The 288,358-nt window shown below is 43.3% G+C and overlaps 2 protein-coding genes across 2 annotated transcripts; both read left to right on the top strand.

Annotated features, from left to right (window-relative positions):
- Positions 1 to 16,737: 16,737 nt before the first annotated feature.
- On the top strand, positions 16,738 to 140,270 carry LOC135522062 (t-SNARE domain-containing protein 1-like). The gene is made up of 12 exons (XM_064947978.1): positions 16,738 to 16,822; positions 42,042 to 42,154; positions 50,723 to 50,800; positions 53,465 to 53,534; positions 62,967 to 63,057; positions 63,180 to 63,254; positions 63,444 to 63,500; positions 66,505 to 66,672; positions 80,437 to 80,509; positions 85,958 to 86,040; positions 105,329 to 105,438; positions 138,534 to 140,270. The coding sequence occupies exons 2-11, from the start codon at positions 42,067 to 42,069 to the stop codon at positions 105,422 to 105,424; spliced, it is 879 nt and encodes a 292-aa protein (XP_064804050.1). The 5' UTR covers positions 16,738 to 16,822; positions 42,042 to 42,066; the 3' UTR covers positions 105,425 to 105,438; positions 138,534 to 140,270.
- A 130,976-nt stretch (positions 140,271 to 271,246) lies between these two features.
- LOC135522063 (pituitary tumor-transforming gene 1 protein-interacting protein-like) lies at positions 271,247 to 286,389 on the top strand. Its single transcript, XM_064947980.1, has 7 exons — positions 271,247 to 271,521; positions 271,826 to 271,872; positions 272,582 to 272,690; positions 275,048 to 275,156; positions 276,140 to 276,205; positions 279,414 to 279,460; positions 285,872 to 286,389. The coding sequence occupies exons 1-7, from the start codon at positions 271,407 to 271,409 to the stop codon at positions 285,919 to 285,921; spliced, it is 543 nt and encodes a 180-aa protein (XP_064804052.1). The 5' UTR covers positions 271,247 to 271,406; the 3' UTR covers positions 285,922 to 286,389.
- The last annotated feature ends 1,969 nt before the right edge of the window (positions 286,390 to 288,358 follow it).

Genomic DNA, 288,358 nt, shown 5'->3' on the forward strand with positions numbered 1-288,358 from the left:
GGTCAGGAGCAATGACAAAATAGTCTGCAGTGGAGAGAGGAAGAAACAAAGGATGAGGAGAGAGAGAGAGAGAGGAAGCACAGAGCTCACATTTAAGTTATTTATTATTAGCAGCTTTTTCAAGAATGAAAGATTCCTAAAGTTTTCATTTTCTTTCGCTTAACAGAAGTCGTAAATGAAGAAGAATGTAATAACAATTTTATGATGACAAAGTTCTTTGTTTAACACAGTTCAACTTTTCAAAACCCTTGGTTGGTACACATTCACCCACACACAGGCGGGCACACACTCACACACACAAACACACACACACACACACACACACACACACACACACACACACACACACACACACACACACACACACACACACACACACACACACACACACACACACACACACACACACACACACACACACACACACACACACACACACACACACACACACACACCGCACACGCTCATTGCCTGCTAAGAGAAAACCAGACACACTCTCACCTAGGCTGACCTCTCTCATGTCAGCTCATTGCTCTGGCAGCATCTTCCATCCTCTCTCCCTCTCCTTCTGGACATAATCCATTATCTGACGCCTACAGAAACAATATACCAGGAAGAAGCTGTTCTCCGCTCGCTGCCTGGGGGCTTCACTCCCCTCTGCGCGATCTCCAGCAGGGTCTAGTCGTAGCCAGCCCCAGCCAACCCCCTTGTATTGCAGGCAGAAACGCTTAAGTCTACAGATCATGTAAATCAGCCCCGGCCACCGCTGGCACCCTGCGCCCCATCACAATGGGCCTCCCTCTTTCGCATCTTCCCTCTCTTCTCCCTTTTTATTCCTTTTAATTAATGTAATCTAATTCCCTCCCCTACCATTTCTTAATTGTGTCAGCGTTCTTTTAGAAAATCACAATTTATAATGGCTGCCGCCAGTGGGAACATTTGACCCCTCGGCTGATTGGGAAAAAAGAGCTGGCCACGAGGGAAGAAAGTATCCAACAGCAGTTTTTGAAGTAGTCCTTGATGAAAGTTTGAGATTGAGGTAAAATGGCAGTTTAAATGAGTACTTTTATACTGCTACGTGAGGTGTTAAGTGTCAGGGGCTGACCATTTAAAGCTGGGGTTCTGGTAGGGGAGGTACTGTACGGTGCCAGGGCTGCAGGGTAAATACAAGCCATTGGCAGTGTAAGGGAGAATATCGCACTTTAAGTTTAGCTATACACAGTTTTCATTGTAGGGAAATTGCTTTAGCTTTTGGTCTGTGTGAAACCTATTATTTCTACCATATATACTTAGATGGTTGAATGTACTATGTTGACCTACTATCAACTGTGAAGGTAAGACCCAGTTGCAGACAACGTCAAATTAACAATGGTTTAATAATCCAAAAGGGGTAGGCAATAGACAGGTCAAGGCAGGCTAGGGTCAGTAAACCAGAGGTGGTGCAACGGTACAGGTCGGCAGGCAGGCTCAGGGGCAGGCAGAGGGGTCAGGCAGGCAGGCTCAGAGTCAGGACAGGCAATGGTCAAAACCAGGAGGGCGAGAAAAAGAGAGACTGGGAAAAGCAGGAGCTGAGACACAAAACCACTTGTTGACTTGATAAACAAGACAAACTGGTAACAGACAAACAGAGAACACGGGTATAAACACACAGGGGATAATGGGGAAGATGGGGGACACCTGGAGGGGGGTGGAGACAATCACAAAGACAGGTGCAACAGATCAGGGTGTGACACCTACAGTACATGCAACTGGCAATTGAAGTAAGCCACACGCAGTCTCCATTGGTCTCTATAGGTTTTAATTATTTCAGCCAAATAGACTTGCACCATTTTGATGGTTCAATGAGTATCTATAACTCTTACTACAATATATGATTTAATGACACCTGTGTGTGTCTGTGTTTAACTGCACCACAGCCACTTTCTACTCCCCATGGTTATTATTATATGAAGGAGATAATGTTGCAGCAGGTCCATTGAATTGCATTACCTTTATTCCATGCTGCACTACAGTATAATCAGTCTGGTTTCACTGCTGATGTTTTGTCAGTAATGGAGTGGGAGGAGCCACACAGATTCACCAGCACTTACTCTGATTCACAATGTAATGCAAGATCTTTCTGAGTTGGCTGAGAGGTACTCCTAATCGCTGTTATGCGTTGTCATTTATTTTTCTTTTGGTTCAGCGCGCCTCAAGAACTGCAGTTTTCAATGTAGCTCGGTACTATATATATGTGAGTGCGTGTGTGTGTGTGAGTGATTACTTAAGGTCCTGTTTGTAGGAGCAGCTTAATAGGCACTACAGCCTCTCCAACAGCGTTAAATCTGCAACATGTAATATCTGCTACAAAACCTGGTCAGATTCTTTACTGTTAGAGCACACAAAACACATGTAAATTCAAAGTGATAAGATACACTATATATACAAAAGTATGTGGACGCCCCTTCAAATGAGTGGATTAGACATTTTCACCCACACCCATTGCTGACAGGTGTATAACATTGAGTACACAGCCATGCAATCTCTATAGACAAACATTGGCACTAGATTGGCTCCTACTGAAGAGCTCAGTGACTTTCAACGTGGCACTGTCATAGAATGCCACCTTTCCAACAAGTCATTTAGTAAATTTTTTCCCCCTGCTAGCTGCCCAGGTCAACTGTAAGTGCTGTTATTGTGAAGTGGAAACCAGTGGAATCTGTTGAAGGGAGGACAGCTCATAATAACGTATTTGATGTATTTGATGCCATTCCAGCAAATCCTTTTCAACACTACCTGCCCAAATGCATAGTGCCAACTGTAAGGTTTGTTGAGGAGGAATAATGGTCTGGGGATGTTTTTCATGGTTTGGGCTCGCCCCTTATTTCCAATGAAAGGAAATCTGGTTTGTTGAGATCAGTGTGGAAGAACTTGACTGGCCTTCACAGAGCCCTGACCTCAACCCCATCAAACACCTTTGGGATTAATTGGAACGCCGACTGCGAGCCAGGCCTAATTAACCAACAATGACCTAAATTTGCTTATGGCTGAATGGAAAGCCTTCCCAGATGAGTGGAGGCTGTTATATCAGCAAAGAAGGACCAACTCCATATTAATGCCCATGATTTTGGAATGAGATGTTCGACGAGCAGGTGTCCACATGCTTTTGGTCATGTAGTGTACTTGAGATATGGACAACACTTCAGATCGTGCTTGCAATTGAAAGTGTGCTTGACGGTCATCAGGTTCTTTGTGTAGTCTGGTGTAGTGTTGTCACAATACCAGTATTTTGACTTCGATACCAGATTTAGTATCGCAATACTCGATACCATCATGATACTCAGTACCAAAATGATATTATATCACAACAAAGGAAGGAATATTAGCCAATGTCACAAGACTTGTTCCAGTCAGAAACTCAGCTACTGCTCTGGTCAATCCTTGGGCATCTTTTGAGTTCAATAGTATTACATTTTCATGTTTTTTACATCAACATGTTTCAGAGACAGTCATGTAACGTTATGCATGAATGAATAAATTGTTCAATTATACAATCAATTTGACTTTGTTTTTACCAATCATAACCAATTTTACCAATTTTACCAATCATAACAACATAAAGTTAATAATTTATTTAAAAGGTAAATCACTGTTGATAACCTGGGTAAATCAAGAATATGTAGCATAGGCCTACCCACAATACAGGTGAATGGGGCTTATTTTATTGTACTGATCAACAACATTTGCATAGAAGAAGCTTCTTTAATAAAATTGTGAGCTGTCTTTTTAACCAGTAATGACATCATTCACAAGGCTGGGGGGTATGGCAACTGTTTGGTCAGATGCCAAGCAGTTGCCATACCAAGCAGTGATGCATCCAGTCAAGATGCTCTCAATTGTGCAGCTGTAGAACCTTTTGAGGATCTGAGGGCCCATGCCAAATCTTGTAAGCCTCCTGATAAGGAATGGGCATTGTCCAGCCATCTTCACAACTGTGTTGGTGTGTGACGCACCTGATAGATCCTTAGTGATGTGGACACCTCTGAACTTGAAGCTCTCGACCGTTCCACTACAGCCCGTTGATGTGAATGGGGGCGTGCTTGACCTTCCGTCTCTTGTAGTCCATGATCAGCTCCTTTGTCTTGCTGACATTACGGGAGAAATTGTTATCCTGGCACCACACTGCCAGGTCTCTGACCTTCAATTATAAGCAGTCTCATCGTTGTCGGTGATCAGGCCTACCACCATCGTGTTGTAAGAAAACTTAATGATGGTGTTGGAGTTGTGTGCGGCCATGCAGTCATGGGTGAACAGGGAGTACAGGAGGGGACTAAGCATACAGCCCTGAGTGGCCCCCGTGTTGAGGATCAGCATGGCGCATGTGTTGTTGTCTACCCTCACCACCTATGGGTGGCCCATCAGGAAGTCCGGGATCCAGTTGCAGAGGGAGGTGTTCAGTCCCAGTGTCGTTAGATAAGTGATGAGCTTGGAGGGCATTATGGTGTTGAATGCTGAGCTGTAGTCAATGAACAGCATTCTCACATAGGTGTCCAGTTGGGAGCGGGAAGTGTGGAGTGCAATAGAGTTTGCGTCATCTGTGGATCTGTTGTGGCGGTACGCAAATTGAAGTGGGTCCAGGGTGTCTGGAATGAGGATGTTGATGTGAGCCATGACCAGCCTTTCAAATAATTTCATGGCTACAGATGTGAGTGCTGCGAGGCGATAGTCATTTAAAAATGTTACCTTGGATTTCTTGGGCACAGGGACTATGGTGGTTTGCTTGAAACATGTATGTATTACAGACTGGGTTAGGGAGAGGTTGAACATTTCAGTAAAGACACTTGCCAGCTGGTCAATGCATGCTCTGATTACACATCCTGGTAATCTGTCTGGCCTTGAGGCCTTGTGAATGTTAACCTGTTTAAAGGTTTTACTCATGTTGGCATTGAAGACCATGATTTCACAGCCATCCAGAACAGCAGGTGCTCTCATGCGTTGTTCAGTGTTGCTTGCCTCAAAGCGAGCACAGAGGGTATTTAGCTCGTCTGGTAGGCTTGGGTCACTGGCCAACTCGCGGCTGGGTTTCCCTTTGTAATCTGTAAAAGTTTGCAAGCACTGACACATCCATTGAAAAAGCTATTGAAAGTTAAAAATTAATGAGACCAGAAGCCGTTGCTGGATTCTGCTGGATTAGCATTGAAAACGTGACCAGTGGTCGTGAAATCAAGTAATGAAGTAGCTGTATATTCAATGTTTGCGGAGTTGTTGGTTGAAATTCACTCGATTGTGTTTATTTTTCACTTTGATGGCAAACTTTCCGTGCTGCTACCATTCACTCCCAGTTATTCTGAATGCAGAAGCTGGCCCCTTGTTTAATAGTGGCACAAAGAAATATGGGATATTAGAATCCTATTGTCTTAACCTATATAACCTATATATCTTAAACCTAGCTACAGTGGCTTGCGAAAGTTTTCACCCCTCTTGGCATTTTTCTTATTTTGTTGCCTTACAAACTAGAATTAAAATGGTTTATCATTTGATTTGCACAACATGCCTACCACTTTGAAGATGCAAAATATATATATTTTTGGTGAAACAAACAAGATTTAAGACAAAAAAACAGAAAACTTGAGCGTATATAACTATTCACCCACCAAAGTCAATACTAGAGTTACCTTTTGCAGCAATTACAGCTACAAGTCTCTTTGGGTATGTCTCTATAAGCTTGGCACAACTAGCCACTGGGATTTTTTGCCATTCTTCAAGGCAAAACTGCTCCAGTGTAATGGCTCTCGTTGGTGGTAGGAAGAGTGGACCAAAGAGCAGCGTGGAAAGTGTTCATGATTCCTTTATTTCAAAAACACAAAAAAAACAAAAGCGCACAGTTCTGTCAGGCAGAAACACTAAACAGAAAACAAGATCCCACAAACTCAGGTGGAAAACAGGCAGCCTAAGTATGACTACCAATCAGAGACAACAATAGACAGCTGCCTCTGATTGGGAACCACACTCGGCCAAAGACAAAGAAATAAAAAACATAGAATTTCCCACCCGAGTCACACCCTGACCTAACCAATTATAGAGAATAATAAGGATCTCTAAGGTCAGAGCGTGACATCCAGCTCCTTCAAGTTGGATGGGTTCCGCTGGTGTACAGCAATCTGTAAGTCATACCACAGATTCTCAATTGGATTGTGGTCTGGCCTTTGACTAGGCCATTCCAAAACATTTAAATGTTTCCCCAAGTGTTGTTTAGCAGTATTCTTAGGGTCATTGTCCTGCTGGAAGGTGAACCTCCGTCCCAGTCTCACTTCTCTGTAAGACAAGAATTTCCCAGTGTTTAGCGGCATCCATCATTCTTTCAATTCTGACCAGTTTCCCAGTCCCTGCCGATGAAAGACATTCCCACAGCATGATACTGCCACCACCATGCTTCACTGTGGGGATGATGTTCTCGGGGTGACAAGAGGTGCAGGGTTTGCGCCAGACATAGTGTTTTCCTTGATGGCCAAAAAGCTCAATTTTAGTCTCATCTGACCAGAGTACCTTCTTTCATATGCCTGGGAAGTCTCCCACATGCCTATTGGCGAACATCAAACATGTTTGCTTATTTTGTTCTTTAAGCAATGGCTTTTTTCTGGCCACTCTTCCGTAATGTCCAGCTCTGTGGAGTGTACGGCTTAAAGTGGTCCTATAGACAGATACTCCAATCTCCGCTGTGGAGCTTTGCAGCTCCTTCAGGGTTATCTTTGGTTTCTTTGTTGGCTCTCTACATAATGCCCTCCTTGCCTGCCCTTTGTTTAGTGGTGTTGCAGACTCTGGGGCCTTTCAGAACAGGTGTATGTACAGTATATACACTGAGAGCATGAGGAAGATCATGTGACACTTAGATTGCACACAGGCATACTTTATTTAACAAATTATGTGACTTCTGAAGGTAATTGGATCTTATTTTGGGGCTTCATAGCAAAGGGTGTGAATACATATTATTTGAAATTTCACTTCACCAATTTGGACCATTTTGTGTATGTCCATTACATGAAATCCAAATCAAATATATTTAAATTACATGTTGTAATGCAGCAAAATAGGAAAAAAGACAAGGTGGGAGAATACTTTTGCAAGGCACTGTATGGGTACACTCAAAATGGTGGCCAGTCCACCCATTATGCCATCATTGGCTTGAGTGGAGATGACCTTTCTATTCATTCTATTTCAATGGGGCCGGCCCATTGGAGCAGAGTCAGTTCGCTGAGGCAATAGATCATCTTTGGGAGAGATTTGAGAGTGACTGAATAAGGGAATTAATAAAGTTTTTGGTGGGAATCAGCTTTGAAATCAGCATATTTTGCATTAAGGTTTAACTATTATCACCAACAAAGTACTATGGTAGTGAATTGATGTTAGCTTTAGGTGTCAGCTAGTAAGGTAAGTTAGCCTACAAAGTTGGAAGCTACCGATATCTTCTTGCATTGTAAAGTGTTCTAGCCTCGATCAGTAGTAGTGACAGTGATGGTAACACTGATCTTTCAGGCATCCGTATGGTGTGGCCATTCACAGTTGACCAAGAGGATGTTTACAGCCGGATGTCCCAGAGGTTCCCTGGGTCTCCCAGTGTAGAGATGTGTGAGTGTGATCACCGTGCCTGGAGAGCCCGGAGAGGAGAGACACTAAGGAGGCCTGACAGACTTGTCCTCGTCAGCAGATGGAGTTCATCTATAATTCAGTCTGGAGGCAGTTTCATGCTGTTTCTCTTCATATCTCATCACTGTTTCCCATAGCCGCGGGAAGTAGGGGTGCTAGAGGTGCTGCAGCACCCCCTGAATTTTTTAATTTTGCCAAAATTATATAACACATTTTTTTCAATAATTATATTACTCCTGTCTGAACAAAAAAACATTTGAAAGATTACATCAGAGAACATCATTTAGCCAAAGAGTATCAATAGCTTCTAAAAAAAAGCTATTGATTAGGTTTTATCACAAGCACGTACAGGCCACAATGTTGGCATCATGTGTACCAAATATACAGTGCATTCGGAAAGTATACGCCTTGAATTTTAACCCCTTTTTCTCCCCAATTTCGTGGTATCCAATTGTTAATAGCTACGGCTCGGGAGAGACGAAGGTTAAAATTCATGTGTCCTCTGATACACAACCCAACCAAGATGCACTGCTTCTTAACACAGTGCACATCCAACCCAGAAGCCATCCGCACCAATGTGTCAGAGGAAACACCGTGTGCACCTGGCAACCTTGGTTAGCGAATCTGCAGAGAAAAATGGGAGAAACTCCCCAAATACACATGTGCCAAGCTTGTAGCATCATCGCCAAGAAGACTCAAGGCTGTAATCGTTGGCCAAAGGTGCTTCAACAAATTACTGATTAAAGGCTCTGAATACTTATGTAAATGTCATTTTTATAAACATTTTGCAAACAGTTTTATTACATTTGCAAACATTTCTAGAAACCTGTTTTTGCTTTGTTGTTATGGGGTATTGTGTGTAGATTGATGAGGGAAAAAACAATTTAAACCATTGGGCAAAAAGTCAAGGAGTTTGAATACTTTCCGAATGTACTGTAGAACAGCTTGATGCGTTGTGGCCATAGACATATAATCCATAGAAGGGTTTTGGAACCTCTAACCCTGGCAATTTGACTATTAAACTCATGGGTACACTAGCAATGACAGCCAGTCCTGACTTAAATTTGAACTGTCATCTATGGTTGGTTGTGGCCGTCAGTTGACTTTTGGACATTTTTAAATGCAATTGCGAGAAAAGCGTACAGTTTGGAAAGCAAATGCGTACTGTTGAAAAGTCTAATCTATCTGAAGAAGCTAATAAGTTTTTTAAAAACTTTTGAGGTATTCTGACGGAATAGCAATGCTTTTCAAAGTAGCTTATCTTGAGGTAGGCTATTGGCACGAGCACATCGGCCATCACCGGTGAGTAGCCTAGGCTTCATCTTCATCATTGGGGGAGGCAGTGCCACTGGAAAGTTTATTTAGTAGCCTACTGTAGTCTATGCATTGTACTATATGTATGTCTCTTCATTGACCTGGGCTATTGTTGGCGTTCAAGACCAGGCCATTATTATTGCTCTCAGTTTCCCACTCTCAGAGAGGCCACTCATTTCAGTAATTTGTGTGGTATTAAAAAATATTCTACTAATGTATTTTATTGTGTAAATGGCATAGAATTGCATGAAATGCCTTTATAAAAGGCAAAAAACAATCCAGACTCTGCTAACAAAAATGGCCGCATGTGTGGAAATCCTAAAAACACTTCTGCTCAACTTTATGCCACTACGCACATGTGATTATATATATGCATGCCTAGCTTTATTAAGTGCCTTGCTTAAAGGCACATTGACAGATTTTTTTCACCTAGTCTGCTCAAGGATTTGAACCTTTCGGTTACTGGCTTCACTATCTTAACTACTATGCTGGCAGTTACTGGACCCCAGCTGGCCTCGTAGGAATCGAGCTTACTTTCAGTTTTGCAACATAGATACAGTCTGGCCACTACCACATTCAAACAGTTTGAGCCCCTGCCTACCGTCCACAGTATGGCCAGACCAATCAGCATCCTCTGATAATCTGTGGGGGTGGTTTAGTGGATTACGACAACTAGAAGCAACTATACTTGGCACAGAAGTTGAAAATCATAACAATGGCTGCTCTTGAGAACTGGAGGTTCATTGAAAGAAGAGCAAATCACTGCATTGAAGTCTTTTCTTGGGGGAGAAGATCTTTTGACTCTTCTTCCAACTGGGGGGGGGGCATCTTGATTGCTGAAAAGTGGTGGAATATGTTGGTATCAACAGTATTGAGAGAACCTCATGGGGATTGTTGTGTCACATACAAATGATAAAAATACTGAGTTCACCAAACACAAGAAACACCTTCCTAATATTGAGTTGCACCCCCCCACCCCCCCCCCCCCCTCCACACACACACACACTTTTGCCTTCAGAACAGTCTCAATTCGTTGGGGCATGGACTCCAAAAGCCTTCCACAGGAAGGCTGGCCCATGTTGACTCCAATGCTTCCCACAGTTGTGTCAAGTTGGCTGGATGTCCTTTGGGTGGTGGACCATTCTTGCTTGATAAACACGGGAGACTATTGAGAGTGAAAAACCCGCAGCGTTGCAGTTCTTGACACACACTGGTGCTCCTGGCACTACCATACTCTGTTCAAAGACACTTAAATATTGTGTCTTGCCCATTCACCTCTGAATGGCACACAAAAACAATCCATGTACCAATTGGGAAATGATGTAAATATATCACTGGCCACTTTAAACAATGCTACCTTATATAATGTTACGTACCCTGCATTATTCATCTCATATGCATACGTATATACTGTACTCTATATCATCTACTGCATCCTTATGTAATACATGTATCACTAGCCACTTGCTAACTATGCCACTTTGTTTACATACTCATCTCATATGTATATACTGTACTCGATACCATCTACTGTATCTTGCCTATGCTGCTCTGTACCATCACTCATTCATATATCCGTATGTACATATTCTTTATCCCCTTACACTGTGTATAAGACAGTAGTTTAGGAATTGTTAGTTAGATTACTTGTTGGTTATTACTGCATTGTCAGAACTAGAAGCACAACCATTTTGCTACACTCGCATTAACATCTGCTAACCATGTGTATGTGACAAATAAAATTTGATTTGATTTGGAATTGTCTCAAGGCTCAAAAATCCTTTGTTAACCTGCCTCCTCCCCTTCATCTACACTGATTGAAGTAGATTTAACAAATTATATCAATAAGGGATTATAGCTTTCACCTGTATTCACCTGGTCAGTCTATACACAGTGTATATACAGTATAGGACTCCAGATTTCACACACACACACTCAAACCGACAAGAGACAAATAAGAAGAGAAGTATTTCAACAATGATCTGTCATTGAGCTTGATATAATAGGATCAGCACTGCAGACTGTCCACTGTCCCCAATGACTCTGGTCACTGAATATTAGCTGTCTTTATACTAACTACTATCTGTCCTTGCCCCAGCAGGCGATTCTGCCCTTCATCAGCCCAAGACCCAGCCAGCTCGGACAAAGAGATGTCTGGACTGTAAACTAGCGAAGTCATCTCAGACATTCTGATTCACATTGTGATGGATGGGTCTTCTTTGCTTTACTTGCACTGATTCTGGCTTATTAAGTCATAAAGGGTCTGGAAATATGATTCTGATACAATTGGATAGGTGTTCTAACCCAGAAATGTCTTCTGGAATGTTACCCAGTTCCATAATGTGTCATAATGACTCTGGTCTTGGCCTGAGTCTCTGGGTCTGAGGATGGTTTCAGGTCAGGATGTACACAGCTCTAGACTGAGGATATGGTGTAGTCAGTGAACATGGTCAATATTCATTCCACACAGGCATCATCATCATCATCAGAAAAATCATTAAAGGTCTGGCACATGCTTGACCCTCAAAACAAGGAAAATTACAATAATCAATAAGTACATTTTACTGAACACTTGTCTGTTTTGTTATTCGGGATTGACATGACAGGTGTCCTTAATAATGTTTTGTATGCTCGGTGTATAATTACATCATTTGATATTAACTGAGTCTTTGCTATCTTGAACATGAATTGGACTCCTAGCTAACTAGCTAACTAGTAGTGCATAAGTAAATTTGAAATGCTTCATGTTCAACATGTCTGAGATCTTATTCTTATTCCAGAATACAATGAGATGACACCATTACAAATAGTTTACCATGTAATTATCTAATTGTCTTATGTGGTTGAAATACCATAGCTCTATAGTAATGTTTATTTCTTGAACAAATATGTATATATCGTTGTTGTTATTACACTTTTTTTTCAATTGGTCTCAACAGATGTCTAGAACTGTTTCATTCCTGACCACATTAGTAGTGATTTACCTGAAGTGAAGAGGAGCTGGCTGCATGTTATGGACAGATTCTTCATGTTTGATGATAGCGATTAACATTGTAACCAATGTTGTCAGAGTCAGAAATACGTCCAGGGGCCAACCTCTACAGAGGGAGATTCTCCCATGCCGTGTGCCAGGTGGCAGAAATGTTGACACATACATCAAAGCAAGGCAGAACCATAAGAAAAAACATTATGCCTTGATAATAGATTCAGTGCCAATTGCAACCAGGGGTGTAATCATTACGCCAATTCTGTTGCAAAATGTTTAGTCGGTTGCAAAACGTTTTGCAACAGAAACCATTTACTCTAAATAAAAAAACGCAAATGAGAGTTTCTATTGGAATAATGAATACACCCTGGTCTAGTGAGGGGGACCACAAAAACAACATACGTGCAAGACTCATCTTCGGCTTCTTCCTGTCCAATATGCAGGATGCAGTGAAGGAGGGAGATGGTGAGATGTTGTTGAAGTTATACACTGTAGCTCTGTTGTTCTACAAGGCCTATGGTCATAGCCAATATGCCTACAGAACCAGTCTACTGACCTTGCAAGTCATTGCCACTCTTTCCCCTCGGCTGGCACACAGTCTTACCTGGAACAGGTTTTGGAAAGGGAGGGGAAAGAATAACCCTTGACTTACTCCTGCAACACCTCAACAGCTTCTTGAAGTCTTTTCTGAAGGGCCTGGGTCCTAACATGACTGAGCAAGCAGCAGACAGGTTTAGCAAGTCCATTTGTGTTCTCAAGGACTTGATGGACACCACAGATGCTGAGTTAGAGACATCAAAGTCAAGTGGCATCAACCATACTGCTCGCCAGAACGTGGACATTCTAGCCCGTGTGGAGGTTGTCATGGAGGCAGAGCTGTTCAAAACCCAACCAGGTAGATAGTTCACAGTATTCCCTGGTTTTAACAGCAACATTCTTTAAAAAATGAATTACAATGAGTTGTGGGGTGGATGAGGTCCAAATTGAAGGAGTGGAGAAAAGTTCCAGTTTGATTTCAACCAACTTCAGTGCCAGGCTAGCTGGGGATGTGGTTGGCTCAGTCTAACCATCAAGCCCTGTCTGAGAGGGAGACAGTGATTGGGAGTTAAGATGCAGGAGTCAGCTAAATCAACTAATGTTGTCGCTGTAAATATCTGCATTTATTAGTACAACTTGATCTGCTTTTATCCGTATAACTTTCCACGTATCATTGTTCTGTTGTCTACATCTACATTTAATTTATTCTTCTTGATGAATTGTTAACAGTTGTTAACAGTTGAAATTGAACAAACCACTAACAGTTTTGAGCAGCAGTTGTAACAGTTTTGCACAGCAGTTATAACAGTTTTGAGCAGCAGTTATAACAGTTTTGAGCAGCAGTTATAACAGTTTTGAGCAGCAGTTATAACAGTTTTGAGCAGCAGTTATAACAGTTTTGCACAGCAGTTATAACAGTTTTGAGCAGCAGTTATAACAGTTTTAATCAGTTGCGTTTGGAATTACATACAGATAGTAACACAGTCTCATTTCTGAGCAGTCAATCAACTAACTAACTACTACAGAACAAAAAGTCTGCTGCTAAAATGTTACACCCCCCCCCCCCTCCAAAACAACTAATGTTACAACTAACTAACTAATGTTACTGATGGAGGCAACTGTGTTCTTGTTACTGCATTTCTCTTGTTTCATTACAACTCTCCCTCCCTCCCTCTCTCTGGCCAGCAGTCTTATACTCAGAGGAGACACACATGGCCCAAAACCTGCCACAGAACTATGGACGATGCCACACATGTCAGTCTGAAATGGAAACCACAGATGGTACTGTGTACCAGTTATAGAGATTCTATATTTCTGCTTAAGTCTGTGGTACAAACAATCAGACAAAACACAGACAACAGTAAGATGATTGTGCTTTACAGAAGACTGTACTTCAAGATACAATATCATACACAATGAAAGAGATAATAGTGCTGGATTTAGGTAAACAGTAACAGTTTAGCAGATATCGTAATATTAGATTGTACACTTGACATGAATGACTGAAAGAGATAACATGCATGACTGAGAGATGACATGCATGACTGAGAGAGATTACATGAATGACTGAGAGAGATGACTTGCCTGACTGAGAGATGACATGCATGACTGAAAGAGATGACATGCCTGACTGAGAGATGACATGCCTGACTGAGAGATGACTTGCATGACTGAGAGATGACTTGCATGACTGAAAGAGATGACTTGCATGACTGAAAGAGATGACATGCCTGACTGAGAGATGACTTGCATGACTGAAAGAGATGACATGCATGACTGACTGAGAGATGACTTGCATGACTGAAAGAGATGACATGCCTGACTGAGAGATGACTTGCATGACTGAAAGAGATGACTTGCATGACTGAAAGAGATGACATGCATGACTGAAAGAGATGACATGCCTGACTGAGAGATGATGACTGAAAGAGATGACATGACTGAAAGAGATGACTGAAAGAGATGACATGCCTGACTGAGAGATGACTTGCATGACTGAAGATGACTTGACTGAAAGAGATGACTTGCATGACTGAAAGAGATGACATGCCTGACTGAGAGATGACTTGCATGACTGAAAGAGATGACTTGCATGACTGAAAGAGATGACATGTATGACTGAAAGAGATGACATGCATGACTGAAAGAGATGACTTGCATGACTGAAAGAGATGACATGCATGACTGAAAGAGATGACATGCATGACTGAAAGAGATGACATGCATGACTGAAAGAGATGACATGCCTGACTGAGAGATGACATGCATGACTGAAAGAGATGACATGTATGACTGAGAGATGACTTGCATGACTGAAAGAGATGACATGCATGACTGAGAGATGACTTGCATGACTGAGAGAGATGACATGCATGACTGAGAGATGACTTGCATGACTGAAAGAGATGACATGCATGACTGAGAGATGACTTGCATGACTGAAAGAGATGACATGAATGAATGAGAGATGACTTGCATGTCTGAGAGATGACTTGCATGACTGAAAGAGATGACATGCATGACAGAGAGATGACATGCATGACATGACATGACTGAAAGAGATGACTGAAAGACTTGCATGACTGAAAGAGATGACATGACTGAGAGATGACTTGCATGACTGAAAGAGATGACTTGCATGCATGACTGAGAGATGACATGCATGACTGAAAGAGATGACTTGCATGACTGAAAGAGATGACATGCATGACTGAAAGAGATGACATGCATGACTGAAAGAGATGACTTGCATGACTGAAAGAGATGACATGCATGACTGAAAGAGATGACATGCATGACTGACTTGCATGACTGAGATGACATTGCATGACAGTGAGATGACATGACTGAAAGAGATGACATGAAAGAGATGACGTGTATGACTGAAAGAGATGACTTGCATGACAGTGAGATGACATGCATGACTGAAAGAGATGACGTGTATGACTGAAAGAGATGACATGCATGACAGAGAGATGACATGTATGACTGAAAGAGATGACATGCATGACAGAGAGATGACATGCATGACTGAGAGATGACTTGCATGACTGAAAGAGAAAAGAACCAGAGAATGTAGAACACATCTAAAAGCTTCTGAAATTCTGACCGTCCAAGAGAACAGACTTAGGCAGTAGTCCCATCCCTCCGTCCCTCTGTGGCTGTGGCTGCCATAAACACCCAGTGTGAGGGCGTGAAGGTCGACAGAGAGAGAGAGTGAGAGAGAGAGAGACAGAGAGAGAGAGAGAGAGAGAGAGAGAGAGAAAGAGACAGAGAGAGAGAGGTAGGCAGGAAGGAGTGATATTTTGCCAATGTTAGTTAGCGCATTCTTCCCCTGGAGAGCCCAGTTTGTCACCTAGGCTTTTACAGTAACATCTCACCATAGCAGTTGTTGCACAGAGCTCATCTACTAGCTAATATACTAGTCCAATGTGAAGACCATAGAAACAAAAATACTAGAACGGGCGTTCCCATTCAATTCAATGTGCCATGATGGGTGGACTAGGGTCCAACAAGTAATCCTATTGCTATGGAGGAGACTGTGCTACCTCTCCATGAGGACTGATGTCACCTCTGGTCCCAGGAGATCCTGGTTTACCCTGTTTCACCCAGGTTAATGTAATATTAATCTCTCCTTCACACTACCTTACCTCTCTGCCATTCACTGGCTGTGACTGGCCCACTATACACTCACCTCACTGAGGTCAGATACAGCTCCAGTTTACAGATTCCTCTCTCTCTCTCTCTCTCTCTCTCTCTCTCTCTCTCTCTCTCTCTCTCTCTCTCTCTCTCTCGTGCACTTTCTCTCTGTGAATCTCTCTCTTTCTGTATCCCTCTCTTTCTGTATCTCTGTTTCGCTCTCTCTTTCTCTCTGCAGACTCTCCTTGCTCTAACAGCATTAAGTGGAACACAACACCATTGAACTCACAGGATATATTCCAAATATGAAACAATTCACTGGGAAGAATAGAAGAACACAACATAACCACGTGTTTCCAGTAATAGATTTAAAAAATGTAGTCCATTTCTATTTCCACATGCAAAATGTATATTACACAAATGACAGACATAGATTACCCATATCAAGAAGCATTAAGAACAATGAATTCACTTTGTTTCATTTGAAAAGTTTTCATTTCTATCTCTGCAATTGCTATTGTTCCTTGATTTCCGCAGTCAATTTGCCCCTCTGTACTGCATATCCCAGAGTGCATTTCCCCTGCCTACGCTGTCATATGACAGTGCTGCAGGAGCAGGCGGAAGGTCATGTGATGTTTAAGCCGTAGCTGTCTGGAAGCTGCTGCTAAATTGGAGCTGAATCTCAGAGCACACCACTAACTCTCCCTCTCTTTCCAGAGGAAGGTAATGTGTGGGAAACCCATCCCTCTTTTCATGCTGTTTTCTCTCGTTATCTGAATAATGCGGCAGTCAGAGACAAAGGGAGTGGAAGGAGAGAGAGAGGGGAATGAGGAGGAGGCAGGGACGAGGGGGAAGGGAGGAAGCCATTAAGGATGCTTTTCCGTTGCTGCATCCAGGAAGCAGAACCAGGAAGGACTGAGATTTATTGTAGTTTGTTAGTATGCTACGTATCTAGCGTGTGAGTGTGTGTGTGTGTGTGTGTGTGTGTGTGTGTGTGTGTGTGTGTGTGTGTGTGTGTGTGTGTGTGTGTGTGTGTGTGTGTGTGTGTGTGTGTGTGTGTGTGTGTGTGTGTGTGTGTGTGTGTGTGTGTGTGTGTGTGTGTCTGTCAATATAACATCTGATGCTGGTTGCATAGATGGAGGGCGGGAGATGGCGTGATACATATAGGAATAGCCAAATAGATAGATTGTTGGATGTACAGTATGTGCTGTTTATCACTATCTCTGTCTGTTGTTAAACCACCTTCAGCTCTCTGAATGAGAACACTCAGCCTGCAGGCTGTCGGCTTCCGCTACAGGCAGGCAGCCAATCTGCAATGCTTGATTCTCTCTGTTTATCCGTCTCTCAGCCAATTAATTTGCTCATAGTTTCCGACTGCCCAATCAGCTCCTTCCCCTGCGACTGATGTGCTTTGAGTTGTCATAGACGTGGCAAGTCATACGTGGATGAGGGTAACAGGTTTTGTTACTTTTTTATCACATTTTTACACATAATAATACTTTATATTTACTCTGCCACATTACTACACATAATAATACTTTATATTTACTCTGCCACATTACTACACATAATAATACTTTATATTTACTCTGCCACATTACTACACATAATAATACTTTATATTTACTCTGCCACATTACTACACATGATAATACTTTATATTTACTCTGCCACATTACTACACATGATAATACTTTATATTTACTCTGCCACATTACTACACATAATAATACTTTATATTTACTCTGCCACATTACTACACATAATAATACTTTATATTTACTCTGCCACATTACTACACATGATAATACTTTATATTTACTCTGCCACATTACTACACATAATAATACTTTATATTTACTCTGCCACATTACTACACATAATAATACTTTATATTGACTCTGCCACATTACTACACATAATAATACTTTATATTTACTCTGCCACATTACTACACATGATAATACTTTATATTTACTCTGCCACATTACTACACATAATAATACTTTATATTTACTCTGCCACATTACTACACATAATAATACTTTATATTTACTCTGCCACATTACTACACATAATAATACTTTATATTTACTCTGCCACATTACTACACATAATAATACTCTATACAGTGCATTCGAAATGTTCAAAAATGTATTATGTTTTTCCCCCTCATCAATCTACACATAATACCCCATAACGATAAAGCAAAAACAGGTTTTTATACATTTTTGCAAATGTATTTAAAATAAAAGTATTACAGATATAACATTTTGTAATGTTACTTATGTTGAATACAGCATAAGTATTCAACCTTCAGTATTCTTGGGTAAGACACTACAAGCTTACTTGTATTTGGGGAATTTCTCCCATTCTTCTCTGCAGATTATCTCAAGCTCTGTCAGGTTGGATGGGGAATGCTACTGCACAGCTAATTCCAGGTCTCTCCAGGTATGTTCAAATGGGTTCAAGTCTGGGCTCTGGCTTGGCTACTCATTGACATTCAGAGACTTGTCCCGAAGCCACTCCTGCGTTCTCTTGGCTGTGTACTTAGGCTCATTATCTTGTTGGAAGGTGAACCTTCGCCCCCCAGTCGGAGGTCCTGAGCGCTCTGGAGCAGGTTTTCATCAAGCATCTCTCTGTACTTTGCTCCGTTCATCTTTGCCTCGATCCTGACTAGTCTCCCAGTCCCTGCCCCTGAAAAACATCCCCACAGCATGATGCTGCCACCACCATGCTTCACCGTAGGGATGGTTCCAGGTTTCCTCCAGACGTGACTCTTGGCATTCAGGCCAAAGAGTTCAATCTTTGTTTCATTAGACCAGAGAATCTTGTTTCTCATGATCTGAGAGTCTTTAGGTGCTTTTTGGCAAACTCCAAGTGGGCTATGTTGTGCATTTTAATGAGGAGTAGCTTCCATCTGGCCACCTTACCATAAAGGCCTGATTGGTGGTTCTGCAGAGATGGTTGTCCTTCTGGAAGGTTCTCCCTTCTCCACAGAGGAACTCTGGAGCTCTGTCAAAGTGACCATAGGGTTCTTGGTCACATCCCTTATCAAGGCCCTTCTCCCTCCATTGCTAAGTTTGCCAATTTAGGTGAAGTCTCCTCCTTCCCTCGAAACATTACATCTTCATTGCTAGGCAGGAAGTTAAGTGATGTAGGTAATAAACTGTTCCTTCTCCCTTACTCTGACCTGACCTGACCTTGGGCCCCATTCCTCACGAATCCACAGCTCTTAATCTACCATATTACTACACATAACAATACTCTATATTTACTCTACAATTACTTATTGAAAACCAAATAGAACAATATGTATTTTTTGATCACTTTGAACTTTGAAGTTTGAACCATTCTCTCTCTCTGGATGAATGAAGTGCCCAAAGTAAACTGCCTGCTACTCAGGCCCAGAGGCTAGGATATGCATATAATTGGTAGTATTGGATAGAAACATTTCTAACGTTTCCACAACTGTTAAAATAATGTATGTGAGTATAACAGAACTGATATGGCAAGCAAAAAACCAGAGGACAATCCATCCAGAGAACTTTTTTTTCCAGCTCACCACTGATTACAATGGCTGGCAATGGGAATATAAAAGGAATACCTCCCAGATTGCAGTTCCTATGGCTTCCATTAGATGTCAACAGTCTTTAGAAAGAGTTTCAGGTTTGTTTTTTGAAAATTGAGCTAGAATTTGTTGTTTTTGTAAGTTGCTCCCATTTTGGCTGTAGTGTTTGTAACGCATTCCAGTGAGGGCACGCACTTCGTTATTTATATCAGGTAAAGATCTAAATGTTATCGTTTATTTACATAATAGGGTACCTGAGGACTGATTGGAAATGCTGTTTGACTAGTTTGGAAGAAATGTATTGGTAACTTATGGGATTCATTTGTATGCGTTTTGAACGAAGGAAACCGGTGGATTACTGAGTCAAGCGTGCCAACAAAACTGACTTTTTTGGGGATATAAAGAAGGACTTTATAAAACAAAAGGACAATTTGTTATGTAGCTGGGACCCTTGGGATTCCAACCAGATGAAGATCTTCAAAGGTAAGTGATTTATTATATTGTTATTTCTGACTTTCGTGACGCCTCTGCTTGGTTGGAAAATGTATGTAAAGCTTTTGTATGCGAGGCGCAGTCCTCAGATAATCACATGGTGTGCTTTCGCCGTAAAGCCTTTCTGAAATCTGACAAAGTGGCTGGATTAACAAGAAGTTAATATTTTAAATGCTGTATGACACTTGTGTTTTCATGAATGGTTAATATTATGATTTTTGTCATTTGAATTACAACACCGGATGTTGTCGATGCCAGGCGCTAGCGGCACGCCTATCCCAAAGAGGTTTTCATTTAAATTCAGCAAGAAAAGAAACGTCCTCTCACTGTCAACTGAGTTTATTTTCAGCAAACTTACCATGTGTAAATATTTGTATGAACATAACAAGATGCAACAACTGAGACATAAACTGAACAAGTTCCACAGACATGCGACTAACAGAAATGGAATAATGTGTCCCTGAACAAAGGAGGGGTCAAAATTAAAATCAACAGTCAGTATCTGGTGTGGCCACCAGCTGCATTAAGTACTGCAGTGCATCTCCTCCTCATGGAATGCACCAGATTTGACCATTATTGCTGTGAGATGTTACCCCACTCTTCCACCAAGGCACATGCAAGTTCCTGGACATTTATTGGGGGAATGGCCCTAGCCCTCACCCTCCGATCCAACAGGTCCCAGACATGCTCAATGGGATTGAGATCCGGGCTCTTTGCTGGCCATGGCAGAACACAGACATTCCTGTCTTGCAGGAAATCACGCACTGAACAAGCAGTATGGCTGGTGGCATTGTCATGCTGGAGGGTCATGTCAGGATGAGTCTGCAGGAAGGGTACCACATGAGGGAGGAGGATGTCTTCCCTGTAACGCACAGCATTGAGATTGCCTGAATGACGACAAGCTCAGTCCGATGATGCTGTGACACACCGCCCCAGACCATGACAGACCCTCCAACTCCAAATTGATCCCGCTCCAGAGTACAGGCCTCGGTGTAACTCTCATTCCTTTGACGATAAATGCGAATCTGACCATCACCCCTAGTGAGACAAAATCGCGACTCGTCAGTGAAGAGCAGTTTTTTCCAGTCCTGTCTGGTCCAGTGGCGGTGGGTTTGTGCCCATAGGCAACGTTGTTGCCAGTGATGTCTGGTGAGGACCTGCCTTACAACAGGCCTACAAGCCCTCAGTCCAGTCTCTCAGCCTATTGCAGACAGTCTGAGCACTGATGGAGAGATTGTGCGTTCCTGGTGTAACTCGGGCAGTTGTTGTTGCCATTCTGTACCTGTCCCGCAGGTGTGATCACATTTACACAGATGAGTAGGGACCCTGGGCATCTTTCTTTTGGTGTTTTTCAAAGTCAGTAGAAAGGCCTCTTTAGTGTCCTAAGTTTTCATAACTGTGACCTTAATTGCCTACCATCTGTAACCTGTTAGTGTCTTAACGACCTTTCCACAGATGCTTGTTCATTAATTGTTTATGGTTCATTGAACAAGCACGGGACACAATGTTTAAACACTTTACAATGAAGATCTGTGAAGTTATTTGGATTTTTACGAATTATCTTTGAAAATCAGGGGCCTGAAAAAAGGATGTTTCTTTTTTTGCTGAGTTTATAATCCCTATTGAGCACTCTGTAGTAATGGCTATTTACTTTTCTCAGAACTAAGCTAAATTATTTCAGCACACCAATGCATTTATCTCCATGTGATCTAAGTATATGTCTATGTGCTCTTTGTTTTCATGTGTTGTTATTAAGGGAATGAAAAAGTCAGATTCAACAGCAACGGTGGATGTCACCCATCATTATTGTGCAGACTGCAGGGTTGGAGTACAGCTGCAGGGGGTGTAGGAGCTGTCTGTGGTCCTGATATGGTTAGATTGACTGGCGGTAACTTTGAAAGGTGCTTTCCATGGTTAGAGTCACTGTGCAGACTGTCAGTGGTCCTGGTGTAGTTAGAATGACTGTATAGACCCTGTCTGTGGTCCTGATGTCTCAATAGGTTGACTGGTGGTAACCTGTATAAATGCTGTCCATGGTCCTGGTGAGGTTAAATCACTGTACAGATGCTGCCCGTGGGCCTGATGTGGTCCTTTCTCTGGTGATGCTGAATGGAAAGTGACAGTGTGCATGTTAGTTAGATGACACATTGGCGCACCTTGTGCTCTGAACAACAATTGCCCCTTAAAAAACTACTTCTCATTTAGAAAATAGCCTGGCATCGACATGAGTCATAGACATTTATTCAACTGTCAAAATTGGCTACAAAGTGTAGATAGGATAATTTTGGTCAAAAAGTCAGTCTTGTCCAAAATAGAGTTTTGTGAGACTTGAGGTTGTGAACGGAATCACAATGTAAATAAAGGTTGGGTTTGTTTCAATCCTGCCCAAATGCCCACAACTGGCAGCACACAAGTAATCATCAATTCAGGATTCATCTGCAGGCGACCCAGTCGTAATCCCTGTGGTAAATGTGGGTTGACTTTGGATACCCCTATGGGGACCATCAGTTAGGGACCATCAGACAATTACAGAATGTATATGGGACAATATGTTAAATTCCAAAATCTCCAAATTTCAATTATTTAAAAACCTAAAACCAATTAAAGTATATAAATTCACATACAACATGAAAATATTGTCTCATTTACATTGTGTAATTCTTTGACAGTCCCTTACTATCCCCAAAGATAGGCTATCCAAAGTCAAACCAACTTGATTGCACGCCAGCCAGCTGAAGCTAATTGGCTAAATAATTTGGCTAACGCTTCCCAACTGGAACACATGAGACACCCACATCAAACCACACCTTTGAATTCAGTCATGGCCGCTAGCATTTCCTAATCAATCAAATCTAAAACGAGGCCAAATCAGGACCTTTAAATCTGACTCACCTCAAATCAAATGGAATCAGGACATAACCATCCATTGTTTGATGAATGTGAATCTGTTTGTGATGCTGTTGCCAACTAATAATCATATCTCAAAGATCAGAGGAGGGAGGAACTCTTGATGATGAACTCTTGAGGTTGTCATTCAGTTATTAAAATGCCTGTACTATCAAATGATTCCTAGGTCAACTACTCTCATTAATTTTCCAGCATTATCATCAAGCACTGTCTGATGGCATCAATTGCTATTCCAAGGTCATTTTCTCCATTACACTGTCAACTTGGTTAGATTGCCCAGGCAGGAAAGTCATCACAATGGTAGGGGAATTAAGGGAGCAAGTTTCAATATATATAAAACAGGCATGTCATTAAAAACTATTTTTCTGCCAATCGAAAGATTATGTTGAGCCTGAGCTGGGGTGAGATGGTCAGATGGGATGGTAATTGCTATGATTGCATACTGTAAGTAAGTGACTGAATCCTGGGGGGTAATTGAGGCCCCATTGTGAAGGAAGGAGACAAATGAAGGAGTAGGCCATGGCTGTGGATTTACTAATTTGTGGATTTACTAATTTGTGGATCAAGACAGACAAGGGTTTGTGGCCATCTCCAATTCCCAATAACAAGGCCAGTGGTCTGTAATGTGTGAGTAATGGCTGGACGGAGGGATAGATATTATTTAAAAGAATCCGTTCTCATGTGATTCCCGATGCACTCCGATACAAGAGAAGGGTTGAATGGACAATTAAACGTCTGCTGGTATGCCAATGTTCTCTCAGAGGACACAGAGACTGGGTCAGGCAAATCAAATGCCCAGTGTATGTGTCAAATGGGAGACAGACTATAACAAACCTCCAAAAAGCACCAATTTTGGTGTTCCAGCTTGGCTGCTTTCTACAATTGTTCTGTCTTTTTAAAGAACCTGAGAATAAACTCTCATGGTGAAAACCAAGTAGTTATTTTGATATGGCAACCTATCACGGGGAACACTTTAGGGCTTGGGCCACTTTTCATTTTATTATAACAAACATTCTAAACTTCATTGGTCTAGTTTTTGAGCCGTTTGGATTCTGCAGATAATAACAACACTAAGACTTATCAACTGTAAATACATACACATAGTAAATGTACACCACATGTTATTTTATTGTCTATTCTAATGAAAACATCCCGTTACTTGATGTCGAAGGTTTTATGGTATTCTGCCCCTCTTCTGGCTACATACTTTGTCAATTGGAGGACCTTATTGATCATATCAGATTAGTTAAGTAATTGATTGTTACTGGTTATTAACCTCTCAGAACTCTGGGCCCGGCTAGCGCAGACGGAGGACAGACCCTAATTATTCACCAATGGCAGACAGACGCTAATGAAATTAGTTCCTGGTTCTGCTTCACAACTCTGTTCGTTCCAGGAAGTATTGGCAAGGGCAATGAGATGCCAGAGTTTACTATGCTGGAGAAGGAAAGAAAACATCCAGAAAAAAATGAGCAGGAGAAATTGACGATCTATTAACAAAGTATGTATTTGTGTGTATTTTTAATTTGACCTTTATTTAACCAGGAAAGTGAGTTAATTAAGAACATATTCTTATTTTCAATGACAGCCTGGGAACAATGGGTTAACTACCTGTTCAGGGGCAGAACGACAGATTTGTACCTTGTCAGCTCAGGGGTTTGAACTCGCAACCTTCCGGTTACTAGTCCAATGCTCTAACCACTAGGCTACCCTGCCCACTAGGCTACATAGTTGTAGACCTATGTGTGTACATGGGTCAGAAAATTAGACACACAATTAGTGTGATTAAAATATGTTAAAAAAACAAAAAACAAAACAGTTATGTTCCATCCCACACTACATATCACAACACAGATATTGATTTAAATTAAAACAACCATCTTTTATGTTAGTCGAAATGTAAAGTTTTTTTGTTTAGAGCATAATAATTCTCCATTTGTGGAAGCAACACATTGCAAATGTTTTGATGCCTGCTACCTTTGGGTATTTGTCATGATTATCATGACTCATAAACACACTGCAGATGGATAGTTACCACCATCTGCTATGAAGCGTCAGAGTCAAGATTCCAGAAAACTGTCACCCTGACCCAATGTATGCAATCACGTCCCTCGCCAGCTTGAGAATTCTGATACATTATGTCACACTTACAGTATGGCACTATACACAGCTTGAGCCTCAGTTTGAAAGTCCACAAGTGCGTGTGCCCAGATGACTGAGGTGTTTTCTGTGTTGATGAATGTCATTGCTGCAGGGTTGTGATTATCTTGTCAGAACCAATAAGTCCCAGCCATGTCTATTGGGCTTTGTTTACACAGGTAGCCCAATTCTGATCTTGTTTTCACTAATTAGTATTTTAACCAATCCGATCAGCTCTGAAAACGATATGATGTGAAAATATCTGATTTGATTGGTCAAAAGACCAGTTAGTGGGAAAAAGATCAGATTTGGGCTGCCTGTGTAAACACAACCTTATAGTTGCCATTTTTGTTGTATTTTTCTGAAATGTCCTTTTATCTTTTGATGGTTGGCTATAGTCCTAATGATTCTGCTTCATGTACTGTGATACATCTTCTCACATATTATTCATTGTTCAATAGTATTTCAAATGTCTTTGCCAAAGACATTAAGCATGTGCAGCCATGTGCGTGCATGTTTGTTCCCCTCTTCTCTTTCTGGGGGTTGTGTAGCCATGGTGATGCTGTGAGGGATCCAGGAAACAGATAGCCGCAGGGTGAAGCATATGTGGCAGGCAGAGAGAGAGGCACCAGAAGGCCACAGTGTGGATGTCCAGTTGGCCATCTGCTCCCCTCCCCAGCAAGGGTCAGGAAGCCCCACAACCACAGAGGACGAGGCTGCCTCTCCTCATGCCAAGCCCAGAACAGCCACCCTCCCCTGGGAAGAAGACTCCCACAGGTCTCCCAGACACAGAGCCAGGGATGAGCCATGTAGGCTGGCAGCACTGGCAGTGGGACTCAGTCAGGCAGGCCTCCCATAGACAGCCATTGATGCATGACAATGATGGCATCCCTTCATGCAGGGTGTTTGTTTCTCTGCAGTAGGGTAGGAGGGTAAGGAAGGGGGAGCCACAGTCGTGTTTAGTTCATCTGCCAAATACCATTACTCTTCCTCATGGCAGGCCAAGTCCACAAGCTGCTCCACCACGGACAAATCTGGGACCACGAAACGACACGACTGGCTTTATCCAGAGGACGTTTTAGGACACATATTAGTATTCAGGTGCTAATGTTTTATCAGAGACATGAGAATTAAACTGTATGAAAAGCAATTCCTAGAAAATGATTTTAGAGCAGATCTGAATATTTTCTTTCTTTGTTTTTTGGCAAGGGAATTATTTGGACTTTCGGTCAGTTTGCAGTAGGCTGATCTCACTTTGTCTGTCTGTCTGTCTGTCCGTCTCTCTCTCTCTTTCACTCTCTCTCTCTCTCTCACACACACACACACACACACACACACACACACACACACACACACACACACACACACACACACACACACACACACACACACACACACACACACACACACACACACACACACACACACACACACACACACACACACACACACACAGTGGGTGCAGCTGGTCTAATGAAATATGCCAGCACACCCTTCCATTTGTCACTGAGCCGTGCGCTTGTGTGAGCACTCGGGGCATCGGTGTGTGTGTATATGTGTCTGTGTGTTGTGTGTGTGTGTAGCGTGGTGGCCAGCTTGGGGGTCAGAGTCTTGGTCTGCCTCTCTGTTGACTTGGACGTCTGCTCGCCTCCTTTCCATCGCCCGGGAGATTAGGTTTCACCAGCTGGATGTGTACTGTTAGCCCCAGAACACACTCCTCAGTTTGTTAGACAAAAACTTGCCTCCCAGAAATGAAATAATTGTGGTTTAGATGCTTTAACTTTTATTCTTAATCTTTTTAAATCTGTTCTAAAATGTCATCATGTGACTGACATATCGGTGTTGAATTCTGGGGGTTTCTGTATGACAGGGACACTGTGATACCATGATGTGTAAAGTGGGAAGGTTGTGCTTTCCCCTTCTTTTCTTTTTTCCTGAATACTTAGTTGAAAAAGAGGTCAGATAAAGTATTTTCTCTGTAGTCCTTTATGAGCGCAGATTAACGAGAGGGGGTTTGTAGAATAATGAACCATTTCCCTTCAGGACCATCACATTCTCACCACTCCACATTCATAAGCATGTGAGAGAGCCTGTCACACACACACACACACACACACACACACACACACACACACACACACACACACACACACACACACACACACACACACACACACACACACACACACACACACACACACACACACACACACACACACACACAGAGAGACTATTTGTCTTCTCAACATCCTCATTGACAATCCAATCAAACAAGTGCAGAGAGGACCAAGTCCTCTCAAACAAATGAAAGTGTCATGGTCCTTCACCCCCTCTGTTCTCTATTGGCTGTGAAGTGTGAAGGTCGCCCTTCATTCATGAATTTACGTTATTTGACAACTTATTGTAAATCATAACTAGACGATGAACTGACGTCTGTGCCCAGTGGAATGTTTGTAATGGTGATCTCCTTTAGAAGTCTTCCTCAGTCATGGACGTGACTTTGTTCCATGTTGATTTTTCTTTCTCTACTGTTTTAATTGTTGCTCTCTCACCCCCCCCCCCCCCCCAAAAAAAAGTTTTCACCAGCAATGTCAATGTTGGACAATACAACAACAAATTGCAATTGATTAATCAATCAATCATTTGTCTGTGTAGTGCAATAAATCATGTGATCCTTACCTGTATACCTACTCGTATAAACAGATTGAAGATTCAAAGATTCTCTTTAAAGTGCTCTCCTAATCATTGCATGCTATTTGCCCACCCTATCACAACATAACTACACTATAATGTATGCGTGAGTAGAAGATTCCCTAACAAATTATTTTAGCAGGAAATAAAACCACTCTCAAATTAGCACTTTGTTGAATACATTTAGGGAACAAAGGCTGAAAAACAGCAATTGTTTTATTTAGGAAGACAGACACTGTAGTTAAAAGTAAGTAGCTTTGCAGTGCTGCGTAAATCATTGGTACGGCCTCTCACACTCTCTTGTTGTAATCTCTCAGCTTTCCTTTTCAGTGGTAAATGAAATGATGCTTGCCATAGTGCATTGCCATAGACACCTCACCCAGCCCAACTTTACTTAAATAAAGGTGTCTTCTTCAGCGTGTTAAGGCTGCTGCCAGAACCACTGTCTCTATGATTTCCATGGTCAATTAAGCAGTTTGGCCAATTAGGGAGGGGAGAGAGCTGTTGTGTGACTGGGGACGGATAACCCTTTTCTCCCCTGTGGGTGCCTGGCGCGATCCGCCCAGCTAGCAGAGCAGACTAGACGGCCAACTCATCACCGTGGAAACTCATAACACCTCAGTGGTTATAGTAACGGGAGATTCATTTCAGACGCTTCTGTAACACAGGTGGTTTGTTGAAATCCCACTCGCAGTAAACCTTGCCTGAGAACTGATGACTTGCGTTAGCTCCAAAGACAATGTCTAGTTTTTAGCACAGTGACCTAACACATTCACGTGCCGAGCAGAAGACTCAGGTTCAAAATCCGGTTGGTTACACTTATGTGTCATGGAATATTTAAGGGGTATTGTCTGTCTCTAGTTGAAAGCTGACTAGGTTAAAGCAGCTAAAGAACCAGTTGGCTGATGTTGAGAGATAGATGGGAGAGGTTGAATGGAGCTGAAGGGACTAATAGCAAGGTGAAACATGTAGAACATGCGGGGTCTGTAAAATGTATATATGTTCAGAACTTTTGTGAAATAGCACAGTTACACATAGAAATCAAACTGGATGGACATCAGAAACAGAGGAAGGAATAAAAACAAACAAAAACTAACTATTGTAAAATAGACTGAATGTAAAATGTGTATAAGGTAAAAGCCAAGGTGTTTATTAGTTTACTCCAATTGGAGGATCGGCGGTAGGGTTTGCGGGGAATAATAATAAAGGTATATTCTTTAAAAAAGTATGTATGTCTATATAGGTATGTGTATGTATACAGTGGGGCAAAAAAGTATTTAGTCAGCCACCAATTGTGCAAGTTCTCCCACTTAAAAAGATGAGAAAGGCCTGTAATTTTCATCATAGGTACTTCAACTATGACAGACAAAATGAGAAAAAAAAATCCTGAAAATCACATTGTAGGATTTTTTATGAATTTATTTGCAAATTATGTTGGAAAATACGTATTTGGTCACCTACAAACAAGCAAGATTTCTGGCTCTCACAGACCTGTAACTCCTCTGTCCTCCACTCGTTACCTGTATTAATGGCACCTGTTTGAACTTGTTATCAGTATAAAAGACACCTGTCCACAACCTCAAACAGTCACACTCCAAACTCCACTATGGCCAAGACCAAAGAGCTGTCAAAGGACACCAGAAACAAAATTGGAGACCTGCACCAGGCCGGGAAGACTGAATCTGCAATAGGTAAGCAGCTTGGTTTGAAGAAATCAACTGTGTGAGCAAATATTAGGAAATGGAAGACATATAAGACCACTGATAATCTCCCTCGATCTGGGGCAAGATCTCACCCCGTGGGGTCAAAATGATCACAAGAACTGTGAGCAAAAATCCCAGAACCACACGGGGGGACCTAGTGAATGACCTGCAGAGAGCTGGGACCAAAGTAACAAAGCATACCATCAGTAACACACTATGCCGCCAGGGACTCAAATCCTGCAGTGCCAGACGTGTCCCCCAGCTTAAGCCAGAACATGTCCAGGCCCGTCTGAAGTTTGCTAGAGAGCATTTGGATGATCCAGAAGAAGATTGGGAGAATGTCATATGGTCAGATGAAACCAAAATATAACTTTTTGGTAAAAACTCAACTCGTCGTGTTTGGAGGACAAAGAATGCTGAGTTGCATCCAAAGAACACCATACCTACTGTGAAGCATGGGGGTGGAAACATCATGCTTTGGGGCTGTTTTTCTGCAAAGGGACCAGGACGACTGATCCGTGTAAAGGAAAGAATGTATGGGGCCTTGTATCGTGAGATTTTGAGTGAAAACCTCCTTCCATCAGCAAGGGCATTGAAGATGAAACGTGGCTGGGACTTTCAGCATGCAATGATCCCAAACACACCGCCCGGGCAACGAAAGAGTGGCTTCGTAAGAAACATTTCAAGGTCCTGGAGTGGCCTAGCCAGTATCCAGATCTCAACCCCATAGAAAATCTTTGGAGGGAGTTAAAAGTCCGTGTTGCCCAGCAACAGCCCCAAAACATCACTGCTCTAGAGGAGATCTGCATGGAGGAATGAGCAAAAATACCAGCAACAGTGTGTGAAAAGCTCGTGAAGACTTACAGAAAACGTTTGACCTCTGTCATTGCCAACAAAGGGTATATAACAAAGTATTGAGATAAACTTTGTTATTGACCAAATACTAATTTTCCACCATAATTTGCAAATAAATGCGTTAAAAATCCTACAATGTGATTTTCTGGATGTTTTTTTCTCATTTTGTCTGTCATAGTTGAAGTATACCTGTGATGAAAATTACAGGCCTCTCTTATCTTTTTAAGTGGGAGAACTTGCACAATTGGTGGCTGACTAAATACTTTTTTCCCCCACTGTATATGTGTATATGTATACATGCGTGTATGTATATGGGTATATATATTTACCCCAAAAATATATGGGGGATTGGAAATGATTGCATACAATTACATTGATGGAACCAATATTCTTTCCGCAATATTTAGCTGATCCACCCCTTTAAAAAAACTGTTGGAATGGAGGCACTGCGTTACATCCAGGGAGTGTTGATCCTCCTCCAGTATTGGCTGTGTGAACGGGGCTTTAGTGCACTTTGATGGATTTAACCCTTCCTCCTAACCCTCTCATCTTGAGAGACATGGCTAAGCCCATTGGTGAAGCTCTATGTTTGTTATTTGATATACACATGCTGGTAGATACAGACAGAGATCAACCTGCCTGTGAGTGTGATGCGTGTGAAGCCTATATCACTCCTCGGTCTCGGTGCTGTAGTGAGTGTGTGTGTGTGTGTCCTGGCCAGCTTGTCTGCTTGTGTTCGGCTCCCCAGGGCCAGCACTGTGACAGAGAACAAACAGAGATAACACTACCTTTGTGGGCTCCAGCTCCACACAAAGACAGCTCCCCCTCATTTAGTCCTTTATTTTATCCCCTCATCCACCGATCTGGAGATCAGAATGGGGTGATAATAGGGGGGTCGACCGCGGGGGTGAACACCTGAGAGGGAGGGAGGGAGATAGTGTCAGGTTCACTGTTTGTTTGTTGCTATTTTGTTATCATTAACCAGCTTGTTTTAGGACGGGGTGTGTGTGTGTGTGTGTTTCATTTTGCTAGACTGCATGTCAGACTTGCAAACATGTTTCCGAACATAAGCAAGCATTTAAAGTTAAATGGGTTCTCACACACAAAATGCATATCAGCCAATTAAAATGTACTTACATGTGACCAAACGCTAAATTGTCCTTGGCTAACTTCAATAGGTGGCACCGATTATATCCTGGGACAAGTCAATCAGCCAATTAAAATCGTTGAAGTAGTTGGACGCTTTCCAACATTTGTTCATGGATGGGCAGCATGCCCAACAGCATGTTCTGATCATCAAAGCAACTATCATGTGTATTTCACTGACTGGTCAAATTGCTCTCTGTGTAAAGTGCCTATTCCATGTAATTGTCGCAGATTGTGGCGAGGGTTTGAATCTCACCTCCTCTCCCCCCTTTTGAAATGAGAATTTACATGTAGTGTGCAGTGCTCGACTTGGACTTAAATAGGTACCAGTACTTATGTTGGGTGCCGGTAGGGTTTATATTTAGGTATAGGAACTGTACAATACTTTTGAGCTAATATTTTACAAGGGGTACACGGTTAAAGTGCACTATCAATTGCGAGTCAACCGCTTTAGCAGTGTGTGCCATGAGAAGCGATGAGGACAACGATAGCCTGCATATAGTTGAAGACAGAAGTTTACAAACACCTTAACCAAATATATTTAAACTCAGTTTTTCACAATTCCTGACATTTAATCCAAATAAAAATTCCCTGTCTTAGGTCAGTTAGGATCACCACTTTATTTGAATGTGAAATGTCAGGATAATAGTAGAGAGACTGATTAATTTAAGCTTTTATTTATTTTATCACATTTCCAGTGGGTCAGAAGTTACCATACACTCAATTAGTATTTGGTAGCATTGCCTTTAAATTGTTTAACTTGGGTCAAATATTTCGTGTAGCCTTCCACAAGCTTCCCACAGTAAGTTGGAAAGAGGTAATTGTTTGGGCTAAATTATAGGTGCGCTATGTACAGGTGCAGTAATCTGTGAGCTGCTATGACAGTTGGTGCTTAAAGCTAGTGAGGGAGATAAGTGTTTCCAGTTTCAGAGATTTTTGTAGTTTGTTCCAGTCATTGGCAGCAGAGAACTGGAAGGAGAGGCGGCCAGAGAGATATACAGTACCTGCTGGAGCGCGTGCTACAGGTGGGTGATGCTATGGTGACCAGCGAGCTGAGATAAGGGGGGACTTTACCTAGCAGGGTCTTGTAGATGACATGGAGCCAGTGGGTTTGGCGACGAGTATGAAGCGAGGGCCAGCCAACGAGAGCGTACAGGTCGCAATGGTGGGTAGTATATGGGGCTTTGGTAACAAAACGGATTGCACTGTGATATACTGCATCCAATTTGTTGAGTAGGGTATTGGAGGCTATTTTGTAAATTACATCGCCAAAGTCGAGGATTGGTAGGATGGTCCGTTTTACAAGGGTATGTTTGGCAGCATGAGTGAAGGATCCTTTGTTGCGAAATAGGAATCCAATTCTAGATTTAACTTTGGATTGGAGATGTTTGATGTGGGTCTGGAAGGAATGACTGAATACTTTGGCATAATCTTGTCACGTTCTCTTAGTTCCTTTTTCATGTCTTTATTTTAGTTGGTCAGGGCGTGAGTTGGGGTGGGCATTCTATGTTGTTTTTCTATGTTTTGTTCTGTTGTTATATTTGTGTTTGTGTTTGGCCCAATATGGTTCTCAATAAGAGGCAGGTATCAGTCGTTGTCTCTGTTTCGGTTGTTTGTTTGTACTTTTGTTATTTTGTTCAGTGTTCTGTTGATATTATGAAATATATCATTATGGACACTTACCACGCTGCACATTGGTCTGATCCTTGCTACCTCTCCTCTGAAGAAGAGGAATTCCGTTACAGAACCACCCACCACTCAAGGACCAAGCAGCGTGGTAACGGGCAGCAGCAGCGATCTTAGGACTCCTGGACATGGGAGGAGATTCTGGACGGCAAGGGACCCTGGGCACAGGCTGGAGAATATCGCCGCCCCAAGGCAGAGCTGGAGGCAGCGATAGCCAAGAGGCGGTGGTATGAGGAGGCAGCATGGCAGCGCGGTTGGAAGCTCGAGAGACAACCCCAAAAATGTATTGGGGGTGGCACGTGGGGAGTGTGTCGAAGTCAGGTAGGAGACCTGCGCCAACTCCCTGTGCTTACTGTGGAGAGAGAGGGACCTGGCAGGCACCGTGTTATGCCGTGAGGCGCATGGTGTCCCCGGTGCGGTACATAGCAGCGCCTCGTATCGGCCGGGCTAGAGTGGGCATCGAGCCAGGTGCCATGAAGCCGGCTCAGCGCATCTGGTCTCCAGTGCATCTCCTCGAGCCGGGGTACATGGCACCAGCACCAGCATCTGCCGGAGTCTCCTTCCAGTCCGGATCTGCCGGAGTCTCCCTCCAGTCCGGATCTGCCAGGGACTCCCACCAGTCCGGATCTGCCAGTGCCGCCCGTCAGTCCAGAGGCGCCACTCACTCTAGACTCGACCATCAGTCCAGTGGCGTCCTCTAGTCCGGGGTCAGTGGTGAGGATTCCCGCTCCAGAGACATTACGTAAGTGGGCCGAGTTAGAAGTGGAGCGGGGTCCACGTCCCTCACCAGAACCGCCACCTCGGAGTTATGCCCACCCAGACCCTCCCATATAGGCTTAGGTGTGTGGCCGGGAGTCCGCACCTTTGGGGGGGGGGTACTGCCATGCCCTGACCTTAGAATTCTTTGTTTTCTTTATTATTTTGGTTAGGTCAGGTTGTGACATGGGTGATTATATGTTTTTGTCTTGTCTAGGGCTTTTGTATGTTTATGGGGGTGTGTCCAGTCTAGGGGTTTTGTATGTCTATGGTTGCCTAGATTGGTTCTCAATTAGAGGCAGCTGGTTATTGTTGTCTCTGATTGGGAACCATATTTAGGCAGCCATATTCCTTGAGTATTTTGTGGGTGATTATCTATGTCTATGGATGTTGCATGGTTGCACTCTGTGTTGATAGCGGTCACGTTTGTTTAGTGTACTTCGTATTATTTTGTCTTACATTAAAATAATGTATTCACATTATGCTGTGCTTTGGTCCTCCAATCCTTACTACTCCTCCTCGTTAGAAGAAGAGCATGACAAATCTTTTTGAATGCTGCATTCAAAACAACTGGAACTTGGAATTTGGAACTGGAAATTTCCTACTTACAACCTCAGTGCATTCAAGACAACTGGGAACTTGGGAAAAAACTAGTACCGACTGGGCAAATTCATTTTGAATGGTCATCCAACTCGGAATTCCAAGGCTGAGACTCAGGCTCTTTTATAACCTGAAAATCACTGACGTAATGATTTGACCTCGTTTTTTTCCCTGAGTTTCCAGTTGTCTTGAAAGCACTATAACACTGCACACATTATAAAAATGACAGGCTACTTTGACACTGACAAACGTAGAATTAAAAAGAGGCAGCTCAAATTAACTTTTTGATAGCTTTTATTATCGAATTTTACATTGCAAAAAGTGAAAATATTTTTTCATGCCAAAATACTTACCGGATCCAACCAAATCGTTTCCGGAATGAAACAGTCCAAAACCGATAGGTGTCGGATCCTGTTTCGGTAGGATCCAGCTCAAATCGAGCACTGTATGGCCCCCATATATCTAAGCTTTGTGTTTTAATAAGGAGTCACATAATGGGATCATATTTTTGATTGTCTCATCATCATTCAAGAGACTGTTTATAAGACTGTTATATAACGTGTGTGTGTGTGTGTGTGTTGCTGTGATAACAGGTGCTGGTGATCGGTGGGGGGATGGAGATTATTTGGGGAATAGAATGGGGTGATTTATCTCAATAATGAGTATTTTTGTGACAGAGCAATTTCACTGTCCATCTTTTGTTGTTAGAGACTCAGTTTATTGGCCTTAGGTATATTTTTATGGAGTGGACAGAAAGAGAAAGAGAGATGGAAGAGAGAAAGTGAGAGCTTGAGCAAAACACATGAGCATCCTGCTGTTTGGCTGCTTCAGCTGAAGGTGAGGATAAGGAAGATGCGGGTAAAGAAGCGCAACACTTTACTTTCTCAGCCCTGACTGTCCTCATTGATGTCTGAAAACACAACACCATCGCCCGAAGGACCTGACTGTCCTCATTGATGTCTGAAAACACAACACCATAGACCGAAGGACCTGACTGTCCTCATTGATGTCTGAAAACACAACACCATAGACCGAAGGACCTGACTGTCCTCATTGATGTCTGAAAACACAACACCATAGACCGAAGGACCTGACTGTCCTCATTGATGTCTGAAAACACAACACCATAGACTGAAGGACCTGACTGTCTGACCTCATTGATGTCTGAGAACACAACACCATAGACCGAAGGACCTGACTGTCCTCATTGATGTCTGAAAACACATCACCATAGACTGAAGGACCTGACTGTCCTCATTGATGTCTGAAAACGCAACACCATCATTGTCCTCATGTCTGAGAACACAACACCATAGACACAAGGACCTGTCCTCATTGATGTCTGAGAACACAACACCATAGACACAAGGACCCTCCTAACTGACCGCATTGATGTCTTTTACTGACCGCATTGATGTCTGAGAACACATCACCATAGACACAAGGACCTTGGAGACCATCTGCTTTGTGCTGTTTTTATGTTGTTTACAGATAGTTGTTATTATTGGGTTATCAAGGCAACATTTGATCTTAACACACACACACACACACACACACACACACACACACACACACACACACACACACACACACACACACACACACACACACACACACACACACACACATAAATGAATGTAGTAATCTGTTTCTGAAGACACGTATGAGTGCTAGTTTAGCAGCTCAGTGCGAGTGTGACCTTGTTGAATGATGGCCAGCGAATTGCAAGGTAATATTATCAGATTAGCAATCGCTTTAATTAGGTTAGCGCTAACGGCAAAGCTGCAGGCCGCCAAATGGTAGCTGACCTTTTAGCCATGTCGATTTCCAATAGTGTTCAGTAAAATGTACTTATTGATAATTGTAATTTTCCTTGTTTTGAGGGTCAAGCATGTGCCAGACCTTTAATGATTTTTTCTGATGATGATGATGATGATGATGATGATGATGATGATGATGCCTGTGTGGAATGAATATTGACCATGTTCACTGACTACACCATATCCTCAGTCTAGAGCTGTGTCCATCCTGACCTGAAACCATCCTCAGACCCAGAGACTCAGGCCAAGACCAGAGTCATTATGACACATTATGGAACTGGGCAACATTCCAGAAGACATTTCTGGGTTAGAACTCCTATCCAATTGTATCAGAATCATATTTCCAGACCCTTATGACTTAATAAGCCAGAATCAGTGCAAGTAAAGTAGAGAAGACCCATCCATCACAATGTGAATCAGAATGTCTGAGATGACATCACTAGTTTACAGTCCAGACATCTCTTTGTCCGAGCTGGCTGGGTCTTGGGCTGATGAAGGGCAGAATCGCCTGCTGGGACAAGGACAGATAGTAGTTAGTATAAAGACAGCTAATATTCAGTGACCAGAGTCATTGGGGACAGTGGACAGTCTGATCCTATTATGTCAAGCTCAATGACAGATCATTGTTGAACTATTTCTCTTCTTATTTGTCTCTTGTCGGTTTGAGTGTATGTGTGAAATATATATATATAAAACTCAGCATACAAATAAACGTCCTTTCACTATCAACTGTGTTTATTTTCAGCAAACTTTACATGTGTAAATATTTGTATGAACATAACAAGATTCAACAACTGAGACATAAACTGAACAAGTTCCACACATATGTATGTATGTATGTATGTATGTATGTATGTATGTATGTATGTATGTATGTATGTATGTATGTATGTATGTATGTATGTATGTATGTATGTATGTATGTATGTATGTATGTATGTATGTATGTATGTATGTATGTATGTATGTATGTATGTATATATATATATATAATGTGTATACAGTTGAAGTCGGAAGTTTACATACACTTAGGTTGGAGTCATTAAAACTCGTTTTTCAACCACTCCACACATTTCTTGTTAACAAACTATAGTTTTTGCAAGTCGGTTAGGACAACTACTTTGTGCATGACACAAGTCATTTTTCCAACAATTGTTTACAGACAGATTATTTCACTTATAATTCACTGTATCACAATTCCAGTGGGTCTGAAGATTACATACACTAAGTTGACTGTGCCTTTAAACAGCTTGGAAAATTACAGAAAATTATATCATGGCTTTAGAAGCTTCTGATAGGCTAATTGACATCATTTGAGTCAATTGGAGGTGTACCTGTGGACGTATTTCAAGGCCTACCTTCAAACTCAGTGCCTCTTTGCTTGACATCATGGGAAAATCAAAAGAAATCAGCCAAGATCTCAGGAAAAAAATGATAGGCCTCCGCAAGTCTGGTTCATCCTTGGGAGCAATTTCCAAATGCCTGAAGGTACCACGTTCATCTGTACAAACAATAGTACCCAAGTATAAACACCATGGGACCATGCAACCGTCATACCGCTCAGGAAGGAGATGCATTCTGTCTCCTAGAGATGAACGTACTTTGGTGCTAAAAGTGCAAATCAATCCCAGAACAACAGCAAAGGACCTTGTGAAGATGCTGGAGGAAACAGGTACAAAAGTATCTATATCCACAGTGAAACCTGAAAGGCGGCTCAGCAAGGAAGAGGCCAGTGCTCCAAAACCGCCATAAAAAGCCAGACTACGGTTTGTAAAGATCATACTTTTTGGAGAAATGTCCTCTGGTCTGATGAAACAAAAATAGAACTGTTTGGCCGTAATGAGAATTGTTAGGTTTGGAGGAAAAAGTGGTAGGCTTGCAAGCCGAAGAATACCATCCCAACCGTGATGCATGGGGTGGCAGCATCATATTGTGGGGGTGCTTTGCTGCAGGAGGGACTGGTGCACTTCACCAAATAGACGGCATCATCAGGAAGGGAAATTATATGGATACATTGAACATCTCAAGACATCAGTTGGTAAGTTAAAGCTGGTCGCAAATGGGTCTTCCAAATGGACAATAACCCAAGCATACTTCCAAAATTGTTGCAATGTGGCTTATGGACATGTCATGCACAAAGCAGATGTCCTAACTGACTAACAAGAAGTTTGTAGAGTGGTTGAAAAATGAGTTTTAATGACTCCAACCTAAGTCTATGTTATCTTCCGACTTCAACTATATATATTACATGTTCTTACATGACAAATGCACAAGCATTCATAAGAAAATAATTTCAGTGTAATACTCAAAGGCTGACACACACACACACACACACACACAGAGCATTTGTGTCCAGCGTGCTGGGTAATTTCTGCTCAGTTGCCTGACTCCCTCTCGCTGTGCTGAGCCTAGTTCTGCTCATAATGGCAGCTGTGAGAGGAGTCAGGGACTGATTCAGAATCACAGGAAGGGGTGAATGATGTTCTCTGTCAGGGTTGAGACAAGCCAGTCTGGCTGTCTGCCCTCCTACCAGGGCTGCATTTACTGGCACCATGGGTCCTACAATGTCTCACAGGGATGTTCTGTAGCACACCTCCAACTCGCTCTCACACTGACCTGGCATGGAACAGCAAGCGGTACCAGAGCGCCAAGTCTCGGTCCAAAAGGCTTATTACCAGCTTCTACCCCCAAGCCATGAGACTCCTGAACAGCTTATCAAATGGCTTCCCAGACTATTTGCAATGTCCCCCCCCCGCCCTTCACACTGCTGCTACTCTCTGTGTATTATCTATGCATTGCCATTTTACCTCTTCCTACATGTACATATTACCTCAATTATCTCACGTAACCAGTGTCCCCGCACATTGACTCTGTACCAGTACCTCATCGCTACTGTTATTTTACTGCTGCCCTTACAGTTTGTTATTTTTGTAATTTTCTTCTTTTAATTTTTTTTTACTTATCTATTTTGAACTTTTTCTTAAAACTGCATTGTTGGTTAAAGGCTTGTAAGTAAGAATTTCACTGTAAGACACATGTGACAAATACAATTTGATTTGATTTGAACACACACTAGCATGCGTGCACACAAACACACACACACATGCACACACACACATATTTCCCTCTGGTTTTCAATGCATTATTATTTAATAATCTCACAACTTTATGTAAAATGTGTAAATGACCCTAGACTTATCTCTCTCATAAAACAATTAATTTGTTTTCCGAGGGCTGTTTGAGAAGCTCCCTGGCTCACTCTGCCTGAGCTGCAATTAGACGCTTCTTATGCCGACAAATTAATAAAAGTAATATGGAGAGAGAATAGAATGAGAGAGATTGAGAGAGAGGGTGAAAGATGGGGAGAGAGGGAGAGAGGGAGAGAGGGAGAGAGGGAGAGAGGGAGAGAGGGAGAGAGGGAGAGAGAGAGTGAGAGTGAGAGAGAGGGTGAAAGATGGGGAGAGAGGGAGAGAGAAAGAGAGAGAGAGTGAGAGAGAGGGTGAAAGATGGGAGAGAGGGAGAGAGAAAGAGAGAGAGAGTGAGAGAGAGGGTGAAAGATGGGGAGAGAGGGAGAGAGTGAGAGAGAGAGGGTGAAAGATAGGGAGAGAGGGAGAGAGAAAGAGAGAGAGTGAGAGAGAGGGTGAAAGATGGGGAGAGAGAGAGAGAGAAAGAGAGAGAGTGAGAAAGAGGATGAAAGATGGGGAGAGAGGAGAGAGAAAGAGAGAGATAAAGAGAGAGAGAGACTCTCCCATCACCAAGGAACTTATGGCTGCTTTATTATTGATAGTGAAAAATATGTTATATCCTAATAATGTTCCCCCACATTTGATTACATTTTTATTTTCCTATTGTCTAGTCCTGTAGATTTACTGTAGTAGTACTAAACAATCTCAAGTAGAACCCCATGTCTATAGAGGACCACCAGCCTCAAAGACAAGATGTGCAGTGATGTATCAGTCAACACACTTTCTGCTCAGCCAATCACAGAGCTCTATTGTGAGTCAATGACCAGGGCGAGTGTTGATGACATCACCAGGCCAGGCAGACAGGGAGAGGCTGGGTGAAGGCCAGGGGTGCATGGGTATAGCTGGTGCAGGGACCAGGAACACTAAGGCAATGAGTAATGACAGTGGGATCCACTCATTGTGTTACTACATCATGCAGTCCTCTCCTCTGCTCAGACCTCATTCTTCACAAGGGTGACTGGCCGAACTATGAGAGACACATATAGGATCAGTGTGTGTGTGTGGGTGTGTGTGTGCGTGTGTTCTTGTGTTTGTGTCTCTGTGTGTGTGTCCACGTGTGTGTTTGAGCATGTGTGTGTGTGTGTGTGTTGTGTTTCTGTGTGTGTGTTGTGTTTCTGTGTCCTTCTACCCTTCTCTCCATGTCCTCTTGCTCTCCATCTCCTCTCCCTCACTCCTTCTACCACTCTCTCCATGTCCTGTTGCTCTCCCTCCCTCCCTCCCTCCCTCCCTCCCTCCCTCCCTCCCTCCCTCCCTCCCTCCCTCCCTCCCTCCCTCCCTCCCTCCCTCCCTCCCTCCCTCCCTCCCTCCTCCCTCCCTCCCTCCCTCCCTCCCTCCCTCCCTCCTTCTCCTCTCTCTCCATCTCCTCTCCCTCTTTCCTTCTACTCCACTCTCCATGTCCTCTCTCTATCCCTCTTCTCTCATTTCTCCTTCTGTCCTTCTCCCTCTCCTCTCTCTCTCTCTCTCGCTCTCTCACTCTCTCTGCTTCCCCTCTCTCTGTTCCTTTGCCACCCTTATGAGACGGTCATGAATGCCAGTGTTCACATACCCAGACCCGGGTGCCAGACAAGACCAGGCTAGCTTCAATACCACAAAAGGGCAGCTGGACAATGACATTAGAACACAATTACAAGCCTACTTAGTTCAATGCCTGCTATTCACAGAGGGCTGAATGTCTTACAGGACAGCTTATGAAATCATGATACCATGTGACCTTTGGTTGTGATGCTGGTAGACACAGGGCTTCATAGATGTCATGTGTCTTGGATGGAAAACACATTCACTATTCATTATTTAACCTTTTCAGTGATGTTTTGCACACCTCCATATAGATGGGGGGAGGCTGAGTCATGATGCATAATGTCACTGTGGAATCGGGGATTCAGTTCATACACACACTTATATTTATGTACACATACACACACAGATTTCTACATCACAATGTCCATATTTTCCCTTGATAGTTCCTGGAATCTACCAACCAGGAATATTGAATACTCAGATCCATATAGTATATCCACCAATCCAACTGATGTTGTTGTGTTCTCTCTGTTCCAGACAGACCCAAAACAGCCAGGACAGGATGTCTTATGGATCCATATAGTATATCCACCAATCCGACTGATGTTGTTGTGTTCTCTCTGTTCCAGACAGACCCAAAACAGCCAGGACAGGATGTCTTATGGATCCATATAGTATATCCACCAATCCGACTGATGTTGTTGTGTTCTCTCTGTTCCAGACAGACCCAAAACAGCCAGGACAGGATGTCTTATGGATCCATATAGTATATCCACCAATCCGACTGATGTTGTTGTGTTCTCTCTGTTCCAGACAGACCCAAAACCTCCAGGACAGGATGTCTTATGGATCCATTGATGGAGGCTCCTTTGGAGGCAGCCGAAACCCCTTCAGAGGCCCCAAGAGGCAGGGCTACCAACCAGTAGGTAAAGATAAACATTCACTTCCAGGATTTCATACTAACTTGAGCACCACATTTTCACCCTAACTGAAACAAACTATTTAAATTACCCTCTTACTTTTAGTACAGTATTGAAAACAAGACTGAGTTTGTCAAAGTGACGTCAATCTGCCGCAGGGCTTGGAGGCTGACTATGGATGGATGGATGGACAACACTACCACCCCTTGACCCCCTGAGGAGAGGCAATCATAGGGTTCACTACTGTGGAATAGACGGGTGTGTGTGTGTGTGTGTGTGTGTGTGTGTGTGTGTGTGTGTGTGTGTGTGTGTGTGTGTGTGTGTGTGTGTGTGTGTGTGTGTGGAGGAATGGACTGTGAATTAAGAGGTCATACTGTATGAGGTCTCTGCAGAGAAATCAAGAATAGGGGGAGGCAGGACATAAAGTGTTCAGGAAGTGATAATGCTATTGCTATATGCTCCCTTGAATATCCATCCACTGGTTTGGAGGGAATATGCACTGGTTTGGAGGGAATATGCAGTGGTTTGGAGGGAATATCCACTGGTTTGGAGGGAATATGCAGTGGTTTGGAGGGAATATCCACTGGTTTGGAGGGAATATCCACTGGTTTGGAGGGAATATCCACTGGTTTGGAGGGAATATCCACTGGTTTGGAGGGAATATCCACTGGTTTGGAGGGAATATCCACTGTTTTTGAGGGAATATCCGCTGGTTTGGAGGCAATATCCACTGGTTTGGAGGGAATATCCACTGGTTTGGAGGGAATATCCACTGGTTTGGAGGGAATATCCGCTGGTTTGGACGGAATATCCACTGGTTTGGAGGGAATATCCACTGGTTTGGAGGGAATATCCGCTGGTTTGGAGGGAATATCCACTGGTTTGGAGGGAATATGCACTGGTTTGGAGGGAATATCCACTGTTTTGGAGGGAATATCCGCTGGTTTGGAGGGAATATCCACTGGTTTGAAGGGAATATCCGCTGGTTTGGAGGGAATATCCACTGTTTTTGAGGGAATATCCATGCAATGGTTTGGAGGCAATATCCACTGACGTGGAGGGAACAACCACTCGACAGCTCACAACAGATATCCTATATCAAAGGAGTGTTATCGTGTTAATGACCTGAAGCAGATTTGCAGTGTGGTGTCAGGAACTTGGAGAGTGTTAGGGGTCAAGGGTCAGTCATGCAGTTATAAAGCGGTGGTTGCCAGCATCACTGCTTTACTCCATGACCTTTCACCTTTCTCACATTAGCCTTGTAATAGGGCCAGATTAAGGCAGGCCTCCAATGGGTATGTGTGATGTATATTGTTCACGACCCTCCATGTGTGTTTGTGTGTTCGTCTGTGAATGTGCGCATGTATGTGCCTCTTTCTTTTTAACAGTGATCACAGCTGACACTCCAGTAAGAGTTGCTGGTACAAGGCATTAATTAGGGTGTAGCTCAGATACCCAGAGAAGTAAGATGAATTTGACCGAAACATAAAAACATCAAACAAGCTCTTTTGTGTCTTAACTCCTGCATACTGTAAAATTGGGAGAAATAAATATTCACATTCACTCAGTGACAGTCTTCCCCCAGTCTCTCCCTCCTCTCTGTCTCTCTCTCTTTATCTCTCTCCCATCTCCCCCTCTCTCTCTCTCTCTTTCCCCCTATTCTATCTTTCCCCCTGCCACTCTCTCTAGCTTTCCCCTATCTCTCTATCTCTTTACCTTTCTCTCTTCCTTCCTTCCTTTCTCTCTCTCTCTCTCTCTCCCTCCCTCCCTCCCTCTCTCACTCTTTACCCCTTTCTTTACCCATCTCTCTCTCTCTCTCTCTTTCTGCCTATATCTCACTCACTCTTTCCCCGTTTCTCTATTACTCTCTCTCTCTCCCTCCCTCTATCTCACTCTTTCCCCTTATATCTCTCTCTCTATCTCACTTTTCCCCCTATATCTCACTCACTCTTTCCCTGTTTATCTCTCTCTTTCATTCCCCATATCTCTCTCCCTCTCTCTCTCTCCCTCCCTCTATCTCACTCTTTCCCTCTATATCTCACTCTCTCTTTCTCTCTCTCTCTCTCTCTCTCTCTCTCTCTCTCTCTCTCTCTCTCTCTTTCCTCCTATATCTCACTCACTCTTTCCCTGTTTCTCTCTCCCTCTCTCTCTCTCCCCCTCTATCTCACTCTTTCCCCCTATATCTCACTCACTCTTTCCCCGTTTCTCTCTCTCTCTCTCTCTCTCTCTCTACCTCCCCTCCCTCTCTCCCTAGTGTATAAAGAGCAGACTGTGTAGAGTGTGCTGTGGCAGCCTCAGTGTTATGGGGAGACAGATGGGGGCCTGAGCCATCAGAGAGAGTAGCTTTGATCACAGTGAAGCCGGGGCCCTTTCAGCGGGCCGGAGCCTGTCAGATTTGCTTGTGTGGCTTCTGGTGCTTGCTGCTTGCGCCGACTGAGCTGTGCGTGTGTGCGTGCGTGTGTGTGTGTGACTGAGCTGTACTGAGCTGTGTAGCAGTGGAGGGGGGCTCAGGAAATGATCAAAGCCCAGGTAGAGTCTCTAATGGAGCTGTCAGTCGGGATAATCTTTCTCCTCCTTCCTCTTGCCAAACCTTTCAAGCCCTTCCAGCATGTATGCAACTCTCCTCTTCTACTCCCCGGGTGGGTGCGATCTCTCGTGAACATTCACTCACTCTTATTCTCCAATCTCTTCTCTTCGATCACTTGTGGTCAAAAAGTGGAGGCACTCTCCTTGGTCTGCTTGTGGAGAAAACACACTGTTGGTCTCTGCTGTTCCTGGTGTGTTTTTGAACAGTTGTAATGCCAATAAAGAGAATCGCAATTGTGTTCAGCAGCACACACCAGGTTGGTCCGGCCTGTTCTCGCCGTGTTCTCCCTGTGTTCTGGGCCTGATCCTGGGATAGAACAGTCTCGTTAGACCCCTCTAGTGCTCTGCTCCACAGCCCCAGCCCTGGTCATTAGAATTGTTTGGGATGGAGAGCTGTTTGTCTGGGAGGAGACCTTAATGAGAGACCACTCTACCAGCCACAGGTACCGCTGAGGGTCCGTAAGTGGCCCAAGTGGGGTGTGTGCTGAGCAGCCATGACAATGTCATTGGAGCCGCTGGGAGTGAATTGGTTGCAGTGGTCTGGAGTCACGTATTCAGGTTAGAACTAGAATGTTACTAGAACTAGAATGGTAGAATACCGTACAGCTTGGAAGAGATGGTGTTGCTCAAGAGTTGGAAAACATTGTGGGAGTAAGTTAAAGGTTGTTTGTTTTGCTTCTTTTGTTGGATTGATGATGCATAATCATGCACGCTAACAAAGTTTCAATGGTGATTCACCACAATTAATTAAATGTGTTTATCTAGCATAAAGCACATTTTGAAATACTCAGCATCTGTATGAAAGAAGGTATTGTGAAAGATATATTTGAAATTAGCATTCGAAAGGTCAAGCTTTGCGTCAGACTCTCACTGCATCAGAACATATTCACGATGGTATTTTTAGCGGGCTACAGAAGGCAACCGTATGGATAGGAGATTCTCCAACACATATTTGTGTAGTTGCATACAGTGCATCATACAGCAACATTGATGATGCGTCATCAGTCTAATTCAGGGGAAAGACAGCCAGTTAGCACCAAGCAGATGGAGGAAGAGGCTCACACTCATAGACCTTTCTCAGAGCATCAAGAAAGTCCATTACAACTATATTTAGCTTTAGAGGGCATTTGACGCCTCTCCAACTTCAATGTATTTAGTATATGGATATCTGAAATACCAGATATGAGTGTGACACAATTCATGTTTTGAGTTGCTGAAGATATATTGTTGGCTACAAAATAGTTGTATTTGCTGCCCGTGTTCTATCTTTGCCAACTCTGTAATTTGTTATGGATGATGGAGTGGGTGAGTGATTGAGAACTGTAAAGGGACTATTATCATCAGACTTCCTGGCAAACAGCAAGGCTTGAACAGCATGGTGTTCTGGCTAAATGTTCTGTTATTTTGGAACAGGAGAAGAAGACACTTTCATGATCATCATTGAATGTGCTCCTGCATGGTCTATGTCTCCTGACTGGAACACACCAACAGAGGAGAAGAGATCACTGGAGTGGGTGGAGGGTAGAGCTAAGTTGAAACGGTGAATCTTTAATGCTTGTTGTGTGTTTTTGTTGCCTTGTCACTCCAGGTGCTGTATCTCCAGGCCTGCTCACATCATGCCCCAAAATAAACCTAGCATTAAGTTTGTTATAGAAACTGCAGTGTATGCAGGCTAGGCTATAGCATGTTTTATGGCAACCCAACATGGTCTGTGTGTCGTTGCGTAGTGTGACTGTTCGAGTGTTGAACTTACAGTAGATTGTCCGGAAGCCTAAAAACCAAGTTAGCTATGGTAGTTAACACGAGCTTGTGACAATTATCTGAGAATTACCTGACCTAGGTTAGATAGCTAGAATCAATGACTGGCGTGCTTTTTGTCTCCAACAAAACTATTTGTGTGTAAGTATTAAAAGGCATCACATACTGAAATAGTCTTTAGAAATTGGAAGCTCCTCTGGGAGCAAGAAAGGAGAAAAGGCGCTTTTTCCTCTGCAGTGGGTCTATGCCCGGCCTGGCCCTGTTTTAGGAAGAGTTTCCACAGTGGAACGACAGCTGCTGACCTCGAAGGTAATGAGATGGGGGCTTTTGATTAAGTTGCGCTCTGATTTGAGAGTGTAATTGAACGTGTTGCAGATAGTGCATTTGCCGTATCGACAAGCGACTCTGCAAAGGCCAGGATGTTAATTCGTCTCTCGAGTGTTGCTGAGGTTTTCATTCATCACTGTAGCACTGTGTGTGTTTTACGTGTTTGCGTGTGTGTGTAGGGCGAAATCAGCAGCTTCTGTATCAGCTGTTCAGCAATTCTCAACCTGTCGTGCCGCAGTGTGAAGACACATTTTAATCACTTCACTTTACACTCTCTTTATGGAGATTGTGCTGATTGATGCAGTTGGATGTAGATCTGCTAGACATTATGACGTGATTATAGGTTCAGACCTCTTCCAAAGCACTGTAGAGACAGATAGGAGACAGGAGGAAAAAAGGCCCAATTAAGCACATTAAACATTTGTAAATGCCTTTCTAACGTTTTTCCCAGACCTGGCTACCTTTCTATCCATATCTTAGTCTTTCTTCCTGCCTCACCCTTCTCTATTCTCTCCATTCCTTTCCTCTCTCCACCTCCCTCCATCCCTTGTTCTTTCTGTGCCAGCTTGTCAGGCAGAGAGCCAGTGTAGCAGCCAAGAGTCCAAGACCCACTTGCGGGGACATGGCGACACTAGAGTAATGACTGTGTCAGATACCCTCCAGCAGTCGTTGTCGTGTGTGTGTGTGTGTGTGTGTGTGTGTGTGTGTGTGTGTGCATACGCGTGTGTGAGATAGTGAAAGGTAAATAGAGCAAAAATTAAGGAGAGAGTTTGCTCATGACTTAAAGATTGTATACAGTGCAATCAGAAAGTATTCAGACCCCTTCACTTTTTCCACATTTTGTAATGTTATAGCCTTTTTCTACAATTTTTCCTCATCAATCTACACACAATACCCCATAATGACAGAGCAAAAACGGGTTTTTAGAAATGTTTGCTAATTTATAAAATAAATATAACATAAATATCACATTTACATAAGTATTCAGACCCTTTACTCATCACTTTGTTGCAGCACCTTTGGCAGTGATTACAGCCTCGAGTCTTCTTGGTTATGACACTTGGCACACCTCTATTTGGGGAGTTTCCCCCAATCTTCTCTGCAGATCCTCTCAAGCTCTGTCAGGTTGGATGTGGAGCATTGCTGCACATCTATTTTCAGGTCTCTCCAGAGATGTTCGATCAAGTTCAAGTCCGGGCTCTGGCTGGGCTACTCAAGGACATTCAGAGACTTGTCCCAAAGCCACTCCTGCGTTATATTGGCTGTATGCTTAGGGTCGTTGTCTTGTTGAAAGGTGAACCTATGCCCCAGTCTGAGGTCCTGAGTGCTCTGGTGAAGGTTTTCATCAAGGATCTCTCTGTACTTTGCTCCATTAATCTCTCCCTTGATCCTGACTAGTCTCCCATTCCCTGCCACTGACAAACAGCCCCACAGCATGATGCTACCACGACCATGCTTAACTGTAGGGATTGCAATAGGTTTCATCCAGACGTGACTCTTGGGATTCAAGCCAAAGAGTTCATTCTTGGTTTCATCCGACCAGAGAATCTTGTTTATCATGGTCTGAGAGTCCTTTAGGTGCCTTTTGGTAAACTCCAAATGGGCTATCATGTGCCTTTTAATGAGGAGTGGCTTCTGTCTGGCCACTCTACCATAAAGGCCTGATTGGTGGAGTGCCGTAGAGATGGTTGTCCTTCTGGAAGGTTCTCTAATCTCTACAGAGGAACTATGCAGCTCTGTCAAAGTGACCATCGGAATCTTGGTCACCTCCCTGACCAAGGCAATTCTCCTCCAATTGCTCAGTTTGGCTGGGCGGCCAGCTCTAGCAAGACTCTTGATGGTTCCAAACTTCCTCCGTTTAAAAATGATGGAGGCCACTGTGTTCTTTAGAACCTTCAATGCTGCAGACATGTTTTGGTACCCTTCTCCAGATCTGTGCCTCTACACAATCCTGTCTCGGAGCTCTACGGACAATTCCTTCGTCCTCATGGCTTGGTGTTTGCTCTGACATGCACTGTCAACTGTGGGACCTTATATACACAGCTGTGTGCCTTTCCAAATCATCTCCAGTCAACTGAATTTACCACAAGCGGACTCCAATCAAGTTGGTTAAACATCTCAAGGATGATCAATGGAAACAGGATGCACCAGAGCTCAATTTCGAGTCTCATAGCAAAGAGTCTGAATACTTTATGTAAAGGTATTTCTGTTTTTTATTATTAATACATTTGCAAAAATGTTTTTAAAAAACTGTTTTCGCTTTGTTATTATTGGGTATTGTGTGTAGATTGCTGAGATTAGTTTTTATCCAATGGAGAATAAGGCTGTAATGTAACAAAAAGTGGAAAATGTCAAGGGGTCTGAATACTTTCCAAATGCACTGTGTGTGTGTGTGTGTGTGTGTGTGTGTGTGTGTGTGTGTGTGCGCGCATGTGCCTGTGTCTCTGTGTGTGTGCGTCTGTGTGTGATAATTGAAGAGAGAGTGCGGCTGGATCCAGGTGGTGGAAGATAAAGGGCTTAGAAGTGATCCCGTCGTGCTACCGCTTCCCCAACAGCAGGGGGGGTTTTACATAACACAGCAGTCTGCAGTGGATGATATCGGCCACGATATCTGTCTCACACACATTCAACTCATTTGACCGTGAACCAGGCATGGTCAGGCATCACACACACACATTGCAGACCTGACTACACATAGGCATGCACACACACACACACACACACACACACACACACACGCTAACACACACGCTACAACCCAACTAGCTAAGCCCCCAACCGAGTGTAGTCTGAAACATTACACCCAGACACTGCCTACATGAACACTCACATTCTCACAGAGACAAACAAAACCTAATCAGATGTCATACAAGGATGAACAGACAGAAGAGAGACCAGGGTAATGCCACTGGTTAATGGGTAGAATGGTGCAGAGTAATCAATGTCCTTCCTGAAATCGCACTCACCATCCGTGTCATTGGGTGACCTTGTGTCACCCTTCTGTAGTCCTCCATCCTTCCATCTCTCCCTCTATCCCTCCATCAGCAGTGTGAAACACTGGGTCACTGATGCGAGGAGAGGGACGACTTAGCCCTCTGAGTTCCTTCACACAGACATAGGTGGTTCCATGTGAATTGAGCATCCGCCATTTATCATAACGATGGGAAGAACTGGACAAGCGTGTGTCGAAGGCGGGAGTATGTAGATCACACTAGGGGCAGTAATGGTCGTTGAACTGAAAAATGACACCATTTTAAAATGTATTGCTGTCATATAGTGTGTACTTTTGATTTAATCATGTTTCTTCCACCACAGGAAACTGTCCATAGTTTGTTAAATCATGTGAATGACCCTTAATATGCAGACGTGTCGATCATATGTCTCAGTGAACTGCAAACCATCCTTTTGTTATTCTGTTCGTCAGTTGTGGTTAAAGAGCACAGCTTAATGGAACAATGCTTATACAATATGCAGGTTCAACATATTTCCTCTTTCTTTTCCTGTAATTTTTCATTCCAAACAGTAATCCCCCACCACCCATTGTCATTTTCACACACTACTGATAGTAGTTGGAGAAAAATGTCAAAAAATAACTTTCCAAGTCACTTTACAGTCACTTTAGGGGTCAGAATTAGACAGAGTCCGACCTTGGCCTGTTTTTTCTGTGTGCCTCATGATAAACAGTGTATATTCTCTCCAAGCTATTTAGCAGTTGCCTAAGGTGTTTGGTTTAATGTCCCTGGACCCGGATTACAGTCCTGGACAAGGCTAAACCCCAAATTCACTGTCACACATTTCATGATAGAACAGCTCTGTGGCTGTTGTGTTTTACCTACGATATCTGCCTTGTTATTGGTGTGTTTTTATCATGCTCCATCGAACTGAAATCATGTCTTCTCCAAGCAACACAGGTCAGCTCCTCAGAGCTGCAAGACGTGTTTCAAGAGACCTCCTCCAACATTTTCCAGATCAACGCAAATGGTGAGTCTTGAATATGTGTTTGTGTGTGTACATGTGTAACTGTGCCTTTTCTGTTATACTGTTGATATAAACTCAGCAAAAAAAGAAATGTCCTGTCACTGTCAACTGTGTTTATTTTCTTGCAAACTTAACATATGTGTAAATATGACCATAACAAGATTCAACAACTGAGACATAAACGGAACAAGTTCCACAGACATGTGACAAACATAAATTGAATAATGTGTCCCTGAACAAAGGGGGAGGTCAAAATCAAAGTAACAGTCAGTATCTGGTGTGGCCACCAGCTGCATTAAGTACTGCAGTGCATCTCCTCTTCATGGACTGCACTAGATTTGCCCGTTCTTGCTGTGAGATGTTACCCCACTCTTCCACCAAGGCACCTGCAAGTTCCCAGACATTTCTGGGGGGAATGGCCCTAGCCCTCACCCTCCAATTCAACAGGTCCCAGACGTTCTCAATGGGATTGAGATCCGGGCTCTTCGCTGGCCATGTCAGAACACTGACATTCCTGTCTTGCAGGAAATCACGCACAGAAAGAGCAGTATGACTGGTGGCATTGTCATGCTGCAGGGTCATGTCAGGATGAGCCTGCAGGAAGGGTACCACATGAGGGAGGAGGATGTCTTCCCTGTAACGCACACATTGAGATTGCCTGCAATGACAGTAAGCTCAGTCTGATGATGCTATGACACACCGCCCCAGATCTCGACAGACCCTCCACCTCCAAATTGATCCCACTCCAGAGTACAGGCCTCGGTGTACCTCTCATTCCTTCGACGATAAACGTGAATCCGACCATCACCCCTGGTGAGACAAAACCGTGACTCGTCAGTCCAGCACTTTTTGCCAGTCCTGTCTGGTCCAGCGACGGTGGGTTTGTGCCCATAGGCGACGTTGTTGCCGGTGACAACTGGTGATGACCTCGGCATATTGCGGACAGTCTGAGCACTGATGGAGAGATTGTACGTTCCTGGTGTAACTTGGGCAGTTGTTGTTGTCATCCTGTACTTGTCCCGCCAGTGTGATGTTCGAATGTACCGTTCCTGTGCAGGTGTTGTTACACATGGTCTGCCACTGCAAGGATGATCAGCTGTCCATCCTGTCTCTCTGTAGCGCTGTCTTTGGCGTCTCACAGTACGGACATTGCAATTTATTGCCCTGGCCAAATCTGCAGTCCTCATGCCTGTTGCAGCATGCCTGAGGCACGTTCACGCAGATTAGCAGGGATGAGCAGGGCATATTTCTTTTGGTGTTTTTCAGAGTCAGTAGAAAGGCCTCTTTAGTGTCCTAAGTTTTCATAACTGTGACCTTAATTGCCTACCATCTGTAAGCTGTTAGTGTCTAAACGACCATTCCACAGGTGCATGTTCATTAATTGTTTATGGTTCATTGAACAAGCATGGGGAACAGTGTTTAAAACCTGTTTGGGATAGGGGGCAGCATTGGGAAGTTTGGATGAAAAGCGTGCCCAGAGTAAACTGTTACTCAGGCCCAGAAGCTAGGATATGCACGTAATTAGTAGATTTGGATAGAAAACACTCTAAAGTTTCGAAACTGTTAAAATAATGTATGTGAGTATAACAAAACTCATATGGCAGATGAAAAACTGAGAAAATTCCACCAGGATGTGGGAATTCTGAGGTTTGTAGTTTTCAAGTGAATGCCTATCCAATATCCAGTGTCTGTGGTGTCAGATTGCACATTCTAAGGCTTCCAGTAGATGTCAACAGTCTTTAGAAGTTGTTTCAGGCTTCTATTGTGAAAGGGGAGAGAATAAGACCACTCAGAGTAAGTGGCTCAGCTGAAAGCCATGAGTTGTTTATCAAGCGTGGCCATGAGAGCGTCCCTGGTTATCTTTCTTTTCTATTGTCAACGCTGTTGTCCGGTTTAAATAATATTGAATATTTATGATAAAAAGATCCTAAGGATTGACTATAGACATCGTTTGACATGTTTCTATTAACGTTAATGGAGCTTTTTTTTACTTTTCATCTGGGTGTTGTGCTCACGCTTTGTTCATATGGATTACCGAACTAAACCGCAAACAAAAAGGAGGTTTTTGGACATAAAGATGAACTTTATCAAACAAAACAAACATTTATTGTAACATGGAGTCCTGGGAGTAACACCAGATGAAGATCATCAAAGGTAAGTGATTAATTCTAACGCTATTCCTGACTTTTGTGACACCTCTCCTTGGCTGGAAAATGTCTGTATGTTTTTTTGTGGCTAGGCGCTGTCCTAACATAATCGCATGGTGTGCTATCACCGTAAAGCCTTTTTGAAATTGGACACTGTGGTTGGATTGACAAGAAGTTTATCTTTAAAATTATGCATAATACTTGTATGTTTGAGGAATTTTAGTTAAGAGATTTTTGAGATGTTTTGAGATGTTTGAGGAATTTTCTTATGAGATCCTTTTCATTTAAAAAAAAAGTTTAGTGGAGGGGTGTTCCACATACCAGAAAACCCTTTACCCTTTACAAACCCTTTACAACCCTTTACAATGAAGATCTGTGAAGTTATTTGTATGTTTACGAATTATGTCTGAAAGACAGGGTCCTGAAAAAGGGACGTTTCTTTTTTTGCTGAGGTTAGTACTGTAAAAGCACTTGAACTTCTTTGATGTTTACAATGCTATTTGTTCCCTCTCCATCTCAGTTGTAACATTAGAGAAGAGTCTTCAATCTTTGGGAACGTCCAGAGACACTGCTGAACTGCGACAAAGCCTGTGAGTAATCACAACACGCGCACACACACACACACACACACACACACACACACACACACACACACACGGGAATTATAGTACTTACATATTCATATCAACACATTAGTGTGCAACTCAAGCGAGTAACTCAACGGCTTCCTCCCTCAATTAACCAACACTAACCATTTACTGCTGTGTTATTGACATCACATACTGCTGCAACCATGCATTAGCTACAGATAAAGTGTAGCCTGATACATAGCCTCTGAGTGTTCATGCTGCTTGACCTGTCTGTCCTTTAATCATGCCGAGGGTCACATTAAACCCAGTAGCTCCAGAACAGAGAATATTTTCTCTATATTTCAATGTCCTCTTTCATAGCCGATATTGATTATACTTGTTTTAGTTGAGCTGCCAGCAATTACCAAATTCCTGCCTGATGACAAAGTGGCCAATCTGAGATGATTGTGTCTGTTTAAAATGCATTACACCCCACTGTGCTGCCTGGCATGTCATCAATTCTATGAACATTTTTTTATGATCACCTTGGAAACTACACTGTCTGAATGTGTGTATGTGTGTGTGTTTCTTTTGCTTTCTGTTGCTTTCTTTAATATTGGTGAAGGTTGTGAACCATTATAGACAATGATCTGGGCTCACTGCTCTGAATTACTGGAAAGAAAATGGTTTTCCATGTGATGTGACCCCTCTCTGTCAGCTGTCAACAGCTACAGTATTGTATGCATTCTAGTGTCTTGAAAGGATGGTTGAATGGCACAGTTGAATGGTTGAATGCTACAGATGAATGGTTGAATGCTACAGTTGAACGTTCGAATGGTACAGTTGAATTGAATTGTGCAGTTGAATGGTTGAATTGTGCAGTTGAATGGTTGAATGGTACAGTTGAATGGTTGAATGGTACAGTTGAATGGTTGAATGGTACAGTTGAATGGTTGAATGGTGCAGTTGAATGGTTGAATGGTGCAGTTGAATGGTTGAATGGTACAGTTGAATATTTGAATGGTGCAGTTTAATGGTTGAATGGTACAGTTGAATGGTTGAATGGTACAGTTGAATGGTTGAATGGTACAGTTGAATGGTTGAATGGTGCAGTTGAATGGTTGAATGGTAGTTGAATATTTGAATGGTGCAGTTTAATGGTTGAATGGTACAGTTGAATGGTTGAATGGTACAGTTGAATGGTTGAATGGTACAGTTGAATGGTTGAATGGTACAGTTGAATGGTTGAATGGTACAGTTGAATGGTTGAATGGTACAGTTAAATGGTTGAATAGTACAATGTAATGTTTGAATGGTGCAGTGGAAATGGTCAAGTCAAATCAAATCTAAGTTTATTTGTCACTTGTGCCGAATACAACAGGTGTAGGTAGACCTTACAGTGATATTCTTACTTACAGGCTCTAACCAACAGTGCAAAAAAGTGTTAGGTGAACAATATGTAAGTAAAGAAATAAAACAACAGTAAAAAGACAGGCTATATACAGTAGAGAGGCTATAGAAGTAGCGAGGCTACATACAGACACCGGTTAGTCAGGCTGATTGAGATAGTATGTACATGTAGATATGGTTAAAGAGACTATGCATATATGATGAACAGAAAGTAGCAGTAGCGTAACAGAGGGGTTGGTGGGTGGTGGGTGGCAGGACACAATACAGATAGCCTGGTTAGCCAATGTGCGGGAGCACTGGTTGGTCAGCCCAATTGAGGTAGTATGTACATGAATGTATAGTTAAAGTGACTATGCATATATTATAAACAGAGAGTAGCAGCAGAGTAAAAAGAGGGGTTGGGGAGGCACACAATGCAAATAGTCCGGGTAGCCATCTGATTACCTGTTCAGGAGTCTTATGGCTTGGGGGTAAAAACTGCTGAGGAGCTTTTTAGTCCTCGACTTGGCACTCCGGTACCGCTTGCCATGCGGTAGTAGAAAGAACAGTCTATGACTGGGGTGGCTGGGGTCTTTGACAATTTTTCGGGCTTTCCTCTGACACCGCCTGGTGTAGAGGTCCTGGGTGGCAGGCAGCTGAGCCCCAGTGATGTACTGGGCCTTTACGCACTACCCTCTGTAGTGCCTTGCGGTCAGAGGCCGAGCAATTACTGTACCAGGCAGTGATGCAACCATGCTCTCAATGTTGCAGCTGTAGAACCTTTTCAGGATCTCAGGGCCCATGCCAAATCTTTTTAGTTTCCTGAGGAGGAACAGGCTTTGTCAGTGCCCTCTTCATGGCTGTCTTGGTGTGTTTGGACCATTTAGTTTGTTGGTGATGTGGACACCAAGGAACTGGAAGCTCTCAACCTGCTCCACTACAGCCCCGTCGATGAGAATGGGGGCCTGCTCGGTACTCCTTTTCCTGTAGTCCACAATTATCTCCTTAGTCTTGGTTATGTTGAGGGATAGGTTGTTATTCTGGCACCACCCGACCAGGTTTCTAACCTCCTCCCAAAATGCTGTCTCGTTGTTGTCGGTGATCAGGCATACCACTGTTGTGTCGTCTGCAAACTTAATGATGGTGTTGGAGTCTTGCCTGGCCATGCAGTCGTGGGTGAACAGGGAGTACTGGAGGGAACTGAGCACGCACCCCTGTGGAGCTCCAGTGTTGAGGATCAGCGTGGCAGATGTGTTGCTACCTACCCTCACCACTTGGGGGTGGCCCGCCAGGAAGTCCAGGATTCAGTTGCAGAGGGATGTGTTTAGTCCCAGGATCCTTAGCTTAGTGATGAGCTTTGAGGGTACTATGGTGTTGAACGCTGAGCTCTAGTCAATCAATAGCAATCTCACATAGGTGTTCCTTTTGTCCAGGTGGGAAATGGCAGTGTGGAGTGCAATAGAGATTACATCATCTGTGGATCTGTTTGGGCGGTATGCAAATTGGAGTGGGTCTAGGGTTTTGGGGATAATGGTGTTGATGTGAGCCATTACCAACCTTTCAAAGCACTTCATGGCTACGGACGTGAGTGCTATGGGTCTGTAGTCATTTAGGCAGGTTGCCTTTGTGTTCTTGGGCACAGGGACTATGGTGGTCTGCTTGAAACATGTTGGTATTACAGACTCAATCAGGGACATGTCAGAAAATGTCAGTGAAGACACCTGCCAGTTGGTCAGCACATGCCCGGAGCACACGTCCTGGTAATCCGTCTGGCCCCGCAGCCTTGTGTATGTTGACCTGTTTAAAGGTCTTATTCACGTCGACTACGGAGAGCGTGATTACACAGTCATCCGAAACAGCTGATGCTCTCATGCATGCCTCAGTGTTGCTTGCCTCGAAGCGAGCATAGAAGTGATTTAGCTCGTCTGGTACTGTTGAATGTTTAAACGGTACAGTTGAATGGTTGAATGGTGCAGTACGATTTGGATTATTTTCATGCTGAGTGGATGCTGCATACTCACGGCTACTCACTGCCACTTCCAGTGACTACCGTAACTGTCATAATTTTCACGAGAGGATATTGTCTTCATCTACTTTTGTAATGGTGGGCATATTTTACAGTACACACAAATGCCCTGCCTCTGGTTAAGAATGTTAATCAACCATCTGCACCCACGGTCTACCTCTCTACTCCCGGCTACAACCATAATCTCACGGTTAATAGAATTGGACCCGTCCTTGTAATTGTGGAAATGCACACAGCAAAAGTCTAAGTGGATTAATCGCTCCCACTCTCTGAGTGTCATTGTCTTTGTTAGTGCATTAGGCATTCGGTGGCGACTCGTCCGTAACCCACCAGAGGACAAGGACACTGTTTAGAGGAGTGGAGAGGGCGCGGAGAGGGAAAGGAGAGGGAGAGGAGATGGGGAGAAGAGAGGGAGAAGGAGGAGAGGCAAGATGAAGGGGAGGAGAGGAGAGAGAAGAGAACAGAGGAGGCAGCAGACTCTGCTCTGACATACAGACAGAAGGCCAACTGCCACAGAGGGCGTCAAAGAGCCTCTCCTCAACCAACCATAAGGCATACCTTCTGCCACGGGCTCCCCACAGCAAAGCCCTCACACAGTTCAGTACATTAAAGTACATACACTGGAGCTATAGATGGAGGATACTGTAGGATACGTTATGTCAATTACTGTATCTACCCAGGGCTTTCATCTTGCAGAGACAGATCCACATTTATCATGGAGTTAACTTGGAACCTTTTAGCAAATAACCTCTATGTTTTCTTCATGGTGCTATAAAATGATATGACATTTTTTATGGGACATTAAATAGTGTCATATCAGACACACTGATGTTCCTACAAACAACCTCAACACATAACTGCACAGTACTGATCAAATTCAAATCAAATGTATTTATGGACATCAGCTGATATCTCAAAGTGCTGTACAAAAACCCGGCCTAAAACCCCAAACAGCAAGTAATGCAGGTATAGAAGCACGTAATACCATACTATACTGCCTTTTAACCATCAAGAAATATTCTGCTAAATTCACACTGTCACGAACCAGCTCAAAGCCCGTAACAAAAGGGAGACAACATGGAGATAAGGAGTAACAAAACATATATGTATTAAATAAAGTAAACTAAGTACAATATACAATGGTGTGTGTAATCAGTAATCAGTAGTGTAAGTGAGTGTTTTGCATGCATGAATGTGATAATGCAGGGTGTTGAAAGGTGCCAATGCAAACAACCAAAAGGCCACCAAGAAACACAACAAAATCTAGAAAGGTGTCTGCATGGAGAGAGTCTCTTCCATGAATGGGGAAGTGGTGTATTTATCCTGGGACACACCGGGCCCAGGTGTTTCCCATGAAGCTGACGACCCTCCCAACTCCGCCCACCGGCATCCCAATAAGGAAAACAAGAGCAAAGAGAGAATACGGCAGACGGAGTGGGAGGGTCGTCACAACATGTATTACAAAATCCACAAAACTAATGTACTGTAAAATATATTATTGACAAAACAAACATGTCAAATATGCTTCCATTTGTTGATGAAAGAAACCTTTACTGTGCAGACAATACGCTAAATTAGCCCTGTGCTAATAATTAGAAACATCATTTTTTCCACAAAAGTAATTTGTTTTCTACCATGCTACATGGGTTTAATTGAGTCAATATGACCATACTCTATTTAGTTTTTTAAAGACAGCACTGTGGAGCAATTCATTTAATGAAATCACATGAGGTTATATATATAGAGAGAGCGATAGATAATGCTTGAAGTAGTGATGAAGAAGAAACTATATAAAACTGTTGTGGTGCGTGCATTTATGCTTGCGTGAGAGGCCTTGAACAAATACTGTCTAAATTCACAAAATCTTACTAGACCGTGTTGTGGAGATCTGCAATAAGAACATTGATTTAATGTCTGATGCTGTCTGTGCAGTCTGGGCTTAACCTCTGAGCCTGGTGCTCCCCTGGTCCCCTCTAGCCTAGCTTGGACACAACATACTGCACAGTACAGCAGACCTGGGTTCAAGTACTATTTTAATTCATTTCAGATACTTTATCAGGGCTTGACTGAGTTTATGTGGCGCAATGGAAACAATGAAATAATCGCACAATTGAAAACTCTGCCCATGTAGTTTGCCCCCAAGGGGTGCACATTTAGTTTTTTGCACTAGCACTACACAGCTGATTCAAATAATGACCTCATAATCAAGCTTTGATTATTTGGATCAGCTGTGGAGTGTTAGGGCAAAAACTAAACATGCACCCTTTGTACTAAAGGTAGGATTCTGAAATATGATTTGAACCCAGGTCTGACGTACAGTACATTCTGTCCTGGTGCTCCCTGTAGAGACCCAGGGATGAACACGGCTAGAGAGACCTTCTCCTTACCTCCCCACCCAAGTCCTCAAATATGGATCTAAATCTGGAGAGAGGAAATGAGGGGGAAAAATAGAGAGACAGTCCTCAGTGTATTAGTGAACTCAGAACCAGGGCCATGTCACTGTAATTCTCTGGACACTGTGCGAAGAACCAAGCCAGCCTAGTGGAAAACAGTGGGGAAATAGACTTCCTGTTTTCTTTCAGAGAGAAAGAGTGAGAGATCTTGAGGTTTAAGGCCAAGCAAAAGTACAGTCACGCTAGCTTCTGAGGGGAGAAATAAGTTGAGCTACAAGTATGGCCCCTAAAGCCAGAGAAAGTATGACCTCTGTGTTTTTTGTGTATGACATAATCCTGCTGTGTCTCTGTCACTCTGCATTGCCTCAGCAAGGTCATACTGTATCTGCCAGTGATACATTCAAACCACTCACGAAAACAGCCATTCATAATGTTGTGCAGGAGTTCATTACTGCTTTACTTCCCCCATTCATGCAAGACCGGTTGTACGAGAACACATGTAAAAGCTGCTGTTGTTAATTAGAGTCCGTAGCTGTGGGCTGGATGAGGCACTTGTAATATCCAGGAAAAATATCTAGTCAATCATATGACCCTGATACAGCTGAAAGTTGGAGTTGGTTCAGCATGCTGGATCAAAAGTGTGTTCTAAGTGCTTTTAAATCCACCTGCATACTGCCACTAATAAGCTTGACTGTGACCTTCTGTTGTATCTTAGGTAGGTAAAGGAAACATGCGCACACATACAAACGCACACACACATACACACACACCCACACTCTCACACACACACACACACACACACACAGGAACTAAAGGGATTAATAAGATGGCTAAACCTCTGGCTGAGGTGTCATCGTGTAACGGTTCAGTCAAAGACTTCTCAGACATCCAGAGGATTACGGTAAACTCACGGCTAGTTCGTGCACCATCACGCCACAACAGGAACAACATGACTGATCTATGTGGAGAAGGACTGTGCCTTTGGATCTGCAGGCATGAAATGAGTTAACCTAATACAGAGGAGGTGAATATCCTAATTCTGTTGTCCTCAGGCCTACACTGTATTCACTGTATGACATTGATTGGGATAACCTGTACTTCAATGGTTTTAACTTGAAACCATGCAACAACAAAAACATGTCAAATGTGTGCATAGAACACAACACTTATCAACATTATCATCAACATCTTCCAATGCTTCATGTACTAAACATAAGAATCCATTATGACCTGTTTTAATGAATTCCTGTGGATCATCTATGAGTCATTTTGCACCTGTTCTAGAGTTAGTTTCTATGGATCATCTGTGTAGGTTTATGCCACTGTACCGAGCAGTATGTTGTGCCAAACTCTCTCGGTTCACATCGCCCACTCTAGAGGACCCTCTCACTCTCTTCTGACGTATCACATTACAAAGCTATCGAGATCTGTTAGTCACTGGCACCCCCACAAAGATCTCAAGAGTAGGGGCTCAGCAGCAGAAAAGTATGTAAAAATATCATGTGAATTGCAATCAGTCACCTCCGATGACTTTCTCCTTTGTGCTCTGCTTTGCATTCTTTTGTGGCTGATCAGCCCTCAGTGAGAGAGAGATGGAGAGACAAAGAAAGAGTGGGAGAGAGGTGGAGCGTAAAGAGAGAAAGACAGTGAGAGAGGGATGGAGAGTGAAGAGAGAGAGAGAGAGCACACAGGGAGACCTGCGACTAGTTGTCTGAAGGATAGTGTGTGAGAGAGAGGAGGTGCTGTCTTGATGTCTCCCATGTGTAATGCTGCCTCTGGGCAAGCAGGGTTCTGTTGAGACAGACTGCTTATTTGACTATGCTTAAGATTATCAACACAGTCTTGAATAGTATTATCCAACCAGATATCTAAGGTCATAAGAACTCACAGACAGTTTAATTTCAACCAGTTCAGTTTAATCTACCAGGTTCCCTCAACACAATATCACTAGCCTCAGCCCTCACCTAAACCTAAAAACAACAAACTCAACTTCATCCAGAAATATTACTGCTCCACTGAGATAAAGAGCACATTTCCAACTTCATAAAAAACAGAGGTACAACTAAAATACGACTATAGTAAGTGTCAATTCAGTGCCAAATAAAGTGACAGGGTTGACCGTAACAAGGTTGACTATTTAATCTTAAATCAGCCATTAATTCCTCTTGACAGGGAGAACGGAAGCTGGTTGTGTGCAACAGGGAGTGGCAATTTAATCCAAGTTTCTCAAAAAAAGGTAGTTGCTAAAACATTTCTAGCATGCCTATCTATGGGTAACAGGGATGATGTGTTATGCTAAGTTTTCCACCATAAAACACCAGAAAATGGCCAAAAGAGTCGAACAAGCTCACATGGTTTTAGTCTATGATGTGTTTTTATTATTATTTTTCATTTTTTTATCAACATTTAAAAGGAATAGTTTCACCATATTAAAACGAGAGCTCAGTTCACCTAACAGGGTTGACCTTAAAATGAGGGACAGACTAAAACAAATCACTAGTCACATGAAATAAATAATAATCTTCAGAAATGACAGTAACTAGGGACTTACAATGATGGTGAAAACCTGGAGAATTCTTTTTTTCTTGAAATCTTCCTAGAAGAGATTTGTTGCATTTTTCATGTGGTCTATATTAAATGGAACTTCATTTAATATAACAGGTGTTTAAAATTCAATATTGTTGCACTATTTCTACTTATAATATCAAAGGGACGCAAATATCACTACCCAGAGATGCTTCAGTAAATGAGTGTGTGGGAGGAGACGTTGAAAACAAATGTGGAAAGCTACAGGCAGTCAGTGTTGATATTAGTGCAAGAAAATGTTTTTGTGCATGCAAATGTGACTATTCTCTATCAGAGATTTGAATTTGATCTCCATAATCACAATAGTGTCTGAAATCAGTAAACTTACTGAAGGCATCCATCTTATTGTGTTGTCTTCACAATGTACTGTTTGGCCAAATAAACCATGAGTGGCAGGCTGTAAGTGGAATTGTATAAAATGATACTTATTGATTGAATCGCCATCCACATGTATGCCACTATTTGATAATAAATGTGCTTGTAGACAATAATTGGGGGTTCATTCATTCAACATAAAAATCCATACTGTCCTTGGCTGAAAGCTATAGCCATAATGAGTGCGCCTCCATCCTCCCACCACTGGGTAGCACTGTAGTTTGTAAGCTGCTGTGTTTTTTGATGGTGAAAGCCTGGGTGGCTCCTCTTTTTCTCCCCCTGGCAGAGAAAGAACACCCAGCTCCCTGCGTCCCTCACTTTGCCATTGTACAGGACATGTCCCTACCTCTGCTCTGTCAGACTGTCGTTAATATTGATTCACTTAATTAGTTCCCATGGAACTCTGAGTTCCCATCGCCCTGGCCAGCCCAGAAGGCACACTGTACGTTCTAGAATCCAGCGCCAGGGGATAAAAGCTGCCATGTCCTGCCACGTCCTCCAGAGTTCACAATCCCGAGAATAACCTCACTCATACCACCTTAGACGCTAAAGACTATGTGCGTATCTCTTTGTCTTTTCATCTTCTCTCTCTGGCACTCTCTCCCTCTTTATCTCACTCGCTTTCTCTTTCACTCTTTCTTTCTCTATGTCACTCTCTCTGGCTCTCTTTCTCTTCAATTGCAGACATTCTACACAGCAGCAAACGAACAAAGTCATCACCAGCACCAGTCAACTCATCAAACAACTCTCTGACATCATCACTGGCTCTTCACGGGTAAAAATGTTGTTTTTTTCATCTATTTTTCCAGACTTGGTATCTAATTAAATAAACAGAAGCAGAGACTTAAATTAAGATAATTGTCACTAATCTTCGTTCTTCTTTCCTTGTTTTCACAGCAAGATCGTCTTCGCCTGACTAGACTGAAGACAGAACTCTCAGAGTCGGTTCAACGCTATGGAGATCTGCAAAAGGTTCCCTTGCATTGCCTCATGTCATCTCATCTGTTTGGTGGGGTGTTGTTCTCTAGAGAATGGTGACCTTGTGACATGAAACATAAAGAGTTGATTTGCAACACGGCTGCAATATACAGTATGTTGTACAATATGAACTCAATGCTTCTCTCATGCTCTTGTGCTCTCTCTCTTCTTGTGTCTCTTCAGAAAATTGCAGACCGTTCAAGGGCCTTGCTACCCCCGGCACAGACAGAAATGAAGCAGGTGAGTTTGATGCACAGAGTATCAGTCTGTACTGGCCTTTGTTCCATTGTGAAGGTGACAACGCTCATTAGAGACAAAGATAATAAGCTTTGCTTTCCTTGTTTGATTGCCTTCTCATGAGAGGTTCTTTGAAGCTTTGTCCAGTGTCTCCTCTCTTCTCTTCGCTCTTCTCTCAGTTCTCTCCCCCTCTCTTCTTTCCCTTTTCTCTGTTTTCCCTCCCGCTCTTCTCTTCCCTCTTTCTGTTTTCTCTCCCTCTCTTCTCTCCACTCACAGACAATTGATTTGCTATACATCCAAGTCCCTTCAGTACTGCCACTGTTGTTCAACACATTATCTGTATTTTTATGTCAGTTGAAAAGTTCAAAATGGAGAGACACATTATGAGTTTGAGCTGCGGTATATGTACCTTCTGCAGGACATTTGTCCCGACTACATCAACACAGAATCAGATCTTCCCATCCCTTCAGGGGAGGAGGTGGTATGATAAGAGATCTTTGATGGGATGATCCTGCTTTTTTCACTGAGGAAGAGAGGCAGAAGAGAGAGAGAGAGAGCGAGAACAGAAGAGGAAACAACAGATAGTTTGGTATTGAATATGAGCCACAGACAGCCTAGCCTGGAGGAACTAGATAAAAATAACTGTAGGCTAAAAAAAAAAGACGAGATGCACTCTGATACCGTGTGACGATTCTATCCAGCCCCCTTTCTATGCTTTCATTGGTAACCATCACTTTCAGACTACTGAGATGGAGAAATTATAATCCAATCTATATTCCATCAGACATCACAGAAATAGACGGACTCACTCACATATAGGGGAAAATCATGACAATTAGTATGTCTATATTATGATTTATACATATAGTCATGGGCTATACCATATAAAAACTGTCTTGAAGTCAGATAACAGGTATCATTTTGATACACCAGAAAGCATTGTGTCTGGCGACCTCTATCTCTCTCTCTCTCTCTCTCTCTCTCTCTCTCTCTCTCTCTCTCTCTCTCTCTCACTCTTCTGTGTAACCCGTCGTATTTTGTCTCCTGTGGAGACATCCAATACAAATTATTACATGAGATATATAGCCTTCTTAGAACACCTTTGGGGACAGGAGAGGAGACAACTAAAACAACAATACACCAAAGTAATTTGTTGTAAGTCAGAGATGAATGAACAGTGAATCATTTTGAAGGTGTCACATTTCTATGAGTTCTAAGAGGGACTGAGCTGATTTTTTTTTTACCTCTTCACAATACAATTAAATCATGATTGAATTTATTCATACATCACACCGGCAATAACAACACTGAAAACTGCACTGATCCTTATCAAAAGCACTCAATAAAGCTAATGAGAAACTCAGACGTCCTTTATGATGCACTGTGTAGTGTTACTGTGTTGTATGTGACACTGTGTCACTGTACAATGTAACTTGCTGGCATCCAGTTACCTGTAAGTTACTGTAAAAGAAAGTACAGCATATTACTGTAAATTCTGTATAAATGTTTAACAGTACATTACTGTAAAGTACATACAGTACCTTTTTTACAGTAACTTACAGGTAACTCTCTGCCAGTAAGTTACCGTAAAAACAACCAGATATTTTTTTACAGTAATGTCTCATTTAGCTGTTCATGCTGGTAGCTAGGCTGTCATTGCCTGATCTTCATTTAACCTTTTACATTTCCTCATGGTTTCACTGTAATGTTCTGGAATAATATCAGTATGAACATGTCAAGTTAGAGCTCTGCCTGAAAATTAATGCAAATATCTGTAGATGTTGATGTTGATGTTATTGAAACAAATTTCACATTATCCCTAACTTTCCCTGAAAGAGTTCTCGTTTGAAATCATACTTAGCTCAAATGACCCGCTGGAGAATACACAAACTCAGGTATAAAGCCCCACTGAAGACACTACTATTGAGGTTCTCCTTACACATCCCTGAAACCTACAGCACCAGGACACCAGAGACTTAAGTATTAAGGCTTATTTTCTGCTGAATCAATTTCATCAAGGTCTTTTCATTATGCTGGCTCAAGAGGAAAATGTCTCTGACTCCAGATATAAGGACAGGTTACGTAACAGTGATTATCTTCAGTGAAGAAAGAAACTTCAATGGACATCGAAGGTTATTCCTTTTTTCATAAATGAGAATAAGGAAGACTTCTTCACAAATCACAACATTTCTGCAGTTTTGGGGAAAAGCAGTTGGTCTGTAATTTAGTATAGCCCGGCCAAGAGACCCATACCTCAGATGTCAGTAACACTACTGTAGCAGATGGTGCATATTCACTGACAACAAAAAGCAAAAACAGCACAGAAGATAGAGCAGATAGACTGTGTGTTTCACATTGAGTGGGCAGACCAAAGACAATGGCCCTCCTCTAGCCCCTCCCACCTCCGGACTGAAGAAGCTGCCCACAGTAAGAGAGGAACAACAAGATGATTGGATGAGTCACACTGTGGGCAGGAAAAACAAAAGCCACCTCAGGGTTTTATCAATGTCATAAATATGCAATTAGGGGTCAAAATTAGCAGATGAATGTGGGCCTCTTTCAGTGACCGACTCCCACGTTTCCATTGAGCGCGCTGAAAGGAGAGTGAGCTCAGTAAACCGTCTGCACAGAGAAGAAAAGGGTCCAAGTCCTTTTTGATTGAACTTGGGTAAACAGTGTGAAGAGTGGGTGGCAGCTGTCTAGAGTGATATATTTAAAGTGTGAAAGTCTCGTTGTGTTGAGGTGAAATTGTATTCCGGGAGTACAGGATGTTTTCCCCCCAGTTGCTCTCCGGTTGGCTCAGGTACTGTGACTCAGATCATGGCAAGAACAGAGGACCATGAGTCAGCCAGGGGTTAGCCCTGTCCTGTGTATCACACTGACTGCCTAGACCTTTAATGGAGAAAGAGGTGCAGGTCACAAGCAATATACATTGGTATTCTCAAAACAAATCTATTTGTAATGTTCTCGTGTGTGTGTGTGTGTGTGCGTGTGTGTGTGAGCACAGAGTCCCCAGACTCCGTTTGCAGAGCTGTGTGAGGAGCGGGGTCCCCTGTTTGGCGGTGCAGCAGAGAGCTCCGGGGGGGATGGACAGGAACAAGCGTTCCTCTCAGAGATCAGTGAGGAAGACGTGGAGGCCCTTCGCCAGAGAGAAGAGGCCCTGCTGCAGATTGAGGTATGGAGCTCAGACATCCACGTGCTCTACCTTAGTTTACAACACCCTGCCTTAACGTCTCGGCGTTCCTGAGGAGAAATGGGCTAAAACCTTCTACTTTCCAATGGCACTGTTGCTTTCAAATGAATGGTTTGCTATCTAAAGTATGCAGTGTTCAAGAGAGTTGATGTAATCTATTTGCCAGTAGTAAGGGCAGTAATCCATCTATCCAGCCTCAGCTTTGAGCTGGTAGCCATTTCTTTAGTTAAGTTGTTTTGAAAATTGCAACACTTTCCAGCCAAAGTGCACAGAGTATCCGTCAGATTGCATGGAGAGAGAGAGAGAAACACTCTGAATTAACTAACTAAAAAACAAACAAACATTCTGATAAAGCTTGTCGTTTACAAAGTGGCCAGAGAGTGCATTTCCCCGACGCTATTGTCTTCAGAGAGGTCAATAAAAACACTCTACTTTAGTAAATAGACACTCAGCCAATCCCAGACTCCACCTCCCATCTGGGCAACCTATTAGTATTATGTCTCAGTACTGAAGCCGTTTTCACCATCTCTTCTGCATATGAAACGCTACCCAATTACCTAGGTGCCTTTACGGGCTTGTTTGTTCTCTTACCTGCGTGTGGATGGAATCACAATGTTCACCAGACTTCCTTTCACGGCTCATTTTGAAATACAAAGCATCACATCAGGTAGCTCCAGCGTGACGTCCCAAATGGCACCCTATTCCATATTTAATGCACAACAAACCCATAGGACTCTGGTCAAAAGTAGCACACTATATAGGGAATAGGGTAGCATTTGGGATGCAGACCGGGTCTGACTCCACCCAAACAGCTGTTTCCCTCTCTTCTGCCGGTGTCTGAGAAAGATGTGAAACCAGATAGATGTGAACTCTAAACGACAGGATCACTCCGCTGTGGGTGATTTAAATGGGTCTGATTTCAAAGAGGATATTTGTGGTCGTCATCGGCATCTCCTGACGTTGGGTTTATCCCATGGGTCCCTCTGCGTATTTGGTGTACCCTTGTGGAGAAGACATTGGAGAAGAAAAAGAAACCCTATAATTACTTTAATCTGCTTGATTAAGTGTTGTGATAACATATGGACATCATTCAAGAAAGGAGACCAGAATCTCACACTGCATGATTCAGAAATGACCATGATACAACCCATTCCAGCTTTGAAGGGAGTTTACAATCCACTGCAATGTGTGAAAAGACTTGGAGACTAATAACAATATTTTGGGGGGAGTTGTATGTATCTGTAGTCAGTCAAACCTTTCAGAGGTTTTAACATCAATGTTCAGAACCACCTCATCTAGCCACATCGCATGAGCCTTTTCCGAACAAGACTGGAAAAGTAGCAGCATCAATCTGTCCTCATTGAGTGGTACAAAAGCACCAAACTACTGAATGAGCCTCGGACACCACTTACAGCTTAATTTGTGGGGAGCGGTCTGTGATGGAGGTAGACATGATGATTAGTTGTTCAGAAAGGCACTGAGATTGATGGAGTCATTTGATTGGTAGCTCAGACAGGGTTGTCTGGCCTCTGCTTTAGTCATACCCACACAGATACATGTCAGACTGACTTCCCTGGCAGGTGCTGAGGGGCCTGATGGTGTACCTTGGTGAGCCTAATAATATCTGACAATGTGCTTTTCCCTGTCTATAACCCCCACCCCCCATCTCTCCAAAGCCCCCCTCCTCTCTCTCTCTCCTCTTTCTCTCTTCTTTCATTCTCTCTTCTTTCATTCTCTCCTCTTTCACTCTCTCTCCTCTCTCTCCATCCATCTCCCTGAGGACTTTAAGATCAGTTTCTATCTGCTGTTATCTAAGTAAAACGCTATCAGCACTCTCCTCTGAGAAAAAAAACGCATTGATCTGTTGCCTGGGGTAGATTGCCACCCCTGTGTGTGTGTGTGTGTGTGTGTGTGTGTGTGTGTGTGTGTGTGTGTGTGTGTGTGTGTGTGTGTGTGTGTGTGTGTGTGTGTGTGTGTGTGTGTGTGTGTGTGTGTGTGTGTGTGTGTGTGTGTGTGTGTGTGTGTGTGTGTGTGTGTGTGTGTGTGTGTGTGTGTGCGCGCACTCAGGCAAGACGTTCTCGCCGTGAATGGAAGATAAAGACTGCAGCAGTTTTCAAACAGGGACCGATGGGGAACATGGGAGGTTACAGTGGTTCTCTCCTACTGACGGTCCGCTACCTACACTAAGGATACTCTACTGTTCATATTACACACCAACACTGGGATCAGTCAGGAGGAGTTTGACACCATAGAAAAATAACCATATTGGTAAGACTCTCTAGGAGGACGGTTACGTGTGCTAGCAAGGCAGAGGTCCTGGGTTCGAGCCTCGGTGTGAGCCGTGTCAGGAAGGAGTGGTGCTCGCTAAGCAAGCAGTGTGAAGTCACTTACAGGTGCAGTTAGATTACTGTGGTCTGAGAAGCTTTAACACTGTTATAGTCATTCTATGTTTAACATTCCTCTGGGATGGGTAATTCAATTCAGGCCTATCATCCTTGACTACCATGATATTATTGTAAATGCTCATAGAGAGAGACAGAAGATAGACTATAAGGTAGTATCAGGCTTAGGTGGCGGAGGTTTATTCTGCCTCTGTATCATCCATACTGTCAGCTCCCAGCTGCCCCTCACACACACCGTGATCGTTTTCAACGAAGATCATTTCATCAAAATTAATTCATAAAAAAGCTCAGGGCAAAGCAGAGGACAGCTTTCAAGGGGAATCTGAATACAACACCTTGTGAAGAGGTAAAAACGGCACGTCTCTCCCACCAATGCATCACCAGGACAGTGAATCTATGCAATCAGTTACATGTAATCTGATTACAAAAAACTGTAATGTCACGTTACCAGCAAAAATATTGTAATCAGATTACAGACAGTTTTGAAATACTAGATGATTACATCTTGGATTACTTTAAAATTCAGAAAAGATGTTTGCGAAAAAATTCGTTATGACACCTTTCTGTTTTCTCAATGACATTCAATTCAGCATTGAAAAAGGCGCAAGTTAAAGTTTGTTCCACATGAGCGAGTCAGACCACAAGTCAGACAGCACTATGATGACATAACAAATGTGTCTGATGGATATTTTTGTCTTCTTCTAATGTAACAGAAAATAATCAGATTACATTACTGAGTTTGGGTAATCCATAAATTACGTTACTGATTACAATTTTGGACGGGTAAAGGCTATGCCTATGAAATGCACATGTCCCTCAAATCAAATGTATTTATATAAATGTATTTATATAGCCCTTCTTACATCAGCTGATATCTCAAAGTGCTATACAGAAACCCAGCCTAAAACCCCAAACAGCAAGCAATGCAGGTGTAGAAGCACCGTGGCTAGGAAAAACTCCCTAGGAAGAAACCTAGAAAGAAACCAGGCTATGAGGGGTGGCCAGTCCTCTTCTGGCTGTGCCGGGTGGAGATTGTAACAGAACATGACCAATATGTTGAAATGTTCATAAATGACCAACATGGTCAAATAATAATAATCACAGTTGTTGTCGAGGGTGCAGCAAGTCAGCACCTCAGGAGTAAATGTCAGTTGGCTTTTCATAGCCGATCATTAAGAGTATCTCTACCTCTCCTGCTGTCTCTAAAACAGCAGGTCTGGGACAGGTAGCATGTCCGGTGAACAGGTCAGGGTTCCATAGCTGCAGGCAGAACAGTTAAAACTGGAGCAGCGGCACAGCCAGGTGGACTGGGGAAAGCAAGGAGCCATCATGCCAGGTAGTCCTGAGGCATGGTCCTAGGGCTCAGGTCCGCCGAAAGAGAGAGAGAGAGAATTAGAGAGAGCATACTTAAATTCACACAGGACACCGGAGACAGGAGATGTACTCCAGATATAACAGACTGACCCTAGCCCCGACACATAAACTACTGCAGTGAGGAGACACTGTGGCCCCATCTGATGATACCCCCGGACAGAGCCAAACAGGCAGGATATAACCCCACCCACTTTGCCAAAGCACAGGGATATCTTCAACCACCAACTTACTATCCTGAGACAAGGCCGACTTTAGCCCACAAAGATCTCATCCACGGCGCAACCCAAGGGGGGGGGCGCCAACCCAGACAGGAATGTCACGTCAGTGACTCAACCCACTCAAATGAGACACCCCTCCTAGGGACGGCATGGAAGAGCTCCAGTAAGCCAGTGATAGGGTTAGAGGCAGAGAATCCCAGTGGAGAGAGGGGAGCCAGGCAGACACAGCAAGGGCGGTTCGTTGCTCCAGAGCCTTTCCGTTCACCTTCACACTCCTGGGCCAGACTACACTCAATCATATGACCCACTGAAGAGATGAGTCTTCAGAAAAACTTAAAGGTTGAGACAGAGTCTGCATCTGGGTTGGCGCCCCCCCCTTGAGTCTGCGTCTCTCACACTGATTTGATTTGATTCACTGATGTGGTCATCCTGTCTGGGTTGGCACCCCCCCTTGGGTTGTGCCATGGCGGAGATCTTTGTGGGCTATGCTCAGCTTTGTCTCAGGATGGTAAGTTGGTGGTTGAAGATATCCCTTTAGTGGTGTGGGGCTGTGCTTTGGCAAAGTGGGTGGGGTTATATCCTTCCTGTTTGGCCCTGCCCGGGGATGTCCTCGGATGGGGCCACAGTGTCTCCTGACCCCTCCTGTCTCAGCCTCCAGTATTTATGCTGCAGTAGTTTATGTGTCGGGGGGCTGGGGTCAGTTTGTTATATCTGGAGTACTTCTCCTGTCCAATTTGGTGTCCTGTGTGAATCTAAGTGTGCGTTCTTTAATTCTCTCCTTCTCTCTCTCTTTCTCTCTCTCGGAGGACCTGAGCCCTAGGATCATGCCCCAGGACTACCTGACATGATGACTCCTTGCTGTCCCCAGTCCACCTGGCCGTGCTGCTGCTCCAGTTTCAGCTGTTCTGCCTTATTATTATTCGACCATGCTGGTCATTTATGAACATTTGAACATCTTGGCCATGTTCTGTTATAATCTCCACCCGGCACAGCCGGAAGAGGACTGGCCACCCCACATATGCTCTCTCTAATTCTCTTTCCTTCTCTCTCTCGGAGGACCTGAGCCCTAGGATCATGCCCCAGGACGACCTGACATGATGACTCCTTGCTGTCCCCAGTCCACCTGGCCGTGCTGCTGCTCCAGTTTCAACTGTTCTGCCTTATTATTATTCGACCATGCTGGTCATTTATGAACATTTGAACATCTTGGCCATGTTCTGTTATAATCTCTACCCGGCACAGCCAGAAGAGGACTGGCGACCCCACATAGCCTGGTTCCTCTCTAGGTTTCTTCCTAGGTTTTGGCCTTTCTAGGGAGTTTTTCCTAACCACCGTGCTTCTACACCTGCATTGCTTGCTGTTTGGGGTTTTAGGCTGGGTTTCTGTACAGCACTTTGAGATATCAGCTGATGTACGAAGGGCTATATAAATAAATTTGATTTGATTTGATTTGGGTAGGCAGACCATTCCATAAGAATGGAGCTCTATAGGAGAAAGCCCTGCCTCCAGCTGTTTGCTTAGAAATTCTAGGGACAGTTAGGAGGCCTGCGTCTTGTGACCGTAGCGTACGTGTAGGTGTGTACGGCAAGACCAAATCGGAAAGATAGGTAGGAGCAAGCCCATGTAATGCTTTGTAGGTTAGCAGTAAAACCTTGAAATTAGCCCTTTGCTTTAACAGGAAGCCAGTGTAGGGAGGCTAGCACTGGAGTAATATGATACATTTTCTGGTTCTAGTCAGGATTCTAGCAGCCATATTAAGCACTAACTGAAGATTATTTAGTGCTTCCGGGTAGCCGGAAAGTAGAGCATTGCAGTAGTCTAACCTAGAAGTAACAAAAGCATGGATTAATTGTCCTGCATCATTTTTGGACAGAAAGTTTCTGATTTTTGCAATGTTACGTAGATGGAAAAAAGCTGTCCTTGAAACAGTCTTGATATGTTCGTCTAAAGAGAGATCAGGGTCCAGAGTAACGCTGAGGTTCTTCACAGTTTTATTTGAGACGACTGTAGATTAATCAAGATTAATTGTCAGATTCAACAGAAGATCTCTTTGTTTCATGGGACCTAGAACAAGCATCTCTCTTTTGTCCGAGGTTAAAAGTAGAATGTTTGCAGCCATCCACTTCCTTATGTCTGAAACAAAGGCTTCCAGCGAGGGCAATTTTGGGGCTTCACCATGTTTCATTGAAATGTACAGCTGTGTGTCATCCGCATAGCAGTGAAAGTTAACATTATGTTTTCGAATGACATCCCCAAGAGGTAAAATATATAGTGAAAACAATAGTGGTCCTAAATTGGCACCTTGAGGAACACCGAAATTTACAGTTGATTTGTCAGAGGACAAACCATTCACAGAGACAAACTGATATTTTTCCGACAGATAAGATCTAAACCAGGCCAGAACTTGTCCGTATAGACCAATTTGGGTTTCCAATCTCTCCATAAGATTATGGTAATCGATGGTATCAAAAGCAGCACCAAGCTCTAGGAGCACGAGGACAGATGCAGAGCCTCGGTCTGATGCCATTAAAAGGTCATTTATCACCTTCACAAGTGCAGTCTCAGTGGTATGATGGGGTCTAAAACCAGACTGAAGCATTTCGTTATACACTGTCTTCAGGAAGGCAGAGAGTTGCTGCGCAACAGCATTTTCTAAAATGTTTGAGAGGAATGGAAGATTCGATATAGGCCAATAGTTTTTTTTATATTTTCTGGGTCAAGGTTTGGCTTTTTCAAGAGAAGCTTTATTACTGCCACTTTTAGTGAGTTTGGTACACATCCGGTGGATAGAGAGACGTTTATTATGTTCAACATAGGAGGGCCAAGCACAGGAAGCAGCTCTTTCAGTAGTTTCGTTGGAATAGGGTCCAGTATGCAGCTTGAAGGTTTAGAGGCCATGATTATTTTCATCATTGTGTCAAGAGATATAGTACTAAAACACTTGAGTGTCTCTCTTGATCCTAGGTCCCGGCAGAGTTGTGCAGACTCAGGACAACTGAGCATGGGAGGAATACGCAGGAGTCCGTAATTTGCTTTCTAATGATCATGATCTTTTCCTCAAAGAAGTTAATGAATTTATCACTGCTGAAGTGAAAGCCATCCTCTCTTGGAAAATGCTGCTTTTTAGTTAGCTTTGCGACAGTATCAAAAAGAAATTTCAGGTTGATCTTATTTTCCTCAATTAAGTTGGGAAAATAGGATGATCGAGCAGCAGTGAGTGCTCTTCGGTACTGCACGGTACTGTCTTTCCAAGCTAGTCAGAAGACGTCTAGTTTGGTGTGGTGCCATTTCCATTCCAATTTTCTGGGAGCTTGCTTCAGAGCTTGGGTATTTTCTGTATACCAGGGAACTAGTTTCTTATGACAAATGTTTTTCGTTCTTAGAGGTGCAACTGCATTTAGGGTATTGCACAAGGTTAAATTGAGTTCCTCAGTTAGGTGTTCAACAGATTTTTGTCCTCTGACATCCGTGGGTAGGCAGAGGGAGTCTGGAAAGGCACCAAGGAATCTTTGGGTTGTCTGAGAATTTATAGCACGACTTTTGATGCTCCTTGGTTGGGGTCTGAGCAGATTATTTGTTGCGATTGCAAACGTAATAAAATGGTGGTCATATAGTCCAGGATTATGAGGAAATTATGAGATCCACAACATTTATTCCATGGGACAAAACTAGGTCCAGAGTATGACTGTGGCAGTGAGTAGGTCCAGAGACATGCTGGACAAAACCCACTGAGTCGATGATGGCTCCGAAAGCCTTTTGGAGTGGGTCTGTGGACTTTTCCATGTGAATATTAATATCACCAAAAATTAGAATATTATCTGCTATGACTACAAGGCCCGATAGGAATTCTGGGAACTCAGTGAGGAACGCTGTATATATGGCCCAGGAGGCCTGTGAACAGTAGCTATAAAAAGTGATTGAGTAGGCTGCATAGATTTCATGACTAGAAGCTCAATAGACGAAAACGTCATTTTTTTGACCGTATTGTGGAGGAATTACATAAACAGGAAATGTGTGAAGAAATCACAACGACATACTGTATCCTCCTCATCATGGAGACTCACAAACAATAAAACACAATATGAATATAATAAATACACAATATAAATCACAACACAACCTCAACACAAACTTTAGCATCCATGACTCATGCAACAGGAAACCTTAAAATCTAAATAAACCCCCTTAAATATTGTCATTCTGGCCAATCCTCTGGCTGCCCTTCGGTTCATGTGATGTGCATCTCTTTAGTGTTATGGGGTTTTAGGTGTTTGGACCTGCAGGAAAGGAAACATTTGATTTTACATTCTAAACCGTTTATTCAGCAAGGGCAAAAAAGAGACATCACACCCTCCAGCCCTTTGAAAGAAAATGTCATAGTTTTTCCCTCTTCGTGCACGTAAATCTGCTTAACCGTTTTTGGGCTGGGGTGGGAAATCTGGAGAGAATCTCCTATCAGTGCTTAACACATTTATCAGAAAGAGAGGGAGAGAAAGAGGAGTGGGGGAGGGAAGGAAAGAGGAAAGAGGGATACAAGGGAGGGGAGAAAGAGAGAGAGAGAGAGAGAGAGAGAGAGAGAGAGAGAGAGAAAGAGAAAGGGATGGAGAGAAGGGGAGGGTGCAGGAAAGAGAGAGAGAGGTCTGTTGGTTTCACACTTTCATCCTCCCAGCTTTCTAGATTGTTGTAGGAATGGATTTACATGATCTTCAGTGTTGTAATGCCTTGTCATAAGGGGTTGGTGATTTCATGGTACTTTCATGTAATGGTGAAGACAGCTACAGTAAACTGCCTTTGTATCAAGTCTATGGAGATTCCTTTTCAACTATTGATAATGACAGGGAGAAAGGCCATGATCCATCAATCATCTTTTGTGCGTTTTGTTCACATTGACTGCCTGATTGAAAGTCATAGCAGAAAATGGACTGGCGCTGAGCTTTTAAAGAAGGGAAGTAGCCGTCCTTTCAAAATGAGAAAATGAGTGACCGTGCAGCAGGAAAAAGTGAGGAGAAAATGACGAGTGTTGACAGCAGACGATGAGTAATGTGACTGTGCAGGGTGAATACAACATCATCTCAAGGTGCCAGGATGAGCGCGCGCACTCTCTCTCTGTCTCTGTCTCTCTCTCTCTCTCTCTCTCTCTCTCTCTCTCTCTGTCTGTCTCTGTCTCTCTCTCTCTCTCTCTCTCTCTCTCTCTCTCTCTCTCTCTCTCTCTCTCTCTCTCAATTCAATTCAAGGGCCTTATTGGCATGGGAAACATGTGTTAACATTGCCAAAGCAAGTGAGGTAGATAATATATAAAGTGAATACTGTACCCACAGTCTCTTTCTCTCTCTCTCTCTGTCTCTCTCTCTCTCTCTCTCTCTCTCTCTCTCTCTCTCTCTCTCTCTGTCTCTCTCTGTCTCTGTCTCTCTCCTCATTCTCTATCTCCTCCCCTCTGTTCCAGTCTGGTTGACAGGTATGCTCTCGTTCCTCGGCTGGTACACAATGGACAGGTGGGTGGCACACCTGTTGGAGGGTGACGGAGCGAGCCCTGAATCTCCCAAACTCCTCCGCAGGAGGCGGTGCCCATGCCAGCCACCCATCAGTGCTTTGAGCCGTGCGGCTACGTTCGTTAGTCGTGGCTGAGCTGCATACCCAATGAGGTCCTATTTCTGGTGCTGCTATCATTTACCTGGAGGAGGAGGGTATTATTTGCTTCACTAACTCACAGTTGAGTTCCTTCTACTCAGCAGACACCAGAGGTGATCTCTACACCTGGTCAACTCTAACTCTCACAGGAACTTCAATTCCAGCATATTCATGTCCTTCTAGAGTGTTGCTGGTCCCGTTTGAAAACGGAGTCATTGTTTGGGACTGTTGTCTCCTCAATGGCTTCGTATGTCCCTCATCTCAGCACGACAAGGACTGCCCTCTCAAACCAGCTCAAAAAAGACTCCTAGTGTCCTATGGAAACATTAAAAACATAATGGGCAAACTATTTCCTTTCCATTGTGATCTTGATCCTCAAGGTTTAACATTTGGTAACATATTATATATGAGCCATGACTGGGATGGATCCAATAGGATACATCAGCTTCCTACAGAGGAGAATACAGTCCTATTCTTCCACTTCCTCCTTATTTAGTGTGCACTAAAGCACTATCAGCCAATCGACTGGTCTTGTCTTCACCTCTATCAGACAATCACCATGTCTGAAGCCTTTGGAATCAACTCAACCTGCAATCTCTCATGGCAATGCTCATATCAGCCAATCGTCAGATCTAATTTCTGGCGGTGTCATCCCGACCCAGACTCTTGTTAGACCTCAGGAACATGAGGAATGGAACAGCGGTGGCGACCGGCGGACCTGTCAATCAGCCGCTTGTTTTTGTCTCCTTTATCTCAGCGTGCAGTTTAATTGTGTGTCTGGTGTTGTTACGGTGGCCTCGGTGTCAGATGGAACTGATGTCTGCATCTGTGTGACATTTATTTCACATGAAACAAATACAGGCCCCTCTGCCTCTTACAAGAGCTCTGTTTGTCGACTGTCTATTGCATCACAGACAGAAACATCATAACAGATGTGGTATTGACATGAAGAGTCAAACAACTGACTCCCGCGACTTAGACATACTGTCAGTGGTGGATAAAGGACCCAGTTGTCATACTTAACTAAAAGTAAAGATACCTTAATATAAAACAATACTCAAGTAAAAGTGAAAGTCACCCAGTAAAATATTACTTCAGTAAATGTCTAAAAGTATTTGGTTTTAAATATATTTAAGTATCAAAAGTAAACGTATAAATAATTTTAAATTGCATATATATAGCACACCAGATGGCACTATTCTTGTTGTTTTTTTTTACAGAGAGCCAGGGGCACACTCAAACACTCAGACTTAATTTACAAATGAAGCATGTATGTTTAATGAGTCCGCTAGATCAGAGGCAATAGGGATGTTCTCTTGATAAGTGTGTGAATTGGACAATTTTCCTGTCCTGCTAAGTATTCAAAATGTTGAGTACTTTTGGGTGTTGAGTATGAAGTAAAAGCTTTTTTTTTAAATTAGGAATGTAATAAAGTAAAAGTAGTCAAAAATATAAATAGTAAAGTAAAGTACATATACCCTCAAACTACTTAAGTACTTTATACCACTGCATACTATAGACAAATTGACATGGGATATTTCTTCACCACCAGGGTTTATAAAAGAGGAGCTGAATTGTTAGCAAGATTACTATCACGTTTCAGGTAAGACCCAAATGACCCAAAAACAGGGGCAGGCAAACAACAGGTCAAGGCAGGCAGGGGTCGATAATCCAGAGTAGTGGGGCAAAGGTACAGGACGGCAGGCAGGGTCATGGTCAGGCCAGGCAGAGGTTGGTAATCCAGAGTAGTGGGGCAAAGGTATAGGACGGCAGGCAGGGTCAGGGTCAGGTCAGGCAGAGGTTGGTAATCCAGAGTAGTGGGGCAAAGGTACAGGACGGCAGGCAGGGTCAGGTCAGGCAGAGGTTGGTAATCCAGAGTAGTGGGGCAAAGGTACAGGACGGCAGGCAGGGTCAGGTCAGGCAGAGGTTGGTAATCCAGAGTAGTGGGACAAAGGTACAGGACGGCAGGCAGGGTCAGGTCAGGCAGAGGTTGGTAATCCAGAGTAGTGGGGCAAAGGTACAGGACGGCAGGCAGGGTCATGGTCAGGTCAGGCAGAGGTTGGTAATCCAGAGTAGTGGGACAAAGGTACAGGACGGCAGGCAGGGTCAGGGCGGGCAGAAAAGGTCACAACTGGGGAAACCAGGAACAGAGGGGAAAATGCTGGTAGGTTTGATGAAACAAAACTAACTGGCAACAGACAGACAGAGAACACATATATAAGTACCCAGGGGATAATGGGGAAGATGGGTGACACCTGGAGGGGGGTGGAGACAAGCACAAGGACAGGTGAAACAGATCAGGGCGTGACAACTACAAATAGTCTTGGGTAAGAGTAGGATTCCAGTTCTTATTACCTTAAGACCTTTTCCCAACATTTGTCTTTCAAAGGACTCTGGTTGTCATTTGAGGTCATTGTGCTTTTGTCTGTTGATAATTAATTCAAAGTGTACAGGAAGTGCAGCAGAGCATATGGAACATAGCCTGTCCCCATCCCAGCATGGGTCAACACTCTCTGTGGGACATCATGTATAGTTGGTGGGGTGGGTGTGGGTGTGTGGATAGACTGAGAACCTCCTGTTTAAAACCAAGTGAATCAGGGCCTGGGAGGCCAATGGTGGAAGAGTGGTCATGAGCTTAATATAACCCTATGAAATATGGAAAAGGGCACACATCTGGCCCTAAGCCTTTCCACTCCCACTCTACCCCCAGGCTGGCAGGGATCTGAACAGAAGACAGCCCGTCACTCACTCGCTCTCTCTCTCCTACTCACACTCTCACTCATGACTTTGTTAAAGCGTTCTGTCATTGTAATGAACTGAGTTCAGATTGCCAGCAACCGCTTTGCCAGGTAAAATAAATGTGTTGTTATTCTATTCCTGTGTGATGGAGAGGGTTGCCCAAAGATGAAAACAGCAAGAAAGTCTTTAGCGTCATGAAGTTTTGCCAGAGGCCATTTTGGATCCAACCAGATGGTGTTTGCCAAAAGCCAGGATGGCTGCTGCCAGTTTCCACAGCAATATCAGACACCTGTGATGGATGGCCCAGTGGGTGAGGCTATACAAACGCAGCTGTGATTGCATGGTGCTATAATGGAGGAAAGGGGGACCTGTGATAGGGAGATAGACAGAGGTTTTATAAGCCTTCATAATGCTTTGAGCTGATACACAGTGAACAGATTCAAAGCCAGAAAACTGGGAAGGAGGGAAAAAGGTGCAGGTCACCCAGTGTGGTAATTCTCTCTCTCTCTGCAGTGGCCAGACTGCACACTGAAACGAAAACAGAAGTAAACAACACTCTATCAATTATTGTGTCCATACACGTTTATATTGTTTTATATGAAACACAAATTTACATTTAGTTTTTAATGGGCTTAGCGTGGTGGATTTTAAAGGGGCAGTGCAGTCAAAAACTAGATTTAGTTGTGTTTTATAAATATTCCCACACTATGAGGTTGGAGTAATACTGTGAAATTGTGAAAATTATGATAATACCCTTTTCGTGTAAAAGCTGTTTGATAAGACAGCTTGAAATTTGGGCCTGCCTGGCAACATCACCAGGCGCGCCAGCTAAACTGTGTTGTTATGGATATAAAGAAGGAAATTATTGAATAAAAGGACCATTTGTGATGTAACTGGGACCTTTTGGAGTGCCAACAGAAGAAGATCATCAAAGGTAAGGCATTTTTTTTATATCGCTATTTCTGACTTTCGTGTCGCACCTGTCCGGTTGAAATATGTTTTTCATGTGTTTGTATGCAGGGCGCTGCCCTCAGATAATCGCATGGTTTGCTTTCATCGTAAAGCCTTTTTGAAATCTGAAAACGCGGCTGGATTAACAAGAAGTTAAGCTTTATTTTGATGTATTACACTTGTGATTTTATGAAAGTTAAATATTTATAATTCTGTAGTTTGAATTTCGCGCTCTGCATTTTCACCGGATGTTGGCCAGGTGGGACATTACCATCCCTCCTGCCCATAAGATTAATGTTTTGACTTACATATCCCCGTCTATTTTGGGGAATACATCGAGACTATGGAAGAAGACATTCCGGTAATGCGGATGGCCAATGATCTCTAGAGTATAATGTATTTATTTAACCCTTCGTTGTCTGTTTCCTTTACAGAGGGACATGTTGGATGTCAGCCAAATCATGCAAGATCTGGCCAGTATGGTGCACGAGCAGGGAGATGCCATAGGTGAGACATCACGTGTGTGTGTGTGTTTGTGTGTACGCGTGTGTGTTTTTATGATTGCCTGAGCTCCTGTGTGAGGTCATCCATGTCTGCATATTACTCTGTCTGTCTTTTACTCTCTGTGTCGTTGTAAAATCCCTTTGATATTTTGACCAACTTCACAGCATCTCTTTCGTCATGCGTCTGCAGACATAATTAATCACCTTCGGACTCCCATTGATCAAACCAACTTTTGAACCTTAACACGTAATAAATGGTTGCTTGACAGGTGGGTTACAATAACAACAATGGTTAGAGGACAGGACAGCATGTCCCAGTCTTCTGTTATTGATCAACAAGTCCTGCAACCCAGCGCTGATCTAGACTTGGCAGAGAGAGGCAAAGTGTGGTTCAACGCACAGACAGAGAGATACAGGACAAACAGAACAACAACACCACCATCACCCTGCAGAGAGATGAACTGGAGACAGGGTGGATGATATGGAACACTAGAACATGAGAAAGGAGGACAGGAGAGTGGAGGTGTGTACAGATGCTGCAGCAGACTGGATGGAAGAGAGAGAAAGAGGAACAAGGGAAGCATAAAGCAAGCAGCATGACTGATCATACTTGTGCATATCAGTGTGTGTGCCAAACCAAATTCTGCTGTACATGTGTCTCTGGTATGCGTGTGTACCTTTGTGTGTGTGCATGTGTGTCCGAGGTTGAGATCTCATAAATTTAAGGAAAAGGATTCTTCTTCTATTCTAATTGGTCCATTGTGTGGGAGAGTGGCCCTGAGTCTGGCTGTTTTAATCCATCTAGAGTACAGTGACCTTTTCTTTTGATCTATTTTCAAATGTTCTAACTTTTTAACTGCATTGTTGGGAAAGGGTTCGTAAGCAAACATTTCACGGTAAAGTCTTCACTAGTTGTATTCAGCGCATGTGACAAATACAATTTGATTTGATTTGAATTATACTTTAGACTCATGCCAAGTTTCCAACTCTCACAGACCCAATGCTACAGGAGAGCAGGCAACAGGCAACGAGCGATAAACAAAGAGGAACTGGAGAGCAATACACCATTTATCCCAGATTCTATCCATAATTAGGGTACTTAACATTTAGAGTGAATAATGTTCAGCCTTATGGAAGGGAATATTTAAACAAATGGCACTTTTGTTTCCTAGATAAGTTCTGTTAGGACAGAAATACGACTTGTTTGTTGTTTGGCCTTTAGAGAAAGGGTTTTCTGAGGTGAACACGCAGGAGGAAATCTCTCCTTTCAACTTCTGTGTCCCTCCTCATTTCTCTCACATGCAGAGTACAGGGAAAATAAGGGGAAATAAATAGTGGCGAGTTCTAAGAAGTTAAATGTCAATTGTTGATGAAATTGGGTACACTAGTAAAATGCCATTAGAATCTCATTAGATTTATGTCTCTTCAATTTCTGCAGTCGTCCTTCATGTGAGGATGTAGGGAGGATATATTTTAGTATGATTATGAGGGTAGACATCATGGATATATTTAGACTGTGGATACATTGTGGATACATTGAGACTGTGGATACATTGAGACTGTGGATACATTGAGACTGTGGATACATTGAGACTGTGGATACACTGAGACTGTGGATACACTGAGACTGTGGATACACTGAGACTGTGGATACACTGAGACTGTGGATACACTGAGACTGTGGATACATTGAGACTGTGGATACACTGAGACTGTGGATACACTGAGACTCTAGATACATTGAGACTCTACATACATTGAGACTGTGGATACACTGAGACTGTGGATACATTGAGACTGTGGATACACTGAGCCTGTGGATACACTGAGACTCTAGATACATTGAGACTCTACATACATTGAGACTGTGGATACATTGAGACTGTGGATACACTGAGACTCTAGATACACTGAGACTGTGGATACATTGAGACTGTGGATACATTGAGACTGTGGATACACTGAGAGTCTAGATACATTGAGACTGGTTACATTGAGACTGTGGATACATTGAGACTGTGGATACACTGAGAGTCTAGATACATTGAGACTGTGGATACATTGAGACTGCGGAAACATTGAGATTGTGGATACAGAGGGAAGTGGAACATTGATGTGGTGGGAAAGTGCTAGAGTGTGTAAGGATGAACATGATGGCTTTAAGAGATGGTGAAGGTGGTAACTGTGAGAGGGTGTTCAGCTCACCAGTATACAGAGTGAAGGTGCTATGTCCAAGTACCTGAGAGCTGTACTACTCTACTGCTGTAGTCTTTTTCACATCCATTATGGACCACAGACATACTGTTTCTCTCTCCCATCCAACCTTGAAATAGAATCAGGTAAATTGCATGTTTTGCTTTTCTATAGCTGATGTGCACATGGTGGGATTTTTATTTTTATGTGTATAATAAAAGCTGGGTCTGAATAAGCTGATGGGGCTTTAGGGGGGAAAGGGGGCTGAGGCATGTGGAGGTGTCCAGAGGAGCAGCGGGGGAGCGGTAGAGGGGTAAATTGAGAAATCAGCAAACCCAGGAAGTTTGGATTAGTGCTTTTTAGAGGGCGTAGAGTTGAAAGTAGCTTCTCTGTGACAAAGCCTCTGCTTCCATGTGGTGACACACTCGACAAAGCCACAGGTCATGCTGTGCCAGAACTGATGCAATCAACAGCAACAAAAGAGACAGAGAGAGATAGAAAGGCTAGACAGGGGAACCTGGGTAAATCTAAGGTAAAGTGGTGCACTCATCTATGTTACTGTCTCAGTATTGCATTAGTCTCATTGTAGGTTATAGTACAGCATGTGTTCAACCGTGTGGTTTTTGGAAGGAACCAGAGGAATACAGTGGTTTTCAGGTAAAATGTCTTGTCTTGATTTAGTGACATTTACTTACATGTCCTTACAATACCCAAATACATTGTTGATGAGATGTTTTTCTCCCTAGAAATGTCTTGCATATCAAAGACATAATTAGTGGAGCATGGTGTGAGGGAAGTAAAGGCTTATGGAGGTGTGCTTGAGTGTGTTTTCTTGTCTCCAAGTTGGCTCAATTGGCTCCTTGTATGATTCTTTGTGCGAATTATCAAGCCATGTACTACAGATGTAGGATATTAATTTGAGCCAGTTTGCCACAGCAGGACAATAATTCTATAGAGAGAGGAAATGTGAATTATAATGGATTACAATGAGAGAGAGAGAGAGAGAGAGAGAGAGAGAGAGAGAGAGAGAGAGAGCGCGCTTGCGGTTCGGCACTGCATTGGTGGGCAGTGAACCAAACATTTGTTTTTAATTGGGAGAAGAATTGGATTTAGGTTTGAATTAGTTCTCACTGGCTACAATAACTATAGTTACTATGGTGTGCATTGGAATAAGACAAGTCATTTGGATTATTCAAAGACTAATAATTGGTTGACTTCTGTTATGTTTAGAAAATGAAATGTATGAAGGAGTATGACTTTTGAAAGCTCCGTTCTCAGTTTATTCTCAAGCTGTCGCTATGGTGACAGCCAATGAGGAAGTAATTAAACATAGAAATTAAATTAGAATGTTGTGCATCATAAAAACAGTCACTCAAAGAAAACTCAATATACTACATCATCGATCAAACGTGACGCTATTTACGGTGCGGTGACGGAGAATGTGTGTGCATCCTTTTCCAGTTTATTAAGGATCTTGTGCACGTGATTATGTAAACAAGGAGAGAATTACAACTAAGTTGGTCTGTCTATAAACACAGATTTTGAAGCTTCACGACCATAGAGAGTGCACTCAAGGAAGTTGATAGTGACATCATACGAGCAGCTCAATCGGAGCAATGAGATATTATGAGAGGTTTTCAAATAGTACGCTTTCTTTCTCTCTCTCTCTCTCCCTCCACTTACACCTTCCTTCCTCTCTCTCTCACTGTATGTGTTAACAACAGCAAATGATGCACATTCTGAGTAAGATAGAACCTCTCAAGGCTACCAATGAGTGTGCAGAGGAATGGTGTGTACCCAATTCACCCATTCAAAGTCTGGATGTGTCATACAAACACAATCCCACAGAAAACAGCGTGCACACACACACACACACACACACACACACACACACACACACACACACACACACACACACACACACACACACACACAGAGGCGAAAGACACAAGGACCAGTGAACGGAGAGACAGAAAATGAGCAGAAGTTACCCCACATTGAGCCTCTGTAGGAAATGAAATAGAAGTGTGACTGTACATGATAAAGAGGACAAGGAATATTGATGTTTCCACATTGCTCACATAACACCACAACACAAATACTGTATGCTAAGGTGTGAGTGTTTAAACAAAATTGGGATCCTTAACATGAAGAAATATCCCGTAGATGCAGAAAGTAAACCGCATAGTGGGTCAATTTCCGTAACAACTAAGAGTGTTGAAGTGCGAGGCTCAACTTCTCTGCTGATTTGTTGTACTGGCAACCACGCTGTGAACAGTGTGAGGTGAATCCGTGCACATGCGCAGATACTGTGTGTGCCTGGTGGCCAACCTGCCTATACTGTGCCCCTCCCCTCTCTTAGTAAAAGTAGTACAGGTGCAATGCGGACATCAGCACAGCTGCATTGTGAATTCACATTATTTTTTTTGTTTTGTTTTTTTCCTCCCCAATTTTTTGACATCCAATTGGTAGTTTAGTCTTGTCCCATCGCTGACTCGGGAGAGGTGATGTTCAAAAGCCACGCATTCTCCGAAACACGATCCTGCCAAGCCGAAACATCACCCTGGGGTGGCAGGTAGCCTAGTGGTTACAGCGTTGGGCCAGTAACTGAAAGGTTGCTGGATCGAATCCCTGAGCTGACAAGGTAAAAATCTGTCTTTCTGCCCCTGAACAAGTCACAAAAAAAAAAAAAAATAGCCACACTGCTCTCTTAACCCGGAAGCCGGCTGCACCAATGTGTTGGAGGAAACACTGGCGACTGAATCTGCATGCACCCAGTCCACCACAAGGACATCCCGGCCAAGGACATCCCGTCCAGTCAAACCCGACCCAAGCCCGGACGATGCTTCACCACTTTATGGGTCTCCCGGTTGCAGCCGGCTGTGACACAGCCTGGGATTGAACCCAGGTCTGTAGTGATACCAATGCGATGCTGCGCCACTTGGGAGGCCCAAATTAATGTGGAATTGCATACATTTTTCTTGGGTATGTGTGTGAAAGATGGCCATTTAAACATTAAGAAAATTGTTCCATTTGTTACATACCTAGTATAGTGACAAAATCCTACTAAGTAGTGGAAGTACCTGTATGTTTCTTCTATTACCACTATAGAATGAAAAAATGAGTACCCAGTGTGCTTCAACCTGGTAAGAAAAGGTCCTCAATTGGGGGTACTGTGTTGCTATAAAATATATCTGTGTTGCTATGAAGTACTATGAAGTATAATCGTTATATTTACCATGCTGTTATGTCTCTTCAGATAGCATTGAGGACTACATTCAGACCACCACATCCAACGTGGAGTCAGCCAATCAGGAGCTAGCAAAGGCCAGCCATCACCAGGTGCAGTATTATCCTCCATTTCATTGTCCAGGTTCAGTGATGTGGGTGTGTGTGTGCATATGTGTATGTCTGTGTGTGTGTCTGTGTACTTACAGGCGGGTGTGCGGTCAGGTGTTTATGTCAACTAAATGCAGTTGCTGTATATTGTCATGTCTGTGTATTGCTGGTACTGACATGACATTTTAATGGAGATTTTCAGGTGTCATGCTGATACACATCTATTTACAGGATCAGTAGGACAAACATGATTTCAAATAGCAGGGTTTGCTATTTCATTACTACTTTATTGCGTTCATTATGATGCTGTGGATATAACAATAAAGATCACATTTTCATGTCATATTTGATCAGCTTTTGCCGTTAGCTAAATTAATTGGTCTGATGGAAACAGTAAAATGTTAGCCTGGAGTCTAATAGGAAAGTCAAACAGATATACCAACACTGAACTCCAATTCCATAAACAACTGTTTCTTCCACCAAGATAATGATTATGAGGTTTCAATTTCATTGTACAACTTTATTGACTAAGAACGGAAATACGTTAGTAATGTGCATCAGATGGTAGACTGCCATGAAGTATTACTTGGTTATGATTTCTTTCTGATTTCTTTTGAGTGAGTCTCATTTCCATTTGGTAGCACATTCACAAAATGCCCAAGGTTATTATTCTTTTTCATTTTCCTTGTGTATATTGACTAGTAATTGTATGTCATACTTTTCCCCCCTGTCACCCTTGCTTGGATTATATCACAGTAGAGCTTAGAAGTCAGTGTTGGAAGCATAGGGCTGTAGCGTGTAGCCCTCTGGCTATCCTAAATTATATATTGACAAAAGTGTCATTGGGTTAATAAAAAGCTAACCTTTTCTGTTACTAGTAGTAGATAGCTTCACAACACCCCGCACAGTGAGGTTTTATGACCCTGATACTCTGTCTGCAAACACACACACACACACACACACACACACACACACACACACACACACACACACACACACTTGTCATTTAGCGACTTACAGTTCATTCATCTAAAGATAGCTAGGTCAGGCAACCCCATATATCAGTCATACAGTAGTAAGTACATTTTTCCTCAATAAAGTAGCTATCAGCGATGTCAGTGCTAGTAGGGGGGTATATGGGAGAACTTGAACACCTGGCGTGTTGCTGTGTTCTGCATAAGTTCCAGGGGGTTGATGGCACAAGCGGCGAACCCAGTCAACAGCAAGTTGCAATAATCCAGATGGGAGATGACAAGTGCCTTGATTAGGACCTACGCCACTACCTGTGTGACGTAGGGTCGTACTCTATGGATATAGTAGAACTGAGCCCTGGGGGACACCAGTAGTGTCCAATCCAAGAGGTTGTAAAGCGTGAAATTCCCAGCCCTGAGAGGGTGGAGAGGAGGATATGATGTTTCATAATCTCGAAGGCAGCGGATAGATCTAGGATGAGAACAGATGAGAGAGAGTCAGCGTTGTCAGTGCGGAAAGCCTCTATGACACAGAGGAGAGCAGTGTGAGTGACCCATCTTGAAGCCTGAATGGTTCGTGTCAAGAAAATCTTTCTGAGAGAGCTAGCGAGAGAGTTGGTCAGAGACACAATGGTGAAATGTTTTGGAAAGAAAATAAATAAGGGATACCGGACTGTAGTTTTTGATGTCAGAGGTATAGAGTTGGTGTCCTGAGTTAAAGGTGACGGGGCCAGTGGTCAGGAAATGGGAGAAGGGTATGGAGGAGGGAATGGGGTTGAGCAGGCAGGATTTCATCTGGAGAAAGAGGTCAAGGCTTAGTGTAGTTCTGTGTGAGTGGGACAAGTGGACTAAATAGACGGAGTAAATGAGGAGCGGATGTCATCAACATTCTTTTCTAAGTGGTTGACCAAGTCGTTCTCAGAGAAGGGGGGGTGGAAGATTAAGGTGGGAGGAGAAGGTTGAAAATAATTTCCTAGAGGCAGAAGCTTGAAATTGAGAGTGATTGAAAGTGGCTTTAGCCGCGGATACAGAGGAAGAGAAGGTATAGAGGATGGAGTGAAAGGATAATAGGTCCTCCGGAAGTTTAGTTTTCCTCCTTTTTTGCTCAGATGCCCGCAGCCCTGTTCTGTAAGCTCGCAGTGAGTCATTCAGCCACGGAGCAGGAGGGGAGGGCCGAGCTGGCAGGGAGGAAAGGCGACATTGAGAGTCATAGGATGTGGAAAGCGAGGACAACAGAACAAACAGAAAATATTGTCAGCTTGAGACCTAAATATCCCTGATAAGCACTCAAATAATGTTTGTATTTACTAATTCAAGTCATATAGGCCACTAAGTTACTTACTCAATGGGAAAAGTTGCGGCCAAAACTATCCTAAATAAAACTAATTTAAAGAAAAAGGTCGATGGACACGATCTTGTGTAACAACAGAACAAACAGAAAATGTCAGTGTAAAATGGATGTGATTTTGATGCAAGTCATATAGGCAGTCTTACTCAATGGGAAAAGTCGATTGACTTACAATGGATGTGATTTTGATGCTAAGTTTTAGAACACCTACTCATTCAAACACTTTTTTTTGGTTACTGCAGCATTCCATATGTGATAGTTTTGATGTCTTCACTATTATTCTACAATGTAGAAAATAGTAAAAAAAATAAAGAAAACCTACTTATTCAAGGGTTTTTCTAAAACTTTTGACTGGTAGTGTATGTGAAAACCAGTTCCAGTCGTGAATCTATACTGCGTTCATCGAGGAAAATGAGGACACACAGGTGTAAGTCGAACCAAACATTGTTGGCACATAAAATGAAGTTTCATTATTGTGCTGTATCCCTCTGAGCATGCCACACAAAACACACAAGGACTCGGCACCCCTGAGTGCATCCCTGAGATGGCTCGATGTCTGGAAATCAATCAGCTCAGTTTGAATTGGAGCCTCATCCAGCAAGGGTATCGTTTTCTTAGCAAGGGAGGAGAATTCTCCACCTGGGCGGACTGTGAGAGGATCACGTACAAACACAATGATATCCTTGGGCATGCTGTAGTCTTCAAATCAGGTGGAGAAGTTGTCTGGTCCCTCTGCCTGCCGTTCTTCAGTGTGCTGAAGTGCAGTAGCCTTCCAGATGACAAGTCCAAATCAAACAACTCAAACTTCCTAGTAAAGGCCTCAAGTTTTTCCACCAGGTCCACGACTGTTTTCTCTCTTCCTTGTAACTGCAGATTTAACCCATTTAAGTGACAGAATTCATTATGTTACTGTCACTGAGTTTATTATGTTCTGATCAGATGTGTTAAACATTTTGTTTAATTTGTAGTGTGGGCAAATTCATTTTGCTAATATTATATACTAATTATGTTCTAGCCCGCCAACTATTAGCACGGAAAAGCTAGTTGACGAATGATGGAGTAGAGGGAGACAGAGAGCGAAGATTGTGACCACATAACCTTCTGGGTAGGGTTGGAAGAAAGGGACACAAAAAAGGAAACAAAGTAGTTATTAGAGACCTGGAGAAATTGCAGTGAGATCAGTAGGCGAACAGCATCTAGTAAAGTTGAGGTCAAGCGAATTGTATGCCTTGTGAGTGGGGGGGCTGGGAAAGACTGAGGTCAAAAGAACAGGAGGTTTAACTTGTTATGGCTGCAATCCCGATATCGGGATAAGTGTCATCAACCACCGCTGAATAGCATAGCGCTACATTCAATAAATATTACTACAAATATTTATATTCATGAAATCACAAGTGCAATATAGGAAAACACAGCTTAGCCTTTTGTTAATCCACCTGTCATGTCAGATTTTGAAATGATGCTTTTCAGCGAAAGCAATCCAAGTGTTTGTGTAAGTTTATCGATCGCACTACAAAACATTAAGTGCACTTAGCATCAGGAAGCTTGGTCACGAAAATCAGAAAAGCAATCAAATTAATCGTTTACCTTTGATGATCTTCGGATGTTTTCTCTCACGAGACACCCAGTTACACAACAAATGTTCCGTTTGTTCCATCAAGATGATTTTTATATCCAGAATACCTCCGTTTGTTTGTCGCGTTATGTTCATAAATCCACAGGAAAGAGCGTTCACGACAACGCAGACAAAAATTCCAAATAGTTTCCATAATGTCCACAGAAACATGTCAAATGTTTTTTATAATCAATCCTCAGGTTGTTTTTAAAATATGTAATTGATAATATATCAACCGCAAATGTCTTTCACAGTAGGAGAGGGGAAAACAATGGCTGTCCAAATTCTGTTGCACGAGCAGAATTCATGTGACCACTTGACGTGATGTTATCGTTCTGGCTAATTTTTTCTGGCTCATTTTCAAAATAAAAGCCTGAAACTATGTCTGAAGACTGTTGACACCTTGAGGAAGCGATAGGAAATGGAATCTGGTTTTGATTTTCCTCAGGGTTTCGCCTGCAATATCAGTTCTGTTATACTCACAGACAATATTTTGACAGTTTTGGAAACTTTTGTGTTTTCTATCCAATATGAATAATAATATGCATATATTAGCAACTGAGACTGAGGAGCTGGCCATTTACAAGCTTGAGTGGACAAGTGACAGTGACAGCATGGAATTAAAATGAGGACATGGACAGGTGAGTGAGGGAGAAAATATAACATCTCCATCTAGAATGAGTAGCCCCTGTGACATCACCATGATGACCAGATGCTCTCAGACTATGAGAGAACACAGTCAGATGAAGAGAGAGCAGCTGGAGGAGCAGTGTTCTCTGGGGTGATCCATATCTCTGTCAGGGCCAGCATAGGCTGAGTTGAACTTGCCGTTCTTGGCTGCAGATTGGCAGTTCCAAATGCTGCCAGCGACCAGGAAGTCCACATGGGTTCTGCGCACAGTTTACACTTAAAAGGTGGGGAGCATCTGTAAAACCTACACTGAGAGGAGTGAACAGGTATAGAAAACACACACATAGTTGACAAAGCTCCAATAGAGAAAAATGAGATCATCTGAAAATAACTAGGTAAGATACTCAAGTATGAGACTTCCTCTCTTTCCTTCATCAAGCAACTCAGCAGAACCGTCTTTGTTTCACGACAAAACCGCTGACAGAGCTGCCACTGAAAAAACAGGGGAGACTGAAGTACTAGCACCAATTGCTAATTGCCTAACAGAGGTGAAGCCACTCCACCTCCAGTACAGCCGCGGATTACAAAATAACAACAATCACAAATTGCCCTGCCCCTTAATCCTCGGTTGATGTGTCAACAATCAGCTTCATGTTATGAGCAGTCAGGGTAGCCTAGTGGTTAGAGCGTTGGACTAGTAACCGGAAGGTTGCAAGTTCAAACCCCCATGCTGCTAAGGTACAAATCTGTCGTTCTGCCCCTGAACAGGCAGGTAACCCACTGTTCCTAGGCCGTCATTGAAAATAAGAATTTGTTCTTAACTGACTTGCATTTTTTTAAATAAAGGTAAATAAAAAGTTCACACAACAAGTAGACTACTGGGAAGACAGGGCCATCTACGTTAAGTGCTGTCTATCTATCAAAAAGACATCAACAGATTAAGAAAAAAAAGTCTAATTATCACTCCTGGAGATAGCAGGAGTCCTCTATCTACAGATTGAGGCACATACACACACATACATTTGAGCTGATGTGCTGTTTCATACTTTTTCAGTTTTTTACCTTTATTTTACTAGGCAAGTCAGTTAAGAACAAATTCTTATTTTCAATGACGGCCTAGGAACAGTGGGTTAACGACAGATTTTGTACCTTGTCAGCTCAGGGATTTGAACTTGCAACCATTCGGTTACTCGTCCAATGCGCTAACCACTAGGCTACACTGTACTTTATTTTATATCTATGGTATGAATATCACTATCCTACTTAGTGATTTGTTGTCAACAGCAGCCGACCCTTTTCCTAAATCATTATCTCTCTAATGGCATTTCATTGACTTTTCCTCTCTCTCATATCTACTACACACATAGATGACCAACATGCAATGTCAGGGATTTATCCACTTGTTTCAGAGAGGTGCTTTTATGCATTTATTTTATTGGATGGATCTAACAACACCTGAATAACTTACACAGTTACTCTTCCTGAATAACTTACACAGTCATTATTCCTGAATAACTTACACAATTACTCTTATGTGGGTAGTTTATTTAAAGTATAATAGAATATTGTGCATGTATACCATAAGAAATACCCTGCTGTTGAAAAAAGGTCCCATATTACTGTAATATATCCCCAAAAACAATACCATAGTTGTGTAGGGTCAGGACACTCTTCACAGATCCACGCTGGCATTTATATTTTTCTGTTGGATTACTAAAGTATATAGAAACCATAATACTTCCCCCCCAAAGTTTTGTGAGAGGTGCTCTCATTCCTATAGGCTTCCTTTTCTCTGTTTCATGCTGTTCCTATTGCTGCTCTACAAGTGAGCGAGTGAGTGAGCAAATGAGCAAGTGCACAGAGCTTTCCCATTAATTGTCATTTCATTATCTCAAGGAGAGCTGAGCCGTGACCAAGCTCATGTAGAGCAATTTAGCCCTCCGCCAATCCACGCGGCTGTTTCTAGTCTAGAGGAAGAGAGAAACACTGTGCAGGGGGCAATATAAAGAGTGGTAGGGAGGAAAAGAGATTGAAGGAGAGAAACGAGAGAAAGAGTGAGACTGTTGAGGAGGGAGATATACAGAGAGTGGGAGAGTGAATGAGAGAGAGAAGATGAGTAGGAGATCAAGAAAGAGACTAGAGGAGAAGGGAAAGATACAGAGAGCGAAAAAGAGAGAGACACACACACACACACACACACACACACACACACAGAGACATACAAATGGCAGAAAGTCAAGGGCACAGTTCCATGAACTCAGTCAAACAGCACCAATGGTCAATTAAAAGGGGATGACATTTTAGTCCATGGCCCACCATGTCAGAAGGCTTTACACTGAAAATAAATTGAATCTATAATCCATTAGCCTCAGGCAGGTTACTCCTCTCACATGAAGACTTCTCAAGATACAACACTGATGTTGTGTCTCAGCCCCATCCATGTCCAACAGCCTGAGATGAACTGTGATTGTTCATTACTATGTAACGATACTATTATATTATACAGCCTCCATGTCACTAGTGAAACATAGCTGTTTTATTATGTGTTGAATGATGGTTTAATATAGACTCATTCAAACACACTTCTGTTAGTGTTGCATTTAATTTCAAATGTCTCAGTTGGCCATTAGATTAAGTTGATTATGGGGAATGTGTTTGTAATGATTTACGAATGAGCAAACTCAATATGCATAATGATTAATTGAAAGGCAATGACTCACTTGATTGGTGGTTACCATAATTACATCATAGGACGTCACAGTCTCTGTTTGAAACTCAGCCGCCTTTGTGGAAATGTATCTCCTCCTGTGATCAATATGACATATTTCCACTATCATGCTAATTCAGATTGTTTGTTTTTGGAGCTCCTGGTGTTATCATATTGCTGGAGACAGGGAGGGAAGGAAGGAAGGAAGGAGGGAAGTTGGGAGCGAGCGAGAGAGAGAGAAATGCAGACAATTTTATGCCTGACAGAGAAACACTGAAAACGGGCAGGGGCACACTAGGGTTGAGCGGTATCCAGATGCTCATATCGTCATACCATCATTCTCTCACCCCGGGATTTATGGCATTACCTGTTTAGTACACAAGGGAGCATCAAAAGCCCATTTGGGTGTTTGCATAATGTTAACCAAATTAGCACAAGTAATAGCAAATTTTAATGGAAGCTCCTAGCTAAATATGCTAACTAGTGCAAACGATAATAAACTAATTGCATCAACAGGCAATCCAGATCATAAAGTTCTAAATATATAGGAAGGAGCTACTGAATGTCATGTTTGGGGAGTTTAGACCTTTACAAGCGAATGTGAACGAGAGACATTGTGCAAATGAACAAAGTGTTGACGCATGCTGTACTGGCTCTCCAGTGTGGAGTCTGAAGTGGCTCGGGCAATGGCCCTGCCTGCTCTGCTTGGAGAAGACTGGTAGGAGCAGACTGATGGGCCAAGAACAGAGAGTAGAAAAAACACAAGGAAATAAAGATTGAAGTGGCAGCTGTACAAATAACTAATCCAAATGGCTTTGACTTCTCAAACATGGAAGACAGCTAAAATAATATGATGCTCTGTCACCTTATTAATTCAGACACTTATTTAGATAGGAAGCTAAACTAGGGTCGTGTTAATGCAGTTTTTCATGCAGTAAAAAAATATATAAAAAGCATAAGAAATATCTTGCTTTGTTTTCTTATACACAGATCGAAAACAAATGTTGTGCTTCAGATGACAATTATTTTTTCCAGTAAAATGCAAAATTATGTGAAAAAAGCTAAACATTAGGAAACGTAGCTGGCTTCATTCTTTCTATGATTGGCCTAAATATTAGAAATATGATGGCCATGCATCATTTTTGCTTGTTCATTGTAAGCTCATTTAGTTGTGTGGCTGCCAGCCAAATAGCGCTGCACTTCTGTTGTCAACTAATGAAAATGAAGCTATTTTATGCCGAATGTGTTGCGCTAATGTATTTTCTGTGAAGGAAAACTACAGTTGCACGTCCTTGATCACTCTATTGAGGAAAAAAAACACTGACTTTCAATATAAAATGTGACCCCTGTCAAGACACAGCTGGACTCACCTGCTACCGCTTTCTCCTATTGTGCTATTTACAAACAAACGTGTGACTGGCTCAGCTGTGCTGGGGAACTAAGTAAGCTTCATAATGTAAAATAATGTGACAGGTGAAATAAGAACACCATCTACTTAATCTCCTAAAGCATTGCACAAGTTGACTGCAGGTATTTACTTAAAAAATAGCTACAAATATTAAAATGCATTGAAAACTTCAAATAAATAGTTTCACCAGTTTTGGCGATATTGAAAGACAATCCAGTGGCCATTTCTAAATACCCCGGTATACAGAATAAACAGGAGGCTGAAGAAATTTGGCTTGGCTGCTAGGACCCTCACAAACTTCTACAGATGCACAATTGTGAGCATCCTGTCGGGCTGTACCACCGCCTGGAACGGCAACTGCACCTTCCGCAACCGCAAGGCTCTCCAGAGGGTGGTGCAGACAGCCCAATGCATCACCAGGGGCACACTGCCTACCCTCCAGTACATCTACAGCACACTTTGACCCTGGAAAGCCTTGAAGATCACCAAGGACTTCAACCACCCAAACAACGGCCTGTTCTCCCCCCTACCATCTAGAAGGCGGAGACAGTACAAGTGCATCAATGCTGGGACCGAGAGACTGAAAAAACGCTTCTACCCGGCCTCCGCCCAGTACCCTGCCCTGAACATTAGTCACTGTCACCAGCCGGCTACCACCAGGTACTCTACCCTGCACCTTGGAGACTGCTGCCCTATGTACATAGTCATTGAACTCTGGTCACTTGAATAATGTTTCCATACTGTTTTACCCACTTCATATACATATACTTTATTCTAGTCAAGGCTCATCCTATATAACTACAGCTGTACACACCTTTTCTATTCATATACTGTCCATAATGTCTATACACACCATCAGGTAATATATACTGAGTGTACAAAACATTGACAAAGACAGACCTGGTGAATCCAGGTGAGTATGATCCCTTATTGATGTCACTTGTTAAATCCACTTCAATCAGTTTAGATGAAGGGGAAGAGACAGGTTAAAGAAGGATTTTTAAGCCATGAGACAATTGAGACATGGATTGTGTATGTGTGCCATTCAGAGGGAGAATTTCAGTACCATTGAATGGAGTATGGTAGTAGGTGCCAGGCGCACTGGTTTGAGTGTGTCAAGAACTGCAAAGCGGCTGGGTTTTTCACACTCAAAAGTTTCCCATGTGTATCAAGAGTGGTCCACCATCCAAGGGACATCCAGCCAACTTGACACAACTGTGGGAAGCATTGGAGTCAACATGGGCCAGCATCCCTGTGGAATGCTTTCGACACCTTGTAGTGTCCATGCCCCAACGAATTGAGGCTGTTCTGAGGGCAAAATTGGGTTGCAACTCAATGTCCGGAAGGTGTTCCTAATGTTTTGTACGCTCAGTGTATATATTCCGCACTCTGACATTGTTTGTTCTAATATGTCTATATTTATGAATTAATACATTTTTATTTTATTTGCATGTATTGTTTTTTATTCTTACGTATTACTGTACTTTTGAAGCTAGGAACATAAGAATTTCGCTACACCCGCGATAACATAATACAGTATTTGTACGTGACCAATACAATTTGTTTTGATACAAGGTCAACACACACTAAAACATCCACAGAGGAAATATCTCTGGGCAGACAGACAGTCAACAGACGTATCTATTGATGCTTTTAGTCTTGGAGCAGGAAAGAAGGTGTAGCAGGTCTGTCCTTTATATAGTTCTTTGACAACAATAATTTCCCCAGAAGGTCAGTTCTCCACTTGAACAACAATTCAACATCCTCCCTGTCTCTATCCATCCGTGAAAACTTCAGAATTGGAGTTGAAACAAAATTATACTTGGTGCTTTAAAACTTTCCATTATATGATTCTGACTAGGGAAACATGCTCTATACATATTCATGTAACGTACATCCGATGTGTTTGTCTTCCAAAATAAGCCAATTTCATAGACACAGATACATGAGAAACACAGACACAGATACATGAGAAACAAAGACACAGATACGTAAGAAAAATAGACACAGATACATAAGAAACACAGACACAGATAGATAAGAAACACAGACACAGATACATAAGAAACACAGACACAGATACATGAGAAACACAGACAGAATACCAGAGTGCTGTCCGAGGCAATACAGGGACGGGGACAGGGAGAGGTTTGAGCTGCTGTCTGAGGCAATACAGGGATGGGGACAGGGACGGGGACAGGGGCAGGGAGAGGTTTGTGGTGCTGTCTGAGGCAATACAGGGATGGGGACAGGGACGGGGACAGGGACAGGGACAGGTTTGTGGTGCTGTCCGAGGCAATACAGGGACGGGAACAGGGAGAGGTTTGAGCTGCTGTCTGAGGCAATACAGGGATGGGGACAGGGGCAGGGAGAGGTTTGTGGTGCTGTCCGAGGCAAAACAGGGATGGGGACAGGGACGGGGACAGGGACAGGGACAGGGAGAGGGAGAGGGAGGGGTTTCTGATGCAGTCAGAGGCGTTGCAGGAACAGGGATGGGGACGGGCAGGGGTTTGTGGCGATGCAGGGACGGGGGTGGGAACAGGGACAGGCAGAGGTTTGTGTTGCAGTCTGAGGCGTTGCAGGGACAGGGAAAGGGAGGGGTTTGTGTTGCAGTCTAAGGTGATATGGGGACAGGGACAGGGAGGGGTTTGTGTTGCAGTCTGAGGTGATATAGGGACAGGGACAGAGACAGGCAGAGAGAGGGGTTTGTGGCGATGGAGGGACGGGGGTGGGAACAGGGACAGGCAGAGGTTTGTGTTGCAGTCTGAGGTGATATGGGGACAGGGACAGGGAGGGGTTTGTGTTGCAGTCTAAGGTGATATGGGGACAGGGACAGGCAGAGGTTTGTGTTGCAGTCTGAGGTGATATGGGGACAAGGACAGGCAGAGGTTTGTGTTGCAGTCTGAGGTGATATGGGGACAGGGACAGGCAGACGTTTGTGTTGCAGTCTGAGGTGATATGGGGACAAGGACAGGCAGAGGTTTGTGTTGCAGTCTAAGGTGATATGGGGACAGGGACAGGCAGAGGTTTGTGTTGCAGTCTGAGGTGATATGGGGACAAGGACAGGCAGAGGTTTGTGTTGCAGTCTGAGGTGATATGGGGACAGGGACAGGCAGACGTTTGTGTTGCAGTCTGAGGTGATATGGGGACAAGGACAGGCAGAGGTTTGTGTTGCAGTCTAAGGTGATATGGGGACAGGGACAGGCAGAGGTTTGTGTTACAGTCTGAGGTGATATGGGGACAGGGACAGGCAGAGGTTTGTGTTGCAGTCTGAGGTGATATGGGGACAGGGACAGGCAGAGGTTTGTGTTGCAGTCTGAGGTGATATGGGGACAAGGACAGGCAGAGGTTTGTGTTGCAGTCTGAGGTGATATGGGGACAGGGACAGGCAGAGGTTTGTGTTGCAGTCTGAGGTGATATGGGGACAGGGACAGGCAGAGGTTTGTGTTGCAGTCTGAGGTGATATGGGGACAGGGACAGGCAGAGGTTTGTGTTGCAGTCTGAGGTGATATGGGGACAGGGACAGGGACAGGGACAGGGGGAGGGGTTTGTGTTGCAGTCTAAGGTGATATGGGGACAGGGACAGGCAGAGGTTTGTGTTACAGTCTGAGGTGATATGGGGACAAGGACAGGCAGAGGTTTGTGTTGCAGTCTGAGGTGATATGGGGACAGGGACAGGCAGAGGTTTGTGTTACAGTCTGAGGTGATATGGGGACAGGGACAGGCAGAGGTTTGTGTTGCAGTCTGAGGTGATATGGGGACAGGGACAGGCAGAGGTTTGTGTTGCAGTCTGAGGTGATATGGGGACAAGGACAGGCAGAGGTTTGTGTTGCAGTCTGAGGTGATATGGGGACAGGGACAGGCAGAGGTTTGTGTTGCAGTCTGAGGTGATATGGGGACAGGGACAGGCAGAGGTTTGTGTTACAGTCTGAGGTGATATGGGGACAGGGACAGGGACAGGGACAGGCAGAGGTTTGTGTTACAGTCTAAGGTGATATGGGGACAAGGACAGGCAGAGGTTTGTGTTGCAGTCTGAGGTGATATGGGGACAGGGACAGGGACAGGGACAGGCAGAGGTTTGTGTTACAGTCTGAGGTGATATGGGGACAAGGACAGGCAGAGGTTTGTGTTGCAGTCTGAGGTGATATGGGGACAAGGACAGGCAGAGGTTTGTGTTGCAGTCTGAGGTGATATGGGGACAGGGACAGGCAGAGGTTTGTGTTACAGTCTGAGGTGATATGGGGACAGGGACAGGCAGAGGTTTGTGTTACAGTCTAAGGTGATATGGGGACAGGGACAGGCAGAGGTTTGTGTTACAGTCTGAGGTGATATGGGGACAGGGACAGGCAGAGGTTTGTGTTACAGTCTAAGGTGATATGGGGACAGGGACAGGCAGAGGTTTGTGTTACAGTCTAAGGTGATATGGGGACAGGGACAGGCAGAGGTTTGTGTTACAGTCTGAGGTGATATGGGGACAGGGACAGGCAGAGGTTTGTGTTACAGTCTAAGGTGATATGGGGACAGGGACAGGCAGAGGTTTGTGTTACAGTCTAAGGTGATATGGGGACAGGGACAGGCAGAGGTTTGTGTTACAGTCTGAGGGGATATGGGGACAGGGACAGGCAGAGGTTTGTGTTACAGTCTGAGGTGATATAGGGACAGGGACAGGGACAGGGACAGGGAGGGGTTTGTGTTGCAGTCTAAGGTGATATGGGGACAGGGACAGGCAGAGGTTTGTGTTACAGTCTGAGGTGATATGGGGACAGGGACAGGCAGAGGTTTGTGTTACAGTCTAAGGTGATATGGGACAGGGACAGGCAGAGGTTTGTGTTACAGTCTAAGGTGATATGGGGACAGGGACAGGCAGAGGTTTGTGTTACAGTCTGAGGTGATATGGGGACAGGGACAGGCAGAGGTTTGTGTTACAGTCTGAGGTGATATAGGGACAGGGACAGGGACAGGCAGAGGGAGGGGTTTGTGGCGATGCAGGGACGGGGGTGGGAACAGGGACAGGCAGAGGTTTGTGTTGCAGTCTGAGGTGATATGGGGACAAGGACAGGCAGACGTTTGTGTTGCAGTCTGAGGGGATATGGGGACAGGGACAGGCAGAGGTTTGTGTTACAGTCTGAGGTGATATGGGGACAGGGACAAGGACAGGGACAGGGACAGGGACAGGCAGAGGTTTGTGTTACAGTCTGAGGTGATATGGGGACAGGGACAGGCAGAGGTTTGTGTTGCAGTCTGAGGTGATATGGGGACAGGGACAGGCAGAGGTTTGTGTTGCAGTCTGAGGTGATATGGGGACAAGGACAGGCAGAGGTTTGTGTTGCAGTCTGAGGTGATATGGGGACAGGGACAGGCAGAGGTTTGTGTTGCAGTCTGAGGTGATATGGGGACAGGGACAGGCAGAGGTTTGTGTTACAGTCTGAGGTGATATGGGGACAGGGACAGGGACAGGGACAGGCAGAGGTTTGTGTTACAGTCTAAGGTGATATGGGGACAAGGACAGGCAGAGGTTTGTGTTGCAGTCTGAGGTGATATGGGGACAGGGACAGGCAGAGGTTTGTGTTACAGTCTAAGGTGATATGGGGACAGGGACAGGCAGAGGTTTGTGTTACAGTCTGAGGTGATATGGGGACAGGGACAGGCAGAGGTTTGTGTTACAGTCTAAGGTGATATGGGGACAGGGACAGGCAGAGGTTTGTGTTACAGTCTGAGGTGATATGGGGACAGGGACAGGCAGAGGTTTGTGTTACAGTCTAAGGTGATATGGGGACAGGGACAGGCAGAGGTTTGTGTTACAGTCTAAGGTGATATGGGGACAGGGACAGGCAGAGGTTTGTGTTACAGTCTGAGGTGATATGGGGACAGGGACAGGCAGAGGTTTGTGTTACAGTCTAAGGTGATATGGGGACAGGGACAGGCAGAGGTTTGTGTTACAGTCTAAGGTGATATGGGGACAGGGACAGGCAGAGGTTTGTGTTACAGTCTGAGGGGATATGGGGACAGGGACAGGCAGAGGTTTGTGTTACAGTCTGAGGTGATATAGGGACAGGGACAGGGACAGGGACAGGGAGGGGTTTGTGTTGCAGTCTAAGGTGATATGGGGACAGGGACAGGCAGAGGTTTGTGTTACAGTCTGAGGTGATATGGGGACAGGGACAGGCAGAGGTTTGTGTTACAGTCTAAGGTGATATGGGGACAGGGACAGGCAGAGGTTTGTGTTACAGTCTAAGGTGATATGGGGACAGGGACAGGCAGAGGTTTGTGTTACAGTCTGAGGTGATATGGGGACAGGGACAGGCAGAGGTTTGTGTTACAGTCTGAGGTGATATAGGGACAGGGACAGGGACAGGCAGAGGGAGGGGTTTGTGGCGATGCAGGGACGGGGGTGGGAACAGGGACAGGCAGAGGTTTGTGTTGCAGTCTGAGGTGATATGGGGACAAGGACAGGCAGACGTTTGTGTTGCAGTCTGAGGGGATATGGGGACAGGGACAGGCAGAGGTTTGTGTTACAGTCTGAGGTGATATGGGGACAGGGACAAGGACAGGGACAGGGACAGGGACAGGGAGTGTTTTGTGGTGCAGTCAGAGGAGATGCAGCAGAGACAGTGACAAGTGACAGGGAGCCTGTTACAGTTGTACTTCCACTGAGGGTCCCAGGACTGGCCGTGAGTGTTTGTTTGCTACTCCTTTTATCAGTGGGGTGCCATGGGCCTGGGCCTTCAGTGAAGTCCCATACATTCCCACCCAAATTAATCCACCTCTTATTACCATCATTATGATGCCAAGGCTCTAGACACTATACATTTAGACAGAAACGCAGTATAACCAGGCGTTGCGTCACCTTTAAATTTACATTTTTATTCAGATAATTGCAGGGGAAGAGTACAATACAATACAGTAACTAATATGCAAGAACATAGTTGAGTGCAACAGAGTTATATTAATACTCTTCTTCTATCCATTTCTGGTCCACAAACTTTGAGCTTTAAGTCCCCCCCCCCAAAAAAAGTTCCTGTTTACCCAAAAACATGACACAATCAATGAGTCTTTTCAATATTTCCCTATTTTTCTTCACCTTTTCATCGTGCAGCTCCGTTACCCTGCGCGCTTGTTCGTTTAGCTGTAGATCCACTCTGGTGTCCCCAAAAGTTTTCAAAAGCACCATTGCTTGTAAGTGCCCAGCCATACTTTGGTGTCTCGTTGCTGCCTTGGTTAGACAACTCAAGTTTGCAAAGCCAGTATGGCTCCAAACACCAAATCGATCACTTGCAAATAATAGGCATTCCCAGCAGTACAGTTTGCAGTGCTTCTCGGAACCTGTGAGCCATTGATAGCGCTCGTAGTTGGAACTTTGAAAGTGGCGAACGAACCCCTTTCCTGCCTGTGACAGACTTTGTAGCGTCGGTGTCGGGCGACCTCTCCTTACAATGTCTAACTTTTCTTGAAAAGTTTGTCTTGAGAATGGCGTTATAATTATATCCTCGACCAAATCGATATCTTCTCCTCCTTCCGCCATTGTGGGTTGAAAAAACAGCTGAGTAGTACGCAAATTAATTTGTTGATCAATTTCAGTTTCCTAGTTCCATATAGGACCTGCATCTCAATATTGGTAATCCAATCAAAAGACGTGCAGGCACTACGCCTGCTAGCTGGCTCCTGTGTAACACTGGAGCCAGCCAGCAGGCGTACAATAGCCAACTCTAAAGCTGATTGGTTGACACAAAATTTTAATTTCCATTCACTTTAAGCTACAAGTGCCCGCACTGTTGATTCTGAAGGCCTGAGGGCAGATTTTAGACCCCTGGCAACACATGATGGCTGAATATGATTGGATAAAAGATCTAACATTTTTTTTATTTTATCTTTATTTAACTAGGCAAGTCAGTTAAGAACAAATTCTTATTTTCAATGATGGCCTAGGAACAGTGGGTTAACTGCCTGTTCAGGGGCAGAATGACAGATTTGTATCTTGTCAGCTCGGGGGTTTGAACTTGCAACCTTCCGGTTACTAGTCCAACGCACTAACCACTAGGCAACCCTGCCGCCCCAACATAAAGACCAGCCCTCCAAATCTCAACCTGGGGCTGGAAGCAGTGCAACCAAGAGGAAAGCTAAGAAATGAAGAGTATAACTCTTACTCTGGGGAATAATTTAATACCTATTTGTGGGATAATATATTTTTAAAAAATGATATTCTGATGATTGTTTAGGCCAGCAGAGAAGGCCTTGCTGGCCCTGATGGCCCACCACTGCCTTTTATATATCATTATCAGGGTTGACTGGGAATTAGATTGTACACATTTCACATAATCCCATTACAAAGGAGGCAACTAGTTTTCGTCTTCCATATGCGATAAAGGAGGAAAAATATGATGTCAGTAATCATTGCGTGCCATTATTATTGTATTATTAAGACATTTCTAATGTCACACATAAGCTAAATAGCTTTCCCCTCCCAGAAACTCAATGTGAGATTGTCTATCTGTATGAGAGAAATGGTGATGAGTTTGGAGCTGCAGCTGCTAATAACCGCGGTGAGGATCATCTTGGACTGTGAGGATGCAGTGTAGCAGCCTCATGCTTCCCATACCCTGAGGCGGTCCACACGGTCCCTGGCATGGTTGTGAAATGCATCAACACCTTTGGATGGCATTATGCACATACCTGGTGCCACATCATCATGTTTTGGGACATGAAACAACGTTACAGTATAGCTAGAAAAATATGTTAACATTTTGGCGTTTGTGACCGTTTCCAAACGTATCCTCACCATGAGACCAAGCTTTCTTCAGCAGAGCTGGCTCTGAGATTAACTGAGTGGATTCAAGGTGCCACATATTGTATAAAGCTCATGTCTCTTTCAGCCCCTCTCTAGCTCATTCTAACCCAGTTGACCCTTATCCTTGACCAGACCTTTATGCTGACAAAGGGGATTTCTTAGAACCTCGCCATGACAATGACAACACTGAGATTGAAAGGATCAGGGGTGAGAGCCAGCGGGAACAGGCGCGGGTAGGCAAGTGGCAGAGAGAGAGGGGAGGGGGGGGGTAGTGAGATGGGGACATCTGGAGCAATGCAAGAATCGACCAAATGCTTGAGGTTAAGGTTTGTCCTGTTCTTGGTCATTCAGACTGAGCGGAATAGAGCTGGGGAGATCCTCTCTAGACCTCCTCTCTCCTCCTCCCAGGGAACTGCAGTGTACAAGGTCATCAACCACAGGCCTACAGGACTCTCCTGAGGATTAGGAAATTAGTGATAAGAGCATTTCTTCCTTTTCTCAGTTCTGTCTCAGTCACCACCCCCCCCCACCCCCTCTCTGCTCTCTGTGTGCCTCCCTCTCCCATCTCTCTCTCACGGCCCTGTGGCTAGAAAATTCAAGTTTAAAAATACTGCAACAGTTCCTTTGTTATAGTAAACCATTTTTTCCTCTCTCTACCTTATTTATTTGTCTGTTCTGCCTAAATAACAGTGGAATAGGGACGAGAGATTGAGAGAGAGAGACTGCACTGTGTGACTGCTGTGTTCAGGCAGGGAGAAGGAGAGAGGACGGGAGAGAAAGTTTATAAGGCACAGTTTATAAGGAAATGTGAGAGAGAAGCCGGGGAATCTGTGGTGGCCAGCTGCAAGAGAGGAGATAGCGGAGAAAGGCTTTTAATTCTCAATCCCCACAGAGCCTTTGAAAATTACCAATCTTCTTATCACAGACGCAGGGCTGCTTATGCAAATTGTTGTGGAGTGGAACGTTTAAACTGAAAATTACTCGACAGCAATTTTTTTCCCCTCTCTCTCTCTCTCTCTCTCTCTCTCTCTCTCTCTCTCTCTCTCTCTCTCTCTCTTTCCACATGGAAAGCCTGTTTCCAGTCTCAGAAGATGAATTGCTTTGAAGCGAGTCAGGATTTAAAGCCTCCAGACCCAGCTCTGGTCTAACGCAGCCGCTCTCACTGCCTTTGTAGCGGAGAAACGGGGAGGGGAAAAGAGAAAGAAAAAGCATTTGAAAACAACATTCTGGTCTCCCCTCCCTGCTCTGACACATCACCCATCGCCTGAGGAGGCTAGGAGCCAGGGAAATACAGAAACATCTCGAACCCCTGTTCTCCATTCTAGTTATTTTCATTTCTATTTCTTTATCAAAGTTGAGTTTCTTTTTCATTCATTTTTTTTTACTATACATTGAGGGTAATGAACATGAGAGGATGACACAGCTTGTGTTCTATGCGGGAAGTTGCTTGAAAATTTTCAAGTTTTAAATGACACCACAGGCGATATTAGAAAGAGAAAAAAAAGAGGAAAGAGAGTATGTGAAGGAAAATATTGTTGTTTCTGTGTTCTGTGATCAGACACTACTGGCTCTTAATGGTTTCTCTCATCATTAACCGCCAAGCACTTGACCAAACTCAAATCAAGTCTTCATGACAAGTTATTTCTGAAAACACATTCTGATGTAAAAACCTAAGGTAACCCCAAAACCCACAATTGTGTTTCAGCCATTTCACCTGGTATTACGATGGGTGCCTGGAGGAGATGAAATGTTTGTGTTTTTGTATGTATTGAATATGTTGCAGTTTCTATAGTTTTCTAATTGAATCTAATCTGATCTGACCCACAGAGGCAGATGAGGAAGAGGAAGTGTTACATGCTGGTGGCGGGAGGCTTCATCCTCACCCTCCTCATCATCATCATCGCTGTGTCAGCAAGAAAATGAAACCAACCCCAGAGGTAAGCCTCCGAACCCCTCCATCACTACTGGTGTTTATAAACCAGCAGCAGCCAAAAAAATGGAGCTTTACTTAGTATTGATATTGTTATACAGGTACTATATTGGCGTATTGATTGCTATATTGACATTCTATTCTGATTGTAACCTGCATAGAGACCTGAGACGCAGTGCAGACCCTGAGAATATGGCACTGCACATTAAAAGAGAGTTTAGCTTTTTTTAAACCAAATGTAAACGGCATGTTATAGAAGGGTCCAGACACTTTTTGTTTTTGAGAAACTTACCCCAACCAGCGATTCACTTCCTCATCCTCATTGTGCAGTAGGGGGTTCTGAAAAACATCAACAAATGCTCCAAAAGCACCCAAATGATGCCTTTTAGAATCGGGAAAGCTCTCAGTACAGTGATGCAGGTCTTTAGATGTTGTACACATGTAATTGTGTCATCATGAACATTGCGTTACTTTTATTTCACATTCATATTTTTTCACTGCATTATTGTTTAGGGGCTTTGCAAGTAAGCATTTCACTGTAAGGTAAAACACCTGTCTTATTCAGCGCATGTGACTAATAAAATTTGATTTGATTTGATTTGATATCCACGAACCAGGATGAAGAACTGAATCGCTGGTTGGGATAAGTTTATCAAAAACAAGTGTCAAAGGCTAACTTGTCCTTTAAGGATGCGTTCAGTGGCAATAGTTTTATGTTGTGATAAGAGATTTAGCATCATCTCAAAGAATGTATAGGGATTTTACGAAAACACAGCTTTTTAATTGGATTGTCAGTAATGTGCAGGAAGGCTTCTTTCTTGAATTGGATCAATAATTGGAATCATAGTCAGAGGACACACTATGAAAGTGACTGACATTGACTAGCAATGTTCATAGCAGCAAGACAGCAAAGTAAATAAAAAGTTGCAGCTTGACATATTTGCTTTTATAGCAAATCGATGTTTAAGGGTTTTCTGTCAAGAGGAAATGTGGTGGGAAACGATTTATCTTCATATATAACTGTGGACCCTTTTGCCCTATGACCAGTCTCAATTCCTCTGGCATGGACTCTACAAGGTGCCGAAAAGCTCTCCCACAGGGACGCTGACCCATGTTGACTCCAATGTTTCCCACAGTTGTCAAGTTGGCTGGATGTCCTTGGGTTGCTGACCATTCTTGATAAACACGGGGAACTGTTGAGCATGAAAAACCCAGCAGCATTGCAGTTCTTGACACAAACCGGTGCGCCTGACACCTACTACCATATCCCATTCAAAGGCACTACCATGTTTTGTCTTGCCCATTCACCCTCTGAATGGCACACATACACAATCCTGTCTCAATTGTCTCAATGCTTGCAAGTCCTTCTTTAACCTGTCTCCTCCCCTTCATCTACACTGATTGAAGTGAATTTAACAAGTGACATCAATAAGGGATCATAGCGTTCACCTGGATTCACCTGATCAGTCTATGTCATGGAAAGATCAGTTGTTCTTAAAATAATATATTGTATATTGCTGCTCCTTCACATTATATTTTTGCAGACATTTTTTCTTCTTCAGTTTGGACAATGAAATGTAAATGTTAATTCCAACCACAAGTAATGATTTTTGTTCACTTGTAGCTTCACATCTAGCAGCTTGAATGTCTCATGTGGTTGGTTAGCTCTTTGTGTAGCTAGCATAAAAGGTTGAAGAATGTTTCTCTGCCTTTACAGGAAATGACAGATTTCTTCCAAACTTTGGGTTTTCTGACAGAAACAAAGACCCTCACCGTCAACTCAGCAGAGGATAGAATCAGTGTAGAAGACTTTGGCCATTATTCAATAATTAACAGATCAATTCAGAAATGTCATTAGATGTTGATGGAAAACCACAATCTACATGAACCCACAGTCTGGCGTCTTTATCTACCACTGATGGAATTACATTCAGGCCTCTTGTCTGACATACACAAGTACACCTAAACCCACACGCAAACACAATCATAGTCACTGTATTGTACAGCCAATTGGTTCATCTTGAATGGGAGGTTGAGGCCTGTTGGGAGGTGTTCTCTAGTTATCTTCCCCACGTTGATTCTCTCAGGTCACAGATTAGTGGGTCTGCAGGTTTGTGGAGCAATTCGTACCAAATCATTTGGAACAGATGAGATGGAATTTCTCAAGTTGGTGTGTGTGTGTGTGTGTGTGTGTGTGTGTGTGTGTGTGTGTGTGTGTGTGCGTGCGTGTGTGTGCGTGTGTGTGTGTGTGTGTGTGTGTGTGTGTGTGTGTGTGTGTGTGTGTGTGTGTGTGTGTGTGTGTGTGTGTGTGTGTGTGTGTGTGTGTGTGTGTGTGTACTGAGCCTTATAGAGGAGGAAGAGTACAGGCTTAGCAGAACCGCCTGGGTTTTTGCCAAAGCAGACGCAGCCATAAGCCTGGTATAGTCTGCCAGTTCTTGTACCAGAAACACGATCCAAATAAACAAACAGAGTTTAAACAGAATTAAGCGTTCCGAGTATGTACCAACAGCAAATGCAGTTTTCCACCCATTGTTGTTGCTTGTTGTGGCCTTCTTCCATTCTCCTTGATGCTGTTGACAGATTTTGAAGAAAGTACCGGTACTACGCTACAGTACTCTCACATAATAATAATAATAACCCCAATCATAATAACTTTATTTGTATAGCGCTTTTCAGTACTCCCACATACTCTAGCTGGAGTAGACAATAGTATGTTATACAGAAACATAATGAAAGACAGAGATACAAAGAGAGAGAGAGAGACAGCATGACATAGTCATAGAGAGGAGAAATATTGACAGGTACGAACTATGAACACACAGTGAGGGTTAGAGAGGATATATAAACATAGAGAGAGAGAGGCAGAGATGAGAATGGTGAACACTATAGACAGAGACAGGATGATGTGGACCGGTATGAACAAACACAGAGGAGGATAGAGGATATAGATAGACACAGAGAGATACAAAGGCAGATGGGCATAGAGGAGAATAGCGAGCACTATACATCAGTTTAATGAGAGTGACGACGACAGAAATCACTGTGGAGCCGCTTCTGCTCTCGAATCAATAGCCTGGCTCTTTATGGTGCACTAAATAACGCCATAACTGCACCCTGACACTTATTTCTGCAAACGATGTTGCCGGCACCGCCTTCACATCCTGTTTACAGACTCATTTGGGAAGTGAGATTTTTCAGCGTGCATGTTAGCACCATGTGCTAACTGTAACTACACTAGGTCTTCGTGTGTATGGGGAGGAGTGGTCGCTGAAATCAGGGGGTGCTGAACGAGAGAGCTTTCAAGGGGTTTTGTCTAATCAAGCAGTGACCATGTACACTAGACATGTGCCTGTCTCGTCTGTATCCTAACAGCTATACTGACTGTTGGATATCATTCCGTATCCAGATGTTAGTCCAGTTACTGGGATTCTCCTCACACGGGGCCCCATTTACGTCATGGATTTCCCCTATTTATCTAATAGAGTGGTGTGTTTCCCCCCAATACATTTTGCATGTGAAAGGGCCACTAATCAGTGTGGTGTGCATACACTTTGCAGACAACATTGTCTGATAATGACACATGAGCACATTTGCTCTAAAAACGGACATTTGTATTCCTTTCTAGTAACGGTTGCCATTGTGGCTAAAAAGGCTTTCATCATCATATTACACCACTGTAGCACTACAACACTATATTGGAATGGTTGGTTTTGGACTCTCCTCTTAACTGGCTTCAAACAGGGAATCATGTGAATGGACACTCGTGGGAGACCCTCTACTGCATTGCATTGATCAGTAGTCAGGTAGCGTTGTACAAACACACACACATATGCACAAACACACACGGGAGAACAAGTCAAGCGGGGGACCAGGGACACGGTGCTGTCTGATCATAGAGAGTCTCCAGTTTACATAAACACAATCAGAGAGATTACAAGCACACCCTGGAGCACCCTCAAACATAAAACAGCACATCTTCATACATACAGTCCCTTCAGAAAGTATTTATACCCCTTGACCTATTTCCCATGTTGTTGTGCTACAGCCTGGATTCCAAATGGATTCAATAGATGTTGTTTTATCTCACCCATCTACACACTATAACCCATAATGACAAAGTGAAAACATGTTTTTAGATATTTTTACAAATTTATTGAAAATGAATACAGAAAAATCTAATTTACATAAGTATTCACACCCCTGAGTCAATACATGCAAGAATCACATTTGGTAGCAATTACAGCTGTAACTCGTTCTGCGTAAGTCTTTAAGAGCTTTGCCCATTATTCTTTAAAAAATGGTTCAAGCCTTGAAAGACATGAAGCAGCTTTTCAGACCTTTTGCCTCAGATTTGTCTTTGTTTGTCAGGCTGCAGGTAGCAAGAAGCATGTCTAGGGCCTTGATAATAGACGCTAAAGGAGTTGCCACTGTTCTGACCGCAGCAATACACACACGCCATTGTGTGTCTGAAAGGCAGTTAAGACAGCAGCCAGTCTTTTCCTTGAGAATGGCCCATCGCTCTGGGCTGGAACTGAACAGATTGTAAAGACGATTCACACAGCCAAAAAAGGTTGATACTCCTGGGCACGACTGAGCTGCATGTACACCCACAAGATTAATAGTATGGGAGGCACAAGGTGTGTCTGTGGCCAGTGGATTCTTTTCCAGTATGTGTGCTTGAACTCCTTCCACTTTCCTTGACATATTTGCACCATTACCTTTACCTTTACGACGGCAATCTGCTGTGTCAATACCAGGCCCTTCCAATGCACTCAAAATCATTTCAGAAATTTCACTGCCTGTCTATCTAACAAAGTCTTTAAAGTCAAGAAAACATTCAATTATTTCCCATTCAGCTGTTCCCTGAACTTTATCCTTGTGTACCTATCTCACCAATAATACATTTAGCTCAGTATGGGAAATGTCTGGAGTTGCATCACATATACCCGAGTTATAAAATTGCATCTTCTCTTTCATAAAGTATTGTTTTCGAAACCCTTTGACCACATGAACTGGCTTTGGCTCTGAGGGCTGAGGTAATGAGTCAGTCGTGCTCCTTTCTTTTTGTCCCTGACTTTCTGTAAGTGCTCAATTAACATCGGGTCATAATTTGACAACACATCATGAAGATTGAGTGACTTCCCCCAGAATGGAAGATTCCTAGATGCAAAGTACAGTGTCACATCCAAAATGCTTTCCAGAACTGCTCTGTTTTTATAAATGTCTGACTAGATTTGTTTCTGCTGCTGACTGTCTATACAGTCTATTTCTCTGGACAAGAGGAATACCTACAGTTGAAGTCGGAAGTTTACATACAGTTAGGTTGGAGTCAAAAACTAATTTTTTGACCACTCCACAAATTTCTTCTTAAGAAACTATAGTTTTGGCAAGTCAGTTGGACATCTACTTTGTGCATGACACAAGTAATTTTTCCAACAATTGTTTACATACAGATTATTTCACTTATAATTCACTGTATCACAATTCCAGTGGGTCAGAAGTTCACATACACTAAGTTGACTGTGCCTTTAAACAGCTTGGAAAATTGATGTCATGGCTTTAGAAGCTTCTGATAGGCTAACTGACATCCTTTGAGGCAATTGGAGGTGTACCTGTGGATGTATTTCAAGGCCTACCTTCAAACTCAGTGCCTCTTTGCTTGCCATCATGGGAAAATCAGAAGAAATCAGCCAAGACCTCAGAAAAAAATTGTTGACCTCCACAAGTCTCGTCCATCCTTGGGATTAATTTCCAACGCCTGAAGGTACCACATTCATCTGTACAAACAGTAATATGCAAGTATAAACACCATGGGACCACGCAGCAATCACAATGCTCAGGAAGGAGATGCATTCTGTCTCCTAGAAATGAACGTACTTTGTAGCGAAAAGTGCAAATCAATCCCAGAACAACAGCAAAGCACCTTGTGAAGATGCTGGAGGAAACAGGTACAAAGGTATCTATATCCACAGTAAAAGTCCTATATTGACATAACCTGAAAAGCCGCTCAGCAAGGAAGAAGCCACTGCTCCAAAACCGCCATAAAAAAACAGACTACAGTTTGCAACTGCACATTGGGACAAAGATCATACTTTTTGGAGAAATGTCCTCTGGTCTGATGAAACACAAATAGAACTGTTTGGCCATAATGACCATAGTTGTGTTTGGAGGAAAAAGGGGGAAGCTTGCAAACCGAAGAACACCATCCCAACCGTGAAGCACAGGGGTGGTTGCATCATGTTGTGGGGGTGCTTTGCTGCAGGAGAGATTAGTGCACTTCACAAAATAGATGGCATCATGAGGAAAATTATGTGGATATATTGAAGCAACATCTCAAGACATCAGTCAGGAAGTTAAAGCCTGGTCGCAAATGGGTCTTCCAAATGGACAGTGACCCCAAGCATACTTCCAAAGATGTGGCAAATGGCTCAAGGACAACAAAGTCAAGGTATTGGAGGGACCATCACAAAGCCATGACCTCAATCTTATAGAACATTTTTGGGCAGAACTGAAAAAAGTGTGTGCGACCAAGGAGGCCTACAAACCTGACTCATTTACACCAGCTCTGTTAGGAGGATTGGGCCAAAATTCACCCAACTTACTGTGGGAAGCTTGTGGGAGGCTGCCAGAAACGTTTGCCCCAAGTTAAGCAATTTAAAGGCAATGCTACCAAATACTAATTGAGTGTATGTAAACTTCTGACCCATTGGTAATGTGATGAAAGAAATTAAAACTGAAATAAATAATTATCTCTACTATTATTCTGACATTTCACATTCTTTAAATAAAGTGGTGATCCTACCTGGCCTAAGACAGAGATTTGTTACTAGGATTAAATGTCAGGAATTGTGAAAAATGTAGTTTAAATGTATTTGGCTAAGGTGTATGTAAACTTCCGACTTCAACTGTATATACTGTATTCTACACCATCTACTGCATCTTGCCTATGCCACACACCATCACTCATCCATATATTTATATGTACATATTCTTATTCATCCCTTTACATTGTGTGTAAGGTAGTTGTTGTGAATTTGTTTGATTACTTGTTAGATTTTACTGCATAGTCAACTAGAAGCACAAGCATTTCGCTACATTTGCATTAACATCTTCTAACCATGTGTATGTGACCAATAAAATTAGATTTGATGTATAGTTGTTGTTATGGTATGCTGCAGATTTTTCCATTTCAGTTCTTGTGAGACACACCATCCTCATGCTCTGGTAGTTTGTCATACATTCTCCGCCATTTCACTGATAATATCTTATAGCCAACCTTACTATTCACAGAACTGGGTGATGGTTTACTTTGAGAAAAAATAACACATGGAATGCAATATAATGCCTTTACACTCTTACTATTGATAAGCCAGTCTTACTATAAATAAGCCAGTCTTACTATTGATAAGCCAGTCTTACTATAAATAAGCCAGTCTTACTATTAATAAGCCAGCCTTACTATTGATAAGCCAGTCTTACTATTAATAAGCCAGTCTTACTATTAATAAGCCAGTCTTACTATTAATAAGCCAGTCTCTCTGCTCTGCACCTTTTCTCTTCCTTTTGCTGACTTACTGTACTATAAATAGTTGGGGAATGACTTGCTTTCTGAGTCTGGGGGCATGATTTTATACAGTTCTGTCTCCTCACCACACCTGTTGGCGGGTCACCGAACAATAGCTTCTCTTTCATGGTCTTGTACTTTCTCTGGCCACAGTGCTGGAAGATGTAAAACCTCATGTTCCTCACTTCGAATCTGTCCATACTCTTCCTTTCCTTTATTACTTGCTTGTTCAATCTTGTGTTACTCCTTCACTGGTCCTGCTGCTACTCCTTAACTCCTCTTCCTTCTCCCTGCTCTCCTCTGCATCAGTCTGTCTGACAGCTTTCTGCTGACATTCTGCCTACCTGGGGCTGTCTATGCACTTGGAAGTGAGTAAACAAATGGAATTTAAGGTTTAATGTTCTCTCGTACAAAGGTTACCATACAAAAAATCTAATACTGAAAGAAAATACGTTTTAATAGTATACATATCAAATAGAATATGTATTTAAGTGTGTCTAATTCATCATGTGCCTAAGGTCCTCCAAGGTCTACTGTTTCAACTTCATGTAGTAGACACATGTTGGGATCTTTGTCCATAGCAGTAGTAGTAGGCTACATGCTAGGTTTTAATTTTAGTCTTGCTAGCTAACAAATATCATGCAAATATTTGGGAATTCAGCTATAATAACTTCTAAATAATAGCTAATTAGCTGAGGTTGCAAATGGTTGAATTCCTAAGACTAGAAAACCATACCACGTGGAGCATTATCTACACGGCTGGAAATGGTTCAACTCTGAGACTATCGATCCCTACAGAATAAGAGCAAATCTTAGATATAATTACTGGACTGCAGCTAGAAATTTTAAACCCAGGATGAGAATACTGACCACCGTCGAAACATCTATTCTAAGAACAATGGATGCCTGACTTATCCATTACAACAGACACTATCCAGAGCCCCTGATAAAGCTACAATCATAAAAGATGTTGTGACTTCTGGGGAGGTAACCAGAGACTCTCTGATGAACAGACTTTTCAGCAGACGGACCGACGATTCCAACTGAGAAGACAACAACGACATATGGGCGTAAATATATTTTTTGCAATTATTCCCGAATGAGCGGCCGTTCATGTGCAAAGGATTAGCATTTCAATGAATATAATGACCCACTGTGTGTCGTGAATCCATTTAGTCTTTCCTGCTCCTTTATCGGTCCATGCCCCTTTTTCTTTGCCCATTGATCAGATATTAAAGTATTAATTATAACGTTGTAATCTGAAAATTTCCCGTGGCCCCCGACTTCCTAGTTAATTAAATGTACATGATTAGTTTAATCACATAATAATAATGACAGAGATTTGATTTGATAAAATAACAGCATTCACATTTAATGATAGCCAGAGACACGACAGTAGGCAGCTACCAGTAGCTAGTAAGCTATCAAGCCAGCTATATTGGCTAGCTAGGCTACTCAGTTCAGCAGGCAGTCTGCACTTCCCTTTTCTGGAAACCTGATTTCATTTTTTGAGGGGGGCATAGTAGTTATCTCTCGTGAATGCTTAGGCTGCGTGCCGGAGCATCTGTCAGATCAGCTGTATTTGTTGTTGTTGCTTCTAGTGGAGAATGGACCAACCCATGTGCATTATGGGAGGGTGGGGGGTACAAACAGGATGGTTGGGTAAAGATGCCTGATCTGATTATGGTTACACATTTTAATTTACATTACAGATTTTTTTGTCTAACAATGTTTAAATTATAAACAAATAATTTTCTTAACATTTAGGGGCCCCTATCAGGCTAGGGCCCCATGAATCATTTATGTTTCCCCCCTTAACGACTCCCTTGCAAACAAATCAAATCAAATGTGTCAAATCAAATTTATTTATATAGCCCTTCGTACATTAGCTGATATCTCAAAGTGCTGTACAGAAACCCAGCCTAAAACCCCAAACAGCAAGCAATGCAGGTTTAGAAGCACGGTGGCTAGGAAAAACTCCATAGAAAGGCCAAAACCTAGGAAGAAACCAAGAGAGGAACCAGGCTATGAGGGGTGGCCAGTCCTCTTCTGGCTGTGCCGGGTGGAGATTATAACAGAACATGACCAAGATGTTCAAATGTTCATAAATGACCAGCATGGTCAAATAATAATAATCACAGGCAGAACAGTTGAAACTGGAGCAGCAGCAGGCCAGGTGGGCTGGGGACAGCAAGGAGTCATCATGTCAGGTAGTCCTGATGCATGGTCCTAGGGCTCAGGTCCTCTGAGAGAGAGAAAGAAAGAGAGAAAGAGAGAATTAGAGAGAGCATACTTAAATTCACACAGGACACCAGATAAGACAGGAGAAGTACTCCAGATATAACAAACTGACACATAAACTACTGCAGCATAAATACTGGAGGCTGAGACAGGAGGGGTCAGGAGATGATACCCCCGGACAGGGTCAAACAGGAAGGATATAACCCAACCCACTTTGCCAAAGCACAGCCCCCACACCACTAGAGGGATATCTTCAACCACCAACTTACCATCCAGGACGCATGTTTTGCAATAGGTTTAGTCTGTAGAAGCTTCCTTCTTTTCACTCTGTCAATTATGGTGGAGTAACTAGAATGCTGTTGACCCATCTTCAGTTTTCTCCTGTCACAGCCATTAAACTCAGTAACTGTTTTAAAGTCACCATTGGCCTCATGGTGAAATCCCTGAGCGGCTTCTTTCCTCTCCGGCATATGAGTTAGAAATGACAGCTGTATCTTTGTAGTAACTGGGTATTTTGATACACCTTCCAAAGTGTAATGAATAACTTCACTATGCTCAAAAGGATATTCATTTATTCATTTATTATTTTATCAAGATATCAATAGGTGCCCTTCCTTGTGAGGCATTGGAAACCTCCCTGGTCTTTGTGATTGAATCTGTGTTTGAAATTCACTGCTCGACTGAGGGACCTTACATATAATTGCATGTGTGGGGTACAGAGATGAGGTAGTCATTCAAAAATCATGTTAAACACGGTTATTGCACACAGACTGAATCCATTTAACTTACTATGTGACGTGTTGAGCACATGTTTCCTCCTGAACTTATTTAGGCTTGCCATAACAAAGGCGTTGAATATTTATTGACTTAAGACATTTACAGTGCCTTGCGAAAGTATTCGGCCCCCTTGAACTTTGCGACCTTTTGCCACATTTCAGGCTTCAAACATAAAGATATAAAACTGTATTTTTTTGTGAAGAATCAACAACAAGTGGGACACAATCATGAAGTGGAATGACATTTATTGGATATTTCAAACCTTTTTAACAAACCAAAAACTGAAAAATTGGGCATGCAAAATTATTCAGCCCCCTTAAGTTAATACTTTGAAACACCACCTTTTGCTGCGATTACAGCTGTAAGTCGCTTGGGGTATGTCTCTATCAGTTTTGCACATCGAGAGACTGAAATTTTTTCCCATTCCTCCTTGCAAAACAGCTCGAGCTCAGTGAGGTTGGATGGAGAGCATTTGTGAACAGCAGTTTTCAGTTCTTTCCACAGATTCTCGATTGGATTCAGGTCTGGACTTTGACTTGGCCATTCTAACACCTGGATATGTTTATTTTTGAACAATTCCATTGTAGATTTTGCTTTATGTTCAGGATCATTGTCTTGTTGGAAGACAAATCTCCGTCCCAGTCTCAGGTCTTTTGCAGACTCCATCAGGTTTTCTTCCAGAATGGTCCTGTATTTGGCTCAATCCATTTCCCATCAATTTTAACCATCTTCCCTGTCCCTGCTGAAGAAAAGCAGGCCCAAACCATGATGCTGCCACCACCATGTTTGACAGTGGGGATGGTGTGTTCAGGGTGATGAGCTGTGTTGCTTTTACGCCAAACATGACGTTTTGCATTGTTGCCAAAAAGTTCAATTTTGGTTTCATCTGACCAGAGCACCTTCTTCCACATGTTTGGTGTGTCTCCCAGGTGGCTTGTGGCAAACTTTAAACAACACTTTTTATGGATATCTTTAAGAAATGGCTTTCTTCTTGCCACTCTTCCATAAAGGCCAGATTTGTGCAATATACAACTGATTGTTGTCCTATGGACAGAGTCTCCCACCTCAGCTGTAGATCTCTGCAGTTCATCCAGAGTGATCATGGGCCTCTTGGCTGCATCTCTGATCAGTCTTCTCCTTGTATGAGCTGAAAGTTTAGAGGGACGGCCAGGTCTTGGTAGATTTGCAGTGGTCTGATACTCCTTCCATTTCAATATTATCGCTTGCACAGTGCTCATTGGGATGTTTAAAGCTTGGGAAATCTTTTTGTATCCAAATCCGGCTTTAAACTTCTTCACAACAGGATCTCGGACCTGCCTGGTGTGTTCCTTGTTCTTCATGATGCTCTCTGCGCTTTTAACGGACCTCTGAGACTATCACAGTGCAGGTGCATTTATACGGAGACTTGATTACACACAGGTGGATTGTATTTATCATCATTAGTCATTTAGGTCAACATTGGATCATTCAGAGATCCTCACTGAACTTCTGGAGAGAGTTTGCTGCACTGAAAGTAAAGGGTCTGAATAATTTTGCACGCCCAATTTTTCAGTTTTTGATTTGTTAAAAAAGTTTGAAATATCCAATAAATGTCGTTCCACTTCATGATTGTGTCCCACTTGTTGTTGATTCTTCACCAAAAAAATACAGTTTTATATCTTTATGTTTGAAGCCTGAAATGTGGCAAAAAGTCGCAAAGTTCAAGGGGGCCGAATACTTTCGCAAGGCACTGTACATGTTTTGCATAGGCTAGACTACACATCCACAGTAAATGTAATTTGTCACAAGTATGACCATATTTCTTCGTCCTGGTCAAAAGCTTTGTATGTTGTGCCATTGGCAAAGCACATGTTCCAAATCTTTTGAAAGTGGTTGATTTAAGTTACAATTTGCCAACACTGATGCAATACTCCCTTATCATTTCTGACATGTAAATGTCACTGATAATCTGAGACGTTTTATCTTTGGTTGTTTGGTGTACATGCAGCTAGTTCGGTGAGTTTAGCTGATACGCTCTCACTGTCCTCTACCGGCTCCTCATTTTTCATGTTTTTTCATGTGTACACAGCCAAGGCATCTGTTCACGTCCATTTACTATATTTGAGTAATTTCTCCCTGATGAGAGAACATTTTAATTTTTTACTATATATGAGTGATTTCTCCCTGATGAGAGCTACATTGTACACAATGACACACACATATGCACAGAGGCATGCACACACATGCACACGCACACAGGCACATAAACACAAACCTAGAGGTGTCTTTCTCAGCCCATTCTTCCTCATACAGCTCTGTGCCTGTTTGGTTGCCGTGTGGTTGTGGTCAACCCACCCGTAGGCCTCTAACTTAACAGATCTGAGGTCCCCTACTGGGACACAGCTCAGCAGGATTTTCTACTGGCCTGGGATCAGTGCCTCAGCCTTCAGTAAGGAGGTATATTCCCTTTATCAAACAGCAACTCTGCTCACATGTGTTTTTCCTATTTATTTTATTTTACAGATCATGTACATTGTACTCCTTTGGGTGAGGGTAGCCCATGTGGAGGGAAATGCAAAGGTTTCATACCCAATTGCACCCCATTTCCATTATAGTGCACTAATTTGTTCCCCAAATGGGTGCCATTTCAAATGTAGACACGGCCCTTCTCACAAAATGGAGGAACATTACATCACAGTCCTTCCTAATTTCCCAACGTATTTTTCCATTAATAATTTCAGATATTCCTTCTTTCCATTTTGCGAGAGGAGAGAGAAGACGCCTATATATCTGCCTTTGGGTATTTACTGTCCTCTCCATCTAAACTTCAGGACGCCTTTAAAGTTTTCCTCCCTTCCTTGGTTCCTTCATTCTGCACCAGATGCAGCCAGGTTGAACAGCTGCGTATGTTATTGTTATAGGCAATTATAAAGTAAGCTCAGGCCATTTGTGATGGAGGGAGGCAAAACTGAAGAGGCCTGCAGGGCCCGGACCCCTAGCTTTAAGTGGATCATCGGGTAGGCTGGGAGAAGGTGACCACTCAATTTAGTAGCACTTCATTAATGCAGGAGTATAATCCCAGCATTCATCCACATCTGATCCTCAGGTAACACTTGATTTAAACTATGAGTAGACTATCAGTAAGATGTTTGCAACATGTCTATTGACTTGTAGCTACCCCTTCAAATGCATTGCCAATACAGTGATTATTCATATTGACTGGTATAGCAGTGTGGATAATGGAACAAAACCAGAATCTCTCTGACTCTTAACCAAAGTGTATCACCAAGACAGAACTGTCACGACTTCCGCCGAGGTTCGCTCTCCTGCCCGTTCAGGCGGTGCTCAGCGGTTGTCGTCACCGTCCTACTAGCCACTACCGATCCCTTTTCGTGTATCTGTTGGTTTTGTCTGATTGGTTTCACCTGTGTGTTGTTTAGTTAATTAGTGTCTGTATATAATGTAGGTTGTCCCGCCCTTGTTTTGTGCGGGATTGTTTATTTGTCATCTATGTCTGTCGGTGTTCTTGTGTTCTTATTCTCCGGTTCGTCTTTTATCCTGTGTTGGATTATTTCACCCTGTGTGTATTTGGGTTGACCGTGTTTATTGTTCACCGGAGAATAAAACTTTCATATCGCTATCTGCTCTCTGCGCCTGATTCCACCCACCTTGATTAGACGTGACAAGAACATACAGTAACTATCCCTCAGATGCTAAGTATGCCACATAGATAAAAAGAGAGCCCTCCACACACTCTGGACTAAATGTGTCCCATAGTCTTTATACCTGACAGAAGGGAAGGATATATTTGAAGCTCCACACAGTGCCAAGAGATAGACAGCCAGATAGCTGTAAATCAGGGTCAAGGTTGTGGAAAAAATACGTGAATCCGAAAGGGATGTTTGGTTATATTGCAAGGATTGTTGTAAAGTTGTCCTGTTTTGGGTCAGAAGAAGATGATTGAAGTAATGTATTTTAGGCCTTGGGTGAGATTATGGGAACCCATGCCTCTAGTCCGTACCTTTCGTGTCCCAGACAGCGCTAGTGAAATACTATGATATGAAAGTACCAGACAGACTGTGACTAGCTAGCTGTCATTGTTGCCTCAGGAACAGGCTAGATGGTGGGTGACATAGCTAGCTTCACTGTTTTCACACACGCTTCCTTATTCAGTCAAAACGAGTCTAGTCTAGTCAAGCCTAGTCAGTGGAGATAAGAGAAGAGGAACTGTGCAGCTGCCAATGTGATTTTATGTATCTCTTGTGCTCATCCTTGTCTGAATAGTACATCACTGACAGTCTCTTTGCTTTCTCAAGGGAACAGTGTGTTACTGTGATATGTTTTTCACCTTGTTGAATGTTCTTAATGTGGCTTTTATTTAGTTTAGTGTTGATTCTCAAATATTCATTGTCATTTATTCTCCAGTGTTGTATAGTTCACAATGCCAATAGTCTTTTTCAATGCACAGAAATGGAGTTGACAATATATTTAACTATTTTCCACAATCTTAAGGCATTTCTGAGCTGTGCTGCAGGAGAAATGTGTATTTCAATACCATAAAAATATTGATAATCATAATCTGAAGTATGGGAGTTTCAGGGATCAAATGAGGTGTCAAAGCTTGTTTATAACTTATGTGTCACACAGCTTTCTTGCTGAATTTCGAACACGGATGAAGCCACATTCCAACCACTTTTTTCTTCTGATAAATATTAGAGAATTAATGCAGCAGATCCATGTTAAATTTAGCATCCAAAGCTGCTTTCCTCACTATAATGAAACACTGCAGACAGGCTCATACTTAAAGAGGCTTATTCAAATGATGTAAAAAGCTAAGTTGACAACACAGAACAGGGATCCAGCAACAACGAGACATTGCAAAGATGAGATTTTATATATATATTTTTTTATAAAATAGTGACTTATGAAATGTCTTACCACTCAGAATGGTATAAGTACTCTGAAGTGGGGAGTTATTACGCCATTTGAATGTTACCATTAATAGAGAACCCTTATCTTCAGACAGGTGGAAACATATTACTTAATGACAACCTCAGACAGGAAAGATGACCAATGAAACAGTTTTCAAGCAAAACCTTTTACCAGAAAAACATTTCTTACTGTCACGACTCCCACCGGCCCTCCACGTCACCCGTCTCCTCAAGCTTCTTTTTTGTGAAGAAAAAGGAAGGGAGGTCTGCGTTCGTGCATTGATTTATAGAGGTCTAAATTCCATCACAGTGGGGTTTAGTTACCCACTACCTCTCATCGCTACGGCGGTGGAATCATTTCACAGGCCGCGTTTTTTCACATAACTGGCCCTTAGGAGTGCGTATAATTTGGTGCGTATCCGGGAGGGAGATGACTGTAAGACCGCTTTTAGTACCACATCTGGACATTATGAGTACCTCGTCATGTCGTATGTTCTATTCTGGACTCTAGATGCCGGGTGAGGGGCCTGCAGTACCTCGTGGACCTAGAGGGGTACGGTCCGTAGGAGAGGTGCTGGGTACCGGTTTCGGGACATTTTGGACCCATCACTACTGAGGGACTTCCACCTCCTCCACCCTCGAGGCCGGTGGCGGCGCGCTGCGGGAGCCATGCGTCAGGGGGGGGGGGTTCATGTCTATTTAAGCCTGTTAGGCCCGCTTATTTTTGAGCGGGATTGTTTTTCTGTTAGTCCGGTTGTGCGTGTTGTGTTCCTACCCGTTTGTGCCCTGTGTTGGGTTGGGCTATTTTCTGTCGATTTTTTGCCCGTTGGTTTGGGCGTTCGTTTTGGGAATCCTAATAAAGTCTGTTTCCCCAGTATCCTCTGCGCTCTGCATTTGACTCTGCACCCACCACTCCAGGCATTTGTAACACTTACACGTAATTTTACTTTTGTAAATATAAAATTATGATTTAAGTGGCAATTTTAGGCCCTTTTTAGAATTATACATACCACCTGTACTCTAAAATATGGAGTATGTATAGATTCTGAAATAAACATTTCACGTTAATTTATTCAATCTCAAAAGTACCCTTGAATTTAAAAAAAAGTATAATTGTCATATTGCTTTAAACATTTATACTCAGGGGTGAAAGTAAGCCGGTCCGGTACTACAGCCCAGAAAAATAAAAGTAGGGTACGCTGTAATGGTAAATCCTGAGCCTATCACAATTAACACAATATGTCAAAAAACTATAGACTATTACACCATAGTTTAACATTACTGCATGTCAGCCTAGTAAAAAATCAGCAAATTGACTTGAAACTGGGTGGTATATGCACCGAATTGTGTTGTTGTTCGATGAGAACACTTACATTTTGCCAAGACGGAGATGAGTAGCGGAGACACTCATGGACAAGGCTGAGATGAGTGGCCGAGACACACGGACAAGGCGGAGACGAGTGGCCGAGACACGCACGGACAAGGTTGAGAAGAGTGGCCGAGACACACGGACAAGGCGGAGACGAGTGGCCGAGACACGCACGGACAAGGTTGAGAAGAGTGGCCGAGACACGCACGGACAAGGCTGAGACGAGTGGCCGAGACACACGGACAAGGCGGAGACGAGTGGCCGAGACACGCATGGACAAGGCTGAGATGAGTGGCCGAGACACGCATGGACAAGACTGAGATGAGTGGCCGAGACACGCATGGACAAGGCTGAGATGAGTGGCCGAGACACGCATGGACAAGGCTGAGACGAGTGGCCGAGACACGCATGGACAAGGCTGAGATGAGTGGCCAAGACACACGGACAAGGCTGAGATGAGTGGCCGAGACACATGGACAAGGCGGAGATGAGTGGCCGAGACACATGGACAAGGCGGAGACGAGTGGCCGAGACACATGGACAAGGCGGAGACGAGTGGCCGAGACACATGGACAAGGCGGAGACGAGTGGCCGAGACACATGGACAAGGCGGAGACGAGTGGCCGAGACACATGGACAAGGCGGAGACGAGTGGCCGAGACACATGGACAAGGCTGAGATGAGTGGCCGAGACACATGGACAAGGTGGAGACGAGTGGCCGAGATACATGGACAAGGCGGAGATCAGTAGTCGAGACCGAGGTGTATGTGGACAAAAGTGGATGCATAAATTCACGCTACAAGTATAGGCCTAATGACAATCTCCAAATGTCATTACAATTCCTATAGGCGTTTTGAACAGTGTACTGTTGAGGTTTGGATGCTGGAATTATTTTCTGAGTGGATGAACGTGCACGGGTAGTCTACAGGAGCTTATTTTTTAACCCTCCTGTTGTGTTTGTTTCATGTTAATTTGTTCTCTGTTCCCGGTCCAAAATGACCACCCCATTATTGCTGATTATAAATCCATAATAATCCATATATTATCACCTAATGTTGTGTTAGATATTTTTTATCAACTTAAGTTCTTTTGAAAGTTTTGAACTTCTATTTGCTATTTATGGCCTGTAGGCCTCATTGAACTGAGCTCATATAACTAGTTTTTGAGTTTTAAAAAAGCATAATGTATGGATTATTTAGACTATAATAAATACTCAGATGAAACACATTGTGCTATTTATCACAGACTACTTTGTGTCAAAGTTTAACAAAGACTCTCTCCACCACACCAGTGTCATGATCAAAGATATGATCAAGAGCCTCACATCCAGTAAATCGTTTGGTCATTGTGCTGCCACAGAATGAATTGTGAGCAAGGCCTCAAAAAAGCTTTATATACCAGAGCTGCGAGAAAAGTTGTGATTGTTTGAGAGAGTTTGTGAGAATTCCAACAGGTGTGGTTCCCGTGGGGGAAAGATTCTATTGGGGAAGGGTTCCCGTGGGGGTTTCCATGGAAGCCAAGAAGTGGAGTGAGCTCTTCCAGGCTGAATGCCCACTTTAGCACGGCATCTCCAGAGCGCAGGCACACGTCGAACCGGGCTGTGGGGGAGCACTGGAGATCTGGTGCTTAGAACTTGCACCGCTCCTCGCGGCTGAATGCCCACTTTAGCCCATCACGTGCGGAACGCAGGCACAGGACTCCCTGAGCTGTCCCAGCACACCAGGAGACACAGTGCGCAGAGCCGACGCAGGATACTCTGGGCCGAAATGGTGCACCGGAGACCAAGAGCGCTGGGCTGGCACAATTTGCCCTGGCTGGATGCCCACTCTAGCGTGGCACTTGCTCCGAGGACACCGGGCTGTGTACGCGCACTGGAGACACCGTGCGCTTTACCACATAACACGGTGCCTGACCAGTACTGCGCTCCTTGCCATGGGCACGGGGAGTTAGATCCGCCAACCTCCCGGTGTGCCACCCCCCAAAAAATGTTTTTGGAGTGGCTTCTCGGGCTTCCATCGATGACTTGCCTCCTCATATCGTCGCCGCTCCTCCTTCGCTGCCTCTATTTCCTCCTTTGGATGGCGATATTCTCCAGCCTGTGTCCAGGGTCGTTTACCGTCCAGGATCTCCTCCCACATCCACTCGTCCTGTCCACGCTGCTTGGTCCTTCTTTGGTGGTGGGTAGTTCTGTTACGATCGCTGTCGTCGTGGAAATGAACGGACCAAGGTGCAGCGTGGTGAGCATACATTTTACTTTATTATAAATGTTGCCAACAAAACAAGAAACAGCAAAAACGAACGTGAAGCTTACTAGGGCTATGCAGGCCACGAGCATAGACAACTATCCACAAAATACAAAAGGGAAAAAGGCTGCCTAAGTATGATTCCCAATCAGAGACAACGATAGACAGCTGTCCCTGATTGAGAACCATACCCGGCCAAAACATAGAAACACAGAACATAGAGTTTCCCACCCGAGTCACACCCTGACCAACCAAACATAGAGAATAAAAAGATCTCTACGGTCAGGGCGTGACATGAACAGGATGCACCGGAGCTCAATTTCTAATCTGATAGCAACATAAATGCTCATGTAAATAAGGTGTTTCATTTTTTGTATGTACATTTGCAAACAATTCTATAAACCTGTTTTCACTTTGTCATTATGGGGTATTGTGTGTAGATTGCTAAGGAACATGTTGTAACATCTGCTTCCAACTCACACTCAAACACGTAGATCCCCTGAATGCAGCTCACTTTATAGCCCACTTTCCATCTCACGCTCTCAAACACAGTAGATCCCCTGAACGCAGCTCACTCTCCAGATCCCAATCTCCTGAATTCTGATCACCTGTTCACACACCTGTATGTCATTTTCACACACTATTTTGTTCAGTTCTTTGCACCTCCATTATTGTGAGGTATTGTTTGTTTTGTGACACACTTTTATTTGGAGTGCTGTGTTTACTGTAATGTATTCCTCCAGTTTTTGCCTGCCTCACTAATGATGCATTTTACCTATTCCCTGCTTGTACTTTAGCCTATTGGATTTCCTGTTATCAACCTATTACCTACTCTCCCGGACGATGTTACTAGCCTTTTCACTTCCTGTACTGTTGCCTTTTTGGATCCCATGTGTATGACCTTCTGCCTGCCCCTGGACCCAGCTACCTGCCTCCTCCTGTGGTCCTTTACAATAAACACCTGCTGCGCCCTCCGCTTGAAACCAGCTCTGTCTCCCATCGTGTTCATTACAGAATACTTCACCAAGAACGACAGGAGGTACGAATCGATGAACTCTGCAACCTCCTTCACCAGACCATTCCTGCTTCACCGATATCAGGTGCCACAGCCTCCTCTTCTTCATCTCCCCCAAAATCCATGCCTAATAAATGACGGCTCCCCAGGGAAATGTCAAGGATTTCTCATGCAATGTAACCTGTATGTAGACCATCACCCTGCTGCCTTCACCTCTGACAAAGACAGGGTGGATTTCGTCATCTCCCTACTCACAGGCAAAGCTCTGGATTGGGTCACAGCCCTGTAGGCCGCTCAAAGTTCTGATCTGTCTTCTGAATCACGTTTCCGGGCGTCTCAGGTCGTCACACCGGGGACCTGTTATGTGAGCTTCGACAGGGCCAGCAACAAGATCTCACATTTTCCTTTCGGGATCTGACTTATTATGGAGGAATGTCTATTTTGACACATTCATTCTGCTTGGTTACAGGGTTAATTCTGCTTGGTTACAGGGTTAATTCTGCGTGGTTACAGGTTTAATTCTGTGTCGTTACAGATTTAATTCTGTGTGGTTACAGGGTTAATTCTGTGTGGTTACAGGGTTAATTCTGCGTGGTTACAGGGTTAATTCTGTGTTGTTACAAGGTTAAAACAGAAACAGCTGAAAGATTAACAGTTTAGGCATTCATTCCGAGTGATTAAGGTTAGGGCTATGGTTTGGGGAGGGCACTTGGTGTTTCCATCAACTATCGTCAACTATTCCCATGGCTTGCTAGAGCATTGTGCAGTGGTCTTAGCTGTGCTCTCCGACTCCGAGCATCCACATTGGCTTTTTTATTTTTTTTGTGAGTGCTGAAGAAGGCATATATCGACATTCTCACAACCTTTTCAACCACTTTAAATCGAAGTCTATTTGTAGTGATCAGGCTGCTGACAAGAGGTAGGGCTATTAAGGTAGGGCTAAAAAGTCATGATTTTCTCCAAAATGGTTTGTGATACAAATGTCAAAAGTGTTAGCTGTTGATGTTACTCTTCAATAACACATACCCCAAAGCAAATCAGGGGAGGAAAATAGGTTTATTCAAAAAGGACAAATCATGATTGGGAGTAGATGGTCATTCTCCCCTGTCCTCAGTGATGCTCTCCTGAGACTCTCTTCTGTGATTCTCTCCACAGAAGAAAGGAACAGGATGTAGTTTATAACCCAGCCCTAGCCTGTGGTTGACCAATTAGAATTACTTGCAATAAAACTGAGCCAATGCCCAAATAACAAGTATCCTATTTCAGGTTGGACCAATGAAAACGTGCCACACTTGCTATAAGTTCAGGACTGACATTCCTAACAGATGTTGAACTGAAATGAAAACCAACTACTTCCATTGATAATTCCCTATTACATTGATCGTTACTACTCTATTGACTTCTCGTCCTCTGTCTCTGCGTTGTGTATTTATCTTCAAAATATTCTTATAAAAGCATATTCAACATCGTTCCTCCCAATGAAGTTTCTATGTGAGAAATGCCAGAACAATCTGAGTTACCCAAAATGCTGTATTTGCAGGCCTTCCTGGCACCCATAAACACCTGATATTGAAACTGAAGTCAAAAAGGCAAATAACCGTGCAGTAAGTACTCATGTGAAATGAAGAGTACAGAGTAGCTATTAATCCATAGATGTCACAGAAGTAACTGCTGCATTGTAATTTGCTGTATTTCCGCTACTGAAAGAGAGCTCTCTTCACTAGCAATGCAATGAGGGGAACTTGTGCGCCATACCATGAAGTTAGTGCAGTCCTTTTGTGGTCTACTACCGTTAATCTGTGTCTATGAACAAGTGTGACAATAAGCTCTCTGTCTGAACTGCAATCCTCTTAGGCAAGGCTTTGTGGGTAAACTCGCCTCATGCAAATTCTAAACCCCATTTAGCTTTGAGGGACTAGTCAGCTGCATTGAGATTAATGGTCGAGTGACTACTTGATTTAATAGGGTTATTTCACTGCTTACGGGGGGAAATAAACAACAAAGTTAATGCAAGACATTCGTCACTGACGTCCTCAATCTATCCTTTGCTCTACGAGGGAAGGGAAGAAAACGTTTTCTTTTTGCTTTCAGAATGTTTCAGTCTGACTGTCACTTTATTTTTTGTTAACTTCAGATGTTTGGGAGACTGCAGTTTTTTATTATTGAGAAAATGAATATTTTGTTAAACGATAGCAGTCGATTTAAATAAAAGTATTGGTTTGTGGTTTGAGAAAAATAGCCAATTCAGATTGTTTTGATATTGTGGATTCAGGCCTTCTTGCTCGAACTATTTCTGCTTTTGATATCTTCCCTAAAGTAAGAATGAAATAGCTAACTAAATTGGAAGAAAGAAAACAAAGTGCAAAGAGTTAGAAAGTATATTTTGTATGTAGAAATGATTGTGGTAAATTAGAGTGTATGGATTTTTTAAAACTCTATTAGAGATAAATGCTGTGGAGAGAAAGTGCTGCGCAATTTTCCATTACGGGGTGAAAAATGACAATCCTTGTTTATCTTTTTCCATGCCGTCAGCTTACTCCCAACTTTGCTGCAGGGGATTACTGTGACTCTGTGGGTATGGGACTGTCACTGACGTTTCTCTTTCCGTGAGACCACACAACACTATGTGACACAGGTGATCTGAGACTAGCAGTAACACATTTCACAAACAAGTAGCTATGGTCAAAATGATTAACACAACTTACAAATACATGTTTTTATTACTCTCTATTTACTGTAAATATTATCATTTCAGAATTATACACCCCACACACATAAACATATAGACCCTCCACATAAAAGCACTCACACACACACACATATCCCCAGCTGCCAAAACCGCCTGTCTCTCTCCAAGCCTGCTCCGCACAGCCAGCGTTCTCCAGGAAGTAGAGCTGAGATTACCTAAAGCTGATTGGCCAGCTCCTTAATGTTTGAGACCTTCCAACGAACAGCTTAGGCTGTCATTACACCAGCCTGATCAACACAGAGCTCCTCACACAGACAGATGCCATTTTGGAGAGAGTCAATCGAGGGATAGAGGGAAGGATGGATGGTGGGTAGCAGCTTAGGTATGGAGGGACCTCACATGGAGGGTTAAAGAGGCAGCATAAATCCATCCACTATGTCATGGTGTTCACCAGTGTATTTGAGTGGACAGACTGAAGGTCTGATATGCAGTACAATGGGTGAGCTATGTTCAGACTGGATATACTGTTGTAAACAACGGTGTAGCCATCAAATGTGTTAAGATAGAGAGATTTAGTAATATAGATACTTGAATGTGAGTGGTCAAACTAGGCTGTCATGCAAAATTTCTGCTTCTCCTCTTCTCTCTTTCCCCCCACCATCACACACACACCACCCGGTCAACCTGTTGGCTCAGAGTCTACGCCATTCATCCAGCCTGTGACTGACAATCGATTGCTGTGATAGCTGTGCCGTGGAGCCAGTTTGGGTTGTGATTGATATGGCCTATCAGCTCCATGCATCTGGACACTGGCTCTGCTGGAAATGGGCCGTGACGGACAGAACAGGGTCCTTCAAAACACAACCCCTCCCCAGCTGCTCACATTGATCCCATCCACCCTGGATTTCAGTTTGACTTCTAAATCTTCCTTCACTCTGGCTGGGTGATAGTAAACATCTCTACCAACTCACTCAGTACAAAGGAGATTTGACATGTATTTTGCATTGCAAGCAAGTGAAGGGAAGCTGGATCATTGTAATGGGTGGAATGGATTAAGGTATCGAACGTGATTTAATGTGACAACAGCCTCCACTGGTCTGTTGTCTGTCTTGTCTATGTTATCTACAGTACACTACCTTGACACTTTCATCAATATCTTTTTTTTAATTCAGTTTATCTCCTGCCTTTCTCTCATTAGACATCCTGTCTGGAGTTTTTATATTGTTTGTATATTGTACATGGATCTACTGAGGCACGTTACCAGATGTCTAAACTGCTGCAATACTATTTCCCTCAGCTTGTCACTCCAGCATTCATCTTGGGGACTGTCTGTATTTATTGGCTTTCATTCCCTTCCTCCTAACCTCCCTCTTTTCCTCCCTCCTTTCCACCTACGTCTTTCAATGACGAGGTGGAGTTATGCTCAAACAGCTTTCTAGCGCCCCCTTGCTTTACAAAAGATACAGTGCAGAAAATGAAGCTCTGTCTGTCTGTCTGTGTGTGTGTGTGTGTGCGTGCGTGCATACATGCACGTGTGTGTCTCCCAGACTCTTCCGGAGGAGAAGGGGGTCTCGTTGTGGTGGCACAAAGACAGAGCTTTGAAGTGGGTGATACTGGCAGAGCTCTCTCTCTCCCTATGTGTGTGTGTGCCAGGGAGACTGGGTAGCCTCATGCCCTCTGATCTCTTCAAAGTACCATATCTCCCTACCGTTACTCTCTACCTCACGCTCTCTCCTTTTCTCTTCCTTTCATTTTCTCTCTCTCTTTCTGTTTCTCTCTCGTTCACTCTCTTTTACTCAATCTCTCATTCTCGATGACTCGCTCTCTTTGTCTTTGCTTGTCCTCTACTCTGTCCCATTCATTTTATCCACCATATTCCCCATTTTTATCAACAATTCTCCTCATTTTTAGTCCCCTATTTCTCCCCAAAACGTTTTTTTCTCTAATTCCATCTGTTCATCTGTGCCTCTCTCTCTTCTCTTCCCCCTCCTTCCTGGCATCATTCCAACCTGTCTGGATCAGGACATCGTTCAGATGGGTATAAAATCACCAATCTGACGTAAGCCTGGGGTCTTTTCATAGACAGAGTTCTGCAGCGTAGTCATCTTCATCCCCCTGTCAAACTTCATACTCTTTCCTCCTCTCCACCCTCCACCTCTCTAAGATCAGAATGAACGGTCGGTTGGTTGAAAATCCAGCGCTTGCAGAAAGAGGAAATGAAGAATATATGTATAATTATTTAACTACATGTACCGTACATGTGAGCAGTAGCAGTAGAAGTATTGCTGTCTGTTAGTTTACTCCAATCAGGGTAGGGATGGTAGGGTGGGGTGCAGATAGATTGTGGGTTCTATCAAGTTAATGGTTTGCATCATATTCCTTCATACCCCCCCACGACATATTGACGTCATATTAGCTATCATCAAAGTCAACGTAGAGAGAACTAACGCGTTTGTAAACCCAGGTACAATCACGCAATAGAGTGTACAGAAAGTAGTTTAGCAATTACATCGGTGGGCCCTGGTGGCATTAAATTAACACAACCAAAAGCTTACCTTGACTTCCAGAGTTCCATTGTTGGACAGACATAGCCAGCCAGCTCACATAGCATCCCTCTCTGTTCCCTCTCTGTTTGAGCCGGGTGTTTGAGTATGCTAAACTAACTAGCTAGCTGCATTCACTAGCTAAGTAAGTGAAAGTGAAACGAATACAACAAAATATAGCTAGCTCTCGCTCTCTCTCTCTCTTGCTTCTCATTAATTTTTAAAGAAATGTATTTGGTCAAAACTGTTCAACTACTCACCACATTGTATGCACTGCAGTGTCAGCTAGCTGTAGCTTATGCTTTAAGTACAAGATTCATTCTCTGATTCTATGATTGGGTAGATAACATGGCAGTTCATGTTGCAAGAGTTCTGATAGGTTGGAGAACGTCCTCCGGGAGTTGTAATAATTACTTTGTAAGTCTATGAAAGGGGGCTTCCTAGATTTTATATTGAAGTCAATATACCCAGAGGAGGACGGAAACTATATGTCCTCCGGCTACACCATGGTGCTACCCCAGAGAGTGCTGCTGAGGCTATTGTAGACCTTCATTGCATAACAGTATCTTTTCATGAATTATTTGGTGACGTGAATATAATTAGTATAGATATATCTCAAAATTATAACTTTTTTAATGTTTCACAATTTAAAAAATGAAATTCACTGAGTAGGAAGGTCCTCCCATTCCTCCTTCAAGGAGCATCCACTGGTCCTGAACCTCCTTATTTGTAACATTTCTACCAATATTGCCCTAAAAATAAATACTTTACCCAAGAGTATAATGATATACAAGCAGGTCTGAGTTTTACATTTTCAATTTCCTAGCTTTGTGTGTCACAAGAACTTGGAATAATGTAAAGCTGTTGGTTGCCCTTGCTTACCTCTCTTACACTAGGATCTATCTTGACAAAAAAGAGTGTCCGAACTAGACAGACCTATGTGAATGAGAGTTGAATGAAAAATATAACACCACAGTGGTGTATTGTTTTTTTTCTTTTTCCAACTTCAGTATGGGTCTTTTCTCTTCTATACTCTTACCCAAACAGGCATGCCTGGCTCTGGGCAGTCGAAGCCAATGGCCATCAGGAACTCTGCCCCCATTTCACAGGCTGTGGTCTCTCTCTCTCTCTCTCTCTCTCTCTCTCTCTCTGAAATAAGGTGGTGTGAGTTTTAATCAGAGATTGGCTGGTCAGGTCCTGAGTAGCAGTAGATAGAGAGAAGGGAAAAAAAGTGTAAGGAGAGAGATTGCTGGAGAGAGATCTGCTTTAGTGATTAGCCCTCTCTGACATGACCGCCAGACCCCCTCCAATGGACGTATTTGGAAAGGTAGTGATGGACTCACTGAAGATGAGAGGAGAATTGGAGAAAGAGGGACTGAGTGACAGACAGCTTGGAAGAATGGACTCCATAGTGTCAGGTGTGAGGCAGAGGTAGTTGGAGGAAGAAGCCATTGTTTGCTCTGTGGGTGTTGTTTGCCCTGTGGGTGCAATACAAAGCTGATCTCAACAATAGTTCTATGGGACTCACCCCAAATGTATATTAATTTACAACTTCAATTATGACATGGAACGATAACAATTGAATAGTTCAACATAACATACACTACCGTTCAAAAGTTTGGGGTCACTTTGAAATGTCCTTGCTTTTAAAGAAAAGCACATTTTTGATCCATTAAAATAACATAAATTTGAATCTACATAGGCGTACAAAGGCCCATTATCCGCAACCATCACTCCTGTGTTCCAATGGCACGTTGTGTTAGCTAATCTAAGTTTATACTTTAAAAGGCTAATTGATCATTAGAATACTCTTCTGCAATTATGCTAGCACAGCTGAAAACTGTTGTTCTGATTAAAGAAACAATGAAACTGGCCTTTATCATTATTTGTGGGTTTGATTACATGCTCAAAATGGCCAGAAACAAATAACTTTCTTCTGAAACTCGTCAGTCTATTGCCAAGAAACTGAAGATCTCGTACAACTCTGTATACTACTCCCTTCACAGAACAGCGAAAACTGTCTCTAACCAGAATAGAAAGAGGAGTGGGAGGCCCCAGTGCACAACTGAGCAAGAGGACAAGTACATTAGAGTGTCTAGTTTGAGAAACAGATGCCTCACAAGTCCTCAACTGGCAGCTTCATTAAATAGTACCCGCAAAACACCAGTCTCAACGTCAACAGTGAAGAGGCGACTCCGGGATGCTGGCCTTCTAGGCAGAGTTGCAAAAACAAATACATATCTCAGACTGCCCAATAAAAATAAAAGATGAAGATGGGCAAAAGAACGTAGATATTGGACAGAGAAACTCTGCCTAGAAGGCCAGCATCCCGGAGTCGCCTCTTCACTGCTAGCACAACGTGCCATTGGAACACAAGAGTGATGGTTGCTGATAATGGGCCTCAGTACTATGTAGATATTCCAGATATTCCGGCGCCGACAGAGATGGCTGCCTCGCTTCGCGTTCCTAGGAAACTATGCAGTTTTTTTTTTTTTACGTGTTATTTCTTACATTAGTACCCCAGGTCATCTTAGGTTTCAGTACATACAGTCAGGAAAAACTACTGAATATAAGAGCAGCGTCAACTCACCATCAGTACAACCAAGAATATGACTTTCGCGAAGCGGATCCTGGGTTCTGCCTTTCACCCAGGACAACGGAATGGATCCCAGCCGGCGACCCAAAAAAACGACTTCGTAAAAGAGGGAAACGAGGCGGTCTTCTGGTCAGACTCCGGAGACGGGCACATCGTGCACCACTCCCTAGCATTCTTCTCGCCAATGTCCAGTCTCTTGACAACAAGGTTGATGAAATCCGAACAAGGGTAGCATTCCAGAGGGACATCAGAGACTGTAACGTTCTTTGCTTCACGGAAACATGGCTCACTGGAGAGACGCTATCGGAGTCGGTGCAGCCAGCTGGTTTCTCCATGCATGGCGCCGACAGAAACAAACATCTTTCTGGTAAGAAGAGGGGCGGGGGCGTATGCCTTATGGCAAACGAGACGTGGTGTGATCACAAAAACATACAGGAACTCAAATCCTTCTGTTCACCTGATTTAGAATTCCTCACAATCAAATGTTGACCGCATTATCTACCAAGAGAATTCTCTTCGATTATAATCACAGCCGTATATATTCCCCCCCAAGCAGACACATCGATGGCTCTGAACGAACTTCATTTGACTCTTTGCAAACTGGAATCCATACATCCTGAGGCTGCATTCATTGTAGCTTGGGATTTTAACAAGGCTAATCTGAAAACAAGACTCCCTAAATTGTATCAGCATATCGATTGCGCAATCAGGGCTGGCAAAACCTTGGATCATTGTTATTCTAACTTCCACGACGCATATAAGGCCCTGCCCCGCCATCCTTTCGTAAAAGCTGATCACGACTCCATTTTGTTGATCCCTGCCTACAGACAGAAACTAAAACAAGAAGCTCCCACGCTGAGGTCTGTCCAACGCTGGTCCGACCAATCTGATTCCACACTCCAAGACTGCTTCCATCACGTGGACTGGGATATGTTTCGTATTGCGTCAGACAACAACATTAACGAATACGCTGATTCGGTGTGCGAGTTCATTAGAATGTGCGTTGAAGATGTCGTTCCGATAGCAACGATTAAAACATTCCCAAACCAGAAACGGTGGATTTATTACAGCATTCGCATGAAACTGAAAGCGCAAACCACTGCTTTTAATCAGGGCAAGGTGACTGGAAACATGACTGAATACAAATAGTGCAGCTATCCCTCCGCAAGGCAATCAAACAAGCTGAGCGTCAGTATAGAGATGAAGTAGAATCTCAATTCAACGGCTCAGACACAAGAGGTATGTGGCAGGGTCTACAGTCAATAACGGATTACAAAAAGAAAACCAGCCCAGTCACAGACCAGGATGTCTTGCTCCCAGGCAGACTAAATAACTTTTTTGCCCGCTTTGAGGACAATACAGTGCCATTGACACGGCCTGCAACGAAAACATGCGGACTCTCCTTCACTGCAGCCGAGGTGAGTAAAACATTTAAACGTGTTAACCCTCGCAAGGCTGCAGGCCCAGGCGGCATCCCCAGCCGCACCCTCAAAGCATGCGCAGACCAGCTGGCTAGTGTGTTTACGGACATATTCAATCAACCTCTATCTCAGTTTGCTGTTCACACATTTTTCAAGAGGGCCACCATTATTCATGTTCCCAAGAAAGCTAATGTAACTGAGCTAAACGACTACCGCCCCGTAGCACTCACTTCCGTCATCATGAAGTGCTTTGAGAGACTAGTCAAGGACCATATCACCTCCACCCTACCTGACACCCCAGACCCACTCCAATTTGCTTACCGCCCAAATAGGTCCACAGACGATGCAATCTCAAACACACTGCACACTGCCCTAACCCATCTGGACAAGAGGAATACCTATGTGAGAATGCTGTTCATCGACTACAGCTCGGCATTTAACACCATATTACCCTCCAAGCTCGTCATCAAGCTCGAGACCCTGGGTCTCGACCCCGCCCTGTGCAACTGGGTACTGGACTTCCTGACGGGCCGCCCCCAGGTGGTGAGGGTATGCAACAACATCTCCACCCCGTTGATCCTCAACACTGGGGCCCCACAAAGGTGCGTTCTGAGCCCTCTCCTGTTCTCCCTGTTCACCCACAACTGCGTGGCCACGCACGCCTCCAACTCAATCATCAAGTTTGCAGACGACACTACAGTGGTAGGCTTGATTACCAACAACGACGAGACGGCCTACAGGGAGGAGGTGAGGGCCCTCGGAGTGTGGTGTCAGGAAAATAACCTCACACTCAACATCAACAAAACTAAGGAGATGATTGTGGACTTCAGGAAGCAGCAGAGGGAACACCCCCCTATCCACATCGATGGAACAGTAGTGGAGAGGGTAGTAAGTTTCATGTTCCTCGGCATACATATACAGACAAACTGAATTGGTCCAACCACACAGACAGCATCGTGAAGAAAGCTCAGCAGCGCCTCAAACCTTAGGAAGCTGAAGAAATTTGCCTTGTCACCAAAAGTACTCACAAACTTCTACAGATGCACAATCGAGAGCATCCTGGCGGGCTGTATCACCGCCTGGTACGGCAACTGCTCCGCCCACAACCGTAAGGCTCTCCAGAGGGTAGTGAGGTCTGCACAGCGCATCACCGGTGGCAAACTACCTGCCCTCCAGGACACCTACACCACCCGATGTGGAAGGCCATAAAGATCATCAAGGACAACAACCACCCGAGCCACTGCATGTTCACCCCGCTATCATCCAGAAGGTGAGGTCAGTATAGGTGCATCAAAGCTGGGACCAAGAGACTGAAAAACAGCTTCTATCTCAAGGCCATCAGACTGTTATACAGCAACCACTAACATTGAGTGGCTGCTGCCAACACACTGACTCAACTCCAGCCACTTTAATAATGGGAATTGATGGGAAATTATGTAAAATATATCACTAGCCACTTTAAACAATGCTACCTAATATAATGTTTACATACCCTAAATTATTCATCTCATATGTATACGTATATACTGTACTCTATATCATCTACTGCATCTTTATGTAATACATGTATCACTAGCCACTTTAACTATGCCACTGTTTACATACTCATCTCATATGTATATACTGTACTCGATACCATCTACTGTATCTTGCCTATGCTGCTCTGTACCATCACTCATTCATATATCTTTATGTACGTTTTCTTTATCCCCTTACACTTGTGTGTATAAGACAGTAGTTTTGGAATTGTTAGTTAGATTACTTGTTGGTTATTACTGCATTGTCAGAACTAGAAGCACAAGCATTTTGCTACACTCGCATTAAAACCTCTTGAAACTCCCCATCCCGGATCCGGGATTGTGACTAAGCCTCAGGCTCATTAGCATAACGCAACGTTAACGATTTCTGAAAATCGCAAATAAAATTAAAATAATGCGTTTGCTCTCAAGCTTAGCCTTTTCTTAACAACACTGTCATCTCAGATTTTCAAAATATGCTTTTGAACCATAGAAATTGACTAATTTGTGTAAGAGTATGCTAAGCTAGCATAGCATTTTGTGTAGCATGTAGCACGCAACATTTTCACAAAAGCCAGATAACCAAATAAATAAGATCATTTACCTTTGAAGAGCTTCTGATGTTTTCAATGAGGAGACTCCCAGCCACATACCAGATGCGCAGTGTTTCCTGAAAGCGTCTGTGTGTAGGAGAAATCGTTCCGTTTTCTACATTGCGCCTACCGAAACGAATCGAAAATGCAGTCACCTACAACGTGAAACTTTTTCCGGATTAACTACATAATATCGACCGAAACATGGCAAACGTTGTTTGGAATCAATCCTCAAGGTGTTTTTTCACATATCTCTTCATTGACATGCAGTTCGTGGAAGCTTGCTTCTCTCTCTGTGCCCCATGGAAAAATACTGGCAGGTGACTTTTGCGCACCAATTTCGGCGCAGGACACCGGGCGGACACGTGGTAAATGGGTCTCTTATGGTCAATCTTCCAACGATCTGCCTACAAATACGTCACAATGCTGCAGACACCTTGGGGAAACGACAGAAAGGGCAGACTCATTCCTCTTGCGTTCACAGCCATATAAGGAGATCATGAAAGACAGAGCCTCAAAAATCCTTGTCATTTCCTGGATGCCAAGTCATCTTGGTTTTGCCTGAAGCTCACGTTAAAGGGCACGCACAGAGAAGATATTTGTATTTCTGGACACGTCAGAGTGTTTTCTTTCGAACAGTAGCAATTATATGCATAGTCGAGCATCTTTTTGTGACAAAATATCTTGTTTAAAACGGGAACGTTTTTCTTCCAAAAATGAAATAGCGCCACCATAGGTGTAAGAGGTTATTAACATCTGCTAACCATGTGTATGTGACAAATCAAATTTGATTTGATAAAAGATCTGCCGTTTCCAGCTACAATAGTCATTTACAACATTAACAATGTCTACACTGTATTTCTGAGCAATTTTATGTTATTTTAACGGACAAAAAAATTGCTTTTCTTTCAAAAACAAGGACATTTCTAAGTGACCTTAAACTTTTGAACAGTAGTGTAAGTTCAATACAGCACAGACGGCACAGTACGTGGTATTTTCTCAGCACAACATACAGTATAACCCTGAAATCATCTTCGAAGTTGTATAGTTAGACACATAACAAACATCTAAAGTACCATTCAGCCCAACGTGTACTGCATAACCCTTAGATCATCTTAGCTACAAGCTGTAATTAACTTATGAGTTTCCTTTTGGACAACTCCTGAGTATAATTTGAGACAAAAGTGATGCACTGTGGTCTTTTATAGTTCTACTATATGCCGTCACAGGGGGCTGCTGATTAATGAACCAGTTGGATCTCCAGCTGGTTGAACTCTGGCCCAGACTTAATTAAAACTCGTACACTGACCACCAATCATAAATTACTCCCCTCAATCTTGTGGCACTTCCAGAATAAAAAGTACAAATTGGTTCCTCACCAATTAATTTGTTTGGTTTTTTATTAAAAAAAGGGAAAATAATATTAGCCCAAGGCGGCGGTTTGTAATGGATGTAAAGGTATATGTACATTAATATTACACCTGTGGTATTGGTTTAGACTTGGTTGAGAAAGCTTAGCTTTGTGAGTAGCTTACATTAGTGGTTGTCATCCTATCGATAGCTTGCCTATATAGAGCTGGTTAATGATTGATGCATTTTGTCTGGTGTGCTTGTGTTTCCCAGGTAGCCGCTGTCATAATGCTGTGACCTCGCTGCTTCTGCCCCACCTGACCCCTGACCTGTACCAGCTGTCTCAGAACAGGAGGGGCCTGCCCCACACCAACACCTCTACTTCGTCATGGCTGTCCCTCCTTGGTTATATAGTTAGATATTTGGTGTGCGCAGGTATATGTGTGTGTGTGTGTGTGGGGGGGGGTACTTCTACTACCATCTTCAAGTGAATGGCATACTAGTCTACTGTGGCTCATTTATACTGTACCTAACTGTGGTAGCTGTGGCAGCCAACCAGCCAATGATAGAAGAGAAGCTTCAGGTGTGGTGTCACCCAGAGCTGTTGATGTATCCACTTACTTTACCCTGTTTTCCTCTGTGTTTGTTAACTTGTTTTTGTTTTTTAAACACTGGATCATATTATCTGATGCTACTGTATCTATGAAGTATGATATAAAAATGTTGTGTCGTACTTATGAATATATAAATGATCATTAGACAAAAATGTATCAAATGGTATGAAAAAAACCAACAGTACTTTAAAATATGATTCACAGCTTTTTTCATAGTCTTATTTTACTATCACTTTACTCTTGCTATCCTCTCCCTCTCTCTCGCTCATGCAAACACAGGCACACTTGCACACAAACATCTCTATCTGCCATGATCTGAGTGTAAAGAGTGGAACATGTGACATAAATTACGTGTTTGTTGATCGCCTGAAGCACTCACCCTCTGGCCAATCAATAGGCAGTAGAGTCAACCACTTTCCCTCCATTCCCTCCAAATGTCTCATCCTGTTACATATTTTCCAGGAAGGCTCATTTAGAGATAGTAATAGACTTAATTAATCTCTCAGAGGGGTGATTATCATCTCTCTGATTTCTCCTCTGGGCTGTGTGGATGTGTGTGCTATTACTGAGTTCTCTGAAAAGATGGGTAAGACTCTTCAGTGTGCAGCTTCAGTGTCAGCTCCTAGCCTTTTCTGCTTCCAACGTCATGCATCCTTCTTTATCACTCTTCCCTCACAATCCCCCGGCATCAGTGGGCTCTAGCTCTTAACTCATCGCATGCATACACAAATCTGAAATGTTTTATTATTGTTATTTTCTCTTAGTCTTGCTGAATCATTGTGCCAAGCTTTTTTATTTTGTTTTTTAATTTGTACCTTGCTGAGAAAAGGCACTAAAAGCACCAAATTGTTCTTCTGAACCAATCACAGGATGTTGGTGGCACTTTAACTTAGGACTCGTGGCAATGGCTGGAGCGGGAATGTTGGAATGATATTCTATACTCCGTTCCAGCCATTATTATGAGCCGTCCTCCCCTCAGCAGCCTCCACTGGAAACTATCCTCAAGCTCTGGCATCACGATTCAAATCTATGCATACATGTAAGGTGATGTAAGTTAGCTTCTCATATCCCTGAGAAAATTGTTATTTTATGTAAAGCTTAACGTTTCTTGAATTGCGGTGTGGGCGATGAGAAGATAAATGATACCTGTGAAGGTTTTTTCTGCTTTAACTAAGTTGTGCTTTATTGCTGGAATATATTCCTTCAGTGCTTGTAGAAGTTCTCAGCGTCGCAGAATATGGTTATTCACAATGGGAATCATAGTTTATGAGAACGTAGGTGTTCAGAAAGGAATTTGTGGCACAGTATATTACTCCTCAGCTCTTTATTTTGTCATTGAAACATTTACTTTCATTGTCTTTTTGATAAATAAAATCTCCTAAATATCAGAAGTGAATATGGTGTGAGAATGTTTTACGTTTTCAAAATAGTTTTCAAAATAGTACTGTTGTGTTTTGTCTACTGTACAGAATGACCAATGGTTATGAGACCTACATTATGTTAGTGGTTCAATATTTCCTCTTAAACATGGTAACTTTGGTACATAAATCTAAACCATGTGTTCCTTTATTGGGGCACTATTGTCCCCAGATTGATGGAAAAGCTTAACCCAAAAGATGGGGTCAAGTATTCATAATGGTTGACTCAGATAGAACATCCCTCTCTGTAAATAGGACATGGACAAGCTGATAAATACCCTGGAGAATGTGTGCTGATGGGAATTAACATTTTTAGGAGAGCAGTTATCACCTTTTTGGTCAACGTCGGCTGGAATGTTAATAGTGTTTTGCAGAGGGAAAGGCTGTGCGGACGTGGTTTGAGGTGCTGTTGAAGTGAAATGCTTCACTTCTATATGGAAAAGGTTTCTCTCCGGTACATATGCCTCTAAAGTTAAGAGCCCTTCTTTTAATGTACTATACTTGAGAGCACAAGAGGCGCAATAAAGGTATTTTCTCCAGTGATACACCTCGGGGAAGGATCCTCCATTGTTTGAGTTTGCAGACAACTGACAAGGAGTAATGGGGAAAACGGAACTATTTTATCCACCGAACAATGACCCACTGCAACAAGTGCCCATTATTAAACATGCAATAATATGTTCCACTGAAGTACCTATTTGCCTGCCTGTTAGGGACCCCAGATCCAGCCACACAATACTTTTCCAAAGAGTTGATTTTATCAAAGCTCTGTCTATAATATGCCTTATAATACAAATCCAACGCAACCTCCAAAGAGAGATCTGGCGTGTCAGGTACAAATCATGTAACTACATTGCCAGCTTCTAGGATTGCGTCATTTTACAAACCCTCTTCTTGAGCAAGGACAGATGTTACGTCAGTACTTTAAAGCCATATTCAGAAATTCAGTGTCTCATCCTGTAAGACGTCCTTGATGAGAGGAATAAAGAAGAGAAAGAATAGGTTTTATTCTCCCTCTCCAGACACTCAGGGATGTATGGTTTTTTGAACCCTCGAAGATTTGCTCTGTTAATTTGCTCCCGCTGTTCCAACCTCATGAATCTTAATCATGCGAGGCTCTGCTCCGTTCGCTGCACTCAGACATGATTAGCTTGTCCTGATGCCAGACCAGAGAGCTACAGCTCCAACCGACCATTAGGACAATACAGCACAGGGTTTTAAATAGATTACATTCACGTAAAACGTTTTCTGTGTCTGTACTATCTGTTTCTGTTCTCTCTGTTTCTCAAGTCATTAGATTTTAGGGCTATTTGTAATTACCTCAGTGCGGTTTGAGACGTGGGTTTGGAGTCAAGTCATTTCCCTCTATTTAACCCTTTAGAACCAATACCGGTCGTCGACCTCCTTTCCTTAAATTACTATAGCGGCCGCGAACGGCCTTGTTTTTCTAAGAATAATATCTTCACAAAATGAACTTGCTAACAACCTGTTGTCGTATTCGCATGGCTGTTTAAACCAACAATTATGGTATGCTGTCATTTGACTTTTTTTTACTTCGTTACTCAAAATGACAGCGCAGACGTGACTTTTCATTGTGAAAGAGGCTGTATCTCTGTTGGTTAATGATACGGATTTGGACATGTCCTTGCATATTGAAAAAGCGATAATGTCGAGGTGAATTAAATAAGTAAACAGCAGATATATGTTTAGTGTTGTCGATGTTTGATGCTGGGGTATAGCTCTCAGATTAGCAAATCCTGTCATGATTTTTGCTATAGCTAGCTAATTAGTTAGTCTGTCAGGCAAGAAAGGTTGTGTGTAACAGTAAATTAGGGCTGCACTCACGAAGCGTCAACCTCAGCTCTCACTTTGACTAGCTAGCCATACAGACCACCAGCTAACTAGCCAATGAAATGAAGGCTAAAGTAATTTGATTTTATCTGTTACACTGACATTATGGTTTGCTAGGTGCAGATATTCATAGGCTATACATTGCCTCATTTTCCTATTATATCACAGTTTACCTGTCGTGTTACTGTAGTAGATGCCTGCACAGTGAAGCTCATATGAGGAGTTGGATATTTGTTTACATAGCCAGCTAACAAGTAACTTTTTTTATCCTGTTTCTACCGATGCAATTCATTTGGAAACTGTCCCAGCTTCATAACTAATCAGCTAACATTTGCGAACTCTGTAGTTAGTCTATCAGGAAAGAAAACAAGAGTTGATTGGAGGACAGAGAGAGAGTAAAAAAATAAATAAAAAATAGATTATTTTCCTGACCACAATTGTATCCTATGTGTTGCTCCTCTCCTCTCCCTCTATTACTCTGTTCTTCTAGGTCAGTGAAAGTGAGGGAAGTGATGTGGAGAGTCAGGGCTCAGCAGCAGAAGGCAGGGAGGAAAAGCAGTTAGAGATGATTGGAGGATAGAGATGTGGAACAAGGAGGGAGGAGTGGAGCGAGAGGAGATTGGAGGTAGAGGAACATGGAGAGGAAGAGGAGGAGGGAGAACAAATTCGTATTTACAATGACAGCATACCCCAGCAAAAACCTGACCCAGACGACGCTGGGCCAATTGTGCGCCGCCCTATTGGACTCCCAATCACGGCTGGTTGTGATACAGCCTGGAATCTAACCAGGGACTGTAATGATTCCTCTAGCACTGAGAGGCAGTGCCTTAGACTGCTGCACCACTCGGGAGAGAAGGAAGAGGAGGAAGGGAGAGCATACCCGAGAGGGGAGCCTACGTTTCCTTGGAGTGTGTCTGCCCCAAGTCCCACCATTAACCCTTGTACCACACAGCCTGGGCCTAAATTGACAGTGGTATGTGGTTTTGGAGTTGTTTTTAAAAGTGGTAGGAATGTATATCTGTTCCAGAGCTTGTGATGGATTACAACAAGAACATCGGCGGGGTTGACCATCTTGACCAACTGAGGAGCTATTACAATGTTGGACTCACAGGCAGAAAATGGTGGAAGTATGTGTTTTGGGGGATGCTCAAAATTGCCATCATAAATGTGTACATTGTGTGAGTGAACCTACAAAGGCCTCTTCCCAGAAACCGCAGGCACTGGTCCCTGAAGGCAATCAAAATGCAGCTTGTGCATTCACTTTGTGATATGGCCACAGCGGCAGGAAGAGGGGAGCCAGGAGTGTGGCACCAGGTCTTCTGGATTGAATTGTAACTAATTTAAAAGCAGGTGAAGTTTGAAGGGCGCAAGAGAGGGTGTGGTGTGCATCCGGAGTGGATGCAGGGAAAGAGGGGGTGTGGTGTGCATCCGGAGTGGACGCAGGGAAAGAGGGGGTGTGGTATGCATCCGGAGTGGACGCAGGGAAAGAGGGGGTGTGGTGTGCATCCGGAGTGGACGCAGGGAAAGAGGGGGTGTGGTGTGCATCCGGAGTGGACGCAGGGAAAGAGGGGGCGATGTGTAGAAACCTCCTTTGGGTGCTCTACGTGTTCTGTGCCACTTTGCATGATGGGGCAGGGCTTCAAGATGTTCCATGACATGTTGTAGACTAAATGCAAACACTGAAGTGACAGTGTGAAATGTGAATTAGTCCTACAAATCTTTTATTGTCTCTGAACAGTTGTTGTGTCTTCTCTCTTTATCTGTCTCTATCTAATATTAGTTGCATTCCCTGAATTGTCAAAGTAGACTATTTCTATGTGTTGTGTCAGGCCTGGTCTGTACTAAATCTAATTGAGAGGTTATCTACACGTATTACACCAGGTAAGTTGACTAAGAACACATTCTCATTTACAGCAACAACCTGGGGAATAGTTACAGGGGAGAGAAGGGGGATGAATGAGCCAATTGTAAGCTGGAGATGATTAGGTGACCGTGATGGTATGAGGGCCAGATTGGGAATTTAGTAAGAAGTAAGAATCGTTGTAAATCACATTTTGAAATACTTTCTGAAATATTGTCAGGCTATAGACCTGAGCCAACTCCCTGTGCTTACCGGAAGCAGCGTGGTACTGGTCAGGCACCATGTTATTCGGTAAAGCGCACAATGTCTCCAGTGCGCGCTCATAGCCCAAGGTGCTATGCGAGAGTGGGCATCTAGCCAGGGCGGATTGTGGCAGCTGTCACGCCCTGACCTTAGAGCTTTTTAGGTCTCTATTTTGGTTTGGTCAGGGTGTGATTTGGGTGGGCATTCTATGTTCCTTTTTCTATGTTTTGTATTTCTTTGTGTAACAGTATAACTTTGGACCGTCCCCTCACCCATACCCGGGCGTGAACCAGGGACCCTTGCACAAATCAACAACAGTCACCCACGAAGCATCGTTACCCATCGCTCCACAAAAGCCGCGGCCCTTGCAGAGCAAGGGGAACCACTACTTCAATGTCTCAGAGCAACTGACGTCACCGATTGAAACACTATTTAGCGCGCACCAACACTAACTATCTAGCCGTTTCACATCCATTACATTTGTTTTGGCCGGGTATGGTTCTCAATTAGGGACAGCTGTCTATTGTTGTCTCTGATTGGGAACCATACTTAGGTAGCTTTTTCCCACCTATGTTTTGTGGGTAGTTTTCTGTTTAGTGTTCTTCACCTGACAGGGCAGTTTAGTTTATTCACCTTGTTATTTTGTTTCAGTGTTCAGTTCAATAAAAGTCATGAATCCTTACCATGCTGGGCTTTGGTCCGATTCCTCTTCATCCGACGACGACACCCGTTACAGACTCAAAATCCAGCTAGCACATTTGGTTCCTTGAAACTTAAATTTGTTATTACCATACAATTTTTGTATGTTCTCTATAGTTATGTACTTGAAAATGTATACATTGTACAATTCGGCACATTTGGGCAAATTCCTGGCAGACTTATACAAAATAATGTGTTGTGAGGTAATTCTTCACTGGATCAGTCTGAAACTTTGCACACACACTGCTGCCATTACACCTAGGCTCTTATCTTAATGTATAGCCTGGAACAAAACAAAAATAGATATTCTCCCACAGTAATTTCAAATTTCCACAAACTTCAAAGTTTTCTTTTCAAATGGTGTCAAGAATATGCATATCCTTGCTTCAGGTGCTGAGCTACAGGCAGTTAGATTTGGGTACATTTCAGATCCTGAATCCTGAATATCTTATGTTGGGTTAACTTTTTTGAACTCGAAGCACATATGGGACACATTGAAATTAATTTTCAAAGGAAACAAGCACTCATTACATCAGGTGTGGCCAATTAGTGGGCACGACCAGCACACCTGAACACAATTAACAAAAGAGGATAAAGTTTTCTTGATGCTTAGAAACAAATGTATATGTTTTAAAATAACATTCTTAAAATGTTCTCTTAACTAATATTTTCTTGTGGTTTTTATGGAACGTTTTCATGTTCTGAGAATGGAATGTATGTTTTTCAATAACGTTCTTAGAACGTTCCCTGACCATTACAATAGTTTACTTTGGGTTTTTATGGAAAGTTTTCTTAACGTTCTCTGAACAATGAGAACATGACTTTAAATAGAACCATAAATAAACATAAGAAAACTTATGCTGAAGTACTGAAATTCCCACAGAAGAACAATGTTTTTTTTAACATTCTTGGAACAATTTGAGAACATGACTTTAAAACAGAACCATGAGGAAATGTTATGCTGATGCACTGAAATTACCACAAAAGAATATTGTTTCTTATCATTCTCTGAACTATTTGAGAACATTTCCCATGTCAAACCAGTTGGAGAACGTTCCTAGAACATTACCAAAATTGTAATTAAATGTAACCATGTTTGAACTTTTAGGAAATATTCTGTTAAAGTAATACAATGCCAAGAAACAATGTTGTCAAATTTCTTAAATGTGCTGAGAATGTTCAAAAGCCAAGCAACTATCATGACCCATTCCCAGAACATTGTGGGAAGGTTGTATGCAAAATAACCATATGACAACGCTCCCACCAAACTCTAAGAAACATATGGTTCTTAGAACATTATGTGCTAGCTAGGAAGGGTCCTACAGTACAGTGTTTCCCGAACTCTGACATGGGGACCCCAAGGGGTGCACATTTTGTTTTTTTGCACTAGCACTACACATTTGATTCAAATAATCAACTCATCATTATGCTTTGATTATTTGAATCAGCTGGGAAACACTGCTATAATCAACTAAATAATTTACTGAGAAGCACCGTTACTGTATGAGGTTGTCATTGTAAGATTGTTGGTGTGAAGTTATTATTTGGAGAGCTATGAAAGTCATGTATTTTTTCATGCTATTGTCTGGCCTCACCTTGCTTGAGCCCATACAACTGGGACCAGAGAGAGTGAGAAGTTTGCTAATCCCAGGTACTAAATTCTCCCTCCCACTACTGTCTGGATTAATGATGACAGCCTAGAATCATATAGATACTTAAAACAAAGATGCTGACTATTTGTTCCCTATACATCTTTATCTCTGTATTAAAACATTGGCTAAGTGGCAGAAATAGTACGACATTATCTCCTCTCTCCTCTGTGTCCGCGGCTCTGGTAGAAGGATAATAACCAATGGTTTATGGCTCCTAGGGGCCCCGTGAATCACTCAGGCATCTGTGGTGAGATGTTAAAGGCTTTCTAATAGGCTGTAGGCTACTGCAAAAACATATTGCTGTTTTTTGTGAACACAATAGCTTTCCCTTTACATCTCCTTACATCCGGGTGCTCAATCTCCATTTCTACACAGCCAATGGATGCTCTCCATCTATATCCTCAGCCCTGGTGACGACAAAGGCACCACCTATTCACTGCCATATTGCTTTCACATACCTAGGACTGGGTAATGTCCCATTTATCTCTCCTTCCTCCCAAAGTGTGCACGTTTTCACTTACCTGTACTGATTTGAAAGGAAATGACTGGTATAAGAAATATAGTGGAAACTTTGAAGATCCCACTAGACCATACCTCATCCAATCTCTTTCTTAATTTTAGCTTTGTCCTTCCTTCATCTTGAACTGGTTTCATCTTCCTTATGGTCACGCTGTCTTTATATCCCTCTGTATGTCTATATATAAATCCGCCTAAAAATAACTATGGTATTTCCTGAGTACCTTTACTAGGGAATCTGGGCAGCCTGAATATTTATGGACAGAAAGTTCAATTGTGTTTGTTTGTGTCTTCGCTAGCAGGTTATAGTTACTGTATGTGTTTGTCTCTTTAGGACTATATATGTATTCACTGTAGTCACATTACAGCTTTCACATGGCATTGCAAACAGGCGAGTGGAGGCTGGGGATCAATAATAAGCAGCTATTTACCCTGATGTCTGCCTGTCTGTCTGTTTCCTCTTCTCAGCCACACGTGCCTCTTTACAATACAGCCAACACAGCCTGCAAATCAGCTCCTGACAGATACAAGGAGGAATATGAAAGAGGAGCAGGCCATGCTTATTATCAATGATTATTCTACCACTCAGGGGCTGGCATTGATCACTGCACGTGAACTGTCGGGCACACAGTTGACGGTGGATGTTTGTGTCAGCGTGTACGGGCGGGCCGCTCTGCTCTGGCAGGATGCCTCTTATCACTGACATATGGATAAATGTCTCTACTCTCCTCAAGACGCTTCCTGACTCCTCTCAGGCCATCTCCCCCTGTCTCTTTCCATCTCTCACACCCACCCATCCCTCGCTTCTTAAAGAGCAACAAAATGTCACATATCCAAATCCATAATCAGTGATGTGTGAGCCCACTAACAGTGTGTGTGTGTGTGTGTGTGTGTGTGTGAGTGTGTCCATACTATGTTGGCAAATGGGATTCAGAGCCTAAGGCATGTGATCAAGACAGAAATGTGCTTGTTGAATGGTGGGGAAGACTCATTAAAACCACACATCTCTGTACTACCTCCTGCAAGAAAGACAAATATGGTCTCCTACATTAATGATATGGGAGGAGTAGGCATAACAATAGCCTCAGTACTGCCCTCCCTCCAGTCAGCATGTCTATTAAAAGACTGATTAAAGTTCCAGCCTATACTGTCTGGTCGTATACTGTAGTATGTACTCATCAATGGTGTCAGCACTATACATCTATATTCTGAAATATCACAGGTAGGGCTTCCATCATGTACACCATGTCGGTGCCTGAGCACCCATCCCTCCCCTCCCTCTCCACCCTCACCCCTACCCCGGGAGCCAGCCTGTCCAAAACCTCCATCACACAACTTAACGACATGAAAGATTCATGGCCCGGACTAAAATAGCCCATTATCTAACTGGCAATAGACATATTTTCGAACCCAGGCACTCCGTCATGAAACAACGATAATACTCTGGTCGCTTCCCAGAATTGCGAGCCCCAACGACTGCGTCCCTTCGATCTATCAGAGGAGAATTATGAATATTTGAGGAAATTAGATTAAAAGTGATCAGTTGAAATCAACAGGAGGATTAACAATGAAGTCCACAAAACCGATACAGTGAATATTGTAGTATTTTACTGTGGTATAATGTACTATTTACAGTTAACTATAATATAAAACTGTATTAAGAGAACTTTAGTATATGTTATAGTAATTAATGTAGTGTTTTGTGGATTGAACTATACTGTAGTATTTACTGTAGTGTTTTTGCAGACTGTAGTATACTGTTAGTATTTAATGTACTGTTTTTGTGGACATTACTGTAGTATTTACTATAGTGTTTTTGTTTTATTATATTTGACATAGATGTGGAGGCTTTCTCTTTCAGGAAACCTACTGGAGAAATACTACTGTCATGACGTTGGCCTGGGGATAGGGTTATGACAGTCATAAATACCTCCTCCCCCCTTTTTACTCTCTCTACCCTACTGATATTACATTTGCAAAACCCTTGGTTAACAGAGATTCTGGGAACATCAGAAGGTGGGGGGAAATGAACTATATTCTGGTAATCCGACCAATTGAACATATGCGGTGGTACTTAATGAATATAATATCAGTTCAGTTGTCATCTGAGACATTCTCATCAATGATAAGATGACATGAACTCTACAGTGAGAAGTCTACACAGAGTTGTCGGATTCACATGGAATTGTTGTTGAATTTAAATGTTTAATTATTTGTGATGGGATGAAATGTGATTTTAGCTTCTAAAAGGTGAGATTTGGGTTTTCTTAAGGTAGGGCTCTACTCAATCAGTGGCCCGCCCCTGTGAAGGGACATGAGCTATAAAACTTTTCAAATACACCCTCCTCTTCCTATATAAAGCCTTGACGACAATATAACCATCTGTTACGAGGATGTGAGGACGACGTTCCGATGTCAGAATGGTTCAGATAATAACGACAGAAGGAAGCCAACATCAGCGTGAGCTTTGGTTGCGAATGGTATGAACTTTGAACTCTTATTCACTACAGAAGTGATACCTCCTAGCCGTTGAGTTAGCAACAGCAGCTGCAGACGTTAGGAAGGAACAGACAGAGTATTCCATCTACCACACAACGACGTTACTACAACGTTACCAGCAGAGACATTCTTCAAAGGACAAAGGACTCGGTTTGGCAACACGGCCTTCCATCTTCCACCAACCTACCAAAGCACAGCTCAGAATAAATATTTATTGCATTTTCCTTTTCCAAATGGGCGGAATTTAGAATGCATTACATACTGTATTTACGATAGCACAGCTTCTCCTTGTGTCTCTCAGTTTTCCCGCTCTTTCACTCAAACCCAGCCCCTTTTCTTGTGTGTAACAAGCTGTTCCGCCCGCTAGGGACATCTTCCTTTATGACGTAATTTGTAAAGTTATAATTAATTATGTGTATGTGTAATTCTGTGTGATTAGTTAGGTATTTAGTAAATACATAATTAAACCCAATATTGTATTGCTGATTCAACTTGTTAGCCAGGGTTTGTCACGTTCATGGTATGGAGGAGACCAACGCGCAGCGTAAGATGAATACATACTTTTTAATGAAGACAAAGAACACTTAACAAACTATACAAAACAACAAACCAAACGTGACGCTATATAATACTAGTGCAGACTCAGGCATCTAGACATAGACAATAACCCACGGATTACCCAAGGAATATGGCTGCCTAAATATGGTTCCCAATCAGAGACAACGATAAACAGCCGTCTCTAATTGAGAACCAATCTAGGCAATCATAGACAACAAAAAACACCTAGACTAGTGAAACCACATAAACATACAAACAACCCAAGCCAATATAAAAACACATACATCACCCTTGTCACACCCTGACATAACCAAAATAATAAAGAAAACAAAGAATACTAAGGTCAGGGCGTGACTCCCGGCCGCACACCTAAGCATATATAGGAGGGTGTGGGTGGGCATAACTCCGAGGTGGCGGTTCTGGTGAGGGACGTGGTCCCCTCTCCACTTCTGACTCGGCCCACTTATGTAATGTCTCTGCAGCGGGAAACCTCAACGCCGACCCCGGACTAGAGGACGCCACTGGACTGATGGTCGAGTCTGGAGTGAGTGTTGCCTCTGGACTGGAGGGAGACTCTGGCGGATCCGGCTTGGAGGGAGACTCTGGCGGATCCGGACTGGAGGGAGACTCTGGCGGATCCGGACTGGGACCCGTTGTGGTAGGTTTCGGTCTGTGGCCCGTCGTAGGAGGTTCCGGTCTGTAGACTATCGACGGACGCTCTGGACTGGGTACTGTCGCCGGACACTCTGGACTGGGTACTGTCGCCGGACACTCTGGACTGGGTACTAGTCGCCGGACACTCTGGACTGGGTACTAGTCGCCGGACACTCTGGACTGGGTACTAGTCGCCGGACACTCTGGACTGGGTACTAGTCGCCGGACACTCTGGACTGGGTACTAGTCGCCGGACACTCTGGACTGGGTACTAGTCGCCGGACACTCTGGACTGGGTACTAGTCGCCGGACACTCTGGACTGGGTACTAGTCGCCGGACACTCTGGACTGGGTACTAGTCGCCGGACACTCTGGACTGGGTACTGTCGCCGGACACTCTGGACTGGGTACTGTCGCCGGACGCTCTGGACTGGGTACTGTCGCCGGACACTCTGGACTGGGTACTGTCGCCGGACACTCTGGACTGGGTACTGTCGCCGGACGCTCTGGACTGGCGAGGCGTACTGTAGGCCTGGTGCGTGGTGCCGGCACTGGTGGTACCGGGCTGGGGACACGCACCTCAGGGTGAGAGTGAGGAGCAGGAACAGGGAGTACTGGACCCTGGAGACGCACTGGAGGCCTGGTGCCGGCACTGGTGGTATCGGGCTGAGGACACGCACCTCAGGGCGAGTGCGGGGAGGAGGAACAGGGCGTACTGGACTGCCGAGGCGCATTATAGGCCTGGTGCGTGGTGCTGGCACTGGTGGTACCGGGCTGAGGACACGCACCTCAGGGCGAGTGCGGGGACGAGGAACAGGGCGTACTGGACTGCCGAGGCGCATTATAGGCCTGGTGCGTGGTGCCGGCACTGGTGGTACCGGGCTGAGGACACGCACCTCAGGGCGAGTGCGTGGAGGAGGAACAGGGCGTACTGGACTGCCGAGGCGCATTATAGGCCTGGTGCGTGGTGCTGGCACTGGTGGTACCGGGCTGAGGACAGGCACCTCAGGGCGAGTGCGGGGAGGAGGAACAGGGCGTACTGGACTGCCGAGGCGCATTATAGGCCTGGTGCGTGGTGCTGGCACTGGTGGTACCGGGCTGAGGACACGCACCTCAGGGCGGGGGCGTGGAGGAGGAACAGGGCGTACTGGACTGCCGAGGCGCATTATAGGCCTGGTGCGTGGTGCTGGCACTGGTGGTACCGGGCTGAGGACACGCACCTCAGGATGAGTGCGAGAAGCAGTGACAGGACACACCGGGTTGTGAAGGTATACTGTAGACCTGGTGTGTATAGCCGGCATCAATTCTTCTGGAAATTTAACACAAGTTTCAGGCTCAGTACGAGGAACTGACACAGGTGGCATCGGACAGCTAACACGCTCCTCAGGGCGAATGCCGTGCATACTACGCCAAACCAACTGCTCTCTCTCTTCACTCTCCTCCAATTTCATCAACAACTCCTCGAATGTCTCATCATCTCCCCTCCGTTCACTCTCCTCCAATCTGTCCAATAACTCCTCGACAATCTCAGACTCACCCCTCAACTTCGCCGACTGCTACATGTGCCCCCTCCCCCCAAAAATATTGGGGTTTCTGTGGCCTACCTCCCCGACGTCGTTGCTGACCTCTCTTGCTCCTAGGCAACTCCTCAGCCTGCGTCCAGGGTCCTGCTCCGTCCAAAATTTCCTCCCAGGTCCATTCCTCCTTAACACGCTGCTTGGTCCTTTTTTGGTGGGTTATTCTGTCACGTTCATGGTATGGAGGAGACCAAGGCGCAGCGTAAGATGAATACATACTTTTTAATGAAGACAAAGAACAATTAACAAACTATACAAAACAACAAACCAAACGTGAAGCTATATAATACTAGTGCAGACACAGGCAACTAGACATAGACAATAACCCACGAATTACCCAAGGAATATGGCTGCCTAAATATGGTTCCCAATCAGAGACAACGATAAACAGCTGTCTCTAATTGAGAACCAATCTAGAAAACCGTAGACAAAAAAAACACCTAGACTCGTAAAACACCATAAACATACAAAATCCCTAGACAATACAAAAACATATACATCACCCTTGTCACACCCTGACCTAACCAAAATAATAATGAAAACAAAGAATACTAAAGTCAGGGCGTGACAGGCTTCGTGAAGATAACCAAGAATTTACAACTTTCAGATGAGACTGAATTAAGGTGACGAATAATATTGACTGCTATTGATTTAAAATATTACCAGGTCTTTAAGAGTTTATTCGGAAGATTAGTTTATTCGGAAGATTATTATTTCGTGGTGCCCCGACTCTAGTTAATTACATTTACATGATTAGCTCAATCAGGTAATATTATTTATGGAGAAATTATTTTATAGAACAGCATGTCATTTCACTTAATCCGGCATAGCCAAAGACACGACACGACACTGAACTAAAATATGAAAATGTACAGTGCTGTTCCCATGTTTCATGAGCTGATCCCAGAAATGATCTTCCATAAGCACAAAAAGCTCATTACTCTCACATTTTGTGTACAAATTTGTTTGCATCCCTGTTAGTGAGCATTTTATCCTTCGTCAAGATAATAAAGACCTTTTGTGGGGTAAAACGGATTCTGATTGGCTGGGCCTGGCTCCCAAGTGGGTGGGTCTATGCCCTTCCAGGCCCACCCATGGCTGCACCCCTGCCCAATCATGTGAAATACATAGATTAGTGCCTAATGTATTTATTTCAGTTGACTAAATTCCTTATATGAACTGTAAATCATCAAAATCTTTGAAATAATTGCATGTTGGGTTTAAATGTTTGTTCATTATAAAAGAGCACATTTTCCATAACATGTAGGTAGGTAGGATCAGGGTCTGAATGGATAGTTCAGAACTTCTGTTCTTTTTTATAACCTGTAGAGTAGTTTTGTAGGTTTCTCACTTATGGGTGTCACAATTTGTGATGTAGGGGAGGCATATGGGCAGGGTATATGCAAGTTAAATACTGTAGTATATACTATAGTTTTTTTAAAGTGTTTTTGCGGACTGTAGTGTTTTTGTGGACATTACTGTAGTATTTACTAGTGTTATTTTGCAGATAATACTGCAGTATTTACTGTAGTATTCTACAGTATACTACAACATTCTATAGGTAGTAAGACACATGATCGAGGGATACTGCAGTGGTTAGTATAGTATTCTACAGTTTACTACAGAATTCTAAAAGTGTTTTCATGTGGGTTTATATTGGTGTTAAAGGTCAGAGATAGCGGTTTGCTCTTTGGAAAATCTTGTTTGTCCTGTCGTCTGCATTGAGCTAGTGAAGCCACATGGCTAACTGGAAGTGTCTGGTGTAGCATTAGGCCTATGTCTTGGAAAGATTTACAGCAGGCTAGATTTACTAAATTAACTGGTTTTATTCGAACTCAAACCCTATGTCGATGCCACTTGATTATGGGTTTGCATCCCTTGTGGAAGAGACAGCATGCGCAGGGATGACACGCCGTACACCTCATCGAATTCTCCCTTGTGCCCATAGGGTGAACTGACGATAAGCTGCCAGCCTGTATGCTCTGCAAACGGAATCATAAAAAAAGTAAGTCTGATACCGAAACGAAATAATAATTTATTTAAACTCAGCAAAAAAAAGAAACATCCCTTTTTCAGGACCCTGTCTTTCAAAGATAATTCGTAAAAATCCAAATAACTTCACAGATCGTCATTGTAAATGGTTTAAACACTGTTTCCCATGCTTGTTCAATGAACCATAAACAATTAATGAACATGGACCTGTGGAACGGTCGACAAGACACTAACAGCTTACAGACGTTAGGCAATTAAGGTCACAGTTATGAAAACTTAGGACACTAAAGGGCCTTTCTACTGACTGAAAAACACCAAAAGAAAGATGCCCAGGGTCCCTGCTTATCTGCGTGCACCTGCCTTAGGCAAGGAGGCATGAAGACTGCAGATGTGGCCAGGGTAATAAATAGCAATGTCTGCACTGTGAGACGCCTAAGACAGCGCTACGGGGAGACAGGATGGACAGCTGATCATTCTCGCAGTGGAAAACCACATGTAACAACACCTGCACAAGATCGGTACATCCGAACATCACACCTGCGAGACAGGTACAGGATGGAAACAAGGATGGCAAGGATGACAGGTACAGTATGGCAACACCAGGAACGCACAATCCCTCCATCAGTGCTCAGACTGTCCGCAATAGGCTGAGAGAGGCACAACTGAGGGCTTGTAGGCCTGTTGTAAGGCAGGTCCTCACCAGACATCACTGGCTATAATGTCTCCTACGGGAACAAGCCAACTGTCGCTGGACCTGACAGAAGTGGCTCTTCACTGACGAGTCGCGGTTTTGTCTTACCATGGGTGATGGTCTGATTCGCCTTTATCGTCAAAAGAATGAGCATTACACCGAGGCCTGTACTCTGGAGCGGGATCGATTTGAAGGTGGAGGGTCCGTTATGTTCTGGGGCGGTGTGTCACAGCATCAGCGGACTGAGCTTGTTGTCATTGCAGGCAATCTCAACGTTGTGCAATACAGGGATAACATCCTCCTCCCTCATGTTGTACCCTTCCTGCAGGCTCATCCTGACATGACCCTCCAGCATGACAATGCCACCAACCATACTGCTTGTTTTGTGCATGATTTCCTACAAGACAGGAATGTCTGTGTTCTGCCATGGCCAGTGAAGAGCCCGGATCTCATGTCTGGGACCTATTGGATCGGAAAGTGAGGGCTAGGGCCATTCCCCCCAGATATGTCCAGGAACATGCAGGTGCCTTGGTGGAAGAGTGTGGTAACATCTCACAATAAGAACTGTCAAATCTGGTCGATGAGGAGGAGATGCACTTCAGTACTTAAAAAATACGTAAAGTTGTATTACAAAAGTAGTTTGAAATGTTTTGGCAAAGTTTACATGTAACCTTTGAGATATTTTGTAGTCACGTTGCGCAATTTGGAACCTGTGTTTTTCTTGATCAAACGCTCCAAATAAATGGACATTTTGGATATATATGGACGGAATTAATCGAACAAAAGGACCATTTGTGATGTTTATGGAACATATTGGAGTGCCAACAGAAGAAGCTCATCAAAGGTAAGGCATGATTTTTATTTTTATTTCTGCATTTTGTGTCGCGTCTGCAGGGTTGAAATATGTTTTCTCTCTTTTGTTTACAGAGGTGCTACCCTCAGATAATAGCATTGTTTGTCTTCGCCGAAAAGCCCTTTTGAAATCTGACATGTTGGCTGGATTCACAACGCGTGAAGGTTTAATTTGGTGTCTTACGTGTGTGATTTCATGAAAGTTTGATTTTTATAGGAATTTATTTTAATTTGGCGCTCTGCATTTTCTCTGGCTTTTGGCCAAGTGGGATGCTACCATCCCACATATCCCAGAGAGGTTAACGTGTTCACGCTACAGGTTCCCCAAGGGGAACCACACCCCCCTCTCAACTCAAACCGTGGCGCACAGAATGCAAAAATATTCTTAGAAATATTTAACCTCCACACCTTAACAAGTCCAATAGCTCAAATGAAAGATAAACACCTTGTTCATCTACCCAGTGAGTCAGATTTCTAAAATGTTTTACGGCGAAAACATAGCACATATGTATATCAAACCACCACAAAGACACAGACGATATGTAGCCATTTTGTCGAACAAAAGATGCAATCACAAACGCAGGATTAAAATAAAAATAATTCACTAACCTTTTGAAAATCTTCATCAGATGACAGTAATAGGGCATGTGACACAGTACATTTATGTTTTTTTTCAAAAATATGCAATTTATATCCATAAATCTCCGTTTACATTGACGCCATGTTCAGAAAATGCTAAAACAATGTCCGGAGAAATTATAAATAGCTCCGCCAGATAACGCCAGATAACAGCAATTCACATCATAAACTTTGACTAAATATACATGTTCTACATATAGTTAGAAAGATACACTGCTTCTTAATGCAATCGCTTTGTCACATTTATTTTTAACGTTACAGAAATCGTTAGCTATTCAATAATCTGAGACGGCGCTCAGACATAAGCAATATTTCTCCGCTATGTTGGAGTCAACAGAAACACAAAATTACAACATAAATATTCCCTCACCTTTGATGGTCTTCGATCAGAATGTAGTGGAAGGAGTCATACTTACCGAAAACAGCGTTTGGTTTCAAGTCGTGTGTCTTTGTGTTAGCAAATGCGACAAATATCAGCTGAAATGCATCCAAAATTACTTCTGGTCTCGAGGGGTTGCGCATCAAAACTTCTAAATTACATATTATGTTGACTAAACTGGTCAAACTTAGTGCAGAATCAAGCTTTAGGATGTTATTAATGCACAAAACAATTCTCAAATCGACCGGACAAACTGTATTCTTCTAGTGCAAGATGGAACAAAGGGTGCTCTGTGCGCAATGCGCGCCTGAAAGTGCATGTATTTTCTCGCGACACCCAGTATTTTGCCTGCCAAAGGGTCAAAGCTCGTGGGATTTGCACAATTAAACGCTCTACTGATAGAAGACATCTCGCGGAAAACATAGAAACTGATCCGAGATCCATAGCTGGTTGGGAAGGGTGGGGGCGATGACGTCAAAGTTGGCCCAACTTTCCTGATGGGAAAAATAGTTTGGGAGATTGGCTGCCCTGTGAGTTCTGCAATACATACAGACAAAATTCAAACGGTTTTAGAAGCATTAGAGTGTTTTCTATTCAATAATTATTATTATATGCATATATTAGCAATTTTGGACAGATTTTTTCCCAGTTTACTATGGGCACGCAATTCATCCAAAGGGGGCAGTATTTTCCCCGAGCCTAAAGTAAATAATCAATCAAATTGAATTGTTCAATAAAGGAAGAAAACGCGCCTCTATCTAACAGTTCACATGAAGTGACTCTCGTTCAAGATGGCTGTACTTTTTCATTACACAAAGGAATAACCTCAACCAATTTCTAACGACTGGTGACATCCAGTGGAAGCAGTGGGAACTGCAAGCAGGTCCCTTAGAAATCTGTATTCTCAATGAAAACATATTGAAAAGAGAGTGCCCTCAACACCAACAATGCACGAATTTCCAAGTTTGTATCCCAGTACTAAAACTCATTATTCTTCCTCATTTTGGAAGAAACAAGCCTGAAATCTTGAACAAAGACTGTTGACATCTAGTGGAAGCCATAGGAATTTCAATCTGGGAGCTGGATTTGGATATGCCACTATACTTTCCATTGTAAGAGCATGAACTCTCAAAAAATAGAAATTCCGGTTGGTTTTTCTTTGGAGTTTCTACCATATCTATTTTAACAATTTTTAAAACGTCAAAGTGTTTACTATCCAATGGTACCAATTATATGCATATCCTGGCTTCAGGGCCTGATTTACAGGCAGTTTACTTTGTGCATGTCAGTGAGGTGGAAATTGAGGAAAAATGGACCCTAGCCTGAAAGTTTGCTGAAAATAAACACAGTTGACAGTGAGAGGACATTTCTTTTTTTTCTGAGTTTATAATGAGCACGACCCTTTGTTGGTTAGAATGAGATTTCATAAATCATGATGCTGTCTGTGATTCCAACTCTGCTTGTTTAACCTGTTGCGACGAGCAATACCGTATCCGGGAGCGTAATTATAGCCTCAAGCTCATTACCATAACGCAACGTTAACTATTCATGAAAATCGCAAATTAAATTAAATAAATATATTGGCTCACAAGCTTAGCCTTTTGTTAACAGCACTGTCATCTCAGATTTTCAAAAAATGCTTTTCAACCATAGCTACACAAGCATTTGTGTAAGAGTATTGATAGCTAGCATAGATTTAAGCCTAGCATTCAGCAGGCAACATTTTCACAAAAACAAGAAAAGCATTCAAATAAAATCATTTACCTTTGAAGAACTTTGGATGTTTTCAATGAGGAGACTCTCAGTTAGATAGCAAATGTTCATTTTTTCCAAAAATATTATTTGTGTAGGAGAAATCGCTGTTTTGTTCATCACGTTTGGCTAAGAAAAAAACCCGAAAATTCAGTCATTACAACGCAAACTTTTTTCCAAATTAACTCCATAATATCGACAGAAACATGGCAAATGTTGTTTAAAATCAATCCTCAAGGTGTTTTTCACATATCTTTCGATGATAAATCATTCAGGGCAGTTGACTTTCTCCTCTGAACCAAATGGAAACGTGAATGCACCTGGAGATTACGCAATAGTTTCGACGGAGGACACCGAGTGGACACCTGGTAAATGTAGTCTCTTATGGTCAATTTTCCAATGATATGCCTACAAATACGTCACAATGCTGCAAACACCTTGGGGAAACGACAGAAAGTGTAGGCTCATTCCTTGCGCATTCACAGCCATATAAGGAGACATTGGAACACAGCGCCTCCAAAATCTTTCAGATGTTCATTGGCAAACTTCAGACGGGCATGTAAATGTGCTTTCTTGAGCAGGGGGACCTTGCGGGCGCTGCAGGATTTCAGTCCTTTACGGAGTAGTGTGTTACCAATTGTTTTCTTGGTGACTATGGTCCCAGCTGCCTTGGGATCATTGACAAGATCCTCCCGTGTAGTTCTGGGCTGATTCCTCACCGTTCTCATGATCATTGTAACTCCACGAGGTGAGATCTTGCATGGAGCCCCAGGCCGAGGGAGATTGACAGTTCTTTTGTGTTTCTGTTGTCACCTTCTCACCAAGCTGCTTGGCGATGGTCTTGTAGCCCATTCCAGCCTTGTGTAGGTCTATAATCTTGTCCCTGACATCCTTGGAGAGCTGTTTGGTCTTGGCCATGGTGGAGAGTTTGGAAGATTGATTGCTTGCTTCTGGGGACAGATGTCTTTTATACAGGTAACAAACTGAGTTTAGGAGCACTCCCTTTAAGAGTGTGCTCCTAATATCAGCTTGTTACCTGTATAAAATACACCTGGGAGACAGAAATCTTTCTGATTGAGAGGGGGTCAAAAACTTACTTCCCTCATTAAAATGCAAATCAATTTATAATATTTTTGACATGCGTTTTTCTGGATTTTTTTGTTGTTATTCTGTCTCTCACTGTTCAAATAAACCTATCATTAAAATTATAGACTGATAATTTCTTTGTCAGTGGGCAAACGTACAAAATCAGCTGCGGATCAAATACTTTTTCCCTCACTGTATAAAAAGCATCTAGACATTATCTAGACATTATCTCCCATAGTAATGAACGGGTCAGGAGTCGTGTCTAGAGAGAGAGGCAGGCAGCATTTCTCAGCCAGTCGAAATAATGAATCAGATGGCATAATTTGTATTGATATATTCAAAGAAATGTAAATTGAAATAGGTAAAACTAAACGAAGTGCAGCTAGTTTGCAGTCTTAGCAGCTTCAGTTTGAAGTGATTGTGTTAGCTGTGTTGTTGGCTAGCTCCCCTGAACAACAGTGTCCTAATGAGAGAGCACATTTTCTATACCAGGCGAAAACTGGTATCGTGCCTCATTAGCTCATTGTTATGGGTGTATCCAAATAAATGTCACTAGAAAACAGCTTAAACAAATGCAGCTACTGTTGTTATTCTGTCTGCACTGTTTGACGTGACTGTAAGTTATGCATAGTTGGCTAGCTAGCAAGCAAGGGACAAGAACGTTGCCAGTCAGTATGGCAATGGAGCATTTAGAAGAACGACTGGGTTGCGTCCATAGATACAGAACAAAAAGACTGAACGACTGGGAACCGAATGACCAGTTGGCTTGGGTAGCAACCCTAGATTGGTTTCGGAACTGTATCTTGTGGAAGGATGAAATAATATGAATAAATTAATCAAAATAAAATGTATAATGAAGATATCATTATTTGAATATGTTGGTAAACCGTTGTGTAAAAGTGATAATGCCCGTGAAGCCTGTGTTTGGAGGATATATCCTAACACCCGTACCAAGATATCCTCCAAACACCGGCTTCTCGGGCATTATCACTTAATTAATACACAGTATTAATACACAAGAGTGTGTAATGTGTCCGATGGAGTTGTGGAGTGAGAGGTGCAGGGGTGTGTAGGGGTGTGTAGTGGTGTGTAGTGTGTAGCAGCATTACTCGTGAAACACAGGTTTCTCATGCATAATGGATCTGGATCTTACCGCTTCTTTCAAAGAGCTAGCTGTCGCTGCCAGTTAAGGCCCCGGCACACACCCTATTACCCCCACGTCCTGCCCTGCCTGTGCCTCCGCTCTGAACATTAACATGTCTGTTCTCATCATCCCTGTCTGTGGATCCACTCTTCCAGCAGGAGCTAGGGAAAATAACATGTTTCATATGCTAAGACAATGCAGGACAGGCAGGGAGGAGGAGGGACATGAGAGGCAGCTAGGTAAGAAGTGTCCCCACACTACAGTGTTAAGACTGCAGTTCACACAAGCTCAATATGTGTTGGTTAATTTGGGGGAAATTTAACAGGTAAACAAATTAGAAGCACAATTTTGTTTTTTAACATTCTTTAACTAGGCTACAATGATGGAGTTTGGTTGAAGATGTTCTTGTGTTATTGCCAATGAAATAATGCAGTAATCACACATTCAAACTCGCTGATCTCTTTCTCTGAAGTACACGTGCAATACCTATACTTCTATTGCACTTGCAATCAGTACATTTGCAATAGAACTGTTGAATGATCTGTAACATGGTGTTCATTTACCCTCATATCTGGTCTACCTGCTTTTCGCACTAGCAGCTAGCAATGACTGCAACCAACTCAGACCCAAATGCCTTCAAATGTTCAGTTCAGTTCTTATTCTCTCCCATTAATTTTTTTTTTAAGGGAGGGACACATTTCGGTTGTTACACATAAACCTGGTTGCCTCCTGGTTTCTGTTTTGTAACGAGGAAAGGAAAATGACATTCTGTCAGTGCTGGGTGCTAGGGGCGAGATGATGCCTGTGGATACATGATGAGGACTAGGCTGTCACTGTAAGCAGTCAAGCGCTTATTCATGAAATGGAATTACATTCTGACAGTGGCTCCGCTCGCTGCTCGCTTTTGAAGCCCCCTGTCTTTTTCTCTGAACTGTAAATCCTCTGGCTAGCACCTAGCACGGGCTCCTCTGTTCACACACACACACACACACACACACACACACACACACACACACACACACACACACACACACACACACACACACACACACACACACACACACACACGCTCGTTGCTCGCACACCGCTATGTCTGGAGGAGTGGGATTGCAAAAAGTCAGCCATTTATTCCTGCACAAAAAGAGCAGGGAGTCTCTCCTTCTTCAGCAATTCCTATAGTAAAACCTTGAGGATAAGGCAAACAGATTTCAAGTTTCAATGTTTACTTGCCATTTGCACAGGATACAACAGGTGTACAGCAGCACAGTGAAATTCTTACCTTGAAACACCTATTTCCAACAATGCAGTGATAATAATACTAATATTGATATAAAATAAAATAGAATCAAAGGTTAAAGAATAAAAACCACGCAACAACAACGAGAGTTAAAGAAACATGAGAATGCAAGTATATACAGGTCAGTGCCAGTACATTTTGATTCATTGATCAATTTTCCTGATGATGTAGTTGTTAATTGACACGTCTTTGTTTGCACATGTTGTGGTTGCCTCCTAGCTTTAGGAGTTTTATCTATTGTTTGATGTATACCACAAATGCTATATGCTACATTTTATAGCCCCTGCCATTTCAGCCTGCTTTAGCTTTGGCCTGCCACACCACATGTTATTTCATTCCACTTTTGACATTCATATTGTTATCTTGTCGCTGTATTTGCATAGTTTAATAGTCCAAAAGTGTATTGCTATGTTTAATAATTGTATTCACATTGCAATGTATTAATATTATAGCATTTAAAAACCTAATTATACATTCATGTACTATCATTATTGCTTGTTATTATTAGCTATTTCTCTGTCTCCCTGCAGAAAAAGAAGCATACATAAAACGTTGCCCACCAGCTGGCCAATCCTAACCACAGCTAATCAAGACCAGGATCACATATTAATGCCCTACTGAACTGTTAACTGTGAATAATATCATTGAACTCAACTGTACCGTGATTGAATTCATCTGAACAAACTTCCATGTACAGTTGAAGTCGGAAGTTTACTACACCTTAGCCAAATACATTTAAACCCAGTTTTTCACAATTCCTGACATTTAATGTGTAAAAATTCCCTGTCTTTAGGTCAAATAGGATCACCACTTCATTTTAACAATGTGAAATGTCAGAATAATAGTAGAGAGAATGATTGATTTAAGCTTTCATTTCTTTCATCACATTCCAAGTGGGTCGGAAGTTTACATACACTCAATTAGTATTTGGTAGCATTGCCTTTAAATTGTTTAACTTGGGTCAAACGTTTCGGGTAGCCTTCCACAAGTTTTTTTTAATTTTTTTTATTTCACCTTTATTTAACCAGGTAGGCTAGTTGAGAACAAGTTCTCATTTACAACTGCGACCTGGCCAAGATAAAGCATAGCAGTGTGAACAGACAACACAGAGTTACACATGGAGTAAACAATTAACAAGTCAATAACACAGTTGAAAAAAAAGGGGAGTCTATATACAATGTGTGCAAAAGGCATGAGGAGGTAGGCAAATAATTACAATATTGCAGATTAACACTGGAGTGATAAATGATCAGATGATCATGTACAGGTAGAGATATTGGTGTGCAAAAGAGCAGAAAAGTAAATAAATAAAAACTGTGGGGATGAGGTAGGTGAAAATGGGTGGGCTATTTACCAATAGATTATATACAGCTGCAGCGATCGGTTAGCTGCTCAGATAGCTGATGTTTGAAGTTGGTGAGGGAGATAAAAGTCTCCAACTTCAGCGATTTTTGCAATTCGTTCCAGTCACAGGCAGCAGAGTACTGGAACGAAAGGCGGCTGAATGAGGTGTTGGCTTTAGGGATGATCAGTGAGATACACCTGCTGGAGCGCGTGCTACGGATGGGTGTTGCCATCGTGACCAGTGAACTGAGATAAGGCGGAGCTTTACCTAGCATGGCCTTGTAGACGACCTGGAGCCAGTGGGTCTTGCGACGAATATGTAGCAAGGGCCAGCCGACTAGAGCATACAAGTCGCAGTGGTGGGTAGTATAAGGTGCTTTAGTGACAAAACGGATGGCACTGTGATAAACTGCATCCAGTTTGCTGAGAAGAGTGTTGGAAGCAATTTTGTAGATGACGTCGCCGAAGTCGAGGATCGGTAGGATAGTCAGTTTTACTAGGGTAAGCTTGGCAGCGTGAGTGAAGGAGGCTTTGTTACGGAATAGAAAGCCGACTCTTGATTTGATTTTCGATTGGAGATGTTTGATATGGGTCTGGAAGGAGAGTTTGCAGTCTAGCCAGACACCTAGGTACTTATAGGTGTCCACATATTCAAGGTTGGAACCATCCAGTGTGGTGATGCTAGTCGGGCATGCGGGTGCAGGCAGCGATCGGTTGAAAAGCATGCATTTGATTTTACTAGCGTTTAAGAGCAGTTGGAGGCCACGGGAGGAGTGTTGTATGGCATTGAAGCTCGTTTGGAGGTTAGATAGCACAGTGTCCAATGACGGGCCGGAAGTATATAGAATGGTGTCGTCTGCGTAGAGGTGGATCAGGGAATCGCCCGCAGCAAGAGCAACATCATTGATATATACAGAGAAAAGAGTCGGCCCGAGAATTGAACCCTGTGGCACCCCCATAGAGACTGCCAGAGGACCGGACAGCATGCCCTCCGATTTGACACACTGAACACTGTCTGAAAAGTAATTGGTGAACCACAAGATTCCCACAATAAGTTTCTCCTGACAGAGCTGGTGTAACTGAATCAGATTTGTAAGCCTCCTTGCACGCACACGCTTTTTCAGTTCTACCCACAACTTTTCTGTAGGATGAGGTCAGGGCTTTGTGATGGCCATTCCAAGACCTTGACTTTGTTGTCCTTAAGCCATTTTGCCACAATTTTGGAAGTACACTTGGGGTCATTGTCCATTTGGAAGACTCATTTGTGACCAAGCTTTAACGTCCTGACTGATGTCTTGACATGTTGCTTCAATATATCCACAAAATTTTCCTACCTCACGAAGCCATCTATTTTGTGAAGTGCACCAGTCCCTCCTGCAGCAAAGCACCGCCACAACATGATGCTGCCACCCCCGTGCTTCACGGTTGGGATAGTGTTCTTCGGCTTGCAAGCCTTCCCCTTTTTCCTCCAAACATAACAATGGTCATTATGGCCAAACAGTTCTATTTTTGTTTCATCAGACCAGAGGATATTTCTCCAAAAAGTACAATCTTTGTCCCCATGTGCAGTTGCAAACCGTAGTCAGGCTTTTTCATAGCGGTTTTGGAGCAGTGGCTTCTTCCTTGCTGAGCGGCCTTTCAGGTTATGTCAATATAGGACTCGTTTTACTGTGGATATATATACTTGTAAAGATACTGGAGGAAACAGGTACACAAGGTCCTTTGCTGTTGTTCTGGGATTGATTTGTACTTTTCACACCAAAGTATGTTCATCTCTCCTTCCTGGGCGGTATGACGGCTGTGTGGTCCCATGGTGTTTATACTTGCGTACTATTGTTTGTACAGATGAACGTGGTACCTTCAGGCGTTTGGAAATTGCTCCCAAGGATGGACCAGACTTGTGGAGGTCTACAATTGTTTTTCTGACGTCTTGGATGATTTCTTTTGATTTTCCCATGATGTTAGGCAAAGAGGCACTGAGTTTGAAGGTAGGCCTTGAAATACATCCACAGGTACACCTCTAATTGACTCAAATTATGTCATATAGTCTATCATAAGCTTCTAAAGCCATTACATTTTTTTCTGGAATTTTCCAAGCTGTTTAAAGTCACAGTCAAATGTAAATGTCAACTTCTGACCCACTGGAATTTTGATACAGTGAATAATAAATGAAATAATCTGTCAGTTGGACAGATTATTGTTGTTGGAAAAATTACTTGTGTCATGCACAAACTAGATGTCCTAACCGACTTGGCAAAACTAGTTTGTTTTAACAAGAAATTTGTGGAGTGGTTGAAAAAGGAGTTTTAATGACTCCAACCTAAGTGTATGTAAACTTCAGACTTCAGCTGTACCATCATCAGAATATAAAGACTCAAGGCAGGACATTAGCATAACAAATAACTGGTGGATTGCATTAAGCCCTGTGCTGAAGTTTTTCAACAAATTTTGTATGAGTGCTACTACCATGAATGTGAAATATAATGCCGCATTTCTGTTGATTTTGAAAAATATGATAAATACCTTACAGATCTTTGAACTGTCTTTATCAATGTAAAAATGTTTAAGACCTTTTTTTGTAATTTGATAAGATAACCCATTTCAAGCTTCAATGATGTCTTGAAAAAGTCATTTTGTACTCACTAATTATTATCCTGGACAAACATATTAATTTGTATTTTTACACCCAAAAACATTTATCAAATCAAATTTTATTTGTCATATACACATGGTTAGCAGATGTTAATGCAAGTGTAGCGAAATGCTTGTGCTTCTAGTTCCGACAATGCAGTAATATCCAACGAGTAATCTAACCTAACAATTTCACAACAACTACCTTATACACACAAGTGTAAAGGGATGAAGAATTTGTACATAAAACTATATGAAAGAGTGATGGTACAATATGCAGTAGATGGTATCGAATACAGTATATACATATGAGATGAGTAATGTAGGGTATGTAAACGTGTAAAAGTGGCCTTGTTTAAAGTGGCTAGTGACACATGTATTACATAAAGATGGTAATATGCAGTAGATGGTATAGAATACAGTATATACATGAGATGAGTAATGTAGGGTATGTAAGCATTACATTAAGTGGCATTGTTTAAAGTGGCTAGAGAAACATGTTTTACATACATTTTTCCATTATTAAAGTGGCTGGAGTTGAGTCAGTATGTTGGCAGCAGCCACTCAATGTTAGTGGTGGCTGTTTAACAGTCTGATGGCCTTGAGATAGAAGCTGTTTTTCAGTCTCTCGGTCCCTGCTTTGATGCACCTGTACTGACCTCGCCTTCTGGATGATAATGGGGTGAACATGATCTTTATGGCCTTCCTGTGACATCGGGTGGTGTAGGTGTCCTGGAGGGCAGCTAGTTTGCCCCCGGTGATGCCTTATGGTTGTGGGCGGAGCAGTTGCCGTACCAGGCGGTGATACAGCCCAACAGGATGCTCTCGATTGTGCATCTGTAAAATTTTGTGAGTGCTTTTGGTGACAAGCCAAATTTCTTTCGCCTCCTGAGGTTGAAGAGGCGCTGCTGTGCCTTCTTCACCACGCTGTCTGTGTGGGTGGACCAATTCAGTTTGTCCGTGATGTGTACGCCGAGGAACTTAAAACTTGCAACTCTCTCCACTACTGTTCCATCGATGTGGATAGGGGGGTGCACCCTCTGCTGTTTCCTGAAGTCCACGATCATCTCCTTTGTTTTGTTGACATTGAGTGTGAGGTTATTTTCCTGACACCACACTCCGAGGGCCCTCACCTCCTCCCTGTAGGCCGTCTCGTCGTTGTTGGTAATCAAGCCTACCACTGTAGTGTCGTCTGCAAACCTGACGATTGAGTTGGAGGCGTGCATGGTGAACAGGGAGTACAGGAGAGGGCTCAGAACGCATAGTTGTGGAGCCTCAGGAGCCTTGAGGATCAGCGGGGTGGAGATGTTGTTACCGATCCTCACTGCCTGGGGGTGGCCCGTCAGGACGTCCAGTACCCAGTTGCACAGGGCGGGGTCGGAGGGTACTATGGTGATAAATGCTGAGCTGTAGTCGATGAACAGCATTCTCACATAGGCATTCTGGACTCTTGTCCAGATGGGTTAGGGCAGTGTGCAGTGTGGTTGCGATTTCGTCGTCTGTGGACTATTGGGGCGGTAAGCAAATAGGAGTGGGTCTAGGGTGTCAGGTAGGGTGGAGGTGATCTGGTCCTTGTTAAGTCTCTCAAAGCACTTCATGATGACGGAAGTGAGTGCTACAGGGCGGTAGTTGTTTAGCTGTTACCTTAGCTTTCTTGGGAACAGGAACAATCATGGCCCCCTAGACGCATGTGGGAACAGCAGACTGGGATAAGGATTGATTGAATATGTCCGTAAACACACCAGCCAGCTGGTCTGCTCATGCTCTGAGGATGCGTTTGGGAATGCCGTCTGGGCCTGCAGCCTTGCGAGGGTTAACACGTTTAAATGTTTTACTCACGTTGGCTGCAGTGAAGGAGAGTCCACAGGTTTTGGTAGCGGGTCATGTCAGTGCTGCTGTATTGTCCTCAAAGCGTGCAAAGAAGTTGTTTCATCTGTCTGGGAGCAAGACATCCTGGTCCGCGACAGGGCTGGTTTTCATTTTGTAATCCGTGATTGAATGTAGTCCCTGCCACATACCTCTTGTGTCTGAGCCGTTGAATTGCAATTCTACTTTGTCTCTATACTGACGCTTAGCTTGTTTGATTAACTTGTGGATGGAATAGCTACACTGTTTGTATTCGGTCATGTTTCCGGTCACCTTGCCCTGGTTTAAAGCAGTTTCGCGCAATGCTGCCATCAATCCATGGTTTCTGGTTTGGGAATGTTTTAATAGTTGCTGTGGGTACGACATCGCCGATGCACTTGCTAATAAACTCGCTCACCGAATCAGCGTATTCGTCAATGTTGTTGTTTGACGCAATGCGGAACATATCCTAATCTGGGGTGATCGAAGCAATCTTGAAGTGTGGAATCCGATTGGTTGGACCAGCGTTGAACAGACCAGAGCGCAGGAGCTTCCTGTTTTAGTCTTTGTCTATAGGCAGGCAGCAACAAAATGGAGTCGTGGTCATCTTTTCCGAAAGGAGGGCGGGGGAGGGCCTTATATGCGTCACGGAAGTTAGAATAACAGTGATCCAGGGTTTGTAAACGGGTATGAAAGCATTACATTAAGTGGCATTGTTTAAAGTGGCTAGAGAAACATGTTTTACATACATTTTTCCATTATTAAAGTGGCTGGAGTTGAGTCAGTATGTTGGCAGCAGCTACTCAATGTTAGTGATGGCCCTTTAACAGTCTGATGGCCTTGAGATAGAAACTGTCGATATGCTGATAGAATTTAGAGAGTCTTGTTTTCAGATTAGCCTTGGTAAAATCCCCAGCAACAATGAATGCAGCCTCGGGATATGTGGTTCCCAGTTTGCATAGAGTCAAATGAGGTGGCAGGGTAGCCTAGTGGTTAGAGTGTTGGACTAGTAACCGGAAGGTTGCAAGTTCAAACCCCTGAACTGAAAAGGTAAAAATCTGTTCTTCTGTCCATGAACAAACAGTTTCCCCCCCACTGTTCCTAGGCTGTCATTGAAAATAATAATTTGTTCTCAACTGACATGCCTAGTTAAATAGATATTTAAAAAATAAAGTTTGGATATGTCTGCTTTGGTGGGGAATATATGCTGCTGTGATTATAATCGAAGACAATTCTCTTGGTAGATAATGCGGTCAACATTTATTGTGAGGAATTCTAAGTCAGGTGAACAGAAGGACGGCAGGGTAGCCTAGTGGTTAGAGCGTTGTACTAGTAACCGAAAGGTTGTGAGTTCAAACCCCCGAGCTGACAAGGTACAAATCTGTCATTCTGCCCTTGAACAGGCAGTTAACCCACTGTTCCCAGGCCGTCATTGAAAATAAGAATTTGTTCTTAACTGACTTGCCTGGTTAAATATAGGTAAAATTATGTTGTTATGATCGTTAACCAGAAAGATGCTCGTTAATGCACCGGTACCGCCTGTCGGACAGTCCATGTCTCGGGTGGTTGGAGTCTTTGTCTGAGCCTTAATGCACCGGTACCGCCTGTCGGACAGTCCATGTCTCGGGTGGTTGGAGTCTTTGTCTGAGCCTTAATGCACCTGTACCGCCTATTGGACAGTCCATGTCTCGGGTGGTTATAGTCTTTGTCTGAGCCTTAATGCACCGGTACCGCCTGTCGGACAGTCCATGTCTCGGGTGGTTGGAGTCTTTGTCTGAGCCTTAATGCACCGGTACCGCCTGTCGGACAGTCCATGTCTCGGGTGGTTGGAGTCTTTGTCTGAGCCTTAATGCACCGGTACCCCCCTGTCGGACAGTCCATGTCTCGGGTGGTTGGAGTCTTTGTCTGAGCCTTAATGCACCGGTACCGCCTGTCGGACAGTCCATGTCTCGGGTGGTTGGAGTCTTTGTCTGAGCCTTAATGCACCTGTACCCCCTGTCGGACAGTCCATGTCTCGGGTGGTTGGAGTCTTTGTCTGAGCCTTAATGCACCGGTACCGCCTGTCGGACAGTCCATGTCTCGGGTGGTTGGAGTCTTTGTCTGAGCCTTAATGCACCTGTACCGCCTGTCGGACAGTCCATGTCTCGGGTGGTTGGATTCTTTGTCTGAGCCTTAATGCACCTGTACCGCCTATTGGACAGTCCATGTCTCGGGTGGTTATAGTCTTTGTCTGAGCCTTAATGCACCGGTACCGCCTGTCGGACAGTCCATGTCTCGGGTGGTTGGAGTCTTTGTCTGAGCCTTAATGCACCGGTACCGCCTGTCGGACAGTCCATGTCTCGGGTGGTTGGAGTCTTTGTCTGAGCCTTAATGCACCGGTACCCCCTGTCGGACAGTCCATGTCTCGGGTGGTTGGAGTCTTTGTCTGAGCCTTAATGCACCGGTACCGCCTGTCGGACAGTCCATGTCTCGGGTGGTTGGAGTCTTTGTCTGAGCCTTAATGCACCTGTACCCCCTGTCGGACAGTCCATGTCTCGGGTGGTTGGAGTCTTTGTCTGAGCCTTAATGCACCGGTACCGCCTGTCGGACAGTCCATGTCTCGGGTGGTTGGAGTCTTTGTCTGAGCCTTAATGCACCTGTACCGCCTGTCGGACAGTCCATGTCTCGGGTGGTTGGATTCTTTGTCTGAGCCTTAATGCACCTGTACCGCCTATTGGACAGTCCATGTCTCGGGTGGTTATAGTCTTTGTCTGAGCCTTAATGCACCGGTACCGCCTGTCGGACAGTCCATGTCTCGGGTGGTTGGAGTCTTTGTCTGAGCCTTAATGCACCGGTACCGCCTGTCGGACAGTCCATGTCTCGGGTGGTTGGAGTCTTTGTCTGAGCCTTAATGCACCTGTACCCCCGGTCGGACAGTCCATGTCTCGGGTGGTTGGAGTCTTTGTCTGAGCCTTAATGCACCGGTACCGCCTGTCGGACAGTCCATGTCTCGGGTGGTTGGAGTCTTTGTCTGAGCCTTAATGCACCGGTACCGCCTGTCGGACAGTCCATGTCTCGGGTGGTTGGAGTCTTTGGCAATTTTTTGTGCTTTTCTTAAACAGTCTGGCGTGTACGTCCAGGATGGCTTGGAGCTCGCCCCCAGTGATGGGTTGGGCCATCCACATAACTCTTTGTAGGCCCTTCCGGTCACGGACAGTTCAGATGCCATACCAGACGGTGATACAACCAGTCAGAATGCTCGCAATGCAGCAGTTAAAGTTACTAAGGATCTGAGGGGCCATGCCAAAAAATGAGGGAGAAGATGCGTTGCCGTGCCTTCTTCACAACAGTTCTGGTGTGAGAGGACCATGTTAAGTTTACATTTCATATAAAATTAATGTTTACATTGAATGCAGGCTGGTTTTGCTTAAGCCTTACCTTCATTCATACAGTAGGAGAGCAAAGATCAGATCTAATGCTGTATAGTTCAGTAGCCAGGTGCCATATTGTAATGTCCGGGGTGTTGTGGGTGAGAAGTCAGGCGCAGGAAGCAGAGAGTGCAGGGTAGTGCTAACTTTTAATGCACAACAACAGTGAGCATATGCCAACCAAAACAAATGCCCCAAACACGGGGGACTTAAACAGTCCAGCAAACAACCCGAACACATGGGAAAACCGTGACACACAGAGGTGTACACATGTACATCAAAAAATCCCGCACAACCAGCAGGCAGGCCGAGCGCCACCCGAACAGGAAGGGGAGCCACCTTCGGTAGGAGTCGTGACACATATGTTAACTTGCTATGCCAACAAGTTACTGAAGTTCCCTCCTTTGTGCAAGTCTCCTTGCAGGGATCATTTTAGCATGGCAAATAATTAGTGAGCAGATTTTTTTTAATATATTGATTTAGAAATCAAATTGATGAGTGTTGTGAAGACAGCCATAACAGTGTGACACTGATTAATATAAAGATACATAACTATGTATTGCTCTCTGAAATGCCTTTTGTTTGATTAAATGTTTGTTGTGTGCTTGTCAGACATCCCAGTTCTACGGCGGTAGTGGGAGGAGTCCTACACTAAACAATGACATCATCTCTATGAGCCCCAGAGAACAAAATGTGTCCTCCTTCTCCTGTCAGCTTCTGCCCTCACCCCCAAGGGGGAAATAACATAACTGTAATTAACATAATATCTCTTCTGGCAAGATGATTTCGCCCCCTGTGAAAATTATTTGGTACACTGTCAAAATTTCTGAAGATGAGATGTCATATTTGTCAGAAATAATTTATCAAAAAACTGCCTGACACATTCCTCACTTGATGAACTTTATACAATTTGTATGCTACTTCCAGTACATTGTGTTAGAAATGCCTTTTTGGCCCGAGGGTGAGATGTGGGTGACCCAGGCACAATTACTGTCTTTTCCTCCTGAGACAGAGAGTTGAAACCAAACCAGATGGCTGTATTCATTAGAGTGGATGGAGTCATCAGCCTCTCACTGTGTCTCTTCACAGCACTTCCATTCAGAGAATCCATCCCACTGGCAATGGTAAAATGGTTTGACTCATTTCTCTCTACAGCGTGTTGCTTTGATAAAAATGATCAAAGTAGCCACAAAGCGAGGTGAGGGGCAGGAAACCAGACAGAGAACCAAACATCAATTTGTACGAATCAAACATCCAAATCTCCAGAGGTTAGAAGAGTTTGCCCCTTTATGCTTCAGAGGGAGAACTACTAAAGGTAGAAGTCACAGCACCTTCTGGGAGAAACGTAGAACAGGGTTCATTATCGTGATCTAAAGTCTCCAGTAAGTAATTAGAGACCTGGAACTGACTCAGATATACTGCTGAACAGAACTCCCTACGTACATCAGCCCTCACAACACACATATTTTGCAGATGTTTTCACAGGTGCAGCAAAATGCTTATGTTTCTGGCTCCAACAATGCAGTAATACCTAACAATACAAAACAATACACACAAATCCACAAAATGTAAAGAAAGGAATTAAGAATAATCTTAAATATAAAATATCTTATAAAGCATTAGCAACTGGAGACTTCATGTGGGCGAATTAGCTAATTAACTAGACAAGGAAATTGACAGTCCATGCATATGTGTGTGTGCGGATGTACGCACGTGTTCATCTATGCACAGCTGTATCCTCTCCCCTGGTCCACTCTGCTCCATTGCCTACTTCCTCACTGACCACCCTCTCCACTCAGACCACTCCATCCCCAGCTCCTTTACTGGTCTGGGTGCCCCTCCACCCTTCCCCTCCTTGCATGCTGTCCATTCTTCCCACCCTGCCTGCCTGTGACTTGTGACATGGGCCAAGGTCCTCATCACAGCAGGCTATTACTTAGTCTAATTACTAGACAGTCACACATAAGTCAACAGCCACTGGGAATAAGCAGCTAGCACACATCACAAGACAGTGAGACTCACACCGCTGAACCAACACTGCCATCTATTTTAATAAAAATGTATGTCTCCAACACCGACCGAAAGTAGATGGAGAGGGTGAGGGAGGAAGAGAGGGAATAAACAAGAGGGGGAAGAGAGATAAAGAGAGAGATATGGGGTGGGGGCAGATAGAGAGTGAGAGATCATTAAATGTCATAAGAGCATCAACATGTAGAGACTAGAGTTGCATGTAATTGGTTGGTAGACTTGTGTGGAGGAAGACTTTTCCTGATAAGGAAGATGATGTCGGTTTTCCACTCTACACTATGTCTTGTGTGCACTGCAGTTCCCTAACAGAAACAACCCTCTCCAGTGTGAGTGGTGATGGGGGGGTGGACAGACAGCCTACAGATTAATAATATGAGCCACACATTAAATATGCAATAATAATTCCTATGTCATTTTTTATGAGATTTCTTGCCCGTGCAGCAGAAACATGATGGGACATTCATTCACAGTCCATCCCTGAGGATACTGACAGCATATCAGGGCCACTTCCACTACCATCATCAGACTTCAAGCACCTGAGTAAAGCTACTGCCATGTGTAGTCAATCATCAACTGAAACTACCCATCCAAGCAGCCCGTACCATCCACTGTGTGTGTGTGTGTGTGTGTGTGTGTGTGTGTGTGTGTGTGTGTGTGTGTGTGTGTGTGTGTGTGTGTGTGTGTGTGTGTGTGTGCTTCATCAACCCTCTTCTGATGTCTCTGAAGGGAATTTAATACATTATCTAATTACAATGTTGCCGGAATGTGATTGGCATGCCACTGAATATAATAGTCACCAAGCCACCCATTGGATGAATCAACTCTTAATTAAACAGTGTTATTAATTCATGTAGTGTTTGAAGAAAGAGCAGTCATTTATCAAGAACCAATAGAAACATGGCAAACAGAAGCCTCAGAGTGGTAATAACATCTTACTGAGAATCTGTCTGTGTGTTTCTCTCTTCAATTACTCTACTGTTCAATTGGATGCAATGTAATCAATACAATGACACTAGATATAATGCTGTGACGTCCAGCATGGGCTAGAGCATGGTACAGTATACACTTTGTAGTGCATGGGGGTGATAGTGTTTAAAAGCACATCATTTATACATCTTATATTTCTCGGAGGATTATGACCACTAAGTATGCTTCTCAAAAAGCAAAGTTCAAATATAAATAAATCATTGTTTCAGGGAGATATGTTACAGTACCAGTCAAAGGTTTCGACACCCCAACTAGTTTTTTCTTTATTTTTACTACATTCTACATTGTAAAATAATAGTGACATCAAACTAAGAAATAACACATATGGAATCATGTCGTATCCAAAGAAAGTGTTAAACCAATCAAAATGTATTTTATATTTGAGATTCTTCAAAGTAGCCACCCGTTGCCTTGATGACAGCTTTGCACACCGTTGGCATTCCCTCAACCAGCTTCATGAGGTAGTTACCTGGAATGCATTTCAATTAACAGGTGTGCCTTGTTAAATGTTCATTTGTGGAGTTTCTTTCCTTAATGCTTTTGAGCCAATCATTTGTGTTGTGACAAGGTAGGGGTGGTTTACAGAAGTGATAAAATAATTTAAATGTTGAAAGATAAGATAATGAAATAATTCACTCTGAAACCTTACAATTGTATGAAATTGATTAGAATCATAAAATTAGAATCTGGTGATGTGTGTAGTGTTAGTCAGAATTAGGGTAAAACAATATATCTGTATAGTATCTTAAACACAGACTGTCTGAGCAAAAGTCGGTGCCGACCTGGCTTGGCCTCTGAGATTTGAGGGGCGGGGAGTACTTCTCAGGGTCTCCCTAATCTTGGGGAGGACAGGGAGTACTTCTCAGGGTCTCCCTAATCTTGGGGAGGACAGGGAGTACTTCTCAGGGTCTCCCTAATCTTGGGGAGGACAGGAGTACTTCTCAGGGTCTCCCTAATCTTGGGGAGGACAGGAGTACTTCTCAGGGTCTCCTAATCTTGGGGAGGACAGGGAGTACTTCTCAGGGTCTCCCTAATCTTGGGGAGGACAGGGAGTACTTCTCAGGGTCTCCCTAATCTTGGGGAGGACAGGGAGTACTTCTCAGGGTCTCCCTAATCTTGGGGAGGACAGTGAGTACTTCTCAGGGTCTCCCTAATCTTGGGGAGGACAGGGAGTACTTCTCAGGGTCTCCTAATCTTGGGGAGGACAGGGAGTACTTCTCAGGGTCTCCCTAATCTTGGGGAGGACAGTGAGTACTTCTCAGGGTCTCCCTAATCTTGGGGAGGACAGGGAGTACTTCTCAGGGTCTCCCTAATCTTGGGGAGGACAGGGAGTACTTCTCAGGGTCTCCCTAATATTGGGGAAGACAGGGAGTACTTCTCAGGGTCTCCCTAATCTTGGGGAGGACAGGGAGTACTTCTCAGGGTCTCCCTAATCTTGGGGAGGACAGGGAGTACTTCTCAGGGTCTCCCTAATCTTGGGGAGGACAGGGAGTACTTCTCAGGGTCTCCCTAATCTTGGGGAGGACAGTGAGTACTTCTCAGGGTCTCCCTAATCTTGGGGAGGACAGTGAGTACTTCTCAGGGTCTCCCTAATCTTGGGGAGGACAATGAGTACTTCTCACCATCTCCCTAATCTTGGGGAGGCCAGGGAGTACTTCTCACCGTATCCCTAATCTTGGTGAGGACAGGGAGTACTTCTCAGGGTCTCCCTAATCTTGGGGTGGACAGGGAGTACTTCTCAGGGTCTCCCTAATCTTGGGGAGGACAGGGAGTACTGGTTTTGTACAACGGACTAGGACGTACTCGTGAATAAACATTTGACTATTGTTGGCTGGGCCTCGGTCTGTTTTCATTTCAACCAGTATCTTATAAATTCTTGGTTGCAGACTGAGTAGTTAATTGAGGTTCAGTTTATGAACATAATTCTCATAACAAGAAGATGGTCCAAATTGGGCTAAATCCATATTATGGCAAGAACAGCACAACTAAGCAGTCTGTCGTTACTTTAAGACATGAAGGTCAGTCAATTCTGAACATTTCAAGAACTTTGAAAGTTAACACTTTTTTTGGTTACTACGTGATTGGTTACTACGTTATTTCATAGTTTTGATGTCTTCGCTATTTTTCTACAATGTAGAAAGTAGTCAAAATAAAGAATTAATTAACAGGTGTGCCTTGTTAAATGTTCATTTGTGGAGTTTCTTTCCTTAATGCGTTTGAGCCAATCATTTGCTTTTCTCTGTATCACGGAGGCGCTCCGCACTGCTAAAGCTAACTCTCTCTCCTCTGCTCTCATCCTTCTAGACCTATCGGCTGCCTTCGATACTGTGAACCATCAGATCCTCCTCTCCACCCTCTCCGAGTTGGGCATCTCCGGCGCAGCCCACGCTTGGATTGCGTCCTACCTGACAGGTCGCTCCTACCAGGTGGCGTGGCGAGAATCTGTCTCCTCGCCATGCGCTCTCACCACTGGTGTCCCCCAGGGCTCTGTTCTAGGCCCTCTCCTATTCTCGCTATACACCAAGTCACTTGGCTCTGTCATAACCTCACATGGTCTCTCCTATCATTGCTATGCAGACGACACACAATTAATCTTCTCCTTTCCCCCTTCTGATGACCAGGTGGCGAATCGCATCTCTGCATGTCTGGCAGACATATCAGTGTGGATGACGGATCACCACCTCAAGCTGAACCTCGGCAAGACGGAGCTGCTCTTCCTCCCGGGGAAGGATTGCCCGTTCCATGATCTCGCCATCACGGTTGACAACTCCATTGTGTCCTCCTCCCAGAGCGCTAAGAACCTTGGCGTGATCCTGGACAACACCCTGTCGTTCTCAACTAACATCAAGGCGGTGGCCCGTTCCTGTAGGTTCATGCTCTACAACATCCGCAGAGTACGACCCTGCCTCACACAGGAAGCGGCGCAGGTCCTAATCCAGGCACTTGTCATCTCCCGTCTGGATTACTGCAACTCGCTGTTGGCTGGGCTCCCTGCCTGTGCCATTAAACCCCTACAACTCATCCAGAACGCCGCAGCCCGTCTGGTGTTCAACCTTCCCAAGTTCTCTCAAGTCACCCCGCTCCTCCGCTCTCTCCACTGGCTTCCAGTTGAAGCTCGCATCCGCTACAAGACCATGGTGCTTGCCTACGGAGCTGTGAGGGGAACGGCACCGCAGTACCTCCAGGCTCTGATCAGGCCCTACACCCAAACAAGGGCACTGCGTTCATCCACCTCTGGCCTGCTCGCCTCCCTACCACTGAGGAAGTACAGTTCCCGCTCAGCCCAGTCAAAACTGTTCGCTGCTCTGGCCCCCAATGGTGGAACAAACTCCCTCACGACGCCAGGACAGCGGAGTCAATCACCACCTTCCGGAGACACCTGAAACCCCACCTCTTTAAGGAATACCTAGGATAGGATAAAGTAATCCTTCTCACCCCCCCCCCCTTAAATGATTTAGATGCACTATTGTAAAGTGGCTGTTCCACTGGATGTCATAAGGTGAATTCACCAATTTGTAAGTCGCTCTGGATAAGAGCGTCTGCCAAATGACTTAAATGTAAATGTTAAATGATTTGTGTTGTGACAAGGTAGGGGTGGTTTACAGAAGTGATAAAATAATTTAAATGTTGAAAGATAAGATAATGAAATAATTCACTCTGAAACCTTACAATTGTATGAAATTGATTAGAATCATAAAATTAGAATCTGGTGATGTGTGTAGTGTTAGTCAGAATTAGGGTAAAACAATATATCTGTATAGTATCTTAAACACAGACTGTCTGAGCAAAAGTCGGTGCCGACCTGGCTTGGCCTCTGAGATTTGAGGGGCGGGAGTACTTCTCAGGGTCTCCCTAATCTTGGGGAGGACAGGGAGTACTTCTCACCGTATCCCTAATCTTGGGGAGGCCAGGGAGTACTTCTCACCGTATCCCAAATCTTGGGGAGGACAGGGAGTACTTCTCACCGTATCCCTAATCTTGGTGAGGACAGGGAGCACTTCTCACGGTCTCCTAATCTTGGGGTGGACAGGGAGTACTTCTCACCGTATCCCTAATCTTGGGGAGGACAGGGAGTACTTCTCAGGGTCTCCCTAATCTTGGGGAGGACAGGGAGTACTTCTCACCGTATCCCTAATCTTGGGGAGGCCAGGGAGTACTTCTCACCGTATCCCTAATCTTGGGGAGGACAGGGAGTACTTCTCACCGTATCCCTAATCTTGGTGAGGACAGGGAGCACTTCTCACGGTCTCCCTAATCTTGGGGTGGACAGGGAGTACTTCTCACCGTATCCCTAATCTTGGGGAGGACAGGGAGTACTTCTCACCGTATCACTAATATTGGTGAGGACAGGGAGTACTTCTCACGGTCTCCCTAATCTTGGTGAGGACAGGGAGTACTTCTCAGGGTCTCCCTAATCTTGGGGTGGACAGGGAGTACTTCTCAGGGTCTCCCTAATCTTGGGGAGGACAGGGAGTACTGGTTTTGTACAACGGACTAGGACGTACTCGTGAATAAACATTTGACTATTGTTGGCTGGGCCTCGGTCTGTTTTCATTTCAACCAGTATCTTATAAATTCTTGGTTGCAGACTGAGTAGTTAATTGAGGTTCAGTTTATGAACATAATTCTCATAACAAGAAGATGGTCCAAATTGGGCTAAATCCATATTATGGCAAGAACAGCACAACTAAGCAGTCTGTCGTTACTTTAAGACATGAAGGTCAGTCAATTCTGAACATTTCAAGAACTTTGAAAGTTAACACTTTTTTTTTGGTTACTACGTGATTGGTTACTACGTTATTTCATAGTTTTGATGTCTTCGCTATTTTTCTACAATGTAGAAAGTAGTCAAAATAAAGAATTAATTAACAGGTGTGCCTTGTTAAATGTTCATTTGTGGAGTTTCTTTCCTTAATGCGTTTGAGCCAATCATTTGCTTTTCTCTGTATCACGGAGGTGCTCCGCACTGCTAAAGCTAACTCTCTCTCCTCTGCTCTCATCCTTCTAGACCTATCGGCTGCCTTCGATACTGTGAACCATCAGATCCTCCTCTCCACCCTCTCCGAGTTGGGCATCTCCGGCGCAGCCCACGCTTGGATTGCGTCCTACCTGACAGGTCGCTCCTACCAGGTGGCGTGGCGAGAATCTGTCTCCTCGCCATGCGCTCTCACCACTGGTGTCCCCCAGGGCTCTGTTCTAGGCCCTCTCCTATTCTCGCTATACACCAAGTCACTTGGCTCTGTCATAACCTCACATGGTCTCTCCTATCATTGCTATGCAGACGACACACAATTAATCTTCTCCTTTCCCCTTCTGATGACCAGGTGGCGAATCGCATCTCTGCATGTCTGGCAGACATATCAGTGTGGATGACGGATCACCACCTCAAGCTGAACCTCGGCAAGACGGAGCTGCTCTTCCTCCCGGGGAAGGATTGCCCGTTCCATGATCTCGCCATCACGGTTGACAACTCCATTGTGTCCTCCTCCCAGAGCGCTAAGAACCTTGGCGTGATCCTGGACAACACCCTGTCGTTCTCAACTAACATCAAGGCGGTGGCCCGTTCCTGTAGGTTCATGCTCTACAACATCCGCAGAGTACGACCCTGCCTCACACAGGAAGCGGCGCAGGTCCTAATCCAGGCACTTGTCATCTCCCGTCTGGATTACTGCAACTCGCTGTTGGCTGGGCTCCCTGCCTGTGCCATTAAACCCCTACAACTCATCCAGAACGCCGCAGCCCGTCTGGTGTTCAACCTTCCCAAGTTCTCTCAAGTCACCCCGCTCCTCCGCTCTCTCCACTGGCTTCCAGTTGAAGCTCGCATCCGCTACAAGACCATGGTGCTTGCCTACGGAGCTGTGAGGGGAACGGCACCGCAGTACCTCCAGGCTCTGATCAGGCCCTACACCCAAACAAGGGCACTGCGTTCATCCACCTCTGGCCTGCTCGCCTCCCTACCACTGAGGAAGTACAGTTCCCGCTCAGCCCAGTCAAAACTGTTCGCTGCTCTGGCCCCCCAATGGTGGAACAAACTCCCTCACGACGCCAGGACAGCGGAGTCAATCACCACCTTCCGGAGACACCTGAAACCCCACCTCTTTAAGGAATACCTAGGATAGGATAAAGTAATCCTTCTCACCCCCCCTTAAATGATTTAGATGCACTATTGTAAAGTGGCTGTTCCACTGGATGTCATAAGGTGAATTCACCAATTTGTAAGTCGCTCTGGATAAGAGCGTCTGCCAAATGACTTAAATGTAAATGTTAAATGATTTGTGTTGTGACAAGGTAGGGGTGGTTTACAGAAGTGATAAAATAATTTAAATGTTGAAAGATAAGATAATGAAATAATTCACTCTGAAACCTTACAATTGTATGAAATTGATTAGAATCATAAAATTAGAATCTGGTGATGTGTGTAGTGTTAGTCAGAATTAGGGTAAAACAATATATCTGTATAGTATCTTAAACACAGACTGTCTGAGCAAAAGTCGGTGCCGACCTGGCTTGGCCTCTGAGATTTGAGGGGCGGGGAGTACTTCTCAGGGTCTCCCTAATCTTGGGGAGGACAGGGAGTACTTCTCACCGTATCCCTAATCTTGGGGAGGCCAGGGAGTACTTCTCACCGTATCCCTAATCTTGGGGAGGACAGGGAGTACTTCTCACCGTATCCCTAATCTTGGTGAGGACAGGGAGCACTTCTCACGGTCTCCCTAATCTTGGGGTGGACAGGGAGTACTTCTCACCGTATCCCTAATCTTGGGGAGGACAGGGAGTACTTCTCAGGGTCTCCCTAATCTTGGGGAGGACAGGGAGTACTTCTCACCGTATCCCTAATCTTGGGGAGGCCAGGGAGTACTTCTCACCGTATCCCTAATCTTGGGGAGGACAGGGAGTACTTCTCACCGTATCCCTAATCTTGGTGAGGACAGGGAGCACTTCTCACGGTCTCCCTAATCTTGGGGTGGACAGGGAGTACTTCTCACCGTATCCCTAATCTTGGGGAGGACAGGGAGTACTTCTCACCGTATCACTAATATTGGTGAAGACAGGAGTACTTCTCACGGTCTCCCTAATCTTGGTGAGGACAGGGAGTACTTCTCAGGGTCTCCCTAATCTTGGGGTGGACAGGGAGTACTTCTCAGGGTCTCCCTAATCTTGGGGAGGACAGGGAGTACTGGTTTTGTACAACGGACTAGGACGTACTCGTGAATAAACATTTGACTATTGTTGGCTGGGCCTCGGTCTGTTTTCATTTCAACCAGTATCTTATAAATTCTTGGTTGCAGACTGAGTAGTTAATTGAGGTTCAGTTTATGAACATAATTCTCATAACAAGAAGATGGTCCAAATTGGGCTAAATCCATATTATGGCAAGAACAGCACAACTAAGCAGTCTGTCGTTACTTTAAGACATGAAGGTCAGTCAATTCTGAACATTTCAAGAACTTTGAAAGTTAACACTTTTTTTGGTTACTACGTGATTGGTTACTACGTTATTTCATAGTTTTGATGTCTTCGCTATTTTTCTACAATGTAGAAAGTAGTCAAAATAAAGAAAAACCCTTGAATGAGTAGCTGTGTCCAAACTTTTGACTGGTACTCTACATGAAATATGATATTCACCACGACTACAAATTTCCTGGGTATTATGAGATGATTTATTCATATAAAAACAACATCAGGCTGTAACAAAGACAAACAGGCTGTGCAGACAAAGTGTGCGATTCATTATTGTGTGTGAGATTCAATTATGAACAGGGCCAACGTCTGTGCATCCTCACTGTAACAAATTGCCTCCCAGAACATCATTAATGCTCAACATAAATCACTTGTCGTATTTCATTATGGCACAAATCAGAAAGGGATATGCTCTGATTTTCCCCCAGAACTTTCCACTTCCCACTTTGGCCTTGCAGCCTGCTTGGAGTGTGTATAGGTGAGGATTGTGTGTGTCTTTTGTAGTGTGCAGCGATAATGTAGCTCTGTTTATTTGTTGTGACAGGCAGAAAGAAGACATATATCTAATTTTGTAATATTAACTTAACACTTTCTTTTCATCAGTTTACAAACCGGTGCCTCCTCATCACTGCTTACCTCACTCGCTACTTACAGTGCCTTGCAAAAGTATTTTTCTATTTTGTTGCATTACAACCTGTAATTTAATTTAATTTCATGTAATGGACATACACAAAATAGGCCAAATTGGTGAAGTGAAATTAAAAAAGTGTGATTGTCACGCCCTGGTCGAAATATATTATGTTTATTCTTCATTTATTCGATCAGGCCAGGGTGTGACATGGGTTATTGTGGTGTGTTTTTGTCTTGGGGTTTTGTGGGATGTCTAGCGTTAGTCTATGGCTGCCTGAGGCGGTTCTCAATCAGAATCAGGTGATTATTATTGTCTCTGATTGGGAACCATATTTAGGCAGCCATATTCTTTGTGTGTTTCGTGGGTGATTGTCCTTAGTGTCCTTGTTCCTGTCTCTATGTTAGTTTACACTAGTATAGGCTGTTTTGGTTTTCGTTACATTCTTTTTGTTTTGTAGTATTTGTATTGATTCGTGTTTTACGTTGTTTTTTTTCATTAAACATGGATCGTAATCTACACGCTGCATTTTGGTCAGACTCCTTCACCGCATGAAACCCGTTACAGTGATGTTTCAAAAAATAAGAACTGAAAAAAAAATTGGAAATGTGGTGCGTGCATGTGTATTCACCCCCTTTGCAAGCCCCTAAATAAGATCTGGTACCTTCACAAGTCACATAATTAGTCAAATAATGTCCACCTGTGTGCAATCTAAGTGTCGCATGATCTGTCACATGATCTCAGTATATTTACACCTGTTCTGAAAGGCCCTAGAGTCTGAAATACCACTAAGCAAGGGGCACCACCAAACAAGCGGCACCACCAAGCGAGGGGCACCACCAAACAAGGGGCACCACCAAACAAGGGGCACCATGAAGATCAATGAGCTCTCCAAACAGGACAAAGTTGTGGAGACGTACAGATAAGGGTTGGGTTACAAAAAATATCTGAAACTTTGAACATCCCACGGAGCACCATAAAATCCATTCTAAAAAAATTGAAAGAATATGAAAGAATACAACAAACCTGCCATGATAGCGTCGCCCACCAAAACTCACGGACCAGGCAAGGAGGGCATTAATCAGAGAGGCAACAAAGAGACCAAAGATAACCCTGAAGGAGCTGCAAAGCTCCACGGCGGAGATTGGAGTATCTGTCCATAGGACAACTTTAAGCAGTACACTCCACAGAGCTGGACTTTATGGAAGAGTGGCCAGAAAAAAGCCATTGCTTAAGCAAACATGTTTGCTGTACGCTAAAAGGCATATGGGAGACTCCCCAAACATATGGAAGAAGGTACTCTGGTCAGATGAGACTAAAATTAAGCTTTTTGGCAATCCAGGAAAATGCTATGTCTGGCACAAACCCAACACCTCTCATCACCTTGAGAACCCAATCCCCACAATGAAGCATGGTGGTGGCAAATTATTGAGGGAAACCTGTTTCAGTCTTACAGAGATTTGAGACTGGGACGGAAGGTTCACCTTCCAGCAGGACAATGACCCTAAGCATACTGCTAAAGCAACACGCAAGTGGTTTAAGGGGATACATTTAAATGTCTTGGAATGGTCTAGTCAAAGCCCAGACCTCAATCCAATTGAGAATCTGTGGTATGACTTAATTAAACATTGCTGTACACCAGCAGAACCCATACAACTTGAAGGAGCTGGAGCAGTCTGCCTTGAAGAATGGGCAAAAATCCCAGTGGCTAGATGTGCCAAGCTTATAGAGACATACCCCAAGAGACTTGCAGCTGTAATTGCTGCAAAAGGTGGCTCTACAAAGTATTGACTTTGAGGGGGAGGTGAATAGTAATGCACGCTCAAGTTGTGTCTTTTTGTCTTATGTCTTGTTTGTTTCACAATAAATAAAAAAACGTTTTGCAACTTCAAAGTGGTAGGCATGTTGTGTAAATCAAATGATACAACCCCCCCAAAAATCCAGTTTTATTCCAGGTTGTAAGGCAACAAAATAGGAAAAATGTCAAGGTGGGTGAATTATTTCGCAAGCCACTGTACTATAGCCTACAACATATCTCTACCTACACTGTTATCCTGACAATACCAGGTCTGTGCCATTCAATGGCTCGATGCAATTCCATGTTTTCATCAGGGTGAAATAGGACCTAAAGTACGTTGCTGTTAACCTTGCACAGAGCCGTGTGCACACCAACCAAACGTCAAACCAACCATCCAGCCATATGCATAGTGTCCATGAAAAAAAAGCTCATAGGGTCTCACCTCATTACTTAGTCTGCCTAACTTACTTTGGCGATCACAGCTATGGTCAATTGAGCCCTCAACCATTCGGTAAATCTTTATTCCGCAAAGGACGGAAAATGGTCGCCACAGGGGGTTCAGTGCCTGTAAGCACCAAGCTCTTTCTCTATTATTCTTTTTCTCCCCCAGCTTAAAATATCCCCAGTGACCTCCCTTCAAGATCATTGAAGTTTTCGCTTCAGCATTTAACCCCTTGAGAGTGTTTGAGATGAGAGATGGGCTCACAGAACAGAAATATGCTTTACAATGCTTCCATATACAGTACCAGTCAAAAGTTTAGATAAAACTAGTCATTCAAGTGTTTTTATTTTTTACTATTTTCTACATTGTAAAACAATAGTGAAGACATCAAAACTATGAAATAACACATATGGAATCATATGTAGAAACCAAAAAAGTGTTAAACAAATCTAAATATATTTTAGAGTTTAGATCCTTTAGGTCTGATGTTATTTGCTCGTGTTTCTTGGCTCAAGCAAGTCTCTTCTTATTATTGGTGTCCTTTAGTAGTGGTTTCTTTGCAGCAATTTGACCACGTAGGCCTGATTCACGAAGTCTCCTCTAAACAGTTGATGCTGAGATGTGTCTGTTACTTGAACTCTGTGAAACATTTATTTAGGCTGCAATCTGAGATGCAGTTAACTCTAATGAACTTATCCTCTGCAGCAGAGGTAGATCTGGGTCTTCCTTTCCGGTGTCGGTCCTCATGAGAGACAGTTTCATCATAGCGCTTGATGGTTTTGCGACTGCACTTGAAGAAAATGTCCAAGTTCTTGAAATGTTCTGCATTGACTGGCCTTCATGTCTTATTAAAGTAAGTATGAACTGTTGTTTCTCTTTGCTTATTTGAGCTGTTCTTGCCATAGTATGGACTTGGTCTTTTACTATCTTCTGTATACCACCCCTACCTTGTCGCAACACAAATGATTGGCTCAAATGCATTAAGAAGGAAATAAATTCCACAAATGAACTTTTAACAAGACACACCTGTTAAAACTTCTTTGGGCTAGGGGCGGTATTTTCACGTCCGGATGAAAAGCGTGCCCAAAGTAAAATGCCTGCTACTCAGGCCCAGAAGCTAGGATATGCATATTAGCATATTTGGATAGAAAACACTCTAAAGTTTCTAAAACTGTTTGAATAATGTCTGTGAGTATAACTGAACTGAATTGGCAGGCGAAACCCCATGCACAATCCATTCAGGTCAATCTGTTTTCTATTTCTATGGCAAGCCTGTTTTAATAGAAATATGCTTACAGTTCCTATAGCTTCCACTAGATGTCAACAGTCTTTAAAAATTGGTTGATGTTTTTACTTTGAGCAATGAAGAAGTAGCAATTTCCTTTCTGGGTGTATAGCCAAGTGGACTGTTTTGTTTGGGGCACATGACCTGAAGCTCGCTCCACTTTCATTTTATCCTATATTGAGCACAGTTTATCCCGTATTAAATTTGATCAATTATTTACATTTTAAAATACCTAAAGTTGGATAAGGGAAGTTGTTTGAAATGTTTGAACAAAGTTTACATGTAACTTATTAGATAATGTGTAGTCATGTCGGGCGAGTTGGAATCTGTGTTTTTCTGAATCAAACTCGCTAAATAAATGGACATTTTGGAGATATAAAGACGGAATTTATTGAACAAAAGGACCATTTATGATGTTTATGGGACATACTGGAGTGCCAACAGAAGAAGATCTTCAAAGGTAAGGCATGAATCATATCGTTATTTCTGAGTTTTGTGTCGCGCCTGGCGAGTTGAAATATGATTGTCGTGTGTTTGTATGATGGGGTGCTGTCCTCAGATAATCGCATGGTTTGCTTTCGCCATAAAGCCTTTTTGAAATCTGCCACAGTGGCTGAATTAACAAGAAGTTAAGCTTTAAATTGGTGTATTGCACTTATGATTGTATGAAAGTTAAATATTTCTAATAATTTAATTTGAATTTGGCGCGCTGCCATTTCACCGGATGTTGTCAAATCGATCCCGTTCATGGGATTTGATCCCTAAGAAGTTTGGATTGAAATGCATTCCAGGTGACTACCTCATGAAGCTGATGGAGAGAATGCCAAGAGTGTGCAAAGCTGTCATCAAGGCAAAGGATGTAGAAAATAGTAGAAAATAGTAAAAAATAAAGAAAAACCCTGGAATGAGTAGGTGTGTCCAAACTTTTGACTGGTACTGTATACATATTACTGGAGGCTGTATAGATGTTTGCATTTGACATTCATGTTGTTAGTATTGTTCATCACTATAGCCAATAGATATATAGCTTTATACTTTTTAATATATACAGTATACCATAAATATATAGTGTGTGTCCCAATTTTGACACTATTCTTTACGTATTGCACTACATTTGACAAAGACACAATGGGCATTTGGGACACAAACATATCACATTGATATTACATAGAGGCCATTCAGTCATTTTGAAATGACATTCCCTTTAAACAGAACAGACATTCTCTATGATTTGTCATGGTCTAATTATGCAGTCATGTTGTGGGCCTTGCCAAAATAAACCAAGGCCAGGGTCATTAAAACTGTCTATTAAGAAGCCAGTCGTAATTACATCCTGGAAATGGGCTCTTCTCTATTTTGAAAGTAGCATAACAATTAATGTCCTAATCAACCTTTCTGAAACACATTATTCAGTTCATTTGGAATTACCCTGTAGTTAGCATAATGACTAGAAATAAATAAGACGTGTCATAGTAGAATTAGGCAGCTGAGAAAGAGTAATAAGGAAATTGGTCATACAATGGCTAGACATCTCAACAGCCTTTTAATCCATTAGGTCACTTACATGATGAAAAATCATTGTCAGGGTTGTCAGTAGCTGGTGAAGCTTTGCCATATGTATATAAACATCTCAATAAGGATTTACACCAGCAACACTACATTAATAAAATCTTAATTAAGCGAATGTGAGTTTTTTTCCTATTGCCCATTGAGAGTTGAACTTCAATGACCTTTTGACTAATGATAAAATATCTATGAGTGTTCTTGAAATTAATCAAATAACCATAAATCAGGAATACAACACTGCGCCTGGGCAACAATACCGATGTGACAGATCTACATTCATCTGGGAAGCAGTTCTTCAATGAGGTTCTAAACAGAGGACAAAGGTCAGGAGTTATGGGGGTCATGCTGTTTCTCAGGATGACACCCCATTTCATTAATTAAAGTGTCTTGAAGGAGGACCCATATCCCCTCGCTCCTTAGCTACACTCTCTCTCTACAACCTGGTCTCAGAGAATTTCATATTGTTCTGTATGTAAATCAGATACACTCCATTTAGTATGATATGTTATATTTGGTATGGTTACATATTCAGATAGTTACTTAACCCTTTACCTAACTCCTAAACTTAATGCTAACCTAAACCCTAACACCTAGCCTAGCTAGCATTAGCAAACTAGCTAACATTAGCCATCTAGGCACATAACTAGGATTTGTAAAATATCAAATAACAAATTCGTAACATATTGTACATTTTTCAAATTTGTAACATATACGAATTGTAATTCATAACATATACGAAATGGGTAATGGACCACCACAAATTAACACATAAGTACAGAATAGTATGAAATGCTCTGAGACCAGGTTGCTCTCTCAGCCCATTAGATGGGAACTGGGAAGGTTGGGAGGAGCAAATAAAACAAGATCTAAAAAGAATCGATAAATGTTTCATCAGGTTTAAAAGACAGCATTAGCCTTAGCTTTATGGCGGCTGAGACACACTTTCAGGGTGGCCAAGTCCTTGGGTTTAAAAGAAAGGTTTATGGGGCTGTAAACACAGCCCAATTCTCTTTTCCATTTCGACCACATAAAGATCTGACACATAAGTAAATCTACAATGGAGATTGGAGTCCCCTCTTTGGCCTCTTCTTTCTTCCTTTCTTCTTCTATCTCTCTTCATTATCTCCTTTCTCTCCTCGGGGCTGGATCTGATGTGGGATGAATCTAGAGATCAGGATTCTGGGTGATTGTGGTTTATATCAAAGGTGAATACAGACCTATCGGGTAACCAATTATTTATCTTGGTGGTAGCGGTAGTGGGAGGGGGGGGGGTAGTTCAGTAGTTGTACTACTTAGTGTAGTCACCTCTCCTTTTATGACTTTTGTGTAGTTGGAGATGAGAAGATACTGGCTGAAGGGCATGTGTCTCAGGTATGAAAGACACAGGGACAGTTCATCATTACTACACTAGGGTTTTCACGAAACCAGCCAACAGAATGGCGTGCAAAATCAACATAATTTAGCATGCCATCATTCAGGGCAAGCTAGTGATTTGAAATCAGTACTATATATGGGAACAACCAGTTCAATGTATTGATGTTGCTAGGGATGAGGGACAGACGAATAGAAACCAATTAGGAGAATAACTTTCATCTGTTCTGAAATAGCTTTGGTCGAACAGGGCAAAAATTATCTTCTCCATGCTGCAAACCATTCTGCAACTTTGCGAAGAACATGTGCATCAAGTACGCAAAATGCGGGCTAGGCATCTGGCAAAAACAACATACGGCAAAACGCATGTACATCTGGTGGACATATGGCATTAGCCTCCTCTGGCCACTGTGCACGTTTGAACTCAAACTTAGAGTTCTGTATACATTCTCAGGTGTGTTCACTGTTTCAGATAGGGCTCCATATTTATTTACTTTTACCTTTATTTAACTAGACAGGTCAATTAAGAACAAATTCTTATTTTCAATGACAGCAAATAATGTTCAATGAAAATTATACTAATAAAGTCCATTAGAATAATAATAACCCAACCATTAGGATTCGTCCACCATTAGGAATACACTTCCTCCTACCCATAACTATACATGCAGTTCTACCTCTATTTCAGATACAGTATATACAGCCACAGACTGTACAGTAAACCCATTTAAACAGCCATGACCGACCTATAAACAGCAGAAACCCTCTCTCCCTGGTTGCCTGGTCCATCTGGACCCTGTTGAGTATCACACAGGGGGCGTGTTAAGTTTGGGTCAGGACTTTATTAACTGTAACAGATGCCTTGGTGCTCAGTCGGCCTACCATGGGGTGGTGGAATTGCATTTGCGGTATGGCTCTGCACTGACAGAATGGCAGACAGTTATGATAAGAGAGTGGCAGAGCGGAATCCATTTAGCCCCAGTCAGACCTCCCCAGAGGGGGAGAGGAGAGGGGAGGGCCAGGGAGAGGTGGAGGGGAGGGAACAGGTCGTTTGTTGGAGAGAAGATAGGAGAGACCCAGCCAGGCTAGTGGGAGTCTCACTGGGCCTGCAGTGTGAGAGCAAGGTGGGGGAGGCGGAGGGAGACGGAGGAGGCAGGGGGAGGTGGATAAGAGGTATATGGGAGAGAAGGGGAAGAGGGATCTCAGGGAGAGCCGTCTGTACACATCGCCTCAACCTTCCAATTTCTCCAACATTAACCTCACTTCTCCAACATTAACCTCACTTCTCCAACATTAACCTCACTTCTCCAACATTAACCTCACTGCTCCAACATTAACCTCACTGCTCCAACATTAACCTCACTTCTCCAACATTAACCTCACTTCTCCAACATTAACCTCACTTCTCCAACATTAACCTCACTTCTCCAACATTAACCTCACTGCTCCAACATTAACATCACTGCTCCAACATTAACCACACTGCTCCAACATTAACCTCACTTCTCCAACATTAACCTCACTTCTCCAACATTAACCTCACTTCTCCAACATTAACCTCACTTCTCCAACATTAACCTCACTTCTCCAACATTAACCTCACTTCTCCAACATTAACCTCACTGCTCCAACATTAACCTCACTTCTCCAACATTAACCTCACTGCTCCAACATTAACCTCACTGCTCCAACATTAACCTCACTGCTCCAACATTAACCTCACTGCTCCAACATTAACCCCACTTCTCCAACATTAACCCCACTTCTCCAACATTAACCTCACTTCTCCAACATTAACCTCACTTCTCCAACATTAACCTCACTTCTCCAACATTAACCTCACTGCTCCAACATTAACCTCACTGCTCCAACATTAACCTCACTTCTCCAACATTAACCTCACTGCTCCAACATTAACCTCACTTCTCCAACATTAACCTCACTTCTCCAACATTAACCTCACTGCTCCAACATTAACCTCACTTCTCCAACATTAACCTCACTTCTGCAACATTAACCTCACTTCTGCAACATTAACCTCACTTCTCCAACATTAACCTCACTTCTCCAACATTAACCTCACTTCTCCAACATTAACCTCACTTCTCCAACATTAACCTCACTTCTCCAACATTAACCTCACTTCTCCAACATTAACCTCACTTCTCCATCACACCGCCTTTGGAGTCGATCAGAGATGACTCCACTGATGACGTATACAGGCAGGATTGGGATTTTGATCAGACAATTTAGATGTGATCGAAATTGTGGAGTAAATCTTACTGGGCTTCCTTATTGTGGTATCTATATTTTCATATGTTCAACAGGGAGACAAGATTTCTGAAAATATATTCATAAAATAAATCACACATTCACTTTTTATAATAAAAGCATTTTCTGCTGTGTTTTTATTGACTTACATCAAAACAGTAAAAGCTAAAACATAGCCGACTGTGAGGATGTGTTTTATCACAAACAGAGCAGTGTGAAGGATTTGATCTCCTTGGTTTTGTGTTGCTGCTAAACTAAACTGGTGTTATTCATCTCTCCTGGACTCCAGTGTTCCTGCCAGTATCGCATTCATGCTACCAGCTGGATCCCACCAGATGTGTCTATAACAAATCATTAACACAGCCATTGACTGCTGGTTCAGATTCATAAACCTAGCAATTGACTGCTGCTCAGATCCCTATAGTGGAGGGATTAACTGGTGGCACAAAGTGCTAACCAGGGCGATTGACTGCTGCTTTGATTCATAAGTGCCATGACTGACTGCTGTTGGCACAATTGCTACCACCGGAGTCGGTGGCAGTTGACAAACGATGGTGGGAGCAGCACCGGCCGGCGACGAGGGAAATTACCCAGCCCTATCGGTGGCCGCTGGTAATCATTCCACATGCCTTCCACATCTCTCTGGGACTTTTTAGTGCCACACTCAATCACAGGCCTAGACATAATACTACATAACAATTACAGTAGAGGACATTATGTGGATTCCCTGCATATGAGTGTGGGTTTATTACATACATTACTTATGGTGTTTCATAGACAATATACAGAGAGATTTCAACTGGAGAGAAGAGAGACACCCTTCGTTGCCTGGTGCTGTCTCTAGAGGGCTCCCTGTGGACTGCAGGAACACACTCAACCAACATCTCTCAAAAGATAGATAACACAATTAACCGTGAGAACATGCATTTGACTGCAGCATGAGGCAGCTAAAGACTGTTTGCTCATGAATTACCATTGTCTGTTTTCTCTTTGGCACTTAATTGTTCGTTGCTTGGAGAGTAAAAAAAACGAATCACAGAGAGAGAAAGCAGTAGCTGCTTTAACTCAATTTGTATTATGTTTTAATTGACTGTACGGTGGCTGGGTGTTCGGCACGATGCAATTATGAAGAGTGGGCGAGGTACACACCACATTACAGTGCATTAAAGTCAATTAATTGGAAACGCCATCTTCCGCGAGGCATTGTGTTCCTCCAGTGACAGGCAACTTCCCTTGTGTACATTTTACACACTTTTGCACGGTGTCCTCTGATGTAAATGTTTTATAAAGGCAAGCCAGTCCCAGGAGCGACAAAGGATTCTAATGCAGGAGAGAGAGGAGAGGGATGGTGTGCATGCAGGCAGGCAGAAGCACCAATCTGTTATCATTGAAGGTCTGTTGAATGCCTTTTGTACAGGAATCTTTGAATGTTCATGTCACTCCGTCAGCATCAGAAGAGTCTGCTTTGTGAATGCAACATAATAAGAACCAATGTGTTCATTGCTGGTCTTCGTGTTTCTATACAGAAGTAGTCATTGTCATGTATTGAAGCACCGCCAACAGGTTGTGAAATAATTAGTTACTTTGAGTGTGTTTTTCCTGCCTTGTTTTCGCAGGTGTATGTTCAGAAACGTTGACGTTTTTAAGTTGATGTGCTCTCTATTGATGACATCTCTATAGCCCCTGCCTGTGGAAATATACATTATGATCCACAGAGCTCAGTACAAGTGAAGGCTATGAGGCATGGGGTAGCTGGGGGCTAGGAGAAGGCTAGGAGGGGGCCATGTGGGGCTAGGAGAAGGCTAGGAGAGGGCCAGGGGGGCTAGGAGAAGGCTAGGAGGGGGCCAGGGGGGGCTAGGAGAAGGCTAGGAGGGGGCCAGGAGAAGGCTAGGAGGGGGCCAGGGGGGCTAGGAGAAGGCTAGGAGGGGACTAGGTGGGCCAGGGGGGGCTAGGAGAAGGCTAGGAGGGGGCCAGAAGAAGGCTAGGAGAGGGCCAGGGTGGGCTAGGTGGGGCTAAGAGAAGGCTAGGAGGGGGCTAGGTGGGGCCAGGAGGGGGCCAGGGGGGACTAAGACGTAGCAAGGAGAGGGCCATGAGGGGGCTAGTAGGGGACCAGGCGGGGGCTAAGAGTGGGATTTAGGGGACCAGGAGGGGGCTAGGAGGGGCCAGAAGTGTCTCAGAACAAGCCCTACAAATCATGTTAAAACTTGTTTTAAAACAACAGAAACTCCCGGCTTAGTGTAGGATTTAAGATCATGTTAAGACACTACTTTAGACAAACTCTGAGCCAGGAGGTAAATCAACTCCCTAAAATCTGTCTCAGCTGGTAATCATGACAGTTTGAGGTACCACAAAGGAAAGCTAGTGATGACGCTCCTTGACCAAGTTACAAATAATGGGGAATAACCAATCGCGAATGAGGCATCGCCAGCTGTGAACTCAATAGCATCAGACAACCACTGAATGGGACTGTACATCAAATTTTGCAATGTTTAAACATTTGACATACAGTAATTGTTGCCTTACATGATCACTTTGTCTACTCTTAATTATTGCTTAATATGTTGGCATGCATAACCTTTAAATCCAATTATGATATTTTGAATAATGTGTATTACCGTTATATCAACACACTCATCACTCCCGTTCAACAACTTTAAATCGCTTTGGCACCGTAGGAATTGTCACTTTGTAACGCTCCGGATGTCGTTGGTGTGGAGTCAGACGCAGGAAACAGAGAGTGCAATGCTGTGCTCTTTAATGCACAAACGCAACACAGGGTGCTCACAACCAAACTGCCCCAAACATGGGGGACGAAAATAGTACAACCGAAATACACAACCAGGAACAAACACGTTCCTCTACTACAGAACCGAAGGTCACAATAATTAATCCCACACAAAGAAACAGGCGGGCCGGCTGTCTAATAAAGCCCAACTAATCATTCACGAACAGGTGCTAACAATAAACATACAAGGAGGGGGAGGAAAGACAGTGGCAGCTAATAGGCCGGTGACGACGACCGCCGAGCGCCAACTGACGGGGAAGGGAAGCCACCCTCGGTCGGACTCGTGACACACTTGCCGATAATGTTGCATAAAACGTTTGAAAGGTATATAATTTATACCGAACACAATCAAAGTTAACAATTAAAGTCAACAATCAAAATCAAAGTCTTATATGGTGTCCTGTGTGAATTTAAGTATGCTCTCTCTAATTCTCTTTCTTTCTCTCTTTCTTTCCATCTTTCTTTCTGTCTCTCGGAGGACCTGAGCCCTAGGACCATGCCTCAGGACTACCTGGCCTGATGACTCCTTGCTGTCCCCAGTCCACCTGGTCGTGCTGCTGCTCCAGTTTCAACTGTTCTGCCTGCGGCTATGGAACCCTGACCTGTACACCGGATGTGCTACCTGTCCCAGACCTGCTGTTTTCAACTCTCAGAGACAGCAGGAGCGGTAGAGATATCTGAATGATCGGCTAATAGCTAGCTGTCATTTACTCCTGAGGTGCTGACCTGTTGCACCCTCGACAACCACTGTGGTTATTATTATTTGACCCTGCTGGTCATTTATGAGCATTTGAACATCTTGGCCATTTTCTGTTATAATCTCCACCCAGCACAGCCAGAAGAGGACTGGCCACCCCTCATAGCCTGGTTCCTCTCTAGGTTTCTTCCAAGGTTTTGGCCTTTCTAGGGAGTTTTTCCTAGCCACCGTGCTTCTACACCTGCATTGCTTGCTGTTTGGGGTTTAAGGCTGGGTTTCTGTACAGCACTTTGAGATATCACCTGATGTAAGGGCTTTATAAATAAATTTGACATGGGCCGTAGATGCTTTCAATTGCCAAACTTACAGGCATTTCTTCACAGCGTGATATTGCGCTCAAAATGGATAACTTGAAATAACATGATGTAGGTTAATGAAATAATCTAAACCTAAATATGTGATTATTTATTAGCCTAGTGGTGCCTAAATATTTAGGTGTATCATGTGAAATATGCCTTGTGAAATCATTGTCAAAATCATTGTTAAAAGTGATACAGTTGCATGTAGGTCTAGATTATTTACGGGTTGATCATATAAAAATATCAAAACATTATTTGAACTCCAAAGCAGTTGCCTGTCTATGGTGCAGGAACTGACTCGCTGCCTTTTTCTATTATAAAGACACCTGCTGTTAACCTATTAAGACAGCTCATGAGGTATCCTAAATAGCATTCAACTAGGTGGAACTCTACTGACTAAAGAAACTTAGTTTTACTTTCACCCAAAAGAGTAGGAGTAAAATGTCTCTATTCTTAGCACTTTCGACCAATTTTCTACTCTGAGACACTTTGTGGATACGGCCCCTGATCACAGAGCAGATTGACTGTGAAAAGTTGCCATGGAGTCATACAGGTGTCTTTCCAGACTTTATCAGACAGTTAACCAAACAGCCCATATTAATGGTGACTGAATGAATGTGTATCCTTTGTCGAACTGTCAGTTTTAAACAGGCTGTTTTACACAGAAAGCCTTTTGGAATTCAATGGAACGGAAAGTGGTTGCTGTTGGCTTGTTGTCTTACTTTATGATGAGGTTCCCTTGAGACCCTCTCATTAGATGATTTGTGTGTAGCGGTTCCTTATTAAAACATGTCCCCCTAAACCATAACATGCTGATAATATGACAGATCCTGGTTTCTAAGGACATACTGATAATATGACAGATCCTGGTTTCTAAGGACATACTGATAATATGACAGATCCTGGTTTCTAAGGACATACTGATAATATGACAGATCCTGGTTTCTAAGGACATACTGATAATATGACAGATCCTGGTTTCTAAGGACATACTGATAATATGACAGAACATGGTTTCTAAGGACATACTGATAATATGACAGATCCTGGTTTCTAAGGACATACTGATAATATGACAGATCCTGGTTTCTAAGGACATACTGATAATATGACAGATCCTGGTTTCTAAGGACATACTGATAATATGACAGATCCTGGTTTCTAAGGACAGACTGATAAAATGACACAACCTGTTTTTTGAGGACATTCTGATAATATGACATAACCTGGTTCGTGAGGTCTCTAGCCCACTGAGTCTGTAACGTAAATGGTGTTATCGTTTAATGACCTGAACAGGCTAAAGCCTATGGATTGATCTCTTATCGTTGTGAAGGAAGTTGTTTCAGTATGATATGTTGGATAAAGGAATACAGACAGACATCAATGTCAAGTTCAATAGCCTTGTTCAAGCATTGTACAAGTACCTACACGCGGAGTCTGGGGAACAGTTCGGCTAGTCGATTACCTATCAACTAGACTCCGTAACATCATCCTTTTCAATAGAAAGTATAAACATAACGGCATAACATTAAGTTCTTAACAGTCAAGTCATAACAATTGAAAAAGCATGGCATTTTATTTTTACTTCAGTTTTTATTTCTATTTTGATGTAAACAGAGGACAAATTAACACAGTCTCTTGCTTACAGAGTAATGCTGTCCGGTGGCTTGCACAGCCGACTCACCCGTGAGTAAGTATTGACAGGGGTAGGATTAGGGCCACAAGCTGGAGAGCTTGGTGGGGTATAAGCCTCACTTTCAGTTGGCTTATGTCTCAATTCTGCGCCCTTTACCCTTAGGCCTGGACTGTGATCCAGCTCATCTAGGTGAGTGTATGGCGTGTTCTGGTTTGTCTGCTCTGCTACGGGCAGATCCACCCGATTGCGACGATAGAGGGAGCCACCAATATCCACTAGGTAAGAACATGGTGCAACTCTCTGTAGGCACGTGCCCAGCCTCCAAAGTCCTGTGTGGTCTCCTGGCAGCGGTTTCATCCTTATCGTTTCACCCACCTCCAGCTCTGGTAGGTCTCGAGCAGCCCGGTCGTAGAAGCACTTAGCGAGCTGCTTTCTGTGACGCACTTTTTTTCGTGACGCCAACCATGACGCAGGGCTCAAGTAGCTTGTTAGCTACGGGGATGGTAGTCTTCAGACGTCTGGACAGCAGGCGTTGTGCTGGGCTGCTGTCCATGTTTTCGGTGGGTGTGTTCCTCCACTGTGTGTTCGCTTTCCATGGGTCGTTGCTGTCACGCAAGGCCCTGCTTAACAGGTTTTTTGCAATCTTGACAGCTGACTCTGCCTTGCCATTTTCTTTTGTGTGCCTTGGAGAGGAGGTCACGCGGTCAAACTCCCATTCTGAGATGAAACACTTGAACTGTGCAGTGAATTGTGGGACATTGTCCGTGATTACATTGTCAGGCTGACTGCGCCTTGCAGTGCTTTATGACCGTCTCTGCAGACAAGTCAGGGAGCAGTTCAATTTCCCAAAAGTCAGAGTAGTGATCAACAATGACAAGATATTCAGCCACAGACAAAAGGACTAAGTCCATGCTGACGATTTGCCAGGCCCTTGTGGGCAGTTCGTGTGTCATCATGGTTTCCTTTTGCTGTTCATGAGCGTACTCATTGCATGTGGTACAGCTGCTGACAAAGTCTTTCATTTCTGCTTGCATGTTTGGCCAGTATAATGTTTCACGAGCCTGGCGGTAGCATGCGTCACCTCCAAAGTGACTGGAGCGTATGCGAGTAAGCATCTCTGGACGTAGTGATTTGGGAATAATGACCTTCTGACCTCTGAACAAGACGCCATTTTGCACACTGATCTCATCTCAAAAGGTCCAGTATTCTCTCACTGTGAAAGGTGTCTCCTCTTTCAGATATGGCCAACCTGCGAGAGCCATGGACTTCAGTGACTAAGTGTTCGTCCTTGTCAGTGTGCTGCCTGATCTGGGCTAGGCGGTGAAATGTGACTTTTAAGTAGTCTGTCTGATTGATCTGTTGAACATCTTGTTGTTCCTGCTGTAGCAAACAGATGGTATGCCGCTGATAGGCAGTGCCTCTGCCTGTACATTGTGCCGTTGCCCTGCTCAGTGTGTCGCTGATGTACATGCCTGGTCCTGGCTTGTAGATGACCTTCAGGCTGTAGTTTTGCAGAGTCAGGAGCATGCTTTGAAGCCTCTTGGGCGCGTTGAGGAGAGGTTTACTGAATATGGCAATGAGTGGTTTGTGGTCAGTTTCAGCAGTAACCAGCTCTCGACCATATTAGTTGTGGTGGAAGCGCTGGCAGGAGACGATGTTGAGGCACTCTTTCTCAATTTGTGCATAGTTTTGTTCGGTGGGGGTGAGCACTCTTAAGGCAAATGCAATGGGCTGGCCTTCCTGCACAAGGCAGCATCCAAGTCCCCTTTGACCCTTTGGCTGGAGTCGCTCTAGGATTGTCACAGGCTTAGTGACATCGTAGTAGCGCAACACTGGCATGGATGAAGCCAGAGACTTCATCTCCTGCACTGCAGACTCATGCTTGGGTAGCCAGTTCCATGGTGTGTCTTTGTCCAGCAACCGGCGCAGAGGCTCACAGACTGATAAGTGCTGATAAGTGTGGCATGAACTTTGCAAGATAGTTTGCAAAGCCCATGAGACGCTGTACTCCTTTTGCATCAGATGGGTTTGGCATGTCGAGGATCGCTCTGACCTTGTCTGGGTCCGGCTTCAGGCCTTTTGCCGAGAGAATGTGGCCATGGAAGTGGACGTCTTTCACCTTGAACTGCAGCTTTTTCAGGCCAAGACGAAACTTAACTGAACGGGTCGCGTTCTGCGCTTTCTGTGCTTCTTTGTCTGTGTCACCACAGCCTACGATCATGACATCGGCGATGGGTTCAATGCCCCTGAAACCCGCCAATAACTCGTGCTGCTTGCGTTGGTATACCTCAGGCGCCACTGAGACACCAAATGGGAGCATGAGCCAACGTTTCCGACCCCATTTCGTCCAGAAGGTAGTCATGAAGCTGCTTTCTTCGTCCAGCTTGCATTGAAGGAATGCATCTCGGGCATCCACCAAGGTGGAAATCCTGGCCTGTAGACGACATCCTTTAGTGTCGGCATGATGTAGTGGGATCGTTTCAGTGCTTGGTTCAGATGCTTTGGGTAGATGCAGACCCTAAGCTTCTGTTTTTTCACTATGACCATATTGCTGATCCAGTCAGTTGGTTCAGTCACAGATGTCATGTGGCCTACGGCCTCATTTTTGTCCAGCTGGGCCTTCACAGCCACTTTCATTGCAATGGGCACATTGCGAGCAGCACACGGGACTGGAGTAACGCTCTCATCCAATTCAAAGTATACCTCCCCAGGCACTGATTCAAGGGGCCTGTTGAATATATCGTCGTATCTGCTGAGTAGTTCTAGTTGGACAGGGGTCCATGCTGGACATGCTCCACAATGTGCAGGTCATTTGGTACGGTGAACTGCATCAGTCCCAGGCGTTCGCATGTAGAGCCTGAGAGGAGAGGATGTTGACTGGTTTTCACAATCTCAAACTCCAGCATTTGTTTGCATCCCCGAATAACACATTTGGTCACAAAGATGCCCATAGAGCTCATTAGTTCTCCTGAGTACAGCTTTAGTCTAGTATCGCTGGGCAATAGATGTGTGTCAGGTGCCAGATTGATTTTGTCTTTGTAGCTCATTACGTTGCATGTAGCATCGGAATCCAGTTTACATCATTTTTGCTCGTTGAGTAATCGTAGTGTCACAAACCATTTCTTCCCTCTTGAGTGTACAGCTCCAATGGATTCATGCATGTAAATGTCACTTTCACTGTTCTGCTCTGAACATTGAGTGACATCATCAACACAGTGAATCTTGCCCTCACTCACCCTTCTTTTGCTTTTCAAACACACTTTTTCAAAGTGATTATTAGTTCCACAAGCTCTGCATGGTTTTCCGTAGGCAGGGCAGTGCTCTTTGCCTCTTGTGTATTTCCACAGTATTTTCATGCTATGGGGCTCTCTGTGTTCACCGTTCGTGGTGAATTACTCTGCCTCGATTCGTTTTGTCTGAATGTCTGCCTGTCAACAGCATGAACAGTATCAACTTCGGAGCATGTGGTTTCGATTTCCATTGCTCTCATTCTCATGTCAGTGACTTCAGCAGTGCAACACATTTCGATGGCAGTTTGTAATGTTAAGCCTCTCTCTCTCAGTAGACTCCGGGGCATGTCCTCATTTGCATTTCCCAGGACTATTTTGTCACGAATCAATACATCTTTCAATCCCCTATATTCACAAGAAGTGGATTTTTCTCTCAAACTTATCTCAAAGTTGTGTACTGAATCACCCTCTTCCTGTTTGTAGCTTCCAAAAACGAACCGCTCGTAAATGACGTTCCTGGCGGGTTTGAAGTAATTCTCCAATGCATCCAATATAGCCTTTGCATCACACTGTTGTCATGCTGTGAGGGTGAGATTGTGCCAGTAGATATGCCTGCATTCGCTGCCCATTAAACTCCTCAGAGTTGCCGCTTGGACCTCGTTGGTTTTCTCATGTAGACCGGTCGCCAGAGCATAGTCTTCGAATTCATCCCTGAAGTTGTCCCAATTAGTATTCTAGTCCTCTTTGAGAACCATGGGATTTGGTGGCGGAATGTTCACTGCCACAGCGATGGAATAAGAGATTTATTTGCCTTCAGCCATCCAGGTAACATTAGGTAGTGATGCTAGCTAGCCAGCTAACAACGAGTTGATCAGTGTTGTGACTAGGAGTAGGAAACGGCGTGTGTTCGCATATGGAACATAACTGCGCCTATACTGTACTTAGCTACAAAAATAACAAACGTATGGTTTTCAAGCCACTTCTGATAACGTTTCAGTATGATATGTTGGATAAAGGAATACGGACAGATACCACTGTCAAGTTTAATAGCCTCGTTCAACCATTGTACAAATCCCCGAGTCTGGGGAAAAGTCCGGCTAGTCGATTACTAACAACTAGACTCCGTAACAGAAGTTGTCAGGGAAGTGAGTTTTTGTTTATACAGAACCTCCCACCTACCGTCAAACAATCATGTCAATGCAGAGCTCTACGGAACCCTCCACATTCTTACAAAATTTGAGAGGAGCATGGCACGGAGCTTGATTTGGCCCCTGCATGTCTACGGAGGCTCCGAAATTGCATCACACTCTCCATCGGAACAACCATAAATGGGCTTTTACTGTAAGTGGACAGTAGCTGAGCAATTGACTGCAATCCCACATCACCTCATGAATAAAATGTGTAGTTACATTTTAGTCATTCATCCAGAGTGACTTACGGTAGTGAGTGAGTAAAATGTGTAGTTACCCACAACCCTGGAGTTGCAAGTACTATGCTCTACCAACTGAGCTTCAAGTTGAACTGGGTATTTTACTCTCTGGTATGGTAGTGGTGTGTGAGTGTATGTGTGTGTGTGTGCATTTGTGCACGTGTCTGCCAGTGTATCTTTGCGTGTGCATATGTGCGAGCGAGCGAGTACTTCTTTGCATGTGTCCGAGCACATGTTCAACCGCCACTGTGTCGAGATGAGTTGCTTTGTTAAGCTGTGATGTCGCTACAAAAGTAGATGCATTTTTAATGAGTCAGCGCGTGTTTAAATGCGCCCAGGCCACTGTGGAGAATGTTGCTGTCACTTCCAATCTCACATTATCCCTTTCTCCACTCCCAGAGCTTCTAATGGGGAATTGTTCAAATAAAACGCTTTAATTATGGAGATGGCTTAGGATTTTAATGGACTAGGTGTGAGCTAGTGGTGGACTCTCCTATTCTCTTCGCTCTACTCTCCTCTTCAGTTTAGAGGAGGTCAGAGCTTGGTCAGCAATCAGTCCTTTAACTTTAAGAATCTATGGTGGTGTTTTTATCTTCATCAAGTGAAATCTTTTAAATGGTGTTATATGGCTCTAGGGAAAGAGGGAAGGAGGAGGGAGGGCTGTAGATAGAAGGAGGATAGAGGAAGGGATGTAATGACCAGAAACTAAGTTTGTGATGAGAGAGCAAGAGATGAACGCCCAAAGCAAACAACTATTCTTTTGGACTCCCAGCTCACAGGAGATTTTATTTTCTCTACTTCACAATTACAGCTCTCCAAATATACAGTATAGTGTGGAAACATAAAGCCAAGCAAACACAGGCTAGAACTGCCAGAACCGCTCAGGCTGTAAAATTATCTATATGTTCTCTATTTCACAGTGAGACTGTCATCAGGCAGTGTGGAGTCACTCACACTGGGAGATGGTTGTGGGAGATAGCTTAGGACATAAGGCACAGAATGATAATGAGCCCAAAAGATAGGATTGAGATACGTTGAAGTACAAACCATTGTGTTGTATTTTAGTTTATTGTATTGTATTGTGTAGGTATCATCCATAAAATGTCACAATACGGTGCTGAGCATTCGATTTGGCTGCCGGGGGGGGGATGACCTCCGGCTCCGCTAAAGCCATTGACCACTACGTGCCGTTTTCAAGGGGTTGTTAAATAAATGTTGGTTTTTATATCATCACCTCTTGAAGAACATAGAACTACACAGTTCTGATTATTCCACATTTAGCTCTATCATCAGAGTTATACAGCAAATAACTGCATGTTTTTCCATGATCAATAAAGATCATTTGAGCATGTATTTTCATATACGTGAGGGTAGCTGATCCATTTGGCATGTAGCTGGCTAGCTAAGCAAACAATATGTGTCATTTAGCTTGCTTCATCAGAGGTTAGACTTCTGGAAAGAGCTTAACATTGGCAAGTCCTCGTTCTGGCAAAGTTCTGTGTGACTACTGTTATCACCACTTTACAGTACCAGTCAAAAGTTTGGACACACCTACTCATTCAATGGTTTCTCCTTGTTTTTCTATATTGTAAAATAATAGTGAATACATCAAAACTATTAAATAGCACATCTGGAATCATCTAGTAACCAAAAAAAGTGTTAAACAAATCAAAATATATTTTATATTTGAGATTCTTCAAAGTAGTCTCCCTTCGCCTTGATGACAGCTTTGCACACTCTTCACATTCTCTCAACCAGCTACATGAGGTAGTCACCTGGAATGCATTTCAATTAACAGGTGTGCCTTGTTAAAAGTTAATTTGTGGAATTTCTTTCTTTCTTAATGTGTTTGAGCCAATCAGTTGTGTTGTGACAAGGTGGGCGTGTATACAGAAGATAGCCCAATTTGGTAAAAGACCAAGTCCATATCATGGCAAGAACAGCTCAAATAAGCAAAAAGAAATGACAGTCCATCATTACTTTAAGACATGAAGGTCAGTCAATCCAGAAAATGTAAATAATTGTCATTTTCTTCAAGTGCGGTCGCAAAAACCATCAAGCGCTATGATGAAACTGGCTCTCATGAGGACCACCACAGAAAAGGAAGAACCAGAGTTACCTCTGCTGCAGTTCATTAGAGTTACCAGCCTCAGAAATTGCAGCCCAAATAAATGCTTCACAGAGTTAAAGTAACAGACACATCTCAAAATCAATTGTTCAGAGGAGACTGTGTGAATCAGGCCTAATCAGGACATTAGACAGATGGAAATCTGTCCTTTGGTCTGATGACTCCAAATTTGACATTTTTAGGTTCCAACCTCCATGTCTTTGTGAGACGCAGAGTAGGTGATCAGACGATCTCCGCATGTGTGATTCCCACTGAAAAGAATGGGGGAGGAGGTGTGATGGTGTGGGGATGCTTTGCTGGTGACACTGTCTGTGATCTATTTAGAATTCAAGGCAAACTTAACCAGCCGGGCTACCACAGCATTCTGTAGCGATACACCATCCCATATGGTTTGTGCTTAGTGGGACTATCATTTCAACAGGACAATGACCCAAACACACCTCCAGGCTTTGTAAGGGCTATTTGACATGAAGGAGAGTGATGTAGCGCTGCATCAGATGTCCTGGCCTGTACAATCACCCAAACTCAACCCAATTTAGATGGTTTGGGATGAGTTGGACCGCAGAGTAAAGGAAAAGCAGCCAGCATGAGGGAACTCCCTTCAAGACTGTAGGAAAATCATTCCTCATGAAGCTGCCTGAGAGAAGTCCAAGAGTGTGCAAAACTGTCATCAAGGCAAAGGGTGACTACTTTGAAAAATGCAAAATATATTTTGATTTGTTTAACACTTTTTTGGTCACTATGTGATTCCATATGTGTTATTTTATAGTTTTGATGTCTTCACTATTATTCTGCAATGTAGACATAGTAAAAAATAAAGAAACACCCTTGACTGAGTAGGTGTTTCCAAACTTTTGACTGTTACTGTAGATTGCAAGCAAATCAAACTATATTTCAATATAGCCATCTAGCTCCCATCTATCCCCTGAAAGTTATCTTGTTAACTAGCCATATTGATGTCATCTGTTATTAGCTAACATTAGCTAGCCAATTTGATGTGATCCAATACTCAAATCTATGTCAGTCAGCAGCAATCGTGATTAAACACTCTTTAAAACAATTTTGAAAAGGGAATAATGTTATTTTACTTTGCTAGTTAGACCTACGTTGGATGGAGAAAAAGTATATTCTGTAAACATACCACTATGTTTTAAGTTTCTACCGGTAGCTTGTAAAGTAAACATTACCAGCTAACAGAACATCGGCAAATGCTCCTTTTGCCTCTTGACAGACAGCACCCACAAAGGATGGGAAATTCATCTAAATCACTCATACTTGTCAGGTATAGTTCATTTATATTTTATATCACTCAAATATCTAACTAAGGGTGATATTGTGAGGCTTTCTTCACGAATCTGAAAAACATGATCAATAGATGTTTACTCATCATGACAAGCATGCAGTTACTTGCTGTATAACTCTGATGACAGAGCTAAATGTAGCATAACCTGAACTGTGTAGTTCTGACTATGCTCTTCAAGGTGATGGTATTAAAACCAAATAGTTATAACATTTAACAAGCCCTTAAAAACAGCATGTAGTTGTCAATGGTTTTAGTGGAGCTGGGGGTCTCCCTGCCCCCCAGCAGGCAAATCTAACACTCTGTACCTTATTGTGACGTTTTGTTGATAACGACCTATAGAATTCCTTTCACTCAGAACTTGACTATCACACAGGACCTCCAAGCACATCACTCTTCAGAAATATTAACAAAGAAAGTAGTTCAACTTCCTATTTTGTCACAACAGAAAATGTGACAATGTAATTCCTTAGTAAATGCAAAGGGCTGCTAAATGTTCTCTGTAGTAGAAGTTCATTCCAACGTCGCTAGAATTTGTATTTATTTTTATTTAACCTTAAGAGCAAGTTCTTATTTACAATGACAGCCTACCAAAAGAAAAAAAATCTCCTACAGGGAGTGGGACTAAAAATAAAAACAATTAAAATAAAAAACATAAATATAGGATAAAACACACATCACGACAACAAAGACAACACTACATAAAAAGAGACCTAATACAACAACATAGCAAGGCAACAACACATGACAACACCGCATGGTAGCAACATAAGATGGGAGCTGCACAAAGCATGGTACAAACATTATCGGGCACAGACAACAGCACAAAGAAGGTAGAAACAACAATACATCACGCAAAGCAGCCACAACTGTCAGTAAGAGTGTCCATGATTAAGTCTTTGAATGAAGAGATTGAGATAAAACTGTCCAGTTTGAGTGTTTGTTGCAGCTCGTTCCAGTCGCTTTCTGCAGCGAACTGAAAAGAGGAGCGACCCAGGGATGTGTGTGCTTTGGGGACCTTTAACAGAATGTGACTGGCAGAACGGGTGTTGTATGTGGAGGATGAGGGCTGCAGTAGATATCTCAGATAGGGGGGAGTGAGGCCTAAGAGGGTTTTATAAATAAGCATCAACCAGTAAGTCTTGCGATGGGCATACAGATATGACCAGTTTACTGAGGAGTATAGAGTGCAGTGATGTGTCCTATAAGGAGCATTGGTGGCAAATCTGATGGCCGAATGGTGAGGAAAATCTAGCCACTCGAGTGCACCCTTACCTGCTGATCTATAAATTATGTCTCTAATCTAGCATGGGTCAGATGGTCATCTGAATCAGGGTTGGTTTGGCAGCTGGGGTGAAAGAGGAGCGATTACGATAGAGAAAACCAAGTCTAGATTTAACTTTAGTCTGCAGCTTTGATATGTGCTGAGAGAACGACAGTGTACTGTCTAGCCCTACTCCCAAGTACTTGTATGAGGTGAGTACTTCAAGCTCTAATCCCTCAGATGTAGTCATCACACCGGTGGGGAGAGGAGCATTATTCTTACCAAACCATATGACATTTGTTTTAGAGGTGTTCAGAACAAGGTTAAGGGTAGAGAAAGCTTGTTGGACACCAAGAAAGCTTTGTTGTAGAGCATTTAACACAATATCTGGGAAGGAGCCAGTTGAGTATAAGACTGTATCATCTACATATAAATGGATGAGAAAGCTTCCACTGCCTGAGCTATGTTGTTGATGTGAATTGGTAATACCGTGGGGCCTAGAATTGAGCCTTGGGGTACTCCCTTGGTGACAGGCAGTAGCTGAGACAGCAGATGTTCTGACTAAATACACTGCACTCTTTGAGAGAGGTAGTTCGCAAACCAGGCCAAAGACCCTTCCGAGACACCAATATTCCTTAGCCGGCCCACAAGAATGGAATGGTCTACCGTATCAAAAGCTTTGGCCAAGACAACAAAAATAGCAGGACAACATTGCTTAGAATCAAGGGCAATGGTGGCATCATTGAGGTTGCAGTGACACATCCATAACCTGAGCGGAATCCCGATTGCATACCAGAGAGAATACTATAGACATCAAAAAAGCCAGTAGACGGAATGAGCAGACTACCAACAAACTGAAGTTAAACTCCCAATGATTAACCATAGATTTGAATGACCTGCTCATACTATTATGTTGATATTTCATGTAGGATGGCCATCCCACACAAACACACACACAGACACAGTTTGTTATTGTATTGTAACTTTGTGAGCCTGGGACACAGAAACACTCTTCTTCTATCTATCTAATTAATACACGGCAGATAGACCTCCAGCCCTGTGAGTACCTTTATCCAGGACATACTCCCCGCTGATGTTACCTAGCATTACATCAATAAGTGATGTATTGAATCCATTAACCATGCAAAAAGACAAAAAAGAGGGTAAGGCTCGCCTGGCCACTCATTCCCCTCCTCAACTCAATTTTGTAAAATACAGAGCCGAGTAGACCCTCTCCAAAACATAACATGTGAGGCATTATGCTTGATTAATCAAGTATTACTTTTGAATTATTTAAGGAGAATCCTGACCAGACTCTCTATTTCTCTCTCTTTTTCTCTCTCTCTAAAGCTCTCTCTCTCCTTTTCTCTTTCTCTCTCTCTTTGCCAATAGTGGACAGGATCAGAAAGAAGAGGCTGGTTAAAGAAGGGAAGGATAAGTGATCATGAGGAACAAAATTTTGCAGAGGAACAGTACAAGAGTATGAGTGAACCATATAATTTGTCTCTGATTGTCACGTCCTGACCTTAGTCCTGACCTTAGTTCCTTTTTTATGTCTCTATTTTGGTTTGGTCAGGTCGTGAGTTGGGGTGGGCATTCTGTGTTTTGTTCTAGGTTTTGTACTTCTATGTTTTTGGCCTGGTATGGTTCCCAATCAGAGGCAGCTGTTAATCGTTGTCTCTGATTGAGAACCATAATTAGGTAGCCTGTTCCCACCTGTGTTTGTGGGTAGTTGTTTCCTGTTTTGTGTTGTTTCACCTGACAGGACTGTTTCGTGTCTTACATCCTCGTTGTTATTTTTGTTTCGTGTTCTGTTATATTAAAATATTAACATGGACACTTACCACACTGCGTGCTGGTCCGATCTTGACTACTCTTCCTCAGACGAAGAGGAGAACCGTTAAACTGATAAGAGTGGTATAAGTCAGTAATCTTTTGTAAATCAAACATCAAGTATTTGTTTTTAAACACATACTTTGATTATTTTATAATACAAATATGGTTTATTGCAACCTGAACTATGATGTTCACAATTTCCATCATGGCTGAAAGGACATATTCAAGTGCTGTCATAAGATGTAACAATATTTACCTGAACCAATCATCTGCCCATCATGCAACAGATCACAAGAAAATTTCATCCTTCTGTTAGTTTGAGAAACACTTGAACTTGTGGCATATCATGGATTTTCAGGTCACCAACAGGAAATGACATCAAGAGATGGAGAGCAGGTGTGGACAAGTAAATCAATCAGTACACCAAACCAATCAAATGCTATAGTTTAGCTAAGCACCATCATTAATCAACTCTAATGATGGTGCGCTCTCTCCATCGCTCTGTATCTCTCACTCGCTCTCTCTCTCTTTCTCTCTCTTTCCCCCACCTCTCTCTCTTCTCTCTCTCTCTGACAGCAGAGATCTCCCTCTCTCCAATAGGGCTGGGGGGAGGAACAGACAGACAGGCTGGGCAGGACTATTGAAGCCTCCAACAGAGGACCTATCCTCCTGCCATGGCATGGTTCTCTGAATCCTCTGTCTCAGGTTGGCTGTCCTCTGTGTCATCAGTACACATGGAGGGGAGGGGAGGTGGTATGAGCTAAATGGTTAACAGGTAGGATGATGGTGAGCCTGGTGCATAATGAGACTAGAAGACCTGACCATGTTAATATACACTGACACACAATGGCAAATACACACGCGTACATGAGTACAGTGCACACACACACAGATAACACACACACAAACACACCATAACCTCACGACTGCTGAACCAAACATAACAGTGCATCTTCCACCAGTATCCTCTCCATGCTCTGATGCACCATCTTTGATCACTTTATTTGAGTTGTTCTGGGGCACACTGAGCCACCATGTCATGGCAGAAAAACAAAGAACCAAGAAATGAAAATGTTGAAGAAATGGAACATGCTGACTTTTGAGCAAGAAACACTTGCTTTCCACACGGCACAAGCTCCTACCAGGCAATACCCAGCCTTATTGATGAGGCATAGCGAAGAGGAAAAGGTTAAAATTACAGGTCATCAGTTTTGATAGAATACTTATTCTAAAAGAAAGATAAACTAGCCTCCCTGATGGCAATTGACAAGCCTTTTTGTTAAAGCTGCGGTGGATTTTTAAAACAGAGCTCAGTGGTAACTCGGTAGCATTTTTGTCCGACAGGGTGGAGAAGATGAGGAGGAATAGACTCAGCTGCTGCCAGCTTATTTCTCAGCATCTCGAAATCCAACAAAAGGATACATCCAATCTTACACGAGGCAAACACGGCCATTCTGTTATCGTTAGAAACACACTGACATTTGCAGTCCGTAGGATGGCTTCCATTGGACAATAGAAACACACAACGGCCACTTGAATCTTAAGTAATGCTTGAATGCCAATACCCTCAATGAACCCCGGGCGGGCTTTTGAAGCCAAGATGGTGAATGAAGCGATTACGTGTTCTTTCTCTCAGCCTCAAGATGAAAAAGAGAGTAAATTCATATTAGAGATTATCATCATGTGTAGGGATAAAAACCTGATATTCTTTTGGTGAGAGTATTTTTGAAAGAGTAAAAGAGAGAGAGGGGGAACGAAAGAGAGAGAGAGAGCAAAGTCCAATCCTCCCTTTTGAAGAGACATGAAGTACTTCAAAATAAACTTTATTTTCTAATTTTGCTGGGGTTGTAACGCATCAGTACATCAACAGCATTGAGCTACTATTAGAACAAAGGCACTATCTAGAACCTAAAAGGGTTTTTCGGCTGTTCCCATAGCTAAACCTTTTGAAGAACCCTTTTTGGTTCCAGGTAGAATACTTTTGGTTGTAGGTAGAACCCTTTTGAGTTATATGTAGAACCCTTTCCACAGAGGTGTAGGGCACAATTAGTTCTACTGTAAATTCAATCACAATGGGCGGGTCTCTTTCTCACGCACGCACGCACGCACACACACACACACACACACACACACACACACACACACACACACACACACACACACACACACACACACACACACACACACACACACACAAGATCCAGACCTTATTATATCAGCCATTTTCTAATAAAAACTAACTGGAGGAGAAATCAACTTGAAGAAGTCTGGGGCGTCTGCCAGCATTGTAGGATTTTGCATTTCCTGATTGTGACGGCCATAATGACATGTGGTGATGGTAGGTAGAGGTGTTTCTGGAAATTAAAGGTCTGTGTGTGCCTGTTTGCCTGAGATAGCAGAGAGGAGCTGAAAACCCATCTCACTACTATCTCTGCCTAAGACACACACATAAACACACACACACACACACACACACACACTAAGGATGTGCTTGTGGGTAGGCAGTATATGGAAGCCTGCCTGCCTGCCTGCCTGCCTTGGATTTACAGAGAGATTGGGCGGAACTGGGAAGATAAAAACACACCAGGGCAGGAAACGGAGGAAAAGGGGAAATATAGAGGGAAGGAGGAAACGAGGGAGGAGATGTGTGTTCTGTGTGATAAGAGCAGGGAGGTCTGTAAAGGTTTTGAATTGACCTGTGTGAGGCCAAAAGCATGAAGAGGGGGTTAGGGCTGGACAAAGGCAGGGGGGACAGCGGAAGGAAAATGCTATATGGTCTACATGATAGATGCAGGAAGTGTTGTGAGATATGAAATAACGATTTCTGGTGATTTCTGTGCAGAAATGGTTAATGTAGGAGTATGGACGAGGGCGGGGAAAGAGCATTGCTAGAATATTAATAGATGATTTTGTCAAAATCCTTTAGTGATGTTCACTTAGTGATGTTCCCTGTCAATTTTTGTGAAAACTATGGCTTGACCTACACTGTTAGAAAAAAAGGGTTCCAAAAGGGTTCTTCAGCTGTCCCCATAGGAGAACCCTTTTTGGTTCCATGTAAACCCTTTTTGCTTCGTGCATGTGTGTGTGGTTGTATTGAGAGTACTGCTTGGCCATGGTCGCTCTGAGAGCAGAACTATTGTGTTTTGTCTGTGTACTGCTTGGCTTGGCTGACTCTGAGAGTAGAGCTATCTTGTTGTGTGTGTGTGTGTACTGCTTGGCTTGGAGCTATCTGACTGTGTGTGTGTGTACTGCTACTCTGACTCAGAGTAGAGCTCTTGTTGTGTGTGTGTGTGTAGGCTTGGCTGACTCTGAGCCAAGCATCTTGTTGTGTGTGTGTGTGTACTGCTTGGCTTGGCTGACTCAGACACACACAACAAGATAGCTCTACTCTCAATCTTGTTGTGTGTGTCTGTGTACTGCTTGGCTTGGCTGACTCTGAGAGTAGAGCTATCTTGATGTGTGTGTGTGTGTACTGCTTGGCTTGGCTGACTCTGAGAGTAGAGCTATCTTGTTGTGTGTGCCCGATGAAGGAAAGATAATGCCTTCACTTCTACCTTCCTGTGTTGGCTGGCAGAATGCAGCGAGGAGCCTCTGTCTCACACTTACAAAAAAAACATGTGAAAAACCATGTGGTTTTCAGACACTTGTGCGAACACAAGCATGAACAAATCACTTGAACAGTTTCCCATAAAAAAAATGTTGATATACACTGCTCAAAAAAATAAAGGGAACCCTAAAATAACACATCCTAGTTCTGAATGAATTAAATATTATTATTAAATTATTTTTTCTTTACATAGTTCAATGTGCTGACAACGAAATCACACAAAAATGATCAATGGAAATCAAATTTATCAACCCATGGAGGTCTGGATTTGGAGTCACACTCAAAATTAAAGTGGAGAACCACACTACAGGCTGATCCAACTTTGATGTAATGTCCTTAAAACAAGTCAAAATGAGGCTAAATAGTGTGTGTGGCCTCCACGTGCCTGTATGACCTCCCTACAACGCCTGGGCATGCTCCTGATGAGGTGGCGGATGGTCTGCTGAGGGATCTCCTCCCAGACCTGGACTAAAGCATCTGCCAACTCCTGGACAGTCTGTGGTGCAACGTTGCGTTGGTGGATGGAGCGAGAAATGATGTCCCAGATGTGCTCAATTGGATTCAGGTCTGGGGAACGGGCGGGCCAGTCCATAGCATCAATGCCTTCCTCTTGCAGGAACTGCTGACACACTCCAGCCACATGAGGTCTAGCATTGTCTTGCATTAGGAGGAACCCAGAGCCAACCGCACCAGCATATGGTCTCACAAGGGGTCTGAGGATCTCATCTCGGTACCTAATGGCAGTCAGGCTACCTCTGGCGAGCACATGGAGGCCCCCCAAAGAAATGCCACCCCACACCATGACTGACCCACCGCCAAACCGGTCATGCATGAGGATGTTGCAGGCAGCAGAACCTTCTCCAAGGCGTCTCCAGACTCTATCACGTCTGTCACATGTGCTCAGTGTGAACCTGCTTTCACCTGTGAAGAGCACAGGGCGCCAGTGACGAATTTGCCAATCTTGGTGTTCTCTGGCAAATGCCAAACGTCCTGCACGGTGTTGGGCTGTAAGCACAACCCCCACCTGTGGACGTCGGGTCCTCATACCACCCTCATGGAGTTTGTTTCTGACCGTTTAAGCAGACACATGCACATTTGTGGCCTGCTGGAGGTCATTTTGCAGGGCTCTGGCAGTGCTCCTCCTGCTCCTCCTTGCACAAAGGCGGAGGTAGCGGTCCTGCTGCTGGGATGTTGCCCTCCTATGGCCTCCTCCACGTCTCCTGATGTACTGGTCTGTCTCCTGGTAGCGCCTCCATGCTCTGGACACTATGCTGACAGACACAGCAAACCTTCTTGCCACAGCTCACATTGATGTGCCATCCTGGATGAGCTGCACTACCTGAGACACTTGTGTGGGTTGTAGACTCCGTCTCATGCTACCACTAGAGTGAAAGCACCGCCAGCATTCAAAATGACCAAAACATCAACCAGGAAGCATAGGAACTGAGAAGTGGTCTGTGGTAACCACCTGCAGAACCACTCCTTTATTGGAGGTGTCTTGCTAATTGCCTATAATTTCCACCTGTTGTCTATTCCATTTGCACAACAAATGGTTGCTTCCTCAGTGGACAGTTTGATTTCACAGAAGTGCGATTGATTTGGATTTACATTGTGTTGTTCAAGTGTTCCCTTTATTTTTTTGAGCAGTGTACAATAACTCTCAAATCCATAGACTATGCTATGGATGCAAGGACTGACCATCCATGAAGTCAAAATCATAGTTTTAACCATGTTTTTTCAGGCTTAACAGGGGTTTCTTACATTTTGTTTACAAACACTGGAGTTAAACAAGCTTATATTGTATTTTGAGTCCTGATGGGGTTCCATAGTTGAACTAAGCTCATGTTATATTATTCAAGAATTAATGGCTACATACAGTACCAGTCAAGACTGGACACATCTACTCATTACATGTTTTTTCTTTATTTGTACTATTTTCTACATTGTAGAATAATAGTGAAGACATCAAAACTATGAAATAGCACATATGGAATCATGTAGTAAACAAAATATATTTGATATTTATTATTCTTCAAAGTAGCCACCCTTTGCCTTGACGACAGCTTTACACACTCGTGGCATTCTCTCAACCAGCTACATGAGGTGGTCACCTGGAAAGCATTTCAATTAACAGGTTTGACTTGATTAAAGTTCTTTTGTGGAATGTCTTTCTTTCTTAATGTGTTTGAGCCAATCAGTTGTGTTGTGACAATGTAGGGGTGGTATACAGAAGATAGCCCGATTTGGTAAAAGACCAAGTCCATATCATGGCAAGAACAGCTCAAATAAGCAAAGAGAAAACGACAGTCCATCATTACTTGTAGACATGAAGGTCAGTCAATCCGGAAAATATAATTTCTGCCACAGGAAAGGAAGACCCAGACCCAGAACTTTGACATTTTCTTCAAGTGCGGTCACAAAAACTATCAAGCGCTATGATGAAACTGGCTCTCATGAGGACCACCACAGGAAAGGAAGAACCAGAGTTACCTCTGCTGCAGAGGATAAGTTCATTAGAGTTACTAGTCTCAGAAACTGCAGCCCAAATAAATGCTTCAGAGTTAAAGTAACAGACACATCTCAACATCAACTGTTCAGAGGAGACTGCGTGAATCAGGTTTTCATGGTCTTCTGGTTTTCTGCAAATAAACCACTACTAAATGACACCGATAATATAAGAGACTTGCTTGGGCCAAGAAACACGAGCAATGGACATTAGAGCAGTGGAAATCTGTCCTTTGTTCTGATTGATGAGTCCAAATTTGAGATTTTTGGTTCCAACTGCCGTGTCTTTGTGAGACACAGAACAGCTGAATGGATGATCTCTGCATGTGTGGTTCCCACCAGGAAGCACGGAGGAGGAGATGTGATGGTGCTTTGCTGGTGACACTGTCAGTGATTTATTTTGAATTCAAGGCACACTTAACCGTCATGGCTACCACAGCATTCTGCAGCGATTCGCCATCCCTTCCGGTTGCGCTTAGTGGGACTGTCATTTGTTTTTAATCAGGATAATGACCCAACACACATCCATGCTGTGTAAGGGCTATTTGACCAAGAAGGAAAGTGATGGATTTGCTGCATCAGATGTCCTGGCCTGCACAATCACCCAAACTCAAACTCAAACTCAACCCAATTGAGATGCTTTGGGATGAGTTGGACCGCAGAGTGAAGGAAAAGCAGACAACAAGTGCTCAGCATGTGTGGGAACTGTTTAAAGATAATTGGAAAAGCATTCCGGGTGAAGCTGGTTGAGAGAATGTTAAGAGTGTGCAAAGCTGTCATCAGAGCAGAGGGTGGCTACTTTGAGGAATCTAAAATGTAAAATAGATTTTGATTTGTTTAACACTTTTTTGGTTACGACATGATTCCGTATGTGTTATTTCATAGTTTTGATGTCTTCACTATTATTCAACAATGTAGAAAATAGTAGAAAATAAAGAAAAACCCTTGAATGAGTAGGTGTCCAAACTTTTGACTGTTACTGTATAATTTATGTATGTAGCAAATAAGGATTGCCCCTTTTAATGGTTCGCATTCAAATGGCTACATAAAATTGATGTAGAAACTAAGAATTGCCCCTGTAACAGGCATTCACCTTCATACAGCAGAACTATGACCTTCAACTGCTGTATGAAGGTCACTGCCTGTTAAAGCACTTACATTACATATAAAACAAAGAACAAAAAAAGTACACCATATGACATTATTACACCACCACATATCAACAATACAAAATGTACAATTCAAAACGGCATGACACCCATGTGCCTCACCCTTAGATTTTGGTCTATTTTCCACTCCTAATGTCGCTTACTGTTATGACTTGGTGGTGCATATGTAGCCTAGAACTTTTTTTTTAGAAATGTAATCATTGAATATTGTGAGCACTTTCATTGTCTGCTTATATACCCCCTTCATTAATCCTACAGTTCTGATTTGGTGTACAGGGAGAACGCTAAGAATGGCCCATGTTCTGAATTCTGTCGCTGTACATTTCAAAAGTTCTGAAAAAAAATAGTTATATTGACTTCGTCCATCCTAGCTCGCTCATTAACGTCTTAATCTAAATTACAGCTCGCCTCATCCGCTTTCCTTCCCCTTATGCCATAGTTTGTACATCTCAATTGTCAATAAAAAACACGTTTGTTTAAGCAAGTCAGCCATATCAGTTGTGATTTTTTTAAAGGCAGTAAATGAGGCTGAATTAACTGTTTCGCTGACAGACAAGGCTCTGTTGATAGCCAGGTATAGCAGTGGTAAGGTGTTGGTACTGCTGTTGGCCCTAGCAGTTTGTGGGCACAGTTTGTCACCGTTATAGTGCAATTAATGTATTGTTTAGTGTTGTATTGTGTAGCGGCTTTGCTGGCATGCATCCTCAACATTTCTTTTTTTTTGCCCCACCAAGATTTGCAGCCATTTGCATGCTAAAATCACCACTGCATACTGCTGTACCTTTGTGTGTCTTTTCACAGTCCCCACTTTTCCATAAGGTGTATTTTTGGTTCACATGTGAAAAACAATCACGGGCCTCATGTGTGGCACAGTGGTCTAAGGCACAGCATCGCAGTGCTAGCTGTGCCACTAGAGATTCTGTGTTCGAGTCCAGGCTCTGTTGCGAGCGGCTGCGACCGGGAGACCCATGGGGCAGCGCACAATTGGCCCAGCATCATCCGGGTTAGGGGAGGATTTGGCCGGCAGGGATATCCTTGTCCCATCGCACACTAGCGACTCCTGTGGCGGGCTGGGCGCAGTGCATGCTGCATGGTAGTCAGGTGCACGGTGTTTCCTCCAAGACATTGGTGCGGCTGGCTTCCGGTTTAAGTGGGCATTGTGTCAAGAAGAAATGCGGCTTGGTTGGGTTGTGTTTCGGGGGACGCACGGCTGTCAACCTTCACCCCTCCTGAGTCCATACGGGAGTTGCAGCGATGAGACAAGACTGTAACTACCAATTAGATACCATGAAATTGGAGAGAAAATGGGGCAATTTTTTTTTTATAAATAAGATAAATAATATAACAAAAAAATAAAACAATTACATGCATAAATCGAATTAGCAGATTCACATATGAACAAATTTTGAAAAACTGCAATTCACATGTGTGTAAAAAACATGTAATTTTCCTCAAATGTGAAAAGGTGGTGTTGACATGTTAACATGTGAAACTGCAGATTTGAAGGGTATGTCTCATTTCCAGAGCCTGGATCCTCTGGTCCCCTGCTGGCTAGAGAGAGGTCTGGTCAGAGATCTAAAAGGGTCTTCATGTGAGGAGATAATACCCCCTCTAATTGGGTGTTGTGTTGGGAGCGGGCTCAGGCTCCTTCTCCGTCTGCACTCCCTCTCCCTCCTGTTGCCTCCCTCACGCGACTGTTCCTCAGCCAGCTCCCACAGATTATTATGGATGACAGATGCTGCCATCTTTTGGGAGAGCGAAGGATTATCTTGTTCTGGCATGCGAGTGTGGAAAGGCATGATGGAGAGGGGGGGCGTGAAACAGCGGTGGAGAATGAATGAATAGGCTCTGAAAGGAGCACACAGTCATACACACATACACAGACACCCCACAGAACATCCCCCAACAGTGTGTGCGTGTGCGTGTGCGCGTGTGCGTGTGCGCCTGTGCATGCGTGCGTGTGTGTGCACCATATACAACTTATCTCCAGATAAGATCCAGGAGAACCCAAGAATTAGCTGGGAAATAGCCTCAGAACACAGCTGGCATGACATTCCCATTATCATATAGCCACAGAAACAAATGAAGTAGAGATGTATATATCAGGGCGAATGGGGTGGAATGATGACACCTGATCATGTCTCTAATGGCCAATGCGTTTGCTAGGCCAGCGACAGTAAGTGGATTTCTACTGTGGTCTACTGTTTGTTTATTGGAGTGGCTGTTGTTCTGGATGCACTCCATAGAGGATACAAATTGCATTATCCATGGCGGTGCAGGCCAGTATTGGCAGGGATGAATGATGGCCCCTATTTTCCTTCTGACAGAGAAGGTCGACAGAGGAGCTCTATACAATTTCAAACAAGTTCTTGTTCAATTACTGCAGGTCTGTAGGGTGTACGCTATGCAACCACATCATGGGAGTTGTAGTTTTTGTGGAGTGGAGGGTTGCAAAGGTACAAATTCAAGTACCAGTTTAAGTCTATACGCTGTGCAGTAATCTTTTGCTTTAGGGGCATACAAACCTGCATAAAGTTTATAGGAGGCTGGTTTGCTTGTATCGTAGACCTCGGCAATGCGGTCCATTAGAACGAGTTACCTTTATCTGCTATTCACATACATACTATACGTTATTATCACATTTTGCCAACCCTTCATGTTACTACAGTCAGTGATCTACGCAGCTATTTAGGTTAACCTAATGACTCTAGCTGATAACTAGATTCACTTTGCACTCTGCTACAGAGAGACAGCATGGAACTACTAACCACAGGGTGCTGTCCTCTCCTGCTAACAGCTACCCACACTAACCACATAACCTCACTATGGAAACCACTGTCTAACCAACACCTGGAGGTATAGAGCCGGGGAAAATGATCCTTTTACAGAAATCTATTGACTTATTGAGTTCATAATCTCCCGTGGCACAGAGAGTGGGGAGACTGGGGGGAGAGAGGGGGAGGAGACGGGAGATGCAGCGGTTCATTGCAGCTTTCTGAGAGTCAAGCTTTAATGAAGTCATTTATCTCTGATCTAGGGAAGCTCCCCCTGCCTCAGTCACACCCCTCACCCCCTTCTACCTCACTAATCACTGTATGAGTCAGTCCGGGCCGAGGGAGGGCAGGCCACAACAGAAATGCTCATCAACCAAATGACCCTCCTCAGTTTCCATAGACTTTCACCATCTCTGTTGGCAGGAACACAACAACACATCAAGGTGCTTTGTGTACACAACATGTAACCCATGTAAGAACAGGCCACAACTTTTTGTTTAACCTGTTTGACATATTGGGATCTTCAAATGTTAATGTAAGAAGAAATGTTTTTCTTAATGTTTTACTGGATCTTGCAATCAATAAGATTAACTTATACTAGGATGCCACATTTCCAAATACAACGAATGCAGACATAATTGTTGGAGGTTTCTTTGCAATATCTTATAATACATAAAAAGCAATAAACAAGGTGATTGGCTAGTTAAAATGATGAAATATGCATTATGAATTCAGCCTATTGAGAGAAAAGAGGGATGTTCATTCTAGTGTCAAACATCCATGTTTGCACTATGCTGGGTCTAGGATATGAATACAATCCCCTACCAGAAATTAAAATGGGTTACCTCAATTTTATTAATAACACATTCTCTGTTATCATTCTTTGTAGAAGGGCCTTGCTTGTTGTACTCTGTCCAAGAGGCTTTTGTGCGATAAAGAAAAGGATGACTTTGGTAAATCTCACTCACATATCTTGTAAACCTCTGGCACCCAGTGTATCCTCCAACCATGAATAATGCATGTCCCTCTGAGCTCCCCGCCTTGTTCGCATATGACCTATAGCTAAAACTCATTTTTCAGATTTAAGCTAAATAAATAAATAAATAATCAAGCGTTATAAATGGTAACCCGAGGCAGCGGGGGGATCGACTAGCGAGTGTTGCATTTATCAGCCAATAAGAAACAGTGTGGACGAAAGTTATTTTGATTTGCTCTCTCTTTCTCTCTCTCTCTCTCTCTACTCTCTACTCTCTACTCTCTACTCTCTACTCTCTACTCTCTCTCTACTCTCTAATTGGGCTGAATTAAAACAGTAATGTGTGGGCTGTTGTCTGCACAGTCATTTAAAAATAAATTATTCTCTGTGCCTTATGGCTGGATGAAGGGAGAGCTACTATGGTATTAAGGGAAGCCTACAGCCATGGGATTAACTCAGTAGAATGCAGCAGTGGCTTCATTCACAACTACTGTTATGGGATGCTGCTGATTCACCGTGCACAGAAAATAGAGAAGTACAGAAATACAGCAATACAGAAATACAGCAAGTATAGACCATATTTTATACCCTACAGGTTATAGAAAAGAGCAGAATCTCTGAACTATACTTTCAGACCCCTGTCCTACCTACCTACATCAGGTTTGAGAAAATGTGCTCTTTTAGTATTTGTCCAGAAATACAGCGATGAAGCAATACAAGAATACAGACATACAAGAATGCAAAACTAAAGAGATTAGGCTTGGGCAGTATACCGTATATAGGGGTATTTGGAAATAGCCACGGGATAGATTTTCAGTTCCGTCAATATTGTTGAAACTATTTTTTCGAAATTTGTTCCATACGTTAGGAGATAAAGAAGATTGCGTTCTTCATTTCACCTGTACCATCATTTTTCATTATGAACCTTACCTGTAGACTCCAAGACACATGGTGTCTTGTATGTTAGTCAAGTCAACCAGCGTGTTTTTCCCATGCACCTTATGCTATTCTCTTTTTGACAGTTTTGACCCCTGCTTGACTCTGGACTACTTTCCCTCCTGCCTGATCATCCTGCCTGCCCTGACCTTGATTCTGCCTACCTGCCCAGGACCAGAAGCTTCATCCCTGTGCCTTCCTGTCCCATCGTCTCAATCCTGCTGAGAGGAAATACGATGTTGGCAACCGATAACTCCTGGCGGTGAAGATGGCGTTGGAGGAGTGGAGGCACTGGCTGGAAGGAGCAGAACAGCCATTCCTGGTCTGGACCAACCATAACATGGAATATCTCCGTTCAGCCAAGCGCGCCAACTCGAGGCAAGCCCGGTGGGCCCTCCTGTTTACCAGATTCAACTTCACCATTTCCTACCATCCAGGGTCTAAAAATGTGAAGCCTGATGCTCTCTCCCGCATATAGGGGAGGTAACAGTGTAGGTAACAACATCTCTACCTCGCTGATCCTCAACACTGGGGCCCCACAAGGGTGTGTTCTGAGCCCTCTCCTGTACTCCCTGTTCATCCACCACTGCGTGGCCATGCACGCCTCCAACTCAATCATCAAGATTGCGGACAACACTACAGTGGTAGGCTTGATTACCAACAATGAGGAGACGGCCTACAGGGAGGAGGTGAGGACCCTCGGAGTGTGGTGTCAGGAAAATAACCTCACACGCAACGTCAACAAAACAAAGGAGATGATTGTGGACTTCAGGAAACAGCAGAGGGAGCACCCCCCTATCCACATCGACGGGACAGTAGTGGAGAGGGTAGAACGTTTTAAGTTCCTCGGCGTACACATCACAGACAAACTGAAATGGTTCACCCACACAGACAGCATCGTGAAGAAGGTGCAGCAGCGCCTCTTCAACCTCAGGAGGCTAAAGAAATTTGGCTTGTCACCAAAAGCACACACAAACTTCTACAGATGCACAATCGAGAGCATCCTGTCGGGCTGTATCACCGCCTGGTACGGCAACTGCTCCACCCACAACTGTAAGGCTCTCCAGAGGGTAGTGAGGTCTGCACAACGCATCACCGGGGGCAAATTACCTGCCCTCCAGGATAACTACACCACCCGATGTCACAGGAAGACCATAAAGATCATCAAGGACAACAACCACCCGAGCCACTGCCTGTTCACCCCGCTATCATCCAGAAGGCGAGGTCCGTATAGGTGCATCAAAGCAGGGACCAAGAGACTGAAAAACATCTTCTATCTCAAGGCCATCAGACTGTTAAACAGCCACCACTAACATTGAGTGGCTGCTGCCAACACACTGACTCAACTCCAGCCACTTTAATAATGGAAATGGATGGAAATTGATGTAAAGATATATCACTAGCCACTTTAAACAATGCTACTTAATATAATGTTTACATACCCTACATTACTTATCTCATATGTATATGTATATACTGTACTCTATATCATCTACTGCATCTTTATGTAATACATGTATCACTAGCCACTTTAAACTATGCCACTCTGTTTACATACCCTACATTACTCATCTCATATGTATATACTGTACTCGATACCATCTACTGCATCTTGCCTATGCCGTTCTGTACCATCACTCATTCATATATCTTTATGTACATATTCTTTATACCTTTACACTTGTGTGTATAAGGTAGTAGTTTTGGAATTATTGGGATAGATTACTCGTTGGTTATTACTGCATTGTCGGAACTAGAAGCACAAGCATTTCACTACACTCGCATTAACATCTGCTAAACACGTGTATGTGACAAATAAAATTTGATTTGATTTATACAGTCCCTCTGCCACACCCTCGACCTCCGAAGCCATTCTCTCTACCTCATGCCTTGCTGCCACTGTGCATTGGGGTATTGAGAACCTGGTTCGCAAGGTGCAACGCTCCCAGTCTGGACCTGAAGGTGGTCGGCTAAACGGGTTGTCCCTTACCCAGTCCGGTCCCGGGTCCTGGAATGGGCTCATAACTCCAGGCTGTCATCCAGGGTCCTGTCGTACACTAGCCTTCCTTCAACGTTTCTGGTGGCCCACAATGGTCCCTGATGTCTCTGCCTTCGTCACCGCATGCACTGTGTGTGCTCAAAACAAGACTCCACGGCAAGCTCCTTCTGGCCTCCTGCAGCCACTACCTGTTCCTCATCGTCCCTGGTCTCATACATTTCTGGATTTTGAGATTGAGGCTCAATGTCATGCCATTCATCCGCCACCATCATCTCCTGTTTCAGCATGATAATGCACAGCCCCATGTCACAAGGAACTGTACACAGTTCCTGGAAGCCAAAAATGTCCCAGTTATTCCATGGCTTGTATACTCACCAGTCATATCACCCATTGAGCTTGTTTGGGATGCTCTGGATTAATGTGTACAACAGCATGTTCCAGTTCCCGCCAATATCCAGCAACTTCGCACAGCCATTGAAGAGGAGTGGAACAACGTTTCACAGGCCACAATCAACTTCCTGATCAACTCTATGCAAAAGAGATGTGTCGTGCTGCATGAGCCAAATAAAAAAAATTCCCTGATCCACCTCTACGCAGACGACACCATTCTGTATACTTCTGGCCCTTCCTTGGACACTGTGCTATCTAACCTCCAAACGAGCTTCAATGCCATACAACACTCCTTCCGTGGCCTCCAACTGCTCTTAAACGCTAGTAAAACCAAATGCATGCTTTTCAACCATTCGCTGCCTGCACCCGCACACCCGACTAGCATCACCACCCTGGATGGTTCCAACCTTGAATATGTGGGCATCTATAAGTACCTAGGTGTCTGGCTAGACTGTAAACTCTCCTTCCAGACTCATATCAAATATCTCCAATCTAAAATCAAATCGAGAGTCGGCTTTCTATTCCTTAACAAAGCCTCCTTCACTCACGCCGCCAAACTTACCCTAGTAAAACTGACTATCCTACCGATCCTCGACTGTCGATATCATCTACAAAATAGCTTCCAATACTCTACTCTGGATGCAGTTTCACAGTGCCATCCGTTTTGTTACTAAAGCACCTTATACCACCCACCACTGCGACCTGTATGCTCTTGTCGGCTGGCCCTCGCTACATATTCGTCGCCAGACCCACTGGCTCCAGGTCATCTACAAGTCCATGCTAGGTAAAGCTCTGCCTTATCTCAGTTCACTGGTCACGATGGCAACACCCACCCGTAGTACGCGCTACAGCAGATGTATCTCACTGATCATCCCTAAAGCCAACACCTCATTTGGCCGCCTTTCGTTCCAGTTCTCTGCTGCCTGTGACTGGAACGAATAGCAAAAATTGCTGAAGTTCAAGACTTTTATCTCCCTCACCAACTTCAAACATCTGCTGTATGAGCAGCTAACCGATCGCTGCAGCTGTACCTAGTCTATCGTTAAATAGCCCACCAAATTTACCCACCTCATCCCCATACTGTTTATATTAATTTACTTTTCTGATCGTTTGCACACCAGTATCTCTACCTGTACATGACCATCTGATCATTTATAACTCCAGTGTTAATCTGCAAAATTGTAATTATTCGCCTACCTTCTCATGCCTTTTGCACACGATGTATATAGACTCTCTTTTTTTTCTTTTTTTTCTACTGTGTTATTGACTTGTTAATTGTTTACTCCATGTGTAACTCTGTGTTGTCTGTTCACACTGCTATGCTTTATCTTGGCCAGGTCACAGTTGTAAATGACAACTTGTTCTCAACTAGCCCACCTGGTTAAATAAAGTTGGGGGAAAAAACGGGGGGGAAAACGACACCTGCCTCTGATTGAGAACTAGGCCGGACACAGAAAACCAACCTTGTAACACAAAACATGAATGCCCACCCAACTCACGTCCTGACCATCTGAAACAAACAAATAACATAAGAACTAGGGTCAGAACGTGACATTTATGTCTGTCCTGAACATAGTTTAGGTCAGAGACTGTATCAAATGATCAAATGATCGCAATGTGCTCGTTAAGTTAGCATTTTATCTGGGAATGTATATGTACTTGTTAGCATTGCTAACCTTCAGATTAGGCTGAGGGGTTAGAAAATAATGCCCTTAATGTTCAGTACCGGCATTACCGAATATCCCAATATGGTACAAGGTCAGTATGACAATCTAGATACTTTCCAAGCCTAACAGAGATACTGACATACAGCTGTTGCTCTAAACTTCTCGGAGATCCCCAGCATGAAATGGGGAAAAGTTGTAGAAAGTAGATTTAGACCCTCATATTGTCAGGGTCAGGCGTAAGGGGCAGTAAGTAGTACAAACCTAGCACCCAGCCAGCCAATATAGTGAGGATATCCTGCATTATCTTGAGCCTGAGTAGCTCCTATAACCGTGGTTGGATAAAGCCTAATCATCACTACAACCCTGCCAAATCACTTGTTCCACCCAGAAGGCTATTTGGAGCAGATAATTGCCTAACACATCCATATCTACCCTGTTCAGAGCATCATGATGATATATGGATGAGGAATTTGGTCATTCATGTATGTTTGCTGTAAAATACGTCTTGACAGTGTGAATTTGCTTTGACCCTGTCTATTATCTTTATTGTCATAGAACAACATTTTATAGGGAAATATCCTTTCTTTTTGAGAACAGTGGGTTGACAGGAAGGGAACCTGTGGATAATTTTTACATAATGCAAGTAGGTATACTGTACCGTACATGTCAGAGAAACAAGCAGTGGGGATTTATAGTTTATTCATATTGAATAATATTTCATCCATTTACCACAATCGCTTACCTCTCTATCTCTCTCTCCCTCCCTCTATCTCTTCTCTTCGCTCATCTCAGTAAATCTGAGGTTTTTAAGCCCAAACAATCCATGTGAAGTAGCTACACATTCTCTATCTATTCACCTCCTTTCTTCAGAGCAAGTTAACTGTCCTCACCAGTACAGTGTATTTTCAACGCCCTTCCCACTTTAAAAAATATTACAGTTTACTATAAAATACTGCATCACTTACTATAGAATTCCGCAGTAAATTGTAGTGTACTTTAGAATACTATACTACACACTGTAGTATCTCCTGATCATGTGTAATGCATGTGTAAGAATGTTGTAGTATACTGTAGAATACTATAGTAAAACTACAATATACTACAGTCCACAAAAACACTACAGTAAATTCTATAGTAATCTCCACAAAAACACTACAGTAAATTCTACAGTAATCTCCATAAAAACACTACAGTAAATACTACAGTAATCTCCACAAAAACACTACAGTAAATACTACAGTAATCTCCACAAAAACATAACAGTAAATTCTACTGTAATCTCCACAAAAACACTACAGTAAATTCTACAGTAATCGACACAAAAACACTACAGTAAATTCTACAGTAATCTCCACAAAAACACTACAGTAAATTCTACAGTAATCTCCACAAAAACACTACAGTAATTTCTACAGTAATCTCCACAAAAACACTACAGTAAATACTACAGTAATCTCCACAAAACACTACAGTAATTTCTACAGTAATCTCCACAAAAACACTACAGTAAATACTACAGTAATCTCCACAAAAACACTACAGTAAATTCTACAGTAATCTCCACAAAAAAACAGTGCAGTCCCCCAAAACACTTATATGTCAAAGATAATAAAACAAAACACTAAAGTAAATACTACAGTAATGTCCATAAAACAATAAAGTCTGCAAAAACACTTCTATGTCAAAGATAATAAAACAAACACTATAGTAAATACTAAAATACTACAGTAATGTCCACAGAACACAATAAAAACACTCTCAAAGATAAAAACAAAACACTAAAGTAAATACTACATAATAAAACAAACAGTCTGCAAAAACACTATGTCAAAGATAATAAAACAAACACTATAGTAAATACTACAGTAATGTCCACAAAACACTACAGTCTGCAAAAACACTTCTATGTCAAAGATAATAAAACAAACACTATAGTAAATACTATAGTAAAAACACTACAGTCTGCAAAAACACTATGGAAAGATAATAAAACAAACACTATAGTAAATACTACAGTAATGTCCACAAAACACTACAGTCTGCAAAAACACTTCTATGTCAAAGATAATAAAACAAACACTATAGTAAATACTATAGGAAATACTACAGTAATGTCCACAGAACACTACAGTCTGCAAAAACACTTCTATGTCAAAGATAAGAAAACAAAACACTAAAGTAAATACTACAGTAATGCCCACAGAACACTACAGTCTGCAAAAACACTATGGCAAAGATAATAAAACAAACACTATAGTAAATACTACAGTAATGTCCACAAAACACTACATTCTGCAAAAACACTTCTATGTCAAAGATAAGAAAACAAAACACTAAAGTAAATACTACAGTAATGCCCACAAAACACTACAGTCTGCAAAAACACTATGGCAAAGATAATAAAACAAACACTATAGTAAATACTACAGTAATGTCCGCAAAACACTAGTCTGCAAAAACACTTCTATGTCAAAGATAATAAAACAAACACTATAGTAAATACTACAGTAATGTCCGCAAAACACTAGTCTGCAAAAACACTATGGCAAAGAAAACAAAACACTAAAGTAAATACTACAGTAATCTTTTTTCCACATTGTGTTACGTTACAGTCTTATTCTACAATTGATTAAATAGTTGTTTTATCAATCTACACAGAATACCCCATAATGAAAAAGCAAAAACTGTTATTTTGAATTTTTTGCAAATTCATTACAAATAAAAAACAAATACCTTATTTACATAATTATTCAGACCCTTTACTATGAGACTCTAAATTTAGCTCAGGTGCTGCATCCTGTTTCCATTGATCATAAAAAAAAAAAAAAAAATATCCCATTTAGCAGACGCTTTTGTCCAAAGCGACTTACAAGTCGGCTGGGGCCACTACTTTTACATATGGGTGGCCCTAGCGGGAATCGATTGCAGTCCAGCTGCTCTACCGACTGAGCCACATGTTTCCACAACGTGATTGCAGTCCAGCTGTGGTAAATTCAATTGATTTGACGTGATTTGAAAAGACACACACCTGTCTAAAAAGGTCCCACAGTTGACAGTGCATGTCAGATCAAAAACCAAGCCATGAGGTTGAAGGAATTGTCCGTAGAGCTCCGAGACAGGATTGTGTCGAGGCACAGATCTGGGGAAGGGTACCAAAACCTTTCTGCAGCATTGAAGGTCCCCACAGTGGCCTCCATCATTCTTAAATGGAAGAAGTTTGGAACCACCAAGACTCTTCCTAGAACTGGCCACCTGGCCAAAATTAGCAATCAGGGGAGAAAGGCTTTTGTCAGGGAAGTGACCAAGAACCCGATGGTCACTCTGACAGAGCTCTAGATTTCCACTGTGGAGATGTGAGAACCTTCCAGAAGGACAACCATCTCCGCAGCACCACCAATCAGGCCTTTATGGTAGAGTGGACAGACATAAGCCCCTCCTCAGTAAAAGGTACATGACAGCTCACATGGAGTTTGCCAAAAGGCACCTAAAGGGCTCTCAGGCCATGAAAAACAAGATTCTCTGTCTGGTCTGATGAAACCAAGATTGAACTCTTTGGCCTGAATGCCAAGTGTCACGTCTGGTGAAAACTTGGCACCATCTCTACGGTGAAGCATGGTGGTGGAAGCATCATGCCGTGGGGATGTTTTTCAGTGACAGGGACTGGGAGACAAGTCAGGACAAGTCAGGGAAAGATTAACGGAGCAATGTACAGAGAGATCCTCTCAGGACCTCAAACTGGGGCAAAAAACCTCCACAAATACAGGTGTGCCAAGCTTGTACCTTTATACCAAAGAAGACTCAAAGCTGTAATCACTGCCAAAAGTGCTTCAACAAAGTACTGAGTAAAGGGTCTGAAGACTTATGTAAATGTGATATTTCTAAAAACCTGTTTTTACTTTGTCGTTATGGGGTATTTTGTGTAGATTGATGGGGGAAAAAAACAATTTCATCAATTTTAGAAGAAGGCCATAACGTAACATAATGTGAAAAAAGTGAGGGGTTCTGTATACTTTCTGAATGTACTGTATAGTGTAATTGTTGTTTATTGATGTGTTGGTATAGTGCAAAAAAGACTGGTCTCAACATGTGGTCTCAACATGACTCCCTGGCTAATTAAAATTAAACAAATACAATTGTAACCTCCAAATACTATAGTATTCTACAGTAATATCTGCAAAAACACTACAGTCCGAAAAAACATCCCAGTCCGCAAAAGCGCTGTTTTTTTAACTATTGTAATACTACAGTAGAGTAAACTATATAATTTTTTCATGTGGGTTTGATTGCTTTCTAATGTTCCTATTTGACTGAGCTCAGAGTGAGAGCTATACTCTATGGTACCCTGTGAATTACCTCTGCCCTGTAAGTAACGCACACAGCACACTGTCTCTGTCTGTACGTGCGTGAGAGATAGAGCATGAGAGAGAGAGAGAGAGAGAGAGCATGAGAGAGAGAGAGCATGAGAGAGAGAGCATGAGAGAGAGAGCTGAGAGAGAGAGAGCATGAGAGAGAGAGCATGAGAGAGAGAGAGAGCATGATAGAGAGAGAGAGAGAGAGAGAGAGAGAGAGAGAGAGAGAGAGAGAGAGAGAGATGAGAGAGCATGAGAGAGAGAAAGAGAGCATGAGAGAGAGAAAGAGAGCATGAGAGAGAGAGAGAGAGAGAGAGAGAGCATGAGAGAGAGAGAGAGAGAGAGAGAGCATGAGAGAGAGAGAGAGAGAGAGAGAGAGAGAGAGAGAGAGAGAGAGAGAGAGCATGAGATAGAGAGAGCATGAGAGAGAGAGAGAGAGAGAAAGAGGTAGAGAGAGAAGAAAGAGGTAGAGAGAAGAAAGAGGTAGAGAGAGAGCATGAGAGAGAGCATGAGAGAGAGAGCATGAGAGAGAGCATGAGAGAGAGAGAGGGAGAGAGAGAGAGAAAAAAGAGGTAGAGACAGAGAGAGAGAAGAAAGAGAGAGAGAAGAAAGAGGTAGAGAGAGAAAGAAAGGGGTAGAGAGAGAGAAAGAGGTAGAGAGAGACAAAGTGAGAGATATAAAAGACAATGTTGGGGGGAAAGACAAGAGCAATATCCTGTCTATGTGTTGTGTCAAGTACTAGGCCAACGACAGCAAGAGCTGTATTATTTGAACTGTGCACTACTTAACTCTACTTCAGGTCAGATACACTCTACATAGTCTGTCCCATCCCACAATTATATCTGTGCCAGTCCACGTGCCAGTCAGACTACACCCCACTCACCCTCAGCCAGCATACACAGGCCAACTCCTTCTCCACTGCGCTCTAACTCTGCTGTGAAGTGGGGGTCTCTAACCTTGTTGTGTCACTGGCATGTCAGCCTAGAGAGTGAGCACTGCTGGGGCATATTGAGGAGTCCTGCTTGGCTCACTGTGCACATGCGCACACATGCACACACACACACACACACACACACGCACATACATACAGTGCTACATGGTTGTCCACAGAGCCTGCCTCTCTTCTGCCTCCTGCCTGTCCAGTGGCTTTGAACCCCAGCGGCTGGGGTTAATCTTATTTTCCCTGGAGCTCCGAGTGGGAGACTAGGGAGAGCTGCAGTACGCCGTTTATCGCCTTTTTCTCTTTGCGTTAGAGCTGCATGAGAGAGTCTGAGTGGCGTGGGTAATTACAGATCGTGCTTCCGCAGATTGGGCTGGGGAAATTACTCTTCACACACACACACACACACACACACACTCAGATACTCTCCCACAATCTTACACACACACAAACTCACAAATGAACACACTTACACTTGCACATGCACTCTCTCTTTTACACACACACACACACACACACACACACACACACACACACACACACACACACACACACACACACACACACACACACACACACACACACACACATTGATACACACTCTCATACAGAAACACACACACAGATACGATCTTCCCTCACACTCTTCTAAGTCATCTTTTGCTTTCCATTGCGATTCAAAGCAGAGGGAAAACCAATTAAGGGAAGCAATAATAGCGATGTTATATTACAAATGATTAATGTGCTCCTTCAGCTGTTTTTTCTATCTAATCAGCATTCATCTCAAGCCTCCTCGTCGTATTGTCTACTGACATCCAGTCACTAAGCATCCACTCTGTTTGGGCAATGTGTTTTCTGAGACCTCTGAGGATACTGCTTGGCTCTGTTGTCTCACTTCAGAGAGTACACACACGCAACTATGCACGCACACACACACACACTCCCAAACACACACAACCCCCCAACACACACACACACACACACACACCCCCCCACACACACACCTAGACACATTCATCGTCAGCTACACAAACTGAGTGTGTGTCATGGCCAGACTGTGAGCTCACTCCTCTCCCCGGCCAGTCCGTATTGATTACCTGTCGCTCACAGGACTGGATGAGGATGGATGAGGCTGGATGCATAAATTGGCTGCGTTCTGCAGCTTGTCACTGTTATGAGACATTACCCTGGATGTCAGGAGGGATATCCCGCTGAGCCCCCAGGCGATAATGTGCAATTCAACAGGCTTCTCTGCTCTCTTTATCTGTCTGGGGAGGACCTGCCATGACACACTGCAGCACTATGCAGGCTCTGACTGACTGAAGACAGGGTTTCTCTGTTCAGCTGGTAGAGTATAGCTTCCAATAAGGATTAGCACTTATCAGATATAAAACACAAGATTTTAAGACTTGGTGCTGATACCAGTAGTCTTAGAGCTCGCTATAGGTGACACGAACAGCCAAGAAAAACTCTAAATGATCGGCAGGACATTTTTTGTCCCACCTCTTGAATCACCTAACCTTTAAATGGTTCTAATAGCCCTTCATCTTAATGTAAATGGTATTTGAAGCTAATACATAAAGCACATGTCAACCCTGGTCTCTTTTTTCAGTCTCCTGTTCATTTAAGCTGTGATCGCCCATTAGGCACTGTGAGGGGTAATGGTCTGTCAGAATGACAGAGTAGAACTCTCTCTTAGCTCAGTGGGGAAACTGCAGAGAGCTATGAGACATGGTTTGTGGAACATGTTCTCTCACTACATGCAGAAAAGGGACGCATTTCATCTTTGACTATAAGATATTCTATATATCGAATGTGCTGTATAAATTTTGATTTGATTCTCCAAATATTGTACAGTACCAGTCAAAGGTTTGTACTGTTGGAAAAAGCATTCCTCATGAAGCTGGTTGAGAGAATGCCAAGAGTGTGCAAAGCTGTCATCAAGGCCAAGGGTGGCTACATTGAAAAATCTCAAATATAAAATATATTTTGATTTACTTAACATTTTTTTAGTTACAACAATGATTCCATATGTGTTGGATTAGGTGTACCTACCCTTGAGTAGGTGTGTCCAAACTTTTGACTAATACTGTATATTACATATTGTCTATAGACAGAGCCTACAACATTGCCTCAAGTGTTGTTTTTGCAAGGAAAAAAAGACTCTGATTTGAATACCACTTAGATCATTTTCTGTAAAAAGTTAGCTGTGACTTTCAGGACTTTTACACTTTGCTTCACATATTACGGCTTTGCTCTCTTGTCAACCTCGTCAAATTAAGATGGATGGTATGAGATGCAATAACGTCAATGATGTCAAAAATGAATCACAATTCCAACATGTGTGGTGTATTTAATTGGAAAATGTGGCTCCTGTTACTGCGTCATCACCGCCCACTGATGTTACAGCCATCTGTAAATCTAGCTACCTGGGCATAAGAGTGGGCAGAAAGGGAGAGATGGGGGGGGAGCAAGAGAGAGAGAGCTAAAGAGGGAGAGCAAGAAAGAGAGAGTGGGGGAAGAGGAAAAAGTTAACTGAGAGAGAAATAAAAAGAGAGAAAGTAAGGGGTGTGAAATGACAAGAATAGGTGGAGACGAGAGAGAAGACAAAACCACAACCATCTATGAGCTCTGAGAAGAATCAAGAAACACCTTCTTAAAAAATCAAAATCAGACAAAAGCAATTCATCCTGTCTATCACGCACGCTGCGCCCTACCAGGAGGGAGGATTGACATCTGGCGGCGACGGCAATTAATGTCTGGTTCTGGCTGGGCTCTCCGTCACATCCTTGTAATAGCAGCCTGCGTGCAGAGAGAGGCTCAGCAGATGTTACACACAGATTCATTAGTGTCCTGTGTTCCTCATATTGGTCCCCTGGAACCCATCATCTAGAGCATCAGCTATATGATACTATATGACGTCACTAAGGCCATGTCTCAAATGGCACCCTATTCCCTATATTGCAGAACTTTTTGCCAGCACTCATCCCTATCAAGCCATCATCCTTTGCCAAGGCAACGTCACCTGTTGCCGCCCCCTGTCATAGAGTATTTCTATATGTTTCATATAGGATGACACGCCCACTTTTATATTCAAGTCATGTCGTCAAATGTCATGACCTTTTATGAGTGTCTATATCTGGTGTCACTGCGTCATGTTCTTGACACCATGATATACATGACTGTACGTGGATGAATGTGATGGGAAGAAGAAGCTCTCCAACCCTGTTCCTGGAGAGATACCCTCTTGTAGGTTCACTACAGCCCCTGTTGTAACTAACCTGATTCAGCTTATCAACCAGCTAATTATTAGAATCAGTTGTGCTAGATTAGGGTCGGAGCAGAAACCTACAGGATGGTAGTTTTCCAGGAACTGGGTCGAGAACCCTGCCCACACACATACTGTATGCACGCACACACAGTACATCACTCAGGAGAGTGCAGTGGGGTGCCTCCTGTTCCATTACAGAGCTGTCCATCATCCCTAAACAGCCAATCAGCCAGCTTGACTGTGACAGGGCCGACACCCCTGAGGCCCGCGCGACAGATGGAGGAGAGAACCACTAAACATACAACACAGGCAGAGACCCTCTCTCTCACCAGCGTGATGCTACGTCATATACAGTACTGGAATCATGTTGAGTAATGAAACATGTTGAGCATTTTCATGTAATGGATGGCAGCGGGGGTTAAGTGTGATTTGTAATAGATTTGGTGTGGTTATGTTTGACTGTACGCACATTAATTATAGCAAACCACACCATCACATTGTTACTAATTATCACGTCAGATACAAACAACGTAAGAGTTTATTAATCTAACAGGGCATACAAATCCAGATAGGTGGGACAAAGGTACAGGATGGCATCAGGGTAACAGCAGTTTCCAGATTAATCTGGCAACTCAGGGTAGGCAGGAGTAAATAGACAAAGGTCAATGGGCAGCCAGGGGTCAGTAATCCAGATAGGTGGGACAAATCCAGATAGGTACAGATGGCAGGCAGGCTCAGGGTAGGCAGAGGTCAGTAATCCAGATGGCAGGCAGGCTCAGGGTGGGACAGGATGGCAGGCAGGCTCAGGGTAGGCAGAGGTCAGTAATCCAGATAGGTGGGACAAAGGTATGGCAGGCAGGCTCAGGGTAGGCAGAGGTCAGTAATCAAACAGGATGGCAGGCAGGCTCAGGGTAGGCAGAGGTCAGTGATAGGTGGGACAAAGGTACAGGATGGCAGGCAGGCTCAGGGTAGGCAGAGGTCAGTAATCCAGATAGGTGGGACAAAGGTACAGGATGGCAGGCAGGCTCAGGGTAGGCAGAGGTCAGTAATCCAGATAGGTGGGACAAAGGTACAGGATGGCAGAGGTCAGGCAGGATGGCAGGCAGAGGTCAGTAATCAAAGGTACAGGATGGCAGGCAGGCTCAGGGTAGGCAGAGGTCAGTAATCCAGATAGGTGGGACAAAGGTACAGGATGGCAGGCAGGCTCAGGGTAGGCAGAGGTCAGTAATCCAGATAGGTGGGACAAAGGTACAGGATGGCAGGCAGGCTCAGGGTAGGCAGAGGTCAGTAATCCAGATAGGTGGGAAGGATGGCAGGCAGGCTCACAGAGGTCAGTAATCCAGATAGGTGGGACAAAGGTACAGGATGGCAGGGTAGGCAGAGGTCAGTAATCCAGATAGGTGGGACAAAGGTACAGGATGGCAGGCAGGCTCAGGGTAGGCAGGGTCAGTAATCCAGATAGGTGGGACAAAGGTACAGGATGGCAGGCAGGCTCAGGGTGTAATCCAGATAGGTGGGACAAAGGTACAGGATGGCAGGCTCAGGGTAGGCAGAGGTCAGTAATCCAGATAGGTGGGACAAAGGTACAGGGCAGGCAGGCTCAGGGTAGGCAGTAATCCAGATAGGTGGGACAAAGGTACAGGATGGCAGGCAGGAGTAATCCAGATAGGTGGGACAAAGGTACAGGATGGCAGGCAGGCTCAGGGTAGGCAGAGGTCAGTAATCCAGATAGGTGGGACAATGGCAGGTAGGGTAGGCAGGATGGCAGGCAGGGGTAGGCAGAGGTCAGTAATCCAGGGTGGGACAAAGGTACAGGATGGTCAGTAAGGATGGCAGGCAGGCTCCAGATAGGTGGGACAAAGGTACAGGATGGCAGGCAGGCTCAGGGTAGGCAGAGGTCAGTAATCCAGATAGGTGGGACAAAGGTACAGGATGGCAGGCAGGCTCAGGGTAGGCAGAGGTCAGTAATCCAGATAGGTGGGACAAAGGGCTCAGGGTAGGCAGAGGTCAGTAATCCAGATAGGTGGGACAAAGGTACAGGATGGCAGGCAGGCTCAGGGTAGGCAGAGGTCAGTAATCCAGATAGGTGGGACAAAGGTACAGGATGGCAGGCAGGCTCAGGGCAGGCAGAAAAGGTCAAAACTAGAAAACAGGAACAATCGAGAAACAGGAACAGAGGGCAAAACGCTTGACAAAACAAAACAAACAGACAAACAGAGAACACAGGTATACAGTGGGGCAAAAAAGTATTTAGTCAGCCACCAATTGTGCAAGTTCTCCCACTTAAAAACTATGAGAGAGGCCTGTAATTTCCATCATAGGTACACTTCAACTATGACAGACAAAATGAGAAAAAAAATCTTGAAAAAACACATTGTAGGATTTTTAATGAATTTATTTGCAAATTATGGTGGAAAATAAGTATTTGGTCACCTACAAACAAGCAAGATTTCTGGCTCTCACAGACATGTAACTTCTTCTTTAAGAGGCTCCTCTGTCCTCCACTCATAACCTGTATTAATGGCACCTGTTTGAACTTGTTATCAGTATAAAAGACACCTGACCACAACCTCAAACAGTCACACTCCAAACTCCACTATGGCCAAGACCAAAGAGCTGTCAAAGGACACCAGAAACAAAATTGTAGACCTCCACCAGGCTGGGAAGACTGAATCTGCAATAGGTAATCAGCTTGGTTGGAAGAAATCAACTGTGGGAGCAATTATTAGGAAATGGAAGACATACAAGACCACTGATAATCTCCCTCGATCTGGGGCTCCATGCAAGATCTCACCCTGTGGGGTCAAAATGATCACAAGAACGGTGAGCAAAAATCCCAGAACACACGGGGGGACCTAGTGAATGACCTGCAGAGAGCTGGGACCAAAGTACAAAGCCTACCATCAGTAACACACTACGCCGCCAGGGACTCAAATCCTGCAGTGCCAGACGTGTCCCCCTGCTTAAGCCAGTACATGTCCAGGCCCATCTGAAGTTTGCTGGAGAGCATTTGGATGATCCAGAAGAAGATTGGGAGAATGTCATATGGTCAGATGAAACCAAAATATAACTTTTTGGTAAAAACTCAACTCGTCGTGTTTGGAGAACAAAGAATGCTGAATTGCATCCAAAGAACACCATACCTACTGTGAAGCATGGGGGTGGAAACATCATGCTTTGGGGCTGTTTTTCTGCAAAGGGACCAGGACGACTGATCCTTGAAAAGGAAAGAATGAATGGGGCCATGTATTGTGAGATTTTGATTGTAAACCTCCTTCCATCAGCAAGGGCATTGAAGATGAAACGTGGCTGGGTCTTTCAGCATGACAATGATCCCAAACACACCTCCCGGGCAACGAAGGAGTGGCTTCGTAAGAAGCATTTCAAGGTCCTGGAGTGGCCTAGCCAGTCTCCAGATCTCAACCCCATAAAACATCTTTGTAGGGAGTTGAAAGTCTGTGTTGCCCAGCAACAGACCCAAAACATCACTGCTCTAGCCTCTTGAAACTCTGGGGGCGCAATTTCATTTTTGGATGAAAAACGTCCCGGTTTTAAACAAGATATTTTGTCACAAAAAGATGCTCGACTATGCATATAATAGCTATGATAGCTTTGGAAAGAAAACACTCTGAATTTTCCAGAACTGCAAAGATATTGTCTGTGGGTGCCCTAGAACGGGAGCTACAGGCAAAACCAAGATGAAACGGCAACCAGGAAATGAGCAGGATTTTTGAGGCTCTGTTTTCCATTGTCTCCTTATATGGCTGTTAATGCGAGAGGAATGAGCCTGCCCTATCTATCGTTTCCCCAAGGTGTCTGCAGCATTGTGACGTATTTGTAGGCATATCATTGGAAGATTTACCATAAGAGACTACATTTTCCAGGTGTCCGCCCGGTGTCCTCCGTTGAAATTGGTGCGTCATTTTCAGCTGCTGGTATTTTTCCATGCGATTCTGAGGGGAAAGCAGGCTTCCACGAACTGCATATCAATGAAGAGATATGTGAAAAAACACCTTGAGGATTGATTCTAAACAACGTTTGACATGTTTCGGACGATATTATGGAGTTAATTCGGAAAAAGTTTGACGTTTTGGTGACTGAATTTTTGGTTCGTTTCGGTAGCCAAATGTGATGTACAAAACGGAGCGATTTCTCCTACACAAAGATTATTTCAGGAAAAACTGAACATTTGCTATGTAACTGAGAGTCTCCTCATTGAAAACATCCGAAGTTCTTCAAAGGTAAATGATTTTATTTATTTGGTTATCTGGTTTTTGTGAAAATGTTGCGTGCTAAATGCTACGCAAAATGCTAAGCTAGCTTGCAATACTCTTACACAAATGCTTGATTTTGAAAATCTGAGATGACAGTGTTGTTAAGAAAAGGCTAAGCTTGAGAGCATATTATTTTCATTTCATTTGCGATTTTCAGAAATCGTTAACGTTGCGTTATGCTAATGAGCCTGAGGCTGTATTCACGATCCCGGATACGGGATGGGGAGTATCAAGAGGCTAGAGGAGATCTGCATGGAGGAATGGGCCAAAATACCAGCAACAGTGTGTGAAAACCTTGTGAAGACTTACAGAACACGTTTGACATCTGTCATTGCCAACAAAGGGTATATAACAAAGTATTGAGATTTTTGTTATTGACCAAATACTTATTTTCGTGATGTGATTATCTGGATTTTGTTTCTCATTTTGTCTGTCATAGTTGAAGTGTACCTATGATGAAATTTACAGGCCTCTCTCATCTTTTTAAGTGGGAGAACTTGCACAATTGGTGGCTGACTAAATACTTTTTTGCCCCACTGTATATTTGTGTACTAACTATTTTCTTTCTTGCAATAATACAGCACATTCTCCAGTACCGGTTCAATATCTGTCTATCTGTCTATCTGTCTGTCTGTCTGTCTGTCTGTCTGTCTGTCTGTCTGTCTGTCTGTCTGTCTGTCTGTCTGTGTCTTTTCTTTCTGTCTGTCTGTGTCTTGTCTGTTTGTCTTCCTCATCAAATACTGAATCAAGGTATTCGCCAAGGATTAGTCCTGACTAAATACACTAAGCTCATTTGGTAATCAAAGTTTCTCCCCATCTCTGGGAGTAATTAACAATGCTCGTGATGAGTCTAATCTAAATGAATGACTGTGGTACTGGGTATAGCATCAATTCTATCAGCTCCACAGAAATGGCTTTTGTTCATGCGTTTAACACTTAGAACAAGCCGTATTTCTCTAATACTCTGCGTACTAACACACTGACACATGTCCACATGTGCACTTGCATACACAGAGAAGCACACACATACACATTCACACACACAAAAGGGGAAACATATGGTTCTAAAAGGGTTCTTTGGCTCTTCCTACAGTATATGAGAACCCTTTTTGGTTCCATGTAGAACCCTTTTTGTTTCCAGGTACAGTATAACCCTTTTGGGTTCCATGTAGAACCCTTTGTAGAATGGGCTCTACATGGCACCCGAACAGTGTTCTACCTGGAACCAAAAAGGGTCATTCAAAGGGTTATCCTATGAGGACAGCTGAAGAACCCTTAAAGGATCTAGATAGCAGAGTTTAATAGAGAGAGAAGAGAGAGAGAAATCCAGATCTTGCAGAGAAACAGAGACTCTAATAGAATCCACTTCATTTCAATTGCTGCAGCGAGTGATAAACAATCCAAATAATGTCCCTGAAGTGGCCTAATCTTTTTAGGAGGGAAGGAAAGGGGGATGAGGAGGGAAGAGGGGAAGAAGGGTGAAGAGAGTCCTTAATTTCATCAAAATGGTGGCCGACTGAGTGGAGGTGCCTGTCCATGCAGCATGCTGGTAAGAAATGACCCTCTCCCTCATCCGATTACATATCACACCAACCCACACCTCTCCCCCACATCCCATCCACCGCTACCCCACCTCTCCACCCTAATGACAAAACTCAATTACTCCACAAAAAAAAAAGAGTTTTGTCTGCTGCTGGATTGTGTGTGTGTGTTCGTGTGTGTGTACTTTGTGTGTACGTAGGCTACAGCATATGTGTGTCTGCGTGTCCAAACTGCTAATTATGATAATTTGTGAATGTCTACTCACTATCCACTCAACATATCTTCCCTTTTCAATAGATTATACACTGAGTATACAAAACATTAAAAACACCTGCTCTTCCATGTCATAGACTGACCAGGTGAAAGCTACAATGGCTGATTGATGTCACCTGTTAATCAGTTTAGATGAAGGGGTTGAGATAGGTTAAAGAAGGATTTATAAGCCTTGAGATAATTGAGACATGGATCGTGTATTATGTGCCATTCAGAGGGCAAGTGGGCAAGACGAAAAATGTAAGTGCCTTTGAACGGGGTATGATAGTAGGTGCCAGGCACACCGGTTTGTGTCAAGAACTGCAATGCTGCTGGGTTTTTCACGCTCAGCAGTTTACCGTGTGTATCAAGAATGGTCCACCACCCTAAGGAACACTTTCTACACCTTGTACAGTCCATGCCCCGACGGGGGGTGCAACTCAGTATTAGGAAGGTGTTCCTAATGTTTGATATACTCAGAGTATATTTTTTCAGAATGTCCCTGTTTTTTTGTCATCCAAACTGTAGACTGAATAATTTAGTTGTCATAAAATGTTCAGGTTCCTTTGCTCCTGCATTAACAAGGAAAGCCACTCTGTTTGCATGTGCCCTCTCTTCCACCAGGAAGTGATGGCATGACTAATTTATCAGAGGATGCCACACATACCGTATGTCCTGCTGAGTGTTTTGGATTTTGGAAGCCTGACCGGCCATGTGTACTACTACATACCCTTTAGATGTATGAACAATAAAAAACGTTTGTTTTATTACAATTGGGAAGATTGAATATGCTTCGTTTCCATAGTATGTGGTGTGGTTGAATCATTGAATGTCAAACAAGGTTCAGGAGGGATTCCCGGTGGAACGTGTGGGGAGTTGTTTTGGGAAGCTGGAGGCACAAGGTAGCCTAGGGGGGGAGAGAGACAGAGAAAAGGAGTAGAACTTCCTACCTCCGTTTCTGTCCACTGTGCCGGGTAACTCATACTGCCGGGTAACTCATACTGCCGGGTAACTCATACTGCCGGGTAACTCATACTGCCGGGTAACCCATACTGCTGGTCCATGGAGGTTCTTTTCACGGAAGGAAAAAGTGTGTGTGTGTGTGAGAGAGTCAGTGAGTGTGTGAGCATGCCTGTGTGCGCATGCCTTTGTGCACTGTAATTTGCGAGTGTGAGGTAGGGAGAGTTGTGACACAGGTTGACTATGACTGTCAGCAGGTTAGCACTTAGCACCTACAGAAGTCTAACTGCCTTGGTTGATGGAATGGCATATATGATAGCTGGAGGGCATCCTTCCTTCGTGTTTCTATTTTCTCACTACTGTAACATTTTCAGCCTTTCAGCTGTAGCTGCCCTCAGACGCATCAATCAATGACCAAAATACAAAACCGGGGTTTAAGCAGACTATGAAGCAGGGGTGATAGGCAAGGCAGGGTTAGCAGTGGGAGTCCAGGAGCTCTTTCTGGAATCATCCACAGAGACAGAGAGTGTGAATGGAGGTAAGGGCCATCTCACTCACTGGACCCTTTCTCTCCCCTTATCCCCTGTCGTTGAAAAGAGCAGGCGGTGACATCACTGCATTCTCAACCACTGCCTGTGAATGAATGTAGGGTGGAAGCAGCTTAAGATTTCTAAGGAGCACGATTCTTGTTCAGATTCCAGTCATGTGTCACATTTCATTGAAAGTGGGTCCTTGTATTTGTTTGAGTAGCTATGTGTACAGTAATGCATTTTTTTGTACTTTGAGTGTTTCTATTTGTGTGAATGGGTAAGTTTGACTTTGCATGTCTATGTTTTGTGTTGTAGCAGTGTGACCAGAAACCTTCTCCAGTCTAATCCACACCTCAAACGTGTGATGTTGCTATTGGATTATTTTTGAGCCTTCTGGAAGGAACTGGCATGTTCTTTTATATTAATGTTCTCTTTAATGCATTTCACTGATGATAAGATTTGAAAGCCCTAGAGGCGCTCGCTCTGCTCTGTGCAGGGAGGGAGATCCGGTGATATGGAGGAGTCAAGCCAGCAGACAGGCAGACAGGCAGGCAGGCAGGCAGGCAGGCAGGCAGGCAGGCAGGCAGGCAGAGAGATATAACTGAATTACTGTAGATCCACCTGCCACTAGCTTCCTCCGTCCCAAGATACTACTGTGGTCCCTGGAGGCTAGCAGAGTAGAAGAGCTGGTAGCCACATGTACTGAAGCACTGTTGTTGTCTTTGTAGCACTTATTGTAGTCATATAGGTTGTGATCATCCTTGGTTGTGGTGGTAGTAGTAGTAGTAGTAGTAGTAGTAGTAGTAGTAGTAGTAGTAGTAGTAGTAGTAGTAGTAGTAGTAGTAGTAGTGGAGATTTGCTCTGGTAGTGCACTTTATTAAAACAAGTATACTTTCATTTTAAATAACCTAACCATAATCTAACTACACAAGTCAGAGATGAACAAATTATTCTTTACAATGATGGCCTGGCAAACGAGTAATACACACAATCATCAATACATATCTGCCAATACACTCCCCTATGCACTAGCACAGATCTGTCAGCATCCCAACACTAAAGCTCTCACACACACAAAAAAGGTACAGTATGTTACCATAAATTCCAAAGAAACGTTGGTTTAACAGTACATTACTTTGGTTTATTTGGAATTTACAGTAATATACTGTACATTTTTTTATAGTAACTTACAGATAACTGTCTTCCAGTAAGTTACTGTAAAAACAACATGATTCTTTTTACTGTGTATATATAGATGCTGTTGTATATTTTGCAGTCACCCCATTACAAAGCTGGCAGTGTGAGAGAGAAGAGCATTGGCTCCCTCTAGTGTTCAGACTGAGCACAGTCAGTGCTTGAGGGAAGCCCTTTAAGGCTCACTGAACATTTGGGTATGTCCCTAAGATTCACCAACCTTCTCTGCACGCTTTAAAGCTTAAAAGGTCAGTCTTCTTAACAGGTTCAGTGGCTAACCCCTCCCTGCCCCTCAGCCCCATTTATCATTATGCTCTCTCCCAGTCTCTCTGATTTAATTAAGCAAGTGACATTTTCCAAGAACTGTATGAGAAATAATGTAAGAGGAGAACCATTAGGAACCGATGGTAGGGATAAAATGAAAAGGGGAAAGAGGGAAAGAGAGGGGGACAAGGGAAAGGGGGAAAGAGGGAAAGAGAGGGGGACAAGGGAAAAGGGGAAAGAGGGAAAGAGAGGGGGACAAGGGAAAGGGGGAAAGAGGGAAAGAGAGGGGGACAAGGGAAAAGGGGAAAGAGGGAAAGAGAGGGGGACAAGGGAAAGGGAAAGAGGGAAAGAGGGGGGAAAAGGGAAAGAGGGAAAGAGAGGGGGAAAAGGGGAAAGAGGGAAAGAGAGGGGGACAAGGGAAAAGGGGAAAGAGGGAAAGAGAGGGGGACAAGGGAAAAGGGGAAAGAGGGAAAGAGAGGGGGACAAGGGAAAAGGGGAAGAGGGAAAGAGGGGGGAAAGGGGAAGAGGGAAAGAGGGGGGACAAGGGAAAAGGGAAAGAGGGAAAGAGAGGGGGACAAGGGAAAAGGGGAAAGAGGGAAAGAGAGGGGGACAAGGGAAAAGGGGAAAGAGGGAAAGAGAGGGGGACAAGGGAGAAAGACAGGGGGAAGTGTGTGATAATTATGAGAGAGAGAGAGAGATACAGATAGAAAAACTGTCAAACTGAGAACCCAGACCCCAGTTTGAACAGGATAATCCCAGCTAGTATTTGCTCCTGTTCTGCCACATCCCTCCATGGAGCTGACTGTGGTCCTGGAGCCACCAGCCACGATGCAGCCAGCCACTCCTTTTTACTGCAGTGCAGTCAGCAGTTAGTTTGGCCAAAGTGTTTTTCTTTGACAAGGAAAGTTCCAGAATCCTCAACAAGCGGGGGACTAATCTTACTGGCTGTGTGAGTCTGGGAGGCCGGCTCTGACTCCTTCAGCACCACCGGCCTTTCTTCTCCAGGATCAAACAGGAACAGGAAGTGAGTGACTTGAAGAGAAATAGAAATAATAAAAGCTCACAGGCGTCAAGAAAGAAAATACAGCCCAACTTCACAAGATAGAAGTCCTGCTTAGTTTTGGCTCATGAATGTCATTTTTATTTATTTTTATTTGTGTGTGTGCCTGTGTGTCTGTGTGTTCAGAGAAGAGGGGTGAGGGTGAATTAGAATGCATCTGTCTGATGTCTGAAAAACAAATAATGCCATTAGTGTGACAGGGGCATTCTTTGCCAGTTCCACAAAGATGAATGGAGGTGTCACTGCCCCAACACACACACACCACATATACCCACTCTCTGCTGATTAAGCCCTGTGTAGGGACCAGACCAGGTGAGGCTCTGTCACATCTGGGGATGATTAAACTGTAAAACGCTCCAATTAGGATTCAGACTGATCTGTCTCCCATGCCTCACTAAATGACTAGCTCGCTTTCTCACTCCTGCCAAACTCTGATGTTTCTTTCTTTCTCTCTCTCACTCCCTTTCTCTCTTCCTTTCTTTATCTCTCTCTCTCTACCCTATTCCCTTTCACTCTCCCTCTCTGCCTCTCTCTCGCTCTCTGCAGATGATTAAAATACTCAGCGACCTCTGTCCGTCCATCTCTCTGATGCCCAACACTGAAGTGGGTCATGAATCAAATTCATCTGTACAACAGGTTAGATTGAACTGCGTTGTCAAGGCTGGAGGAAAGAACACACAACACCTAACAGGATGCCATAGCATAGTAAACTGACTGTACAGTGTAGAATATTGTTTTTGAGAAATGACAGAGCGGAATGAGTTTTAGTGAAAGGGCAGCAGAATGAGATGAGTGAGGGAGGGAAATGGAGGGAGGCGGGATAAGGAGAGAAAGAAATGGGGGAGGGAGAGAAAGAGAGATTGAGGGATAGAAAGGGAGATGCAGAGAGAAAGAGAAACATACAGATTCATAAGCAGAGGGTGAACAGGGAGGTGTTCTTTCTCTGCCTAATACTTCTTTATCCTTCAAACCTCAGAAGGAGGCATGACAACAGCTGTGCTACATGGAAGGACAACTATTCATTTGAACATAATTAAGCTCACTCAGCCAAGGGAATTAGCTGTAATGAAGGAAAGAGAGAGGCATGAATATCATGAACAAACTCAACACCACAGAGATCCTATCAAATATGTATAGTCTATGTAAAGTCAACACAAGCAAACTTCTGCAGTGAAAATCCAAAACAGTGACTACTGTTGCTGAGTCCAAAATACTTTTCTTTCTCTGTACTTTTTCCATTTCATTGTTAATTTTTAATTTATCATATTTGTAAATGATTGTTTTTTTCGCCTTAAGCCAGCTCGAACAGCAGAAGGCTGCATGTTTTGGTCTTCTGAATCGGCCGGATTTCCATCTCATTTGAGATTAGCAAAGAAGAGCTCTTTTGGATTAGCTTAGTTCCTCTCTCCCTTCTCCTCTCACTCTATCCTCCTCTCTCTTTCCTCTCTCTCTCTCCTCTGTCTCTCTCTCCCTCCACCCTGACACGCACTGATAAGGAAAGCCAGAACCCAACAGTCAAAGAAGCACACAGGAGTTGGGAGAAATGCCTTTTTTTCTAAATGGTTAAGACTTTTCCAGTTAGTTTTCTCATGTACCCTGATGATTAGTGGAGGGAGAGAGACAGACACAGAGAGAGTAGGGGGAGAGGGGAGGTAGAGAGAGAGAGGAGAGACAACAGGGGAGTGAGTATGGACAAAGTGCTGCTGTCATAGGAGAAGTGTGTGAGAGAGCACACTGGAGAGGATAGAGGACACTTGTTTAACCTAGCAGGACACCTGTTGTGATTTCCACTTGACTAAGAAAACCTTCTCTCCCTGTCATAAAGAACAGGCCTATCTTCAACTACACTCTGTCTCTCAGGGACAACCTGTAAACATCAAATCAAATCAAACCAATTTGCATTTGTCACATGCGCCGAATACAACAGGTATAGATCTTACATTGAAATGCTTACTTACAAGCCCTTAACTTCTTGATGCACCCATGCCGTTAGCGGGATAATTTTCATCAACATCCGCTGAATTGCAGAACGCCAAATTCAAATGAAATTACAAAAAATATTTAATTTTCATGAAATCACAAGTGCAATATAGCAAAACACAGCTTAGTTTGTTGTTAATCCACCTGGTGTGTCAGATTTCAAAAAAGCTCTTTGGCAAAAGCATACCAAGCGTTTATGTAAGGACATCTCTCTCAGTAGACAAAACATTACAAACAGCTAACAGCCAAGTAGATTGGTCACAAAAGTCAGAAAAGCAATCTAATGAATCACTTACCTTTGATGATCTTCAGATGTTTGCACTCACGAGACTCCCAGTTACACATTAAATGTTCCTTTTCTTCCATAAAGATTATTTTTATACCCAAAATACAATTTGGTTGGCGCGTTATGTTCAGAAATCCACAGGCTCGAGCGGTCACAACATCGCAGACGAAAATTCCAAATATTATCCGTAAAGTGTTTAGAAACATGTCAAACGTTTTTTTATAATCAATCCTCAGGTTGTTTTTACAATATATAATCGATAATATTTCAACAGGGACTGTAGCTTCTCCAATAGGAGAGAGAGAGAAATGTTGCGCATGCAAAACACTGCTGACACCCAGCCATACAATGACACGATGTGATCTTTCTCGCTCATTTTTCAAAATAAAAGCCTGAAACTATGTCTAAAGACTATTCACACCATGTGGAAGCCATAGGAAATGGAATCTGGCTGATATCCCTTTAAATGGAGCAAAGGCAGGCAATGGAACAGAGAGCTTTCAGGAAAAGATTTTCGCCTGCAATATCAGTTCTGTTATACTCACAGACAATATTTTGACAGTTTTGGAAACTTTAGGGTGTTTTCTATCCTAATTATATGCATATTCTAGATTCTGGGCCTGAGAAATAGGCAGTTTCATTTTCATCCAAACATCAAAATACGGCACCCTAAACTCAAGAGTTTAACCAACGATGCAGTTTTAAGATAAATAAGTGTTAAGTAAAAAATAGATAAGTGAACAATAGTCGAGGTAATTGAGGTAATATGTACATGTAGGTAGAGTTAAAGTGAATATGCATAGATAATAAACAGAGAGTAGCAGCAGCGTAGAAGTGGGGGTGGGGGGGGACAATGCAAATAGTCTGGGTAGCCTGTCAATCACTCATGGGTCTCTCTGAGTGAACAAGTTCAAGTCATCATGGGAAGTGGGAGTATTAACAGTTCTTTTGTATGAAAACCCTTCTCTATTTTTGAAATATTTAACAATAGCACACAATGAATTGAGTGAATCAGCCCCTAATGCACCAAAGCCAGCTCAGTGGACCTGGTCTGACATAAAAGCCATCTAAAGGGTACTGGGTTGACAGGGGGGCACGCTGATGTTATAACAGATGCATCAGTGTGAATGCGTGTGTCTGATACAACAGTCCCTATAAATGGGATGCTTGGGAAGGTATAATCATAGGCAATATAAATGCTAAATCTGTGATGGAGTGGGAGAAGGAAAGAGGAGAGAGAGAGAATGTGTGTGTAAGTCCTGCAGAGGGCCTGTAATTAGGGCCTGATCCTATTAGAGATGACAGAGAGGGACTGGAGCAGCATGCCGATCAAAGTCAGCGTTGAAGTTAGAACACTTAGTGACCACAGAACCACCACGATTCAAATGATGGCCATTCACGCCATACTATAGACCCTATCAGTCCATGAAAGCAAGGATTTGGTTTAATGACAGTATCAACACTCAAGTCAAGCTGCCTTGGTCAGGGTTAATGGGCCTTCTTCAGTCTCTGAAAGCTGTGAGGCAAGCTGGCCAGACCTACCAATCACACTGATTGGTTTTCTATAGGCCCTTGGGCCCATGTTATATCAGTAGTTTAATTTTCTTGAAGCCTTTATGTCTTAGTTTATGAGTGCAGTACCAGTCCATTCCCTGCCAAAGTCCAAATAGACTGTTTGTGCTCTCACCGCCTATTGGTCAGAAGAAGATGAAGTATTGCTCTGTTTCTTTACTAGCCAACCCACTCATAATAAAACTAAATTGCAAATGCTTCTTTGCAATGACGAACGTGCATGAAGGTGGCAGAACGTAGATATGGCGTCATTGTTTTAGCACTATTCATAGTGTTTTTAAATCTACGCCGTGTTACATGGTTCAATGCACCAATAAACCAGCACAATCTACCTTTTCATTTATTTATTTTTATTGTCGTCATCTCGGACCAAAATTGGGATCATGTTAACTGTGCTAAGGACCATACAAAAAAGAGTAACAGAGGGCAATGTACTTTACAGTGAACTTAGCAAACGAGAGAATTGTGTGAAGTGCGTGGTGGCTGCCATCTTCATGCACCTCCACTATTGGTACATGATTGCATCTGTGACCCCCCTTTTACTCCAGCCACCTTCCACCCAGCCTCATCCCCTACCTGTGTCATTATAAAGTGGAGAGCTCAACGCACAATGGCTGGTCTTTGGGAGGTGAGGAGTAAAGAGGTGTGTAATTATACAGGGCTTTGATTACCTCTCGTTGTGAGTGGAGCGGCCCGTTCAATAGCCATTACATGGAGACACTCTCCTGGCCGCTGGCTAATGGCCATGCCTCCATTCCCACTCAGAGAACACAGAGGGAAGGGAGGGAGCAGACAAAAGACAGGGACTCACAGCAGTATACTGTTTAGTGTTCAGATACCCCTACTATGCAGTGATCGATCTGGGCTGGGATAAACCCACTGCTGGGTTGGGATACACACTCACACTCACACACACGTGCACAGGCACATACACAGACAGCAGAAGTGACAAATAACTTCACTGCCAAGACGTCAATAGAGTTATTTGTATAATTTTTTTTATTATTAGCTTGTGTTAATGTTAGTGTGAGTTGTGATAGTTGATAGTAGTATAGGCAGAGATAATTGTGGAAGTTGATTTTCAGGGTTATCTAGCATGTTTCTGCAGCACTAACACATTGAAGTGACATGCTATTATGTCTGCAGTATTTCTGTAGAGGAATTTGAAAAGGGTGTATATGGAGACCCTTATGCAGTCCCTCTGCAGTGTGGTGGCAGTTAGTGCAGTAGTTGTGAATGAGCATTACTCTGCAGGACCCTGGCTGTCGCAGTGGCATGGCAGCATTGATGGAGTGTTATCAGAAAGGCCCTACCACCTGCAGTTATTCTGAAACCCTGCCTGCCTGCCTGCCTGCCTGCCTGCCTGCCTGCCTGCCTGCCTGCCTGCCTGCAATCAACCTGCTGTGGAAACTCCAATGTCATTGTTTCTCCAGCTTCATTTTCTTTCTCCTATTCTTTCCAGTTCAGAAAAAAAGAGTAACGCAATCACACATCCACACACTCACACACACCCACACACTCACACCCACACACTCACATGCAAACACACCCACCCACACACACACACACACACACACACACACACACACACACACACACACACACACACACACACACACACACACACACACACACACACACTCTTCAGATGTCGGCTTTTCTCCCACCTCATTGTGTTGGTGTTTGATAAAGACCTGTTACCAGGGCAACACAGACCTAATTCACAGGCTGAGAAGCGTCAGACACTAACCCCTGCAGGAAAGTGAGGGGAGGAGAGTAAAAAAAGAGGGGGGGAAGAGAGCAAGAGAGACAGTTAATTACAGAATGCAAATTATGTTGTCAGAACAGTAAAAAAAAGTTTTGCCTACCTTCCTGCTCCTCCTTTCAAAGCAGGTTTAATAAGCCTCGTGCACACACACACACACACACGCATGAATGAACGCATGCATGCACATACACACGCACACATGCTCACACACATTCCTTTTACATACACACACACACACCTGTCAGTGGGCCCTCTGCATGAAAATGAATCTCCAAATGATGAACAGAACCATCTCTCCCCAGCCCTAGCGTGAAAGAGTCATTCACGCAAAGTAGGAAGTCACAGAAGATGCGAGGTCGAAGAAATCTCTTGTGTTGAACAACAATCGGCCCCGGGGTTACTTTAAAGTGACAGAAGTGGTGTGGGTGTTGTACAAGCATGAGTCAGATGTCCATCTATTTATTTACGGCCATCTGTGTGTAATATGTATGCCTGATGAAAAAGTCTTCACAGGTAGTAAACTCAGGTTCTTCACTGACATCAAAGGTGAATTATCCTACCTCATTTTGCTGGGGGTGAAAGAGGAAGCAGGTGTTTACTTCATTTGTGGAACTTGTTCAAAGTGTTCATTTAGTAGGTCAAAATGAATTCATGGGCCATGACAGCTCCCACTGACACTTTCTCACGTCTACAAATCAGACATGCTTTTTGATTGGGTAAAACTTAAATGCTGTGACTTTAACTGTGTGAGAGCACTGTTCAGTCTGTTTGCCTGTTTTGGCATGGACCTTTATTTAAAGCAAGTGTTATTTGTCAGTTTAAGTGGGTATAGATCCCTGTGTTTCTTGCAGATTTCCTGTGAAGTTAAATCAATGGAATTACATGGAGCCAGAGTCACAACCCCCATTCATCTTCCTGTACCGCCACCGGCCCCAAAGACTCACTATACTTCAGTATTCACCAGCAGCCCTCTGTTCAGCAGCTCTTTAGTCTTCACACAGCTCTGGAGAGTTGGGAACAAAAAATAAAAAGAGATAACAATTTAAGAGGAGGAGTTTGCAAACCCCCCCACTGAGCCCCTTGTCCCCCACCCTCCAGTCTACCATCCCTACGCGTTATCTTAATTGTACATGACAGGCAGCTCCTAAATCCAAACAAATCAAAGAGATCAACACATTCATTTTAAATTGGCAATCCCATGCAGGCAGATAGGAATCTCTAATTACTTATGCTAATATGGAGGCGATAGAGACAGGGAGAGAAGCAGAGGGAGTGATCAAGTTAAGAGAGGAGAGGAAGAGGGTTAGAGAGTTGAGGACAATGCTAATATGGAGAGGTGGGGAGGGGGGAAGAAGAGGGTTGATGAGAAGAGGTTAGGGGTGAGGAGAGGGGGGAGAGAAGGGGAGGAGGGGAGAGAGGGAGAGAAGCAGAGTAATAGAATGGAGGGTGAGGAGGAAGGAGTGAGGAGAGAGGAGTGAAGACTGGAGAGGGGAGAGAGGTGTGGGGGAGGGGAGAGAGGAGAGAAGTAGAGGGAGTTAGAGAGAGGCGGGTGAGGAGGGAAGTGAGGTGAGGAGGAGGGAGTGAGGAGAGAGGAGTGAAGAGTGGAGAGAGGGGTAGGGGGAAAAGGGAGAGGGAGTGAAGTAGAAGGAGTTAGAGAGAGGCGGGTGAGGACGAAGGAGTGAGGAGAGAGGAGTGAAGACTGGAGAGGGGAGAGAGGTGTGGGGGAGGGGAGGGGAGAGAGGAGAGAAGTAGAGGGAGTTAGAGAGAGGCGGGTGAGGAGGGAAGTGAGGTGAGGAGGAGGGAGTGAGGAGAGAGGAGTGAAGAGTGGAGAGAGGGGTAAGGGAGAAAGGGGAGAGGGAGAGAAGTAGAAGGAATTAGAGAGAGGCGGGTGAGGAGGGAAGAGAGATGAGTAGGAGGGGTGAGGAGAGGCGGATGTTACGTTTGGTGTATCACTGAGGGTGTATTCTAATGAAATATTAATCTTTGTGACATAACGGCCTGACTAGAGGCAGACCTCTCTCTCCCAGCCCAGCGCAGTACAGTACAGTGAGTCCCCAGCGAAGAGTGGAGCAGAAGCCACATAGAGGTAATTACTGTTATCTCAGGCCTGCTTTATTAACATGTGTCCTCAACAGAATGAACAGAGAAGTTTAACTCGCCCTTTGGCTCAGACCTGATACCAGCCTCGATAGATTGACAGAAAATTATTACCGAACTGAAAACCAAACGGTTCTTCTTCCATACTTATCTCACTCACTGGAAAAAGGAGAAATAAAGATATATTTTTTAAACTAACACCCACTCACACGCTACCTAGGGAGATGGTATCTCCTCAGATAGACAGATAGAGGAAGGAGAGAGAAGATGAAGTGCCAGGACGAAAGAAAAGAGGAGATAAATTGAGGATAGATATAGGAAAGAGAGAGAGAATAGGAAGCAGATGGAAAAGAATAGGGGAAGAGAGGACGGTACGAGATGGAGAGAGAGACGTGGAGAGAGGAGAGGATGGAGATTAACAAAAAAGATCTTGCTGCTGTAGAGACGAGAGAGAGAGTAGATGGAGAGAGGGAATCATAGAGATAGAGAATAAGAGGGAAACCGTAGAGAAAGCACATATTGGGTCTTTTCTGTACCAACAGCCAGTAATTACACGCCAATCATCCTCCCGCAGGCCAGCGTGGGGATTAACTAAGCGGGGAAATGGTGGGAAAATTTCAATTAAAAAATGTATTAAATAACCACTACTATTTCTCCTTCCAGTGGGAGCATTGAAGGGGCAGCAGATGGATTGGTTGAGGTGGTCCACCATTGGGAGCAACGACAGGGCGGAAGTGGATTGGTCGACCTATGGGCGCAAATCGGATTGGATGTGGTCGTCCACCATTGGGAGCAACGTCAGGGCTGGAAGTGGATTGGTCGATTTAGGGGCGCAAATTGGATTGGATGTGATGGTCCACAATTGGGAGTGTGGAGGAGCGGGAATCAGATTGGATGTGGTTGGCCAGTGTGAGCATCGGAGGGGCGGGAACTTGATTGGTGGTCCACCATTTGGAACATTGAAGGTATGGGAGCTGGATTGGATGTAATGGTAGTCTATCATGGGCATCTAAATGGATAACATTGGCTGGATTGGTTGTGCTGGTTGGTCTTTTGAAGTAAAAATAAGAAAAGGCTGGGCTGATTTTAAACTGGCTGGCCAATTGCTTTGAGACTGCAGCAACCAAATGTATCTATTGAGGCTGCTCCTGCAGGTCGAGACAGTGTTTTGTCGTGTTATTTTGAAGGTTTGTATAGGCGAGGGTGAAACTCATTGACCTGTGGCCAGCACCACATCTCAATGTGTAAATAGAAAACAACATTTAGCTATTGTACCACTACCTACCAGTATGATGCCCTGTCAGACAGAGACCCAGGTCTGAATCTGCCCTGCGGTATGATGGGAAATGTCAGCTATGATAACACCTTTTCAGAGGAAAAGAAACCACATCTGATTGGTGATGCAGTCCATTTATCTGCTACATGATCTGTCTGTCAAGGCCTTCACCCACAGAATAATACCCAGCAGACATACATCACACTTCTGTTAGCATAAGGTCAGGTGTCCATCAAATGGCTGAAAAACACTGGTTGGTGTGATAGAATATGTGTGATTAGAACCATGCATGTTTGACCTGACAAAGATCCATTGTGGAGCAAAACATTGTCACAATTAAAATGTGGTATTAGGAGATGAATATAGTGTGCAGGCCTTTTTGTCCTTGACCATGATCTAACCACTAAAAGGTTTAATTATGAACACTGAGTTGGTCTTTCTCTGAATGAGCAGGTGGAAGACAGCCCTTTGGGGCAGCCATACTCAGAGCTCTGTCAACTCCTTGCAGTAGCAAGGTGACCCTGAGACGCCTCTCTGTGACAACATGTAACCTCCCCAGTATCTAATGTACACTTTGAGAACCCAGTGCCCACGTATTAACCAATCCATTATGATCCTCATCACCGTGGCGACAGGTCGTCAGACTGGCCCTGGAAAGGCATTATTAAACCAGGTAATTGCCGAATAATTAGACCGCTGTTTGTTGGCACGTCACTGGTGTATGTTAATGCCTTTCTGCCCACCCCACAGCGTGATTTATGACTCCATAATTTATATCACACACACTTTCTCGCACACACACACACTCTACCACTCTCATCACGTTTTCTCGGCCCCCATTACTGCAGCTCCGTTAATGGCAGAGCTGAATAGTGTTGGTGGAAGACATTTGAGAGAAAAATTATACAAAGACAAAGGAGATAAAACCTGCTTGATTTGTGTTTGTTTCCTGAATGTATTGTGACCAAATGTTATTTGTTCTTCTGCTTATAAAGTGAAGAGCACATATTGTACTTTTTAGATCAAATAAATGAATGTACAGGGTGCTTTTCTCAACCCCAGACCTTGACATTCCATAGCAATGTCCTTTCTTTCTCTCATTTCTGTCTTTTCTTCGTTCTTTCTTTCTCATATTGACGTGTCTCGTGTGGGTGACTCATGTGTACAATGGAGATATTTTGACCATAAGATCTCCATGAATCCAAGTATGAATGAATGTACCTGAGCAGCATATCCAATAGCCTATTCAATTACTGAATGCTGTATATGAATGAACAACAACTGACAGGAAGGACATTGCCTGGTCATTAAAGAATGTAGCCTCCTGCACGGCAGATAGAAAATATGTCATTTTATAGTACAGCTCTAATGACAGGTGCAATCCTCCCTCTTGTTAAATGTAGACAATTACAGGTGTTTCTCTCTTTACCTGGAGCTTCTACAGCTCAATTTGAGAGCTGGTTTTAGAAGAGAGAGCATCATTCGATTCATGTTGCTGACTCTTTTCTTTCTCTTTTCCCTCATCTTCACCCTTCTACTATGAGATACAGTCCACTTTTCTTATTACGCACCAATCATCTTCTACTATGAGATACAGACCTCTTTTCTTATTACGCACCAATCATCTTCTACTATGAGATACAGCCCACTTTTCTTATTAAGCACCAATCATCTTCTACTATGAGATACAGCCCACTTTTCTTATTACGCACCAATCATCTTCTACTATGAGATACAGATCTCTTTTCTTATTACGCACCAATCATCTTCTACTATGAGATACAGCCCACTTTTCTTATTAAGCACCAATCATCTTCTACTATGAGATACAGACCTCTTTTCTTATTACGCACCAATCATCTTCTACTATGAGATACAGCCCACTTTTCTTATTACGCACCAATCATCTTCTACTATGAGATACAGACCTCTTTTCTTATTACGCACCAATTTTCTACTATGAGATACAGCCCACTTTTCTTATTAAGCACCAATCATCTTCTACTATGAGATACAGTCCACTTTTCTTATTACGCACCAATCATCTTCTACTATGAGATACAGACCACTTTTCATATTAAGCACCAATCATCTTCTACTATGAGATACAGTCCACTTTTCTTATTACGCACCAATCATCTTCTACTATGAGATACAGACCCACTTTTCTTATTACAGCACCAATCATCTTCTACTATGAGATACAGACCACTTTTCTTATTACGCACCAATCATCTTCTACTATGAGATACAGCCCACTTTTCTTATTAAGTACCAATCATCTTCTACTATGAGATCCACTTTTCTTATTAAGCACCAATCATCTTCTACTATGAGATACAGCCCACTTTTCTTATTAAGCACCAATCATCTTCTACTATGAGATACAGCCCACTTTTCTTATTACGCACCAATCATCTTCTACTATGAGATACAGCCCACTTTTCTTATTACGCACCAATCATCTTCTACTATGAGATACAGCCCACTTTTCACTTTTCTTATTACCCACCAATTATCTTCTACTATGAGATACAGCCCACTTTTCTTATTACGCACCAATCATCTTCTACTATGAGATACATCCCACTTTTCTTATTACGCACCAATCATCTTCTACTATGAGATACAGCCCACTTTTCTTATTAAGCACCAATCATCTTCTACTAGTACAGACCACTTTTCTTATTAAGCACCAATCATCTTCTACTATGAGATACAGACCTCTTTTCTTATTACGCACCAATCATCTTCTACTATGAGATACAGTCCACTTTTCTTATTACGCACCAATCACTTCTACTATGAGATACAGCCCACTTTTCTTATTACGCACCAATCATCTTCTACTAGTTCACTTTTCTTATTACCCACCAATTACTTCTACTATGAGATACAGTCCACTTTTCTTATTAAGCACCAATCATCTTCTACTATGAGATACATCCCACTTTTCTTATTACACACCAATCATCTTCTACTATGAGATACAGCCCACTTTTCTTATTACGCACCAATCATCTTCTACTATGTACAGCCCACTTTTCTTATTAAGCACCAATCATCTTCTACTATGAGATACAGCCCACTTTTCTTATTATTAAGCACCAATCATCTTCTACTATGAGATTTTTCATATTACGCACAGCCCACTTTTCTTATTACGCACCAATCATCTTCTACTATGAGATACAGACCACTTTTCTTATTACGCACCAATCATCTTCTATATGAGATCAGCCCACTTTTCATATTACGCACCAATCATCTTCTACTATGAGATACAGACCTCTTTTCTTATTACGCACCAATCATCTTCTACTATGAGATCAGCCCACTTTTCTTATTAAGCACCAATCATCTTCTACTATGAGATACCCCACTTTTCTTATTAAGCACCAATCATCTTCTACCATGAGATACAGCCCACTTTTCATATTACGCACCAATTACTTCTACTATGAGATACAGCCCACTTTTCTTATTAAGCACCAATCATCTTCTACTATGAGATACAGTCCACTTTTCTTATTAAGCACCAATCATCTTCTACTATGAGATACAGCCCACTTTTCTTATTACGCACCAATCATCTTCTACTATGAGATACAGACCACTTTTCATATTACGCACCAATTACTTCTACTATGAGATACAGCCCACTTTTCTTATTACGCACCAATCATCTTCTACTATGAGATACAGACCTCTTTTCTTAAAGCAGCAATTACTTCTAAAGATACAGCCCACTTTTCTTATTACGCACCAATCATCTTCTACTATGAGATACAGACCACTTTTCATATTAAGCACCAATCATCTTCTACTATGAGATACAGACCACTTTTCTTATTAAGCACCAATCATCTTCTACTATGAGATACAGCCCACTTTTCTTATTACGCACAATCATCTTCTACTATAGATACAGACCACTTTTCATTTACGCACAATTGCTTCTACTATGAGATACAGCCCACTTTTCTTATTAAGCACCAATCATCTTCTACTATGTACAGCAAGACTTTTTCTTAAATGGAGGCAGATGGGATTACTTCTACTATGAGATACAGCCCACTTTTCTTATTACGATAATCATCTTCTACTATGAGATACAGACCACTTTTCATAAAAGCACCAATCATCTTCTACTATGAGATACAGACCACTTTTCATAAAGCACCAATCATCTTCTACTATGAGATACAGCCCACTTTTCTTATTAAGCACCAATCATCTTCTACTATGAGATACAGCCCACTTTTCTTATTACGCACCAATCATCTTCTACTATGAGATACAGCCCACTTTTCTTATTACGCATAATCATCTTCTACTATGAGATACAGCCCACTTTTCTTATTAAGCACCAATCATCTTCTACTATGAGATACAGCCCACTTTTCTTATTACGCAGAGATACAGCCCACTTTTCTTATTAACGCACCAATCATCTTCTACTATGAGATACAGCCCACTTTTCTTATTACACACAGACAATCATCTTCTACTATGAGATACAGCCCACTTTTCTTATTAAGCACCAATCATCTTCTACTATGAGATACAGCCCACTTTTCTTATTACGCACCAATCATCTTCTACTATGAGATACAGCCCACTTTTCTTATTAAGCACCAATCATCTTCTACTATGAGATACAGCCCACTTTTCTTATCACGCACCAATCATCTTCTACTATGAGATACAGCCCACTTTTCTTATTACGCACCAATCATCTTCTACTGTGAGATACAGACCACTTTTCATATTACGCACCAATTACTTCTACTATGAGATACAGCCCACTTTTCTTATTACGCACCAATCATCTTCTACTATGAGATACAGACCTCTTTTCTTATTACGCACCAATTACTTCTACTATGAGATACAGCCCACTTTTCTTATTACGCACCAATCATCCTCTACTATGAGATACAGACCACTTTTCATATTAAGCACCAATCATCTTCTACTATGAGATACAGACCACTTTTCATATTAAGCACCAATCATCTTCTACTATGAGATACAGACCTCTTTTCTTATTACGCACCAATCATCTTCTACTATGAGATACATCCCACTTTTCTTATTACGCACCAATCATCTTCTACTAGTTCAATTTTCTTATTAAGCACCAATCATCTTCTACTATGAGATACAGCCCACTTTTCTTATTACGCACCAATCATCTTCTACTATGAGATACAGCCCACTTTTCTTATTACGCACCAATCATCTTCTACTATGAGATACAGCCCACTTTTCTTATTAAGCACCAATCATCTTCTACTATGAGATACAGCCCACTTTTCTTATTAAGCACCAATCATCTTCTACTATGAGATACAGCCCACTTTTCTTATTACGCACCAATCATCTTCTACTATGAGATACAGACCACTTTTCATATTACGCACCAATTACTTCTGATATGAGATACAGCCCACTTTTCTTATTACGCACCAATCATCTTCTACTATGAGATACAGACCACTTTTCATATTACGCACCAATTACTTCTACTATGAGATACAGCCCACTTTTCATATTACGCACCAATCATCTTCTACTATGAGATACAGACCTCTTTTCTTATTACGCACCAATTACTTCTACTATGAGATACAGCCCACTTTTCTTATTACGCACCAATCATCTTCTACTATGAGATACAGACCACTTTTCATATTAAGCACCAATCATCTTCTACTATGAGATACAGACCTCTTTTCTTATTACGCACCAATTACTTCTACTATGAGATACAGCCCACTTTTCTTATTACGCACCAATCATCCTCTACTATGAGATACAGACCACTTTTCATATTAAGCACCAATCATCTTCTACTATGAGATACAGACCACTTTTCATATTAAGCACCAATCATCTTCTACTATGAGATACAGACCTCTTTTCTTATTACGCACCAATCATCTTCTACTATGAGATACATCCCACTTTTCTTATTACGCACCAATCATCTTCTACTAGTTCACTTTTCTTATTAAGTACCAATCATCTTCTACTAGTCCACTTTTCTTATTACGCACCAATTACTTCTGATATGAGATACAGCCCACTTTTCTTATTACGCACCAATCATCTTCTACTATGAGATACAGACCACTTTTCATAATAAGCACCAATCATCTTCTACTATGGATACAGACTCTTTTCATATTAACACCAATCATCTTCTACTATGAGATACAGCCCACTTTTCTTATTACGCACCAATCATCTTCTACTATGAGATACAGCCCACTTTTCTTATTACGCAGCCAATCATCTTCTACTATGAGATACAGCCCACTTTTCTTATTACGCACCAATCATCTTCTACTATGAGATACAGCCCACTTTTCTTATTAAGCACCAATCATCTTCTACTATGAGATACAGCCCACTTTTCTTATTAAGCACCAATCATCTTCTACTATGAGATACAGCCCACTTTTCTTATTACGCACCAATCATCTTCTACTATGAGATACAGCCCACTTTTCTTATTAACCAATCATCTTCTACTATGAGATACAGCCCACTTTTCTTATTAAGCACCAATCATCTTCTACTATGAGATACAGCCCACTTTTCTTATTACGCACCAATCATCTTCTACTATGAGATACAGCCCACTTTTCTTATTACGCACCAATCATCTTCTACTATGAGATACAGCCCACTTTTCTTATTAAGCACCAATCATCTTCTACTATGAGATACAGCCCACTTTTCTTATCAACCAATCATCTTCTACTATGAGATACAGCCCACTTTTCTTATTACGCACCAATCATCTTCTACTATGAGATACAGACCCTTTTCATATTACGACCAATTACTTCTACTATGAGATACAGCCCACTTTTCTTATTACGCACCAATCATCATCTACTATGAGATACAGACCACTTTTCATATTAAGCACTCATCTTCTACTATGAGATACAGACCACTTTTCATATTAAGCACCAATCATCTTCTACTATGAGATACAGACCTCTTTTCTTATTACAGTACCAATCATCTTCTACTAGAGATACATCCCACTTTTCTTATTACGCACCAATCATCTTCTACTAGTTCACTTTTCTTATTAACCACCAATCATCTTCTACTAGAGATACAGTCCACTTTTTACTTATTAGGTACAGTACCTCAGATCACCAGGCTCTTCTACTATGAGATACAGAGCACTTTTCTTATTAAGCACCAATCATCTTCTACTAGAGATACAGCAGAGCAGTCCACTTTTCTTATTAAGCACCAATCACTTCTACTATGAGATACAGCCCACTTTTCTTATTACGTACCAATCATCTTCTACTAGAGATACAGCCCACTTTTCTTATTACATCTTCTACTATGAGATACAGCCCACTTTTCAGCAGGCAATCATCTTCTACTATGAGATACAGCCCACTTTTCTTATTACGCACCAATCATCTTCTACTATGAGATACAGCCCACTTTTCTTATTACGGCACCAATCATCTTCTACTATGAGATACAGCCCACACCAATCATCTTCTACTATGAGATACAGCCCACTTTTCTTATTACCCACCAATCATCTTCTACTATGAGATACAGCCCACTTTTCTTATTAAGCACCAATCATCTTCTACTAGTGAGATACAGCCCACTTTTCTTATTAAGCACCAATCATCTTCTACTATGAGATACAGCCCACTTTTCTTATTACGCACCAATCATCTTCTACTAGGCTCAGCCCACTTTTCTTATTACGCACCAATCATCTTCTACTATGAGATACAGACCACTTTTCATATTAGGCTCCAGACTTCTACTATGAGATACAGCCCACTTTTCTTATTATGCACCAATCATCTTCTACTATGAGATACAGCCCACTTTTCTTATTAAGTACCAATCATCTTCTACTATGAGATACAGACCACTTTTCTTATTAAGCACGAATCATCTTCTACTATGAGATACATCCCACTTTTCTTATTACGCACCAATCATCTTCTACTATGAGATACAGCCCACTTTTCTTATTACGCACCAATCATCTTCTACTAGTCCACTTTTCTTATTACGCACCAATTACTTCTACTATGAGATACAGCCCACTTTTCTTATTTATTAAGCACCAATCATCTTCTACTAGTTCACTTTTCTTATTAAGCACCAATCATCTTCTACTAGTCCACTTTTCTTATTACGCACCAATTACTTCTATTATGAGATACAGCCCACTTTTCTTATTAAGCACCAATCATCTTCTACTAGTCCACTTTTCTTATTACGCACCAATCATCTTCTATGGGTCCACTTTTCTTATTACGCACCAATCATCTTCTATTGGTCCACTTTTCTTATTACGCACCAATCATCTTCTACTAGTCCACTTTTCTTACTACGCACCAATCATCTTCTACTAGTCCACTTTTCTTACTACGCACCAATCATCTTCTATTGGTCCACTTTTCTTACTAAGCACCAATTGTTGTTGTCCTTTTCTTTTTCCACTCCACCTCCACTTATTCCCATTCCTTATACTTTATCATGAACTCTGGATTTAAAACCTAGATATTCAGTCCAATTTCCAGACATTATTTTCCAGTACAATGATAAATAGACCCCTTTGTGTGTTTGTAAACGAGGGCAATGCGGGCCATGTTGGTGGCAGAACACGGGAGTTCTCAAAGAGCGCCGGGGAAAACAAGCCGCCATTTACATGTTGCTTATAAATGCATTTCACAATACCTCTGGATTATAATTGGCATTTAAGGCTCGTATGAATGTCCTGCTTAACTGCAATAGACTTAAAAACAACTTAAACGTCAACCAGTAAAATGGCTTTTTGGCAAAATTTTGTTACAGCATATATCAATGACCGTTAGCATTCTAGCGAATACAATTGCTGCATCCAAAATAGGTATTTTGCAAAGATGACAACCAAATATAATGTCAGCAAATGTTAAAGCAAGTGTAGGCTTTGTTAAATGGAGGCAGATGGGATGGTGATTTTCTGCATCCTTGATGCACACACAGCCGTATATATTTCTCTAATTGATAACAGCATTGATGACTGTAGTTAGTTATATTCTGGTAAAAACAGCAGTACTAAGGCAGTAAGGGGCAGAGCAGAATAGATATAAAAGAAAATCTGACAAGTGGCCGTATGATTGCATCCATATGCACCATATTTATCTTTCTCACTATTGCACAGACATATAATGGACTCACTGTGGCTGGTAGCTCTATAATAACCTTATACCACAGACAGAAACAGCCTTCACTGTGGCTGGCAGCTCTGTAATAACTACACCACAGACATATAATGGACTCACTGTGGCTGGCAGCTCTGTAATAACCTTATACCACAGACAGAACAGGCTTCACTGTGGCTGGCAGCTCTGTAATAACTACACCACAGACATAGACCGGCCTCACTGTGGCTGGCAGCTCTGTAATAACCCAGACCACAGACAGAAACATAGGTACTTCACTGTGGCTGGCTCCAGCTCTATAATAACCTTATACCACAGACATAAATGGACTTCACTGTGGCTGGCAGCTCTGTAATAACCTTATACCACAGACAGAAACAGCCTTCACTGTGGCTGGTAGCTCTATAATAACCTTATACCACAGACAGAAACAGCCTTCACTGTGGCTGGTAGCTCTATAATAACCTTATACCACAGACAGAAACAGCCTTCACTGTGGCTGGTAGCTCTATAATAACCTACCCACAGACAGAAACAGCCTTCACTGTGGCTGGTAGCTCTATAATAACCTTATACCACAGACAGAAACAGCCTTCACTGTGGCTGGTAGCTCTATAATAACCTTATACCACAGACAGAAACAGCCTTCACTGTGGCTGGTAGCTCTATAATAACCTTATACCACAGACATAGACCGGCCTCACTGTGGCTGGTAGCTCTATAATAACCTTATACCACAGACAGAAACAGCCTCACTGTGGCTGGTAGCTCTAGGCAATAACCTTATACCACAGACAGAAACAGCCTTCACTGTGGCTGGTAGCTCTAGGTAATAACCTCACCACAGACATAGAACAGCCTTCACTGTGGCTGGTAGCTCTATAATAACCTTATACCACAGACATAGACCGGCCTCACTGTGGCTGGCAGCTCTGTAATAACTATACCACAGACATAGACCGGCCTCACTGTGGCTGGTAGCTCTATAATAACTACACCACAGACATATAATGGACTCACTGTGGCTGGTAGCTCTATAATAACCTTATACCACAGACAGAAACAGCCTTCATTGTGGCTGGCAGCTCTGTAATAACTACACCACAGACATAGACCGGCCTCACTGTGGCTGGCAGCTCTGTAATAACCCAACACCACAGACATAGACCGGCCTCACTGTGGCTGGCAGCTCTGTAATAACTACACCACAGACATAGACCGGCCTCACTGTGGCTGGCAGCTCTGTAATAACTACACCACAGACATAGACCGGCCTCACTGTGGCTGGCAGCTCTGTAATAACCCACCACCACAGACATAGACCGGCCTCACTGTGGCTAGCAGCTCTGTAATAACTACACCACAGACATAGACCGGCCTCACTGTGGCTGGCAGCTCTGTAATAACTACACCACAGACATAGACCGGCCTCACTGTGGCTGGCAGCTCTGTAATAACCCAACACCACAGCATCCAGACCCACAGCACTGTGGCTGGCAGCTCTGTAATAACTAGACACCACAGCTCATAGACCCCTCACTGTGGCTGGCAGCTCAGTAATAACCTCAGACACCAGGACATCCAGACCCCTCACAGTGGCTGGCAGCTCTGTAAGTAACCCAGACACCAGACTCCGACCTCACTGTGGCTGGCAGGATAGGCACAGTACCCAGACACCAGGCATCCGGCCTCACTGTGGCAGGCAGGATCTGTAATAACCCAACACCACAGACATCCAGGCCCACAGCAGAGCTGGCAGGATAGGTAAGTACCTCAGACACCAGACATCCAGACCCCTCAGCAGAGCTGGCAGCTCTGTAATAACCCAACACAGACATAGACAGAGCCTCACTGTGATGGCAGCTCTGTAATAACCCAGACACCAGGCTCCAGACCCACAGCAGAGCAGGCAGGATAGGCACAGTACCACAGACACCAGACCCAGACCCACAGGCTGGCAGGATAGGCACAGTACCTCAGACACCAGGCAGACACCACAGCAGAGCAGGCAGGATAGGTACAGTACCCAGACACCAGGCTCCAGACCCACAGCAGAGAGGCAGGATAGGTACAGTACCTCAGACACCAGGCTCCAGACCCACAGCAGAGCAGGCAGGATAGGTACAGTACCTCAGACACCAGGCTCCAGACCCACAGCAGAGCAGTCAGGATAGGTACAGTACCTCAGACACAATAGGCTCCAGACCCACAGACAGAGCAGGCAGGATAGGTACAGTACCTCAGACACCAGGCTCCAGACCCACAGCAGAGCAGGCAGGATAGGTACAGTACCTCAGACACCAGGCTCCAGACCCACAGCAGAGCAGGCAGGATAGGTACAGTACCTCAGACACCAGGCTCCAGACCCACAGCAGAGCAGGCAGGATAGGTACAGTACCTCAGACACCAGGCTCCAGACCCACAGCAGAGCAGGCAGGATAGGTACAGTACCTCAGACACCAGGCTCCAGACCCACAGCAGAGCAGGCAGGATAGGTACAGTACCTCAGACACCAGGCTCCAGACCCACAGCAGAGCAGGCAGGATAGGTACAGTACCTCAGACACCAGGCTCCAGACCCACAGCAGAGCAGGCAGGATAGGTACAGTACCTCAGACACCAGGCTCCAGACCCACAGCAGAGCAGGCAGGATAGGTACAGTACCTCAGACACCAGGCTCCAGACCCACAGCAGAGCAGGCAGGATAGGTACAGTACCTCAGACACCAGGCTCCAGACCCACAGCAGAGCAGGCAGGATAGGTACAGTACCTCAGACACCAGGCTCCAGACCCACAGCAGAGCAGGCAGGATAGGTTTGGCACTGTCATTATTATTACAGAGGGTCTCACGGGTCTCGCCTCACCTATAGTGGTGCAAAGAGAGGAAGGGAAGCTGGCAGCAATCTGGCTTTTCCATTTCATGGCTGTATGTGTTGGTTTTATTATCACAGTATTATTATTATACAAATACACAGATCCAGAGACATATTCTATCTGTATATGACTCCGGGACAGATATATATGGCTCACAGTAGATCAGTGATTGTCTCCATGTCTCCAGTTCCGGAACGGATTCATTCATTACTCCACTGAGGATATGACAGTAATGCAATTTCATATTTAATCATATATTGTCCTGTATGTCACGCCCTGGTCGAAATATATTGTGTTTGTCTGCATTTATTTGGTCAGGCCGGGTTGTGACATGGATTTATTGTGGTGTGTTTTGTCTTGGGGTGTCTAGCATAGTCTATGGCTGTCTGGAGTGGTTCTCAATCAGAGGCAGGTGTTTATCGTTGTCTCTGATTGGGAACCATATTTAGGCAGCCATATTCTTTGAGTATTTCGTGGGTGATTGTTCCTGTCTCTGTGTTTATTGTCACCAGATAGGCTGTATAGGTTTTCACACATTTATTGTTTTGTTTTGTTATTTCATGTCGAGTTCATTTATTAAAGAACATGAATAACCACCACGCTGCATTTTGGTCCGCTTCTCCTTCGACAGACGAGAACCGTTACACTGTAGGTGTACAGTATGTGCTGTATAAACCACAGGAGGCTGCTGAGGGGAGGATGGTTCATAATAATGGCTGGAATGGAGTGAATTAAATGGTATAAAACACATGGTTTCCATGTGCTTGATGAGTTTGATACCATTACAATTATTATGAGCCTGTCCTCCCCAATTAAGGTGATCCTGATTTACTGTCTGATTTAATAACAAGAACACACACACACACACACACACACACGCCAACCTTATATTATGTGGATAAACAACAAGTTCTCATGTTCTTGTGCCACGTTTACGTGCTAGTCGGAACTCTGAAATGTCCGACCTGCTAACTGTTTGAACGCGGCACGTGTAGAACTAGAACCAGCTAGCCCTGCAGAAGTTAAGTCCGGAAGAAGGTCAGTTTCTGCAATACTAAAATTGAGCAGTCCACTGAACATCCAGAGCATCAAACCAGACTTTGACTAGCCTCTGCACCTCCAGTAGTCCTCTGGAGCTTTTGAATGGAGTGGAACCCTGCTCAGTCTCTATGGTTCTGGTGCACTGTTAACCTCAGGGTTCTCATTCCAAATCTCAAGACACTACAGCCGACAAGTGCTCGACCTCTGAGTTCAGGAAGTGAATTGACAAGCATTTTAGGATCCTTAGAATTTTACCATCAAGTAATGTGTTGCATAAGAGTTCTGAATGCTTAGTGAAACCTTAGATGAGGCAGATTCACTGTTAGCCATCCAGCTATGATAAGACTGGTCAGAGTCCAGTATTCAGAGAGAGAACCAAAAATGAGACAGAGCAACCAAGCATACCTCTTAAAATGAAAACCCCTAAGGTTTCTATATGATACCCAGTAGTGGCACCTTCACCATGGTCCCTGAGGATCTGAATGTCTTGTCTGTCTGTATGAATGAACAGTGTACAGTGAGCTCTTCTGTCCTCCCTCTTTTCCCCCACCCCTCCTACCAGGTTCTCATCAGAACAACACAGCTTGGGGAGACAAAGGAAGCGCTTGGAGGACGGTGAATCTCTTCATTAACCTGTAGTATTTGCATGAATAACTCTTTTCAAGTGGTGTCTGCCACTGTCCGCTCTCTGCCTTCATGCGACAGGCCTAGTCGACTGTGGGTACTGGCAGGTCATTCTTCAACATTTACTCTCTCTATTAATATATATATATGTGTGTGAGAGAGAGAGGTTTCTTTCCATTCAAGCAACCAAATTTGGTAGTAGTCCTTTGTCAGAAACCTGGTGCAATATATTGCTGGTAATCCCTGGTCATCCCATCCCTAGAAGTTTTGATATCCCTGAAGAATCATCCCTAGATAGTGCAAAACTATCTGATCCCTTGTTGGGAATCATCCCTAGCATAGTGCACTACAACTGTTGATCTGATCCCTGGTGTTGGGAGTGAACGCGGTGAATCATCCCTAGCATAGTGCACTACAACTGTTGATCTGATCCCTGGTGTTGGGAGTGAACGCGGTGAATCATCCCTAGCATAGTGCACTACAACTGTTGATCTGATCCCTGGTGTTGGGAGTGAACGCGGTGAATCATCCCTAGCATAGTGCACTACAACTGTTGATCTGATCCCTGGTGTTGGGAATCATCCCTAGCATAGTGCACTACAACTGTTGATCTGATCCCTGGTGTTGGGAGTGAACGCGGAATCATCCCTAGCATAGTGCACTACAACTGTTGATCTGATCCCTGGTGTTGGGAGTCAATCATCCCTAGCATAGTGCACTACAACTGTTGATCTGATCCCTGGTGTTGGGAGTGAACGCGGTGAATCATCCCTAGCATAGTGCACTACAACTGTTGATCTGATCCCTGGTGTTGGGAGTGAATCATCCCTAGCATAGTGCACTACAACTGTTGATCTGATCCCTGGTGTTGGGAGTGAACGCGGTGAATCATCCCTAGCATAGTGCACTACAACTGTTGATCTGATCCCTGGTGAATCATCCCTAGCATAGTGCACTACAACTGTTGATCTGATCCCTGGTGTTGGGAGTGAACGCGGTGAATCATCCCTAGCATAGTGCACTACAACTGTTGATCTGATCCCTGGTGTTGGGAGTGAACGCGGTGAATCATCCCTAGCATAGTGCACTACAACTGTTGATCTGATCCCTGGTGTTGGGAGTGAACGGTGTTGGGAGTGAACGTGAATCATCCCTAGGTGAATCATCCCTAGCATAGTGCACTACAACTGTTGATCTGATCCCTGGTGTTGGGAGTGAACACGGTGAATCTGTAAAAGCAACAGAGTGACAGAGATGGGCCACGTCTCCAGTATCTGTCAAATTGGTCTGGTGAACACACCCACCCATGGGGATAGCCAATCATCCTCTTTGACGAGAGAGAAGTGAAAAGGGGAAAGAATGGGAGGAGAGGCTGTGATTCCAAGTTAGAGTCCACTACTCACACTCTCCCACTTCCTCTCTCCTTCCTCTCTCTCACTCACACACATACACGTACACACACACCAACCACCCCCAAACTCTTCTCTGCTCATCTGTGAAATGAGCAAGGGTCTTATCTCTTGGAAACACACGACTGAGCCAGAGGACAGGGAGAGAGAGGGAGACAGACAGCAGGATGGGAAGAGAGCAGGAAGGGAAAAGGAACGAGGGAGAGACAGAGAAAGGAAATGAAAGTTTCTCATGGTCTGCACACGGATGACTGGAGAATCTGGTCTGTTACAGACTCTGGAACTCTGGACATTGCCAAGGCTTACTGGCCAGTCTGAAATAACCCTGTTTTGCCCTGCATACTATTAATGTAGTTAGATAGGGTGTTTGTCTTGTCTCTAAGGCCTGTCTGGGGAGGTTGTTTTTCTCAACATTATATGCATAAATCAGGACTGAGTTATGTATAGTCATTAAATAGTCATTATGTCCCTGAAATTCTAATTAAGCACCCTTGTTTTCAGTACTCCAGCATCCTACCCATGTGAGGATAATGACACTGAGCCTTTTTCTGAAATGTTTTATGAGATTTGAGAACACAATGGGAGGGATCTTAGACCATTCCTCCATACAGAATGGTCAGATGACATGATAATAGAGCTCTTTGGCCACACACAACAGTGTGGGTTTGTGGCCCTTGTTAAGGTCGATGGCATCATGAACTTTACCAGGAACCTACCAGGACATTTCTGCCAAAACACCTGGTTGCCTCAGCCAGGGGACTGACACTTGTCCGCAAGTGGATCTTCCAACAAGCCAATAACCCCAAACACGAATCAAAATCAAAAGTCAAATGGTTAATTGACTACAAAATCTAAATTTTGCAATGGCCATCTCAGTCTCCGCATTTCATCCCCATTGAAAACCTGTGGTTTAAATTGAAGAGGCTAGTTCATAAGAGCAGAAAGACCATGCCACACAGCCAGGAGTGGTGGGTGCGGAGTCAAGCGCAGAGAGCAGAGGATAATGGGGAAAACCAAACTTTATTACGATATTCTACAGTAATGCCAAAATTACAGGCAAAAACAAATATGTCCAACCCAAAACTGGACACCAAACAGTCAGTGAACATAACACGCAACCAACCTAGACTAACAGAGAACAAGCCCGCACAAAAGCAGGCGGGCCTAAGAGGCTTAAATAGCCCTGAACCAAAACTCAAACAAAAAACAGGTGCAACCAATAAGACATAACAAACAGAAAAGGAAAGGGGATCGGTGGCAGCTAGTAGACCGGCGACGACGACCGCCGAGCGCCGCCTGAACAGGCAGGGGAGTGGAAGTCGTGACAGTACCCCCCCCCCCAAAGGTGCGGACTCCGGCCGCAAAACCTGAACCTATAGGGGAGGGTCTGGGTGGGTGTCTGTCCGCGGTGGCGGCTCTGGCGTGGGACGTGGACCCCACTCCACCATAGTCTTTGTCCGCCTTTTAACCCACCTCCGTGGCCTCTTTAATGCGGCGACCCTCGCCGCCGACCTCGGACTGGGGACCTTAGCAATGGGTCCCAAATGGACGGGTGATTCCGGCAGCACCGGACAGGCGGGAGACTCCGGCAGCTCCGGAGTGAAGGACGATTCCGGCAGCACCGGAATAACGGACGGCTCTGGCAGCTCCTGACAGACGGGAGACTCTGGCAGCTCAGGCCAGACGGGAGACTCTGGCAGCTCAGGACAGATGGGAGACTCTGGCAGCTCAGGACAGACGGGAGACTCTGGCAGCTCAGGACAGACGGGAGACTCTGGCAGCTCAGGACAGACGGGAGCACCTGTATGGAGGAGACGGAGAGACAGCCTGGTGCGGGTGGCTGCCACCGGAGGGCTGGTGTGTGGAGGTGGCACCGGATAGACCGAACCGTGAAGGAGCACTGGAGGTCTCGAGCACCGAGCCTGCCCAACCCTACCTGGCTGAATGCTCCCCGTAGCCAGGCCATTGTGGCGAGGTGGAATAGCCCGCACTGGGCTGTGCTGGCGAACTGGAGGAGGAGACGCACTGGAGACCAGATGTGCGGAACCGGCTTCATGGCATCTGGCTCGATGCCCACTGTAGCCCGGCCGATACGAGGCGCTGCTATGTACCGCACTGGGCTATGCCTGCGCACCCGGGCGCCTCACGGCATAACACGGTGCCTGCCCGGTCCCTCTCTCTCCACGGTAAGCACGGGGAGCTGGCGCAGGTCTCCTACCTGACTTCGCCACACTCCTCGTGTGCACCCCACCAATAATTTTTGGGGGTGCCTCTCAGGCTTCCAACCACGCTGCGGTGCTGCCTCCTCATACCACCGCCTCTTGGCTATCGCTGCCTCCAGCTCTGCCTTGGGGCGGCGATACTCTCCAGCCTGTGCCCAGGGTTCCTTGCCGTCCAGAATCTCCTCCCATGTCCAGGAGTCCTGAGATCGCTGCTGCTGCTCGTTACCATGCTGCTTGGTCCTTTGGCGGTGGGTGCTTCTGTAACGTTCGTCGTTGTGAGAAAAAGAGGAGGACCATGGTGCAGCGTGGTACGTGTTCATCTTGTTTTAATAAGAAATACTGAACACTGAACAAAACAATAAAATGGCAAAACGAACAGTCCTGAACGGTGAAACAAAACACGGAACAGAAAATAAGCACCCACGACACAAAAGTGAAACCAGGCTACCTAAGTATGGTTCTCAATCAGGGACAACGATTGACAGCTGCCTCTGATTGAGAACCATACCAGGCCAAACACAGAAATCCCAAATCATAGAAAAAAGAACATAGACAACCCACCCAACTCACGCCCTGACCATACTTAAAACAAAGACATAACAAAAGAACTAAGGTCAGAACGTGACACTAAAGCCATGACATCATTTTATGGAATTTTCCAAGCTGTTTAAAGGCACAGTCAACTTAGTGTATGTAAACTTCTAACCCACTGGAATTGTGATTCAATGAATTTTAAGTTAAATAATCTGTCTGTAAACAATTGTTGGAAAAATTACTTGTGTCATGCACAAAGTAGATGTCCTAACCGATTTGCCAAAACTATAGTTTGTTAACAAGAAATTTAAGGAGTGGTTAAAAACAAGTTTTAATGACTCCAGCCTAAGTGCATGTAAACTTCCGACTTCAACTGTACATCTTCCCTGCTGAGGCAACCAGGTTTTTTCATAAAATGTCCTGGTAGGCTACTTGGTAAAGTTCATAATGCCGTCGTCCTTAACAAGGTCCACAGGACCAGTGGAAGCAAAATAGCCTCATAACATCAAAGACACACTGCCATACTTTACTGTAGATATCAGGTACATTTCTGCATGTTTCTGTTTTTCAATGCCCACAAACCCACACTGGTGTGTGTGGCTAAAGAGCTCTATTATCATGTCATCTGACCATTCTGTATGGAGGAATGGTCTAAGATCCCTCCCAACATGTCCTCCAATCTAACAAAACATTTTAGAAAAATGCTCAGAGTATTGAAAACACAGGTGCTAATCATTTTGACCCTTAGATTTTTTAGATTTGTTTTACAAATCATTTGTTAAACAAAGTTTTAACAAATGAGCAATTGTATTACTATGAAATAATATATTTTAAAAAATGCATTCTGTATATCTCAGTATTTGTATGATTTATTTATTTTATATACTATTTTTGGCTGATCTTTATCAAGGGTGCCAATAATTATTGTCTTGACTGTATTATTGATCAGCGATGTATTTCACTCAAAGATATTGTAATCAAATCCATAATTATTTACAGGCATTGGAGAGTTTATTCATTCAAAACATGTTATTACAAGGCAATTGATAGCTATTAGACACCAATTCATTCTAGAATTAGGCCTGGTTTAAATGATCTAAAGCTTTTGGGCTCTACATATTAAAGCAATTATCTTTTGCCATTGTTGTTAGGGCATCGACCTTGTAGGAATAATGAATGTGGCAGGTGCGAGTTTTGTTATCTCTACTGTAGCACAGATGAATGTGGCAGGTGCTAGTTTTGTTCTCTTTACTGTAGCACATATAACCCCAGAACCATTGCTCGACAGGCCAGGTGGGAGCTCCAAGGAGAGCCTTGCATCATTACCACCAGGAGTTGGGATCGACAGTTAACCTGTCAATTCACCACTGTGGTGAATGCGTCATCAGTGGCCAGATGCAAAGTGGGAAAGTCACCCAGATTAGACTCGAATTAGATACATATGGCCTTCATCCCGCTCAATTCAATTACATCCCAAAGGCTTTATTGGCATGGAGTCTAACCACAGAAGCATATTAAATCTGACGACGGAAATGAGATCTCACCCTCAATGGGAAACTGGTTTGATAGTTACCCTGATAATTTATGACAATGGCAATTCGTATTTTTTTCCTCTGCAGGTACCAGGTTGATGGTGTTGTACCGCAACCTGGTGGATAATGTGAGCACTCTCGCTTGTACTGCGCCCTGCACTTAGGTGTCAGTATGTGCTTTTTCGTCCTTTTATGGAAAGTATCTTCAACCTAGAAGAGAACCAGGAAGTAACTCCGTCATTTGTTTAGATTATTAGCTAGAACGCGCTTGGCAACTTCGGGAGTTACGTTTTTGCTTGCTTTAGAAAGTGAAAGGTGTAGCTAGATAAGGTCATTCAAAATAGCATCACAACATGAATAAAACAGAGAGGGGAATCATGAGCTCATTGCTTGTTGTTGTGGCTGTAGCCTATGTCCTCGTTAGCCGAGCAGAATGTCACACTAGTACTACGCCAACGCCATTGAAGTGTAAGATACTATTCCTACATTTTTGGTTACGACATGTATCAACAGCATTCAGTATTGTCATTGCTCGTTACATTTATTTGTTTGCATTATGTCGCTTCCAAGGTCTCGATGGCTAGCTAGCTAACTATAAGTGAAATGCGTCATCAGATACCGTTAGCTTGCTAGGTGAGCAAAAATCATCAACTTTGAGTTGGTGTGACATGCACAATTGTAGACAGTATGGCGATTTAGCCTATTTTTTTTAGCAGAGCACAGCTAAACTTTACTGAATTCAAATAAGAACACACATTTCCTTTCATTTTAGCTTGCAAAGCCTTCTCAACTTGTGACTCGTGCACTCAAAACCCAAAGGTAAGCAGAGTATTATGTACCACTTCCTATTTGTAAAGCATTGTAGTCTGTATAGCCTTCACTACCAAGTTTACGTTATCACTCGGTCTATGTTCAATAATATATGTATTTTTTTGGTAAATTTGTACCATTTTGTACAAGGGTCACATCATTGCAAGTAACGTTAATCTGTCTGAATCTATTTTAAGTTACTCAATATAAATTAGAGCAGGGAACTAACTATACGATATTATAACAATACTTGGATAGCGATACGATATATATTATGATTCTCATTATTCCATATGTATTGCGATTCGATGTTCCAAACATATTGCGCACCATATGTCTGCTGCAGATGGACGAGAACCATGAGAAAACAACAAGTTTGAGCAGTCATGGAAATAAAAGTACTGTCAACAAATTGACTACCAATTTAAAAATATGGAAAACAATCTTTGAAGGAAAGATACTGGAGTTTTGGTATAGGTACAGCCAACTAGCACATAAGTAATATTGTGATCTTGTCAAAACCATGCAGTATGATATATCATCAAAAATAACTCTATGTAATGATCAATTCCCCACCCCACATCACTAATAGAAATGCATTAAATTGATGGACACAGTCAAGGACATGGGTGAAGGCTGGGGATAGCTGATCCTACGCATATCAACTCTTTGAGAATTGAAGTACAAGGCTAATGATGAGTGTCTTGTCTTTTCTCAGTGCCTGTGGTGCATGACCAACGACACGTGCACAGACTACCCAGTGAGCTACATTCTGCCTCCGCCTGCAGTGTGTAAACTGTCACAGGCACGATGGGGAGTGTGTTGGGGTGAGTGAAATTAAGTTTTACTTGATGTGACCTCCCATTAGACCTCCTGATGTGGGTGCAGGCTTTAATTCTAATCAACTTATTGTAGTGTTCGTTTTAGACATGAATTAGTATAATCAAGCGTGTTACTACTTTGCTAGAACAAAAGCCCGCCCTCCACCCACATCAGCCCATGGCGGACCACATGCTTAGTTGGGTGTCTGTTAAGGTCAATATAGCAACAGTCAGATTAATACAGAATAGTACATCTGATTGTGGTTGGTGGAGCCTAAATCTTTCGGGGCATTGATTCTACAAGGTGTCAATTGGTATCACAGGACCTAACGTGTGCCAGGAAAACATTCCCCACACCATTACACCACCAGCAGCCTGTACCACTGACACCAGGCAGGATGAGGTCATGTGCTGCTCGTGGTCCCACTGCAGCCGCTTCTTCTTGTGTTTAGCTGATAGGAGTGGAACCAGGTGTGGTCGTCTGCTGCAGTAGCCAATCCGTGACAAGGACCGAAGAGTTCTGCACGCCACTTTTGAACTGTGCCGTTATTTGGCTGTTTGTGGCCCGCCTGTTAGCTTGCACAATTCTTGCCATTCTCCTTTGACCTCGCTCATCAATGAGCTGTTTTCACCCACAGGACTATCGCTGACTGGATGTTTTTTGTTTGTCACACCATTCCTAGACACTACTGTGCCTGTAAAGTCCAGGAGGCTGGCCAGTTTCTGAGATACTGGCACCGACGATCATACCACGCTCAAAGTCGTGTAGGTCACTCGTTTTGCCCATTCTAACGTTCAAACAGTAACGGAATGCGTCTGCCTGCATAATATAGTAAGCCACGGCCACGTAACTCAGTCTCTGTAGGAGCTAATCATTTTCATGAACTGGGTGGTGTTCCTCATAAACGGGCCACGGAGAAAGTATTCACGCCCCTTGACTTTTTCTACATTTGGTTGTGTTTGTTAAAGACATATTTTGTCACTGGCCTACACACAATACTCCATAATGTCAGTGTAATTATAGTGTTTAACATGTTTTTTGAATGACCACCTCATCTCGGGGACCCCACACATACAATTATCTGTATGGTCTCTCAGTTGAGCAGTGCATTTCAAACACAGATTCAACCACAAAGACCAGGGAGGTTTTCCAACACCTTGCAAAGAAGGGCACCTATTGGTAGATGGGTAAAAATGTCTTTGAATATCCCTTTGAACATGTTGAAGTTATTAATTACACTTTGGGTGGTGTATCAATATACCCAATCACTACAAAGATACAGGCATTCTTTTTAACTCAGTTTCCAGAGAGGAAGGAAACTGCCCAGGGACTTTAAAACAGTTAGTTTAATGGCTGTGTCTCGGTCCCAGCTTTGATGCACCTGTCCTGTCTCCGGCCTTCTACTAGATGGTAGCAGGGTGAACAGGCCGTGGCTCATTCAGGCCTAGTATATGTCAGTCAGCCTGCCCCCTCTGGCTGTTCTGTGTTGATTAAAGAGCCCCCCCTACTGACTGATCCACACTCACACTGGGGCTGCCTGCTGAAGCTGCTTGCAGGGGCTCTAATCACAGGCCTCTGGGCCACAGATGACAACATCATGTGGTTTCTGAGCACAACCATGTGGTTAGATACCAGGGCTAAATAATAAGGGATAACACACATTCCACACTGTTGTTATGATCATTTTAATAATTAAAGAAGAGATCTATTATTTTGTTTTGTGAAAAAATCTCCGACACGCATATTGGCATATTTAATTAAGAATACAATGTTTTATGACATGAGAATCTGAAAACAACCATATTTGTCCAAATGAGTTACTAATCAGTTTAAATCCTTCTCAACTTGTGACTCATGCATTCAAAACCCAAAGGTAAGAAGAATGTTATGCAGCAATTCTTGACCAACATTTTTTTTGTCCAAACTAAATCGAGGAAGTATAAAAATCTACAAAAATAAAACCCCACTTGTAATTTCAAAAACACACCAGCAGGCGGCAGTAATGTCTAGCAAAGATGCATTGTTGAATAGTGGTCTGAGTGCCAAGCTGAGCTTTTCATATCACTCAATCACAGGCTGGTACTGCTCAGGCTAATTAAATAACACTGCATATCTGACTTTCTCTACCAATCAACATCAGTGCAGTCTTTATACCCCTCATTTGAATCTGTTTGATTCCTCATGGGTTTATTAGTCATTATGATAGAATAAATGCATAATCACATGAATAATGAAATGTTCTCTTCATCCTTGATAAACGATAGTGTTGTGAACGTGTGTGAAATTCACTTAAAAATCGAATAAACTTGAAGCATGTTGTTATTTGTTCATATCTTGACCTTTGACCTGCTCTCTGTTCCAGTGAACTTCGAGGCTCTGATCATTGCCATGGCAGTGTTAGGCGGGACCATCATCATCAGCATTGCAGTCTGTTGCTGCTGCTGCTGTTGCTGCAAGAAACGTCAATCAGGGTAATACAGGAAGTGATGTCACAGAATTGCACTTTCTCGCCTAATATTAAGGGATACTTGCAAAGAATGGCAATGGCTTTATCAGTCAGTCTTGATCATTATCCTAGGAAAACCTCCACTCTAACCATATCAGACTCCTCATAAATGTGCTGATATTACTCATATCCTTTGTTACATCCAACATGAAATTATTCAAAATGCAAATCTCTATTCACGTGCACCATCCATGTACAGTGATTATACCCTTTTATTAAAACCGGTAGGTACAGTCCTAGATGGTGATCTTGTCCTGCTTATTATGTGATTCTAGGAGGGAGGAAGAAGAAACTGTCACTACATAGCGGAGTGTTTTAAAACGGCATGTCAATCAAGTGCTTTGTGGCCTGACACCCTGATTGGCAGCCATTTTAAATGTGCCCGCTCTGTGCAGCTCAATCATCTATCCTAACTAAACATGAAGGCCGTGAAGATTAAAACAACATGTCTGTCCGAAATGAAATTCTACAGACACGCTCACACAGTTCATATTTCTCACCTCCTAATCATTGGAATGCCTCTGCATATATTGGCAAAGTTATTTGTTCCATTTTAAGATTACATCCAATTAACAAAGATGACACCTCTCTCGTTTCCCCAGCAGAACCTCTCACCTGTCAGAACCTCTCCCCTTTCCAAGCTCACACAACAGCAGCCTCACTTTTTTTTGCATCAAACACAACCAGCAGAATAACAGGATACAGGATTACTTCTTGTTGGCAGCATCTAAGCAAAGTGAACGCAACAGCCGTTCTATACAACAGATCTTGCAGTGTTATCGTTGACAAGGAATACTATCCAAGTCTCATTTCCACTTGGAGACAAAGTATATCATATACTGTACCAAGGACAGTGTGTTCATAAGACCAGTCTGTGCCTGTGTGTCTGTCTGTAAACCGTGATGTTTCAAGGTGATTGTAACGCTGCCTGTGTCTCTGTCTCACCAGGCCAGACAGAGATGAGGAGAGGTTTGCCAGGAGGAGAGAGGAGATCAGACAGCGTGCTGATGAACGGTAAGGATTCCTTAGTTATCACACCATCTGCTTCACACTGGCTTTCAAACCACTACTGAAAGATGCCCCATTTTATCAACACCATGATTTGTGTGAGCCCACACTGTTAGTTGCTTAGATTTTTGGGGAGGTGCTTGTATCTGTTTGAATGATCGCAAGCGCTTCCCACAGCTACCTAGTCAGATTCAGAGTTTTCTACTCTGTTGTTGGTGATCATCTATAGAGACATTTTCTGTCAGGTTTGGGGATTTGAACAGTTGGTGAGCTGTTCCTACGGCTCTTCAAGCAGAACCGCCCCCAGGAGAAGTGTGTGTGTGGTGTGTGTGTGCGTGTGTCAATCCAAACACCAACCGAGAGGATTGTAATCACTGACTCCAGTTCTTAGTCCTCAGCAGCTGATAATGAGGTCATAGGTGTGTGGTGAGTATAGAACATGCTACTACATCTTGTAGTGTAGTGGTAGTAATGGGATTCTGAGCCACACTTCCTCCTACACTGAATCACGGTGTACTAAAGCTGGTCTGGAACCGCCCCCCCTTTACATAAATGTTTCAGCCTTTCTTTCAATTGTTTCCCGCCTGTCGTCCACCGAGGAGAGCCTGATGTGTTGTTTAACGCAGTGAGCAGTCAGTCGTGCAGAAAGACAGTCGGTACAGTAAGTTTATCATGTGGTGTACTGGGGAGTTTAGGCTCACTGTGTGTTTCTGAATTAAATCAGCCTCTGTGAACCTTTCTTCTATCAAGCCAAGGAATGTAGAGTATATTCACTCAGTCAGTTCCTGATGTGGATCAAACCACTATAGTCTGTGTTCGTGTGCTGACCTACATAGACAGTGTTGGTGTTCTGATGGGAACAGAGGGGACCCAGGCCTGTTTTAGGCACCATGGGAGAGGAGGGAGCCTCTAGAGAGATTACAGCATGTTTACAGCACATCCCCAGAGTCTGCAGATGGAGAGGTTAGGGCACAGCTAAGAGCTCTGAGCTCTCTGTCATCTGAGCCACAGATGGGGAACGTTCTACAGAACAACTAAACAGACATAAGTTATCACATCCCCACCATCCAAACTCCACCGACTTTTACTGTATCTCTATGTTGGAGAATGTCCCATTGAAATAACACAGGGTATAGGTTAAGTTTGTCCCGACTCCCTATCAAACCAAGGGGTTTACGGAGGTCTAAGACAGAGGTGGAGAGCGAGTTTAGAAAGACAGAGTGCACATGAGTCTTTGAGATTGTATTCAACCCTCTCGCTCTTTTTCATTTTCTTCTAGTTGCTCACCCTCCCTCCTCCCCTCCCACTTGTTGCCTTCGTGCATGGTTATGTGGGAGTCAGTCAGCTGAGAGGGAGGGAGGTGGGGGAGACAGATGGTAGTCTGTGGTCAGGACAGCCTCTGCTCATCTCTGCTCCCTGTGTTGTCAGCCTGCCTGCCTCCACTGATTGCTGCTCCCAAGATCACTACCTGGCATTAAAGAGCCCAGACTGATTTACACTGTCTGTCTTTGTGTGGGACTGCCACTGGGGACCCAGTGAATTTACGTCCCTGGAGGGGCCAACAAAACAATCACAACCACCTCCCCTCCCTGCCTCCTTTGTGTCCCCCATAAAGTTAGAGCGATGGCTGGGTGGCAGGCTCCTCAGCCTGCCCTGTGCTCGTATTTCACCTACTGCTGGCCATGCCGGTGTAAAACACAGCGTCTTGTTGTTTACGAGCCTCTATCAGGGGCCATGGGGAGTTAAACAATGACACTAAAGCTGCCTTAAATAATGTCAGATGTCTAAAGGCTTAATGCTGCCACTTTAAGGCATGGCAGCTTCGTTCAGCAAGATGGAGGGTGGAGACAACTTTTGGTGTGTAGAGGACAGATATAGATGCCACTTTAAGGCATGGAGGCTTCGTTCAGCAAGATGGAGGGTGGAGGCAACTTTTGGTGTGTAGAGGACCGATATAGATGCCACTTTAAGGCATGGAGGCTTCGTTCAGCAAGATGGAGGGTGGAGGCAACTTTTGGTGTGTAGAGGACAGATATAGATGCCACTTTAAGGCATGGAGGCTTCGTTCAGCAAGATGGAGGGTGGAGGCAACTTTTTGTTTGTAGAGGACAGATATAGATGCCACTTTTGTTATTGATTGCTTTTGACAACCATATTTGATATCTCCGCTACTGCAGTCCGTAAATGGACTTGAAAAGGTATTTGCAGCTTGGGTAAAGTTGTTCCATTAAGCGGGGCTCCTCTGACGAGGCTGGGGGAGTATGGTGCAGCAACTGAAGTGTCACTGGTGAGAAAGCTGAGGTGCTAAAAGCAGCAGTGTGAAACAACATAACAAGTTTAGCAGAAACACCCACTGACTGCGTACGTTTACATGCACAATAATAATTGGATATTAAAGTGATTATGGCAGTCGGACTAGTATGGCAATAGTCATGTAAACACCTTAGTCTGCTTAGCTTAACCAGCGTAAGGTTTAAATACGCAGATTATAACACCTGGTTTCCTGAGCAATCTGGAATTATTAGGGTGTGTAAACAGTTTAATCTGTGTTCCAGCGGTGTAATTGAACTGCACATTTACCAGCACCGGTAGCACAAGCCTCCCTCTTATACACGAGTGAAGTGAGTTTAGAAAAACTGAAAGTATGCATTTTAGAAATAATTTTCACTTACAAACTTTATATGTCCTAACTCGGAATCAAATAGGCTTCGAAAAAATAACATGGTCGCTGTCGTAGAATTTTTATTTTGATTGGCTATTTTCTGCATTTATCAAAAGTCCCGTTCAGACGTGTCCATGTAAACAGGATTATTTGGGAAATCGTTCTTCTTGCAAAACATGTCAACATTTTAAACAAACTATTATATTAATCTGACTATCCGCAATAATTCTGTAATTGTGTGCATGTAACAGTGCTCACTGACTGGTGGTTTATAAAGTATGAGGCTTGTATTCACAATCTCCTACATTACCCAGAAGTACTGGCTGAGAAGACTTTATAAATCCTACATTACCCAGAAGTACTGGCTGAGAAGACTTTATAAATCCTACATTACCCAGAAGTACTGGCTGAGAAGACTTTATAAATAATTTCCTAATGTTCATTATCCTGCGCTGTGTTCTTCTGTTAGCTGGTTATTACATGTTCCAGTGTTGCTTATTGTCATGTTACTGTGTGATAGAACATGACGAGCGTTGTCCTCTACTCTGACAGGAAGGTGGAGAGGAAGGTGAGGCATGATGACATCCGCAAGAAGTATGGTACGTATCATTATTTTAGCGATTTTATTAGGATCCACATTAACTGTTGCCATAGCATCAGCTACTCTTCCTGGGGTCCACATGAAACGTGATACAGAACAGCTCAAGGACAGAACTACATGCATGTATACAATGGTAGGTCTCCACTTTTTACTAGCAACTTATCGTGTATCTAATATGAACCAAGGACTGCCTCTAACCTCTTATGCAATTAGACCCAAGATACACCTCCTCATATAACCTGACCCAATGACCTTGCTCTTCTTCACCTGATATGAACGTCTTCTGAGACTGTACATTTACAGGCCTCTTACTGTTCTGTGACCTGATGTGTTTAACTGGGGCGTAATGGGATGAGCATTCAGCGTTCATTGTCCTCGATCCATAGGGCCGTCCATTTCCATATTTTCTTGGGTGTTGCTTATTGAATTTCCATCCTCGGTCACGTTAATGCATTATTCAGCGTAGTGAGCATGTCCCAAAGCAAGCCAACGCAGCCCACATATTGGTTACTCTACCTCAAGTCTCTCGAAATCAATTCTTACACAATGCGTCACACTTTGGATGTCAGATACTGGGCATCTCATTACCGTCTGAATGTTAGTACAGGTCAGCACAACACACACAGATCCCCATGTTGAAACATTGATACAGAAACACAGGCCAACTCTGTCTCAGGTCATGTCTTGATTCTGAATACTGTAACAACCCGTGAGGCTCGGTTAGCTGGTTTATTCAGTATGCCAGACAGTGTATGAGAGAGGGGGGAGCAGAGATGTGACTAGGAATGAACAGCAGTCTGTAGGGCAGAGGGCTCCCTGGGGTGAATAGGAATGATGGGAGATATGAGCACTGCAGTCAGTCCCAGGGTTGACCGAAATGCGGGTGGGATTTCTGGACGTTCTGCTTATTCCCTCCTTATTCCAGGAATTGTCCAACTGAGGTTTTTGGAAAACCTAGGATTTTTGGAAAAGTCGCCGGCAGTTTTCAGTCCTTAGTCAGTTTATATGAATTATGGGAGTTATGAGACAAGCAGGACAGAGTGTCTCTGGGGTCTGGTACTGTATCCTCTGCTCTATGCTAGGCCTCTTGCCCTGGGACTGAAGAGAGGGGGGTGTATATGAAGACATCTGCTTCTGGTTAAGTGTGAGAGGGGGGTAGCATAACTCTAAAGCTCTCTGAAAAGTGACTATTCCTAGTGAATGTTTCTCTGTTATTGATGGGTTGTCAAGTTTGAGATCTTTCCATTCATTGCCTTCACGTTCTCGAGGTGTGTGTGTGTTAATGTCTCTGTGGTATTGGTTGCAGTTCCACATAAATTGTGAATTTCTTTATGGACAACATGACAGAGTGATGGATGGTGGTCTCCTTCACATGCCCCCTGCTTACTAAAGTCTATATACATTAGGGACCGCTTGGCATTTGTCTGCTACTCAAACAAGGTGTGTGTGTGTGTGCCTTTCACTCAGTCAATCCTCAGAGATCAAACAACACCTAGTGACCTGCACCACATTCCATCATCTCGACAGCCTCTGTACAACCCTCCTTGGCAGCATCTGTACAACCCTCCTTGGCAGCCTCTGTACGAACCCTCCTTGGCAGCCTCTGTACAAACCCTCCTTGGCAGCCTCTGTACAAACCCTCCTTGGCAGCCTCTGTACAAACCCTCCTTGGCAGCCTCTGTACAAACCCTCCTTGGCAGCCTCTGTACAAGCCCTCCTTGGCAGCCTCTGTACAAGCCCTCCTTGGCAGCCTCTGTACAAACCCTCCTTGGCAGCCTCTGTACAAACCCTCCTTGGCAGCCTCTGTACAAACCCCCTTGGCAGCCTCTGTACAAACCCCCTTGGCAGCCTCTGTACAAACCCCCTTGGCAGCCTCTGTACAAACCCCCTTGGCAGCCTCTGTACAAACCCCCCTTGGCAGCCTCTGTACAAACCCCCCTTGGCAGCCTCTGTACAAACCCTCCTTGGCAGCCTCTGTACAAACCCCCTTGGCAGCCTCTGTACAATCCCCACCCCCCTCTTGGCAGCCTCTGGGCAGCCTCTGTACAATCCCCCTTGGCAGCCTCTGTACCCTCCCCCTCTTGGCAGCCTCTGTACCACCCCCCCCCTCTTGGCAGCCTCTGTACCACCCCCCCCCACCCCCCCTTGGCAGCCTCTGTACAATCCCCCCTTGGCAGCCTCTGTACAATCCCCCTTGGCAACCTCTGTACAATCCCCCCTTGGCAGCCTCTGTACCACCCCCTCTTGGCAGCCTCTGTACCACCCCCCCACCCCCTCTTGGCAGCCTCTGTACCAACCACCCCTTGGCAGCCGCTGTACAACCACCCTTGGCAGCCTCTGTACAATCCCCCCTCTGTACAACCCCTAGACAATGTAACTATAGTGGGCTCCAAAATTACTGGCACTCCTAATTGGCAATGGACAAACAATACTTGAAAAAATGTAAACAATATAGTTATGGAGGTAAACTCAAAATTCCAACATGTGAAAAATACTGTACTTTATTAATGTTTCAATGGAACCCAACAAAATGTATTTATTGATTTAATTAAATATCAATGTTCTCCAAATCAAGGTTTCACAATTAATGGCACCGTTAAATATTATTGTAAATAACATCTACCAAAGTTAAACCAGGAATTAAATTCCACTTAAGTTTATCTACGTGTTAAGGAACTACACTGCTCAAAAAATAAAGGGAACACTTAAACAACACAATGTAACTCCAAGTCAATCACACTTCTGTGAAATCAAACTGTCCACTTAGGAAGCAACGCTGATTGACAATAAATTTCACATGCTGTTGTGCAAATGGAATAGACAACAGGTGGAAATTATAGGCAATTTGCAAGACACCCCCAATAAAGGAGTGGTTCTGCAGGTGGTAACCACAGACCACTTCTCAGTTCCTATGCTTCCTGGCTGATGTTTTGGTCACTTTGAATGCTGGCGGTGCTTTCACTCTAGTGGTAGCATGAGTCTACAACCAACACAAGTGGCTCAGGTAGTGCAGCTCATCCAGGATGGCACATCAATGCGAGCTGTGGCAAGAAGGTTTACTGTGTCTGTCAGCGTAGTGTCCAGAGCATGGAGGCGCTACCAGGAGACAGGCCAGTACATCAGGAGACGTGGAGGAGCCCGTAGGAGGGCAACAACCCAGCTGCAGGACCGCTACCTCCGCCTTTGTGCAAAATGACCTCCAGCAGGCCACAAATGTGCATGTGTCTGCTCAAACAGTCAGAAACAGACTCCATGCGGGTGGTATGAGGGCCCGACGTCCACAGGTGGGGGTTGTGCTAACAGCCCAACACCGTGCAGGACGTTTGGCATTTGCCAGAGGACACCAAGATTGGCAAATTCGCCACTGGCGCCCTGTGCTCTTCACAGATGAAAGCAAGTTCACACTGAGCACGTGGAGAACGTTCTGCTGCCTGCAAAATCCTCCAGCATGACCGGTTTGGCAGTGGGTCAGTCATGGTGTGGGGTGGCATTTCTTTGGGGGGCCGCACAGCCCTCCATGTGGTCGCCAGAGGTAGCCTGACTGCTATTAGGTACCAAGATGAGATCCTCAGACCCCTTGTGAGACCATATGCTGGTGCGGTTGGCCCTGGGTTCCTCCTAATGCAAGACAATGCCAGACCTCATGTGGCTGGAGTGTGTCAGCAGTTCCTGCAAGAGGAAGGCATTGATGCTATGGACTGGCCCGCCCGTTCCCCCAGACCTGAATCCAATTGAGCACATCTGGGACATCATGTCTCGCTCCATCCACCAACGCCACGTTGCACCACAGACTCTTTTGGAGTTGGCGGATGCTCTAGTCCAGGACTGGGAGGAGATCCCTCAGGAGACCATCCGCCACCTCATCAGGAGTATGCCCAGGCGTTGTAGGGAGGTCATACAGGCACGTGGAGGCCACACACACTACTGAGCCTCATTTTGACTTGTTTTAAGGACATTACATCAAAGTTGGATCAGCCTGTCGTGTGGTTTTCCACTTTAATTTTGAGTGTGACTCCAAGTCCAGACCTCCATGGGTTGAAAAATTTGATTTCCATTCATAATTTTTGTGTGATTTTGTTGTTAGCACATTCAACTATGTAAAGGAAAAAGTATTTAATAAGAATATTTCATTCATTCAGATCTAGGATGTGTTATTTTAGTGTTCCCTTTATTTTTTTGAGCAGTGTATATTGAGCCATTACATCAGTTCCTTTTTCACTAGGGTATAAAAATGAAGTAACACGCATGCAATATCCCTTTGTCATTCAACACCATTAAGAAAAGAACTGGCAGTTCAAAAGGACAGATGGTCGTAGACCTTCATTAACCTGGTAATGGCTACAAGAAGATCCACAAATGATTGAATATACCACGGCGCACTGTCAGGGCAATTATTTTTAAAAATCTAATGAAATGGAACAGTTGACAACCTCACGGGTAGAAGAAACAAATGCATTTTGCCCCCCAGGATAGGGAAGAGGATTGTGAGAAGCAACAAAACCCCCAAGAATCACTGTGAAAGAATTGCAGGCCTTGGTGGCGTCTTGGGGTCACTAGGTTTCAAAAAGCACCACCAGACACCACCTCCACAACCACAGGCTCTTTGGAAGGGTTGCCAGAAGAAAGCCCTTAATGACCCCAAGACACCGACACAAGCGCTTTGTTTGTCAAGCATCATTTAAATTATGATTGGAAGAAGGTGCTCGTTTTGGTCAGATACTACATCGGCATGTTTGGCGTCAAAACAGAGATGCATACAAGGAGAGGCACCTCATACTCACGGTGAAGTATGGTGGTGGGTCAGTGATGTTTTGGGGCCGTTTTAATTCTAGAGGTTCAGAGGCACTGGTTAAGAGTGATTGCATAATGAATTCCACCAAGTACCAGGCCATTTTGGCTGACAATCTGGTTCCCTCTGCCAGAAGGCTGGGACTAGGCCGTATGTTGACTTTCCAACAAGACAATGACCCAAAACATACCTCAAGATCCACACAGATGGTTCTGTGACAACAAAATCAATGTACTGCCATGGCCATCTCAGTCGCCAGACCTCAATCCAATTGAAACACCTGTGGACTGAGTTGAAGAGGGCAGTTGATAAGCGCAAACCCAAGAATGTGAAGGATCTTGAAAGGATCTACATAGAGGAATGGTCCAAAATTCCTCCAAATGTGTTCCTTAACCTTGTCAAATTACAGGAAAAGACCATGCTTTTATTCTTGCCAGAGGTGGTGTCACTAAGTACTAAATGAGGAGTGCCAATAATTATGAGACCTTGATTTTGGTGAAATGTATTTTGTATTAAATAATTGTATGATTTTGGTGGGTTCCATTGAAACATTAATAAAGTACAGTATTTCTCACATGTTGGTATTTTGAGTTTATCCCTATAATTTTATTGTTTATATATTTTTTAAAGTATTGTTTGTACATTGCCAGTAATTTTGGAGCCCACTATATAATACCATGATGAACATGAACCTTCTTATGATGGGAAAAATGTTAGCCATCTTATCAGGGAGTTGGTCAACCATGGTGTTGCCAGTGCTGTGTTAAGAGTGTGTAAAATAATGAATTTGAAGAATTGATCTGCACTGTATGTTTGTTTGCTAGCTAGCTAGCCAGGCTGTTTTAGAGGAATGATTCCATTAGGGTTTTAACTTAACCACCAATTTGCCAACATTCCATTCAAACAATGCAGTCAATCCACAGCCTTGCACTGGCTGAAATCAGTTGATGACAGGACTTAGACAAGTTGTAAATGCAACAAGTACTGATTGTATCAATAGGGCTAAGGCACTGCGGTCTAAGGCACTGCATCTCAGTGCAAGAGGCGTCACTACAGTCCCTGGTTCGAATCCAGGCTGTATCACATCCGGCCGTGATTGGGAGTCCCATAGGGTCCCCGGCCAAACCAGCGTCTTCCAGGTTTGGCCGGGGTAGGCCGTCTTGCCTAGTTAAATAAAAAATAATAATAAAAAAATCATATCGTTTTCCAAGATAACAAAACATTTGACATTTATGGTTTGTTTGCATATATTTGAGAGGCTATTTAAAAATAACATTTGTATAAAACCCAATATAAACTGTGTTATTATGAAGGTATTTTAGGGAGGCAATTCTATAACACAATTTCTGATATCACATATCAGGATTATGCCTCTACTGCCATTCATTCCAATTAGACTCGTTTGCATCTTTCCCTGACCAATATATGGTTGCTATTTTGACCACATTCTGGAACTTTGAGGGTTAATGTCTCTAGTAATTTAATAGGATCTCTATGCTTCAGGTAGCCTCTGTACAACCCCTACACAGCTCAGTCATAACGCAACAGCTTCTAATCACTGTTTTTCAATGTTCCCCATCTTTCCTCTTTATTTCTCTCTCTCTGTATTTGTTTTTACAGGTCTTGTCCCTGACTCTGACCACCCATACAGCAAGTTTGAAAATGAGTAAACCAGAAACCTGTGTGAGAGAGAAGAGTTGTTCAGATGGCTCTACTCTGCTCCATCCTCTTTGGGCTGACTACCATCCTGTCCTGCTGATTGCTTTAGCTTAGAGAGCAGACACACACACCTATACATCAAGACCGGTCTATCATCATGATTCATCTAAATCAAAACCTTTGCCTATAATTATTAAATGCAGTTTTTATTCATTCATTTTAGGTTCTGATTGAAAATTATTTACAGTTTGAGAATGTTATGTTTTTCACACAATTAAGAAGTTTGAAGAAGTCTGTAATATTTAGTTTGCTGTTGGAGACGTGGCACTGAGTGGAGCTTAACTTTCTGCACATTGTCTGTGTATTTTTGTGAAATCTGATTTTAAAGAGCCTTTGTTTTAAATTACTGTAATATCTGTGAGTACATTTTCGCTTTGTATATATTTTATAAACCAAGATCATAATTATGCTCAATCTGATATATTTCCTAATACATTTTTTATTTTAAAGTAAAATGTTTAAAATTTTAACGACTTAACAACAAGTCTAAGATCACCATGAGCAATGTCAAGCATCTTCTGGAGTGGTGTAAAGCTCACCGCCGTTGGACTCTAAAGCAGCACTCTTCACCATCTGGCAGTCCTGAAGGATGAATCTGGGTTTGGGGGATGCCAGGCGAACGCTACCTACCTGAATGCTTAGTGACAACTGTAAAGTTTGGTGTAGGAGGAATAATGATCTGGGCCGTATTTCATTGTTCGGCCGTAGGCCCTTTAGTTTCAGTGAAGGGAAATCTTAATGCTACAGCATACACTGACATTCTAGACGTTTCTGTGCTTCCAATTTTGTGGCAACAGTTTGGGGAAGGCCCTTTCCTGTTTCAGCATGACAATAACCCGTGCACAAAGCGAGGTCCATACAGAAATGGTTAATCAAGATTGGTGTGGAAGAAGAACTTGATTGGCTTGCACAGAGTTCTGACATCAACCCCATCAAACACCTTTGGGATGAATTGGAATGCCGACTGCGAGCCAGGCCTAATATCCCAACATCAGTGCCCGACTTCACTAATGTTATTGTGGCTGAAGGGAAGCAAATCCCCTCAGAAATGTTCCAACATCTAGTGGAATGTCTTCCCAGAAGAATGGAGGCTGTTATAGCAGCAAATGGGGACCAACTCCATATTAATGCCCATGATTTTGGAATTAGATGTTTGACACGCAGGTGTCCACATACTTTTGGTCATGTAGTGAACCTCAGCCTCTCCACCCCTTCTTATTCATAACCACACCTCAATCTACCCGATGTCTGGATGGGGTTACCAGTCCTTATAATGACAAATGTCCTGCTCTGTATGGACATTCAACATCTTAATGGCAGCGCTACTAAGGAAAGTTTGGTCATTAAAGGGATACTTTGGAATTTAGGCAATGATGCCCTATATCTACTTCCGCTGAGTCAGATGAGCTCGTAGATACCATTTTTATGTCTGTGTCCAGTATGAAGGATGTTGGAGGTAGATTCACTAGCAGATACCCATAGAATTCCAGTCATTGTGCTAATGCTACACTGAACAAAAATAAAAATGTAACGTGAAGTGTTGGTCCCATGTTTCACGAGCTGAAATAAAAGATCCCAGAAATGTTCCATATGCACAGAAAGCATATTTCTCTCTGCACAAATTTGGGCAGGTATTATCTACACACAATGACCAAATTTGCATTTTATTGCAATTGGAATGTAGAGATACCGTGATGAGATTCTGAGGCCCATTGTTTCGTGCTATTCATCCGCCGCCATAACCACAAATATGAGAGTGTACACTTGTTTAGGCTAGTTGCAAAACTGCTATCTAAATGGAATCTAATTCTAATGCTTGTCGATGCTTTGTTGTTGCGACTTCTGCACGTGTGCACAGTCTGAATCTACAAGGACAAGCACGGCCTATTTGACATGCAAATCTCCTGAAAAGCTTATCTCCAGTTCTGTCATTTGCAATGCAGACAACATCCAAACTGACAACACAAGAGACAGACAACACCCTTGACCAGATCAGACGTTTTTAAAAGGTGAAAACACTGAGCAGGAGAAGTCAAGTCAGGCGATTATGAAACACTCGGGAAGTGGTCCAAGGCAGATTAAAGGACATGTCATATTCATCTGAGGCTCATCACTTTCATTGGTTTTATTGAACAGTTTTATAAAGAGGTTCTTGGGCAGACATGCTGTGCACCTGTTCATAGTGAAATGGTGTAATAGACTCATTGGTTTTATGAAAGAGGTTCTTGGGCAGACATGCTGTGCACCTGTTCATAGTGAAATGGTGTAATAGACTCATTGGTTTTATGAAAGAGGTTCTTGGGCAGACATGCTGTGCACCTGTTCATAGTGAAATGGTGTAATAGACTCATTGGTTTTATGAAAGAGGTTCTTGGGCAGACATGCTGT

This window comes from Oncorhynchus masou, chromosome 30 (assembly GCF_036934945.1).
Source record: "Oncorhynchus masou masou isolate Uvic2021 chromosome 30, UVic_Omas_1.1, whole genome shotgun sequence".
In the NCBI taxonomy this organism is placed as follows: domain Eukaryota; kingdom Metazoa; phylum Chordata; class Actinopteri; order Salmoniformes; family Salmonidae; genus Oncorhynchus; species Oncorhynchus masou.

What these genes read in the sequence shown, in the direction of transcription:
- LOC135522062 (XM_064947978.1), top strand. Translation starts at nt 42,067, where the DNA reads ATGTCTTATGGATCCATTGATGGAGGCTCCTTTGGAGGCAGCCGAAAC. An exon ending in AGGCCCTGCTGCAGATTGAG is followed by an intron (nt 66,673 to 80,436) that starts GTATGGAGCTCA and finishes TTTCCTTTACAG; the next exon opens with AGGGACATGTTGGATGTCAG. An exon ending in CAAAGGCCAGCCATCACCAG is followed by an intron (nt 86,041 to 105,328) that starts GTGCAGTATTAT and finishes TCTGACCCACAG; the next exon opens with AGGCAGATGAGGAAGAGGAA.
- LOC135522063 (XM_064947980.1), top strand. Translation starts at nt 271,407, where the DNA reads ATGAATAAAACAGAGAGGGGAATCATGAGCTCATTGCTTGTTGTTGTG. An exon ending in ACGATGGGGAGTGTGTTGGG is followed by an intron (nt 272,691 to 275,047) that starts GTGAGTGAAATT and finishes TCTCTGTTCCAG; the next exon opens with TGAACTTCGAGGCTCTGATC. An exon ending in TGACATCCGCAAGAAGTATG is followed by an intron (nt 279,461 to 285,871) that starts GTACGTATCATT and finishes TTGTTTTTACAG; the next exon opens with GTCTTGTCCCTGACTCTGAC.